The sequence below is a fragment of the Corylus avellana genome, chromosome 1 (genome assembly GCF_965113065.1).
Source record: "Corylus avellana chromosome 1, dhCorAvel1.hap1.2, whole genome shotgun sequence".
In the NCBI taxonomy this organism is placed as follows: domain Eukaryota; kingdom Viridiplantae; phylum Streptophyta; class Magnoliopsida; order Fagales; family Betulaceae; genus Corylus; species Corylus avellana.
The window spans coordinates 4746479-5022679 of NC_142490.1; the positions used below are offsets into that span (position 1 = coordinate 4746479).

The 276201-nt window shown below is 35.7% G+C and overlaps 37 protein-coding genes, 1 long non-coding RNA gene and 2 pseudogenes across 45 annotated transcripts in view; 17 read left to right on the top strand and 23 right to left on the bottom strand.

Moving 5' to 3' along the window:
- Positions 1 to 241: 241 nt before the first annotated feature.
- LOC132171470 (translationally-controlled tumor protein homolog) lies at positions 242 to 2013 on the bottom strand. Its single transcript, XM_059582789.2, has 5 exons — positions 1803 to 2013; positions 1160 to 1233; positions 880 to 1008; positions 633 to 790; positions 242 to 529 (listed from the first exon to the last, which is right to left on the bottom strand). Exons 1-5 carry the CDS (start codon positions 1828 to 1830, stop codon positions 412 to 414), a joined length of 507 nt encoding a protein of 168 aa, XP_059438772.1. The 5' UTR covers positions 1831 to 2013; the 3' UTR covers positions 242 to 411.
- Positions 2014 to 3005: 992 nt separating this feature from the next.
- On the bottom strand, positions 3006 to 7608 carry LOC132173097 (zinc finger (Ran-binding) family protein). The gene is made up of 5 exons (XM_059584672.2): positions 6809 to 7608; positions 6435 to 6552; positions 5814 to 6166; positions 5262 to 5360; positions 3006 to 4741 (listed from the first exon to the last, which is right to left on the bottom strand). Exons 1-5 carry the CDS (start codon positions 7456 to 7458, stop codon positions 3421 to 3423), a joined length of 2541 nt encoding a protein of 846 aa, XP_059440655.2. The 5' UTR covers positions 7459 to 7608; the 3' UTR covers positions 3006 to 3420.
- Positions 7609 to 8414: 806 nt separating this feature from the next.
- On the bottom strand, positions 8415 to 21396 carry REV3 (recovery protein 3). Of its 3 annotated transcripts, XM_059584671.2 has the most exons (19): positions 21188 to 21396; positions 20550 to 20632; positions 20037 to 20094; positions 19622 to 19671; positions 19385 to 19497; positions 19253 to 19295; positions 18988 to 19056; positions 18456 to 18558; positions 18131 to 18298; positions 17947 to 18038; positions 17469 to 17849; positions 15460 to 17077; positions 14003 to 14227; positions 13862 to 13912; positions 13697 to 13773; positions 13432 to 13596; positions 12320 to 12462; positions 10751 to 11339; positions 8415 to 10503 (listed from the first exon to the last, which is right to left on the bottom strand). In XM_059584671.2, exons 1-19 carry the CDS (start codon positions 21297 to 21299, stop codon positions 8683 to 8685), a joined length of 5961 nt encoding a protein of 1986 aa, XP_059440654.2. In that variant the 5' UTR covers positions 21300 to 21396; the 3' UTR covers positions 8415 to 8682. The 3 variants fall into 3 exon arrangements, with proteins under 3 accessions (XP_059440654.2, XP_088368853.1, XP_088368859.1); XM_088512733.1 differs by lacking the exons at positions 8415 to 10503; positions 12320 to 12462 and having other exon boundaries at positions 11199 to 11339; XM_088512727.1 differs by lacking the exons at positions 13697 to 13773; positions 13862 to 13912; positions 14003 to 14227; ... (10 more) ...; positions 20550 to 20632; positions 21188 to 21396 and having other exon boundaries at positions 13432 to 13607.
- Positions 21397 to 21973: 577 nt separating this feature from the next.
- On the bottom strand, positions 21974 to 27871 carry LOC132169987 (putative linoleate 9S-lipoxygenase 5). Its single transcript, XM_059580918.2, has 9 exons — positions 27280 to 27871; positions 25867 to 26156; positions 25534 to 25774; positions 24449 to 24787; positions 24247 to 24332; positions 24018 to 24125; positions 23627 to 23931; positions 23162 to 23425; positions 21974 to 22845 (listed from the first exon to the last, which is right to left on the bottom strand). Exons 1-9 carry the CDS (start codon positions 27719 to 27721, stop codon positions 22089 to 22091), a joined length of 2832 nt encoding a protein of 943 aa, XP_059436901.2. The 5' UTR covers positions 27722 to 27871; the 3' UTR covers positions 21974 to 22088.
- A 4351-nt stretch (positions 27872 to 32222) lies between these two features.
- LOC132170277 (putative linoleate 9S-lipoxygenase 5) lies at positions 32223 to 38621 on the bottom strand. The gene is made up of 9 exons (XM_059581194.2): positions 38270 to 38621; positions 35984 to 36273; positions 35679 to 35919; positions 34385 to 34723; positions 34205 to 34290; positions 33999 to 34106; positions 33609 to 33913; positions 33259 to 33522; positions 32223 to 33090 (listed from the first exon to the last, which is right to left on the bottom strand). Exons 1-9 carry the CDS (start codon positions 38502 to 38504, stop codon positions 32337 to 32339), a joined length of 2622 nt encoding a protein of 873 aa, XP_059437177.2. The 5' UTR covers positions 38505 to 38621; the 3' UTR covers positions 32223 to 32336.
- A 7406-nt stretch (positions 38622 to 46027) lies between these two features.
- On the bottom strand, positions 46028 to 52969 carry LOC132170278 (putative linoleate 9S-lipoxygenase 5). Its single transcript, XM_059581195.2, has 9 exons — positions 52544 to 52969; positions 49203 to 49492; positions 48876 to 49116; positions 48448 to 48786; positions 48275 to 48360; positions 48080 to 48187; positions 47683 to 47987; positions 47332 to 47595; positions 46028 to 47018 (listed from the first exon to the last, which is right to left on the bottom strand). The coding sequence occupies exons 1-9, from the start codon at positions 52773 to 52775 to the stop codon at positions 46265 to 46267; spliced, it is 2619 nt and encodes an 872-aa protein (XP_059437178.2). The 5' UTR covers positions 52776 to 52969; the 3' UTR covers positions 46028 to 46264.
- Positions 52970 to 61965: 8996 nt separating this feature from the next.
- Positions 61966 to 74605, top strand: LOC148587880 (uncharacterized). Its single transcript, XM_088516091.1, has 2 exons — positions 61966 to 62974; positions 73992 to 74605. The coding sequence occupies exons 1-2, from the start codon at positions 61966 to 61968 to the stop codon at positions 74603 to 74605; spliced, it is 1623 nt and encodes a 540-aa protein (XP_088372217.1).
- Positions 63810 to 65998, bottom strand: LOC148587881 (uncharacterized). The gene is made up of 6 exons (XM_088510969.1): positions 65868 to 65998; positions 65485 to 65718; positions 65303 to 65395; positions 65114 to 65215; positions 64489 to 65008; positions 63810 to 63971 (listed from the first exon to the last, which is right to left on the bottom strand). Exons 1-6 carry the CDS (start codon positions 65967 to 65969, stop codon positions 63925 to 63927), a joined length of 1098 nt encoding a protein of 365 aa, XP_088367095.1. The 5' UTR covers positions 65970 to 65998; the 3' UTR covers positions 63810 to 63924.
- On the bottom strand, positions 66267 to 68345 carry LOC148587882 (uncharacterized). The gene is made up of 6 exons (XM_088510971.1): positions 68292 to 68345; positions 67935 to 68192; positions 67733 to 67838; positions 67001 to 67617; positions 66478 to 66790; positions 66267 to 66347 (listed from the first exon to the last, which is right to left on the bottom strand). Exons 1-5 carry the CDS (start codon positions 68306 to 68308, stop codon positions 66781 to 66783), a joined length of 1008 nt encoding a protein of 335 aa, XP_088367097.1. The 5' UTR covers positions 68309 to 68345; the 3' UTR covers positions 66267 to 66347; positions 66478 to 66780.
- A 1528-nt stretch (positions 74606 to 76133) lies between the features above and the next one.
- On the top strand, positions 76134 to 78899 carry LOC132172501 (uncharacterized). Its single transcript, XM_088516151.1, has 3 exons — positions 76134 to 76393; positions 77095 to 77736; positions 77908 to 78899. Exons 1-3 carry the CDS (start codon positions 76135 to 76137, stop codon positions 78897 to 78899), a joined length of 1893 nt encoding a protein of 630 aa, XP_088372277.1. The 5' UTR covers position 76134.
- A 3160-nt stretch (positions 78900 to 82059) lies between these two features.
- On the top strand, positions 82060 to 83581 carry LOC148587883 (uncharacterized; annotated as a pseudogene).
- Positions 83582 to 91054: 7473 nt separating this feature from the next.
- Positions 91055 to 93235, top strand: LOC132171629 (uncharacterized). Of its 2 annotated transcripts, none has more exons than XM_088511620.1 (2): positions 91055 to 91145; positions 91366 to 93235. In XM_088511620.1, the coding sequence occupies exon 2, from the start codon at positions 91489 to 91491 to the stop codon at positions 93154 to 93156; it is 1668 nt and encodes a 555-aa protein (XP_088367746.1). In that variant the 5' UTR covers positions 91055 to 91145; positions 91366 to 91488; the 3' UTR covers positions 93157 to 93235. The 2 variants fall into 2 exon arrangements, with proteins under 2 accessions (XP_088367746.1, XP_088367748.1); XM_088511622.1 differs by lacking the exon at positions 91055 to 91145 and adding an exon at positions 91177 to 91273.
- Positions 93236 to 108869: 15634 nt separating this feature from the next.
- On the top strand, positions 108870 to 110552 carry LOC132168609 (uncharacterized). Its single transcript, XM_088516165.1, has 2 exons — positions 108870 to 109441; positions 109592 to 110552. Exons 1-2 carry the CDS (start codon positions 108876 to 108878, stop codon positions 110550 to 110552), a joined length of 1527 nt encoding a protein of 508 aa, XP_088372291.1. The 5' UTR covers positions 108870 to 108875.
- Positions 110553 to 111993: 1441 nt separating this feature from the next.
- Positions 111994 to 114749, top strand: LOC148587884 (uncharacterized). Its single transcript, XM_088516196.1, has 2 exons — positions 111994 to 112231; positions 113267 to 114749. The coding sequence occupies exons 1-2, from the start codon at positions 112032 to 112034 to the stop codon at positions 114747 to 114749; spliced, it is 1683 nt and encodes a 560-aa protein (XP_088372322.1). The 5' UTR covers positions 111994 to 112031.
- A 2966-nt stretch (positions 114750 to 117715) lies between these two features.
- On the top strand, positions 117716 to 119501 carry LOC148587885 (uncharacterized). The gene has a single exon (XM_088519364.1). The coding sequence runs from the start codon at positions 117862 to 117864 to the stop codon at positions 119401 to 119403; it is 1542 nt and encodes a 513-aa protein (XP_088375490.1). The 5' UTR covers positions 117716 to 117861; the 3' UTR covers positions 119404 to 119501.
- Positions 119502 to 122687: 3186 nt separating this feature from the next.
- Positions 122688 to 124867, top strand: LOC132171714 (uncharacterized). Its single transcript, XM_088511197.1, has 2 exons — positions 122688 to 122820; positions 122971 to 124867. Exon 2 carries the CDS (start codon positions 123115 to 123117, stop codon positions 124756 to 124758), a length of 1644 nt encoding a protein of 547 aa, XP_088367323.1. The 5' UTR covers positions 122688 to 122820; positions 122971 to 123114; the 3' UTR covers positions 124759 to 124867.
- A 1265-nt stretch (positions 124868 to 126132) lies between these two features.
- On the bottom strand, positions 126133 to 128506 carry LOC132170784 (peptidoglycan-binding LysM domain-containing protein). The gene is made up of 2 exons (XM_059581887.2): positions 128118 to 128506; positions 126133 to 126792 (listed from the first exon to the last, which is right to left on the bottom strand). Exons 1-2 carry the CDS (start codon positions 128412 to 128414, stop codon positions 126418 to 126420), a joined length of 672 nt encoding a protein of 223 aa, XP_059437870.2. The 5' UTR covers positions 128415 to 128506; the 3' UTR covers positions 126133 to 126417.
- Positions 128507 to 129121: 615 nt separating this feature from the next.
- AXR4 (alpha/beta-Hydrolases superfamily protein) lies at positions 129122 to 133162 on the bottom strand. Its single transcript, XM_059580030.2, has 2 exons — positions 131781 to 133162; positions 129122 to 129620 (listed from the first exon to the last, which is right to left on the bottom strand). The coding sequence occupies exons 1-2, from the start codon at positions 132975 to 132977 to the stop codon at positions 129366 to 129368; spliced, it is 1452 nt and encodes a 483-aa protein (XP_059436013.2). The 5' UTR covers positions 132978 to 133162; the 3' UTR covers positions 129122 to 129365.
- A 159-nt stretch (positions 133163 to 133321) lies between these two features.
- Positions 133322 to 142519, top strand: LOC132168930 (Metallopeptidase M24 family protein). Its single transcript, XM_059580027.2, has 13 exons — positions 133322 to 133843; positions 134609 to 134734; positions 134944 to 135063; positions 135520 to 135795; positions 136830 to 137002; positions 137505 to 137756; positions 138727 to 138878; positions 139335 to 139525; positions 140364 to 140472; positions 140581 to 140735; positions 141164 to 141256; positions 141718 to 141798; positions 142257 to 142519. Exons 1-13 carry the CDS (start codon positions 133397 to 133399, stop codon positions 142326 to 142328), a joined length of 2247 nt encoding a protein of 748 aa, XP_059436010.2. The 5' UTR covers positions 133322 to 133396; the 3' UTR covers positions 142329 to 142519.
- A 297-nt stretch (positions 142520 to 142816) lies between these two features.
- LACS7 (long-chain acyl-CoA synthetase 7) lies at positions 142817 to 153300 on the bottom strand. The gene is made up of 23 exons (XM_059580029.2): positions 153081 to 153300; positions 152054 to 152114; positions 151866 to 151943; positions 151585 to 151656; positions 151403 to 151484; positions 151077 to 151182; positions 150925 to 151001; positions 150095 to 150139; positions 149894 to 149980; positions 147691 to 147780; positions 147493 to 147572; positions 147298 to 147391; positions 146316 to 146404; positions 146138 to 146226; positions 145917 to 146046; positions 145700 to 145818; positions 145418 to 145541; positions 145247 to 145333; positions 144229 to 144332; positions 144069 to 144154; positions 143538 to 143624; positions 143382 to 143468; positions 142817 to 143193 (listed from the first exon to the last, which is right to left on the bottom strand). The coding sequence occupies exons 1-23, from the start codon at positions 153193 to 153195 to the stop codon at positions 143107 to 143109; spliced, it is 2076 nt and encodes a 691-aa protein (XP_059436012.2). The 5' UTR covers positions 153196 to 153300; the 3' UTR covers positions 142817 to 143106.
- A 3135-nt stretch (positions 153301 to 156435) lies between these two features.
- On the top strand, positions 156436 to 168866 carry LOC132168921 (glycoside hydrolase family 2 protein). The gene is made up of 11 exons (XM_059580010.2): positions 156436 to 156660; positions 156984 to 157122; positions 157444 to 157671; positions 157845 to 157903; positions 158355 to 158403; positions 163408 to 163638; positions 164777 to 164946; positions 165093 to 165297; positions 166715 to 167386; positions 167479 to 167706; positions 167902 to 168866. Exons 1-11 carry the CDS (start codon positions 156515 to 156517, stop codon positions 168697 to 168699), a joined length of 2925 nt encoding a protein of 974 aa, XP_059435993.2. The 5' UTR covers positions 156436 to 156514; the 3' UTR covers positions 168700 to 168866.
- A 1140-nt stretch (positions 168867 to 170006) lies between these two features.
- LOC148587886 (Tetratricopeptide repeat (TPR)-like superfamily protein) lies at positions 170007 to 172678 on the top strand. The gene has a single exon (XM_088512085.1). The coding sequence runs from the start codon at positions 170065 to 170067 to the stop codon at positions 172045 to 172047; it is 1983 nt and encodes a 660-aa protein (XP_088368211.1). The 5' UTR covers positions 170007 to 170064; the 3' UTR covers positions 172048 to 172678.
- Positions 172679 to 173380: 702 nt separating this feature from the next.
- LOC132172496 (Chaperone DnaJ-domain superfamily protein) lies at positions 173381 to 177022 on the top strand. The gene is made up of 7 exons (XM_059584007.2): positions 173381 to 173771; positions 174119 to 174199; positions 174585 to 174622; positions 175460 to 175539; positions 176031 to 176111; positions 176283 to 176391; positions 176631 to 177022. The coding sequence occupies exons 1-7, from the start codon at positions 173475 to 173477 to the stop codon at positions 176770 to 176772; spliced, it is 828 nt and encodes a 275-aa protein (XP_059439990.2). The 5' UTR covers positions 173381 to 173474; the 3' UTR covers positions 176773 to 177022.
- Positions 176919 to 183951, bottom strand: LOC132172494 (DUF1995 domain protein, putative (DUF1995)). The gene is made up of 9 exons (XM_059584005.2): positions 183531 to 183951; positions 182806 to 182893; positions 182058 to 182171; positions 181576 to 181658; positions 181245 to 181359; positions 179314 to 179405; positions 178651 to 178716; positions 178116 to 178209; positions 176919 to 177182 (listed from the first exon to the last, which is right to left on the bottom strand). Exons 1-9 carry the CDS (start codon positions 183818 to 183820, stop codon positions 177072 to 177074), a joined length of 1053 nt encoding a protein of 350 aa, XP_059439988.1. The 5' UTR covers positions 183821 to 183951; the 3' UTR covers positions 176919 to 177071.
- A 3235-nt stretch (positions 183952 to 187186) lies between these two features.
- Positions 187187 to 192361, top strand: LOC132172495 (P-loop containing nucleoside triphosphate hydrolases superfamily protein). Its single transcript, XM_059584006.2, has 15 exons — positions 187187 to 187280; positions 187437 to 187520; positions 187769 to 187801; positions 187901 to 187933; positions 188062 to 188106; positions 188557 to 188687; positions 188943 to 189039; positions 189134 to 189397; positions 189526 to 189805; positions 189893 to 190054; positions 190307 to 190522; positions 190604 to 190641; positions 190849 to 191012; positions 191097 to 191210; positions 191330 to 192361. The coding sequence occupies exons 1-15, from the start codon at positions 187274 to 187276 to the stop codon at positions 192083 to 192085; spliced, it is 2424 nt and encodes an 807-aa protein (XP_059439989.2). The 5' UTR covers positions 187187 to 187273; the 3' UTR covers positions 192086 to 192361.
- Positions 192362 to 193188: 827 nt separating this feature from the next.
- Positions 193189 to 195336, top strand: ATN (cyclin family). The gene is made up of 4 exons (XM_059582755.2): positions 193189 to 193483; positions 193728 to 193870; positions 193997 to 194055; positions 194383 to 195336. Exons 1-4 carry the CDS (start codon positions 193403 to 193405, stop codon positions 195162 to 195164), a joined length of 1065 nt encoding a protein of 354 aa, XP_059438738.1. The 5' UTR covers positions 193189 to 193402; the 3' UTR covers positions 195165 to 195336.
- Positions 195337 to 196407: 1071 nt separating this feature from the next.
- Positions 196408 to 203240, bottom strand: LOC132170687 (mitogen-activated protein kinase kinase kinase 2). Of its 2 annotated transcripts, none has more exons than XM_059581764.2 (17): positions 202800 to 203240; positions 202230 to 202271; positions 201195 to 201260; positions 201003 to 201113; positions 200850 to 200930; positions 200705 to 200770; positions 200499 to 200581; positions 199256 to 199337; positions 199084 to 199184; positions 198806 to 198845; positions 198581 to 198640; positions 198447 to 198496; positions 198140 to 198344; positions 197813 to 198046; positions 197390 to 197715; positions 197230 to 197297; positions 196408 to 196908 (listed from the first exon to the last, which is right to left on the bottom strand). In XM_059581764.2, the coding sequence occupies exons 1-17, from the start codon at positions 203076 to 203078 to the stop codon at positions 196811 to 196813; spliced, it is 1992 nt and encodes a 663-aa protein (XP_059437747.2). In that variant the 5' UTR covers positions 203079 to 203240; the 3' UTR covers positions 196408 to 196810. The 2 variants fall into 2 exon arrangements, with proteins under 2 accessions (XP_059437747.2, XP_059437746.2); XM_059581763.2 differs by having other exon boundaries at positions 200693 to 200770.
- A 947-nt stretch (positions 203241 to 204187) lies between these two features.
- On the bottom strand, positions 204188 to 207396 carry LOC132168615 (putative UDP-glucuronate:xylan alpha-glucuronosyltransferase 5). The gene is made up of 2 exons (XM_059579606.2): positions 206661 to 207396; positions 204188 to 205131 (listed from the first exon to the last, which is right to left on the bottom strand). The coding sequence occupies exons 1-2, from the start codon at positions 207394 to 207396 to the stop codon at positions 204188 to 204190; spliced, it is 1680 nt and encodes a 559-aa protein (XP_059435589.2).
- A 2704-nt stretch (positions 207397 to 210100) lies between these two features.
- LOC132168616 (Cyclin family protein) lies at positions 210101 to 210725 on the top strand. Its single transcript, XM_059579607.2, has 2 exons — positions 210101 to 210492; positions 210560 to 210725. Exons 1-2 carry the CDS (start codon positions 210101 to 210103, stop codon positions 210723 to 210725), a joined length of 558 nt encoding a protein of 185 aa, XP_059435590.2.
- Positions 210726 to 210977: 252 nt separating this feature from the next.
- On the bottom strand, positions 210978 to 221221 carry LOC132170343 (mitochondrial Rho GTPase 1). Its single transcript, XM_059581294.2, has 15 exons — positions 221060 to 221221; positions 220476 to 220701; positions 219484 to 219616; positions 218876 to 219025; positions 217636 to 217812; positions 217196 to 217447; positions 215980 to 216048; positions 215753 to 215808; positions 214720 to 214801; positions 214253 to 214464; positions 214085 to 214154; positions 213385 to 213497; positions 212674 to 212824; positions 211574 to 211760; positions 210978 to 211406 (listed from the first exon to the last, which is right to left on the bottom strand). The coding sequence occupies exons 2-15, from the start codon at positions 220691 to 220693 to the stop codon at positions 211336 to 211338; spliced, it is 1941 nt and encodes a 646-aa protein (XP_059437277.1). The 5' UTR covers positions 220694 to 220701; positions 221060 to 221221; the 3' UTR covers positions 210978 to 211335.
- A 5237-nt stretch (positions 221222 to 226458) lies between these two features.
- LOC132190439 (uncharacterized) lies at positions 226459 to 229072 on the bottom strand. The gene is made up of 2 exons (XR_015909807.1): positions 228859 to 229072; positions 226459 to 226738 (listed from the first exon to the last, which is right to left on the bottom strand). It is a non-coding gene; the product is annotated as an uncharacterized LOC132190439 (long non-coding RNA).
- Positions 229073 to 230329: 1257 nt separating this feature from the next.
- PNC1 (peroxisomal adenine nucleotide carrier 1) lies at positions 230330 to 234381 on the top strand. 2 transcript variants are annotated; one of them, XM_059581904.2, is made up of 6 exons: positions 230330 to 230427; positions 230576 to 230761; positions 232393 to 232624; positions 233295 to 233441; positions 233587 to 233744; positions 233856 to 234381. In XM_059581904.2, the coding sequence occupies exons 2-6, from the start codon at positions 230619 to 230621 to the stop codon at positions 234133 to 234135; spliced, it is 960 nt and encodes a 319-aa protein (XP_059437887.2). In that variant the 5' UTR covers positions 230330 to 230427; positions 230576 to 230618; the 3' UTR covers positions 234136 to 234381. The 2 variants fall into 2 exon arrangements, with proteins under 2 accessions (XP_059437887.2, XP_059437888.2); XM_059581905.2 differs by having other exon boundaries at positions 230330 to 230421.
- Positions 234382 to 240593: 6212 nt separating this feature from the next.
- Positions 240594 to 245644, bottom strand: LOC132171526 (seryl-tRNA synthetase / serine-tRNA ligase). Its single transcript, XM_059582860.2, has 9 exons — positions 245422 to 245644; positions 245278 to 245348; positions 244132 to 244293; positions 243953 to 244058; positions 243003 to 243196; positions 242430 to 242533; positions 242160 to 242343; positions 241577 to 241756; positions 240594 to 240889 (listed from the first exon to the last, which is right to left on the bottom strand). Exons 1-9 carry the CDS (start codon positions 245552 to 245554, stop codon positions 240680 to 240682), a joined length of 1344 nt encoding a protein of 447 aa, XP_059438843.1. The 5' UTR covers positions 245555 to 245644; the 3' UTR covers positions 240594 to 240679.
- A 1422-nt stretch (positions 245645 to 247066) lies between these two features.
- On the bottom strand, positions 247067 to 254155 carry LOC132170825 (uncharacterized). Of its 2 annotated transcripts, none has more exons than XM_059581943.2 (12): positions 253458 to 254155; positions 252440 to 252508; positions 251871 to 252191; positions 251487 to 251789; positions 251096 to 251401; positions 250935 to 251003; positions 250095 to 250592; positions 249925 to 249993; positions 249317 to 249481; positions 248334 to 248550; positions 247859 to 248200; positions 247067 to 247606 (listed from the first exon to the last, which is right to left on the bottom strand). In XM_059581943.2, exons 1-12 carry the CDS (start codon positions 254097 to 254099, stop codon positions 247491 to 247493), a joined length of 3117 nt encoding a protein of 1038 aa, XP_059437926.2. In that variant the 5' UTR covers positions 254100 to 254155; the 3' UTR covers positions 247067 to 247490. The 2 variants fall into 2 exon arrangements, with proteins under 2 accessions (XP_059437926.2, XP_059437925.2); XM_059581942.2 differs by having other exon boundaries at positions 253452 to 254155.
- A 1762-nt stretch (positions 254156 to 255917) lies between these two features.
- On the bottom strand, positions 255918 to 257053 carry LOC132168617 (putative GPI-anchored protein At3g06035 pseudogene; annotated as a pseudogene). The gene is made up of 3 exons (XR_015912115.1): positions 256969 to 257053; positions 256586 to 256600; positions 255918 to 256426 (listed from the first exon to the last, which is right to left on the bottom strand). The product of XR_015912115.1 is annotated as a putative GPI-anchored protein At3g06035 pseudogene (transcript).
- A 1210-nt stretch (positions 257054 to 258263) lies between these two features.
- On the bottom strand, positions 258264 to 259927 carry LOC132172579 (putative GPI-anchored protein At3g06035). The gene is made up of 2 exons (XM_059584097.2): positions 259798 to 259927; positions 258264 to 258873 (listed from the first exon to the last, which is right to left on the bottom strand). The coding sequence occupies exons 1-2, from the start codon at positions 259880 to 259882 to the stop codon at positions 258365 to 258367; spliced, it is 594 nt and encodes a 197-aa protein (XP_059440080.2). The 5' UTR covers positions 259883 to 259927; the 3' UTR covers positions 258264 to 258364.
- Positions 259928 to 260854: 927 nt separating this feature from the next.
- LOC132168489 (Glycoprotein membrane precursor GPI-anchored) lies at positions 260855 to 262738 on the bottom strand. Its single transcript, XM_088512325.1, has 2 exons — positions 262344 to 262738; positions 260855 to 261479 (listed from the first exon to the last, which is right to left on the bottom strand). The coding sequence occupies exons 1-2, from the start codon at positions 262429 to 262431 to the stop codon at positions 260980 to 260982; spliced, it is 588 nt and encodes a 195-aa protein (XP_088368451.1). The 5' UTR covers positions 262432 to 262738; the 3' UTR covers positions 260855 to 260979.
- A 2681-nt stretch (positions 262739 to 265419) lies between these two features.
- LOC132172174 (NAD(P)-binding Rossmann-fold superfamily protein) lies at positions 265420 to 266902 on the top strand. The gene is made up of 4 exons (XM_059583625.2): positions 265420 to 265696; positions 265833 to 266213; positions 266296 to 266654; positions 266775 to 266902. Exons 2-4 carry the CDS (start codon positions 265996 to 265998, stop codon positions 266795 to 266797), a joined length of 600 nt encoding a protein of 199 aa, XP_059439608.2. The 5' UTR covers positions 265420 to 265696; positions 265833 to 265995; the 3' UTR covers positions 266798 to 266902.
- A 684-nt stretch (positions 266903 to 267586) lies between these two features.
- Positions 267587 to 272323, bottom strand: MK (mevalonate kinase). Its single transcript, XM_059581635.2, has 5 exons — positions 272056 to 272323; positions 270303 to 270546; positions 269976 to 270229; positions 268935 to 269348; positions 267587 to 268011 (listed from the first exon to the last, which is right to left on the bottom strand). Exons 1-5 carry the CDS (start codon positions 272186 to 272188, stop codon positions 267893 to 267895), a joined length of 1164 nt encoding a protein of 387 aa, XP_059437618.2. The 5' UTR covers positions 272189 to 272323; the 3' UTR covers positions 267587 to 267892.
- Positions 272324 to 274336: 2013 nt separating this feature from the next.
- The window catches only part of AMI1 (amidase 1), a 4583-nt gene continuing 2718 nt past the window's right edge, over positions 274337 to 276201 (bottom strand). Inside the window, exons 7-10 of the mRNA XM_059582517.2 lie at positions 276043 to 276201; positions 275228 to 275362; positions 274929 to 275105; positions 274337 to 274798 (exon numbers count right to left, since the gene is read on the bottom strand). The exon at positions 276043 to 276201 is cut by the window's right edge and continues 10 nt beyond it. Coding sequence (XP_059438500.1) covers positions 274739 to 274798; positions 274929 to 275105; positions 275228 to 275362; positions 276043 to 276201 — 531 coding nt within the window. The 3' untranslated portion in view covers positions 274337 to 274738. The remainder of the gene's footprint in view (positions 274799 to 274928; positions 275106 to 275227; positions 275363 to 276042) is intronic.

Below are 276201 nucleotides of genomic sequence, written 5' to 3' on the forward strand. Positions count from 1 at the left end.
ACAAAAGCTTTATTTTTAAACTTTTGCCAAAAGTGCGTTTTGACCATTTTTACGCTTTTTGGACCCTTAAAAATACTTTTAAAGGAATATTTTTTTTTTCTCAAACGGACTTTTTGAGTGTTAAAATACTTTTAAGCCCCTCAAACGCAATCCCAAACATACCGCCTTCTTATACAACTAAGGTTTTAAGATGAAAAATAAATCATTGGCCCAAAAAAACACCATAATTGGTCATCTAACAAATTTCCAGAACACACGATCTATATATAAATCCTCACAATATCACCAGCAGGAAAACACTTAAAAAACCAAAACTCTTAGTTATACCATTCTAACCCAATGGTACCAAAGGGAAATGTAAAAGAAAAGACTAGCTAACTTAAAACCAAAACTAAAGAAGAAGGCCAATGTTTAACACTTGACTTCCTTCAACCCATGGGAAAGGTAGATAAAGGTCGGATCAGTGGCACCTTCCTTGTAATATGCAAAGACCAAACAGCAATCTTCATGCAAGCTTTCACCAATAAAACTGCCACAAAGATGAACCCAACTAATTAACCCAAAAAAAGAAGAAAAAGGAAAGAGTAATTCTGCACAATTATGAAAACTTTCGGAATAGGAAAAGCACATACAATTGGAGGTCGCTGAGCTTTGAAAGAAGGTACTTGGTAGCTCCCTCAATGTGCTTCTTAAACAAGACTTGCTGCTCTGAATCCAATTTGGCTGCCAGACTCTTGATGTATCTCTTCATGTATGTAAGAAATGGCTTCTTTTCAAAAGTAGGTTGTTCCTGCAAATAATACAAAACCTTTTGTTCAACATATATCCTGAGCGGGAAATAATAAGATAATAGCAACTAAAAGCAGTGGGCGTTCTCACCTGAAGCCTAAAGGTATCAACAATGTCAACAACCTTGACAGTTTGGTCATCAACACCTTCATCCTCATCTCCACCTTCAGCAGAAGGGTTTGCTCCAATGTTTACATTCACTGCTCCTTGAACAACCCACTGCCAGATAACAAAGCATACACCAAAGTTAGATTATCTAATTGCTTTGCATACATATTTTTGAACGCAAAGGTTCAAGCTCTCAATCCCCTCAGAAGCACAAACACTAATAACAAAACTAATAAAACTAACAAATAAAAAGAGTTCCAACCTTTCCTTCAACTTCCCACAGAATTCCATTCTCAATTTCCTTGTAAGGGAACGAATCGGAGAGAAGCTCGTCACCTGAAATTTCATCAGTGAAGATGAGTTTGCAGCTCACACGTTATGATATTTCAAAAATAATTTGGTCATTCTCAAAAAAGTAAGTTAAGAAACCACAAGCATATAAACATTAACGACACAGGAAAGTTAAGAAACCATAGCAAAGAAACTAGAACAATAAACTCCATAACCCACACTATATACAATATATGGCATATACATAACTTACATTGACACGAGCAATGAATAACAATTAAAGATACTAAAGCATATCTACGTTGGTGAACCCATATATGTCACGAATAGCGTAGATCTGTGTAGATCCGCTAAAATCTTTGGTGAGTGAATCTAGATATACTAGACAGACCATTAGCTAATAGACGAGAAAAATCCAACTTTTGAACACTCTAAAAATCAGATTGAGATAAACTGAACTCTATTGGGTCTGATTGGCAGAATTTGCCAAATCCTCAAAATTAATAATAATAATTAAAAAAAAAATAGAGAATCTAATTAATATTCGAAAACTTTCACCCTTTCACGCCTAAATAGAATTAAGGCCAGAAAACATAAATCGGAAATTAATTTACCTGTGAGAAGATCCTGGTAAACTAGCATGGTTGCAGTGTGAGAGCGTGAATTCGAAACCGACCTTGTGATTCGACGCGCGATTCTCTTTCAAAGAATACGTATACGGTTGAGGGATAAATTTATGCATGCTTGTTATTGAATAATCGTTCCCTTTAAATAGAGGAATAAACCTATTCTGACTAGAAATCAAACATAGACTACTACTACTTCTCTGAGAAATCAAACATAGACTACTACTACTTCTCTGAGAAGTAGGAGATAAAGAGACAAAACTCCTGCATGACTCCTACTGGAGATAAAACTCCTACTAGACTCTACTTAAAAGACGAGACTCCAACTGGTGACTATCTTTTCAATCTTCATTATTTTATGAGATATTAATTTGACGATAGAATTATCCTAATATTCATATTAGGCGTGACATAAATTATTAAGGAACTTAAGATTTTATATGAATATTGATGGAATAAATATTAATAATAAATTGTGATATTATTTGGAGTTAATTAGACAGATTTAATACTCATAATAATAATAATAATAATAATAGATAAGTTAGAATAATAATATGTGGGTTAGTAATATTAAATAACTATTGGGTGTTAAATGTATATTACCTTATGTTCACTTTTGGCATTTAAACTTTGACAAGATGAACATTGAGTCAAAAGGACTCAGATTGATTCAAATAAAAACTCGTAGTGCTTATCTTAAGATTCTCTACCTACTCTTAAAATTTCAAGGAACCTCAATTTCAGAAAAAATTCCCGACCCGAGCGGTTTTCACTATTCATCACTAAAAACATCACTTTTTGCATATCACTCTATTTCTAAATTTGATATTCACAAATATATTTTTGGGCATAAATAAACCCAATTTAGTAAATAAGTCACTAAATTGGCCTAAAATCAATTTGGAACTTTTTTTAATTTTTGGCCTAAAAAATTGTCTAAATTTTCATACTGTCTAACGAAATTACACAAAAGCTTCATTGAAGTTAATACCCCGAATGCCCAAGAAAGATGGCAAAAAATCAAAAGAATCAGTCTTTTTATAGAATGTGTAATCAAGATTCTAGCACTGACACAAATGTGTAATCATTCGCCGACCCCCCCCCCCCCCCCCCCTCCCCCCCCCAAAAAAGAAAAAAAAAAAAAAAATGCAAACCTTGCAAATGAAGCTTACAAAATTTGTCGATTAGATTTACAAAAGCAGTAACCTTGCTCATTAAACCAATCGAATATCTGAGCAGTTCAGGAACAATATTGAATTGAAGCAAAGAAAGAAAAGAAGGAAGAAAGAAGTAAAATAACCCAACCCCCCAAAAAAGAAAGAACAAAAAAAGTGTACACCATTTCTGTGCAACCAGCAGGCAAATAAAATCAGACAAACTCAAATCAGCAGGAGAAGACCAATCTGATACCCGGGCCAATTTAAAAGAAGCACAAATATCTGCTAATTGACTTTACAGAGGTGGCAGATAGGAAACCAAACATGTTTTTTCCTTCCTAATCTTTTAATATGGCTTCTTTCACTAATATGGATCTTGTGACTGGGCACTGTCAGAGGCTAGAAGAATCAATTAGTGAGATTCTGCTTAATCCCATTGCTCACGTCTATCTTACTACAACACGCCTACTGTTTTTAAATTCACCAGAATCCCTGTCCATGTCCCTATCTCCTCGTCCACGCTGTGGCTTCCCAAAACTATCTCCTCTTCCGCGCTGCTGCTTCCCAAAACTATCTCCTCTTCCACGCTCCTTAAAGTTCCACATATCACTATCCCTATCCCTCTTTTGCCCCCCGTCATGACGACTCTTTTGAGATCCTTGGTTATTACCTCGAGACCTTTGGGATGGTTCATCAAAATCATCATTGGAAGTGTTCCATCTACTACCCATCTTACCACCGGATCTGAATTTTGTGTCCCTTGTGAAGTTATTACTGTCACGACCTTGAGACTTGTTTCGTCTTCTATCGGGTTCCTCTTTATTCCCTCTCAGTCTGTTTCTAGAAGAGCGCATATCATCATTATCAAATTTTGGACCAGAAAAGCGACCATCGTCGACATCAGAACTTCCTTTCCTCCGGAAATCCCTCCTTCCAGAACCCAATTTATTCCCATTCTTTTGCCTGGATCTGAAATTCTCATCTGAATCATCATCCACATCAGAGTAGGGGCCAAGTTCCTCATCAGAACCAAAGCTTAATCTCTTGGATGGACTTGCTTGACCTCTACCTCTACCTCTCTGCCTAGAATCAGCAACATGACTAGATTTCCAGTTGGGATGAACTGAAAGATCTTCATCTGAATCCAAATCATCCTCAGAGCCAGAGAAAGCAGCATTTACACGCATAGATCTAGAAGGCTTATTGTAAGATGAGGAACTTGGTCTGCCACGAGCAGGCACATTATTATTAATGCTTTCAAAATCTTCTGATCCAGAGTACCCTTCAGCCTCAGAAAAATCATTTGAAGAAGCCTTCCGTGTTGAATTGTTATGAGGAGTTTCAAGCTCGTAACTATCAATATTATCTTCTTCATCCTCAAAATCATCAAACCCCATCCCAGGTCTGTTAGTATCACCATCAGAATACTCTTTTTCATGGGCCCTTGGCACTCTGCTAGATTTGCTAAAATTGTCTTCAGGCCCTCGGAAATTTCCTCCATGGGCCTGGTTATCTAAAGGAGAATCTTCAGCCATAACAGAAGAATCCGCATACTCAAAAGTGGCAACATCTGCCCCATCCGATTCATTGTCATCAAAATCAAAATTCCATGCATTAGAAACCTCTTGCCGCTGAGCAGTCTTCTCCAACCTTGTTCTAGGACCACGTTGATTTTCTTGCATCTTGTTCTCCATAAATCCGTCAGGTGGGCGCTTGCATTCACAATGAAAACATGCCATATTTCTCCTATAATTTAAGAAGTTGCACCTGCCAAATAACAAAACCAACAATAAGGGATATAATAAACTCTAAAGCTCTAAAGCTGGCTGTGTAGAAATATAGATGTTCATCTACAATGCACATTGAATTTTTTTTTAGGGGATCAGGAACCAACGTTTTTCAGGTTCCAAGGAGGTGACAGTGAAGAGTAATTATCATAACCATTAACTCCATTGGAAGCTAAGGAAGAGTTAACCGGCGAGGGAGGGAGGTAGGGGAGAAGGCAGTTGCAGCAGAAAATGTCAAAAATTTTGTTCTAATTATCCAACTCTGTTACCAAATTATATCTAATTATTCCCTAATTAAACCAATACAAAATCGTGAAGCCCGTGCATGCACCTAAATGAACCTAAAACCCATGATCGTGCACAAATAGCATAAGATTGACATGCAAACATATCATAGTTTACAAATAGAATTCAATACAGCCAACTAATCCTAAATATATTTTCAAGATAATATCAGCAAGAACAAGGGGAAAAGAACATAGCCATGGAATGAATCTTACTCGGGGCATTCCCATTCTCCAGGAAGCAGCTGTCTCTTTGGACGTTTGGCATCACATTGTAGGCATATGGTATTCTTTGCAAAATTCAAGAAGTCACACCTGAGAACAGCAAGTATTCAGCATCTTTAATTGTTGATAAGGATCTGCCTTGAAAGCACATTGTAGTGGGTTGCAGATATTTCTAAGCAAGCAGATGAAAATCATGTGTAAAATCACATTGACAGGGCTCTACGTTCATATATTTTGAAATGAAAAATTGCACAGGAATTTAGACCCATCCTCAGAAAAATTACAACCCTTGAATTGATAACAGAACAAAATAAGGATCTGCCTTGAAAGCACGTTGTAGTGGGTTGCAGATATTTCTAAGCAAGCAGATGAAAATCATGTGTAAAATCACATCGACAGGGCTCTACATTCATATATTTTGAAATGAAAAATTGCACGGGAATTTATACTCATCCTCAGAAAAATTACAACCCTTGTATTGATAACAGAACAAAATAATTGGCCTGGCCATGAGCAGATAAAAGAAGTTTAGATAAGACATACTTGGGACATAGCCAGTCTCCTCTTTTCATCTCAACATCGTCACGTCCAACTCGTTTCCTTGGAGGGGGAGGAGCCTGCTTGACTTTTGGTGGGGGCTTTTTTATTACTGGGGGAGGAAGATTGGGGTCTATTGGAACTGAGCTCAACTTGACAACCTCATGTAACAACTTACGGACAACATTTTTGATAGACTTTTGTTTCAAAAGAGCCTTATTGACTACTGATCCGTTCATGGGGTCAAAACCAAAAGCCAATAGGACACGCATAATATCAATAGTCCGTGCCTCATCCTCTTTGTTGGTAAGCAAATATCCTCTTTCGCAGGAGTTCCTCAAACTGCAGGAACTGCAAACCTGACATACAAATAACCGTCATGAATGCAATTATATAATCACATATACAATCATCTACACATATAAATAGGTATGAGGATAAGGCAAAGAATCTTGAAACTAGAATAACGCTAAAAGACAGAAATGCTAAGCAACAAAAGAGAAAGAGGGGAAATAGGGGGAGGGTGGGAAAGAAGAGCCAACAGTGATGTCAGTACATAACTCAGTTTTGTATGAAATCTGCGAGCAATATGCTCAACACAAAACAAGGTAAAAAAGTAACACTCACATCTCCTTCATCAAGTTGGACGCGCTTCCTCAAAAGTTTTGCAGAGAAAACCACCTTCTTGTCCACACTTGGGCACCCAAAACCAACCAAAGTTTGAATATCCTGTCTCGACAAGGACCTGAAATTAATTTTCTGTCTCAGCACTTGCAAAGCAAAGTGGTGTGAAATGCAATAGTGTTACCCTTTCCATGCATTAACAACATTAACCTAGGGTCCTAGAGAATAAAGAGGGTACTTAGTGGTTTCAGTAATCCAGTCTAACACGAATCTACTGATATTGTCCCACTTTTCCTTCAAATTCATTGTTGAGTGGAAAAAATAAGTAATGCTTTCTTTTTGTTCCATTTTCCAGAAGACCATCGAATACTACAAACCTCAGAATATCGAACCGGTCCTTCCCGAAATTGATGCACGCCGTCTGCACCGCCTTGTAATCCTTGGTAAAATCGATTCCCAGATCATCATCCACCGCCGGAATCTCGGCCGCATCGAAGCCCAGCTCTTGGACCAAGCTGTCCTCGTCTTTCCTCCTATGATCAAAGTAGTTCTGCCCCACCAACCTCTCCATCAACTCAATCCACTCCGGCCACGGGTGAACAACCTCCACCATCGCCTTCTTCTTCTTCTTCTCCTCCTCCTCCTTTACCATGGAACAGGCAGCATCCTCGTCGTTGCTATTGAGCCCTAAGCCTAACCCTAACTGTGATGGTTCTGATTCTGAATGGGGTGGTGGGTCGGTTTGGGGTTTTCGGTCTTGGCGCCAGGCCCGGATGCGCTGGAGGGTTTGGTCCTTCTGGGAGACGCTCTGCTGCTGTTGTTTGCCGATGGCGTCGATTTGGTCGAAGACGAAGCTGAGGCGGGAGGAAAGGGAGGATGGTTTTGGTGGTGGCTCTGAAGAGGAGGATGGGGAGGGTTGGGAAGTGGAGAAGGGTTTTAGGAGAGAGGGGAGGAAAGGGTGTTTGGGGTTTTGAGAGGAGAGAGTGAGTCGTCTGAGGAGGAGGAGAGAGAATGGGGTTTGTGCCATTTGAGTATGAAACAGAGGGTTTAGGGTTTGAGCTGGAGTGTTAAACCCTCCATGAACGAGAGGGAGAGAGAGAGAGAGAGAGAGGCATAGGGAAGAAGGCTTAAACCCTTTGTTGGGTTCCACTTTCAGAAGAAATGGAAATGGAAATTGAAATGGGTTTTTGCGTTTTTTTTCTTTCTTTATTTTTCCTTTTTGTTTTTGTTTTGTCAAATGAGTTAGAATTGAAATAACAATTTCTTTTCTCATGAAGCTGATCCAACAAATGCATAAGATAGATTTAAGAGAAAATTACGCTTTATTCCTAAATTTGAGGCGATTTTTAATTTAATCTTTAGTGTTTTAATTTTTCATTGGCCATTTTATTTTAATTTTTATATTGTCTATAATTTTTTATTTTTTTAAAAAATAAATAAATTTGAGAGTACAAAAATGGTTGATGGCCAAATGGGTGGCTTCCAATGTTTTTTTTTTTTTTAAAAAAAAACTTTTTATAAAAAATAAAAAATTATGGGTAATATAAAAAGTTTGAGATATAATCGGTCAAATTGCAAAAAATTAAAAATTTGAGGAGGTATATTAAAAAAATTAAAACATTGGAAGGCGAATTAAAAATTGCCTCCAACCTAAGAATAAAGTGTACTTTTTCCTAGATTTAATTTTTGCTAACAAGAAACAAAATTCATATATATTTTATAGCTAAAATATATATCGAATTTTGGTTTTAAATTCTTTTGGTCCGCTGCTACAAGGATGAAGACATTTTGGGGCCTTGAGTTTTTGTGAGGCCATGCTGGGAAAAGGCCCAAAAGAAAAGAGTAGGGCTAATGAGGCCCATGCGACAGAGAGAGAGAGCAACTTCCTCAGATTTACATTTTTGAATTACATCATTTCGAAATTTCAACAAGATATTGTCATAGTTCCTTTTTTGGATGGGCAACACAGGGAAGACACAAACATGAAACAGCAAAGTAGTTCAAACTTCATTATTTTTGTACAGCAACAAATGATTAAATTACATTAAAACACACATAAATCAACTTACAACACAACCACTTTCTTCCTATTCCATAGTTCAAGGGTGACTTATTGGAGCAACTGACCCTTCAGAACGGACAAATATGTTATTAAAAATAAACTTCACATGTTACGGGACACATGTCATTTTATTAAATGAGTGTTTGTATGAATTTTTTACAAACCAGTTTATAGAAAATTTATGTCCCTTCAGAACCACTCGACCATACATTTTGGGTAGAAACCTTCGTCGGCAGCAATAGAAGAAAGACTTTGTAGCTCTTTCTGAACTTTCCGCCTCTCATAAAACACTGAGCATACTAGCGAAGTGCACTTAACACTCCAGTTTCCACCTCCACAATGTTGACATATGGCAGCTAGGTGTTGCATCTCTCTCTCCATTTTTGAAGTTCTTCCTATCACAGCTGTTGCAGCTGCAGAAATTCCATTTTGCGAGCATTGATTGCATAGATGGGCTGATGCCTGAACCAACTCGCCACAAAGTATACAATGTTTAGAGAGATAGTAATAATCAATTCGGGTTCTGTGCGGATTTGGAGCATAGCTGGGGCGTTTAGCAAAGGCTTCCCTGACCGGACGGGGCATCTCTATAAGCCACTGGTTCAAGTTGGCTCCAACAAGTCCGAATACCCGCTGCAAAGCTGGGATTATTTGTTTGTTGATGTAATATAAATCATTTAATCTGAAGGGGGAATCAATTGCCAAAAGTTCCATTGGATCCACAACCATATCAATCAGGCGGGCACCAGGTTCTCCATGTATTACGACATAAGGTATCCGCTCCGCATAGCGTGGTTCTGCCCTGGGATCAGCTCTCATTGCTTTAGTGGCGACAATTGCGGCTGGTGGGAGCGAAGAGCCCCTTGTAGAGTAGGTGCCCAATCGAACCTCCTTGGCAAAAACAAAATCCATAAGAGAAACTCTGCCAGATAAAATCCGGCTCCATTGACGCTGCAAATATGCTTTAACCTCAGAAATGTCCTGATGTTCAAAGAAGAGTCTCAACGACTTCTCCATCATTTTGGCAACAGCTTCACATGTATCCCTGCGGACCGTCTCAATACCCTTAGCATCAAATACAGGTTCAGTCTGTTCTGGGCTCTCATAACTGTAACCAACGTAGCGTTTCTTAGTAAGGAGGAAGCATGGATGATAAACTTTCTCCATTTTCAAAGTGACAGGATTTGGATTCATTGCAGTGATTGCAGATGCAATCTCATAACCAATTCGAAAAGACTCTTTGACCGTGCGTCCCTTGAGGAGGACAAACAAGCTGTCAGTATCACCATAAATAACTTTAGCTTTCCACTTATCATGTGCATTCACAAATGAAATTGCCTTTTCGAGAGTACTTCGTCCGCATTGAACAATACTGTCTGCAATCTCTGCACAAGGCATGCGACCACTAAATCCAGCAGCTGTATAGCCATATGTCACATTTGCTATCAGCTTCAAAGCAAGCTGCCTTGCATTAAATATCCTATGAAGAACTTGCTGTGAGGGAAGCAACCTTTTCATTGCTTGTTTCACCATTATTCTAGTTGATAATATTTCCTCCAATAAACGGGGCAGTATGCCTGTACGGACCTTTGGAGATACATACATAACACCATTTGGAGTGAGCAGTATCTCATTTTTCACTCTCTGTAGAACATATGGATCTCGTGAATAGGAACTTACCCCAAGTGTATTTGCCTTTGAAGGTGTAACTTTGCCAAGGCAAGTAGAAAAACAAAGGTTGTATGCAATTATCATTGACGGATAGAGAGACTGAAAATCCAAAACAACAACTGGATCTGCATAAAAACGAGACTCTGGTTCCATTACAAGAGGTAGGCACTCCATTGCAGGTTGAGAAGCAACCTGCTGACTTCCTGGGGAGATAGCAAGAAAATTTTGTGTATGTGCCAATCTCAGAAGCATGGATTCAACACGGTATTGTGAACCTCGAGAGAGAACCGAAAAAAAGTCTATGCCAAAAACACGTGCAAGTTCTGAAGTTCGATTTATCTGCAAAATCACATCCATCAAGATGATTCAATCAGGAAAATAAAGTTGAAGAAAAGAAATCCAAGAATAATTTAGATTTTCAATTGAACTAAACATATTAGAAATACTTTGGTTAACATATGCAAGTGCCACTTTTCTTTAAAAAACACACACACAAACAAAATAAAACCCAAACCCAAAGCCGGATAAAGCAGTGACATGCAAACCTATATGCAACACTTAGAACTGACAAAGTTTGTTACCCTACCATATCAAGTTGGTTCATTATCTCAAGGTTCAATCTTGCTCTCCCTATCACATACTCTATACATCTAAATCTTCCTCGTCCAGATCCCCTAGAAAACCATTTTGTCAGTAATTTGTGATGAAATGATAGAATTTTTCGCCTCAGCACAGCTTCAGCTACCGCTTCCATTGTGTACATACTAAGCTTCACTTCACCACGCATTAATCGCCATACATTCAGGACAATTCTACCACCTACATGAACACCACTGGCATGAGTTCGTCCCCATTCATCCTCAATTATTGCATCTTCTATTGTTATAGGACCAGTAATTGATTCAGTTAATATATTATCACGAAGTCCTTTCTCAGGAATATCCAAATCTCCAGCAGCCATCTTGGTCTCAGATGGTGTCCGAGATATGTTATCAAGTAAAGCTATACCAAGATGTGAAGCCCTTTCTGCCAAAAACCCAAGAGAACCACCTTGACTGTCCCAACCCATTAATATATCAGGGTCAGATGAACGTACAATCTTCATAAAGTGACTAAATAAGTACTTTTCCTCAGAGAAAACCAACAACTTGCAGCCAGATATTCCATCTAGACTCCTGTAAATAGATGAAGAAGGGCATGAAAAGCAATTAGAAAAAATGACGCTCCATAACAGAGGAAATAATAAAGGCATCCAATGATGATGTGGCATGGAACACAAAGTAGTCCTTACCAAGCATGCAATTCCAGAAGGCAGCAAAGTACAGGTGCACAACATTAACTAACTAATTAATTTCCAGATTAACTGATTGATCAAATACATCGAAAATCAAAAGTGACCACTAGTGAAAATCACAAACGTACATGCACATGCGAGAACAATTACATTTAAGAACATAACGCATCTTATACAAGGAACATCCATGCAGGATGATACATAAGAAATTAATATTAGCTGTGTGTTCTTCATCAAAAGGAGTAGGCAGAGGAGACTCAAAACTGAAACAACGCGCAGGCTTTGAAAATAAAAAGAAGCATCAATCTTAAACAAATCCACCTTTGTTTTGGTGCTAGAGATTTCGTCACCATTTTACAACATCAACAATGGAGTTTTGTTTTGTTTTTTTGTTTTTTTGTTTTTTGTGTTTCTTTTCTCATGGGCACGGGCAATGAGAGTTGCTTCCAAATGCCCTTAGGTGCATTTCAGTGACCATGACATTACATGCTGACTCCGCATTATGAATTTGGGCACAAGGTTAAAAAAAGTCTCGTTGCATCTTCTTCTAAGTTTGTGTGGCTAAAACTGACTAAAAATTTAGTTCAGCGTTTTTAGTGCAGCTGGGTGAAAGTTCAAGGGGAGTAAATGCATTTGAGCCAAAATATTATAACCTTTCAACATCCTACATTCACAAATCCAACAGAAAACAAACCACAGAACATAAGAACTATGAATTTTCCCGTGCACACTTCATCAACAATGTCTAAATCACAAAGTTTCGGTTAGAAAAGTAAGCTCATCAAGTCACACTCAATAGAGAAAACAAGCAGTGGAAAGAAAAATTGCATGACATCTCTATGTGATTATTATCAACCCTACCTGTTATCAGCTTCAGTTTTACTACACAAAAGCACATAAACTTCAGTAATGGAATTAGTATCAGTTTGAATAGCAAGAGCAATAATATTGATGGCATCAACTCGAGGATCAGGTCTGAGATCTCCTCTTGATTCTGCTTGCACCTATCACCCATCAAATCCATGTTTAAACAAGTGAATATTTTCAATGAAAATTTTAAAAACTTTGAATAATAAAAAATAAAAGATTAAAATAGGAAAACTCATAACGCTTTAAAGATAAATCTTTGATAGGCCATTTGTTCCAAAAGCAAAGCAAAGATAAAATTCTATCATCTGGTTATAGAAAGCAGCAAAAGTGGAAAGCAACCATTCTTAATTAAACGAATGAACATTAATCTACTCCTTAAATATGTTAAAAGTCTCGGTATACCAAGATTTACCACTCTGGATATATAATCCAAACGATTCTGAGTAAAGAGCAAGATCTTGACCAGTGTATTTTTTTTCTCCTTTTCATGTACTGAAAAAATCCTTAGTCCAGAGATACACGTCGGAGATACCAATAAACAACTGGTTCATATATAGATAACAACCCATAATGTAATAGCAACTACTAGTCTAAAATTGGAGGTAGTGAAATTCCATCACCAAACAACTTTAAAGGGGAAAGGAAATCTACAAATATATTCCTTGAGAAAGGCCAGAAGCCAAAGCTTTTCTTTACAAGCCTCCCTCATATAAATCAAATTGATTGATTAAATAATTGACAGAACTGACATTGGCAACAGTAAGATGGTGCCCTATATTTTATACTATAAATAAATATAATCAGGATGTATTGTCTGAATCACTAAAGTGTAATCATAGTGCTAAGCATTAGATAGTACGAACTCCATACTTCAAAGATCAACCTTCAACTGCGATGGATACCACAATTATACAATGAACATTTATTCGGACAGCAACATGGAAGAGTTTTCATAATAATCACAAAAAATATGAAATATGCAAAGCCATGGGGATTTAAGTTTGAGATAACATATCTATTAAAAAAATTAAAAATGCAAATTCAGTTTTACAAAAATATCAAACTTGAAAAAAAAAAAAAAAAAGACTGATATTTACTAATACCTCTATACTTAACAATGTCAATTGTTGACCACCACCAACACTTGCAGGGTCCCGAAATCCACTTTGACTAAGCGGGGTAGGCCTTGATTTCCCATGTGGCCCTGAAATCTGAGATATATCTTCTGCGAAACCAACACATACTTTTTCTTTCACAATACCTCCTCCCTGCATTTTGTTGTCACCTCATCACCAAATGGGCTCCTTTCAGCATTAAGTTTTCTGGGGGTTCTCATAACACTAAAGATCAAGAATAGGATTCACTTACAGAACAAGATTCAGGCAAAGCCTTGTCATAATCATCAGGCAAAGAACTTTGTGAACCAACCAAACTGCTAGATGAACCTGCAAAGAGTTCAAAATTGATAAGAAGTTTCTCATTGCCAAAATCAAGTGTTATTTTTCCCACCAAGAAATATTAAAGTAGTTCTACCTTTCAATGGTAATGGCTCCACTGATGCTACATTGTTCCCTCCAGAAGCACCTAAAGGCCCAAAACCAAAGAGCAAGATTTCATAAATTTAAAGTAAATAAATAAATAATGAAGTCAATGCAATTAATATTTTCAGCTAACCTTCATCCTCACATGACAGCCATCTACATACACTATCTGCAGAAGGAGGTGAATATACGGGTGTTAAAAGGTACAAGTAAGAGCCATCATTTTGACAGTGAGTAGAGACACCCATGACAACTTGATCAGAATTGGAGTCACTATTTCCAGCATGCTTGTCCAGTACTTCTTTCTCTTCTCCACAGTCCCTCTCAAAAAAAGGGAGAAAATCATCCAAGCCTCTCCCTTAAAAGAAAAAGTAATATGTGAGATGAGATTAGTGCCTAATATGGAGGAAACCCACAAACTCGAATACATAAATCCTACAGAAACCTGAACTTGTTTTATCAACAATTTTGTTGATGTAAAGGACAAATATAATCAAGAATGCATACTTGTTAGAGCAAATGTGTGTATGAGCTGACATGTCCATGCTCTAGAAGAAGGTGATGTGTTCACGTTCTAGAAAAGGGTGATTTGTTCCTTTATTAGCTGTCCAATTATGAGCTGTCCCAAAATCTAAAATAGCAAACAAAGCTACTATATATATGGAATTGTATGAAGGAAAAAGAATGTAAAAAAAAAAAAAAAAAAAGAGCATAAAACTCTGCAAAATTCATTGGGCCTACCCTTTTCTTCTTAATATTGTCTCATTGTAACAACACTGAACCACCCTAGAGTGGAATATCTTATTTTTATCCAAAAGGTTTTTACAAACCCTAGGGGCAGCAATGTTCTAAGTTAATTAAGACAGCAACAACAAATACTATTTATTGCCTACACATGAAATATAAAATGGACTAGAAAAAGCAAAGCCTTCAGACAAGTTTGTCAAATAAATGAAACCATAATGACTCAATTTGGCTGGATGAAGTTTATAATGGATTAAGGATGTAAAAAGGCGAAATTGTCCTCTGACAAAGATCGCATGTTCACTGTCCAAGAATTTTTAGGGGTTTCAATTTGGATGCTAAATTTTCCTTACTACTTCAAGATTTAATTCTTGTGATATCCTGGTTATATATGACAAATCTTTTCAATTTCAATACTGTACTATATATTATTAAAGTTTTATCAAATAAAGCTTTTTAAAATAGAGTTCTCCACTTTCCAAGGCTGAATTGCGTAGAGATGCATACTCTCAATATCCAGTTATATTCTCATAAGCAGTACCAATCCAAGTCAAAGCAAAGTACATAATTTATGACCAATATCATCTTGAAACCCTGATATGCTGGCACCCTAGTTTCCATATCCCTCCCCAACCCATGCAACACCTAACCAAAAACAGGAGAAGAAAAAATGAAAAAGAAGAAAATAATAAGTACTTTTTTGAGTAACAAAATGAATTATTATCTAAATCATAAACTGCAACATGAATTCAGCACAAATGGAGCTTGTTCTAAGCCAAAAGAGAAGTTGAAAAAAAGAAAAGGAAAAAAGAAATTGCATGCCATGGAGTAAACCAGAAATGCAACCTGATGTTCCCTCATAATTTTCCTCTGGATCAGAGGTAGGTGGAAAAGAAGCATTTTCAGATGTCCCATCTGCCCAGTCTGCAATAGGGGGTTTCTTGGAGAAGGTCATGCCAATTAGTTTGGTACATTTCACCTGTGTGTTGACAACTATGGACTCTGAGTTGCCAAGCCCAGAAAAAACAAAATCCCTTCCCTGTTCTCCACCACCACAATTCTCATTTAGTAAACCCATTGAATCAGTTGTGGTGTTTGTGCCTAGAACACTCTCATAAGATTTATTATGTACACGGGCCAGAGACGATTCATCTTTATGGCCACTTTCATAGATAGAACAATGTGCACGAGATACTTTACATTCAATCAGACCAGTTCGCAAACAGCTTGAAGCAGCAGCATCTTTTAGCGGAAATCTCTCATTAGTCATGGCCGTTGCACCCAAGTCAGACTCTTTATCATTGCAAATTTCACAATGGCCCATGGAAGCTGCAGAATCTACATTGTTGGGCTTACAAACCCGTGGTATAGTATGCACTTGAGATGCGCCTTTTACTGTGAAATCCACTGGTCCAGTGGTAGCTACTATGCCGACCTCAACAGCAACTTTTTCATGAGAACCAAAATTTCCATCTTTCAACTTGCTATGTTGCGACAAGCTGTCACTGCTGGAAAAAAGAGGGTGTTTACCATAGACGGAACAATCCAAAGGTGTCACATTAGCCTCACAAGCTTTATGGAAATCTGTCTGTTGGCCTGTAAGAGATTGCTTCAAGTTGAGAGACTCAACTTCAAGCTCGTCATTTAATTGTCTAGGGAAGAGAATTATGCCATCTCTTCGCTCCCCTTCCAAAAGAACCCTTTTATCCCTATGAGACCCACAGTCAGGTGGTTCAACTCGGTAGCTTCGCTTTCTCCTCATCAAATCCCGCACAGAGCATCCAACCAAACGACTTGATTCCTTTAAATCACGAACATCTGTACCTGAATTTTTCATAAAATCAGCAGCATAACTTCCCGCTTCATTAATAGCCAAGCAACTTGTATCTTCAGGAGCTTTAGTTTCATGGACACAGGAATCAATTTTGTGGAAACCAACAGGTTCCAAGTCATTATTCACCTTTTTTGTCGTGGAAAACGGTAAAGAGCCCCATACAGATTGCTTTCTTTTATGCTTACTGGTGAACCTTCCACCAACATCCTGCAGTGTGTGGCATTCCAAAGACCCTTCAAGTTCAGCCCTCATCTCCGTTCCAGATGAGTTTCCAGTTGATCCAGCACAAGGAGTTGAGAACAGTTCATCCCCAGAGCCATCCACTTGTGGAATCATGTTCTCTGATGAAGTTAGAGGAGAATGATTCTGATCAGAAGGATGTAAAGCTCTTTCCTTCAGACCCTCAAAGTCAATCAAGTCATCAATTGAATCAAGAATGTCTTGACACTCTTTTTGAGACTCGCTCTCATAATCCATAGTTGCTTTCTCCAGCACCTTATCAATGGTTGTTGAAGGCAACAAAGGACTCAGAACAGTCTCACAAACAAGTTCATCATCAGAGTTTATATCTTCGGCAGCCTGAGAAGTAGCAAGCCACCTTAGAAGACCAAGGGCTTCCTTATCTGCAGCCTGGAAAACACATGGATTTTAAGAATGCATGGAGAGAAATCCAGTAACTAATTATATTATTTCAATACCCGAACAAATAACATTGTTGTACAACTACATGGATTCTGAATATCATCTCAGTCTAAAAACAGAGAGACAGAGAGAGAGGTAAATAAACACTTAAGAAGAAAACAAAAGGCATTCAAAACTCTTATTGCTGCTTGTGTCCATATAAACTAAAATAGCCCAGGCCCTCGAATCAAGTCACTTGGTCAAAAGAAAAGTTATGCTTAAAAGTTAAAAGGCCCCAACATCCAGGAGGATAGACATGCAAAATCATGAGCAACTACATTTTTCAATAAATAAAATAATTTTATTAGATGAAAAGGAAGTTCAAATCATGATAAATTACCTTTGGATCTAGTGTTTCAGTAGTTGCCGAGGATCGCATTTCATTAGTAGACAATGGTTTAGGACTAATATCCCACCCTTCAATAGATTTGGTACCATCTTCTTTTTCACATATTGAACCTTGTGGTGACAAAGATCCAACTTTTTCTGTTTCTTTAGAACACTTCAAAGCTTCTACTTCTATATTGTCAGTGTTAACATGTCCAAGTCCAACCAAATTTCCCTCAACAGTTGATGATGTTATTGCGTCACCACACAATTCAATAAGTTTGTTCTCAAATTCAAGACCCAGTGATAGAGTTCTAAGAACATCTTGTTGAAGTGGTTTGCCAGGATCAGGAGGCATTGCCACCTCACGTGTTCCAGTCCTTTCATACTCTTCCTAAAACACAAAAGTTCACCAAATGAACAACCAAAGAATACCAAATGACAACAAATACATAAAAAAAAAACAGCAAATTTATGTGACTAAAACAGACCTCCCAAATTGGTATAAGTGACTGGACCATTTTCACATCTGAATGGGTTTGTGAAAGAGATGAATAAATTTTAAACTGCTGATTAAGAATCTCTGCAAAAACCAAATAAAGAACAATTCTACCATGACATGAAGAGGAAGAGATGGAAAAAAAAAAAAGTGATATAACTTGATATCAAACAGACCATCTATAGAAGCATCCCCCTCAAGTTCACAAACACTTTGACGTTTAATGAAAGGAATGCCCTGATCTGATGAAGCCTCAAATTCACTAGGAAATTGCCACATCCAATCAGCTGGAATTGTTGAAGATATCCATATTGGTGAACATAAAGATGCATCACAACTTGGGTCTTCCTAATGTTAAGATTCACACCTCATTAAAAAGCAATGATTATGGACATCAGAGACACATTTATGCTTATCCCATAAGCATTTGGCAAAAGAAAATAAAAGATAATCTGGAAATCAGTAGGCATGTAAGTCAACTTATATGCTGTCTACACTAACCATTATGATCACATTTCCTCAGTGAGAAAGCATCGGGTACTGGATGGCGGAACTTCATCTTTGATAAATGCATATGGCCCATTCCGTACAAGTTATAGTCAATCTAGCAAAAAGAAAAGCTTAGATCTTGAATGACATAAAGGCAAACACAAAAGAAGAAAAATGGTAAATGAATTTAAGTGTTTGAACATTCCATGAGAAATGAGCAACTCAATTGTGAGTCTGCCACACGCATCACAATGGGACCCACCTCATACATGTGTCATAGGTGCACAAAGTTGGTGGGATTCAAGTGTGAACATGTTCCCAACCCACCCAAAGCTAATGCCAATTGCCTAGCGGATGATTATGCTATTTCTCATCATAAACTACCCTTTTTTTTTTTTAATAAGTATAAAGTACCCATATTGTCTAAGTGTCCTATCAAACAGTAATTCCTTTGGGAACCACACTATCATGTTTAATTCTTAGAATAAAATATATATATATATATATATCCAATTCAATGATTTAAATGTAGAGAAATATTTACCAGAAACTGGAGAATAAAGGGAATATGTGATTCATGGGGCTGCAAACTTTTATCAAGAACTGCACCACTCTACAAGTATAAATATAATAAAGTAGTAGGAGGTTAATGCCACAATACATTAGCCAAACAAGGTAAGCCAAATATAGCAGCCGCAAATGAAAAAAGCTCCACTATGTGATCAAACATATGTAAAGTAGTTTATGAAAAAAATATGAACAAAAAGATCCAAACAACTGAGCATCAGTCAGAGGTTCAAGAGGCGTACCAAAAGAAGATTGGCAGCACGTGAGACATCATGTGGATAATAGCTATACTTTGTCAAGGTGTTCAATAAACATACTTCAAGACTATTACATGTGTATAGAGAACTATATGAGATGGGATATAATTTGGATACAGATATATCTTCACAAAAAGCTCTTCAGATGAATGGTAACCATAAAATTTCCTTGCTCGCACGATGCTGCAACCATGCACATGTAGTCGCTTTGAACCAGCATTACCTTTAAGCTATAAGAGTTCAAATCAAAGTAAATTGACATGATATTAGCAGGATTATAAATCCAAAGGACAACTGCCAGAAACACCTAATAGCAAGCAAGGTCAGAACATAACCTGTTTCAACCAAGCATACCTTTAAAGCTTTCTCAAGAGCGAAAGATACAGCATTTGTGTATGCATCACCTATGCAATTGAACAAGAAAAAGGATTAATTCTGCAATTCAAAATATGAATCATATTTATAGAATAGATAGAGCAGAAAACCAGACAGCAAAAACCACAGCATACCTTAACATAAAAAAAAAAAAAAAAAAAAAAAAAAAAAAAAAGAAGTCAAAACTGTAAGTTGTTTACAGAAATGATCAATCTAGCATATAGGTAGACCAAATTTCACATCGGGACTAAAAAAGACACTACATCCAAAATAAAACTAAAAAGAAAAATAGAAAACACAGTATCAGCCTAAGAAAACCTTAATCATGACTAATTAGGATTGGCAACATAATGTAATATTTTGCCATTGGCTTAGTTACAGAAATATCATGTACCATCTTTGTCCGATTGAAGCGAGATATCTGTGCACGGCACATATAAATAGGGTAAAACCTACAAGAAACAATATGGACAATTTAGTCCAGTAACGTGATTACTATTAGAGAAAGAAAGATTCACTAGGTTTTTTTGGCATAACAGAGTACTAACATTTACCATATTTAATTCCCTGCTTTACATAACATGCATTCTCTATTCCTTTCATAGACATTTATTCAAGTTACAAATTATAAATGCTTGATATAAGTAAAGTTTACTTGGCACTATGCTCGATTCACCACTAAGGAACATAAAAGAAGAGGAAAATAAAATTCCTTTCTTTTATCTTCTTTTCTCCACATAACCAAGCTACTAGCACAGAATTATTCTGGGAAGCTCCTTGTAACTACATAGGTTTTGATATGTCTATTTCGAGTATTGCATATGAGCTGATCGAAGCTTTTTCATAACATTAACTAAAGAAAAACCCAGAACTTCTTCGTACAAATCAAACAGAGCAATGATATTACTCGATGAACGTGCAAGCAAGTCTTCTGACCAGCCGGTGTAGATCCATATATTCTTATAACAGGAACCTCATTCACCTTCCCACCTTCAAAAATTCAAGAATCAAATTACCGAAGCGAATTTATAGATAGTGTAAGCCTAACAACAAAAAATAATACAAAATAACATATCTATGCATTCTGCACTCCACATCATTTATTACACAAATTCTGTATGATTAATTTCTATGAATGGAATTTGCCTGACATAATTACCAACCCTGTGTCTAGTTTCCCAGAAAACGAAAAGCTAAAAATTTAACTAAAAAATTTCATAGGTTACTTTGTTTAGCGCCTGAGAAAACCAAAACCTCCAGTCAATGTTAGCATTTCGCTAAGCCGGAACCATGGCTTTTCGCTTCGCGAAAGCCAAAAAATAAAAAATAAAAACAAAAACAAAAACAAAAACTGATAAACACACCCTAAACCTCCGTTTGATTGCCGAGAAAGCTAAGGAAAAGAAAAGGAAACAAAATCTCATTCAAAATCATCTTCTACGCAGCCAAATTGTCACGTTAGTTTTGCTACAAATATCGTTTCTTTCCCAAACAACGAATAACAAAAACCGAATTATACAACATCGTTTTGGGTTCCAGTAGTACCGTGGAAGCTACTATAACAGATATCGAGGCCTGGGATCGGCGGGGCCATATAGTAGTCGATGGAGACGATCCGTACGCTGAAGAAATTCGCGTCCGACTGCGAATCCGCCATAGTTTCTCTCAGAATTTACAGAAATGCCCTGAAATTTGTCTCAGGGAATGTAATAGGAAAGGGGGAAGAGGAAGAAGGTTTTGAACTAGGGGTTTTGAGGGAAATGAAAAGTGCATATATTTGGCGCAACGGAGAGGGCGGTTAAAAGAATCAAAAAGCTTCTGTGGAACGCTATTGCAGTTTTTACTCTAGAGTATGTTCAAATAGCAGTTTTCTCCCCATAATTTTATGAAATTGTAGTTTTGTACTCTAGAAGACTAGAATACAGTACCATCCCCATTTTTTATTCTTTACAGAACTTTTCATAATATTTGTTTGTGGTCCCTAGCTTGCTTCTGAAAATTAGTTTTCAAGTTCTGATGAAGAAGTGTATATATAAATAAGCTAAAGGAGTAATCACTCTTGTTGCCTTTTTTTTTTTTTTCTCCTCTATTTTTTTTTTTTTGTGCCTTTTGCTAATCAAAATGGTCAAATTTTGTAAGAATAAAAGGAAATCTCATATACATTTTAATATTTCTTTAACGACCCAAAAAAAAATGCTAACAATGTACACGATAGTGTTATTTTCTGCACTTGGAGCATCCATCAGATAGACGTTACGCGATGAAAAGCTTATCCTCAACAATGGAGGTATATTACCCTCTCATTCTTGATCTACACATGCTAGGAAGAAAAGAGAAGAACTATTTTCATTTTATTCTAACATATAAATGTTTCTTATTACAAATGAAGAATAAGCTAAAAGACACTGAATTGAGCAATCTGCTGCTAAGACAATGCAGAAAAGCTTTAGATTGAGACGCTGTTGGGAATGCCCTGGCCAGTTAATCCTTCTTTGCTGGAAGGGTAGAGCAGAGTGTATGGCATCTTGACAGGACCAACACGATTCTGTAATTTCTCATCCTTGTTCCTGCTTGTTATTCTATCCTCAATTTCTGCCAGCTTCTTTCCAAATCTCTTGAAGGCTTCCAAGGGTTTTGTGTCTGAGGTCCACTGATAAGGAGAATCTCTTTTCCCAAGATAAATCTCATCAGATGAGTGCATTGACAAGATTTCTATAAGGGCCATGCCAAGAATGGTCAAAAGTTGGGAACTAAATCTTTTTAAGTAAGCTTTGTCAGGGTCATTCTTAAGCTCTATATAGTCAGGAGTGCCTTCTTCAGGCATGAAGTAAAAGCTCAATGCTGGGCGGTTTAGGGGGAAGCCTCCATAAGGGTACTGTCCAAAGTTTATAGCTGCATGGAGGGCAGAAGCAATCCATATGATGGTAGTGCATGTTTCTATCAGCTCTTCACGAGTCTGCATTTTTGGCCACCAGGGCTCGTCTTTCTTGTCGCCATGACCCTCCTCTCTGAGTTCCTTCCACCATGACTGCAGCTCGGAATCGTTTTCAACCATTTCGTCAGTCTTGTAATAGAAGGAGCAGTAGTCTTCCACCCATTGTTTTATAGCTGACCAGATTTCCAGCCCATCAACAGCATAAGGGTAATCCTCTATCAGCAGGCGGACACCGTGTGGGGAATTCGCATCCTTAACTGCCATTCCTCTGAATAGGGCAAAAGAGTAGCATGTCATTGAGATATGATCATGTTAGACTATTAATTAAATATTTAAATTTATCATTCCTATCACTTTAAGCTTTTGGTAAGTGGTGATATAGCATGATTTAGGCACTTTCAGCAATATTTACCAAAATCCTCATTCCTTATTTGCTCAACCTTTTCTAAACATTATGCAGTATAGTGCATAATTTGGCTAGGGACTAGTTTTGTTGATAGTGGCTTCAATGATTGATTGGTTGAGAAAGCATTTCTGTTTCTTGAGTTAATTTTTTTCAATAATAATAAACCATTAGGATTTACCTCTTGATGAGATCAGCAGGGAGTGCCTGCTCAGGAAAAACCCAGTTCTTATAAGCTACTGATGACATCTCCATGGAGTACTTTCTTGGAAATACTGTCCACTCCAGGGAACCACCAGCATTGACGAGGATCTGCCTGGCCAATGCATTTATATTCATGGTGTCACGGAAGTGAGGATGCAAGAGCTTATGAATTGGGTGAAGCACGCTCAACTGCCTATTGGTCGCTATCACAAACGGCTCAATCGCTGCATGGGTATGTAACCTGTGATCAAAATGAACGCATTTCAAAATATGGACCGTGTTAAATATCACTTATCTCAAAAACTTAAGCTGACTCTAATATCATGTTAAATCATCAGTTATTCCTAAAGTTTAAGTTGACAGGAAAAGATAAATTTAATTATTTAATTAATATTTTAATCGACGGTGTCATTTGCTAAACTTTCTTTTGACAGAATCATACCAGTGGCTGACGAGCTGATGATAGCCAGAGTCATTTACAGCCACATAAGCTTTAGCCAGCTGCCAAATGCAATTTTCGGCACCTTCTTCAGCTGGGGTGTATACTTTCCTATTGGCTTCAAATTGGTCTCCCTTTGGATTTGGCAAGCTTAACTCAATCGCCAATGGCTTCAAAGTCCCATCTTCTTTCAAGAAAAGGATAGTCCTGCTGGCATAAGTCTTTGTGGAAGTCTGGTTTATCCTCCTCAGGTATGGCATGAGTGCATCATGGTGATCTAATATGAATAGCTTGTTGTTCTTGATTGCCTATTAAACCAATTTGATTTGTGTTAATATGGTTTATTAGCTGCAGAATAACTGCAGGCTATTGTGAAATAATTCAGTAACATTACCTCATCGATGGTGGCCCCATTTAAGTACTTTTCTATGTGCTCCTTGGTTATTAAACTTTTTTGATGACCATATACTTTACTATCTAGCTGGCTCGATGGAGGGAATTCCTGTAGAGAAAGGATTATGTTTAGATTTGAGAAGATGCTTTCACATCCAAAATAAGGATTTCAAACTTCTTCCAATTTAAATCTTGTTTTCTTTTCAAAGAATTGCAGCAGTTAAGTTTACCTGGAGACGACGAATGATGACAGGGTCTACTCCAGCCAGCATTTCTCTTGCAAATTCTTCATCAGTCCTCCAAGCAGACCTATTATCTGCTCCAAACCATCACAAAAATCAAATTCAACCAAGAGAAAATAGTAGACAAAGAAAAAAACATCTCAATATCTGCAATGTTATCTGCTATACAAGTTGCAAATATATCCATTACCTTTAATCACTTGAGGCACTGGGAATTTAAGGAGCGTTTGACCATCGGTTCTGAAGATTTCCTTGAGCGTCTCTAAAGGGATGGTTTCCCTAATATTCTCAAGTAAACCCTTGGGCAGCTCGATTCCTCCATCATAGAGCTTGAGTACATCTTCTAAGCTGTCAAAGTCATTAGGGGTGCTGTTAAATGGAGCTTCTAGCTCAGGTCTGAGGAATTGAACTATGATTTTCAGTGCATAAGCAACGACGTCTGACATCTTCAAGTGATCAAATCTTTCATCTCTTGGGACATAAACTTTTAGGATCTCAAGAGGGTTCAGCTTGCTCTCAGTGTTAGGATCTGTTGAGATATTAACAAAAGAATCTTATGGATAAAAACATTATGCTCTCTCTTACTCTATCAATGAGTTGAAATAACACATTAAAATCTGATTCATCATTAATAATATGTTAATTGGATTGATTCCCAAATGATTCATGATTGTAAATAACTCTAAAATGACTACATTCTATATCATTTTTCTTGCATGAACTGCCCTCCCAACACACAAAAGAGAGAAAAGAATAACAAAAGCTAATTATTTCCGAGATGAGTAATGCTTTTACATGGGCTAACATGAGATGTTTTATGCTGCTGATATGGCCAAAAATGAAAGCCTCTTAAAACACGTAATGTCAACTAGTTTGAAATGAATGTGAAAAGTAACATTACTCTTCCGAGATATTGTATCTGTGATATGTTTCTGGCAAAAGTAATATTATTTAGTATACTGTTATACGACTAAGGACGGAGGGAGGGAGACTGGCATGGGCCATGCCCCGCCTCAAATCTTAAGAAAAATAAATAAAAATTATAGGATAGTGGCCCCTAGCAGTAAAATTTTTTGATCGCCGGCCCCTACCCTTTTTGGCTCTGTCCTTATATACGACTGTCGTACAATTTGAAGACGTGGTAGTGAAAATCAGCTATTGTATCAGCATTTATAAAAAATATAAAAATTAAGATTGTTTTTCACTGCTACATCATCCCGAACGCTAACAAACATTAACTTGAGGAAGTGACAGGAATAAATTCAAATGTCTGACCTATCCTTGTTGGTGGTCGACCAGTTCTTCCCCTGCGAGGATAAGGGTAGTCACTAGACCCTCCAAGAACTGGGCGTTCATATTCTGGACCCCTGCAAGGATTTCCCAAATCATTGTAGTAAGCATAGTCATACACTCTGTCCCATTCTTGGAGCTCTCCCTTCCCATTTCCTCTCAAGCTCACTAGCTCTTCTCTTCTGTACTTGAGCAGCGGCAATGGCGTTTCACTTGGAAGATATGTCTGCAGAAACATAATATATATATACAAATATGATGTTTTTTCATTTCTGATAACTTTGAGCAATTTCACTTGCTGCATACAAAAGCAAATACCTTGTTGGTGAAGAAAACGCGATCTTTCTTATATTTGTCAGCAGGGTAAACCCAGGAGTTGCAAACGAAGAGGATCCGGCCATGTCCTGGAACATCTTCAAGCGTGACACTCTTGAGGTAGAACTCACTGTGATGATTATTTCTTATTGTAAATGCCCCCGGAACTCCTATTTTATGGTCCCAATCGAAGGTTACCTTGAATGCTGACTCCCCTGCTGTCAATGGGGTGATTGTTGTAATCCAATCTTCCAAATGTGCTGGCTCTCCAACTTTTGCCTGCGACCCATTTTCTAATAAACAAATCCAATTTAAAATTAGTTTCGTCGTATTCATGAAGCTCATAAATCACCAAACCCATTTAATTAATTAAATTATTAAATTCACAACAAATCTAACATGATATTAATAACATAAGTCATGAGTTTGAACTCCAAGCCAACAATTCATCTCATTTCAATCCTATCATATTAAGCTTTTAGATTCATCAACTTAAATGGATTAGACCTCTTAACCATTTCTCGCTAATTTTGAATTCGGTTTATGTCAGATTTATGAGTCATCTAAAATATTGTCCATCCGATTCATTTAGTTAAATGGATCAAATCCCTTAACTTTTAACCGGCTAATTTAATATTAAATTTTTATCATATTTGTCGGTTGTGTTTAAAATTGTTAATGAATATTGAATGCCATGGTGGGTTCATGTCAGTGTCACTGTCGTTAAGTCTTAGTCTAAACGTGAACGGTTCAATTTTTTCTTCTTTGGTCTTCATACGCCTCTGGGTTTTAGACGATGCTGGCTCACCATTAGAAGTTGATTAGATAAGCCTATATATATAAATATATAAAACAAAAAAACTATAGAGAAATTCTAAAGGCCACGAGAAATAGCTCATTGACTGGGAGTTTCAGGCATTGACTCTTTGTTGAGAGTAAAGCCTCCCCCCTGGCTGTTCAGTCTCACTTGAAACTCATGAACTCTTCATCATTCCCATCCAAGAAAGATAAAAACAAAACAAAAAACTCTTCATCATTCCCATCCAAGAAAGATAAAAAAAAAAAATTAAAAAATAAAAAATAAAAAATAAAAATAAATAAAAAAAAGAGAAAGAAGAAGAAAAAGTCGATTCCACTTTCTGTGACAATTGCTGGCACACCAACAAATCATTCTGGGTGTTTCATGGGGCCTACTTTATAAAGTCTGTGATATACCAAAAAGCTTGTTTGGGATCATAAATGACTTGATTTTCATCACTAATTTGTTTAAACCAGCATTGTTTTCATCAATAATTTACCTTCTTTTTTGCTTTATGCATATATACATTTGATTCCAACATGGCATGCCTATCATTTCCATGGTGAAGAAACAGAGAGCAGTAAATAATGAAGAAAAAGTAGCAAAAACAAACTCACCGGGCTCACAATTATCAGCACTAATGAGCTGCAGAGACACCCTTCTGCCCAACAACTCATGCACACGATCAAGAACCGATGCATGAAGGTCATTGAAGTCCAAAACATTCTTCTTCATCAGCACGACAGTCCCTTTGATCTTGGTCGCTCTGTTCTCGGTTTCCGCCATGAAGGAGGATCTGGCTCCTTTGGCCGCCGGAACTCCTCGTGGCGGAGTTCTGCCCATTTCTGCCATTGAAGTGATAATTCGTGGCCGAGTTCGCGCCAAACCAGTCATGCTGGAAACACCATGACATTTCACGGTGGAAAATATGGGTCTGTTGTGGACTGATGCAAAGCGATCTCGACCATTGATTGTATCTTTGATGGTCAAGATTGGCCTAACTCCAGGTCCTGCCAGCGACTTCAATGGAGACAGGCTCAGATCTGTGGGCTGGAACATCTCTTGCTTCGGGAGAGAAGCAGAGAGAATATAGGGAAGCTTTGAGGAAGTCGGTGTGAGGAATGGGAGAGCAAAGCTGGCTATACTAACAGGGATAATGAATATGCAATACGGACTCTTGACTAATAGAAACTTACAAGAATATGCAACATGGCATTGACTAATTAAGTACCAAGAAGCTCACTTGTTCACACTCCACCTTTCCATGGCTTTTCTTATAATACTTGGTCTTTTTGGGATTGGAATCCCGCCAATTTGATGTTTAGATTGTTAAAGTCATAATTAAGTGATTAAATTTACCTCTTCCTATCAGTTTAAGCTTATGCGAAAAATAGTGATTTAACGTGGTATCAGAGCCAAAAATTCTAGAATTGAACTTTGATTCTATCAAATCACTCTCCATGTAAATTAAATATTCTTCATGTTCGACCTTACCTATTAAAAAAGAGTTTGAACTTGTTTAAATTGGTGGCAGAACAATTTAAAATTCGTTTGAACAAGTTAACCCCATACTAATTCGAACAATGAAATTACTAAAAATCTATGTCCATCTGTTTGCTTATTAGTTGGTCTTTTGGATTTGGCTAAGTGTTGTTAAAAAAAAAAACTATAGCATAAGCTTTTTAATGGTCCAAATTTATGTGAGAATCCTAGTATTATTACTACCTTTGTCACCAACCTAGGGTTGACCTTGAGATACACTCTTTTCAAAGCGTGTCTTGAAAATTTTATTAGGGAATTTTTTAAGAATGGAGGTTCACTTTGGCTCTTAGTGACTAGTCCGACTTGCGATTGGTCTTTTCAAAGCGTGTCTTGAAAATTTTATTAGGGAATTTTTTAAGAATGGAGGTTCACTTTGGCTCTTAGTGACTAGTCCGACTTGCAATTGGTCTGTGGGGTTGGAACAGGACTAGTATCAAATTTGGGAAGAAAAAGTCATTTGTAACCTAGAGTATATGCCCAAAAAAAATGCTGAATTTGAAAGTTAGTAGCTTTGAAGCTTGGCCTTTCCCACTTGTCTAAAACGTGTATAATATATATTGATTGACATTGACCCACATAGCTAGCTCAGATCTTGGGGTGTTAATAAACATTATTTTAGGGTGAGATCATGCAATTGGTTTTCAATTTTGTGGCTATGTGATTTTGTTTGTAACAAGAGAAAATTGCTTATTTCGTTTGGAGGTATGTAGTTGTATCAAATTGATGGTTTGGGGTAAAAAGTACCTTTAAGATTTTTAGAGGAAGCCATTTGTTTAAAATGATTCGTATCATCAGCCGTTTGAAAAAGAAAAACCAATAGATAAAATCATCAGTTATATCACATGTCAATCAACGATTGGTTGTGACGTGGATCCGCATATGCATTTAACGTTTTCTATCAAACAGTTGACCGTAGAGGCCATTTTGGATAGATGGCTTATTTAAGAATCTTTAAATTACTTTTGATATCGTAGAAATCAGTTTAGGACAATTGTAAACGTAGAGACTAAATAAATAATTTTCCTTATAATAAAAGGAAATTCAGTGAGATTAATTTGGATGCTCGATAAATGTGATTTATGTTAGAGTAATGCTACATACTACGACATCATCTCACCCCATCCCACAGTGTTGAGGTAGCAGTGTCCATCAGCTTTTGAATTAGCTATTGTTAGGAAAAATATATATATATGAAGAAGAAGAAAAGAGAAATTCAAGGGTTGACGGGCGCTGCCACATCAACCTAATGGGATACAAGTAAAATAGAGATGTAGTATTTAACATTACTCTTCTTTGTGGTAATGAAACTTAACCCAAATTAAAATAAATGGTTGTCAATTAGAAATAGATCATGTAATTTCACAAACACTATTCACTTGGCCCCAATTATACTGACAAATTTATGAATTTTCAGATTAAAAAAAAAAACCTAGTTTTCATTTTTGACTTAGGCTTCCATTTGAATCCAATTAGGCCAACTTAACACAAAAATGGAAGATCTCTTGCTTGAACCCCAAAACCACATGCGCCCATCGTTTTAGTTGAGAAGAGAATTCTAGAAGCTCAACCCCATGATAATACTTCACCGACCATAAATTATAATTAAAGACCAACAAATAGTTAAAAGGGAAACTAAAAACTAATGTTAATACCTTTTTCTAATATTCTTTCCCAGTTACATGTATTCGAAATGTTATCTGATAAAGGTGGGCATGTCTATGCCACCTGCTCAAGCCTCGTGGAAAAATGAAACAATACTTTTAACTTCCATTTTTGTCTAGATCAGAAATGAAGATGATGTATTTTATGGTTCAGATTAGATTTTACGTATGTCAAATGGTGAATATGTTACCGAGTTGTTTAAATTTTTTAGAAAACATGGTATCATATACACAGTTTGCTAAGGCAGAACCCGAATTTTTGTGTATAGAATCTAATTTCTAGGAGTTGCCGGAAATCAGACACAGTAGCCCGTTCTAGTACAGAAGCAGAGTACAAAGCTCTTGCACAGCATAAATTACTTGTTATTTAAACTTGGTTAACTACGTTCTCAGCCTCCTATCTTGTGGTGAGATAATATTGGCGCGACATACATCTCTTCCAATCTAGCGTTTCACGTCCGGACAAAACATGTTAAAATTGACTTCCATTTTGTTCATAATATGGTGGTAAGAAAATCAATTGACATCCGGTTCCTATTGAGCAAAGATCAATTGGCTTACATATTCACAAAGCCAATCTCATTGTCACATTTCATTGTACTTACCCCCCCTATAGTGAGTTGGAGGAGGCGTGTCAGAGACATATCTATAGTCAACCATTCAGATCAAGTTAAGAGAAATTCAAATACTGCAACAACTTATCCAATAGTAATTTTAAAAGTTACATCATCTTTGTGAGAATAAAATGAATGGTCCCTAGCATTACTCGTTATTTACATGTTTACCTATTATTTGATAAACAAGCTTCGGAGGGATGTTTACATCAAAAATTTACTCTTCTGAAAAAAGTATCAACTTTCGGGGGGGAAGACATTTAGGTATTGCCCCCAAGCCAATACCTAAACGTGGGTCCATCTTGTACACATTAAATATAACAAAAAAAAATCTTAATTGTGAAATGGAGAAAAATCCTATTCCTTTTTAGTCTTTGTTAATTGTTTTTCTTCTTCTGAGCAACAGAAAGGATAACAGGGAGGGAGGGGGTCTCCGTTAGTAATTTAATATAGGAAAGAGGTGTGCACCATAACGGAAAAAGACATTGATCTTATAGTCAATGAGAATGGTAGATAGGAACATAAACAAGTATGGAGACAGGGCGCAAAACCACAGCCAGTTGTAATTCTTAAATTTTGTGTCATATCTTTAGACAAGGCATCGTGGGAGACTTTTCTAAACAACGTTTACTATTAAGCAACAACTGATGCAAACAGCCATTTAAGAATCATAGGGGCTTTAGTACTTTAGTACAATTGATAGAGCCGTGGCCTGTACAGAGGATTAAAGATGAAAGATGAAATGAACCACTGCTTCCAAATGGCTGTGTGGGCAAATGGAGGACATCTGACATTTACAAGAGGATTGCTGACAACAAAATAACTCATCTACTAATAAATGACTTGAGACGACTTCATTTGGGCCTTAGGGAAGGGTCGTTGAAATCTGCCTTGTTAGAATTGCTGTCTCATATTAACACCAGTAAAAGACAGGAGCGGAGGAGCTGGAGTATTTTGGGAATTTCCTTAATATGTCCGTATAAGTAGAATTTAGGGTTTTTTGCTATATATATATATATATATATATATATATATATATATATATCTGTGTGTGTGTTATGATGTAACCCTGAATCATTAAGAGTAAAAATATAGTTGCCTCTCTGTGGACGTAGGCACTTTACTGAACCACGTAAATCTGTATCTCTACTCTCTCTTAATCTCTCTCTTTTCGATTCTATACTATTCATTATTGTTGTGCGGTATCAACATACTTAATTTTTCTCTGTTGGTTTGAGCAGCATTCTTTTCTGGGTTATTAGTTCATGAAACATTCCGGTCATATATTGAAAAGACAAATAGTTTACATAAAGTGAATGATTTATAAATATGCTTATTAAGTCCCACATTGCCAACTTCCACGCAATTCCGGTTTCTTAGTTCCATATAGGCCCGTAATACTTCTTTCCCTCTAAAAGACCCTTGTCCTATTCTTTCCTTTTAAAAAACCTTTGTCCTTGAGGGTAAAGTCCGACATGAGTGACTCTGATATCAATTGATAGGTGATCGTATAACTGAAAATGTCTATGTTTGAGGCAGGTTTTCCATGAGAGCTTTCCCGTATTTTTAAGTTTTTGTTGCATTGAGAGCTATTGCAGACACCCTAGTCTCCTCATATCAGCATTTTGCAATCGCATTTTCTTACAAGACACCCTCAAGAGTGTAAGGACATAAAATACCTCGTACTTTCGATGAAATTACAAGAAGCAATTACTCAAATCGAAACTACTCACTCCCTCGAGAGAGTTTCCAACCTCACGTCTTTATTAAGGGAAAACTTATTATAGCACAAGTAGCCGAAAGAAAGAAAAACTTTGCTGTAGAACTCTAATAACAACCCGTTAGAGAAGCAAAGTTTTAGATTGAGACACTATTGGGGATTCCCTTGCCAGTAATCCCACCTTCACTAGTGGGAAAGAGCAAAGTATATGGCACCTTGACTGGTCCAACTCTGTTTTTCCATTTCTTGTCATTGTTCATTTTTATAATTCTATCCTCAATTCCTGCCAGCTTCTGTCCGAATCTCTCAAAGGCTTCCAATGGTTCTGCGTCCAACGTCCATTCATGAGTATCTCTTTGCCCAAGATACACCTCATCAGAAGAATGCCTTGACAAAATCTCAATGAGGGAAATACCAAGAAGTGTCTGGAGCTGGGCAGTAATTGTTTTCAAGAAAACCTTATCAGGGTCTGACTTGAGTTCCTCATATTCAGGATTGCCCTTTTCAGGCATCAACCTTCGGCTCTTTGTTGGGCGGTTTGGGTGGTAGCCTGCATAAGGGAACTGTCCAAAATTGAGGGCTGCATGGAGGGCAGAAGCAATCCATATGATGGTAGTGCATGTTTCTATCAGCTCTTCACGAGTCTGCATTTTAGGCCACCAGGGCTCATCTTTCTTGTCACCATGGCCCTCCTCTCTAAGTTCCTTCCACCAGGACTGCAGTTCGGAGTCATTTTGTACAATGTCATCACTCTTGTAATAGAAGGAGCAGTAGTCTTCAACCCATGTGTTTATTGCTGACCAGATTTCCAGCCCATCAACAGCATATGGATAGTCCTCAATCAGTAGGTGAACACCATGTGGGGAGTTTGAATCCTTGACTGCCATTCCCCTAATTGCAGCAAAACAAGTAACATGTCATTTGAAGTCTATCATTCAGCAGTTTTGAAGTAATTTGAGATAAATTCACATTGCATTTCTGATTTAAAGTTATTTATAATGCCAAATATCTCATACAGTACCATGATTATGTCATTTTGTTCTGGAGTAAAACATTTACCTCTTGATGAGATCTGCAGGAAGTGCTTGCTCAGGAAAAACCCAGTTCTTATAAACTGCTGATGACATCTCCATGGAATACTTTGCTGGAAAAACAGTCGCCTCCAGAATCCCACCAGCATTGATGACGACTTGCCGACCAAATGCATTGATATTCATGGTGTCACGGAAGTGAGGATGCAGAAGCTTGTGAATTGGGTGAAGCACGCTCAGTTGTCTGTTTGTTGCTATCACAAATGGTTCAATCACTGCATGGGTATTGAGCCTGTGACAAGTAAAAAATTTGTTCAAGAACCCATCATAAAATAGAGAGTGAATTTATTTGCTAAGCTTTTTCTGAAAGAGGTGTACCAGTGGCTAATGAGCTGATGATTGCCAGAGTCATTTACAGCCACATAAGCTTTTGCCAGTTGCCAAATAGAACTTTCAACACCTTCTTCAGCTGGTGTGTACACTTCGCTAATGGCACCAAATTGGTCTCCTTCAGGATGGGGCAAGCTTAATTCAATAGCCAATGGCTTCAAAGTCCCATCATTCTTCAAGAAAAGGATTGTTCTGGTGGCATATGTCTTTGTGGATGTTGAGTTTATTCGCCTCAGATACGGCATGATTGCATCATGATGATCCAATATGAATAGCTTGTTGCTGTTGATTGCCTACAACCAAAGCCGTTTCAATCCCGACGCTTCAACTGTTATAAGAATAAAGCACTGTAATTGCAAAGCGACTGCAGAATATTACCTCATCTATGCTGATTCCATCTATGCTATTTTCAATGTGGTCTTTGGTTATTGTACTGGCCTGATCACCATATACTTTAGGATCTAGCTTGCTTGCAGGTGGGAATTCCTGTATTAGATCAGAGTTAATTATGAGTAAAGATGAAAAGACATGATCCTGCATGTGGATCAATTGAAATGCAACTGATAATAGAAGTTTAAGATTACTTCAAGACGACGAATGTTGACAGGGTTTACTCCAGCCAGCATCTCCCTTGCAAACTCTTCATCAGTCCTCCATGCAGACCTATCCTCTGCCCCAGATCATTGAAACACCACTATCAATTCAAAGAAAGTAGTATTGGAAGGCACATAGATATGGCTATGCCTAAAAAGACATGATGATACCTTTAATCACTAGGGGCATTGGATATTTGAGGAGTCCTTCACCCTCTGTTGGGAAAATTTGCTTGAGCAACTCCGCTGGGATATTGTCCCTAATATTCTCAAGTAAGCCGCCAGGTAGCTTAACTCCTCCTTCATAGAGTTTATGCACATCTTGAAAGCTGTCAAACTCATTGGGAGTGCTGTCAAATATGGACTCCAGCTCAGGTTTAAGGAATTGAGCTATGGATTTCACTCCATAAGCAAGGAAGTCTGACATCTTCAAGTGGCCAAAACGGTCATCTCTAGGAACATAAATGTTTAAGCTCATAAGAAGCTTGACTCTGCTCTCACTGTTGGGATCTGTTAAGGTTATTACATAAAAATCTTAATGACAACAATGATGATAGTCATACACACCAAAATGACTCCAACTTTTTCAGTGAAAAAGTACAGTCCGTTGAGTATGGCTGGCAAAACGGGTTGATGTGTTCGTGTCAACCCGGTTGACCTGCGAACCCATTTATGCCAACCCAAACTTGACACGTTTATATAAACGTGTCGAATACCCAACCCCAAACACAACACGTTTTCTTAATGGGTAACACAACATGACACGTGTAACCCGTTTAGATAAACGTGTTGTTTCGGGTTGATCCGACCCGACCTGTGAACAAGTTTAATTTAGTTGTCAATAGGTTTCGACCCAGCACAACCCGACATGCCAGTGAAGTCATTTTAATTTTTATAGGCTAACCAAAAATGGCAAAATCCCAGCAACCAAGCAACAATGTGGCAATTTTTAATTGAAAAAGAATGATCATTGGGAAAATTGATAGAAAGCCTCCAAAACAATAAAAGCTAATTCATGGATCTATTATTGGTGTTGATTGAGCTTGAGCATGTACATCTCAACATATCTTAAAATAAATTGCATAAATTCAACAAACATATGGACAATCTATTTAGCTCAATTTTAAGATACATGTCTAATTACAATGGACATCTATATCATGCAATACAAAACAAATGAATGACATTTTTTTTTTTTTTTTTTTTTTTTTTTTGGGGTTAAAAATCTAAGTTAAAAAATAAAAATAAATGGGTCATTCCGCGAACCCGTGGGTTGACATAACATGGCACGTTTATTAAACGGGTCATAAAATGGATGACCCGTTTATGACCCAAACCCAGTTAACCTAAACCCTAACTCTAAAATTATGTGTCATGTTCGCGGGTTAAATTGCCAACCCTATGAGTCGCACATTAGAAAAAGTTATAAGTGCGAGCGATTAATATAGCATAGTTGGGTCCAAACCTGTCTCTGTCGGTGGTCGTCCTGTTCTTCCCCGACGAGGGTAAGGGTACTCGCTAGACCCTCCCAGAACCGGGCGGGCATATTTCGGGTCCTCATCTGGATTTCCCAGATCGTTGTAGTAAGCATAGTCATAGACCCTATCCCATTCCTGAAGCTCCCCTGTTCCATCTCCTCTCAAGTTCAAAAGTTCTTCTTTTCTGTACTTCAGCAGTGGCGCCGGTGTTTCACTTGGAAGATATGTCTGCAAAAATATAAATGCATCAGCTTGAACATTCCCACACCTTATGCCAAAATTGCTATATTACCTTGTTGGAGAAGAAAACTCGGTCGTTTTTGTATTGGTCTGCAGGATAAACCCATGAGTTGCAGACAAAGTGGATCCGACCTTGGCCTGGAACATCATCGAGGGTGAGACTTTTGAGGTAGAATTCACTATGATGATTGTTTCTAATTAAGAATGCTCCTGGAATTGCTATATCCTCGTCCCAGTCAAAGGTAACCTTGAATGCTGACTCCCCTGCTATCAATGGGGTGATTGTGCTTATCCAGTGTTCCAAGTACGCTGGATTTCCAAGTTTCCCTTGCAACCCATTTGCTACAAAAACACAACAAATACAATAATTGGTTTATGTAGTGATTTAGAAGCCAAATATCATTCATTCTGTCATTTGCAAAGACACGTCATTTGGTCCATCAAAGTAATTTTAGATGCAAGTAGGGTTATTCAGGTGGGCGGTTAATAACCTTTTGCATCCGCTATCTGCCCGTCCACATGGATTATGGGAGATTTTCAGCCCCTAACCCTCGGCATGCAGATATCATATACGCTATACATATGCGGATGGATAGCTGAATATGGGTACATGGATGCGGATATAAGAAAATAATTGTCTTATTGAGACTTTATTTCTGTGTGCTTCGGTATTTAGAGCATTTACATCCGGTTCAACAAAATAATTTTTTGGTTATTTTATTGAGCCATAGTGTTAAAATCCGACTCAACAAATTAGCCAAAAGTTTTGAGCACTATAGCTCAACAATCTATAATTTTATTAATAAAAAAATCATTTCATCATCTCTCCTCTAATTAAAAATCATTTAAACTTTTCTCTCCTCCTCCAAGAATTACATAAAGAATAAAAAATAATAAATTTTAAATAAAATATTAAAAGTTAATAATTAAAATGTTGAGCCCGATGTAAGTATTTTAAAGAAGTTGATAGCTAAAATAGAAAAAGAATTTAAAAAAATGGTTAAATTTATCTAAATTTTTACTGAGCTGAATATGAATGCTCTAAATATTAGCTAATTTGACTGTGGTTTGAAATTTCAGTAAAACACTTAACAGTGTGTGTCCACTATCTAGCTATGGACATTATTTCAAGGCAACTAAATTCAATTCTTTTTTTTTTTTTTCAAAAAATATAATTTAATTCAATTATATTTTGTACTTTTTTTTTTTTTTTTTTTTTTTTCAATTTACTTGTATTGCCTAGTGTTTACATTTCAATTTGTATTTTCATAGTACAGTTTACAAGTGTATTTAGTTCAAAAATTAGACTAATCCCATTTAAAAAAAGTCATAAAAAGCTTTAAAAAGCATGCTCATATAAATTAACTCCATAGTTATAAAAAAAAAAATCAAAAAAATCAAAAAAATCAAAAACCCAAAGACCGAAAAAAGCCCAAAATGATGTCCAAATTTTATAATTTGTTCCACACATATAGTCCTAAAATGATGTGTCACAATTTTTAAAATAATAAATTATATAGAATTGTGACACATTATTGAAAGATCATATTTTGAAGAAAAAATTTGAGAACTATAGCAATTATCTGCATATTATGCATAACCCATTTCACCTGTGGGCCTGTGGGTATGGGCTTTCTGATGATACATGTAGTCAAACAAAGTAGATGATGGAAAGTCTTTCAAAAAAAAAAAAAAAAAAAGTAGATGATGGAAAGCATGGCCTTGAAAGATGACTGACTGCTCTTTTTGACTGATTGTTGAGGATAGTGCATGCCCGTGATCCACCAGCTAATTGGCGTAAGGTAAAGTCTTCAGCACATTTTCCCATTCCCATTTAAAAATATTTAAATAAATTAAAATAATGTAGAAAAAAAGTGATATGACCAACTGCAGTGTCCATTTATAGCACCTTTAATGATGATGAAGCTAGGCATGGCTGACTCAGAAAAACAGCTGTCTTTAATGATGATGAAGGCATGACTGATTCAGAAAAACAGAAACCTCGAGAACGCAGTAGAGTAAACATCGAGCTCGAGCACTGCAACTCAAAAGTTTTTTTATACAAATCAAGATAAATAGCGGGCTTTTTACATCGGAGAAGTTTGCGCATAACAAGTTTCGAGCTTAGAATCTAAAGAATGATATAGCTCTCAAAAACCACAAACTTCAACCACTAGGCCAACCCTCCGGGTTATTTATTTATTTATTTTTTTTTTTTTGTGGGAAATGAAAAAATCTTATCCAGAAAACCTGCATATATATATATATATATATATATATATATATAGAAGCCTTTTAATTGTGTAAATTAACAAAGAAGGAAAGAAGAAGTAATTACCAGATGGGTCAGCATTAACAGCACTAATGAGCTGCAGGGAAACCTTTTGGCCTAACAACTCATGGACACGATCAAGAACCGATGCATTGAAGTCGTTGAAGTCCAAAACATTCTTCTTCATCAACACCACACTCCCTTCAATCTTCCTGCACTTTTCGGCCGCCGCCGTCTCACGTTTCATCTTTTTGTTCCCGTCATCGTCGCCGGTGACCGCGTTAATGATGTTCTGAAGCATCTCTCTCAGTTCAAGCACTAAGCAAAGAACACGATATATATATAGAGACAGAGACAGAGAGACAGAGAGACGTTTCTTAGGGAAAAAGTTTGCTGGGCTTGGAAAAGGAAAGGGCGGGTTTGTGGTGTATGTAAGGAAAAAAATAATTTCTCATTAAAATATGTTAGCAATTTGCAATGACGTCGATTAATGGCCATGCGCGACGTGGCACTTTGGGACCTATGGTTCAAAGACTTTTGGGATTGTGGTGATGATACGTGGAAAAAGTGTCTTGAAAACATTTAATGCATCTCCCAATTTTGGGTTGGTTCGAAAGAGTAGATGGAAATTTTAATTGGCCAACTAGATCGGAGGGTAATCACATTGAAAGACCATTGAGAAAGTGTGGTCCATCATCAAAATGTTTCTATTTGAGCTCACCAAGAGTTAGGGCATGTTTGAAATTGTATTTGAAAAGTTTAAAAATATTTTTAACGCTTAAAAAGTTAATTTGAAGAAATAAATAAATAAATATTCGTTTGAAAAAAAAGTTAAAAGTACTTTTGAGAGTTAAAAATTTTAGAAATTGTCAAAATGCACTTATGACAAAAGTTTAAAAATAAAATTTTTGTCCAAAAGCTTAAAAATAAAGTTTTTGCCCAAAAGCTATTTTTTACTTAAAAGTTATATTTCTCAAACACAATTTCAAACAGACTCTTAATCAAATAGTCTCATTCTATAAAGGACTTCTCCTGCTGTCATGGTCCGAAAGACATTGCACAACCCTAACACACAAGGTGTAATAGTGTGAAAGGCTATATATTATATATAATAAAACAAAATCTTGAAGGAAAAAGATTCTATTATAAATTTGAAAATATATTAAAAAAAAAAAAAAAGTAAAGTAAAGTTCATGTACTCTCTTAAACTATCACTCAATTGAAAATAAAAAATGTTAAGGGTTAATATTTGTTTTCTTCATATTTCTTCAATATCATCTTACAAATCAACCATTAGATTTGTGAAATTATGTGGACTCTACAAATTTAATGATTGATCTATTATATTTATAAGAGAATATAGGCCAAATATAGAAAACTTATTGACTCTTATCATTTCTCATTGACAATGTCTTTCCAAACTTTCAATTGCGACAATGTTCTTCTTAAACTACCAAAAAAAAAAAAAAAATTGATAACGTCCTCCCAAGGCTAGCCAAAAAATAAAAATAACTTAAATTTTTTTCAATATGAAAAAAATACTCTAATAAATCTGGGAAAAAAATAATAATTTTTTTCTTTACGATTTTTTTTTTTTTTTTTTTAAATTTCTACACCTTGGTTTTTTTTCATTAAAAAAAAAGTAGTTTTAGTTTTTTTTTTTTATTAAGGTATTTTCGTCTTTGTAAAACATTATTTCAATTAAAAGCTTGAGAAAAAAAACATTTTGGGTAGTAGTTCGATATGATAAGCACACTTTCCCATAAAAATAAAATAAAATAAAATAAAAAGAGACACTCTACCTCTAGTTAAATGAATAAAGATCCAGTTCAAGTGGTCCTTGCATTAGGATAGATGGATTAATGGGTCAAGATTTGAGTTCCTACAAGTTTTATTCGTGCAAGAAATTAAAAAATAAATGAAAATTGAAGTGGTGAGTGACAATTAGAGAACTTTGAGCTAATTAAAATGAATGGTACGTAATTGCATATAAATACTAAAAAGAGAAGAGACTGAAAAGATTTGTGCTTTAATTAAAGGCATCTTGATCTTTAATATATATATACTTCAAGCAGAAATTAACTTTTTTTTTTTTTTTTTTTGGTAGGAAAAGGAAATGCATGGATAGAAGTTTGCAGAAATGGTAAGAAATAATAATAAGCACATGTAAGAAGCGTCGCATATGATGAGCTAAGGAACAAACTTTTGTATCAAGGACGACAACCGGATCGATTACGTACAACAAAATTATTTCCCAAGTGGGTTTGAATGTAATCTTTTGTGTCGATTTCAGTGTAATTTTTGCTGCCGTGGTTTCCAAGTTCCTTTCTTTCCACTGCATATCTTCAAGCAATCCAGTGTGTTTGGATCGCTTCAAAAATCATTTTTTACGACAACCTTTCTCTTAATCCTTTTTTTTTTTTTCTATGGTTTTCTTGGCACGCTATCATAAAATTCAGTTTTCCAACCTAATCTCCTAAATTAACTAATGAGTTTGTCCGGATTTTCCAACTTATGACCAAATCGACGCCATCCAGCTGACTTTTCAATGCTCCTAGTAGTTTTATCCAAAGTTGCCTTCATTTCATTAGCTTTTCCAATTAATTACTGAGGTTTCGTTTGTTTTAGCGTAATATTGAAAATGTTTTTCTTATTTTTTATTGTTTGGCATGACCTAGAACATTGGCCAACCTAATTTTACAAGCAATTGCACTGACTTTTCAATGTTTCTAATAGTTTTATCCAAAGTTGCATTCATTTCATTAGCTTTTTCAATTAATTACTGAGGTTTTGTTTGTTTTAGCGTAACTTTGAAAAATATTTTTCTTATTTTTGATTGTTTGGCGTGACCTAGAACATTGGCCAACCTAATTTTACAAGCAATTGCACTATATTTCAATCTCACTTCCAAAAGCCTCTATATATTACGCACAATCTTTTTCTACAACTATTGTTAGTTGTCTCTAGTTTTTCTCTGTAGCTCTTAAAATTATATGAAAATATAGAAATATTTGTCAATTTTCCATGCAAGCCACATGCAAATAATATTTTGCAAACCATTTTCAGGATTAATTACAAACAACCAGCAAAAATATAATTATTTAAAAATATATATTTAGATATTTTACGCCAAAACTAAAAATAGTTTACACGGAATCAAATAGAAAATGGTTAACTCTCTAAAATCTCTAAAACACGAAATCAGATGACTGACAACTATGATGCATGAATGGTGATATTACGCACACCAGCGTGAGTGCACAGTATCTCACGTTGGTGTGAACAGTAACTAAAAGTTATTGTTTCAATTTTTTTTAATATTTTTTTGATTGTTGTTCACACTAGCGTGAGGCACTGTACACTCACGCTGGCGTGCGTAATATCACCGCTCATAGTTTCCTTTTTCATGCCGGGGGTGGGGGAAAAAAGGATCCAGCTGGATTATTTAAGAGAATAAGATGTATCCCCATTTGAATAGAAAAACAAGAATATATATATATATATAAAGAAGAAGAAGAAGAAGAGAATAAGATGTATCCACGTAAGACGTAACAACTAGTTGATGAAAGATGATCTGAAAGTCAAGAAGAATGGTGGACAATTATAGCATCTGAATCACCTTTATAACTGCTCAACCCGAAAATAATAATAATAAAATAGGCTACAAGATGCTAAGGACAAAAACTTGGATAAACAAATAAAAGCCATGCATTGGCAAACGTAATTCTTAAGTTCCAAGCTTTATACCTAGAAGTTTTAGGATTTCGATATATATATATATATATATATATATATATATCTTGATCTATGGCTGCCGGAGGTTGTCCAAATGAAGAAGATTAGGGTTTCTTAAGTTTTTATAGGGTTTCTCCCGCATGTTTTAAGTTTGGGACGTATTATTTTTGCATGCAAAGTTGTCACCGTTCAAATGGTTCACAAATCGTTATAATGGTGTTCCTAAGATATTGTTATATCCTTTTTTTTTTTTTTTTTTGATAAGTCGCACGAGAAGAAATTCGAATTAGCGACATCCGCTTCATTAAGCGTAGTCTTCGACTAAATTACCTCTTAAAAATAGATATTGTTATATAACTTATATCCTATGGGTCATCATTTGAATGATTTTTGAAATGCCCTCTTGTGCTACAATGGCATCGTCCAAACGATTGTCTTGATTCCAAAATTTTTATTTATAATTAAGTTCAATTCTTTCTATCGATCCCTACTAATCAATGTTCCCTTATTAATGTTAATTCCTTTAATACCTTTAAAACCATTATAAAATATTTAATTTACTTTAAGACACTAATAATAAGTGATCATTTGAGAGAGTACAATTTTTTTTTTTTCTTCTTCTAAATAGTTGAGCTATAAGGGAATTTTTTTTTTTTTTTTGAATTTTTTATAAGCGAGCTATAAGGGAATTAGTTGTGTATCTCCATCACCATTATTAAACAAATAAAAATAAAAGTAGTTGAGAGAGGAATAATAAAACCGTAGAAAGTGGGGTTCAGGAATCAATCACATCAAACCTCACTTTATTACCGGGAAAGATTTGGAAGACATTTCTACAAACAAAAGCAAAAACTGATAGAAACAGCCATTCAAGAATCATGAAGATAAGATAGAGATGAAATGAAGGATTGCTTCCAAATGGTTGTGTCCGCCAATGGCCGACATCTGACATGGACAAGTGCAATATTGCATGGAGTTAGATTTCATTTCAAAATTTATATATATATTAAAGCACTGAGAACACTCACATTGAGATTATTATTTTTGGATTTTTTTCTATAATTTTAACAAAACATGTCATTTAACAAACACTCCACTCAATGTTAAACTTCATGCTTGAATACTCATTAAATACAAATAGCCTAAAATAGAAAGTTATTTATTTTTTAATTTTTTTAATTTCAAACTTGTTCTTTCCTATGCTAAAGTAGATTTTTAATACAAAGAGTCTAAAAGTTGGTTTTAACCAATAAAATATAATATTTAATTAAAATAGATAAATATTTAGTGACTTAGATGTTTAGTGGTTTTGAAAAGTGACTATCTAAATCAACTAAAGTAGATTTTTAGAGTTAAATTTAGAGAAATTTTGAAGAGCTCAATGCATGTGAATGCCCTTATATCCTGCTCCCAAAACTAGAGATCCAATTTCACTATTTCATTTAAATATTGGGAACCCTAAAGGGTTTCTAACACCCTAAAACCAGTTTCTAAAACCAGTTAAAAACTAAAACCTAGTTTGGGTTTAGGGTTTCTAACACCCTAAAACCAAGAAAATCAATTCCAAAATTAATCCCAAAATGTGTAGCATAACTTAAAGATTTCTTACCATATTATGCTGAGTAAGTGGGTTGAAGGAAGATTGTTTTCTTCCCACATCAGCAAGTCATGTGGCAAAAACTTCAACAATTCCACTCGAGCACCTTTACCCATGGGGAAGTTTTTAATGTTACCAGATCTGGAAGACTACAAATAAAATTCTTCATTACTACAAATAATTCTTCTCCAATGTCTATCGTCTTTAGTATGCGAACACAATAGTCATTCTTTTCTACAAGCCACATATACTCAATTTCAAGATTAATAAGCTCCGAAGCCTACTGCTTCACAAAAACAGGTTGCCCAAACTCTCATCCGAAAATTTGCCGATTTTGGTATGAGAAAATTTGTTCATTGGTCACAAAGAGTTTGCCCACTCTATAGGCTTCACTTTCTTTTTTCTTTTTTAACGTATGAAGGGCCGTAATATTTTCATTTAGATTTATTCTAAGCTAGCTCATAATTTTATTTTGTTGTAATTAACGTGGTGTTATTGTAAGTAAAATGCATAATGTTATAAATTATATTTTTACTTTATAATTATCTAATTTATCTCATAATAGTCCGTCAACTAATTTAGGATGGATCTACATTCGGACCTAAAAGAGTCATGACGCTACCGATTTTCAAAATTTTTATTATTTAAATTTTTATTAAGTTATATATATTATGTGTACGTACGTGTGCATGTTTTTAGGCCTAAAAATCAAGTTTGGCCCCTATCAAAATTAATGTTGGCCTCTCATTTTTGGCCTCTCTAAATGAAAAATTATGATTTCATCCCTACAACTAATTGTTGGATTTTATTTTATATTTAACAATAATTAATCTAAGGGTTGGTTGAAACGATCATATCATTATACGATAATTGTGTGATATAAATGTGATTCCTAACATTACTCATTTAAATTTTTGAATGATATAACAACGTATGCATTATGCACTATGTAGAAGTATATATACTATTAAATCTATAAAATATAATAGATATTTTTCATTTCACTTAAAATGAAAATGATTCTTATCCTTAATTGAGGAGTAATGTTACAAGTCCCTCTTGTGTCACTCTTGTTTTCTTCCAAGAATGATGTGGTTCTTAAAATCACCATTTGATTTTTTGCTTCGTAGCTAAATTAATGATAATTAATGATGTAGTATTTGTAGTAATAAACCATTTTAAAGGAGATAGCTTGTATAAAGCTGAAAATTTAGTGTAATAATTATTTCGTGATATTTCTTTTTGTTAAAGTTAGAACTGTGCCTGCAAGTTTTAAAACTTAGGCTTGATGCCTGCAAGTTTTGAAGTTAGAATTGTGCCTCACGATGAAAATAAGTATGAAGAAGTTGTAGATCCTGATTTTGGTGAATCAGCAATTGGTCGGGTTGCACCAGCACCTGTGGATTCTGGTTAGCATGGTACTATGATTTAACTTTATCAAAAATGCCTATAAGAAATTGCAGTTCTTTTGAATTAAGAATGTTGTAGAATCCACTATCATTGGCCTCCAGCCCCTGAACTACAACAAAATAAAAAGCCCAAAACTTTCACTAGTGGGTTAGCCCGATTGCTTCCAATTGCTTTGAAGCCCATTACATTGCCCACTCTATAAAAATTTGCGATTCTTGTGAGAATATTTTTTGTTATGGGTTATACAGAATACTCAAATCCCATCAACACGTACCAGAAAGATTCAAACCTTCATGTTCCTCTTAATGTGTTTGACAGTTTAGCGTTCGCGTAATTGAACAGTGATTGGTGGGATATGGGTAATGGAGGAGGAAATTACGTTAGAAAAGTAAAAAATAATGAAGAGATTTTTAGGAAATTACGTCAGACATGAATGGTTTTGATACCAATTGTTACGAGATCGCGTAACTGAAGGTGTGATAGGAGTGATATGGGTAATGAAAGAAGAAATTAAGTACGAAAAAGAAAAGTAATTAAAGAAGACAAGAATCTGCAGCTCTAGCAAACACTCCAACCAGAAGGGAAGCAAATGAATAGTTTGTAGGCTGTTGGGGGATTTAACTTACTGAATGGTCTAAATTGTGACTAAAAGTTCACCATTGTACGGTAAAAAGATGCAGCAGCTTTGAGAGCCACTGCTCTGAGCTTTGAGAGCACCGGACTGCCATCACTGAGCTTGTATCATAGCTGAGAGCTAGGAATTTTGGAAGGTACACAGGTAAATCATGATTTCCCTGTTTCTTTAAGCATCATTGTTTCGATTTCGTCCATTTAATTATTAGACTGATCTGCTAACATTGTGCTGATTGATAATTCTAGTCTCCTCATATCAGCATTTTGCCATTGCATTTTCGTAGTAATTGTTTGATAAGGGTTCTTTGGTTTGAAACCCCTCTGCTCCTCCTCCTCTTCCTCCTCCCCCCCACCTAGCATTAATATACAAGTTATAGATATAGGTGCCTGAGGTTCGAAGATTCTAACTTTACTTTTTTTGGATGAGGTCAGAATGAATTAAAATGAAATAAACAACTACACATGAGCATATCGCATTAGATTGAAGACACCCACAAGAGCGGTAGGACATAAGATCCCTTCAAACTTTAGAATAAATTACAAGGAGCAATTAGTCAAATTGAAACGCTTGAGAGAGTTTCCAACTATACATGCCTTTATTAAGGAGAAACTTATTATAGCACAAGTAGACGAAAGAAAAACATTGCTGTAAAACTCTAACAACAACCCAATAGAGAAGCAAAGTTTTAGATTGAGACACTATTGGGAATTCCCTTACCAGTAATTCCACCTTCACTAGTGGGATAGAGCAAAGTATATGGCACCTTTACTGGTCCAACTCGGTTTTTCCATTTCTTGTCATTGTTCATTTTTATAATTCTATCCTCAATTCCGGCCAACTTCTGTCCAAATCTCTCAAAGGCTTCCAATGCTTCTGCATCCAACGTCCATTCAGGAGTATCTCTTTGCCCAAGATACACCTCATCAGAAGAATGCGTTGACAAAATCTCAATGAGGGAAACACCAAGAAGTGTCTGGAGTTGGGCAGTAATTGTTTTCAAGAAAACCTTATCAGGGTCTGACTTGAGTTCATCATATTCTGGAGTGCCTTTTTCAGGCATGAACCGACGGCTGAGTGTTGGGCGGTTTGGGAGGTAGCCTGCATAAGGGTACTGTCCAAAATTCACAGCGGCATGGAGCGCAGAAGCAATCCATATGATGATAGTGCATGTTTCTACAAGCTCTTCACGCGTTTGCATTTTAGGCCACCAGGGCTCATCTTTCTTGTCACCATGACCCACCTCTCTAAGTTCCTTCCACCAGGACTGCAGTTCGGAGTCATTTTGTACCCTGTCATCACTCTTGTAATAGAAGGAGCAGTAGTCTTCAACCCATGTTTTGATTGCCGACCAGATTTCCAGCCCATCAACAGCATATGGATAGTCCTCAATCAGTAGACGAAGACCATGTGGGGAGTTTGAATCCTTAACTGCCATTCCCCTAAATGAAGCAAAACGAATAGCATATGTCATTTGAGATATATAGATCACAGCCATATTTATTTTATTTTTTTTAGTGTAGAACTTTAGGCCAAAAACACAACCAAAATTTGAAGCCCTAAATTTAATTGGCCTCAAGCCCTCTAAACATTATGCTTTTATGGAGTCTATCATTCAACAGTTTTGAAGTAAGTGTTAGTTTTTAGTTTCCCTGATGGATAAATTCACATTGCATTTCAGATTTAAAGTTAAGTTATAATGCCAAAAATCTCATACACCATGACTGTCATTTTGATCTGGAGTGTAACATTTACCTCTTGATGAGATCTGCAGGAAGTGCTTGCTCAGGAAAAACCCAGTTCTTATAAACTACTGAAGACATCTCCATGGAATACTTTGCTGGAAAAACTGTCGCTTCCAGAACCCCACCAGCATTGATGAGAATCTGCCGAGCAAATGCATTTATATTCATGGTGTCACGGAAGTGAGGATGCAGAAGCTTGTGAATTGGGTGAAGCACGCTCAGTTGTCTGTTTGTTGCTATCACAAATGGCTCAATCGCTGCATGGGTATTTAACCTGTGACCAACACAAAAGTTATTCAAAAAACCATCATAAAAGATGGACTGAATTTTTTTTTCTAAGCTTTCTTTGAGAGAGGTGTACCAGTGGCTAATGAGCTGATGATATCCGGAGTCATTTACAGCTACATAAGCTTTTGCCAGTTGCCAAATAGAACTTTCAACACCTTCTTCAGCTGGCGTGAACACTTTGCTAATGGCACCAAATTGATCTCCTTCAGGATGGGGCAAGCTTAATTCAATCACCAATGGCTTCAAAGTCCCATCATTCTTCAAGAAAAGGATTGTCCTGCTGGCATACGTCTTTGTGGAAGTTGAGTTTATTCGCCTCAGGTACGGCATGATTGCATCATGGTGATCTAATATGAATAGCTTCTTCTTGTTGATTGCCTACAACCAAAGACATTTCAATCACTATGCTTCAATTGTTATAAGATTAAAGCACTGTAATTACAAAGCGACTTCAGTTCAGAATATGTTACCTCATCTATGCTGAGCCCATCTATGTTATTTTCAATGTGTTCCTTAGTTATTGTACTGGCCTGATCACCATATACTTTAGGATCTAGCTTGCTTGCAGGCGGGAATTCCTGTATTAGTTCAGAGTTAATTATGAGTAAATATGAAAAGCCATGATCCTGTATTTGGATCAATTGATAATAGAAGTTTAAGATTACTTGAAGACGACGGATGTTGACAGGGTTTACTCCAGCCAGCATCTCTCTTCCAAACTCTTCATCCGTCCTCCATGCAGACTTATCCTCTGCTCCAGATCATTGAAACACCACTATTAATTCAAAGAAATTAGTATTCCAAGGCTCATATATCATAAAGCTCTTGAATATGATACCTTTAATCACTTGGGGCATTGGATATTTGAGGAGTCCTTCACCCTCTGTTGGGAAAATTTCCTTGAGCATCTCAGCTGGGATGTCTTCCCTAATATTCTGAAGTAAGCCGTCAGGTAGCTTAACTCCTCCTTCATAGAGTTTAAGTACATCTTGAATGCTGTCAAACTCACTGGGAGTGCTGTCAAATAGAGATTCCAGCTCAGGTTTAAGGAATTGAGCTACGGCTTTCAGTGCATAAGCAAGGAAGTCTGACATCTTCAAGTGACCAAAACGCTCATCTCTTGGGACATAAATGTTTAAGCTCTTAAGAAGCTTCATTCTGCTCTCGCTGTTAGGATCTGTTAAGGTTATTACATAAAAATCTTAATGACAACAATGATGGTAGTCATAGATATAAATGTTTAATCTCATAAAATGTCTAATTAACCTGTCTCCGATGGTGGTCGTCCGGTTCTTCCCCGACGAGGGTAAGGGTACTCGCTAGACCCTCCCAGAACCGGGCGGACATATTTCGGGCCCTTGTCTGGATTTCCCAAATCATTGTAGTAAGCATAGTCATAGACTCTGTCCCATTCCTGAAGCTCTCCTGTTCCATCTCCTCTCAAGTTCACAAGCTCTTCTTCTCTGTACTTTAGCAGTGGCCCTGGTGTTTCATTTGGAAGAAATGTCTGCAAAAATATGAATGCATATCAACTTGTTACTTTGGATGCAAAAATATGAATGCTTATTGCTTATGCCAAGTTTGATATGCTACCTTGTTGGAGAAGAAAACACGGTCCTTTTTATATTGGTCTGCAGGATAAACCCATGAGTTGCAGACAAAGTGGATCCGACCTTGGCCTGGAACATCTTCGAGGGTGAGACTTTTGAGGTAGAATTCACTATGATGATTGTTTTTTACTAAGAATGCTCCTGGAATTGCTATGTCCTCGTCCCAGTCAAAGGTAACCTTGAATTCTGACTCGCCTGCTAGCAATGGGGTGATTGTGCTTATCCAGTTTTCCAAGTATGCTGGATTTCCAAGTTTCCCTTGCAACCCATTTGCTACAAAAACACAACAACTTCAATAATTGCTGCTGTGGTGATTTAGAAGTTAAGTATAATTCATTGTGAATATAATGATGGATCGAACGTTCAAACTCAAAATCTTTTTGTTATGATATTACGCTAAATCTCACTTACCTTATAAGCTTAAATTTCTTTAGTAATAGTTTAGATTTGAATTAGGTTTCTAAATACTGATAATGGATTCAATTAACAAAAAGTACTGTTTTTTTCAAAGGAAAAAAAAAACACAGAAGAAAATCATGAATATTAGCTGCTTTAAAAAGTAAAATGATGAGAGCTAAAATAAACCCATTTGCTTGGTGTCTCATATTCTGGTCAGCTGATTGTGTCTTTTGCCTGTCACCATCGCCTAATCACATGCCTACTAGTATTACTAGATTGACAGCCAATCCCCATCCGGTGAGCTGATGCTGATAGTGATAGCCATGAATGAAAATGACCTCTTTTTTTTTTTTTTAATATATATATATATATTCAAGCAATAACTAAATATAGTTTTATTGACTTCTTGTTGTCATCAACATCATGATGAAAAATATCTGATATCTCTTAGAGCCCCACCACCCATTAATGGACATCTCCATCATACCATTAAATCTGTCATCCATGGAACAATATTGGTGGTGAAATTTTGTGTGGAGGGGTTTCTTTGTATGATGTTCTGAGAATTTAGTTCATGTGAAGTTTCGAACACCTTGATTATAGAAAAAAAAAAAAAAAAAATATATATATATATATATATATATATATATATATATATATGGTGGTGAAATTAATATGATAGAGACCTTGAAATCACACAGAAGCCATTAATTGTGTGGTATCATATATAGTTGGTGCTCGAGATGTTTGATAGTAAAGTCTTTTCATCTTTATGAAAACCTTTTTATCATTTTAGCTTCACCTACTTTTTTTTATGATCTTTTGCGATCCTACTTTTAAAGTTTAAAAACTTATAATATTAGATGTTACAAGTTGAATCAAATAGTTAATAAGTAAAATGTCTTTTTTACCTCAATTAAATTTATAAAATTACTAAATTATCCTAATTAAATAACTTTTTTTTTTTTTTTTTAACAAAAAAATAAACTTGTCCTACGACCAAGCTCTATGGAGCATGTCACAAAACGTATGTTAAAACAAACACACAAGAGTATTTTGAAGATTTGGACGTACCCCGTTATGATTTAACATAAAATCTGAATAGATGGATATAATTGAAAAGTTTTTAAACATGGTAACTTGATGTCGTAACTTTTTAAACTTGAAAAGTATGATTTAAAAACGTTAAAACATGAAGTTTTTTCAATAATTTATCATAAAATGTCTTGAACTAGCTAATGACCAGATCATATATGAGTAAATTCTCACCAAATCAATGGTCCAGATTTTATAATTTAATCCACATGGATCATGCATATGGGGCATCCCATCTGATCACTTGAGGGCTTCCGGTGATAAAGAAAGAGGACTCGATAGTCAACAACGTGATAAAAAAAGAATAAATAAAAAAGAAAATAAAAAAAGAAAAAAGAAAAAAAGGACTGGAAGATTTCTTTTGACTCGCTGTTGAGTACAGTGGCAGTGACCAGCGAATTGGCGTACGGAAAGTTAATCACCACATTTTTCATTCCCATTTAAAAATGTTGGGTGAAGCTAAACAGTGCTCACGCAAGCCAGTTAAATTTTGTTTTATTATTATTTTTTTTAAAAAAAAGAATTTAGTTGGCGTGTGTGGTATGTCAGCGTGCTGTATATCATGACCAAAAAATGTTTGGGTGATGTTAAACATCACGCTCAGCGTGATGCACGCCGGGGTAATTGGATATTTTAAAATAATAAAATTATATTTTATTATTATAATTATTAAAAAAAAAAAAAAAACTTAGCGTGCATGATTGTTCATGCACACCGGCATTGTTGGTATCATGGCCCAAAAATGTTTAAATGAATTAAAATAATTTAAGACATTAAATTAAATAATTAAATAAACAAATAATTGACCCAGACAAGCCGACGGGAGACGAGATTGATTCCGCAACCTTGGATCAAGTAAAACGACCGGAATTATTGTCGACTCTATTTCTCTATGGCACGTGACCACGGTGGCGCAATTTTGATTTCAATTTTTCGTGATAATTAGAAGAAGGAAAAACGAAAAAAAAAAAAAAAACAAAAGAAGCAAATTAAATGAAGGTGACGTATAAAAAAAAAATATATATTTATCCAGGCGAAAAAGGGAAAGAATGGTGCATTAATTCACCACCTCCCATTTAATAAATATTTAGTTAAAAATTTAATTAAAGCATATACTTTTTATTTTAGTTATTCAATTTAACATTTTAACTATTCATTTTTATTATATTTTTACTATTTTCAAAAAAAAAAAGATTATTTTTTTATTAATTTAATTTATGTATTATTGATTTTTTTTTTTTTCTATCCTAACAGGTAGGCCGAGAAGATGAATTGTACGTAGTTATCCTATCTGGACGTGACCATAGTATTGTTGAATTAGTTAGGCACTGTAACAGCTAGTCAAAATAGTAGCTTTAATTTTTTTTTATTTTTTTTTACAAATTAATAGAGCAAAAGATGAGCCTTGTTTAGTCAATATTTGTGCCAATTAAACTCACCAAGGTCAGTGTCAATTTTTAATTAGCGCCATTAATGTTAATGAAGATATTGCAGGGAAAGAGAGTTGTTGGGTATTGGATTAATTTCTTTTTTCTTTTTTCTTTTTCTAAGCAAAAACAAGAAAATCCCACCTCTAACTTTTCATAGAGGTTGTGAATAAGCCCAATTAATTAAGGCCGGCCGGCCGGCAAGAAATTCAAAAGAAGGAGATCGTTTTGGCTTGTTTAGGTCCTTTAATTTAATAATAATATATGTAAGAATAATTAGTATTAATTAGCAACATGCACCATAAAATGAAAATAATCTTACAAAAAGAGCCATAAAAAATATATATAAAAAAAATTAAAAAAAAGAAAAAGAAAGAAGGGAATTAGAAGAAGTAGTAATTACCAGATGGGTCAGCATGAACAGCACTAATAAGCTGCAAAGAAACCTTTTTGCCCAACAACTCATGAAAACGATCAAGAACCGATGCATTAAAGTCGTTGAAGTCCAAAACATTCTTCTTCATCAGCACCACCCTGCCTTCAACCTTCCGGCTCTCTCCCGCCGCCTCGCATTTCATCTTTTTGTTCCCGTCGTCATCGTCGCCGATGATGGCGTTGATGATGTTGTGAAGCATCTTTCTCAGCAGTTCAGGCACTAAGCAAAGGAGACGTTTTTGAGGGAAAAAGTTTGTTTGGTTTTGGAGAAAGAGAAGACTTGTTTGTCGTATTTATAGGGAAAAAGAAAGAGAGGGCATTTGAAATGAAGCTTCAGTACTTGTTTCCCAATGGATACGTTCCCACATGGAAAATAAGACTCTGGTGGAAAAGATGAACCATTTTGAACGTTTTATTAATTTTTCGTAACTTTCTTGTTCTCTTCTGAGGATGACTCATAAACCTATATATGTGGTATGGTACACTGTCATAATCCCTTGTAATTATTTAGGTTATACAGTTGTATCATAATATTAATATGCCTACTTATATATATAATTCTTTGGCAGCTGCCTACTTAATTTTAGGTTGTCAGATTTAATGAACGGGTATAACCATTTTATTATTGCGTTCATAATAGGCTGAATCATTCTGTGAGCACTTAAGTGAAGCCATTAGACTTCATTTAAGTCATCAGACAAATTAAGGTTGAGAAACTAGTTTCCTCCACACACACCCATTTTAAATGAATTAATCCGGCTATCAATCAGATCGAGAAGGAAACCCGTCGTCTAATAAGAGATGTATGTTTATCTCTCTCATTAATTTGTTCTTTGCATGCATAGCATGAAGAAAAACAAATTTATTTAGTATAATTCTAACAAAATTTGCAGATGTTTTGGGTATTAGTATATAAAAAAAAAAAAAAAAAAAAAAAAATTGAAATGTTTTGGGTAATAATTAGTAGCATGCCTTTTATTGGCCATTTCTAAAGTGAAATAGAGCAACTTGGAAAGGGCACACCTTTTTCTTTATCAGATTAAGAAAATGCAGAAGACCTGATCGATAATATTCTTATAATCCTTTTGTTCTTTTTTAATTGCTTATTCAATAACTTTTTAGGTTACTTATACATTACTTTTCTTTGTGATTTCTCTCACACGTTCTTTTTTAAGTGGGAATTGTAGTCTTTATTCTGTTTTGATCACTTAGAATCTCTCTCACTTTTTGTTCTTTCCAAAATGTGAATTGCGTTGGGTGTGGTTTGTTCATATGATCGATGTAATTAAGGAGAGCTGCTTCTTAGATTATATCTAATTATATTATACATATTATAATATCATTCTCCACATGATATCATTAATTATCTTCTTATATAATTAAAACCATAACATTCACATTTTTTTCAAGTGTAGAATTAATCCACTTTGGTAGGAAAAAAATCCCTACTTTTTTCTTGGTAGTGTGACGTCAGACACGTCCTTTTCTTGCCATGTACGGTGCAAAATATATGTCTCCCATAGGACCCATTCCACGATGGCTCAACTTATGAAAAGTAGTCTTACATGGTGTGCAATGGACATTAACATAATGGAAGATAAGTCTAGTCCTATTATTGGTAAGAAGATATCACATGCGAAGTAGTGGGCAATTAACAAAAGATCTTCGGTGGGGAATATGATCTTCTCCTGTTCATTTAAACCCAGTTAATTATATTTGAGGTATATTTTTGTCTTTTCACTTTTTGATGGGACAAAATTATCCATCCAATATAAATTATATAATTAATTGGATATTGAACTGGATAGAATCCTAATTCAGCTAGGGGGGGTGAATAGGTGTTCTCAATTTAAGTACAACAAATATTGGCAAATTAAAATTAAGAACAATACACAATATCACCAAAATTAACCACCAAAGTAAAAAACAAATCAAACACATGCATGGATTTTGGTGTCTAAATGAAAATCTTTGGAATAACTTTTTAAAAGTAAAATCACTTCGGAGCAATCGAATTTAAGAAATTCATCAACTATAAAAGAATCACTTTATACTCAATTAATATTTACAAAACCTTTATAACCCAATGTGTACCCCAACAAATTGCTGAACCTTTATAGCTGAACCTTGATTTCATATAAAGTGTCTCATTCGGGCATTCTCCAACCTAGGTACCGAACGAGCAATTCTAATTTTGACGTCGAATTTGATCAAGTTTTTGTATTATAGTTAAAGTCTAAATCTAACTAACAACCTTAGACTTACACTAACCTTAATTTTGACACCGAATTAACCAACATAAAACTTAACAAATTAATTTTGAAAATGAGAAACCAAACAAATTGCCACTTATGTTTTCCTATTGTCTTCTAGTATGGCTTGCATTAAAACAAACGGTGCCGTAGTTGGGAAGACAAGGAACAAGAGAAGAGCAAAAGGAAAAGATCAAGGAAATTGAAAGAGAAAGGCAGAAAAAGAAGGAAGACGACTTTCCTTCATTGTTTTCATAACATTAAATGCGTCTCCCAATTTAGGGCAGAATTTATTTCATGGATTTATTCCAAGTTTGAAAATATATTAATTAAAAATAAGGGGAAACTTAACAAAATTTTTTATGAATTTTCACCCATTTTGAAATTATCTTCTTAATGTTAAAACATTTTCAATTTAGGGTACCCAATTTTCAATTTTTTGCAATGTCTCCCCTCCGTTAAAATATTCTGTTAAATCTTTTTTCAAAATTCCCAAAATACCCCAATTTTTTAAATAAAATAAAATAAAAATTAAAAAAAATTGCAAATATTTAGGCGTAGGTATGTTTGCAAATTCTGTTAAATTATGACCTAACGCCTAAATCTTTGCAATTTTTATTTTTTATTTTTATAATAAAAAACATTGGTATTTTAGAAATTTTTATAAGCTTTAACGAAAAATTTTAACAGAGTGGAGACATTGCAAAAAATTGAAAGTTCGATACCCTAAATTGAGAGTTTTTAAACATTAAGAGAGTAATTTCCAAACGCGTGAAAATTCAAAAAAAATTTGTTAAGTTTTCCCTAAAAAAAAATTAATAAGAGGAGATGTGCATGACTACTTCTAGAGTCAATGAATGAAGATCCATTAATTCAAGTGGTCCTTGCAGTAGGATTAGATGGATTAATGGTGGTCAATTAAGATTTCAGGTCCTACCAGTTTTATTCGTGCAAGAAAAATAAATATATAAATGAATATTGTTGGGAGTCATCACCCCTTCTTTGTGTAATTTGTTTACTTTCTATATATTTTGATGAAATTAATCTTACTTACAACAAAAATGAAAACAATCTGTGAGTAATTTTAAGCAAACAGGGAAAAGCTAGCTTCTCCATCCACGCCTTTCCTTTCTTGTACGTATTTATACCCTCAATCACACGGAAAACATGTTGATTTTGGGCTGCTGCCTTTATCTCTTAGGATTAATCATCTTTCCAAAATAATCTACCAAATTAATCAGTGAGTTTGGTCCCATTTGCCAACTCATGACCAAATTCAGGCCATCTTGACTTTTAAACGTTTCTACTTTCAAATAGTTTTATCCAAGTTGCCTAATTTCATTAGCTTAATTTTTCCAATTAATTAACAAGTGTGTAAAATGGTTAGCTTTTTAAGATATCTAAGACATGAAACCAATCATCTCAATATCATTTAATAGATTGGTATACGGCATGTCATACAATTGGATGAGGTTGGAGTAAAAATCTATCTTCTTTTTTTTTTTTTTCAAAAGTGCCGATTCAAAGTTTGATTTTCATTATCAAGTCATCAAATTGTATAACAGTAGTATAATAGTCTATTAAATAATATTACAAACTTTGATTTGTGATATTGCTTTTGCCACATGATCTAATATTTAACAGCATAATGAAATAAATATTATTTAGTAGATTCGTATACGACATGTTATACAATTGGAATGTGGTTGAAGTAAAAATTAGGCTTTTTTTTTTTTTTTTTTTCAAAAGCGTTGATTTAAAGGTTGTTTTTCACTATCACATCATTAAATTGCATTAGGAACTTTGATTTGTGATATTGCTTCTCCACATAATCTAATATTTAACTGCATAATGAAATAAATATATAGATATTTTTTTTAAAAAAATGAATAAGGATACGGAAAAAGGTTACGTGGGAGAAATAAATATATAGATTGAATGTTACAAATCAAGATCTTGTTTGGATCAGGAGGATCTTCTACTTCATTTGGGCCATTGCTCATAAAATAAAATAAAATAAAAAAAAAACAATAAAGTTCATTTGGGTAATTATTTCATCATATTGTCCCCCTTTTTCTTTTGAGAGGAACTTTATAATGATGCATCCACATAACTATAATGTATTGAAACCGAGCCATCGGTAACAATAGTTCTTCATGAAGATGATCTGAAAGTCAACGAGAATGGTGGACAGAATCATGTGACCAATAGTACCATCTAATCACCTTTATAACATCTCAATCCAATAATAATAATAATAATAATAAAAATGAAAGGCTACAAAATGAAAAGGACAAAAACTTGGATATATATAAAAAGAAATAAAACCCATGCGTTTGAAAACGTAATTGTTAATGACTATTAGAACAAGACAGATGAGGACTCTATATCCAAGCAAGCAGATTAAGAGATTATAGAAAGTAGTGTTAGAACAATAATAAACGTGTCAAAAAGGAATTAGAATATTAATAAACCAAGTATTTTAGAGATTAGAAGTTATCTCCTTAGATCGATGATGTTGAAACAGATAAAATTGTATGCTACCAGCCGAGTCTTCTAAAGGTGGCTATCAATTGGACCAGCCAAAGTCTTTCACTAATTAAAATATAGGTTTTTGTGCATGGACAGGAGGGGGGAGACCTTAACTTATATATAGAAAATGATATGAAATTCACCCGTCATACACTTCTAACCTTAATACGATTAAAGGCCTCATATGGTTTATCACATTTAGTACGAACTTAATTCTTACTAGCAGGGACGGGCTTAAGGGCCTCCACCTCTAAAAAAATAAAATTATGAAAAATATTTTTTCAATTTTTAAATTTGTTAGAGAAAAAAAATAATAATAAATTAGGTTTTTTTTTTTTTGGTTAACAATCCTGCCCCTTAAAATTGAACTTTTAAAGTTTCTTACCTGCCTACTCGGCTAAGGTATATAAAGCCCAATAACTCAATAATCACTCAATAACATCTGGGTTTGTCGTTTAGACTCTGTCTTATCCGTTTTAGTAAATCAAAATCTGCAATCAAATTAAGACCAATATTAAAACAAACAAAAAAAAAGATTTCTAACGGTCTCCATCTTTTGGCCATATGCCTCCCCCTGTCCCATACACCCGAGGTACGGGTGTCAAAAATTACCGGGGAACCGGAATCGGAACCGGAAAACCGGAAAACCGGGAAACCGGGGTCCCGGTTCCAGTTCCGGTTTGAAAAATCTAAAAACCGGGTACCCCGGTTCCAGTACCGGTTTTTGGTACCCGGTTTTTACCGGGAATACTAGAACCGGGTTTCCATTTTATTTAATAATATTTATATATTATTATATTTATATATTAATATATATATTAATATTTTTTACACTTAGGTTTAGGTTTAGGGTATTTTAAAAAATTAAATTTTTATTTCTAAGGCCCAAATAGGCAAAAACAATGATTTTTTAGGATTTTTAGACTTTTTAAGGTTTATTTTTTAATTATTTGGAACAATTACAACAAAGCCCTTTTAATTTACACAAAGAAACTAATAGATTTTTTAAAAAATGGGCCAACTTATGAAAAAAAAATTGGCTTATTTTAGGCCCAATACCTAAAATAAGCCCAAAAATCAATTTAAAAAAAAAAACCGGTTACCGGACCAGGTAATACCGGAACCGGCCGGTAATCGGGGTCCCGGTTCCGATTCCGGTTTCTCAAAATTGAGAACCGGGGTACCCCGATTCCGGTTCCGGTTTTGACAAAAAACCGAAAAACCGGACCAGGTTGACACCCCTAACCCGAGGAGAAAGAATATAGAGAAAATGAGAGAGAGGAAGGAAATAGAAGAGCAAAGGTTAGAGGAGGAAGAATGGGGCAAATTTATGGGCCGAATAAGTTGGGTACCCGAGTGCTAGTGGGCCTCCTACCCATTAAACCACTTATTATATCCAAGGATGCAAAATAATGCCTACATTGGCACGAAGGCCCATATATGCAAACAAGACAAGACATGGCTTGGAAATATCCCCATGTCCTCTAGACAGAATTAGAAAATAATCATTTATAATTTCATAGAAAAGAAGAAAAAAAAAAAATCAATTTTTATCTTCTTTTTTGTTTCTCTTAGGCTACTGTGTATCATTATCTTTAATTTTTGGGGAAACTTCACTAAGCTCCCTTGAACTTTCGGCCGATTTTGCAGACCCCCCTTGAACTTCTAAATCTCTCATTTTGAACCCCTGAACTTCCATTTGCTCTCACTTTGGACCTGTCTGTCAGTTTTCAACGTTAGATTTAGTGGTTTGACTTTTTTATACCCATTATACTCCTCATTAAAACTACACCGTTTTGGATTTCAAAATTACAACACTCACCTAGCCCAAAACGATGTCGTTTTGAGCATTAATTTTTTTTTTTTTTAAAGCAAAATATTAAAAAAATAAAAAAAAGAGTAAATGTGGAGAAATATCGGGGTGGCTCCCCACCCCCTGGTCGATCTGGGGGTGGTCGAACCACCCCCATAGCCAAGGGGGTGGTCCGGCCACCCCCTTGGCAAAAAGAAAAAGAAAAAGGGGGATCGGTGCATTTGGGGGTGGTCCGACCACCCCATTTTTGGTCAAGGGGGTGGTTGGAACCACCCCGATCCTTCTCCCCCTTTTTTTCTTTTTTTCTTTTTTTTTTTTTTCTTTTTTTTTTTAAAAAAAATTTAATGCCCAAAACGGTGTCGTTTTGGGCTGAGGTGGGTGCTGTAGTTTTGGGCATTTTCGAAATTTTAAGTGGGTTGAGTAGGGGTATAATGGGCATTTAACGTTGAAAACTAACAGATGGGTTTAAAGTGAGAGAAAATGAAAGTTTAGGGGTCCAAAATGAGAGATTTTGAAGTTTAAGAAGGGTCTACAAAATTGGCTGAAAGTTCAAGAGGACTTAGTGAAGTTTTCCCTTAATTTTTTTAAAGGTATTGAACGAGGTTCTCCAACCAAACTATATATTTATTACATGCACAATAGTTTTTTTTTTACTAGACCTCCAAATGGATATTGCTTTTCTGTTTAAAAAAGAAAAAATTAATATCCAGAAAATAAATGATTTTGTCTCGTGCCAAATGAATAATCAGTTGAGATGATGTCCATCTTCTTCTTCTTCTTCTTCTTCTTCTTTTTTTTTTTTTGTTTGGGTGTCTTCATGGGCCCATTTATTGCTGAAAATAGCCTGAAATATTACTTTTTCTTACCTCATTTCTCTCACAAACCCAATAAAAGAGGAGAGCCTTTTATTTTTCTGCAGATCGAAGTAGGTTTTGAGGTATTGAGAGTCAGAGAACACTGAAAAATGAACTTCAAATTGAGAAACAAAAAATTGCAGTGAAAAAACATTTAACAAACGGGTCTTACTCTTTTTACAAATTTTACTAAATACTTGACTATATTTTGAAATATTTATTTTTTAAAAATAGCATCGAAACCGTTCAACAAAACTTCAAACCGCATGATTTAAAACCATTAAACAAATCGAGGCTATGAATTGAACGAAAGTATTTTTATTAATTTTTTTTCTTTTGTTTAGCTAAGTAACTTTTTTAGAAAAAAGTTGGAATAGACTTTCAAACTTTAAATTACAACAATGTCCTCCCAACCATAAGATTGCATAGCTGGGTTGGGTTGGGTGAGAAAGGTTTTCTTGAGGCTTATGCGGTGGCAAAAAAAGACCACATTTAGTTACTCTTCAATTGAAAAAAAAAAAAAAAAATCTGAGCCACCCCTTTCTACCAATGGGATTTATTTATTTATTTTTTCAAATATATGAATATTTTTGTCTTATTAAAAAAAATTTTATGATCATATATATATATATATATATACTTGGAAGGACATTGTTGCAACTTAAAATTTGGGAGGATATTATTAATTGGGTGGTGGTTTGAATGAAATATATGAACTTTTTCGAATTTAATACCAAAGGCGAAACCATCTCTACCCCTAGGGGGTCCCATGCCCTCCCAATTTATTTATTTATTTTAAAAAAAAAAAAAAACACTACAAATTTGAAATTTTCTTCTAAATTTTATGTATTTTTATTAAAATGGTCTCTTCAAAATTAATTTTTACCTTCAAAAAATTTAATTTTTTCATTTTCTCCCCCTCTCATAAAATTTTATGGGAATGCTAGGTTTTTCAAAATTATCCTAAAAAATTTGGTTCCCAAATGATGTATCTATTGTTTTAGTCAATAAAAACATAAGATAATGAAATAGTGACACATCACTTGAGACTCAAATTTTAGAAATTAAAAAAAAAAAAAAAAAAAAAACTCATAACATCATGTCGATTGATAATTGATATTATTGGCTAAACTTCAATATAATTGGCTCTTAATTATGGTGATGCCGACAATATATATGAGGTCGATCCCAAGTAAAGAATGTGCACAAATGAAGAAAAGGATAAAGAAAAGAGAATAAAATAAAGGAGCATAACATATATATATATATAAAAAAAAGAGGGGGAATAAAGGAAGAGAATAAATGTTGTTATACAAAAAGAAAAGAAGGAAAGAATGAGTAGAGGCAAAGAAAGGATCTCAATTAAGTTGTTTATAAACCCACCTCTTTCATCGTTTCTGAAGCACAAACACATTTGTATTTTCTTATATATAGCAAAGGGGTGAAAGGTGTTTGTGATCATTTAATTTCAATTTATCCAACAAGCTTGAAGCTCTATAGTAGTGAAAGGTACTACATTCTCATTTCCTTTTCTTGGTTATGCTGTTGCTATTATTTTTTGTAGTGATATCTACCATCTTGCTCCACTCGCCTATTTTCAGTTGTATTATTATATTCTATTCCGACATTCATTTTTTGCTAGTATGATGTTATAATAATTAAGGGTTTTTTTGCCCTTATCGCATATATATACATATAAAAGTGAACAACAAAGTAAATTTTTTTTTTTTTTTTTTTTTTTTTTTTTTAAAAAAAGAGGTGGATATTTTCTACTATCCAACCAGACAGGGATGGAACTAGAGGGGCCAATATTAAATTAGGAAATAGGGAATACAATAAACAAATTAAGTCATTAATCACAAAAATAAAAATTATATCCTTATCACTAATTAAAGAGTTTCCTTGTACAGAAATACTTGAGTGTAATAGAGAGGAAGAGATGGAGATTCAACATTTTAGTCACGAGCATCCGCTGATCTTCAATCAAGAGCTAAATAAGGATTTCAAGAAATTTATTTGCGTTGGGTGCTTAAAACAAATGTTGGGTCCGAATTACATTTGCAAAGAGTGCCACTTGTTCATCTTCATCCTTCATAAATCATGTGCAGAACTACCTCGTGAGTTGGAACACCCGTTGCACCCCAAACATCCCCTTCTTCTCATCTATAGTGATTTATGGAAGAGGAAAAGCAAATGCGACGGTTGCAATGGAGAGGTTAAGCGGGGCTTCATTTACCAATGTTCTCATCACTGTAATTTTTGCCTTGAATATAAATGTGCTTCTCTACCACTCACCATTGAAGCTGAAATTCATCATGAACACCCATTGACCCTCATGCGGAGATCTCTCACTTTCACTTGCGATGCCTGTGGGGAAGAAGGGAAAGGCATGTTTTACTCATGTGCTATCTGCCCATTATTGGTCCACCTTGAATGTACTTCCTACCCTTTGCTTGTCAAACATATTCGTCACAGACACCCTCTTCACCTCACCAATTCCCTTAAGCAGCCTCAGCTCAATCAATCCGACCATCGAGTTTCCTTACTCTGTGTTAAAAAGGTGAACACAAACTACATGGTTTATTATTGCTTAACTTGTGATTTCGTTACCCATCTTCATTGTGCGACAAATATAAATATGAAAGGGCTACAGTGGGAGCGTATTGAATCAACAAGTATGAAATGCGAAGATCCGGGGCTTGATGAATCCATTGATTCCTTACTATATGTTGTCAAGAAATCCAAACTGGGAGAGGACAAAATTGAAATAGCTGTGGAAATCAAATATTTTTGTCATGAGCATGACTTAAAGCTTATTGATGAGCAGCTTGAGAATGACGAAAAATGTGATGGGTGCGTGTGCCCTATCTACCCTCCGTTTTATACTTGTACTCCATGCAGATTCTTTCTTCATAAATCTTGTGTTGAATTGCCACTACAAAAAACACATTTTTTGCTGACCCATGGTTACTGACGTGTCGGACGACCTGACACGTCAGTAAATCTTGCTGACGGGGCTTTCCTGACGTGTTTCGGTCGTGAAGAATGTTGGTGTCAGGAAATCGGAATTCCTGACGTGTCGAAATTGACACGTCAGAAATTACTGACGTGCTGAATTTTCACACGTGAGTAAATCTTCTGACGTGTGAAAATTGACACGTCAGGAAATTCCTCACGTGTCAAAAACTGACACGTCAAGAAATTACTGACGTGTCAGTTTTTGACACGTCAGGAAATTCCTGACGTGTCAGTTTTTGACACGTGAGGAAATTACTGACGTGTCAAAAACTGACACGTCAGGAATTTCTTGACGTGTCGGTTTTTGACACGTCAGGAAATTACTGACGTGTCAAAAACTGACACGTCAGGAATTTCTTGACGTGTCGGTTTTTGACACGTCAGGAATTTCCTGACGTGTCAAAAACTGACACGTCAGTAATTTGGTTCAAAACGAACCAAATTTGCCGACGTGTCAAAAATTGACACGTCAGTAATTACTGACGTGTCAATTTTTGACACGTCGGCAAATTTGGTTCGTTTTGAACCAGATTTTTTCCCTCCCCCCTATATTTTTTGTGATTTTTTTCAGGACTATACCCGAATTTTGTGTTACGGTTCACCTGATATTCAATCTATCCATCAAAACCATGCAAATAATATACAATTTTTCCATCAAATAACATACATCATATCCATTAACATCAATCACAAACTACCCATCAAAACTAACTTCAACACACCATAATAACACAAATAACATAATATATATACACCAATCACAAATATATATATAAACTAACTTCAACACACCAAAAATGTCACATACTAACATAATATACACAAATACAATTACATCAACTTATACACAACTGTGAATAGCCTCAAATTCTCGACCAGACTAGCGATCATTGACATCCATAGCATCCTCTCGACGATGTCCATTACCTGCAAATGATAAAACAAACAATATTCACCAATAAAACAACCACCAAACAAATAAAATCCACTAACGTTAGATGATAATACAAACAATCATTGAGCCCGAATACAATTATAGAACTTCCATATAGGTTATTAATGTTGGGGGTTCAATGGAAGATATGATAAACACAAAGGGAAAGCGCCCTCCCTAGCATTGAGTGCATTTATATCTATTTATATTTAGAGTTACAAAATTAAGTTTATGAAGAACTGGTCTTGATGATATTGATATGCATGTATTGCTTCGTGCCATGCAGTTATATCCATTTATACGTGCATGAATAACTCTAAATAATTATCTCAACCAGCAAAACTCTAACCCACATCCATCACCAAACCAACCATGATATATAAACCAAATTTAAGCAAGATTTACAACATCATTAATTATTTAGAATGACTACAACATATCCAAATTCTAAATATATATATATATAGGGACAGTTATAAAACTAAATTGACTATTAAAAAAAGTCAGTACCTGATCCACTGTCGACCGACGATCGCACCATCGCAAAGGGTGGGGAAGCATTGTCTGGTGGGGTGTGAAACCGGATCATTTCCTCAAGTTGGCGAAAACGGGCGTCAAACCTTGCCTGACGTTCAGCCTCCTGTTCAGCTGCCTGTCGCGCTACCCGGGCATTGTTCTCAGCCATCTGCTCCGCCACTTGCTGGGCTACCCGCGCATTGTTCTCGGCCAACAACGCATCCATCTCTTCCTTGTGCTTCGCCCTCTCCGCGTCAAGCGCTCTATCAAGTGTGTCTTGTGATATCGTGGAATACCTGACGTTTCCTGACCGTGCCTGTGACGGTGTATAGTATGAGTGTATGGTCCCCCGCACAGGCAGAATATTTGGTCCGGCCATCCGAACCCTACCGGCATACTCAGGCTTATTTCCCATTGCCTGGGCGAATGCGTCGTTTGGCGCCCACCTGACCGTTCCTTCTGTGATGCTAGACGATGCTGCAGGGTCGGTGGGTATAAGCTCATTCATCTTTTCCTGAATGTCACATTAATTATTGAGTCAGTGGGTCGCACAACTGTTAATCGCAAATAATTTATCAAATATACAAGCAAAACAACATATGAAAAGTGAATATCATACACATCTCTCCTTCACAATATCATTCGGATATCCACCGCCCTTCTTCGTGTGTGACTTGACATAATTGTGTGCACGAGTGGGTTGATGGCCCAAACGTTCGGCCTGCATTTAAAATAGGTAATTCATTTATTTTTAAATATATCAATACGATATAATGTTAGATATATATAGGATAAATTACACACGTACCTCCTCTTGTGTCAACCTGGCATAGCTCATTGATCCGGTGCAATGTGGTGAATCATTTAATGCTCGCAAGCTCTTCATTTTCGCCGCATACTCCTACACAGTTAACACTTTTAATATGTTAATACCAATACAATTACAATAAATGACAGTACACAACACTAAGAATTTAACTCATGACCTACCCTATTCTCCTGGGTACACCATCTCTCCAATAAGATATCCAGATCGACGGGATTGTACTCGCCTAGCGTCTGTCCCCCCAGTCTTGCCCGTATAGTGTCCGGCGTATCTTCCTCCGTAATGGCACATATTTTTTTGAGCTCGTGCCTCCAAGTCCGCAGCTTGGAGCCCATATCCTTAAATGCTTCATTTTTTACTGCTTCCAAGTTGTACTCGGGTGGAACGAAAAAGTATGCCTGCACAAGTTCAACATTGATAAATTAAAAAATAAAATAAAATATGTGTATATGCATTTACTTACTAAACACACATATATATAGCGTACTTAGAGTGTATATATACATATATACATTACTAGTGTTTAACTTATTATTAAAAAACATACCATCAAGGCGTCCCAAATATCCTCCTTGGTACGGTCCGGTACCTTCGTCCAATCGTCTGGTATTCGGACGAAATTTCCGCTCCTAACTATGTCTCCGGTCATCCGTCTGAACCGCACGGCACTAAATCCAACGGGCTGGCATGATGCATTGTACTCCAAAATGATCCGTTTGCCGGGGGGGACTCCCGGCCGCCTGTGCGAATCAAGAATGGTAAACACCTCAATAACGGTGTTTCCTTCAGAATCAGTACCTAACAAATTAAAAATTAGTTAGGTAAGTTATTTCGAATTCAATACTAGGTAACAAGTAAATTAAAACCAAATCAACAACGACATTAAAGTATATACACTTACTTATGATCCGGACCTGCCGAGGGCGTAACCGAGCGTCGGGAGTAGGGTTGGTGGGCTGCGGGTCATCTGTGGCCTGTACCCCACCTGCCATGTGTTCCTGGGCCTCTGTCTCAGTGTCCTCCAGACCTGCTTTGTAGTTTTTAATAATGTTTAGAATTCTATGAAATTGTAGTTGTAGTTAAATATAATTGATATTGCACCAATATAGTTAGAAACTTTCAATCTTTTGAATCTTTAAAAAAACAGTCGGGCGTACCTGCGCTATGCTGGGTGTAAAGCCGCTCGACATCGCCCTCATAACTCTGTCGTAACTCGCTGTACGGGTACGAATCAACCCGAAACCCGGTTTGGGCCATGCCTGCCCGAGTGTATGAAGCATGGACAGGGGTCTCCCCTTCCATCGTACCTGGAAGAACTGGTCGATATCCTTCCTGTATCCCAAGAAGCTGAGCAACGTCTTGTTGCTCGCTGTCATCAAGTTGGACTGCCGGAGACCCAGGCGACGTAGACTGCCGCACTGCGGACGAGCCCCTGCGTGCTTTCCTCTTCCCCCTTGTACTCATGGTACCCTGTAAAAAACACCACAAACCCAATTAATTTCTTAAACAATGTATGAAATATTTACTACATTAAGTATGCATGAATAATAGTGCTACATGAGATATATATCAGATTTTAGCAAATGCACAGCTTAATTAAGTGTGTTGATGTAATGTGCATGTAGTGAACAACTACCAATCAAAACATAAATATAAAATTAATTATACTACTATACATACGCTTCGGTTGGATCTAAGTCGTGTCTGACGTATTCGATATGATCTTGTAGATCGTGATCAACATTTCTGGGCAAAATAAGAGGCTCACACTCGTGGTAATTGACACATGAATCTTGATGTCCTTCAACCTGACCAACGTCGTATATGTTTCTAGGCTTGGTCCTTACTGCGCAAGCCCAATCTGGGCACCTATCATCTTGTACGTAAAATACCTGGTCAACTTGTGAAGTTAGCACATACGGCTCATCAGAAACCAGGTCTCCCGTGTGGACAAGGTTTTTGAAGTTGACAAGTACTATACCATACTCATCCACCTTGTACCCCTTGTCCCTCGTGTTGTCTGCCCAATCACACCTAAACATAACGTACTTAGTCCTGTCGTAATACTCAACCTCAACTATTTCCGTTAACTTCCCGTAGTACGTGTCGCCATCAAGAGTCGGCACACACACCCCGCTGTTCTGAGTCCTCTTTCCGGCATCAGATGCAATAGTGCGAAACAGCTTGCCGTTAACCACATATCTATTGTATCTGACTGCTGCCTCCCTCGGCCCTCTACAATGCATTACCAATTTGTCACCAAGTTCATTCCTGGATCGCTCGTCCAATTGATCGACCTGTGAATATATTACGTACAATGGAAACGCACGGTTACTAGCTTTAGTTGATTTTAAAAATTGCACGCAAATAACTCCGACAATTGTGATAAGGTAAACATCACATCATTCTTACGTAGTCACGGTACCACTCGCAGAACAAGTCATAATGTTGGGTCTCCAACTGAGCCTCTGTTGTTCGTCCCCTATTGCATGATCGCCTAAGCGTATCTATGTGCATCCTACAATTCGAAATTATGTTAATTATAATTCAATACGAGCAATATTGTCACAAGTTCATTGAGCATGCAATGTACCAACAAAAGATCTCTACTTACATCCGCAATTGATGAAACTCGTCCAAGTTGAACATAATATACCGGTGTATCTGTGTCATTGTGATTCGGTCGAGTCGGACTCGTGTTCCATTTCCCTTTGAACCATCCAGATTTCTTTGTATCCTATTGTGAAAGGTTGGTGTATTCTCTAAATATCTCGAACAAAACGTCACCAACTCAGTTGCTATGTAGCCCTCCGCAATGCAGCCCTCGGGAGCCGCTTTGTTGCGCACATTAGATTTGAATACTCCAAGGCTCCTAAATATGAACCAATACATATTTTCAGTTTAGTTAGTACTTGTCATGTATTGGCACCTGAAACCAAAAAATAGAAAAATATCCGTAAACAAATTTTACCTCTCTGCCGGATACATCCATCTATACTGTACAGGTCCACCGAGTCGGCATTCACGGATAAGATGCACGACCACATGAACCATGCTCGTAAAGAAGCTGGGGGGGAAAACTTGTTCCATCTTGCACAACGTGATACAGATGTCACACTGTAGTCGGTCAATATCCTGTTCGGTCAATGTTGTTGAACATAGGCACCTGAAGAATGTGGACATCTCAACAAGAGGTCTAACCACATTGCTTGGAAGTGAACCACGCAATGCAATAGGTAGAAGCTGCTGCATCAGTACATGACTGTCATGACTTTTTAACCCCGATATCGTACGGTCCTTAAGTCGTATACAACGAGAAATGTTCGAGGCATATCCGTCGGGCACCCTTACATTTCGTAGCACTTTCAAAAAATGTGTTTTATCATCCTTGGACATCGTGTGGGTAGCTTGTTGATAATAGGTCTTACCATCCTGCGGGTCCACAAATGTATGAAGTGTACGTCTCAAGCCCATTTCTTGCAAATCTAAGCGGGCGGCGTGGTTGTCCTTCGTTTTCCCTGGAATGTCCAGTATTGTACCAAGTATGTTGTCCATGACGTTTTTCTCTATGTGCATAACATCAAGATTATGCCGCAATAAATTATCTTTCCAATACGGCAACCTAAAGAAAATACTTTTCTTCTTCCACACTACATGGCCATTATTCGTCTTCTGCTTTTTTCTTTCTTTTTTCTCAGCCTCCCTTGCCTGACCGGCGTTCTCATCCCCAAACACCATCCCTTCTAATTGGCTTATGACTTCATCTCCACTTGGCACATCAGGGGCACATTCTAGTTCTACGTTGCCGTCAAATGTGCTTTTGTTTCGTCTCCATGGATGATCCATGGGCAAGTATCGCCTGTGCCCCATATAACACCATTTATGGCCATGTTTTAACCATTTTGACCATGTCGAGTTCATACAACACGGACATGCCTTCTCACCCTTGGTAGACCATCCAGACAAATCTGCATATGCTGGGAAGTCATTAATTGTCCACATCAACTGCGCTCGCATAACAAAATTATTTTTCTTTGAGACGTCATATGTGCGAACCCCTACATTCCATAGTTCTTGTAACTCTTCAATTAAGGGTTGAAGGTAGACATCTATATCCATTCCAGGTGAACTTGGGCCCGGGATAATCAATGATAGTATAAAAGATGTGTGTTTCATGCACATCCAAGGAGGCAAGTTGTAGGGTACAACCATTACAGGCCAAGTGCTGTGCGATGTAGTCATATTCCCAAATGGATTAAATCCATCAGAGGTTAGTCCGAGCCTTACATTCCTGCTATCCGCTGAAAACTCCTGATGTAAATTGTCAAATGACTTCCATGCTAAGCCGTCGGCTGGATGCCTCAATACGCCATCCTTAGTGCGGCCTTCTGCATGCCACCTCATAAAGCGTGCTGTATGTTCTGACATAAACAACCTCTGTAGTCGTGGTATGAGTGGAAACCACCGCAACACCTTCACCGGACGTTTCTTGCCCGATGATATGGGTTGACCGTCCTCATCTAAATTGATTGCTTCCGTCCATTTAGATTCTCCACATACGGTACATGAATCCAACTCTTTATTGCCCTTCCAGAATAGCATACAGTCATTACGGCACGCTGGAATCTTCTCATAGCCTAGTCCCATGTCTCGCAAAAACTTTTTCGCCTCATATGTATTAACTGGCAGAGTTTCACTAGTCTCGGGTAGCAACTGATTGATGAACTCTAGGAAAGCCGAGAAAATCGAGTTACTAACTCCACCAACACACTTCAAGTTGTACAGGTGAACAGTGGCACTTAATTTGCTATGTTTTGTCCCAGTATGAAGTGGCTTCTCCGCCTTTTTTAGAAGGGCATAGTACTTTAGTGCATCGCCTTCAGCGGCTTCTTCGGTCACAATTTCCTCACCCCCTTGCACTACGGCCTGAGGCTCACAATTGTCTTCCCTAACTACTTCGTGCATGCCGAATAAATCACGCAACATTCCGTGCATGTCTCCACCCTGATTTGCACATGCACCCGCATCTGAGGCCGGGCGATTGGAATTAGACCCGGTATCAGGACCCTGTACATGCTTCTCACCGTGATAGAACCAAAGTGTGTATTCCGGCATCATTCCTTTTCCCCCTGTCAAGTGGTCGAATACGAAACCCGGCGGGTGGCGCCGGTTATTTCGACAAACCTTACAAGGGCAATAGATGAATCCATCAAGGGTTCTACAGTTACTAACTGCAAACTCCACAAACATTCTACACCCGTCTCTGTATTCCCTCGTACCCCTAGACTTTGTCATCCAACTCTTGTCCATTTTTATCTACGTACATGAGTTAGGAATAAATACATAAGACTTACAAATTGTATACATACTTTCAAGCACATGCATGTATATAAACATAAACCGATACCTAAATATTTGAACCACATTAGAAATATAAACCTATACATTCTCGTATAGGGTTAAATTGTTTATGTCCAAAAATATATACATATTCATGCGTATCTACATTCAACCGTACTGAAGGGTGTATTTATAACCCTTATCTATTATAATTAATCTACAAAAACCAAATTAAAAAAAAAAAATACTTGATCCAAAATTTAAGCATTTTCTTTGGTGGGGACTTTCAAAAAAATATATATATTACAAGTTGACTTTCAAAAAAATATATATATTACAATTTGAACTATTTTATTTAAATATTTTTTTTTCTAATAAATCAATTTGTAATAACTTTCCCATATTATAATCATTTACCACGAGCCACCCTAATTTATCTATTTTTTTTTTAATGCATATATTTAACCACAAAAGAAAGGAGGGTCTATCATAAATCTAATCTGTGGATTGGATGTGTGGGCACGTGTGGGGTTTGGACTATATATAAAATTTTTGGCAGAGAAACCCAAAAAAGAAATGGAAGAAAGACATAAAATTGGGGTTAGAATGAAGGGACGTGCAACCACCATTACAGCTGTAATACACCTTCAACCAGTAGGTCCATATTTCATCTACATATCTAATCTATCTCCTCCTATGAAATCCTCTAAGAAACTTCATAATCTCCTCCAAATGTGTTTTTTTTTTTTTTTTTTTTTTCTCTGGGCTGATTATAATTTGCAAGTGGGACAGTGTAAGATTCATAATTTCACGTACCAACCACACTGGTCTTGCATACAAGTACCAGGTCCTTGTGAAGTAATTATATTTAAAAAACAATTATATTTACAAAGAAAAACCTACCTAGCATAAGAAACATCATTTTGCATGCATCTATATTTTCAACGTACAATAAGTAATTAATTAATAGATATTCCTAAAAAAACAAAAATGTAACATCAATTACAAGCTCACAAATACTCAATCTCATACATTATTGAAACATCATGCGAATATATGACAAAATGAAACATACAATTCTGCAATATACAACATAATGTATATATTTTATATATTCTGCAATATATATATATATATATATATATATATATATATATATATATATTACCTAAAAACTATATCAAATAAAACAATATATGTAGAACAACACAAATATATATATATATTCTGCAATAATAAAACAACACAATATAAAACAACATAAAATTAACAACAATTTTATACTCTGCAATAATAAAACAACACAATATAAAACAACATAAAACAACAATTTTATACAACACAATATATGCATATATATATATATATTAATCTGCAATAATAAAAAACAATAGCATATATAAAATAAAACAAAATATATATATATATATATATATATACCTGCAGGTGATCGAGATGGAGGAGCAGATTCGGCCGGAGAATCGCCGGAGACGGCAACGACGCTGTGGAGGCGGTGGCCGGCGACGGGGAGTGAGCTAGCTAGAGAGCGGTACGTACGGCGCTCCGGTCTGTTTTTTGTAGCTGATCACGGCCGGAGCAAATGAAGAGAAAGTAGAAGAAAATGAGGAAGAGTGAGAGAGGAGATATGCAGAAGATCGAACAAAAGCAAGGCTGGCGGGAGAGAAGAGAGACGAGCTGGGTGGGGGTATGTGCGTGCAAATGTGGTAGCACCAGGGGAGGGAAAATCAAAAAAAAAAAAAAAAAAAAAAAAAAAAAAAAAAAAATATCACTACTGCAAGTGCGTGCGATGGGACGGCCAGCAGGCGCTGGCCTTCCCAACGCACTTTCCTGACGCGCCACATAGGCACGTCAGGAAATATTTATATATATATATATATATATATATTATCTATATTAATTAATTATATATATATATATATGTTATAATATATTTATACACGTTAGTTTGAATAGCATATATATATATATATATACATGTTTATATGTTTATAATATAGTATATTAATTATATTAATACTAATATAATTTATGTTTTCCTCTTTTGTATTTCCATTTGAGTTCTCATGTATTTGGTTTTATTTGATGTACATGAATATATATATATATAGTGCAATTAATCTTACAAACAACAATTTTCATTTTAATGTGCATGGCTAAAACCTAATTGATATATAGCGTACATGATATATATATATATATATATATATATATATATATATATATATATATGTCTGTGTGTGTGTGTTTGTCAAAACGTTAATATCATCGATCACCAATATTGTTACTTTAATTATTTTAATTAATGAAATACCAAATTTGGTGTCTCACAATTAAATGAACGAGATCGAGAAAAATGCATGTTATACGTACATATATATATATATCCTTTACTATAATTTGAACCATGCATGCACGTTAAATTCATGTTATATAAATATCATTTTGCATGGTTTTGCTATATATATGATATCTCGAGTAAAATATGGCTAACCGTTGGAATTTTTTTTAAGTTTTGAATGTTCAAATGGAATGGGTTACCGTACATGCGACGCATCAGAAAAATATATATTAAAGTACTGGTCGGTTCTTGTTTTCTAAAAATTAATTTTATTGAATGTTAATTGGAATTCGATCATACTGTACAATATTAAATTACCCTAATAATGTTGGGATCATATATATATATATATATATATATGTATTTATTTATATTTACATAGTGTAATTCTTGACGTGTCAATTTGACACGTCAAGAATTGTTGACGTGTCAAAATGACACGTCAAGAATTCTTGACGTGTCAAAATGACACGTCAACAATTCTTGACATGTCAATTTGACACGTCAATAATTGTTGACGTGTCAATTTGACACGTCAAGAATTGTTGACGTGTCAATTTGACACGTCAAGAATTGTTGACGTGTCAAAATGACACGTCAAGAATTGTTGACGTGTCATTTTGACACGTCAACAATTCTTGACGTGTCAAATTGACACGTCAATAAATATTGACGTGTCAGTATTTGACACGTCAGTAAATAATCAGCCAATTATTTATTAATTTTAAAATGATGTCACATTTAAATTTGGTTCAAATTTACTGACGTGCCAAAGTGACACGTCAGTAAATACTGACGTGTTGTTTTCAACACGTCAGTAAATATTGACGTGTACCTTTTAACACGTCAGTAAATAATTTATTGACGTGCTACTTTTAACACGTCAGCATTTACTGACGTGCCAAAAAAATGTTACTGTTTGACACGTGAAGAAATGAGCTTTTTTTTGTAGTGTGCCTAGAATAAAGTCACACCCACTTCATCGACACCCCCTCGTTCTCCTCCCTGAGCCACATGATGTTGATATATATTTTGTTTGCGATGCTTGTGACCGCAATTGTAATGGCTTCATCTACCACTGTGACGAATGCGATTTCAACCTTGATGTCCAGTGTAGTTTGATACCTGACATCTTTAACCATAAAGGTCATGAGCACCGACTTATTCTCTACAGCAGCGAATCAAATTATGAAAAATGCAGTTCTTGTGATTCTGGAGGAAAAATCTTTCGTTGTGCTCATTGTGAATTTACTCTAGATTTCAAATGTGCTACACTACCGTGTACCATAAAATACAAACTGTACGAACAACCGTTCGCACTTTGTTATAAAGGTGAAGATGATTATAATGGTGAGTATTATTGCGATATTTGTGAAGAACCACGAGATCCAAAACATTGGTTCTACTATTGTGGAGATATCGATTTTCCTGCTCATCCAAAATGCATTCTGGGGGAAAATCCATTAATTAAGTTTGGGAAGACTTGTAAGTTTGACAAGCACGAACATCGCCTCGCTTTTGTTGACAAGAGCAGCAAGGGCGTCCATCCTACATGTAATAAATGTGGTGATCCTTGCGATGATTGAACTTTTGAATGTGTCAAATGTAATTTCAATCTTCACTATTACGAGTGGTGCTTAACATGATTGGTGTTTCAGTTTTCATAGCTGGTGCCAATTGTAATTTTTGGTTGGTCTCTGAAAATATACAAGGAAAATTGTTTGATTATTATTCAGAGGTTTCTTTTGAGTATCATTATTTAATAATTAACTCTTTTTCTTATCATATTTTATTTTATTGTATGGGTTTGATTTTTATAGTTGAATTAGAAAAGGGAAAAGAACAAAGTGGAAAGAATAAATTAAATGTGAAAGCCCAAATTAAATGCATATAGAGAGAGGAAAGCTTTGCGTACGTTAATATGTTAAGAAGGACGTACTTTTGTGAATTTTCCATCCGAATGATGACTTGGCGACTATGCATGGTCATGAGTTGATTCCTGTAAATTAAACAAAATGCGATTCTCGGGAAAAAAACACGTTTCCTAATTGTTTAGCTATTTTATAGATTATTAAAATGCACTTGAAAAATTATTAAAATGCACAATTGATCAACATCCATCATAAACCATTTTGGCCTATTAATTAGCTAGAAACCTAGAATCACTCATTTGAAAAACAAAGTGTATTTAATAAAAACACATAATTAACTATATATTAGATTACAAAAGCACCAATTAATTTATTTACATTCTACTACGTACATCTTATTGTTTGCGTCAAATCAAAACATGATCAATTTCAATTGATTCAATTTGTTTGAGAGGAATTGCACGGCACGAAATGTTTGAGAGGACAATGGTGTGATCGATCTGGGAGCTTGAAGCCATAGCAAAGTTCATAATGATTCTTTGAATTGTTTATTAATTCAAAAGGGTACCTTTCAAGATGCTTGGAAATGCTATTGATTTGGAACTCCATGTTAATCCTTTTTTTTTAATAAAAAAAAAAGGAAAAAGCTCATTAGAGCATCTATATCGAGCTCTTCAAATAAAAGTTAAATTTGAAGAACCACTTTTAAAATAAACCAAATATCAAATTCTCTACATCTTCCTCCACTTTAATTAAATATTATTATTTTTCTTCTTTTTTATTCTTGGTAGATGAGAGAGAAGGAAAATATATATATATATATATATATATATATATATATATATTAAAAAACTAAATAATTTTTACTTTTTGGCACTTAGTATTTAGATAGTTTTGTTAATCAAAGTTAAATTTAAAATAAAATAGAAAGCTTGTTAAATAACTCTTTTTATAAATTTTTTAAAATTTTTAAAGAAAAGCCAAATTTAAAGAGCTCTTGGATGCTTTATGAAGACCCTCCCACGTCATTCCAGCTCCACCAATTACCTTCTGACGCGTCTTTTGAATTAATTTGAAATTTCATCACTATCCAATGCAATGGCCATTACTCTTTTCCCCACACTCTTCTCCTCTTCCTCACACGAACCCTTTCTCCTTCTCACATGAATTCCTTCTCGCAGCTTATGGGTTTCCTTTTTTTTTTTTCCGTTCTTTTTTCTCGTTTTAGAAATTTCGAGCGGTAGATGGGGAGGCCGATGGAGCTTCTACATTTCATCCACAGGCATCCGTTGATCTTCAATGAAGAGGTAAACAAGAATCATGAAAAATTACTCTGCGATGGCTGCGAAAATCGAATTTGGGGTCCTAATTACATTTGCAAAAAGTGCTCCTGGTTCATTCTTCACAAATCCTGTGCACAACTGCCCCGCCAGTTGGAGCATCCGTTGCACCTCAATCCCCTTCGTCTCATCCATGCGTATTCCTGGAAGAGGCAAATCAAATGTGAATTATTTATTGAATTTATAAGAGAATATAAGAAAATTATTGACCCCAGCATATTAAAATATATATTCTTTAAAAAAAAAATGACTTGATTCAAAATGCAATGACTTCAAAATTTCCAATAAATTGAGTCATATTCTACTCGCCTACCAACGCGTCCACCTGCAAATAAAATAATGGGGAGCTTCAATAATTAGGCGAGTAAAGTTGGTTACGTCTTGGCCATCTTTTGTCGCCATACTTTTGCCTTTTAGCATTTGAATACCCAGGTTAGGTACAATTTTTAATCTTACACTTATCGGAAGGGAACTGGGGTTGAACTTGGGAGCTCCATTAACCTCTGAAGCGAAAATCAGATTTGTTCAAACTTAATTAAAAAGAGTGCAAATTCATGTGAGTATTAATTACTTGACGCCTTCTTTTATGTGATTTGAGTATCATTTCTTTTATTGTTTGTTTAGACGTTGAATTGTGATGCATTCAATTTGGTTATTTTTGGTGATGAGTAGTTTTGAAGATGATTGTGTGGTTTTGTTGCAGAGTACGGTTGAAGGCTGCACTCTGTGAGAGTAAGTGCGAACATTAATTTGGATCACTCGATCTTTTTCCAACAATTAAGCTCAAACTCTGCAAAATACATCCATCTGGATCCGTCTTCATATTTCAGGTATTTTTGCATTTTAAACCAATAATCCTTCCAGTCAACACCACAAAACAAATATCCTTATCACTAATTAAAGAGTTTCCTTTTACAAAACTAGAGAGTGAGATGGAGAGAGAGAGGGAGCTTCAACATTTCCTCCACAAGCATCCGTTGATCTTCAATGAAGAGCTAAACAAGGATCTTATTAGAACATTACCTTGCTGTGCGTGCTTTAAACAAATATGGGGTCCTAATTACAGTTGCAGCAAAGAGTGTTCCTTGTTCATCCTTCACAAATCATGTGCACAACTGCCCCTCGAGTTGAAGCACTTGTTGCACCCCAAACATCCCCTTCTTCTCATCCATTCGTATTCCTGGGAGAGGGAAATCAAATGCGAAGGTTGCAATAGAGAGGAGGTTCTACAGGGCTTGATTTACCATTGTTGTCACTGTAACTTTTGGCTTGAAAGTAAATGCGCTTCTCTACCGCTCACCATCCAAGCTGAAATTCATGAACACCCGTTGACCCTCGTGCGGAGATCTATCTCTTTCACTTGCGATGTATGTGGGAAAGAAGGCAAAGGTATGTTTTACTTGTGTGCTATCTGCCCATTCTTTGTTCACCTACAATGTTCTTCCTGCCCATTGCTTGTCAAACATATTCGTCACAGCCACCCTCTTCACCTCACCAATTCCCTTCAGCCTCTGCTCAATCAATCTGAGTCACCTGACCATCGACTTTGCCTACTATGTGTTAAAATGGTGAATACAAACTATATGGTTTATTATTGCTCAACTTGTGATTTCGTTACCCATCCTAATTGTGGTGCAAATGAGCTACTACGGGATGAAACATTTGTGCCGGAATCTAAAGATACAGAGCCCATTGAATCAACAAGTACGCTAAAATGCGAAGATCCATACGTTGTCAAGAAATCCAAACTGGGAGAGGACAAAGTTGAAATACCCGTGGAAATCAAACATTTTTGTGATGAGCATGACTTAAAGCTTATTAATGAGCAGTTTGATAGTGATGAAAAATGTGATGGGTGTGTGTGGCCTATCTACCCTCCGTTTTATACTTGTACTCCATGCAAATTCTTTCTCCACAAATCTTGTGTTGAATTACCTAGAAAAAAGTCACACCCACTTCATCGGCATCCCCTCGTTCTCTTCTCCAAGGCACCTTATCTTCTTAAGAGGTTTTATTGCGATGCTTGTAGGCGCAAATGTAATGGCTTCGTCTACCATTGTGACAAATGCGACTTCGACCTTGATGTCCATTGTAGTTTGATATCTGATATCCTTAACTATGAAGGTCATGAGCACCGACTTATTCTCTACTGCGCATCAAATTCTGAAAAGTGCAGTTCTTGTGATTTTGAAGGACAAATCTTTCGTTGTGCTCATTGTGAATTTACTTTGGATTTCAAATGCACTACATTGCCGCTTACCACAAAATACAGTCCGTACAAACAATCGTTCGCACTTTGTTATAAAGTTGAAGATGATTATGATGATGATGAGTATTATTGCGATATTTGTGAAGAACCACGAGATCCAAAACATTGGTTCTACTATTGTCGAGATCTCGATTTTCCTGCTCATTTCGATTGCGTTCTTGGGAAACATCCATTAATGAAGTTTGGGAGGACTTATAAGTTTGACACGCACGAACATCCCCTCACTTTTGTTGACAATGGCAAGGGCATCCATCCTCCATGTAATAATTGTGGTGATTCTTGCAATGATTGGACTTTTAAATGTGTAAAATGTAATTTCAATCTTCACCATCTTCGGTGGTGCTTCGGTGGTGCTTACTATGATTGGTGTTTTGGTCTTTGTAGCCGGTGTCAATTGTAATTTCTAGTTGGTGTCCAAAAATCTACGACAAAAATTGTTGGATTATTAATCAAAAAGTATCTTTCTAGTGTCATTATTAAATAATTAACTCTTTTTCTTACCATTTTTATTTTATTGTTCGTGTTTGATTTTTATAGTTGAATTAAAAAATGGAGAAGATCAAATTGGAAAGGATAAATGTTAAAGCCCAGAAAGCTTTGCATTAATTCAAGAAGATATTATACCTTGTTGCTTCAAAAAAGAAGAAGAAAAAACAGTTTCCTTGTTGCTACCCAGCTTTCACAAGGACTAGTAACTTATGCATGTTACCAACCCCTCCCTTGAATCTTGATGAGTCACTCAGGAAAAACAAAAAACAAAAAACAAAAAAACACTCTCCTTAGAGTACATGCGATTATGTTAAGAATGTTTGTTTTCCATCCAAATGACTTGGCGATTATAGTAAGTTATGAGTTGAGTACATGCGAATATGTTATGAATTTTTGTTGGGTGTAAAAATATATTACATGATACGAATTTCTTTCATTAAAAAACAATAAATAAAAATAAAAATATGCTAAAATAACATTTCACAATAATTGATGGAGTCCGTTGAAAACATGCACTGTATACGTGTTTAAATTTGAATGAGAGATTTTATAAAAGTTGAATGAAATTCATTGTTTATTAATTTTATTATTTTTTTGGCTACTGATTCTTTGAATTGTTTATTAATTCAAATGGGTGGGTTTTCAGGATGCTTGGAAATGCTATATATCTACTATGCCATGACTTAAAAGCTTCAAACAGAAATTCATAGCTTTACAGAGGTGCCTCAATAAAGTCTTTGACAATACTTCTATTTATAACAAATTATAAGATATACATTTGGTTTTGAAATTTCAAACGTAAAAAAATTAAATCAAACTAACAAACTTAAATCAAAGATAAGATATTATCTAATATTTCATTTGAGTTGGTCTTCTACTTGCTTTATCTTGTGTATTCAAAACTGAGGAAATTATTCCAATAGTGATGTGTATCTCTATTAAAAAAATGAACAAAATCTAGACAAAAGTACTAAATTAGCATTTTGGTTTACAAAATGTACCATCTGTGACCGTTTTTAAACCGAATTAGCCATTTGATTCAAAATCTTTTTACAAAAAGAAAAGATATAGAAAAATGTTAGTCTTACAAACAAATTTTACAAATTAATGTGTCACAATATAATTGAATTTCTCAAAATTTAAATTTATTTCATTTTCAATCATATTGTTGCCACGTGAGTTAGCTTTATACATTAGTTAGACCATAACCATAACAGATTCTCCCCCCCCTGCATTTTCGTTTAAAAATAAAATGAAAAGTCTATGTACCCCTCAAACTACCACCCAATTGATATGTCCCCTCAAACTTTCTAAAATTCCAAACGGTGGCCAATTTTAATTTTTTTTTTTTAAATCTTTTTCTTATAAAAATTGAAAATTTTCGTTTTTTATTTTTATTTTTGTTTTATAATTTTTTTTTTAAAAAATAAACATTTACGTTTAAAAAAATACTACATAAAAAATTGTTTTTTTACATAAAAATTTCCGTTAAAAAAATAAAAAAATTTCGTTTAATTTTTTTAAAAAGTATTGTTTTTAAATGGGTATTTGTATAATTAGTCCTTGAGTCAACTCTCCAAAATTTTTAAATCCCTAAGTTTTTTTTTTTTTTTGAAAGATTTGCTCTCTAGGTCAATGGAAATGACAATAAAATTCTTGCCATAAAAAATTTTTAATAGCCGTTAGTCAAATTCAAAACACACCATTTTACCTCATTAAAATATTAATTTTTTATTAATTTAATTTAAAAAAAAAACTAAAAAAATAAATTAAAAAAAAAAAAAGGGATAGGGGTGGCCGAACCACCACATAGGGGGTGGCCAGACACCCCATTTTGGGGGTGGTTCAGCCACCCCCAAAAGGCCGGTCTAGGGGTGGCCGAACCACCCCCGGCCACCCCCTAGGGCCAAACCCTCAAAAACAAATTTGAGGGTTTGGCCCTTAGGAGTGGTCGAACCACCCCTAGGCAAAATGGGGTGGCCGACCACCCCGTCTGGGGTGGTTCGGCCACCTCTGTCCTTTTTTATTATTTTTTTATTTTTAGATTTATTTTAAAATTAAATTAATAAAAAATTAATATTTTAATTAGGTGAAATAGTGCGTTTTGAATTTGACTAATGGCTGTTAAAAAATTTTTACGGCAGAGATTTTATTGTCATTTTCATTGACTCAGGGAGTAAATTTTCGAAAAAAAAAAAAAACTTAGGGATTTAAAAATTTTGGAGGATTGACTCAGGGACTTATTATACAAATACCATTTTTAAATTGAAATTTTTCGTTTTTTTAAAAAAATCAATTTGTTTTTGAATTTATAAGGGTATTTTTGTCTTATTGAGAAATTTATAGGGGCATTTTTATCTTATTGATAGTCTTGGAGGGAACATTGACAATATTTTGGTAGTTTTGGAGGGACATTGTTACAATTGAAAGTTTAAGGGGATATTGTCAATTGGATAATAGTTTGAATGGGGTATGTGAACTTTACCAAAAAAAAAAAAAAAAAAAAATGGTGTGGAAAGGTGTGGAAGAGTAATAGCCATAGCCCATAAACTCGACACACTTTAGGGGATTGAGATCCCTGGCAATAGTAGGAGAATTGCCTAGGGGGTGGTCGAGCCACTCCTGGGGCCATGGAGCCACCCCCAACTAGTCCTTGGGGGTGGCTTCAACCACCTCCTATGAGAAAAATAGGGTGGACGAACCATTCATAAATTTTTAATAATTTATTTTATTTTATATTTACTTTTTAAAAAATAATAATATTTTATTATTTTATATTAAATGGAACTAGTGGCGAATGAAAATGAATCCCCAGGATTTAAATAAAAAATGGTGGGCATTTCTCCCACTATTGACCGGATCTCAATCCCACTTTAGGTCGTCAAAGAATTCCCTCTACCTTCTAACGCCTCTTTTGAATTCATCTGAAAATTTCACTACCCAAGGCAATGTCCAATACTCTTTTCCCCAGACTCTTCTCCTCTTCCTCACACGAACCCTTTTTTTACTTCTCGCACCTTCTGGGTTTCCTTTTTCTCGTTTTTTAGAAATTCCGTGTAACAGATAGGGAGATGGAGAGGCAGATGAAGCTTCAACATTTCATCATAGGCATCCGTTGATCTTCAATGAAGAGGTTAAAAAGGATCATGAAAAATTACTCTGCGATGGCTGCGAAAATCAAATATGGGGTCCCAATTACAGTTGCAAAGAGTGTTCCTGGTTCATCCTTCACAAATCATGTGCACAACTGCCCCACCAGTTGGAGCACCCGCTGCACCCGAAACATCCCCTTCTTCTCATCCATGCGTATTCCTGGGAGAGGGAAATCAAGTGCGACGGTTGCAATACAGAGGTTCTATGGGGCTTCATTTACCATTGTTCTCACTGTAATTTTAGCCTTGAAAGTAAATGTGCTTCTCTACCGCTCACCGTCCAAGCTGAAATTCATGAACACACATTGACTCTCGTGCAGAGATCTAACTCTTTCACTTGCGACGCCTGTGGGAAACAAGGCAAAGGTATGTTTTACTTGTGTGCTATCTGCCCATTCTTGGTTCACCTACATTGTTCTTCCCACCCTCTGAACCTCGCCAATCCCCTTCAAGATACGGTTCCCATCGAACCAACTAGTATGCTAAAATGCGAAGATGTGGGGCTCAATGAATCCATTGATGCATTGACATATGTTGTCAAGAAATCCAAGCTGGGAGAGGACAAAGTTGAAATACCCGTGGAAATCAAACATTTCAGTCATCACCATGACTTGAAGCTTGTTGATGAGCAGCTTGAGACACAAGAAGAATTTGACGGGTGTATGTGGCCTATCGACCCTCCATTTTATGCTTGTACTCAATGCGAATTCTTTCTTCACAACTATTGTGTTGAATTGCCCAGAAAAAAGTCACACCCACTTCATTGGCACCCCCTCACTCTCCTTCCAGAGCCACCGTATGTTCCTTCTTTTTGTTGCTATGCTTGTGGGCGTGATTGTAATGGCTGCGTCTATTGTTGTGAGAAATGCAACTTCGACCTAGATGTCCATTTTAGTTTGATATCTGACAAATTTGTCCATGAAAGTCATTCTCATTGCCGACTTGTTCTCTCCGCTGGTAAGTGACATTCTGTTGGACATATCATTCGTTGCGCTGAATGCGAAATTAATCTGGATTTCAAATGCGCTACACTACCGCCTACTGTAAGATAGGATCCATACGAAGATGAAAATCCATTCGAAGTAACGTTCATACTTTGTTTTGAATTTGAAGATGATTATCATGAAGAATATGAATATTATTGTGTTTTTTGTGGAAAAAACCGACTTCCAAATCGTTGGTTTTACTATTATTCGGATGACACTTTCGCTGCTCATTCTGATTGCATTCCTGGGAAATATCCATATATCAAGTTTGGGAAGACTTATACGTTTGACATACACGAACATCCTCTCACTTTTGTTGACAAGAGTGAGAACGAGGACCCCCATCCTCCATGTGATAAATGTGGTGATTCTTGCCATGATAAGACTTTTGCATGTGTCAAATGTAATTTCAATCTTCATAACCGTTGCTTGGTCAAATATGATCCCCATATGAGAACGAATAGTAGTAGGAACTGTCTTAAAACTTCTATTATCCATTTTCTATTTGATTATTAATCAGAATTATCTTTTCAGTGTTGTTATTGAATTATTAACTCTTTTTATTACCTCTTTTACTGTTTGGGTTTGATTTTCATAGTTAAATTTGAGAATAGTTGAAGCTAACAAGTTTTGTTTTTCGTTTCACTGGGAACCTTAGTTGAGTGAAACCTTAGTTTTAATTGAAGGGAATGAGTTTTGATGCTAAAATTATGGAAAGATGATTTGTGTGTGTGTGTGTGTGAGAAGTGATTGTTGAAATTTTTCTTTTTTGCTGTCAAATGTCAACTTTTCATAAATATCAGTTAGAATTATTGGGTTGGCTGCAGTTTGCAGTTTGCAATTTGCAGAAAGCCCTCTATGGGCTTAAGCAGACCCCTCATGCATGGTATTCTCGTTTGAGTTCAAGATTATTTGAGATGGAATTCATTGGTTCCAAGTTAGATTCACCGATATTTCTCCTTTTTTCTGGCAATCTACTAGTGTATGTTGATGATTTCGTCATCACAAGCTCTACAGCCATGTAAATTGATAACCTGCTCAAGGAACTCTACTCTGATTTTGCAATTAAGGATGTAGGTCATTTGCATTTCTTTTTAGGGGTTGAAGCTACATGGAAAAATGGTGATCTTTATCTTACTCAATAATGATACATTACTGATCTCTTGAAGCGCACGAACATGGCTCTTGCTAAGCCTATCACTTCACCCATGTCTTCATCCTCTGTTCTTATACCACGGCAGTTTGCATGATGGGATCATTGAGTACTTGACTTCCTACTGGAATCAAAATACAATCTTATACTTTGATAACATTGGTTCAACTCATCTCACATTGAATCCCATTTTTCATGCTCGAATGAAGCACATAGTAATCGATTATCATTATCATTTTGTCCAAGATAGAGTTGCAGTCAAGGCACTGTGTCTAGCAAGTATATTAGCTTGCTGATGTTCTCACAAAGCCTCTTGTGTCTCAATGGCTTCCATTCTTAAAATCCAACCTCAACGTTTGTTCCTCAACCTCGAATTCGAGGTGGCGTATTGGATTAGAAGAGGATAACAACAAGCTCGACGATCACAACAAGCTCAAGAACTCAGTCATGGATAATATATAGCAGATAGGATATCTTATCTTAAGTCACCGGCAATTCAAACTTTTAGTCATCTGTAATTTGAATAATGTACATCCACTTGTAAAGGAGATCACGTTATATAATTATAAATACAATCATTGCTCTGTACATTCAGTAGGTAGAATCATACACAAAACAAATATCAGTTAAGACAAAATCTCATATTTTGTTACTTACGTTTAGTTAACCCAAATGGTTTGAATGGATCTCTTGAGATGAAACATTTCCTAACCCCAAACAACAAAATTAGCAATTTTATAATTGATCAATCTTAGCCAAAATTGCATGACTTGCAATCTTTACATCCAAGTGAGACTGAACTTTAGATGTAGTTTAGACAACCTTTCATTCTCAAGCTACAGATGTTTACAATTCTCAGTTTATATTTAATTTACAATTGTCAATAACTTGTCATAATTGAACCTGCAATTGTAGTTGATTGCATCATTGAAAAGGTACTCGGGATAAAATAAAGAAAACTCGATTCTCCTGTGCTTTGAAGAGTAGAATGATGAACCGATGACAGATTCAGAGTAGTAAACTCTTACCAAGGAAGATAAAGAACATAAACAAGTTTAAGAAGAGCAATATTCATCGTGTCTTGGGCCAATCTTCACTGTTTGTTATGTACTTCGGAGTCCTTATTTGAGAAACTATATAGGCCAAGCCCTCTTGCCTCTCCCACCGAAGGTCCGAGGATCAGCATTTGAAATAGACAAGTAATAATGGATCAACTTGCATGCTTCTCTTCAACGAGTAAAAAGTAGCAAACTTATATTGGGGCAAAATGGGCAGGGGCAAGATAGTAATTTACGATCAGAAGGCAAAATGGTAATTTCAATATAAAAAGACTAAAATACTCTACAAATTTATTAGTTAGATAACAATGAACAGGGGCAAGATAGTAATCTACAATCTAAGAAAAATGTCAAAAGACAAAAATAATACTGCTGAGACTCAATTCCCACTTTTTATATTTTTAATTTTAAAATTTTTATTTTGTAAATATGTGGACACATGTCAATTTTTTAATGATGCTGACATGACTTCCCATCAAATTTTGGACGGAATATAGACGGAGGTACCATCTCCGTTTTTATGTAAACTCGAGGTACTTCTTATGATAAAAACTAAATTCTAGAGAGTAAAAAATAAAGTTGTTAAACCACATGAGATAAAAAAGTATTTAACCCTTTATAATAATATAAATTATATTGTTACTAGTATAAAATTAAAAATAGAACAATAAAACTTGATTTGTCAAATGAACTATTTTGAATTTACTTTAATCTTTATAATATGATTATCTAACACTTTCAACTTGCACAATGATAAAATATTTTATAAAATTGGGATAAAATATTTAGAGACTTTTCATCTTCTTAATATTTAATTTTTTCTATTTTATTTTCAACCTTGGACTTCAATAGTTGGGCTCCAATCATAAATGCTAAATGTTGTGTGTGAACAGAAACCACCCATGTCTCACGAAAAAAAAAAAAAAAAAGGAGTAAAGTCCACTTAATCCCTTCAAATTATCACCTTAATGACAATTAATTACGACAATTTATCCATCAAACTACTAAAATAATGATAATGTACCCAATGCTAGCAAAATAATGAAATTACCTCTATATAATTTTCAATAAGACAAAAATACCCTTAAAATTTGAAAAAATAAATAAATTAATTGCCTTGTTTGGGAAGCAAGATTTTCCAACTCAAACTGAAATTTTTTCTAAATTCATGTTTGGCAATTTTTTAAACTCAATTCAACTCAACTCAAAAAATTTCAACTTAACTCAAAAATTTTCATCCCAATTAATAAAAATTATAAATAAAGATTGAAAAAATAAATAAATAAATTTAGGGTAGCCGAAACACCCAGGTGGTGGCTGGGCCACCCCAAGCCCAACTAGGGTGGTCCGACCACCCCTTAATATTTTATTATTTTTTTAAACTTCTTATTATTATTTTTTTAATTAAATTTAAAATATATAGAATATTTTATTATTATTTCTATCAATGGGACATATGTTTCATTTATGGCCTTAGGATCTCTCTAGAGAGATCCTAATTATTAATTGAATATTTTCAAATCCAAAATGGACGGGAGAAAATCCTCTACCGTGTTTGACCCACATTCTTTCGTGGGCCATAGGTCGAATAATGAAGGTTGTTGATAGAGAACAATTTTCAATCATATTTGCTTTAACAAAAGGGACATATATAACGATTCTGACATTATATGGGGACATAATTAATGGCGTTGGAAAGCTCATTTAGAGGGTTACAAAGTCATATTTCATTAAGTTTTTCTAATTCAAATGTTTACTAAGTTAAAATAGACCGTAAAAAGAAAATTGAAAAGCTGTACAAAATTGCTCGTTTGTTGTTTATGTTTGAACAAGCTTTAAAACGAGTTGACAAAATAGCTCGTTCAATAACTCATATAAAGTTGGGTTCGAATGAGTTATTCATAGATGCACTCGTTTAAAGTTTGGTTAGAACGAGCTGCTGTGTGAATTGTGAATTCATGTAAGAATACGAGGAAACCATAGTTAGGTTCGAAAGAGCCTCTTACACGTTCAGACAAGCTCCAATAAATTTTTGTAAACAAACTTTTATTTAAGCGTTTTCTTAGGTTCAGGAGTCTAGGTAGTATAAATATATGTAATGGCTATCTATAGCCTTAATTTATTATGTTATTTTGACCAGTGATCAATGAAAAACACTTTTAAGAGTGGTTTTCTTTTCTATCCACATTAAATCCTTGATATATTTGCCGATAGTTAAGAGTAGTAATTACTAACGTTCCTCCTCTGCTAGTTAACGCGCTTTGGACGAATTTTTTTGTTGTTTAGCCCACAAGATCTCCATCAACAATTAAATAATTGATGTAGTGCAACTTGACTTTGATATCAATTAATGCAGCGTGTAGTGATTAGTTTGCCAAGACAAACAAGATAAGAATCACAACTCTTCTTAAAACTAATACTCAATCAAGGATTTAATGTGGATAGAAAAGAAAACCACTCTTAAAAGTGTTTTTTATTGATCACTGGTCAAAATAACATAATAAATTAAGGCTATAGATAGCCATTACATATATTTATACTACCTAGACTCCTGAACCTAAGAAAACGCTCAAATAAAAGTTTGTTTACAAAAATTTATTGGAGCTTGTCTGAACGTGTAAGAGGCTCTTTTGAACCTAACTATGGTTTCCTCGCATTCTTACATGAATTCTCAATTCACACAGCAGCTCGTTTTAACCCAACTTTAAACGAGTGCATCTATGAATAACTCATTCGAACCCAACTTCATATGAGTTATTGAATGAGCTATTTTGTCAACTCGTTTTAAAGCTTGTTCAAACATAAGCAACATACGAGCAATTTTGTACGGCTTTTCAATTTTATTTTTACGGTCTATTTTAACTAAGTAAACATTTGAATTAGAAAAACTTAATAAAATATGACTTTGTAACCCTCTAAATGAGCTTTCCAACGCCATTAATTATGTTCTCATATGATGTCAGAATTGCTGTATATGTCCCTTTTGTTAAAGCAAATATGATTGAAAATTGTCCTCTATCAACAACCTTCATTATTCGACCTATGGCCCACGAAGGAATGCGGGTCAAACACGGTAGAGGATTTTCTCCGATCCATTTTGGATTGGAGAATATCCAATTAATAATTAGGATCTCTCTAGAGAGATCCTAAGGTCATAAATGAAACATATGTCCCATTGATAGAAATAATAATAAAATATTACATATATTTTAAATTTAATTAAAAAAATAATAATAAGAAGTTTTAAAAAATAATAAAATATTAAGGGGTGGTCGGACCACCCCAGTTGGGCTTGGGGTGGCCCAGCCACCACCTGGGGTGTTTCGGCTACCCTAAATTTATTTATTTATTTTTTCAATCTTTATTTATAATTTTTATTAATTGGGTTGAAAATTTTTGAGTTAAGTTGAAATTTTTTGAGTTGAGTTGAATTGAGTTTAAAAAATTGCCAAACTTGAATTTAGAAAAAAATTGAGATTGAGTTGGAAAATCTTGCTTCCCAAACATAGTAAAATTGGGAGTACGTTTTATTTTAGTAAGGGTAATTTTGTCACTTTAAAAAAATTGGGAGTACGTTGTCATTGTTTTGATAGTTTGGGGGATAAATTGTCACGATTGATAATTTGGGGGGTAAATTGTCATTAAGATGATAGTTTGAGGAGGTTCAGTGAACTTAAAAAAAAAAAAATTAAAAAAAAAAAAAATCTCATATCTTTTGTAATGACGACCCAATTTGCGGTTCCAAATTCGTCGGCATCAGCCTTCTTTTCTCGGGTTGTTTTCTTATTGTATCCACGCAAGACTTGGCTTTTATTTTGGTTGGCAGCCACATTTATTTTTTCTCCAAGTCTTCGTGCTTTTCGAAGTCCACCACCTATAGAGACCACTCACCAAATTGGTCCCACGTTCACGTGCCCTTGAATTCTCTCAAATCACTCGATGAAATAATAAAAATATATTGTTAAAACAGTGAGATGATGAAAGTGATTTAAAAAATGAGTATAATTAAAATAAAAGAAAATATATTTTTTACCATTTTAATGAATAAAATTTGGTAAGACGGTTAATAATGCTTTAAGTAACAAACTTATATATTGTGAAGAAAACATATTTAATAAATAAAAAAGATATATATATATATATATATATATATATATATTATGAAGTGTATTTAAATATTAAAAAAAGAAGTAATTTAATTCAAAATGAAGAAAAAAAGGGATAGCAATGAATTCCAATAAATTGAGAAAAATGTAAGACGATATTCATATTCGGCTCTCAACGACCCACGTGTCCACCTGCAAATGAAATAATGGGAGCTTCATTATTAGGCGACTAGAGTTGGTTGTATTGCCGTAGTCCATCTTTAAAGATGGACTTTCGCAACTGAATATTCGGCTACAATCTTATCGGTGTATTTTTATCTGCTTAAGAATATTCCAGAATCCAGATCATGCATCCAACAAGTTAAAAGTTGGTTAACTGTTCACTCATCAAATGAATAAAAAATAATAAAATTTTTTTTCTTTATCTCCTTATTATTTTAAAAAAAATTTAGAAAAAAAGAAAAGAAATAATTAAAAATAAATATTTAAATAAAATAGTAAAAGTTGATTGTTAAAATAGTAAAAAAGTACTTAAAAAAGTTTGATAGTTAAAATAGAGAAAAATGTACTTTTGACTATTTTAGAGAATAAAATTAATTTGATGAGACTGCTAATAATACTTTAAATAGGAAATTTATATTTTGTAAAGAAAAATATTTAATTAATAAAAAAGATATTAAAAAAAAAAGATAAATGATTCACGTCAATAATTTTTTTTAATATTTTATTCATCTAATCTTACAAATCAACCATTAAATTTGTAGACTTATATAAACTTCATACAAATTTAATGATAGACCTCGCAAATTGAATAATTAATCTATTAAATTTGTAAGAGAATATAAGTAAATTATTGATCCAATCATTTTTAAATAAGTGTATTTAAATAAATAAAGTAATTTGATTCAAAATGAAAAAAAGAAAGCTGCGAGTGCGGGCCTGCGGCCCGTGCGGGGATTGCAATGACTTCCAAATTTCAAATTTCCAATAAATTGAGTCATATTCTACTCACCGACCGACGCCTGCACCTGCAAATGAATTAATGGGAGCTTCAATAAATAGGTTACGTCTTTGTCCATTAATTTGGTATAATTATTAGGTAAAATATGAATCAGGTTAGGTACAATTTTGTATGTACCTAACTTTTGTTAGGTTAGGTAAAATAGGGAAAGATATAAAAAAGTCCTTTAAATTGACAGTCGTTTGCAATAGAACCCTACAATGTTTGAAAGGTATTAAAATAGCTTATTAAACTATTAAAGTGTGTAAAAAATGTCATATTTTTTATATTCCTATAATACTCATATTCTTTTAAAAACGAAATAAAGTAAAAAAAAAAAAAAAACTAAATTAATATTTAAACAGAAAAGAAAAGAACAAAAAAACCCAAGGAGCAAGCGAATAAATAATTTTTTTTTTTTGAATAAATAAAATATTAGTTACTGTAATTGGTTTAAATGACAACCATAGTGAGGAACTTTTTTTTATATATATATATTTTTTCCTAAAATATAACATAACTTTTGTCGCCACACTTTTGCCTTTCTGCGTTTGAATACTCAGGTTAAGTACATTTCTTATTTTATTTTGTAAGTAATAGGTACAATTTTTAATCTTACATTTATCGGAAGGGAGCTGGGCTTGAACAGTTGAACTTGGGAGCTCATTAACTCCTGAAGCGAAAATCAGATTTGTTGAAGCTGTGAGTATTAATTGACGCCTGCTTTTATGTGATTTGAGTATCATTTCTTTTCTTCTTCTTTATTTCCTCTGTGAAATGGTCGGCTGGTTTGTATGCTTGAGAGCATAACGTTATACAAGTTGGAATGAGTAAAAGCCTCTCTTATTAACTGTTTTGTTTTCTTTTTGGTGAGTAGTTGGGTCCTCAGTAATTTTGAAGATGATTGTTTGGTTTGTTGCAGAGAGTATGGTTGAAGGCTGCACTCTGTGAGAGTAAGTGCGCAAAAACAGCCGGGATTCGGAACATTTGGATCACTCGTTCTCCAAGAAGCTCAAACCTTCCAAATACAGAAATAGAGAGGGATATGGAGAGAGAGAGGGAGCTTCTACATTTCACCCACGATCATCCGTTGATATTCAATGAAGAGCTAATCAAGGATCGAGAAACACGTTGCGATGGGTGCTACGAACGAATATGGGGTCCAAATTACAGTTGCAAAGTGCGCTCCTATGAGTTCATCCTTCACAAATCATGTGCAGAACTGCCCCGCGAGTTGGAGCACCCGTTGCACCCCAAACATCCCCTTCTTCTTAAATTTGTCATGAATAGACGGTTTTTCTGGAAGAGGAATATCAAGTGCGAAGGTTGCAGCAGAGAGGGGGATCTACGGGGCTTGATTTACCATTGTTCTCACTGTAATTTTAACCTTGAAAGTAAATGTGCTTCTCTACCGCTAACCGTCCAAGCTGAAATTCATGCACACCCATTGACCCTCGTGCGGAGATCTAACTATTTCACTTGTGACGCCTGTGGGAAAGAAGGCAACGGTATGTTTTACTTATGTGCTATCTGCCCATTCTTGGTTCACCTACAATGTTCTTCCTGCCCATTGCTTGTCAAACATATCCGTCATAGCCACCCTCTTCACCTCACCAATTCCCTTCAACAGCCTCAGCTTAATCAATCTGACCATCGACTCTGCCTACTATGTGTTAAAATGGTGAACACAAACTATATGGTTTATTATTGCTCAACTTGTGATTTCGTTACCCATCTTCATTGTGGTTCAAATGAGCTATTGTGGGGTGAATCTAAAGATACAGAGCCCATTGAAGATCCATATGTTGTCAAGAAATCCAAACTGGGAGAGGACAAAGTTGAAATAGCCGTGGAAATCAAACATTTTAGTCATGAGCATGACTTAAAGCTTATTGATGAGCAACTTGAGAATGATGAAAAATGTGACGGGTGTATGTGGCCTATCTACCCTCCGTTTTATACATGTAGTCCATGCAGATTCTTTCTTCACAAATCTTGTGTTGAATTACCTAGAAAAAAGTCACACCCACTTCATCGACACTCCCTCAGTCTTCTTCCAGAAACACCTTATGTTTGTAAGTATTTTTCTTGCGATGCTTGTAAGCGCAAGTGTAATGGCTTCGTCTACCATTGTGACAAATGCAACTTCGACCTTGATGTCCAGTGTAGTTTGATGCCTGACATCTTTAAACATGAAGGTCATGAGCACCAACTTATTCTCTACAGCGCATCAAATTTTGAAGAATGCAGTTCTTGTGATTCTAAAGGAATAGTCTTTCGTTCTCGTCATTGTGTATTTTCTCTAAATTTCAAATGCGCCACACTACCACTTACCGCAAAATACAGACCACACGAACAATCGTTCACACTTTGTTATAAAGGTGAAGATGATTGTGATGATGAGTATTATTGTGATATTTGTGAAGAACCACGAAATCCAAAACATTGGTTCTACTATTGTGGAGATCTCGAATTTCCTGCTCATCCCGATTGCATTCTTGGGAAAAATCCATTAATCAAGTATGGGAGGACTTATAAGTTTGACACGCACGAACATCCCCTCACTTCTGTTGACAAGAGCCAGGGCGTCCATCCTCCATGTAATAAGTGTGGTCATTTTTGCAATGACTTGACTTTTGAATGTGTCAAATGTAATTTCAATCTTCACTTTTACCTGCGATGCTTAACAGGATTGGTGTTTCAGTCTTCATAGCTGGTGCCTATTGTAGTTTTTGGTTGATCTCTTAAAATCTTCAAGGAAAATTGTTTGATTATTAATCAGAAATATCTTTTCGGTGTCATTATTTAAGAATTAACTCGTTTTCTTGCCATTTTTATTTTATTGTTTGGGTTGATTGTTATAGTTGAATTAGAAAAAGGGAGAAGATCAAAGTGGAAAGAGTAAATGTGAAAGCCCAAATGCATAGGAAAGCTTTGCGTTAATTAAAGACGATAGAATACCTTGTGCTTCAAAAAAGAAGAAGAAAAAGATATTTGAGGCAAAAAAACAGTTTCCTTGATGCTACCCAGCTTTCACAAGGACTAGTAACTTATGTTACCTATTTTATTATCTTGCAGGAATTGCTAATTACTAATTAACCCCTCCTTTGATGATTCACTCAAAAAAAAAAAAAAAAAAACACTCACTCTTGAGTGCATGCGAATATGTTAAGAAAGTTTGTGAATTTTCCATCCGAATGACTTGGCGACTATGGTAAGTTATTTCCTGTAAAACAAACTGTGATTCTGGGAAAAGAAATGCTACTGTAACGGACGAAAAAACTTATTTAAGCACTTGAAAAATTGATTACCATAATATTGATCCCTTTTCCTCAATTGTTGAATATAAGACTTTAATTTGTAATGCAGAAATAATAAAGCGGGAATAATAAGATAGTGACACAGAGATTTACGTGGTTCGGTCTATGACGATCAAGCCCTAAGGCTGCATTAAGCTCTTATTTCTCTGAGTGATATTACAATATAACATGCTCCTATTTATAAGAAAATCATGTTAGATACAAATAGACTTCTACTCTAGCTTGGTTAGTTAGGTAATAGTCTTTAACTATTCAACTAAAAAAAAAAAAACTGTTATAACTCAGTGATAGTCTTCAAGTGTGACTCAGTGATATTCTTCAACTATAAGTCAGTAATAGTCTTATACTGTGACTATTATTCGTGAACTCCATGATATGCTCTAACATTCTCCCTAAAACTCAAGGTGTAAACTTGTGAAAACTTGAGTTTGTTCTTTGATCGGCAAAGGAGGCTGAGATGGTGACCGGAAACTCGTTGGAGTTGGTGGCGGTTGAGGTAGTTGAGTGGAGTTGATGGCGCCGGATTTGAAACATCGGCTGCTCTTGAACTTGAACTTTGGCAACTGTGGTCGGCATCGGCTACTATGGCCAGTATGGGCCAACTGTGGGCTAAAATGGGCTTGAGTTTTAAACAATACCACAAAGGCCTAGAGAATTGAGCCAACAAAGGGCCAAAAGTAGGTCTAGGTCAACAAAGGATCAACAAAAGACCAAATAACTGTGCCAACAAAGGGCAAAAATATGGGCAACTTGACCTCCCTTTTTTTTTTTTTTTTTTTTTTCAACCGATATATATATTTCTCGGTTTCCTCCTCTCCCTTTTTTTTTTTTTTTTTTTTTTTTGAAGGAATAACCTAGTCGTAGATTATAGAAAAATAGGATAAGTATTAACTAAATCCTGTAACCAAACAAATCTAGGTCTAATAGCTAAACCAGAATATCATATTCCTAAACTAGAATAGGAATATCTTGTAACATCCCAATATTTTTCTTCTTTTATCTTGTAAATAAATCGAGTGTTACGCTGAAATAATCTTACACAGCGGAAAATCTGAAATTTATCAATACAAAACAATACTCTTAAAAATACTTTTCTTTATACAAAATACCCACAATTATGCCGAACAAGGCATTTATACAAATCTATCTGACTGTATAAACTCTAGACAAACTTCACCAACTTAGAATTTCTGTAAATCTCAAATATGAAGCTCTAATCACAACTACATAATTACCTTGACTTTCCATTCCTGCAAGCATTACAAAAACTGTAAAGTAATGAGTCAATTGATTCACAATAATATAAATCATTGTTGAAGCAATTATATCAAAAGGTCAGACATTTAATAAAACTACAAAGATCTGTATTATTGAATATCAATATCACTCTCAGTAAGTAAGAATACTTACAGTGGATTACATGAATGGATCATCAAAGGTAATTATTGTTGAAACCCATTCTGCTTCGCACAGTCTCTTTCTTTCAATATCTCTCACTGTCTCCAAAAACTCCCTCTCAATCTCTGATTCTCTGTCTCCATCTTTTTCTGAATTATCTTCGTCTCACTGCCTATTCCTCTAACTCTGCCTCTCATCATCTCTCTACTAGCTCTCTCTCTCTCGTGTTCTTTCTTTCTTGTAGCACTTTGTCTCGCCATTTTTCTCTCTGCTCTGTGTAAACACTCTCAGAAAGAAGAAAGATCGAATAGAAAGCGGAAGAAGGAAAAATATATGGAAGAGAAGGGATATGAGTGGTGAAATTTGTGAAGGGGAAGAGCTCTATTTATAGGAAAAACCAATACTATTCTACCTTCCATTTACAATTCTACCCTCATTTTACTATTCCACCTACCAACACTATTATACATACCATTAACTATTCTACATTCCATTTACAATTCTATCATCCTTTTACTATACCAATACTATTATACCTACCATTACCTATTCTACATTCACTTACTATTTTACCTATCAATACTATTCTTCCTACCATTTACTATCCTATTATTTCACGAATTACCATTCTCTAATTACCACTCTCCGTAACACCATAAATTTACCAAGAATTAAAATCATTGGCTAAAATGAATATTAAAATAACATCATCATCAAAATAATCTATTTAAATAACTTTGAAAATTCTAGGGCGCTACAATCTACCCTCCTTATTGGAATTTCATCATCGAAATTAAAATCCATAAATTATCACCTATCTTCAAATTGAGCGACCCAATTTAAAACAAATCACACTTAAACCATAACTTACCCAAGTTACCATATAACTTTAAAATTTAATCCGTTCATAGAATAAATACCATAACATGTTCCATACCCAAGCGATGTGAGATGCCACAAGCACTCTTCTTGGCCACTAGTGTCACCTTTGGCAATCCTCAGGGAATTTCTTCATTCTCAGCCCTTAACTTTTGGCCCTTATTCATTTCATCGTGTCTTAACTGACACCCTTATAATATAACCCACTTTTGGCATCACCAACGTATGTCCACTAACGACCCTTATAGGCTTGTGCACGCTCCCACCATCTCAGGCTAGGCAATGCTCTGATACCATTTGTAACATCCAAATATTTCTCTTCTTTTATCTTGTAAATAAATCGAATGTTACGCTGAAATAATCTTACACAGCGGAAAATCTGAAATTTATCAATACAAAACAATACTCTTAAAAATACTTTTCTTTATACAAAATACCCACAATTATGCCGAATAAGGCATTTATACAAATCTATTTGACTGTATAAACTCTAGACAAACTTCACCAACTTAGAATCTCCGTAAATCTCAAATATGAAGCTCTAATCACAACTGCATACTTACCTTGACTTTCTATTCCTACAAGCACTACAAAAACCGTAAAGTAATGAGTCAATTGATTCACGATAATGTAAATCATTGTTGAAGCAATTATATCAAAAGGTCAGACATTTAATAAACTACAAAAATCTGTATTATTGAATATCAATATCACTCTCAGTAAGTAAGAATACTTACAGTGGATTTCATGAATGGATCATCAAAGGTAATTATTGTTGAAACACATTCTGCTTCGCACAGTTTCTTTCTTTCAATATCTCTCACTGTCTCCAAAGACTCCCTCTCAATCTCTGATTCTCTGTCTCCATCTTTCTCTGAATTGTCTTCGTCTCACTGCCTCTCCCTCTAACTCTGCCTCTCATCATCTCTCTGTTAGCTCTCTCTCTCTTGTGTTCTTTCTTTCTTGTAGCACTTTGTCTCGCCCTTTCTCTCTCTGCTCTGTGTAAACACTCTCAGAAAGAAGAAAGATCGAGTAGAAAGTGGAAGAAGGAAGAATATGTGGAAGAGAAGCGAGAGGAGTGGTGAAATTTGTGAAGGGGAAGAGCTCTATATATAGGAAAAACCAAATACTATCCTACATTCCATTTACAATTCTACCATCATTTTACTATTCCACCTACCAACACTATTATACCTACCATTAACTATTCTACATTCCATTTACAATTCTACCCTCCTTTTACTATATCAATACTATTATACCTACCATTAACTATTCTACCTTCCCTTACTATTCTACCTACCAATACTATTCTTCCTACAATTTACTATCCTATTATTTCACCAATTACCATTCTCTAGTTACAACTCTCCGTAACACCATAAATTTTCCAAGAATTAAAATCATTGGCTAAAATGAATATTAAAATAACATCATCATCAAAATAATCTATTTAAATAACTTTGAAAATTATGTGGCGCTACATATCTGCACACCCAAATAAAGTTAAATCAAAACCTGTAACCAAACACAACACTTCTCCACAAAACAACCCTTGAAAATCTAGCTGAACAGATGCGTTTGAACCGGATGGAGCGAGGCAACTATAAGTCAATAATAGTCTTATACTGTGACTATTATTCTTGAATTCCATGATATACTCTAACATTCTCCCTCAAACTCAAGGTGTAAACTTGTGAAAACTTGAGTTTGTTCTTTGATCGGCAAAGGAGGCCGAGATGGTGACCGGAAACTCGTTGGAGTTGGTGGCGGCCGAGGTAGTTGAGTGGAGTTGATGGGGCCGGATTTGAAACATCGGCTGCTCTTCAACTTGAACTTTGGCAACTGTGGTCGGCATCAGCTACTGTAGCGCCCCAAAATTTTCAAAGATATTTAAATAGATTATTTTGATGATGATGTTATTTTAATATCAATTTTAGCCAATGATTTTTGGGAAAATTTATGGTGTTACAGAGAGTAATAATTAGATAATGGTAATTGGTGAAATAATAGGATAGTAAATGGTAAGAAGAATTGTATTGGTATGTAGAATAGTAAGGGAATGTAGAATAGTCAATGGTAGGTATAATGATGGTAGAATTGTAAATAAGAATGTAGAATAGTCAATGGTAGGTATAAGGAGGGTAGATTTGTAAATAAGAATGTAGAATAGTCAATGGTAGGTATACTAAGTGGGTAGGTGGAATAGTAAAATGAGGGTATAATTGTAAATTGAAGGTAAAATAGTATTTGGTTTTTTCCTGTAAATAGAGCTCTTCCCTTCACAAATTTCACCACTCATCACCCATCTCTTCCACATATTCTTTATTCTTTCGCTTTTTACTCGGTCTTTCTTCTTTCTGAGAGTGTTTACTCAGAGCAGAGAGAGAAAGGGCGAGACAAAGCGCTGCAAGAAAGAAAGAACACGAGAGATAGCGGACTTGAGAAATTAGTTTCAAAAGATATACTAGTGGTGTTAGTCAGATTGGAGCAACTAGATTCCTTCAGACCACTTTTAGCTTCAATCTAGAGGTAAGTAAATTCACTACCCCTTCTAAAATTACTTCATGTCATGCTATTTATACATTATTGTATCAAACTGTAAATGATTATTTTATTTACCTGTCATGGAGATATGTTGCATGCATGAAGGATTTCTAAAAGAATTATTTAGAAAGTTTCTATTTCTTTAAACGCTTTCTAAGCACAACAAGTTTAAATTTGAAAAAGTTTCCATTTTAAGAAAAGAAAGTTGAGAAATGATGATGATTATAAGAAAGAAGAATGATGATAAACCCTCCTACATGTTGCTCTAAGATGCATCAAAAGAAGTACAAAGAAAAGTAAAAGAAATAAGTTAAATGTTTATGAAACGAGGGCACATGTATGGAGGAGAGTATTTTTGGCCCCAAGATAAGTAAGGATGAGAAGAGTTCGGTATCGATACTTGGATGGAGGTGAAACCACTGAAAGAGGCTATGTAAGAAGGTGGTATTCCATCAACATGACCGTTGAGTGCACCAAGAAAGAGTTAATTGACGGTCGGGCACGGCTGAGGCCACAGTTCAGTGTCATGGTCACAAGGACCCGCAACCCTCGTACACAGGGGTAATAGTGTACATGGGCCCTAATATGAGAAAATAATAATATAATTTCAACGATGATGTACTATGATGATTTACAATGATGAATTACAATGATGAATTAAAATGATGATTTATAATGATGCATTATGATGATGATTTATGACGATGATTTATTACTAGATGTAATAGTATGTATATGCTACGGAAGATGGAACAGTACATACATGTATTATTATGGCTGGATGTATATTTATTTGTGAAAACGTTTTTTAAAACTGAAAACAATGAGTAAAACTATTTATGGTTGTGAATTTTACTTGATGGGCCCCTTTGGACTCATTCAGTTTTATTTCTTGTTTTCAGGTAAAAAGGACATTGGAATAGGAGGCCGGAATGGGGGCGGGAATAATTATTAACTTTCAAAGTCTTTTCATATCAGTTATTGTAATAATATGATATTCCGCAACTAAAGTTTAATGTTTTCTAATGTTTTTTGATCACTTAGAATCCCTCTCACTTTTTGTTCTTTCCAAAATGTGAATTGCGTTGGGTGTGGTTTGTTCATATAATCGATGTAATTAAGGAGAGCTGGTTCTTAGATTATATCTAATTATATTATACATATTATAATATCATTCTCCACAAGATATCATCAATTATCTTCTTATATAATTTATGCAGATTGCATAGCCGTCAGTTTGTTTTATTTTCTAAACCAACTTTATGTTGTTATTTTATTAGGGTTAGGGTTTTGTGAGTCTTTATTTCGTTATTTTATTAGGTTTTGAGTTTTGATGGTATTTATGTCATATTTTATCAGTTTTAGGGTTTTATGCTATCAATAATAAACAATTGTTGTTTATTATTGATTTTGCTCAATAAGAATTACTCATAGGTGAGTTTTCTTCCTATTTTTTCTTGAACTCATAGATAGACTATATTTTGAGAATTCTTAGGTTATTGATAGACTCAAGATCTATAATTAGTTATCCGCTACTTTATTGTTGTCCTTCGCTGTAACCCACCAAGTCACGTTCCATCAGTTGGTATCAGAGCTCAGTTACTTTTCATGAATGGGGAGGAGCAACCGCTTTGCAAACATGAACGAGGTGCACGTGTGCAAGGAGGCAGCACGAAAGGAGCAAACGGCAAACGTTCAGCCGAATGGTTGTCGTCGCCAACCAAGACCGCGATTCACGGAGGCGGAAGGCAAATCTAACGCTGAGTGGTGGCAATACAAGGAGGATCGACTCAGGGCTATGATGGATCAAATTGAAGACCTCACTACCCAAGTATCCGACTGGTGTCGTCATAATGGGAATGGATGTAGAAACCCGTTTACGGAGCGCCGAACGCAGGGACGTCGGTACCTTGCGCAAGCTCATGCCAATCAGCGGGTGAGTAGATTCAAACTCGATACACCGGAATTCCAAGGTTGCTTGCAACCCAAAGAGTTCATGTTGGAAGAAAAAATTAGAAAATTTCCACAAAAAGAAGTTCCTAGGAAGATGGCGGAGTTGGTGCCTAAGGAAGGGGCAGAGATCAAGTGTCGTTTGGTGTCCCAATACATTAAACGTACATGCCGGCCATTTCAAACTATATGCACCACGGGAGGCAAGGGGGCCAAGCTTATCATTGATCTAATGAGTCATGAGAATATAGTCTCGGAGGAAGCAGTTCGCAAGTTAGGGCTTGAGACCAAGAGACATCGTACTCCCTATCAGTTGGAGTGGAGGAAACGAGGTAACGATTTCTAAACGTTGTCTAGTGTCATTTTCCATTGGAGCTAAATATAGAGATACTGTATGGTGTGATGTGGTCGACATGGAGACGTGTCACCTATTATTGGGCAAGCCGTGGCAAGATGATAAACATGTTATCCATGATGAAACAAAAAACACGTACAGCTTCATGTTGGGTAAAACCAAATTGACGTTGCTACATAGCCCATGGGCAGAGCCAAAACCTTCACAAGGGGATGGTCAATCTTTTGTAGCCAAGCAGGAGTTGACGGACACGGAAAGCGGCATCAAGGGAGTGGTACCGAGGTCAATAAAGGAGTTGTTGGGAAGATTTGTCGACGTGGTCCGAGCAGAATTACCGAAAGCGGTACCATCATTGCGAGACATTCAACCTCAACTTGATTTGGTGCCGGGTCAAATGTTCCTAATCATCCGCACGACATTAAGAGTCCTAAAAAACTTGAAGAATTGAGGGAACAAGTGGAAGATGTAAACCTTTCAGAGAGTATCGTAATTTATCATGAAGAAGAGGAACCCTTGGAAGAGGTAAATCTTTCGGATAGTTTTGCACTTTTTGACGACAATTCTACATATCATGTGCCTGATAAGAGCCCCGAAGATAAAGTCTTCGATTTTAGTGTTGAGTCAATTGACTATGTTGATTTCATTGGGATAGATGTCATTTTATCAAATTATTCTAACCAAAATTGTGATGAGATCTATATGGTAGAGAAGACTTTTTTGTCAAAGATTGAAAGGGTCTTTAGGAGTTCTTTGGGATTCTCATGGCTTGTGGGAAGAGCAAAGCACGAGAGAAGCATGACAAGTCTACACAGCAAAGGGGTGTGTGGGGATTTCACAACAAACATCGAGGTACTTCGATGATGAGAAGCGTCACGCTTATTGTGGAATGTTACCTTGTCTTAATCTTGAGGAACGGCGAGTGGAATGAGTTGACTGGGCATCCGAAGGACCGTGGAAAGAACCGACCAAATTCGAGGACAAATTCTCTCCAACAAGGGGAGAATGATACAGATTGTGTAGCCGTCAATTGGTTTTATTTTCTAAACTGACTTTATGTTGTTATATTATTAGGGTTAGGGTTTTGGGAGTCTTTATTTCGTTATTTTATTAGGTTTAGGGTTTTAGGAGTATTTATGTCATATTTTATTAGGTTTAGGATTTTAGGCTATAAATATATGCTTATAGCCTTCAGAGAAAATAATTGTTGTTTATTATTGATTTTGCTAAATAAGAATTACTCATAGGTGAGTTTTCTTCATATTTTTCCTTGAAATCATAGATAGACTCTATATTTTGAGAAGAATTCTTAGGTCATTGATAAACTCAAGATCTAGAATTAGTTATCCGCTACTTTGTTGTTGTTCTTCACTGCAATCCACCAAGTCATTCTACATCAATAATTAAAACCATAACATTCACATTTTTTTTTCAAGTGTAGACTTTATCCACTTTGGTAGGAAAAAAATCCCTCCTTTTTTCATGGTAGTGTGTCAAACACGTCCTTTTCTTGCCATATATGATGCAAAATATATATGTCTCCCATAGGACCCATTCGATGATGGATCAACTTATGGGAAGTAGTCTTACATGGTGTGGAATGGACATTAACATAATGGAAGATAAGTCTAGTCCTATTATTGGTAGGAAGATATCGCATACGAAGTAGTGGGCAATTAACAAAAGATCTTCGGTAGGGAATATAATCATCTCCAGTTCATTTGAACCCAGTTAATTATATTGGAGGTATATTTTTGTCTTCTCACTTTTTGATGGGACAAAAATATCCATCAAATATAAGCTATATAACTAATTGGATATTATCCAGTTCAAATAAACTGGATAGGATCCTAATTCAGCTAGAGTGAGGTGAATAGGTGTTCTCAATTTAAGTACAACAAATGTTGGCAAATTAAAATTAAGAACAATATACAATATCACCAAAATTAACCAAAGTATAAAACAAATCAAACACATGGATTTTGGTGACTATATGAAAATCTTTTGAAAAACTTTTCAAAAGTAAAATTACTTCAGAGCAGTCAAATTTAAGAAATTCATCAACTATAAAAGAATCACTTTATACACAATTAATACTTACAAAACTTTTATAGCTGAACCCGATGTGTACCCCAACAAATGACCTATTTGTCTCTATACTAAAGTAGGTTCAGAACTCTGGCCAATTCTTCAATCAAGTCTCCTCTTGTAACCCAAAACTCTTATGGGTGACAGTTTTTAGGAATTTGTGTGGTTTCAACAAAGTATAAGAAAGATATAAAATTGGCGGCATATAGATGCAAATTGTCTTTCTTAGTACACTGAATAATGACCTCAGAGTTTGTGAAAAATCGTGCACTTTGAGGTTTGTATAGACCCTAAGAAAACCAAGTCTTTTGGTACACGTCGGTTACTTAAAAAAGAAATTTTTGAAGGCGGCGTTCGGAGAAGGCTAGGGTTTCACAACTTACACGTTGGTGGCATTCAGATGTAGTTTGATTGCATGCGGATCCAATCAGGCAATTCTGCCTATCAAAGATCTTCTTTTTGTTCATATGGTTTCCAACCGTGAGTTTAATTGAGTAACACTACTAGTTGCAATCCTTCTAACATTCGAACTTTGACCTAATTTGTAACCAACCGAACAATACTAGGACTTCCAATTAATGTACTTGAATACTCGTTTAGAAGTGAGTTTGATTGTCCCTCTAACTGGATGGTTTTGGAAACCTTGTTGTTGTGCTTTGAAGTATCCCGTTCAGACATAGTGTGACTGCCATACAGACCGGATGATTCTGAAACAGAACCTTGATGTCATATAAAGTGTCTCATTCGGGCATTCTCCAACCGAGGTACCGAACGAGCAATTCTAATTTTGACATCGAATTTGATCAAGTTTTTGTATTATAGTTAAAGTCTAAATCTAACTAACAACCTTAGACTTGCACTAATTAACCTTAATTTTGACACCGAATTAACCAACATAAAACTTAACAAATTCATTTTGAAAATGAAAAACCAAACAAATTGCCACTTATGTCTTCCTTTTGTCTTCTAGTATGGCTTGCATTAAAACAAACGGTGCCGTAGTTGGGAAGACAAGGAACAAGAGAAGAGAAAAGGAAAAGATCAAGGAAATTGAAAGAGAAGGGCAGAAAAAGAAGGAAGATGACTTTCCTTCATTGTTTTCATAACATTAAATGCGTCTCCCAATTTAGGGCAGAATTTATTTCATGGATTTATTCCAAGTTTGAAAATATATTAATTAAAAATAACGGGAAACTTAACAAAATTTTTATGAATTTTCACCCATTTTGAAATTATCCTCTTAATGTTAAAACATTTTCAATTTAGAGTATCGAATTTTCAATTTTTTGCAATGTCTCCCATCCGTTAAAATATTCTGTTAAATCTTTTTCAAAATTTCCAAAATACCCCAATTTTTTTATAAAATAAAAAAAAAATTAAAAAATTGTAAATATTTAGGTGTAGGTATGTTTGCAAATTCCGTTAAATTACGACTAACGCCTAAATCTTTGCAATTTTCATTTTTTATTTTTATAATAAAAAATATTGATATTTTAGAAATTTTGATAAGATTTAACGAAAAATCTTAACAGAGTGGAGACATTGCAAAAAATTGAAAGTTCGATACCCTAAATTGAGAGTTTTTAAACATTAGGAGAGTAACTTCAAAACGCGTGAAAATTCAAAAATGTTTTGTTAAGTTTTTCCTAAAAAAAATTAATAAGAGAAGAGATGTGCATGACTACTTCTAGAGTCAATGAATGAAGATCCATTAATTCAAGTGGTCCTTGCATTAGGATTAGATGGATTAATGGGTCAAGATTTCAGGTCCTACCAGTTTTATTCGTGCAAGAAAAATAAATATATAAATGAATATTGTTGGGAGCCATCACCCCTTCTTTGTGCAATTTGTTTACTTTATATTTTGATGAAATTAATCTTACTTGCAACAAAAATGAAAACAATGTGTGAGTAATTTTAACGAAACAGGGAAAAGCTAGCTTCTGCATCCACGCCTTTCCTTTCTTGTATTTATACCTTCAATCACACGGAAAACATGTTGATTTTGGGCTGCTGCCTTTATCTCTTAGGATTCATCTTTCCAAAATGATCTACCAAATTAATCAATGAGTTTGGTCCCATTTGCCAACTCATGACCAAATTCAGGCCATCTTGACTTTTAAACGTTTCTACTTTCAAATAGTTTTATCCAAGTTGCCTAATTTCATTAGCTTAATTTTTCCAATTAATTAACAAGTGTGTAAAATGATTAGCTTTTTAAGATATCTAAGACATGAAATCAATCATCTCAATGTTATTTAATAGATTGGTATAGGGCATGTCATACAATTGGATGAGGTTGGAGTAAAAATCTATCCTTTCATTTTTTTTTTTTTATTTTTTTTTTTTTCAAAAGTGCCGATTCAAAGTTTGATTTTCATTATCAAGTCATCAAATTGTATAACAGTAGTATAATAATCTATTAAATAATATTACAAACTTTGATTTGTGATATTGCTTCTGCCACATGATCTAATATTTAACAGCATAATGAAATAAATATTATTTAGTAGACTCGTATACGACATGCATGTTATACAATTGGAATGTGGTTGAAGTAAAAATTAGTTTTTTTTTTTTTTTTTTTTTTTTTCAAAAGCGTTGATTTAAAGACTGATTTTCACTATCACATCATCAAATTGCATTAGAAACTTTGATTTGTAATATTGCTTCTCCACATAATCTAATATTTAACTGCATAATGAAATAAATATATAGATTGAATGTTACAAATCAAGATCTTGTTTGGATCAGGAGGATCTTTTACTTCATTTGGGCCATTGCTCATAAAATAAAATAAAAACAAAAAAAAGTTAATTTGGGTAATTATTTCATCATATTGTCCCCCTTTTTCTTTTGAGAGGAACTTTATAATGATGCATCCACATAACTATAAGGTATTGAAACCGACCCATCAGTAACAATAGTTCTTCACTTCTTCATGAAGATGATCTGAAAGTCAACGAGAATGGTGGACAGAATCATGTGACCAATAGTACCATCTAATCACCTTTATAACATCTCAATCCAATAATAATAATAATAATAAAAATGAAAGGCTACAAAATGAAAAGGACAAAAACTTGGATATATATAAAAAGAAATAAAACCCATGCGTTTGAAAACGTAATTGTTAATGACTATTAGAACAAGACAGATGAGGACTCAAGCAGATTAAGAGATTATAGAAAGTAGTGTTAGAACAATAATAAACGTGTCAAAAAGGAATTAGAATATAAATAAACCAAGTATTTTAGAGATTAGAAGTTATCTCCTTAGATCGATGATGTTGAAACAGATAAAATTGTATGCTACCAGCCGAGTCTTCTAAAGGTGGCTATCAATTGGACTAGCCAAAGTCTTTCACTAATTAAAATATAGGTTTTTGTGCATGGACAGGAGGGAGGAGACCTTAACTTATATATAGAAAATGATAAGAAATTCACCCGTCATACACTTCTAACCCTAATACGATTAAAGGCCTCATATGGTTTATCACATTTAGTACGAACTTAATTCTTACTCGCAGGGACGGGGCTTAAGGGCCTCCACCTCTAAAAAAATAAAATTATGAAAAATAGTTTTTCAATTTTTAAATTTGTTAGAGAAAAAAATAATAATAAATTAGGTTTTTTTTTTTTTTGGTTAACAATCCGACCCCTTAAAATTGAACTTTTAAAGTTTCTTACCTACCTACTCGGCTAAGGTATATAAAGCCCAATAACTCAATAATCACTCAATAACATCTGGGTTTGTCGTTTAGACTCTGTCTTATCCGTCTTAGTAAATCAAAATCTGCAATCAAATTAAGACCAATAAAAAAAAAAGATTTCTAACGGTCTCCATCTTCTGGCCATATGCCTCCCCCTGTCCCATACACCCGAGGAGAAAGAATATAGAGAAAATGAGAGAGAGGAAGGAAATAGAAGAGCAAAGGTTAGAGGAGGAAGAATGGGGCAATTTATGGGCCGAATAAGTTGGGTACCCGAGTGCTAGTGGGCCTCCTGCCCATTAGACCACTTATTATATCCAAGGATGCAAAATAATGCCAACATTGGCACGCAGGCCCATATATGCAAACAAGACAAGACATGGCTTGGAAATATCCCCATGTCCTCTAGACAGAATTAGAAAATAATCATTTATAATTTCATAGAAAAGAAAAAAAAAAAAAATCAATTTTTATCTTCTTTTTTGTTTCTCTTAGGCTACTGTGTATCATTATCTTTAATTTTTTTAAAGGTATTGAACGAAGTTCTCCAACCAAACTATATATTTATTACATGCACAATAGTTTTTTTTTTTTTTTTACTAGACCTCCAAATGGACTTTCAAACTTTAAATTATAACTATGTCCCCCAACCGTAAGATTGCATAGCGGGGTTGGGTGAGAAAGGTTTTCTTGAGGCTTATGCGGTGGCAAAAAAGACCACATTTAGTTACTCTTCGATTGAAAAAAAAATAAAAATAAAAATTCTGAGCCACCCTTTTCCACCAATGGGATTTATTTATTTATTTTTTCAAATATATGAGTATTTTTGTCTTATATATATATATATTTTGTTGACCTTGGAAGGACATTGACAACTTTTTTATTTTTTAATTTGGGAGACATTATTGCAACTTAAAATTTGGGAGGATATTATTAATTGGGTGGTAGTTTGAATGAAATATATGAACTTTTTTGAATTTAATACCAAATGTGAAACCATCTCTACCCCTAGGGGGTCCATGCCCTCCCAATTTTTTATTTTTTAAAAAAAACACTACAAATTTGAAAATTTCTTCTAAATTTTATGTATTTTTATTAAAATGGTCTCTTCAAAATTAATTTTTTACCTTCAAAAAAAATTAAATTTTTTTCATTTTCTCCCCCTCTCATAAAATTTTATGGGAATGCTAGGTTTTTCAAATTTTTCTTAAAAAATTTGGTTCCCAAATGATGTATCTATTGTTTTAGTCAATAAATACATAAGATAATGAAATAGTGACACATCACTTGAGACTCAAACTTTAGAAATTAAAAAAAAAAAATGAAAACTCATAACATCATGTCGGTTGATATTATTGGCTAAACTTCAATATAATTGGCTCTTAATTATGGTGATGCCGACAATATATATGAGGTCGATCCCAAGTAAAGAATGTGCACAAATGAAGAAAAGGATAAAGAAAAGAGAAAAAAATAAAGGAGCATAACATATATATATATATATATAAAAGAGGGGGAATAAAGGAAGAGAATAAATGTTGTTATACAAAAAGAAAAGCAGGAAAGAATGAGTAGAGGCAAAGAAAGGATCTCAATTAAGTTGTTTATAAACCCACCTCTTTCATAGTTTCTGAAGCACAAATAAATTTGTATTTTCTTATATATAGCAAAGGGGTGAAAGGTGTTTGTGATCATTCAATTTCAATTTATCCAACAAGCTTGAAGCTCTATAGCAGTGAAAGGTACTACACTCTCATTTCCTTTTCTTGGTTATGCTGTTGCTATTATTTTTTGTAGTGATATCGACCATCTTGCTCTACTCGCCTATTTTCAGTTGTATTATTATGTTCTATACCGACATTAATTTTTTGCTAGTATGATGTTGTAATAATTAAGGGTTTTTTGCCCTTATTGCATATATACATATAAAAGTGAACAACAAAGTAAAATTTTTTTTAAAAAAAAATAAAAAATTAAAGAGGCGGATATTTTCTACTATCCATTATCCAACCAGACTGGATGGAACTAGAGGGGACAATTTTAAATTAGGAAATAGGGAATACAACTTTCTTAATTTAAGATAAACAAATTAAGTCATTAATCACAAAAAAATAAAAATTATATCCTTATCACTAATTAAAGAGTTCCCTTGTACATAAATACTTGAGTGTCATAAAGAGGGAGAGATGGAGCTTCAACATTTCAGTCACGAGCATCCGTTGATCTTCAATGAAGAGCTAAATAAGGATTACGAGAGATTTAATTGCCATGGGTGCACAAAACAAATGCTGGGTCCGAATTACATTTGCAAAGAGTGCTATTGGTTCATCCTTCATAAATCATGTGCAGAACTACCCCGCGAGTTTGAACACCCGTTGCACCCCAAATATCCCCTTCTTCTCAGTTATAAGATGTACCAGGAGAAGGAAAGCAAATGTGACGGTTGCAATAGAGAAAATTTGTGGGGCTTCATTTACCAATGCTCTCATCGCTGTAATTTTAGCCTTGAAAGTAAATGTGCTTCTCTACCGCTAACTGTCCAAGCTGAAATTCATCATCAGCACCCATTGACCCTCGTGCGGAAGTCTCTCTCTTTCACTTGCGACGCCTGTGGGGAAGAAGGCAAAAGCATGTTTTACTTATGTGCTACATGCCCATTCTTTGTCCACCGAGAATGTACTTCCTACCCATCGCTTGTCAAACATATTCGTCACAGACACCATCTTCACCTCACCAATTCCCTTAAGCAGCCTCAGCTCAATCAATCCGACCATCAACTTTGCCTACTTTGTGTTAAAAAGGTGAACACAAACTACATGGTTTATTATTGCTCAGCTTGTGATTTTGTTACCCATCTTCATTGTGCTGCAAATATAAATATGAAAGGGCTACAGTGGGAGTGTATTGAATCAACAAGTATGAAATGCGAAGATCCGGGGCTTGATGAATCCATTGATTCCTTACTATATGCTGTCAAGAAATCCAAACTGGGAGAGGACAAAGTTGAAATAGCCGTGGAAATCAAACATTTTAGTCATGAGCATGACTTAAGGCTTATTGATGAGCAACTTGAGAATAACGAAAAATGTGACGGGTGTATGTCGCCTATTTACCCTCCGTTTTATACTTGTACTCCATGCAGATTCTTTCTTCACAAATCTTGTGTTAAATTACCCACGAAAAAGTCACACCCACTTCATCGACACCCCCTCGTTCTCCTCCCTGAGCCACATGATGTTGGTAAGTATTTTTGTTGCAATGCTTGTTGGCGCTATTGTAATGGCTTCATCTATCACTGTGACAAATGCAACTTCAACCTTGATGTCAAGTGTAGTTCGATGCCTGACATCTTTAAGCATGAAGGTCATGAGCACCGACTTATTCTCTACAGCAGCGGAACAAATTATGAAAAATGCAGTTCTTGTTATTCTGGAGGAAAAATCTTTCGTTGCGCTCATTGTGAATTTACTCTAGATTTCAAATGCGCTACACTACCGCGTACCATAAAATACAAACTGTACGAACAACCGTTCATACTTTGTTATAAAGGTGAAGATGATTATGATGGTGAGTATTATTGCGATATTTGTGAAGAACCACGAGATCCAAAACATTGGTTCTACTATTGTGGAGATATCGATTTTCCTGCTCATCCAAAATGCATTCTTGGGGAAAATCCATTAATTAAGTTTGGGAAGACTTATAAGTTTGACAAGCACGAACATCGCCTTGCTTTTGTTGACAAGAGCAGCAAGGGCGTCCATCCTACATGTAATAAATGTGGTGATCCTTGCAATGGTTGGACTTTTGAATGTGTCAAATGTAATTTCAATCTTCACTATTATGAGTTGTGCTTAACATAATTGGTGTTTCAGTTTTCATAGCCGGTGCCAATTGTAGTTTTTGGTTGATCTCTGAAAATATACAAGGAAAATTGTTTGATTATTATTCAGAAGTTTCTTTTGAGTATCATTATTTAATAATTAACTCTTTTTCTTATCATATTTTATTTTATTGTATGGGTTTGATTTTTATAGTTGAATTAGAAAAGGGAGAAGAACAAAGTGGAAAGAATATTAAATGTGAAAGCCCAAATTAAATGCATATATATAGAGAGGAAAGCTTTGCGTACGTACGTTAATATGTTAAGAACTACTTTTGTGAATTTTCCATCCGAATGATGACTTGGCAACTATGCATGGTCATGAGTTGATTCCTGTAAATTAAACAAAATGCGATTCTCGGGAAAAAAAAAAACACGTTTCCTAATTGTTTAGCTATTTTATATATTATTAAAATGCACTTGAAAAATTATTAAAATGCACAATTGATCAACATCCATCATAAACCATTTTGGCCTATTAATTAGCTAGAAGCCTAGAATCACTCATTTGAAAAACAAAGTCTATTTAATTAATAAAACACATAATTAAGTATTGCCTATATATTAGATTACAAAAGCACCAATTAATTTATTTACATTCTACTGCGTACATCTTATTGTTTGCGTCAAATCAAAACATGATCAATTTCAATTGATTCAATTTGTTTGAGAGGAATTGCACGGCACGAAATGTTTGAGAGGACAATGGTGTGATCGATCTGGGAGCTTGAAGCCATAGCAAAGTTCATAATGATTCTTTGAATTGTTTATTAATTCAAAAGAGTACGTTTCAAGATGCTTGGAAATGCTATTGATTTGGAACTCCTTGCTAATCTTTTTTTTTTTAATTTAAAAAGGAAAAAACTCATTGGAGCATCTATATCGAGCTCTTCAAATAAAAGTTAAATTTGAAGAACCACTTTTAAAATAAACTAAATATCAAACTCTCTACATCTTCTTCTACTTTAATTAAATATTATTATTTTTCTTCTTTTTTATTCTTGGCAGATGAGAGAGAAGGAAAATATATATATATATATATATATATATATATATATATATTAAAAAACTAAATAATTTTTACTTTTTGGCACTTAGTATTTAGATAGTTTTGTTAATCAAAGTTAAATTTAAAATAAAATAGAAAGCTTGTTAAATAACTTTTTTATAAATTTTTTAAAATTTTTAAAGAAAAGTCAAATTTAAAGATCTCTTTGATGCTTTATGAAGACCCTCCCACGTCATTCCAGCTCCACCAATTACCTTCTGACGCGTCTTTTGAATTAATTTGAAATTTCATCACTATCCAATGCAATGGCCATTACTCTTTTCCCCACACTCTTCTCCTCTTCCTCACACGAACCCTTTCTCCTTCTCACATGAATTCCTTCTCGCAGCTTATGGGTTTCCTTTTTTTTTTTCCGTTCTTTTTTCTCGTTTTAGAAATTTCGAGCGGTAGATGGGGAGGCCGATGGAGCTTCTACATTTCATCCACAGGCATCCGTTGATCTTCAATGAAGAGGTAAACAAGAATCATGAAAAATTACTCTGCGATGGCTGCGAAAATCGAATTTGGGGTCCTAATTACATTTGCAAAAAGTGCTCCTGGTTCATTCTTCACAAATCCTGTGCACAACTGCCCCGCCAGTTGGAGCATCCGTTGCACCTCAATCCCCTTCGTCTCATCCATGCGTATTCCTGGAAGAGGCAAATCAAATGTGAATTATCTATTGAATTTATAAGAGAATATAAGAAAATTATTGACCCCAGCATATTAAAATATATATATTTTTTTTAAAAAAATGACTTGATTCAAAATGCAATGACTTCAAAATTTCCAATAAATTGAGTCATATTCTACTCGCCTACCAACGCGTCCACCTGCAAATAAAATAATGGGGAGCTTCAATAATTAGGCGAGTAAAGTTGGTTACGTCTTGGCCATCTTTTGTCGCCATACTTTTGCCTTTTAGCATTTGAATACTCAGGTTAGGTACAATTTTTAATCTTACACTTATCGGAAGGGAACTGGGGTTGAACTTGGGAGCTCCATTAACCTCTGAAGCGAAAATCAGATTTGTTCAAACTTAATTAAAAAGAGTGCAAATTCATGTGAGTATTAATTACTTGACGCCTTCTTTTATGTGATTTGAGTATCATTTCTTTTATTGTTTGTTTAGACGTTGAATTGTGATGCATTTAATTTGGTTTTTTTTGGTGATGAGTAGTTTTGAAGATGATTGTGTGGTTTTGTTGCAGAGTACGGTTGAAGGCTGCACTCTGTGAGAGTAAGTGCGAACATTAATTTGGATCACTCGATCTTTTTCCAACAATTAAGCTCAAACTCTGCAAAATACATCCATCTGGATCCGTCTTCATATTTCAGGTATTTTTGCATTTTAAACCAATAATCCTTCCAGTCAACACCACAAAACAAATATCCTTATCACTAATTAAAGAGTTTCCTTTTACAAAACTAGAGAGTGAGATGGAGAGAGAGAGGGAGCTTCCACATTTCCTCCACAAGCATCCGTTGATCTTCAATGAAGAGCTAAACAAGGATCTTCTTAGAACATTACCTTGCGATGCGTGCTTTAAACAAATATGGGGTCCTAATTACAGTTGCAGCAAAGAGTGTTCCTTGTTCATCCTTCACAAATCATGTGCACAACTGCCCCTCGAGTTGAAGCACTTGTTGCACCCCAAACATCCCCTTCTTCTCATCCATTCGTATTCCTGGGAGAGGGAAATCAAATGCGAAGGTTGCAATAGAGAGGAGGTTCTACAGGGCTTGATTTACCATTGTTGTCACTGTAACTTTTGGCTTGAAAGTAAATGCGCTTCTCTACCGCTCACCATCCAAGCTGAAATTCATGAACACCCGTTGACCCTCGTGCGGAGATCTATCTCTTTCACTTGCGATGTATGTGGGAAAGAAGGCAAAGGTATGTTTTACTTGTGTGCTATCTGCCCATTCTTTGTTCACCTACAATGTTCTTCCTGCCCATTGCTTGTCAAACATATTCGTCACAGCCACCCTCTTCACCTCACCAATTCCCTTCAGCCTCTGCTCAATCAATCTGAGTCACCTGACCATCGACTTTGCCTACTATGTGTTAAAATGGTGAATACAAACTATATGGTTTATTATTGCTCAACTTGTGATTTCGTTACCCATCCTAATTGTGGTGCAAATGAGCTACTACGGGATGAAACATTTGTGCCGGAATCTAAAGATACAGAGCCCATTGAATCAACAAGTACGCTAAAATGCGAAGATCCATACGTTGTCAAGAAATCCAAACTGGGAGAGGACAAAGTTGAAATACCCGTGGAAATCAAACATTTTTGTGATGAGCATGACTTAAAGCTTATTAATGAGCAGTTTGATAGTGATGAAAAATGTGATGGGTGTGTGTGGCCTATCTACCCTCCGTTTTATACTTGTACTCCATGCAAATTCTTTCTCCACAAATCTTGTGTTGAATTACCTAGAAAAAAGTCACACCCACTTCATCGGCATCCCCTCGTTCTCTTCTCCAAGGCACCTTATCTTCTTAAGAGGTTTTATTGCGATGCTTGTAGGCGCAAATGTAATGGCTTCGTCTACCATTGTGACAAATGCGACTTCGACCTTGATGTCCATTGTAGTTTGATATCTGATATCCTTAACTATGAAGGTCATGAGCACCGACTTATTCTCTACTGCGCATCAAATTCTGAAAAGTGCAGTTCTTGTGATTTTGAAGGACAAATCTTTCGTTGTGCTCATTGTGAATTTACTTTGGATTTCAAATGCACTACATTGCCGCTTACCACAAAATACAGTCCGTACAAACAATCGTTCGCACTTTGTTATAAAGTTGAAGATGATTATGATGATGATGAGTATTATTGCGATATTTGTGAAGAACCACGAGATCCAAAACATTGGTTCTACTATTGTCGAGATCTCGATTTTCCTGCTCATTTCGATTGCGTTCTTGGGAAACATCCATTAATGAAGTTTGGGAGGACTTATAAGTTTGACACGCACGAACATCCCCTCACTTTTGTTGACAATGGCAAGGGCATCCATCCTCCATGTAATAATTGTGGTGATTCTTGCAATGATTGGACTTTTAAATGTGTAAAATGTAATTTCAATCTTCACCATCTTCGGTGGTGCTTACTATGATTGGTGTTTTGGTCTTTGTAGCCGGTGTCAATTGTAATTTCTAGTTGGTGTCCAAAAATCTACGACAAAAATTGTTGGATTATTAATCAAAAAGTATCTTTCTAGTGTCATTATTAAATAATTAACTCTTTTTCTTACCATTTTTATTTTATTGTTCGTGTTTGATTTTTATAGTTGAATTAAAAAATGGAGAAGATCAAATTGGAAAGGATAAATGTTAAAGCCCAGAAAGCTTTGCATTAATTCAAGAAGATATTATACCTTGTTGCTTCAAAAAAGAAGAAGAAAAAACAGTTTCCTTGTTGCTACCCAGCTTTCACAAGGACTAGTAACTTATGCATGTTACCAACCCCTCCCTTGAATCTTGATGAGTCACTCAGGAAAAACAAAAAACAAAAAACAAAAAAACACTCTCCTTAGAGTACATGCGATTATGTTAAGAATGTTTGTTTTCCATCCAAATGACTTGGCGATTATAGTAAGTTATGAGTTGAGTACATGCGAATATGTTATGAATTTTTGTTGGGTGTAAAAATATATTACATGATACGAATTTCTTTCATTAAAAAACAATAAATAAAAATAAAAATATGCTAAAATAACATTTCACAATAATTGATGGAGTCCGTTGAAAACATGCACTGTATACGTGTTTAAATTTGAATGAGAGATTTTATAAAAGTTGAATGAAATTCATTGTTTATTAATTTTATTATTTTTTTGGCTACTGATTCTTTGAATTGTTTATTAATTCAAATGGGTGGGTTTTCAGGATGCTTGGAAATGCTATATATCTACTATGACATGACTTAAAAGCTTCAAACAGAAATTCATAGCTTTACAGAGGTGCCTCAATAAAGTCTTTGACAATACTTCTATTTATAACAAATTATAAGATATTAGATATACATTTGGTTTTGAAATTTCAATCGTAACAAAATTAAATCAAACTAACAAACTTAAATCAAAGATAAGATATTATCTAATATTTCATTTGAGTTGGTCTTCAGCTTTATCTCTACTTGTTTTATCTTGTGTATTCAAAACTGAGGAAATTATTCCAATAGTCATGTGTACCTCCATTAAAAAAATGAACAGAGCCTAGACAAAAGTACTATATTAGCATTTTGGTTTACAAAATTTACCATCTGTGACAGTTTTTTAAACCGAATTAGCCATTTGGTTCAAAATCTTTTTACAAAAAGAAAAGATATAGAAATATGCTAATATTACAAACAAATTTTACAAATTGATGTGTCACAATATAATTGAGTTTCTCAAAATTTAAATTTATCTAATTTTCAATCATATTGTTACCACGTGAGTTAGCTTTATACATTAGTTAGACCATAACCATAACAGATCCCCCCTAGTATTTTGGTTTAAAAAGAAAGGAAAAGTTCATATACTCCCTCAAACTACCACTCAATTGACAATGTCTCCCCAAATTTTCTGAAATTCCAAACGGTGACCAATTTTTTTTTTTTTTAAAAAAAATCCTTTTATAAGAAAAAAAAATTGAAAATTTTCGTTTTTTTTTTTAATTTTTGTTTTATATATTTTTTTTTAAAAAATAAAAATTTACGTTTTAAAAAAAATACTACATAAAAAAAATGTTTTTTTTTTAAATAAAAATTTCAGTTAAAAAAATTAAAAAATTTCATTTCATTTTTTAAAAAAATATTATTTTTAAATGCGTATTTGTAAAATAAGTCTCTGAGTCAACCCCCCAAAAATTTTCAAAACGCACCGTTTTACCTCATTAAAATATTAATTTAATTTAACAAAAAATATTAAAAAAATAATAATTTGTTTTTTTTTTTAAAAGGATAGGTGTGGCCGAACCAGCCCATAGGGGGTGGCCAGCCACCCCATTTTGCTTGGGGGTGGTTCGGCCAACCCCATACGGCCATTCTGGGGGTGGCCGAACCACCCCTAGGCAAAATGGGGTGGCCGACCACCCCCTATGGGGTGGTTTGGCCACCCTTGTCCTTTTTTATTTATTTTTTATTTTTAGATTTATTTTAAAATTAAATTAATAAAAAATTAATATTTTAATGAGGTGAAACAATGTGTTTTGAATTTGACTAACTACTGTTAAAAATTTTTGAGCAGAGATTTTATTGTCATTTCTATTGACCCAATGAGTAAATTTTCGAAAAAAAAAAAAAAAACTTAGGGATTTAAAAATTTTGGAGGGTTGACTCAGGGACTTATTATACAAATACCATTTTTAAATTGAAAATTTTCGTTTTTTTTTAAATCAATTTGTTTATGAATTTATAGGGGTATTTTTGTCTTATTGAGAAATCTATAGGGACATTTTTATCTTATTGCTAGTCATGGGGGGACATTGACAATATTTTGGTAGTTTTGGAGGGACATTGTTACAATTGAAAGTTTGGGGGGACATTATCAATTGGGTGGTAGTTTGAAGGGGTATGTGAACTTTACCACAGAAAAAAAAAAAAGAGGGTCCACACCTTTTTTTTTTTTTTTTTTTTTTAAGAGTAATGATGTGGAAGAGTAATGGCCGTATCCCATAAACTTGACACATTTTAGGGGATTGAGATCCTCGGCAATAGTGGGAGAATTGCACAAGGGGTGGTCGAGCCACCTCCAACTAGCCTTTGGAGTGGCTTCAGCCACCTCCTATGGGGAAAATGGGTGGCCGAACTATTCCATATATTTTTAATAATTTATTTTATTTTTTATTATTTTATTTTATATTTATTTTTTAAAAAAATAATAATATTTTATTATTTTATATTTAACACGTAACAAATTGGTGGCGGTTAAATGAAAATGGGTCACTAGGATTTTTTTTAAAAAAAAAGAAAAATGGTGTACAATTCTCCACTATTGCGGGGATCTCAATCCCACTTTAGAACATCAAAGAATTCCCTTTACCTTCTGTCGCCTCTTTTGAATTCATCTAAAAATTTCACTACCCAATGCAATGTCCAATACTCTTTTCCCCAGACTCTTCTTCTCTTCCTCAAACGAACCCGTTTTTTCCTTCTCACGTGAATTCCTTCTCGCACCTTCTGGGTTTCCTCTTCCTCCTTTCCTTTTTCTCGTTTTTTAGAAATTCCGTGTATCAGATAGGGAGATGGAGAGGCAGATGGAGCTTCAACATTTCATCCACAGGCATCCGTTGATCTTCAATGAAGAGGTTAAAAAGGATCATGAAAAATTACTTTGCGATGGCTGCGAAAATCAAATATGGGGTCCAAATTACAGTTGCAAAGAGTGTTCCTGGTTCATCCTTCACAAATCATGTGCACAACTGCCCCACCAGTTGGAGCACCCGCTGCACCCGAAACATCCCCTTCTTCTCATCCATGCGTATTCCTGGGAGAGGGAAATCAAGTGCGACGGTTGCAATACAGAGGTTCTATGGGGCTTCATTTACCATTGTTCTCACTGTAATTTTAGCCTTGAAAGTAAATGCGCTTCTCTACCGCTCACCGTCCAAGCTGAAATTCATGAACACCCATTGACTCTGGTGCGGAGATCTAACTCTTTCACTTGCGACGCCTGTGGGAAACAAGGCAAAGGTATGTTTTACTTGTGTGCTATCTGCCCATTCTTGGTTCACCTACATTGTTCTTCCCACCCTCTGAACCTCGCCAATCCCCTTCAAGATACGGTTCCCATCGAATCAACTAGTATGCTAAAATGCGAAGATCTGGGGCTCAATGAATCCATTGATTCATTGACATATGTTGTCAAGAAATCCAAGCTGGGAGAGGACAAAGTTGAAATACCCGTGGAAATCAAACATTTCAGTCATGACCATGACTTGAAGCTTGTTGATGAGCAGCTTGAGACACAAGAAGAATGTGACGGATGTATGTGGCCTATCGACCCTCCGTTTTATGCTTGTACTCAATGCAAATTCTTTCTTCACAAATATTGTGTTGAATTGCCCAGAAAAAAGTCACACCCACTTCATTGGCACCCCCTCACTCTCCTTCCAAAGCCACCATATGTTCCTTCTTTTTGTTGCTATGCTTGTGGGCGTGATTGTAATGGCTTCGTCTACCGTTGTGAGAAATGCAACTTCGACCTAGATGTCCATTGTAGTTTGATATCTGACAAATTTGTCCATGAAAGTCATCCTCACCGCCGACTTGTTCTCTCCGCTGGTAAGTGCAGTTGTTGTGATTCTGTTGGACATATCATTCGTTGCGCTAAATGCGAATTTAATCTGGATTTCAAATGCGCTACACTACCTCCTACCGTAAGATACGATCCATACAAAGATGAAGATCCATTCGAAGTAACGTTCATACTTTGTTTTGAATTTGAAGATGATTATCATGAAGAATATGAATATTATTGTGATTTTTGTGGAAAAAACCGACTTCCAAATCGTTGGTTTTACTATTATCCGGATGACACATTAGCTGCTCATCCTGATTGCATTCTTGGGAAATATCCATATATCAAGTTTGGGAAGACTTATACGTTTGACATACACGAACATCCTCTCACTTTTGTTGACAAGAGCAAGGACGAGGACCCCCATCCTCCATGTGATAAATGTGGTGATTCTTGCCATGATAAGACTTTTGAATGTGTCAAATGTAATTTCAATCTTCACCACCGTTGCTTGGTCAAATATGTTCCCCCATATGAGAACGAATAGTAGTAGGAACTGTCTTAAAACTTCTATTATCCATTTTCTGTTTGATTATTAATCAGAATTATCTTTTCAGTGTTGTTATTGAATTATTAACTCTTTTTCTTACCTCTTTTACTGTTTGGGTTTGATTTTCATAGTTAAATTTGAGAATAGTTGAAGCTAACAAGTTTAGTTTTTCGTTTCACTGGGAACCTTAGTTGAGTGGTGTTAATTGAAGGGAATGAGTTTTGGTGCTACAATTATGGAAAGATGATTTGTGTGTGTGTGTGTGTGTGAAGTGATTGTTGAAATTTTTCTTTTTTGCTGTCAAATGTTAACTTTTCATAAATATCAGTTAGAATTATTGGGTTGGCTGCAGTTTGCAATTTGCAGAAAGCCCTCTATGGGCTTAAGCAGACCCCTCATGCATGGTATTCTCGTTTGAGTTCAAGATTATTTGAGATGTAATTCATTGGTTCCAAGTTAGATTCACCGATATTTCTCCTTTTTTTTTCTGGCAATCTACAAGTGTATGTTGATGATTTCATCATCACAAGCTCTACAGCCATGTAAATTGATAACCTGCTGAAGGAACTCTACTCTGATTTTGCAATTAAGGATATGTAGGTCATTTGCATTTCTTTTTAGGGGTTGAAGCTACATGGAAAAATGGTGATCTTTATCTTACTCAATAATGATACATTACTGATCTCTTGAAGCGCACGAACATGGCTCTTGCTCAGCCTATCACTTCACCCATGTCTTCATCCTCTGTTCTTATACCGCGGCAGTTTGCATGATGGGATCATTGAGTACTTGGCTTCCTACTGGAATCAAAATACAATCTTATACTTTGATAACATTGGTTCAACTCATCTCACATTGAATCCCATTTTTCATGCTCGAATTAAGCACATAGTAATCGATTATCATTTTGTCCAAGATAGAGTTGCAGTCAGGGCACTCGATGTACGTTTTCTGTCTAGCTAGTATATTAGCTTGCTGATGTTCTCACAAAGCCTCTTGTGTCTCAACGGCTTCCATTCTTAAAATCCAACCTCAACGTTTGTTCCTCAACCTCGAATTCGAGGGGGCGTATTGGATTAGAAGAGGATAACAAGAAGCTCGAGGATCACAACAAGCTCAACAACTCAGTCAAGGATAATATATTAGCAATTTTATAATTGATCAATCTTAGCCAAAATTGCATGACTTGTAATCTTTACAACTTTTCATTCTCAAGCTACAGATGATTACAATTCTCAGCTTATATTTAATTTACAATTGTCAATAACTTGTCATAATTGAACCTACAATTGTAGTTGATTTCATCATTGAAAAGGTACTCAACTCTAGGGAGTAAAAAATAAAGTTGTTAAACCACATAGAATAAAAAAGTATTTAACCTTTTATAATAATATAAATTATATTGTTACTAGTATAAAATTACAAATAGAACAATAAAACTTGATTTGTCAAATGAACTATTTTGAATTTACTTTAATCTTTATAATATGATTATCTAACACTTTCAACTTGCACAATGATAAAATATTTTATAAAATTGGGATAAAATATTTAGAGACTTTTCCTCTTCTTAATATTTAATTTTTTCTATTTTATTTTCGACCTTGGACTTCAATAGTTGGGCTCCAATCATAAATGCTAAATGTTGTGTGTGAACAGAAACCACCCATGTCTCACGCCAAAAAAAAAAGAAAAAAAAAAAAAGGGGGTAAACATTTAACCGTCTCAAATTACCATCTCAATGACAATTTACCCTCCAAACTATCAATTACGATAATGTACCCCCCAAACTACCAAAATAATGACAATGTACCCCCCAATGCTAGCAAAATGACGAAATTACCCCTATATAATTTTCAATAAGACAAAAATACCCTTAAAATTTTAAAAAAATAAATAAATTTTAGTTTTTTTGTTTTTATTTTAATAAGGGTAATTTCGTCACTTTAAAAAAATTAGGGGTATGTTGTCATTGGTTTGGTAGTTTAGGGGATAAATTGTCGCAATTGGTAGTTTGAGGAGTAAATTGTCATTGAGATAATAGTTTGAGAGTGTTAAATAGCATTTACCAAAAAAAAAAAAACAAAAATCTCATATCTTATGCAATGACGACCCAATTTGGCTCCAAATTCGTTATTCGTCGGCATCAGCCTTCTTTTCTCGAGTTGTTTTATTAGTGTATCCACGCATGACTTGGCTTTTATTTTGGTTGGCAGCCACATTTATTTTTTCTCCAAGTCTTCGTGCTTTTCGAAGTCGACCACCTATAGAGACCACTCACCAAATTGGTCCCAGCCCTTGAATTCTCTCAAATCACTCAATATATATATAATTTAATTGTTATAGGAAAAAATAAATGAAGCTATTCGTATATAAATAGAGTAGCAAAAAGTAGTGCGATTTTCGAAATTTAGAAAAAATCAAACGTAAACCTTTGTGAATTACCTAACAAACATCTACCCTATAGTTTCCATCCTTCCCTTAAATATAGAAAAACAATTCCAAAAAATCACTTTGCATTAGCTTTCATATAGGTTTCCTAAATCTTTGGTATGTTTCTAAATTGCTTCCCTAATCATTATTTTAACACAAATTTTCTCTTTCCTCTCTTTACTTTTCATTAGAGATTTTGTTAGAATTTTATAAAAAATGTGAATATAAGAACATTCTTAGGAGCCTCACTATGCTATTTTTTTATTTTTTATTTTTTGCTATTTTAGTGAGCCAAATCACTAAAAATCATTAAAAAAAAAAAAAACTCTTAAGTCGTCTCAGCAAAATAGTGATTTTGGTTTGGTGAATGATACTATTCACTCACAAAATGAATAAAAAATAATAAAAATTTCTCTCCCTTCCTATTCTTTGAAAAAAGGTTTTTTTAAAAAAGAACAAACAAATATTTGAAAAATAATATTTAAATGAAATAGTAAAAATTGATTGTTAAAATAGTGAGGATGATGGAAATAATTTAAAAAATGAGTATAGTTAAACTAGAAAAATATATATTTTTTATTATTTTAGTGAATAAAATTTGGTAAGACGGTTAATAATGCTCTAAGTAACAAACTTATATATTGTGAAGAAAACATATTTAATTAATAAAAAAGATAATATATATATATGAAGTGTATTTAAATATTTTTTTAAAAAAGTAATTTAATTCAAAATGAAGAAAGAAAGGGATTGTAATGAATTCCAATAAATTGAGAAAAATGTAAGACGATATTTCATATTCGGCTCTCAACGACCCACGTGTCCACCTGCAAATGAAAAAGAATAATGGGAGCTTCATTATTCAATATTCGCCTACAATTTTTGATCTTACAAAGATCCGAAGGGGGGGTGGGTTTGAAGTTATTGGCATGGGAGCTTTAAGATTTCTTCTTCTGAAGCGAAAACAGATTTGTTGTAGCTGTGAGTAATTACTATTACTTGACGCCTGCTTTTATGTGATTTGAGTATCATTTCTTTTATTGTTTGTTTAGAGGTTGAATTGTGATGCATTTAATTTGGTTATTTTTGGTGATGAGTAGTTTTGAAGATGATTGTGTGGTTTTGTTGTAGATCGAGTATGGTTGAAGGCTGCACTATGTGAGACTAATTAAGTGCGCAAAAACAGCTGGGATTAATCGGAACATTAATTTGGATCACTCGATCGTTTTCCAACAATTAAGCTCAAACCTTCCAAATACAGAAATACAGAGGGATATGGAGATGGAGAGAGAGGGGGAGCTTCCACTTGATTTCCTCCACTGGCATCCGTTGATCTTCAATGAAGAGCTAAATAAAGATCGTCCTGTAAGTAGATGCATTGGGTGCAGAGAACTAATATGGGGTCCTAATTACAGGTGCGAAAAGTGCAGGTTCAACCTTCACAAATCATGTGCAGAACTGCCCCGCATGTTGGAACACCCGTTGCACCCCAAACATCCCCTTCTTCTCACCCATGGATATATCTTGAATGGGGAATTCAAGTGCGAAGGTTGCAATAGAGAAGAGAATCTATGGGACTTGATTTACCATTGTTCTCGCTGTAATTTTAGCCTTGAAACTAAATGTGCTTTTCTACCGCTAACTGTCCAAGCTGAAATTCATCATCAACACCCATTGACCCTCGTGCGGAAGTCTATCTCTTTCACTTGCGACGCCTGTGGGGAAGAAGGCAAAGGTATGTTTTACTTATGTGCTATCTGCCCATTCTTGGTCCACCTTGAATGTTCTTCCTGCCCATTGCTTGTCAAACATATCCGTCACGCCCACCCTCTTCACCTCACCAATTCCCTTCAACAGCCTCAACTCAATCATTCTGACCATCGACTTTGCCTACTCTGTGTTAAGAAGGTGAACACAAACTACATGGTTTATTGTTGCTCAACTTGTGATTTCGTTACCCATCTTCATTGCGGTGCAAATGAGCTACTGTGGGATAAATCTAAAGATACAGAGCCCATTGAAGATCCATATGTTGTCAAGAAATCCAAACTGGGAGAGGACAAAGTTGAAATAGCCATGGAAATCAAACATTTTAGTCATGAGCATGACTTACAGCTTATTGATGAGCAACTTGAGAATGACGAAAAATGTGACGGGTGTATGTGGCCTATCTACCCTCCGTTTTATACATGTAGTCCATGCAGATTCTTTTTTCACAAATCTTGTGTTGAATTACCTAGAAAAAGTTCACACCCACTTCATGGACACCCCCTCATTCTCCTTCCCAAGGCACCTTATGGTGGTGGGTGTTTTAGTTGCAATGCTTGTCAGCGCAAGTGTAATGGCTTCGTCTACCATTGTGACAAATGCCAGTTTGACCTTGATGTCCAGTGTAGTTTGATGCCTGACATCTTTAAACATGAAGGTCATGAGCACCAACTTATTCTCGACAGCGCATCAAATTATGAAGAATGTAGTTCTTGTGATTCTAAAGGAATAGTCTTTCGTTGTGCTCATTGTGTATTTTCTCTAAATTTCAAATGCGCCACACTACCGCGTACCACAAAATATAGACCGCACGAACAACTGTTCACACTTTGTTATAAAGGTGAAGATGATTGTGATGATGAGTATTATTGTGATATTTGTGAAGAACCACGAAATCCAAAATATTGGTTCTACTATTGTGGAGATCTCGAATTTCCTGCTCATCCCGATTGCATTCTTGGGGAAAAACCATTAACCAAGTTTGGGAGGACTTATATGTTTGACACGCACGAACATCGCCTCACTTTTGTTGACAAGAGCAAGGGTGTCCATCCTCCATGTAATAAATGTGGTCATTTATGCAATGACTGGACTTTTGAATGTGTCAAATGTAATTTCAATCTTCACCGATACCCGCAATGCTTAACATGATTGGTGTTTCACTCTTCATAGCTGGTGCCTATTGTAGTTTTTGGTTGATCTCTTAAAATCTTCAAGGAAAATTGTTTGATTATTAATCAGAAATATCTTTTCGGTGTCATTATTTAAGAATTAACTCTTTTTCTTGCCATTTTTATTTTATTGTTTGGGTTTGATTGTTATAGTTGAATTAGAAAAAGGGAGAAGATCAAAGTGGAAAGAGTAAATGTGAAAGCCCAAATGCATAGAAAAGCTTTGCGTTAATTAAAGACGATAGTATACCTTGTTGCTTCAAAAAAGAAGAAGAAAAAGATATTTGAGGGAAAAAAACAGTTTCCTTGATGCTACCCAGCTTCCACAAGGACTAGTAACTTATGTTACCTATTTTATTATCTTGCAGGAATTACCAAGTACCCCTCCCTTGATGACTTTCTCAGAAAAACAAAAAAAAAAAAAACACTCTCCCTTGAGTACATGCGAATATGTTAAGAATGCTTGTGAATTTTCCATCCGAATGAGTTGGCTGGCGAGTATGGTAAGTTATTTCCTGTAAAACAAAATGTGATTCTCGGAAAAGAATTGCTACCGTAAGGGAAGAGAACAAACTCATTTAAGCTTTTGATTTGCAAAATATTGATACATTTTCCTCAATTGTTCAACGACATAACAGAAAAGAAAACAATAGGCTTTTTTTCTGATTGGGACAGACAAGCGAGACAAAGTTAGCTAAGAAAGTGAAATACAAATAATTTTCTTTCATTTCCCCAATTTTCTCTAGATTTACAATTTAAAAACACAAAGGGAGTTAATAACATCAAGCCTCGTTAAATTACCGTTTTTCTTAAAAGCTTAAACTTTATAGAAATAAATAAATTTGATCATTTAATCAATACTTTAACAATCTTCTTTACGTGTGAATTCAAACTTCCTTTTAATATGTGAGACACTGAGACCAAACACGTGGAATATTTAATTTAAATGAGGGGCGAATTAATAGAATTAGGATTCAAACTCATGACCGCTAAATCTGATACCATTGATCTGTTTCATAGCTTAAGTTATCTGTAATTTATACAATCACTAGTCTACACATGTACATCCACTTATACAATTATAAATACAATCACTAGTCTACACATTCAGTAGGCAGAATCATACACAAAACAAGTATCATTATAAGACAAAATCTCATATTTTGTTACTTATGTTTAGTTAACCCAAATGGTTTGAATGAATTTCGATGAAACATTTCCTAACCCAAAAAAACAAAATTATCAATTTTATAATTAATCAAACTTAGTCAAAATTTTATGACTCATAATTGGTTCATCCAGGTGAGGCTGAACTTTAGATGCAATTTAGACATTAACTTTTCATTCTCATAGATGATCACAATTCTCAGTTTATATTTAATTTACAACACTCATTAACTTGTCACAATTGAACCACGCACTTCCTGCAATTGCAGTTGATTACATCATCGAAAGAGTATCCATGACAAAATGAAGAAAACTCGATTCCCCTGTGCTTTGAAGAGGACAGATTCATAGTAGTAAACTCTTTCTAACGAAAAGATAAAGAACATAAACAAGTTTAAGAAGAGCAATATTCATCATGTCTTGGGCCAATCTTCACTGTTTATTATGTACTTCCAAGTCCTTATTTGAGAAACTAGGCCAAGCCCTCCTGCCTCTCCCACCTAAGGTCCTCGGAAAATTCAGAGAGAGCAGCCCGAGGATCACCATTTGAAATAGACAAGTAATATTGGGCAGTCCCATCATCAACTTGCATGCTTCTCTTCAACGAGTCAACAATCTTCCTCTTCCCTTCTTCAGAAGTCATCTTCTTCAGCAAATGGCTGGACTTTCTATCAGGACCACCTTCAAGATACAAGACTGCCACTTCCCTTTTTGCATAGCCATCTAGCTCAATGTAGCATGTCCCATCTACAAGAATGTCAGGATTGCTTATAGGGATTAACAACCTCTCCCTTGAGTATATGCCATGGTCACTCATCATGTTGTTCAATCGTTTTATCTCCATAACCTGCTAACAAAAACAAGAACGTCAATAAACTTTGAAGAGAAAACTAACTTGTATATGCTTTACAGACAAAAGGGTTACAAAAAAGTTTTACAATCCTAAGTGAATAGCCAGAAGAACAAGTTTCCACAAAGGGAAAGGATCAAAGAGTTGGAATAGATGAACATGTGTCTGGGCAGTCTGTCCAAGTCAGCAACTAGTTCTACAATTGGTATTTGTCCACGAAATGTTATCTCATATGGAAATGCTCATGTGGCAACAGCTAGTCTAGTGCAAAGCTTTGACACCAATCTTTCAATAAAAATGATTACATATATCCATAATTCGACTCATCATGTTTTCAACCATTTCTCCATCAAACAACTGGTGAATGCTTCCCCCTGCCCACCATCTTCTTCTAGCCTCTTATGATGGTGACAACACAGGCGTGCAAACTACATAAACAAGAACCACTACATGGTAGATTTATGAGTTGAAAGCTAAAACCTCATGCAGAGGGAGCGATGTCTCGCAAGAGACTAGCAATCACCAACTAAAAACTAAAATTTCCTACTTGCAAGCATGTCATAATTATTTTAGATGAGTCAATTTGCAGATTGCGAATCACCAGCGCAGCATATTGAAACATATCGAATGACTTTTTGAATTTCCTCATGGAAAATACTGACATCACAACATGCCATTCAATGCTAAGCAGATACAAGCTTCTTTCTCGTCTTTCTCCACCTATTTTTCCTGTCTTTCTCCCACGTTTTGGAGCTCCTACTTTGCTTTCCAACACCCAAACAGAAACAACAAGCCCTTTCAGCAATTAAACAACAGGAAAAGAAAGTGGGAAACTTGTATATGAACATGGTGATCACATGGCTTTACAGCACCTAGTGCCTATAATGCCAACGAAACAATCACAATCCTGATAAAACTTGCACTCATAATAATCTATCACATGACATTCCAGAATGCTCAGACCAAATATTCGACATTGGAACTTGAATTTCTCTTCATTTTGGGGCTTTACAAACAAACAGAAAAAATACACTCTACCAGATAATTTCGCTTACTTGAAACATTGTCTCTCGAGAGGACCATGAAAAGGAGACAGCAATACAATTCTATAATTTCTTTGTGTTTCCTCAATTTTCTCAGAAACCAAACAAAGCGTGTAAACATTTTTTTTTCTCCTTATTATTTACTTGCTGACAATTTTGAAGCATAATCATATTTAACCACCATAACTAGGACACTAGAGAGACAACACAACAGAAAATAAAAGAAAAGGTTAATTTTGTTGTCTTTTCTCGGCAACAAAACAGTAGTCAAATCCATACCTGAACAGAGTACTTGACAGCGAGACTAGCAAGGCTGTCCCCCCTCACAAGGTGATGCGAAATGGCGAACTTGCCGATCCCGCTGTCCCTCCAGAAGCTCCCAGAGACCGGCTTTCCGACGACGTGCTTCAGCTTCCAAGGCGCCTTGAAGGAAATGGCGACGAGCTCATGGTCGGAGGCGACGGAGTTCCAGAGTCGGCACACGCAAGTCGCCCGAGCGACATCGGGGACGGAAAGCTTCTGGAGGATGAGGCGGAGGGTGTCACGGCACGTGAGCGCCCATGACTGGGAGTCCATCGGGGAGATCAGATCACCACCGTCGCTGCGGATTTGGAGGATTTGGTGAGAGATTGGAATTTGGAGGAGAGACTCGCATTTTGGTGGACGGCCTTGCGAGTAATTTGTTTTTTTTATTTTTTTTATTTCTCAGGTTGGACTGGTTGTTAGACAAGAGTTCCCGTACGTAGGATTAGGAACAGGATAGAGCCCCTTTTTAGTCATTTCGTGTTTTTAGCTAAAATGATTAATCAAACCACCCAAAAAAACCTACTCCGTTGGATTATGCAAACAAAATGCAAAATGTATTTTTGTCTTTCCCTCTCTCTCTTTCTTCAAGATTTTTCATATCTCTTTTCATTTCTTTTTCTCTCAAAAGAAAGAAAGAAAAGAAAAAAAAAAAAAAAAAGCACATTTGAAAATATATGACTATAAGGTAAAATGACGGTTTGAAAAATATGACTATTAGAGAAATAATTGTTTGAAAAAATATGATCATTTGAAAAAAGGGTTAAGTTATATAAAAATAAAATAAATAATTGAATGTATGATACGATGGCTATTAGATAATCGGATGTAATGAGGCATTCAAAATTTCATAATTTCAAGAATAGATTAGAAGAGCCTCTTAACTGGTTAGTTGAAATTCTTCAAAGAGAATTCCTGTGTACGATCGTTGTTTTTCTTCATAAAATTCTATTATCCTTTGTAAAAAAGAGAGAACGACATAAAGAAAATGAGTGGTTTAGTTAAATTCAGCTCGCCTTAACATTCAGATTACAACTTTACAGCTTCAAAAGTTCAAAACAATCTACAAGATTTCAAGCTCCTTCAGTGGAGGTTTCTTGCACAACAAAACATAAGCAATACCAAGTATCAATGGCATTATAAGGAAAATCCCATGACCAAGATCTAACATCTAACTCTAGTGCAATCACTGCCTGAAGTTGTAAAGACGGAAAGGCGTCAACTTCACCATGCATGACCAAGCCCGTAAGCATCCATGTAACCGGCACCATGAGCATGAGCATGAGCATGACTATCATGGTGGTGGTCATGGCCATCATGACCATGATGATGGTGATGGTGATGATCACTGCTTTTTGCTTCATCCAACATCTTCTGAATATGCTCTGGGATAACCTCTTCCTCAACTTTTCTGACTGACTTGGGTAATGAGGACACAAACTGAACAATACTTTCAGCCAGCTCATCAGCTGCATCCTCCTAAAGATCATCAAAACAAAGAGCTTACTGGGATTTCAAATGGCAACAGAAACATTACAATAATAATAGCAAGACATTGAAAATGAGTACTGCAGCGAACCATATGTCATAATCTTCACTCTACAGGTTACACACAACTCTCAATTCAATCACAGAGAATGAAAATACTCCAAAAAATTATAGAATCCCAAGAGTAGAAAATATGCTGATAAATCAGACAATAGAAAAAGATAAAGAAAGCAGGAACGCGAGCCAGCCCGTTTCTTAAGTTACTACGGTGAGCAACAGCATTACTTGAGTTTCAATTTATGATTCACAAACCGCCTTATAAGAAACCACGGGCAACAATTAACTTATTAAAAATTTCAACATTCAGTACTTATCAACATTTTTTAAATGATCATCACAGAATAAGCTTTATTTCAGCAGATTTCAAATCATACTTTATCTTTCCGGTGATGAGCCTAAATCACCCTGCAATACTCCAAATCATTAACTGGCATTCTCAGGTATCCATGACCTAAACAGCCAAGCAGCCTCTATGTGAATCACTTCCAGAAAAAATACAAAGTTGTCATGAGCTGGCAGCTAGCTATATCCAAGGTAATGCATGGCTTCTTTCCAAGCTCATGCATCTGTCTAAGTTGTCGAAGATTAATGAAATAAATTTTTTGAGAACACCGTGCCCCCCCCCCCCCCCCCCCCCCCCCCCCCCCACCCACACCCACCCACCCACCCAAAAAGAAAAAGCACCTGGGGGGTGAGAATTCTAGTTTCTGAGAATTCCTTTTCAATAAATTTGAGAAAAACTTCCCTTTTCTGTTTTACTTAATTCTTATGTCCTAAATCTTGCAAAACTGTGTTCTTGCACAGAGAACTGTTGCTGCCTAAAGAAGAATAGATCCAGTTTCTTGGTTTATCCTAAATTCACGGCCGAATTTTGCTTAGGGATGGATTCTAATAAGCCTTGTAATTGCTATTTAGAAATGGTATCATAAGAGCCATAACAGGAACCTACTAAAGTATGAGTAATGGCATTAAAGTTTGATGTTTGAGTTTCCTATGCATGCTGCCAGAACTAAGGAAAACCCGTTGGATTTGATTTCTTCTCTTAGAAGACATATATATGGTTTAAACAACATGATTACATGATTTCCTAAACATTTGACATAATCATAACATGAATGACTAGTGGAGTGTGTTGTGTTGCATCGTGGAGGCCAAATAGCAAAATTTGGTTTCTGCAGAAAATTCTGCAGCACCGCAATCACCAAGAAAGGTGGTTGTAGTTCCGAAAAGATGTTTTGCAACAGAGTGCCCATAGAATAAACCCTCTTTGAGTTGGCTTTCCAATGGTCCAAACCATGCATCATTGGACACATGTAGGGCTTACAGCAGAGTAATATTCGCTGACATGTTGCTGGAATTACAGCATGCACACACACAAACACATTAGTTGAACCTTGAGGACTTAAAGCCTATCTTTTTGGCCCGAGACTAGACCTGTTTAAGAGAACTTAAGGTGACTTAAAAAAGACTAGATGTAAGTGATGTTGGGAGCTACACCCTGAAGAGCAAGGGAATAAGCTCATGTTGCATGATCCATGTGTAGTAAATTGAACATACGTGCATAGTGTGAACATTCAAGAAAAGAATCGAACTTGAAATATGAAAATAAGTGTCTTAAAGAAGAAAAATCAGATTTGCCACTTAGTGTGGGAGCAATGTTTAGGAGGATCAAAAAATGGAAAAGAATAAATGATATATGAAAGTGTTAACAGCCAATAATTGTTCGTAAATGTTTGCTTAGGTTGCTAAGTGAAGTGTGTTGAATTCTTCAAGCTAAGGATAGAGGTAATTAGATATGATCGTACCTTTGCTTTTTTTCAAATTGTCAATGCAGTGTTTTTCTTAAAACTGTTTTTAAGGTATATGATATAATGTTAGCCTTTATTTGGTAGTCCTTTTATGCATCCAACATTATGTGTTTGAAAACAGGTTAAATGAACATGATTGATGAATATTTTATGTGCATGTTTCCGCTATGTAATGAATATCTCATAAATACGTTACGATGTTTGATGAAAAGTGAATGAAAAGAAAGAAAGGAAACACACACACACACACACAATAGAGTCCCTAGAGATGCAGAATCGTTACCTGAGGCCACCGCCCACCAGAATGCATGACAAGAGCTGCCTGAGGAAGTGCATCCGCTACACGGCGTCCCTCTTCACTCCACTCTTTGGACCAACCACCAGACCAGAGCACTTGCATTGGCGTATCTTTTAACCCATCCGAACCACCCCACTCGGCTATATCAAAGCTGTGATTCATCTTCCTTCCCATACCCACAACCGCTCTCCTGCCATCCCTCCCCCTCAAAAGAACCCTATGTGTCTCGGCATCCAAAACACCAATCCCCCTTGAACAACACAAGTTAATCAACCTTCTATACAAAAACGAAACCCCCAACACAACCTCACTAACCACCGGAATTTCCAAAACCCACAAAGGCAATGCCCCAAACCCTCTAGAATCAGTATCAATAAGCGTCACACTCCTCACTAGCCCCGGATTCTCCAAAATCCAATTCGCGCCGAACCCCAAACCCGAATCGTGCAACACCAAATGCACAGGAGCCAATCCCATTGTCTCCACCACTTGCCCCAACACCCTCCCAATCTCCTCAGGACCCAATTCAATTGGTCTAACAACCTTCCTCTTCGAAACCCGGTTCCCAATTTCCTCATAAGGAATCTGCCCGGTCTCAATCACCTTATCAAACGCCCAAAACAAACCCTTTTCTTGAATTTCATCATACACATCCAAAAGCCCCCCTAACACCCCATTCCCTCCCTCAACGACCTGTTCCACCGACTTATCAGAAAACCCATTTCCTGGTAAATCAATAGCAACCACATGAACCCCTTTTGAACCTAAACCTCTAATAACTTCACGAAAAGAGTAAGAACTAAGACCCAGACCATGAACTAATACAACATTTTCAGACACCACTGGACCGTGTTCTATAGTGAAAACCTCAATGGGTGCTTGGTTGGGGCTCGTTTGGACCTTGACAATGCGGCCCTTCGAGTAGTGCTGGCGAAGATTATTGGGTAGGCTCAAAAACCAAGACTTGGGGTCTTGATGAGGGGTAAGATAAGAGACGGAAATGTAGAGGAATGTGATGAGGGCGACTAAGAGGGTGAAGTAGAACCAAAAAGTAAAGGGGTTTGGAGATGGGGATTTGGAGGTGGGTTGTGAAATGGGTTCGTCGGCTTTGGGTGGTCGAATTTTGGAGTGCGATTGCTTGGGAGATTGAGGCTGGTCTTCCTCTTCGGTTATGATCGCCATTGATGGGGTTTTGGAGGTTTGATAGCAATTACCAGGATTAGATGGCAGTCGTGGCCGTTGCCGATTGGACGAGGCTGGTGATACAGTGATCTTGAGCTGCTGGCAGTGGCCGAGACTTCTTGTTCGATGCCACAAATTACCCAAATGAAACCCAGCTCGTACGCAGATTTCAGTCTACTCCATTAAAACGAGAACAAAAAATTAAAAAAAAAGCCTCCCTCTCAACTCTTAAGACCGTGTTGACACTTGTTACAGCGCAAGCGTCGCCTGTAAAAGCAAAAGTAGCTTCGACTGTAATATTCTTTTTGGGAAAAGTGGAAAACAAATTAAAAAGTGCTTCACTTTCTTTTACGACAGAAAAAAATATTATATAATTCGTAAAAGAAAGTATTCGTCGACTCGTCAGACCTTTATCACCAATGACAAAACGTCACCGTTTCGGAACATCCTGTTCCGAAGACCCATCTTCTTCTTCCACTATCAGTGATTCCTGTTGCCTCTCTCTCTCTCTCTCTCTCTCTCTCTCTAAAACTCACTGTCTCCCTCCAAAAATGGTTACCATGTGTTCGCTAACATCAACACTGGTGTGTACTCACTCGTACCCTCGCCCCCTCCGTTTCCTCTCTGTCTCGCTCCCAATTTTTCACAAATTCAAAACACGCCCCAAACTTTTCACCAAATCACCAAACGCCCCATTCCTCACTGTGCGAAATTGCAGTTCCATTACAGCCAAGCCCTCTTCCGAAATCAAGAGGAACCGCGCCGGTTCAGAACCGGACGAGAAGCTCCGTAGGCTCAGGGAGCTCTTCTCGAAGCCCGGGGTTAACATCGACGCGTATATCATTCCCTCTCAGGACGCTCACCAGGTTGAATTCTCGGGATTTAGTTGAATTTTTGGGTAGTTTTGCATTGAATTTGTGGGTTTTGTGAGCTGGGATTGTGTATTTGTGTTTAGAATTCAATTGGGTTTTGTGTTTTGAGTGGCTGTGATGAAAATTTGAGTTTCTGGTTCGGTGTTTTTTTTTCCCTGAAGTTTAAGTTTTGGTGGTTTGTGCTGGTGTTTTAGAGGAGAGAATGCAACTGTATTTTGGATGTTTAGGCTGAATTCCTGGGTTCTGGTCTAATTTTTTTGTTAGTTTTGATTGAATTTGTGGGTTTGAATTTAAAATTCAACGGGTTTTGTTTTTTGAGTGATTGTGTTGAAAATTTTGAGCTTTTTGGCTGAAGTTTGTTTTGGTGGTGTGACAGTGGAGAAGATGCATTTCTAACATTTTTTTATTTTTTATTTTTAAATTTTTTTATGTGGGATGGTGCGCTGGCTTTAGAATAAGTTGGGTCGTACGTGTTTTGATCATCTGTTGTGGATACGGTTAGTTATCGAGTTATTAAAGTTTTGGTGGTATAATGGTGGTGTCTTAGTTGGGATTCAGCTGGGTTTTTATACAAAAATTTCTTTCCTTAGCCAAAATTTAGAACTGTTTCAGCATTCTTTCCTCTATACTGTTTTGGCACCAAGCATTATTAGGAATTATAGGGATTATGTTTCTTTGATATGTGACTAGGGATTAATAAAATTTCTGCATTAAATGTTGCCTCCGGCATTTTTTAATTGTCTTCATTTTGGCTTGCAGAGTGAGTTCATAGCTGAATGTTATATGAGGAGGGCCTATATATCAGGATTTACTGGTAGCGCTGGTACTGCAGTTGTCACAAAGGATAAAGCAGCTCTGTGGACAGACGGACGTTACTTTCTCCAGGTTTGAAAGAAGGATACTCTTTGCCTATTCCAACTCTTCAGCTTTAGCTCTGTCCTATATGCAAAGTCAAAACCCTTTTTTTCCTCTTATTTTCTCGTTGGTCGGGCCAAATCATTATGGCATTATTAGGAAACGAAATTTATGTTTTGATATCTACCATTCTAGCTATATAGTTGTTATTAATACTTTTTTCTCTCTATAATGATTAGGCTGAGAAGCAGCTGAGTTCTAGTTGGATTCTCATGCGGGCTGGTAATCTTGGAGTTCCTACCTCTAGTGAATGGCTTAATGATGTTTTGGCTCCTGGTGGTAGGGTTGGCATTGATCCTGTGAGCAATACTCTGCTGCTTAAGATGCCTGCACTAATCTTCTTGTTCTTGTTTTTCTGTACTGTGCAATCCGTTTTATCATTTTTTCTGATTTTGAATTCTCATGTGTTCTTTTCATTTTAAAATTCGGATTTCTCCCATATTTTCCATTTGTAAACATGGAGCATATGCTGAACATTTCAGTTTTGTCATGATTTAGATATTTCATAAAGTATAGAAAATTATCTTTTAATAATCTGATTCACATTCTGACTTACTTGGTAACTTGCACTTTCTGTTAATATGTACTTTGCTTGTTTTAAGTTTGTTTCATTGTTCTTTGTTTTCTTCCCATGATTCCACCTCCCCACCCAACTCATGTATATGTCTTTTTCAACTCATTTGTGCTCACTATAGCTTTCTTTGAACTTGCCTGGCTCTGATGACACAGTGTCTTTGGTATTGTGAAGGGAGCAGTTTCTTTTTTCTTCCGATGCTGCAGAGGAACTGAAGGAGGCCATTGCAAAGAAGAATCATGAGCTGGTTTACTTATATGATTTAAATCTAGTGGATGAAACTTGGGGAGAATCAAGGACTAAACCTCCAAAAAAACCAGTCAGAGTACATGACCTAAAATATGCTGGTTTAGATGTAGCATCAAAGATTTCTTCCCTGACATCTGATCTTGTTGACGCTGGTTCATCTGCAATTGTAATATCAATGCTCGATGAAGTGGCTTGGCTGTTGAACTTGGTAATATTTCTGAACAGCTTTTTCAAAGTGAAGATGATGCATGTAGACCATGTTTCTCAAAATGTGTACGGGGGACTTCCTCTAGAGCTTTTTTTTTTTTTTTTTTTTTTGGGAAAACACAAAATTAGTTCCTGTAGTTGCACCGATTTGCAATAAGCTCCCTAGAGTTTAAAAATAACTTAAAGTTTCATGTGGTAAGCATAAGTGGCAAATAACTCCCCACATGGACTTGCCGTTTGAAATTGTGATGGAAAATGTTAATGTGCCACATCATCCCCAATCAAAATTAGAGATGTCTCCTATTATAGAAAATAGAAAAATATAAAGTATATATATAAAAAAAGAATGAGAAAAAAATATAAATATTAAAAAACAGAAAAAATAGGAGGGTCAACCACCCCATGCCGGCCAGAGGGGGTGGATGAACTACCCCCAAGGCCAAGAGGGTAGTTTGGCCACCTCCTGTAGGTGAATATTGGGTGGTTCGGCTACTCCCTTTGGCCGGCCTAAGGGTGGTTGATCCCCTTGTTTTTTGTTTTAGATTTATGTATATAGGAGACACATGTCTAATTTTAATTGGGGATGACGTGGCACATTGACAAGCAAGTCAACGTGGGAAGTTATTTGTCACTTATGCTTACCATGGGGAATTCAAGTCATTTTTTAATCCCCAAGTAACTTATTGCAAATCGGTGCAACTATAGGGACTAGTTTTGTATTTTTTTTTGTTGGGGGGAAGGGGGGTTGGGTTACCCGGACAAAAATTGTAGCTAATTCATACAAACTCATCTAATAAAGTGACATGTGTCCCTTAACATGTGTTTCTCACATGTTTTTTTAATAGTTATGAGACACGTGGCACTTTATTAGATGAGTTTGTATGAATTTGCTACAAACCAGTTTGTAGCAAATTCCTGTCCAGGTTGCCCTGCCCCAAAGAGAGCTGAACTTGTAAGTCCTAATTAGTTATCCACGTATTACTCCTGCATATATCTCTTGATCCTTTAATTGATACTTCGATTTTTATTTTGCAGAGAGGAAGTGATGTTCCACATTCACCTGTTATGTATGCATACTTAATTGTGGAGATTGATGGGGCAAAATTATTTACAGATAATACTAAAGTCACACCAGAGGTGATGAATCACTTGAAGAATGCAGGCGTAGAGTTGAGGCCATATGATTCTATCCTTTCTGAAATAGAAAAGTAGGTTTGGGAGTTCTGTTTCTCTGTCCCTCTCTCTTTCTCTATATACATGTGTGTGCACGCGCGCTTGCACCCTGTTGTGCATAGGTGTAGTGTTTTATGCAGTATGTTTCTACGCTATCTTTCTAAAATTTATTCTTTCTAGTTTTGTTTTTAGAGAAGCCGTACATGTTGCACAAGTACAAATAGCTACTATCAATATGCTCATATGGGGCCATATCAAACATGCACAAGAATGTACGACCCCTTTTAAATGGTGAACTGGCTTTGGTATCAATCTATTACACTGTAGGAGGTTTAGACTCATAGGCTGTGAAAATAAGGTGAACCATGGTCAGTTTATTCACGTGTATAATGCTGTACATGTAGACTTTTATCTTTGTCTGAGATAGGTACCAACATATTGGATCCTAGGGTGCCTTAGGCATGCTGTTACATGCATACTGGGGGAAACTCATTTCATAAGCAGTGAATCTGAAAAATTACTAATTTCCTTTTTCAGTTTGGCAGCGCAGGGGACTCACCTTTGGCTGGATACATCATCTGTTAATGCAGCCATTGTGAACACCTATAAGTCTGCCTGTGACAGATATATGGGGAGCCTCAGGAATAAAACCAAAGGTATGAAGATGCATGACAGCTCCAACGGTCAGTCTGGTGGACCCGCTGGAGTGTATAAATCATCCCCTATCTCTATCGCAAAGGCTGTGAAAAATCATGCAGAGCTAGAAGGGATGCAGAATTCTCATTTAAGGTAATTAATTGCGCCCTGTGTGACCGGCTATCTCTATTGATAATTTAATGTGGCTGTTTTGCATTTTATTATTTGATTTCAATGCCTTAATGATAACCTTGAATCATTTATGCAGACAATAGAATGATTTAGAATGTAGCTTTAAGGTTGGTATGTTTGTCGTTTACCCCATGGTTTTAGTTAAGTTTTGAAACTTAAAGAAATAATATGAAGGAAATAATTGTTTTTGTCATTTTAAAATGGACTTTCATTGATAGCTCATTTGTTCTTTTTTAGAGTGCCACAAATTATTCATTGGAAGGAGCTTTAACGGAATTTAGTTCCTGAATGCAGATTACTTCATTCATTAATCCAATTGAGTATATCCTCTATTATTTCAAGGAATTTTCTCTTAGCTAATTTTCTCTATTTTTCTTCAGTTTTTTTTTTTCATTAGAATTGCTAATTATTTTTCTTCCCGTGTGCTGCCTGTTCTTTCCTGCATATGGGCAGATTTTCACTCCCATGTTTGTGATATGGGTCAATGATCATAAGAGAAGAGGGGAAATAAAAGCTGAAATTAGAATGAAAATTATTGATGCATGATTAACTATACTAATGGAAAAATAAATAAAATTAAGTATCTCTTATGTGACTTTGTGAATAGATTATCTGTGGAATTCTGATGAAAATAATATTTTCTCACAGTACTGGGAGAAACTTTTGAAAAAGAAATTGTAAGCAAGTGCAGGATAATAGTCAGTCTCCATAGGCATGCATGAAGGTGCTTTTGTTTTTTTTTTTTTGTGGGGGGGTTGTCAAACTTATTTTAGGGTCCATAGGCATGCATGAAGGTGCTCTTTTTTTTTTTGGGGGGGGGTGCAAACTTATTTTTGTTTTGTATGGAAAGCTTGAATCTGTATGGTCACTTACAAAAATGAATTTCATTTAGAACTTTGGGGAAGATGTGACTGTGATATCTTCTATGCAGGGATGCTGCTGCTCTGGCACAGTTTTGGGTCTGGCTGGAAGATGAAATTCATAAAGATGTGAAACTAACAGAGGTGGAAGTTGCAGACAAACTTCTTGAATTTCGTTCAAAGCAGGCTGGTTTCATCGATACAAGCTTTGATACTATAAGCGGTATATCGAATTACCTAATTTTCATTATAAGTTTTTTAATTATGAAGATTTTAGATGAAGTTCGGCTTCTAAGTGGCATATCAACTTCTGTAATTTTGACTAACGTTTCTCAATTCATTGAGAAAGTTTTTTTAAAAAAGTGTTTTGTGCTGAATTTCACTGCAGAAACTTACTCTATACTTCTAAACTTCTGTACTGTTTCTCTCTCTCTCTCTCTCTCTCTCCTCCCCCCCCCCCCCCCCCCCCAACAAATCGGTTAAGGATTTGGAGTATTCATCCTTGTAACATGCTTGCCCATGATTTTTGTTTTATTTTTACAAGCTTGTGGTTTTGTTGCATGTGGTGCTTATTAAAAGGATATTGTGTCTGTGTCTTTGCAAATTGTAACTAATAGTATGCACAGATGTTTCTATCTGTTATTAAACCTCACTGCTCACAGTTAGGGTGTTCTTCCAGCTTCTGGTGCAAATGGGGCTATAATACACTACAAGCCAGAAACTGAAAGTTGCACTGTTGTGGATGCAAAGAAACTCTTTCTATTGGATAGTGGAGCTCAATATGTTGATGGTACTACTGATGTAACCAGGACAGTACATTTTGGTGAACCTACGGCACGACAAAAAGAATGCTTCACTCGAGTTTTACAGGTAGCTGAAGTTTTTTTTTAAAAAAAATTCTATAGACTTCCACTGAATTTTGTAGATGGGGAGCCTCATGGTTGCGTAAAGGAATTTACTTAAATTGATTTGGTCAAGAAGTATATAATAAAGAGAAAAAATGATTTTTCTTTAAGGTTGCGTGCTGTCTTGATTCAGGTGCTAGAAAAAAAATTTTGATAAGTAATAATCAAGTTTTATAAAAAGCGTAAGGCGCCCCTACGTACACTGAAAATATACAAGCGGAAACACCTAACTAGAAAAAGAAAAGAAAGAGAAGAAACCGAAGCTCACCCACAAAAGAACCCCAACAGACCCACGCAAATTCCCTCAAAAACAAACGCCCAGAGAAGCCCAAAGGCCCTCAAAACCCACACATATCATTCAGGTGCTAGAAAAATTAGGGTGGGATTGCTCAAGGTCTTAAGTTCAAATATTCCCTATAAAATGTTTTCCTGTGGTTGTTGACTGTAGTGATACTACTTTACAGCGGATCACTATTACATCTCTTACCAATATACCATCCTATTCTCTCATGGTGGGACAGAAATATATACAGAATTTTGGACTTAGAGAAATATAAATCTTTTATCATTTCAAATTATTATTGCATCTTATGTGAAAGCAATCTGTTATTTTATGCATCTTGGTTTTGGGTAGCGTCCCTCAGTGCTTGCTTGGGTAAACAATTAGTGTGAATAATATATATTGTTTGTAGGATGTGTAGTATGGTTTTTACTTTTATCCTGTTCTTCTCAAGAGTTAAGATGGCTAATTTTGACTTTTATGAACAATATTTTTGGATTTTTCTGATAGTGTCCAATTGCAGGGTCACATTGCTCTTGATCAGGCAGTTTTCCCTGAAGGTACCCCTGGTTTTGTACTGGATGCATTTGCTCGTTCTTCCCTGTGGAAGATTGGACTTGATTACCGGCATGGTACATGTCTTAGCGTCAACTATCTTATTATGTGGTTGTGAAGTCTCCAATGAAGTGAATCTTTTTCACTTGATGAAATGATTATTTCCTTTTCCCTTCCATTTTAAGGAACTGGGCATGGTGTGGGAGCTGCATTGAATGTCCATGAGGGCCCTCAAAGTATTAGCTTTAGATATGGAAATATGACCCCCTTATTGAAAGGCATGATTGTCAGCAATGAACCTGGCTACTATGAAGACCATGCCTTTGGTATTCGAATTGAAGTATGCTCTTCGGCTACTCTTTTATGTTCTTGGAAATTCACTTCAGCTGCAAATTCACTGTATTGTTTACTATCTGTGCTGAGTTCTTTTTATTAGGTTATAGTAGATAAAATTGGGTTTATTTCTGACCTGAATCGAATGTCTTCATCATTTCATGGATCATTGGCTAGACAAAAATCAATACATTTGGTGCAAAAGAAGAAAATATATGCAATAGCCAAGTAAATACAAATATTTAGGAGGGCTTGCATTACCCACTTGTTAGGCGATACACAAAACATATGGTTTTTTTGTTTTCCTTTTTGTTGATGCTGGTTGCTCTTCTTTTAAAATGTTTGTTGCTCTTCTAGATGTTAAGATGTGACATTTTTTTGCTTATCAATCTGGCACACAGTTGCATTATAATTTAGGTTTTCTTTCTTCTCCAGAATCTCCTTTTTGTGAAAGAGGTCAACACAGCTAATCGTTTTGGTGGGGTTGGATACCTTGGATTTGAAAAACTCACATTTGTCCCCATTCAGGTATGCCAATGTTTGCCCAGTAGGTAAGGCTGTTTGAGAAATCAACACCACTGCACAGATGTGTTTTGAAATTGGTGAATATACACGGATTGTCATAAACATAGTATAAACCTTTTTGTATACTTATATACAAAAAGGTTTATACTATGTTTATGACAATCGGTGTATTTTTTTTGGAACTCTGGATCATATTAATTATTAACATAAATTTTGAAATAATTAAGAAAGTATTTTGAAATTTCATGCTAGCCGCCTCTTATAAGAGGGCCAGCTGAGTTTATAAATGAATTAAAAAGTCTTTACATTGATAAGAATGCCCTCTAGGAATTATTTTATTTTGTCCACTTTCTGAGCTATTGATTTGAGTTTCTGTTGCAGCTTCAGTTGTCTGTCTAAAACAAGTTAGTATAGAGAATTTTTCTTTTTGGATGCTTACCGTCTTTGCTGGTTTTTTCATGCAGAGTAAATTGGTTGACATATCTTTGCTCTCTGTTGCGGAGGTTGATTGGCTTAATGAGTACCATTCTCAAGTTTGGGAAAAGGTATACGACACATCAAGAAACTGTTTCCATTCTTATGTACTTTTTGGCTTTGGTGTGTTGGAAGAAGTCAAGAGTCATGGTGACAATTCCTAAAATATGTTTTCTAAAGATCTCATGTCGAAATGATGCTATCTGAGAACCAAACATCACACCTACCTTTGCAGATCTTTACATAATATGAGAGAGAGACTTCTGTGGGCATTTTTAATGTCATGTTACTGGTGTAGAATTAAGATATGTTTTTGTGCATGGTCCACACTTCGTCTTTTCTCTAGAATTCTAGCTTTAAAGGTGTCTTTAGAGGGTTAGAACTTGCATATTCTGCTCATTTTAGAAGGTAGAGAATTGTTATGTTATCTGACAATTATCTGAGTTCTGCATATACATCCTCATGTATAATTAGTAATTCTGACATAGCTTGCTTCTTGTTTATGATTACTAACCTAGAAGTGTGACAGGTGTCACCACTGCTGGATGGTTCTGCTCGTCAGTGGCTTTGGAACAACACAAGGCCACTTGTCAAACAGTGATTCTTAGATTATCTTTATTCTTTGTTGGACTTTGGTCAAATTCTTTGTTGGACTCTAGCTTTTGACCAGTTGTTTTGCATAGTTTATTCCTTTATACGTATAATGTTGAAAAATTGTAACATGTACTGTACATACACTTTAGTTGCAAGTTCTTGCTATTTGAGAAGTACTAAGATTGCATTCAAAGGTTTTATAGTTGCCAAAGTAAGAGCCTATGTAAGACGTAACAAGATCTGTCCAATGCTATCTTCTATCACCTGGGTTTTGAGGCCTAGCAGAAAACTCAGATAAAAAGTTAATGTAGAAGATTGCACACCATTATGAACTAATAGGATTGGCTGCAATCGCCTGTCCGACTACAGTTGAGAGACTCCTGATGGGACTTGCATATGAAAGTAGTGAGTACAGCAAATGCATCTAACCAGCTATGAAGGTTCTCATCTTCCTGATGTGCCTAGATAATGGGCAATCATAAGCACCCAAAGAAGTTTAACTTAAGATTCTTCATGAATGGAATTCCAGAAACGTTGATGTCATCTTTGTTACATAAACTTTGAGCGTTTTTCATAACAAAAAATGTTTGACCCCATATAGGGCTAAAAATAAACAAATCAGAATACCTATTAAGTCTAAGTAATGAAAACCACATTTCTTCAACAAATATAAATCCTTAAGAAGCATGGCAGATTACAACAATCAGTCTTGTGATCACAGAAACTGGAAGTATGATTCTTTTTTCCTTCATGTAGTTTAAATGGACGTCAGGTCATGGCATTATTTATGGTGCTGGGTCCGATTTAGAAAGCTCAGCATACAAGTCTGATATTTGTTTGGCAAAGTATGCCTTTGCTTGGGGCCTCTTGACCTGCAACATAATTCAGGTCAATATAGTGAAATACTCGTTCCCTTCTCATTCTATGCTTTGTTTGGAGCAGACAGAGATGCGGAAAACACCTGTCCAATTTACTTTCCCTTCTGTCTTTTGACATTTAAATGGGGCATTGGGGTTATCAGGGCCTAAGGTCTTCTGAGGAAAAAGAATCAGACGTGTACCTTGAATGTTGGAGTGAGAAGGTCATTCTCCAAAGTGAACGGTTCAGGCACCAAAGTTACAGCTTTTACAAATTCGAAACCTCTCAGCTGCATAGCCAAAAGAAAAACATCAGAAACAAAGAACTTTAAAAATTGAAGAGTATCTCAAAACATTACCTGAGCTTCCCTTCCAACATCATCCATATCAGCAAGAACTGCAGCTCTCGCTCGTGGATCATTGCACAATTGTCCTAAATTTTCGTACTGTGAAATAATGCAATAAGAGAAAACCATTAAAATGGGAAGAAGAAGAAAAATACGGAAAAAAAAAACTCCACTGTTGCCAATGATGCTTCATATGGAAGCAGAATGGCACTGGCACAACATAGAAATTAATCATCAGTTAAGAATCTAGCCTCCAATTCATGTTTAAGCACTCACACGAGCCAAAATCAGCTTTATTTAAGAAACAAACCTCAAAACATGCTTTTTAAACCAACTAAAAACTAAAAATCCAGTGCTGGTTTCCTCGTTCAATGATATAAACTTATCATGCTGTACATTATGGTTAGAGATGAAAAGCGATGGCGCCATATGGTCGATTTCAGAATGGCCTTTAAAAGAGAAATGTTTCAACCAAGCAGGTTTCAGACCTGATGAATAAAAAAAGCAGCATGATAATAAATCTTGCAGAGTCAACTTAACTACCTCGATTCCTACTGATGCCGCCCAATCTTTCATTACATCTGGTTCCACTGCAATTACAGCTACTAGACTCGAGTTCAAGCTATCACCTAATAACAATTCAGTAGTCAGCATAGACCATAGCTGAAGAGTTTATTATACAAAGTAACTTCCATTTCCTTACCATATATGAAACATTGAGAAATAAATTTGCACTTGGCATACACGTTCTCAATCTTCTCCGGTGCTATATACTCACCCTGTGCCAACTTAAATATATTCTTTTTCCTGTAATAAGTTGACAACAAAAATTCAATGAGATCCCCGATTCTGTATAATTGTCATACTTAGAATCAAATGATTTACAGTCAGAAGACCCTACGAGAAAAGGGAGAGTGTCATACTATTTTTCTCAAGGTTTGAACTTGCCCCAAGGACACAGTGAAAGCCAAAGCCCTAATTATCTGGATTCCTCAAAAGATTTCTTTTATATACTATGGTGAAGTATTAAAAACAGCCAAAATAGGCTTTCTAATATATATAAGTTGGCCCATATCTACTTTGGTCTACTTTTACCTACAAGATATACAGAGGCAGGATCGGTTTATACCTGATGTAAGCATTGTTATATTTTTTGTATTGTGCACCTTTTTCCAAGCATGTGGTTGGACTTGGATTAAGTTTTCTCCCCGTGCTTGACATGTGTGACGTATATCAAGTTGTTATTAAGTGAGAAAACAGCCCACCCATTATGGTTATCCCAATTATGACATATCAAAATTCACTATGTGAACTTAAGGATGATGTCTGGTGGCACTTAACCAATGTGATTTTTAGCATGCATGACAAGCACAGGAGGATATTTATTAGCGGCTGGCATGATGATAGATGGCCTTTTATTGAGGACAGAAGAATGCTTGTTTTACGGTTACTTTCAACCATTCCCTATAAAATTAGTTGCGACAGCCACACGTATCGAAATCTGCCACAAACATTGACAATGAATCTCCCAAAAACCTTGTCTTTTTTCCAGTGAAGCCAGGTCTAGTTGGTCTTTCACTTGTCATGGTTCAACTGGCAATCTTCAGAATTTAGAGAGATTAGTTCTTGACTTTTTGTTGCAATTAGAAGGGGTAAGTACTACAAGCAGTGCCACCATTAATTCTTTTAGATAACATGATAGAAAAATAGTAAAATCTTACCTATCAATAATCTTAAGGCGGCCTCCAGGTAACCACAACCCAATGTCTCCTGTGTGCAGCCATCCATCATTATCAATTACTTCTCTCCTGTTTCATCACCTTTATGGTCAGGTAATTAAAGTATTAACGTATTTTAGTTACATAAAGTAATAACATATGCAAGATGAGTACGATTGGACTTCGTCCTTGTAGTAGCCTTGAAACACAATGGGACCCCTCACACAGATTTCACCACGAGGATGAGGCTGATCTTCGGAGGTATAGTTCATCTCAGGAACATCCACAAGTTTGATTTCTGAAAGCGAGAAAGGGAAATACGGCTAAGCACAAATCACAGCAAACATGCTGAAGGAAAATTTTGAATCTGGTAACCAGAAACCAAAATCCAATCAAGCATATAGGTGTGCCATAATTTTATTTAGTTAATTTCAATGCCATTACTCAAGAACTTACCACAGGCAGGATTAGGGGACCCAACATGACCAGATAGAGTATCACCCTCGTCCATTATGCTTATGACACAAGAAGTCTCGGTCATGCCATATCCTTCAATTACTTGACAGCCAAAGCACCTGTTATTTGGGGTAATGTTCACAGTAATAATGTATTAACATCCAAAGAGAACCATTCTACATTCTATAGTCCATATATTCCAAGACATGTGACTTACACCCTCAAAAAGTCCATGACATCAGGAGACAATGGTGAAGCACCCGATCCCATAAAACGGACTCGTCCTCCAAGCTTTTCTTTTATTTTATTGAATACCAATCTGTCCCACATTGGTGATGGATTCCGGCCTGAAATGATGGTATTACATGAATCAACAAATGACCAAAATGCAATAGCAGCAGGCCCGATCAGTGAACTTATGTTGTATAGCACACATACCACTCATTATGGCTTGCTTCTTGGAGTTGTAGGCAGCTCTAAATAGTCTCTCCTTCAGCATTCCAGAAGCCATTACAGCATTTGTAATTCTATCACAATACACTAAATTAGACCTGATGCAGTTACAATACAAATTGTAATCAAATGAGTAATTTAAATAGCACAAAGTCATGATTACCCAGAGTATATTCGATTATACAACCGAGGAACACTGCAAAATATCGTTGGCCTAAGAGCAGCCAAGTCATCCATCAATTTCAGATTGTCCTGAAAATAAGAAGAGAGCCATATGTAAAGCACGTACAAAGAAAAACCATAAACATTACTTAAACTTGTTCAACAGCCGAAAGTGTACATTATCAAGAGAAATGTGCTGTCTACTGTGCATCAACATTAACATAGAACCGAAAACTTTATTTTTTTACTGTGAATCACCTTATAGGCAACCATCAGAGCCACATTAACTCCTTCAGAAATCTATACAAAACAGAGCTATGCGGTTATGCTATATTTAGATATTCATTGCTAGGGAAAGTTCAATTATTTTCAGTTGGTGTACAACTTTGAGCATCCAATTCTTGTACGGTCATAAGAAACTACAATAGCTAGTTTTATTTAAAAGCTGCACCAGAAGTACTAAGCTGTTATACTACATCAGGCACTAACGTTAATGCTGTATGTAAATACAATAGAAGTTAGGCACCAGTTGCCAGGACCAACACTAGCTTGAAAATTAAAATACTGAAAGTCTTTCTTCTTTTTTCCTTGTGGGGACGTTTATCAACTCAAGGTTGAGAAAGTTTGAATTTTGAACATCTTATCTGTATGTTGTGTAATGCAAAAGGTATGTTAATGCTAACAGCACAGTCGAACAATGAACAGGAATCTACAAATAGATGAGATAAGTTTCAAATACTGTAATATGTGGCTCCTGTAGTTACTTATTTGGCATACTAGAATGCCAAAATGGAGTCCATATTCTAAATCCAAGTAATAAGAACAAATACAGGAGCATAAAAAACATTATTTGACTTCCATTTCCTCTATTTTGATGATATATATATATATATAATGTATGTAATTTGACAGATATAAACAATTATATGCTCAAGGTTCTCAAACACGAGTTATAAAACTTAATATTCAAATGTAACACATACCCCTTGATAGAAACCAATAGCCACACCATAGTACACAGAGACAACTTGGTTTGTTCGCTCATAGATGTGTGCCAAAGGAAGATACGACATGTAACTGTCAAAAGTAACATATTGTAAAAAAGCATTTGGAAATTTAAAAGAATTATAGTAACTTTCAATTTGATGGGTATATTCTGTAATAAATAAAGCACTCACATGTCAGCAGGATTGAATTCGATCGAATGTGAAAAACCAGCAGCACTTGAAATCAGGTTTCCATGTGTCAATACAACTCCCTTTCCAGAAGGATAAACGAAAAGAAAAATAAAAGCATAAAACTATGCCATTTAGTACATGGTAAATGGGTGAAGGTGACAAAATTAACATAGAAAGCGTACAAAACAAGTGCGCTACCTTTGGTGTTCCAGTAGTACCACTAGTATAGCATATGGTTGCAATATCTTCAGGCTTAGGAGGGCAAAAAGGCAGCAGGCTACTGCGGCCCTAAAAGAAAATCTACTGTAAGGTGATGAAACATATAAACTTTTTCACTTACGTATTCACTGTCAGAAAAAAAAAAAAAGAGAAAAAGAACAGATTTGGAATCTTTATTTTGCATTTAAGATCAATAATCACAAGACTAGTTATAGATTGTGAATTGAGGTAAAAGCTAATCAGGTTATAATATTTCATAACAGGCTAACATCAATAGAATCAAGAAATATATGAGAAACACTCTGTACGTGAAGTAAAGGATTTGGATGTTGTAAATTAAAAACAAAGGCCTAATTATGACCCTATCAACTTAGTTGTGTTCAACTTTCAACACGTGTGCTGTGCAATACACCACAATTACGGTAAATAAAAATAATCACACACAAGAATACTCAAATTTACGTGGTTCCTTCAATGTGAGATATGTCCACAAGCGGAGATGATCATGAAGAAACTCACTAACCAAAGACGGAGTACAAAAATAGTGAAGAAAAAACACTCAAACCCAAAGCCCCAATACACCCAAAATCTCACTCACACAAAAGAGATTATTTCCTAGAAGTGAAAACAAAAGAAAAAAAAATGGGGCTTGCGGCTCTCTCTCATCATTGGCAACATTGACTAAATTTGCGAAACTTTTTTTTAATTTTGTTATCTTCCAATGTCTTGTTTCAATACCTTACGAAATCTTATGGAATGCCCTATTTGGTGATAATAATAGCACTCCACATCTTTTGAATCTGACCAAGATTTTACATCTTTTGTTGATTGTAACTTAAATCGAGACTGCCAACCTCTGCCGTTATTTTTCTTATTAGGCCTATTCCCTTCCACTCTTTGACTCAAACCCCGCCACAAGCCTATCAATCTGATCATTGACAGGTTTTCTCATTTCATGTGACAAAAGAGTTTTAATCACCTCTTTCAATTCTAGAGTTTTTTTCCCATACAATAATATCATAACCAGATGATTATACAAAGGTGAAGCGATGCTAACAAAAGTATCGATTTATCTTCTTCAATTTTCACTCAAAAGTTCACAACTATGTATTCATTATGTTAAACTTGTTGAGGTACTCAAGCAAATTTGTATTTCCTCCATCTGTAAACCATAAAATTGCTTCTTCACATATACTTATTCGTCAAATTCTTCACCATGTGCACACTCTAATTTCTGCCAAATTGTCTTAACCTTTTCTTCATCAATGAACTCCTACATAGCTACTGGCCACCCTCCCATTGGTAGTACTAAGTGCACTGGATGTCTTATTGGCACCAATGGCTGGGTCCCTAACTCCAATTTTTTTAACACAAAAATCGCAACATTATGAATAACTTCATCTGACAGGTTTAAACGAATCGCACTGGTAGCTTTGGCATCCATCTCTTTCCACCCATCATCATCCATCTTCTAGAGTTTCTTCGCATTTCCCAATAACACCTTATAGGGCTGAATAAAAAGATCTTTCATCCTTTCTCTGCCAAAAAGAGAAGTTGTTCTTGCCATTCAACTTTTCCACTTCATACTTGGTACTCACCCTATTTACCATAATCATCAATTTGAATATCGAAACTTAGCTCTGATACCACTTGTTGTAAAATAGACCAAAATTATGGTAAATAAAAATAATCACACACAAGAACACCAACATTTATGTAGTTCCCTCAAGATGAGGTATATCCATAAACAAATGATCACGAAGAAATTCACTAGCCAAAGATGAAGTACAAAAATAGTGAAGAGAAAACCACTCAAAAGCCTCCTTTCATAATGCATGAAAGTCGGTGCTCAAGAGGGAAAAAATAAAGTCACAATGTTTGCTCAACAATTACTCTCCTACTTGGAGAAGGAGAAAACAAATTGGGGCCCACAAGTAGATCGGTGAAAGTCACATCAACAATGTGAAAAGTGTCCAGTTGAATAAATGGCTGTCATGAACCTCGTCAAAAAAAATTGAACTTTAAGCATGTCTTGACCCTTGTCAAAAACCATCACCCAATTGGATAGATATAGAAGTACAACCATGCAAAATCTATGATTTTTTTTGTCAGACCATGAATATATTAATATGATCAGAATTCCATTCTTGGAGGAAATGAAAAGTGAAATTTCCAATTTTACCTCACTGATTAATTTCAAATATGATATAACCTTCATTCCAGATGCTGACGGAAGAGAAGGTAAATATTCATCCATGCCTCCCACTACCTATGTCATTATGGATGCAGGGAAAAAAATACATCAGAAAACTGCTGACAAGCATCTAGCATTCTTTTAACTTTATAAAAAAAAATACAGCAACGAGATTTTAGGAGTACACACCACTATAAGACGTACGGATGGAATCTCAGATAGGAAGCTCAACAACTGCAAGTTCCAGGAGAAGGATATAAGATATGTTGCAAATTGGGAATCAAAATGCAGTTTATCAGTGATGAAAGTCATAGAAAATGTAGATATCTGATTCGGACAAAAACAAGAAGCAATATGAAACTGAAATGGGATTGCATGTCCAGCCAGATCATTGAAGCCCATAAGGAAGCAGGGTCATAGACTTCAAATTATCAGGGATAATTCTGTTATATGTGGCCAAAAGGGGTACTACCAACCAAACCTTTGGCAAGAAATGCTGAATGAAATCTCAAACAAATGAAAGACATTATGCTTCTTAAGAGATAAAAAATATAAAAACAAGTTACACATGTGAGAAACCTGATTTGTCAGGCAATCTGTTTGCAATGAGCAACAAAAAATCCAATACACGAACTAGCATTTTCAACACAAATTGAAAATTTTCTGAAAGGTCCTCACATACTGAAAATAATAAAATATAAATTATTGTATGCCAAGTTTTCATTAATCAAAGAATTTATGACCACAAGATGTGTGGATGAATGCACACACATGGTTTAAAATCTCGCCAGTATATCACAATGCATTGAGAATCGGAATAGACATATTAAAATATCGTTCAGAAATATATTGGTCATAATATCAGAAAATATTAGAAAAAATAGCAGAAATATCTAAATTATCAAAATATATGAAAAATATAAAAAGAGAAAAAAAAACACTGAAAAATATCAAGTGCATAATCAGACTTTTACCAGTCGATATTATTGGAAACTATAGGAAAGTAAGACTAAACTCACGCTGTTCAAAGTCTGTGGGACACAAAAAATAGCCTGGACACCAGCATGATTCACAGCAAATTTAACAGCATCTGGACCTGCACATAGAAAAATATACTGTCAGAACAGGCTCAACAGACTAGGAAGATACATTTAGACAATTAGATACACACCAAGAGTGTCATACAGGGGAACCGAGATATATGAATAAGCTGAGCAGGCATGATCCACAATCAGCCACTCCGGTCTATTTATAAAATAAATTCCAATGCAAGCTCCCTGTTCCATGAGACACCAGACGAACCAATCATATTTTCAGTACTAAAATATTCGTGAAATGACAACTTCTAAACTAAGAGGTCCACATAGGCTGCATTTGGTATACAAGCTAAATACCATAGATGAGAACAAGAGTTATGAGCTTATCCAATTGCAACTAAGTTGAGGATTATAGGGGTCCTTAAAAAAGAAGAATCTAAGTACTCTAGAAGTGACTAACTTTTTGTAACCCATGATACTGTAGGCCAGAACCTATTGCTTCGCGAGCAGTTCCAGCTTCCCCATATGTCATCCACTTGTACCTTCAGTTATAAAGAACATGTCACACATACTTATGCGGAGAAGGCTAGTGATGTTTAATCAACAGGAGATACATTCTTAAGTAATTGATAGCCAACTTACTCTCCAATTGTACCATCTATCCGAATTCGCGTACCCAAGTATTTGTAATCATGGAAAGTTTCAACAGCATGCCTGTATTCACATATTTTGAGAAATATCTTATCTCTCCCATTATGTAATAAGTTTAGGCAAAAAACTCAAAGCACATATAGTTGCAATAGTTCTCCTAAAAACAAATTATATAAACAACAAAAAGCGCATTCAAGTCAGAGCATATTTACAACAAATACAAAAGCATTAAAGCTAAGTGCAAGTTTAACCAAAAGAGTAAGAACCCTCACACGAAATTATCATGAAGCGTCCCAATTTCAGGATGGTCAGCAAATCTACTTACGAGCTTCAAAGGAGAACGTGCTGATCTGCCACCAAAAAGTAACAAAGTTTCATGTTGTCCTAGAAAAGAAAAATGGAAACAGCATACCTACAAGTAACGAAGTGAAGTAGAAACAGAAACAAGAGTAGCGAGTACCTATGCACATTCCACTTGCCTGTTTGCAACTTTTCTGGAAGAGCTACACTGTAACCCAGCCCTGCTCAGAAATTGAACCCAACATTTTGATGCCCAAGAACATAAAATATAAAGAAAATTCACACATATAACCAAAAAGAGAGTTGACAAATTTGATCAAGTCCTAATGAGTAAAACAAGTTTCAATTAGCCACGTTGAGGATTTTAATTCAAATAATTACAAAGCAATATAAAGCTCCAAGATTTGACTCCTTCAGCTAAAAAGAAGTGGTAAAAGCGTTATTAAGCGCTTCCTCCCTTTGTAAAGAATAAATGGAAGGTACTTACTGGGTTGCGTTGCAAGTGTAACTTACTAATAATTTAGAAAAAGGCGTATCAAGCTTCTAATTTCTCAAGGTACAAGTTAAGAACACTCAATTTAGGGAGTGGTAAAGCATTACTCGTTCCGAGAGAGAGAGAGAGAGAGAGAGAGAAATAAAAAAAAAAAAAAAAAAAACATAAGTTAAAGTCCAATGCAAACGAGTTGAGAACGCGGAAAACAGAGTAATTGATCAGTTATTGAACACAAAAAATCTTAGAAACGATTTATTTTTTTCCTCCACTATTTCAGATACGACAACACATTTAACAAAATAAAAATGAGCCAAAACGGCGAGTTTTCATTGTTTTCGTAGTAAATCAGTTTTCAGAAACAGTTTGAGAAAAACAATCTGGTCTTCCAGAGCTACAAAACAAACGTGTCCTACGAATCAGAATTACAATCTCACATAAGCTACAGAATCTTGTTTATTAGCTGCTGTGGGTAGCTGGGTTCCAGTTTGTTGGAGTTGTTTTCGTTAATAAAGTTGCTCATTCATCTAAAAAAAAAAGCTATAGAATCAAAGCAGCCACAATATCTACTACACAACTCCAAATTTTATCTGATCAGACAAAGCTTCCATCGCTCAATTGCTCCTTATGCTTATATACTAACAAGTTTTATAAATTAATACATACATATATTATTATACGTAGAGAGAGAAAGTACCATGAACGAACTCTCCAGCTGTGAGGTTAGCTTGAACAAGGGAGTGGGAATCGTCGGAGGTGGGAAGAAGGTGGCATTGGATGGCATGGAGGCGACGCTGCGCCGGAGATTCCATGAGAACAATATTTTCTCGGGAAATGATCGCCAAGAATTTTCTCGGGAAAATTATTGGTGGAAAAGTTGGTCGAGCTTTGTCTTCCTGAAAAATTATGAGACACAGGGAAAGAGGCACGCGTTTTAATGTGATGACGATGATGAGAGAATGACAATTAGGATAAGATCAGAGCCGTTGCATTCAGCTTAGTAGTTAGTATAATACGTTGCGTCTCGTCAGCAGGTGAGATATGGGTCACCTACGTGGCGATTCCCGCTAAAATTCGATCCACCGTTCTTTTACCCAATTTATCTCAAAATTGTTTGATTTTTTTAAAGGAAACTTTACTTTAACACTTTAACTTTAACGAATTTGATAAACTTTCTTTAAACTTTTAAATTTTTTAATTTATACCTCTAAACTTTTAACCGCTCTTAATGTGAATTTTTTCGTTAATTTTAGTTGTTAAAAATATAAAAAAAATACTAAAATATCTTTACTTTTTTTTTTAAAATAAAATTTTTTTTTATAATTATAGATAAAGTTGAAATTTTATATAAAAGTCAGAGATATAAACGTCATGTAACGTTTAAAATCTAATGGAGGGGTCCACATTAAGAACAATTGAAAGTTCAGGGGTCCAAAGTGAGAGATTTGAAAATTTGAGAGTTTGTTAAATCGTGTAGAAGTTCATGGACTAAACTAAAGTTTTCCATTTTTTAAAATATTTTTCATTTAAATTTATATATAGATATAGACTTTTAACCTTATATATCTAAATACAATCAAGTAGTCAAATGGTTCTAACTTCTAACCCATAAGGAAGGAAGACCCTCTTTCAAAGTCAAACAAATATTTTTACTTCCCTTATGCTTACGCATGACGTTTTCTTCACAAGCCTTATCTTATTATTATTATTATTATTTTATAAAAAGCCTTATCTTATTTGCGTTCACACTAAGACAAAAAGCTTTTAATATCTTTGAAGTTTCAATGATCTTATTGAACTCTTTTTTGGACCATCTCTCTCTATTAAAGCCAAACAATGTATATCAATCTCTTTCTTAATACTTATGGTCCAAAACTATAGATGTCAATCTCTTTCTCAATACGTATGGTAATAGAATATGTATCATAATATAAATACAATACTATAATTGGAGGACAGCCTATTATTATCTGTTTTTTTTAAAATAAAAAAATTATTTTTATGAGAGGGAATTTCTCTAAGATTTGTATACCTACTTCTGTTGGATAAATCTTAGATTCATGCAAAGCACTCCTCTATATAGATCGAGCTTTGCTGACCAGTTAACTTTTTTTGCTTCATTGACAATCACTTTGAAAGTTAGAATACAAGGGTGATGATGATCCAAAAATGTTTCTTACAAAGCTGTTGTTGTTAATAGAATCAATTGTAGATGTTTCCTTTCCTAAACTTGTTCTCCCTCTACTTGGGTTTTATTTCTAGCCTTTGAAGTCATAAAAAGCTTTGAACCCACCATAGTTGGTTAAGTAGAACTCTAAAAACGGTTACGGTTAGTGGTTATTGGCTATAACCGCTAACCACAATCGTTATTTTATAATTGGCGGTTAACGGTTATTTAAACAAATAATCGGCAGCTTTATAACCACTTTTTTTATATGGGATTTTTAAGTATTTTGAATCATCACTGGGCCTATTTTAAACATTTTGGGCCAAAGTGTTTTCAACAAAATGAAAAGAATATGCTTTTTTTTTGGGTCAAACAATGTTATCCAAAACGGCGTTGTTTTGGATGTTATATTATAATTATTATTAGTATAAAATATATAATATGTATATTTATATTATTATATATAAGGGTATGCAGGTAGCGATTATTAAACGCTTTTTTCTACCCCTAAAATCGCTAACTGCAATCGCCCTAGCCGGTTACCCATTTTTTATAACCACCTACCAAAGTGGTTAGTGATTACTGATTAGCAACAGCGCCCCATTTGAACACCCCTAGTTGGTTGCATAATTTCCTCAAAACCGTACTCAAAGCCACCCTTCAACAAACTTGGAGCTTTACCCATGTTCTTACTTGATAGGGATAAAGATTAGGTTGAGTAGTTGAGTTGGAATTTTATTTCAACTCATTAAGATTAGATTATTAAAATTATGATTAAATTATTTAAAATAGAATTAAAATTAATTAAGAGTTTTATCAATTTATGCGTCATCGTATTGTATTTCTATTTAAAGATCATATATTTTCAGAAATCCACGATAACATTCAACCCAACGGACCCCCCACTAGACCCACAGAGCCACTGAGAAATTCAAACCAACAGCCCCATGCAACACAGAAAACCACCACCACACAAACACCCACAACCTAGAAAACCCACCACAGAACCATCGGACCACCGCCAAAGATAGCCAGCAACCCAAACGCACTGTCAATTGATTTTTTTTTTTTTTTTGGTTTGATTTTTTTGTTGTTGTTGTTTGTATAATTGTATTGATCAAACACAACAAAAGCAGCAAACACGTGATTCAGAGTGTGCTATAGTACTCCTGGAGCCAAAAGAATTATAGAAGTTGTTTTGGTCTACGTAGAAGTTGCTGGCGATCTGGATCGAAATTCCTATAACAGTCTCGTAGGCTTGTTAACCATAATTAATCAAACTCGTATAACAAGATCCAATGCCCACCACCAAATTTACAGAAAGATCCCAAGCTTGGATCAAAATTCGCATGTAACCCATCCGCTCTCAAACAATTTATTGTAATAGTTTTCTTTAATGATCTCCGTGGTTAAAGGGCGCCAGGAGCAGTGCTTGGCAGCAGCACTTTTTCCGGATGGATTCCGGAAATAGTGCTGCTCCCAAGCATTAGCGAAAGGGTAGAGACGCCACGACATGGTAGAGGCAGAAGCTTCTGAGATCTGAGTTGTTCTTTGGAAGATTCTTAAGGGTAAGGAATTTGAACGGTGGAGATTAAGAATGATGAACGGTTGGGATGGTCTTGGGTGAGATAAACTGATAAAGTGCCAAGTGGCAAGTAATTCACGGTTTGGGAAAATATTGCTAAACTGTAAAATTGTAAATACGGTACACTCAAAGCAACAATTGCCTATATATGGAACTAAAACGTCGCCGTTTGTGGGCAACACATAACAATAATATATAAGGCGGAGGCGGTAAATAAACAGACGGACACATCCACGTGGCCAATGGATGACCCCGACCCCACCTCCCACCTCTCTGTCTTTCACTGCCGCACCGACAAAGACAAAGCTCCTTAGTCCTGCTTGACTTGAAGAGACGCTCTCATTCGTGAGCGAGTCAGACTCGGTCTAGGGCTCTAGCAATGGCGGAGATAGGGACGACTCGGCTTGACTCGGGATGGCTCGCCGCGAGGTCCACGGAGGTTCCTCTCAGCGGGACCCAGCTCACCACCACTCACCCTCCCTCTGGGCCCACCTCCCCCTGGATGAATGCCGTCGTTCCGGGAACGTAAACACCTATACTTTCTTTCTTTCTTCTTTTTTTGATCAAAACGAGCATGAGATAATTCTAGCTAGAAACCATGTCGCTGGAATTTAGGTCTTAGTTTCGTATGGCGGTCCTTCATTTTTCATTTATTTATGCCTCGGTTGATCATACTCATAGAATTTAGCATCCAGTATAGCTCCTAGAAACCAGAAATGGACAGAAAATGCTGTATCTGCATAGACCCACTGTTAATGTCGTAGCTGTTGAGGAACTTATAGAAAAATAAAATAAAAAGAAAGTTGTATTGCTCGAGGGATCCGGGCTAACGGTGATTTAATTGACAGTGTTTTGGCAACCTTGGTGAAGAACGAAGTTGTTCCTGATCCCTTCCATGGGCTGCAAAACGAGACAATTATAGATATTGCTGATTCTGGGAGAGAGTACTACACATTCTGGTTCTTTACAACTTTTCAGAGTAACCTGGTATGCAATTTATTGACATAGAATATGATCCTTGAGGTTTCATTCTACTTGAAATTACTTCTTTTTCTTTTGCAGTGGGTCAGTACTTGGGGTAGTTGGCTAGTGATATTGGGTCAATTTTTCACCAAAGATGGTTTATTTTAATTTTTCTGGAAATTTGTTGTCTGATTTTCACATTTCAAATAGAGTTGGAATTCATCAAACTTGTTTAGAAGCTGGCAGTTTCCATGCCTGTTTGCTTCTTAGTCTCAAATCTGATCCTTTTTTTTTTTTTTTTCCCTCCCCTATAAAAAAAGTGTCTAATTGCTTGACCTTTTGCAGTCAGGAAATCAGCATCTGGATCTGAATTTTCGTGGAATCAATTATTCTGCAGAGTTGTATTTAAATGGGCACCAAAAGGTCCTGCCAAAAGGGATGTTTAGGAGGCATTCTCTGGATGTCACTGATATTCTGCATCCTGATGGTCAAAACTTGCTTGCTGTTCTTGTTCACCCTCCAGATCATCCCGGGAGAATTCCTTCTAAGGGGGGGCAAGGTGGTGATCATGAGGTTTGTAGCTAAATCGACAACCTATCAATTTATTTTATATCCTTTTATTCATTACTATATTTTCATAAATACATGAATATTGGATCTCCTGCAAATCGAATGATGGAGAATAGAAATAAGTTCTGCCATGCTTGCAAAACATGCAATCTAACATTAATTTGCTTTAATGGTAGATTGGAAAGGATGTTGCCACACAATATGTTGAGGGTTGGGATTGGATGGCTCCTATAAGGTGACTGCTATTACTTTTGATCATGGAGGTGGTTATTATCAATATTGTCCTTTCCATAATGATATCGTTTCCTCTAGTTTCTCATTGGATTATGGGAGATGGTAGCAGCAGATTGATGATAACACTATTAGAAATTTCCTCTTACAACCAAGCTGCCAACCAAAGTATTATAAAGTAACTCGTGAGATGAGCACTCACAGGGAAGAATGAATTATAGACATGAAATATGGGGAGGAGTTATTTGATTTATAAGACTTCAAAAGTAAAACACAACGTCGGCACTTCCACTCGCATCCTCTGCTGCAGTGTGATTTTCACTTTTAGAATGTGTTTTATTCTATTTTCACCCATCCATTTGTTCACCTGCCAGCTGAGTGCAACCCTATATTTATAGATCATATCAAGACAGAATATTTCTGTTTTAATATACTTGATATATGTGCTATTACAGGGATAGGAACACTGGCATATGGGATGAGGTATCTATTTCTATAACCGGGGTAAGTTATATTTCAAATGCTTAAATTCTTTCCATAACAGTAGATATGTGATTAATGTTAATGACATCTGGAATTTCATCTTGTCATACAAGCTAATCAATGCACTGGTGCAGTCATAAGAAGTAGGGCCCTCATGAGCTGTAGATATGCATGCTTATAAAAAGTTGTACTATATAATTAAAAGTTGACACGACAGTCTCTCTCCTCTCAAAACCTCTCTATTCTCTCCTCTCAAACTCTGCTCACGCGTATCCTGTGGAGGCACGTGTTGTTGCGTTTAGCCAGGTGACAGGTGCTGCTCGTGCCTTCGAGCACTTCAGACTGTGGGCTTCCGTTCTATCAAAGCATTGGGGTGCTCTAGAGATTTATTCGGGAAGCTTTGAGTCCCCAAGGTTTGCAGCCATGTGAGCGGCGTGCGGTGGGTGGTTGGGTTGATCCCTTTCGGGGGTGGCTGTGCGGAGGTGGAGCGTCGTTTTAAGGTGGAAGCTAAGTCCTTCTCCTTCTCGGCGAAGCTTGGTACGTCTACGAGTCGCTTGGAGGAAAGAAGGAAAGGGTTTGGTGGATTTATTAATCTAGGGTTTTGATACGCCGATTGGGTGGTGGATACGGTGGAGGAGGCGTTGTTGGCTCAGGGAACGGGAGATTTTGCTAAATTGTTCCGTGAGGAGGTGGAGGTTCTGAGGGTTAGTAAGGGTAGCAATAAGGCCAGTAATTTCTTAGAGGTGGTTGTGTTTGTTGAGGGGAACCAGAAGAGGACTATTTGGCTCCCTGAGGGTCGCAGAGGTTGGGGTTGGCGGCGTTTTGTAAGCGAACTCAAGTAGCTGCTTGTGCTCGGCGTTGCATTGATTCCGACGAAGGTTTCTGGAGGTATTCCGACTAGAGATGGTGTGTCTCCTAGTGCGTCGCCCGTTATCGTGAAGTAGTCAAACCTGTTTCCGATGGCGGACCGGTCTGAGGGGGTGAAGGGTGGTGAGGAGACACAAACCCTAGTCAATTGCTTCGAGTTGGAGTATGGTCTGCCGTTCAAGGAGGAAGCTGGTGGTGGGAGACCTGCTCAGGGTGGCGGCGCTTCAACGACCTCCTACACCTATATAAGGAGCAACAAGCTTCAATGTTTTATAAGCTAAGCCAAGCAAGAATAGAGTAGAGAAGAAGAAGGAAAGGTTGAGAGAAAAGAGTATAGTGAGATAAAAGTCTAGTGTTAGGCATATAAGATTGCAGATCACCACAGAGAAGAGTTGTGTGCAATCTCTCTAAAAAATATCTCTTGTAAAGTCTCCCTGTTATTTTCTCCCAAAATAGTGAAATCTCCACAACTCGGTGGATGTATGCAGTATTGGCCGAAGCACGTATAAATTTCTTGTCTTGTGTGGTTGTTCGTGTTCATAGTACTAATCAAAATACACTAGTACGGTTTTGTCTTAGGAGATTGGTTTTTAAGTGAGACCGGTGAGACTCCTCCAATCTTTCCTGGGAACGTACCTAGTTGTATCTTTGGTCAAATACTATTTACCGCACTTGTGTATTGTTGTTTTTCTTGACAAATTGGATCCCAAGATCCCGAAGGGGAATTAGCGGTGTCTAATTTCCCAACAATTGGTATTAGAGATCAGGTACTGTACGCAAAATATTGTTCGAGTGGGAGCAATAGCGTCTAGTTTATACAACAAGAAGGATATCTGTTCTTGAAGTTACTTCTTCGAGTGACAGCTCAAAGAAGTGGAATCCAAATTATGGATCCGGAGGCTCAATGAAAATTGAGATAAAGCCATTTGACGAGAAGATTAATTTTGGCTTATGGCAAAGGCGGATGCGTGGCGTTCTTGTTCAACAATGGTTGCAAATTGCCTTAGAAAGACCGGATGCAATGACTTGACCCCGAGTGGTTGGATATTGATCAACGGGCAATCTCTTCCATTGACATGTATATCACAGATGATGTGTTAAATCATGTGATAGCGGCGACCTCTGCCAAAGATATGTGGGACAAGCTAGAAGCCATATACTTGGGAAAATCCTTGTCAAATAAGCTCTTCCTCAAGAAGAAACTCTTCAAACTGGAGATTAAGGAAGGCGAGGGACGTGATGAAGCACATCAACATCTTCAATGCCTTGATCAACGACTTGAACCGAATTGATGTTCAATTCAGCGAAGAAGATCGAGCCTTCTTGTTGCTTGCATCATTTCCAGATTCATATGAGCATTTTGTCACCACGCTCATGTTTGGAAAGACAACTCGCAAGTTCAATGAGATTGTGCAAGACATCATCTCTCATGCGACCATGAAGAAGGCAGATGATAAGTCCACTTTCGGATCTGCTTTGAATGTGGAAAGTAGAGGCAGAAGTTCAAACAGAGGCAGTGGGCGTGGAAGGTCGAGATCAAGGACCGGCAGGTCAAAATCGAGGTATCCAAGAAATTCCAACAGCTAGAGCAGTTCAAAAATTGTTGGGTGTTGGAATTGTGCTCAAGAATTTGGAGTGCTCCATCAATTTTGAGGCTAGAGGCTGGAGACCTTCTCTGGAGAAGTGCCAGCGCCGGCAGGGTTGTTTTGGGTCCGATAATGATATTTCCTTTCCACCTGAGGTACAGTAGGGGTTTTGGGTTTTAGGGCTGGTGCTAGGTTTTTTTTTTTTTTGGTTTTAGTTCTGGTTACGGTTGCTTGTAGGGTCTTTTTGGGTTGGGTCACCTTGGGTTGTTTGTTGGGCTTGTGGTGGGTTACCTATGTATACTTTCTTGTGTACTTAGAGGCGCTTCGCGCTCTTTTCTTTTCTTTTTTTTTTTATTATATATATATATATATATATATATATATATATATATATATATACTTATCAAAAAAAAAGAAAAAAAAAAAAAAAGTCATTTCAAATATCAATGTAAAGCTCCGAAGGAGGCAGAGAGCGACTCTGCAAACGTGGTGGCAAATGGAGCGCAAGAGGCCCTGATCCTCTCGGTTGACAGTCCCTTTGATTCTTGGGCGTTGGACTCAGGGGCTTCCTTTCATACGATAGCAATATGCGAAATCTTGGGAAACTATGTTAGTGGAGATTTCGGGAAGGTGTATCTGGCTGATGGTACGGCGCTGGATGTTGTGGGCATAGGAAATGTTCGAATTAGAATACACACCGATTCAGTATGGAAGTTGGAGAAAGTCAGATATGTTCCAAAGTTGAAGAAGAATTTGATCTTTGTGGGACAGCTTGATGATGAAGGGCATGTCATTCACTTCTACGGGGGTAAGTGGAAGGTCAGTATGGGAGCTAGGATTATAGCTCAAGGTGAAAAGACTGATACCCTCTATATGACCACAGATATGAGGGATACTATTGCTATTGCAGATGCAAGTACTGATGCAAATCTGTGGCACTAAAGGCTAGGCCACATGAGTGAAAAATGGCTCAAAGTTATACACCGGGTTCAAAAGATTTTGTTCTGAGAATGGGATCCATTTGGAATGGACTGTTCCAGGAACTTCACAGCAGAACGGGGCTGTAGAACGGATGAACCGAACACTAACAGAAAGAGCCAAAAGCATGCGCATTCAGTCAGGCCTACCCAAGCAGTTTTGCGCTAAGGCATTCAATACAGCAGCCTGCCTCATTAATCGAGGATCATCAGTTCCGTTGCTCAACTTCAGTTGGTCTTCAGGCTTGAGGACAAGTGGACGAGTTGCAGTAGAGGTTATGACGATTTTGCGGAGATTGTTGAGATTCAAACTCATTAGACTCAAAGTGGGAGATTGTTGAAAATGGAGCCAAATGAGTAAACAATGGTAGTATTTTCTAGAAGACGTCAAATGAATAGTATAAGGTTGTTGCACCAACCATTTCTAGAAGACGTCAAAGGAATAGTGCATGGTTGTTGTACCAACCATGTACTATTCATTTGACGTCTTCTAGATATGGTTCTGCGTTCGTTGAAGAAGTTTCTGGAGAATTTTAGGGCTGATGTGGAGCAGGTCCTTTCTATCAGGCTCGGCTTTAAGCCCAAATCCTTGCGTGGCTTTACGTTGAGGGTTGGGCCTAAGGTTAAGTTGAAGAAGGTCAGGCCTCATCGCATGGGTTCGGTTTCTGGGGTGTTTCCGGATCTGGATCGGGTTCTCGATTTGAATCCGGTCCTGGATCTGGATTCGGTCCTAGATCTGGATCCGGTATCGGATTCGAGTCCAGGACTCGAATCTGGTCCTGGATCTGGATCCGGTCCTGGATTTGGATCCGGTTCTGGACCTAGATCCGGGTCTGGAGCCGGATGTGGGTGTTGTTCTAGTTTCTGGGCTGCCTTTGGGGATCTACAATGCTGATGCCAGTGCTGTGGAAATTGGTCTGACCAAAGCCCAACAGTAGCTGATTGAGTGGTTGAAAGAAGGTGTAAAGCACGATGAGGAACAAATGGTGTTCTTGAAGGTCATGGTAGAGGACACTCGTCGGGCAAATAAGATTGCACGCCCCCCGAATTGCGATGAGGAGTTGGCATTGATGCAGAAGGTGTTACCGGATTTAATGGTTGGGCAGCCTAGGACTAAGGGCAAAAGAGAGCTTTTAAATTTTGAAAGCTCCATTAAGTACGGTATAACTAATGGGACTTCTCGGGGAAGGAAGGGCAAGACTATTATGTAGTAGCCCTTATGTTTGTTTGGGTGGGAGGGAGTTTTTATTGTGTTTGCTCCTGTTTCTCTGGGTTTTTTTTGTGGGAGCTCCTCGTGAGCATAGGTTTGTTTTGGGTCTTTTTGTGGGTTTTCTTGGGTTGCCCTTTCTATACTTTTTGTGTACTCGTGGCGCTTTGTGCTCGCTCTTATACCCCCTGTGTAATTGTGTTGCGCCCTTTTGGGCTTTTTGATATATACATTTTTACTTATAAAAAAAATAAAAATAAAAATAATGTTGTACTGCATATTCCTTTTTCCATCATAGTTCCTTATAACATTGATTCTTGGTCATGCAAGTTCTGCAGCAGATTCCATGATTAAGTTTCAGATACTGATGGCTTAGTATTTGGTGCAGCCGGTGAAAATAGTTGATCCCCACTTGGTTTCGTCGTTTTTCGACAATTACAAGAGGGTATATTTGCATGCTACGACAGAGTTGGAAAATAGAAGTGGCTGGGTTGCTCAGTGTTCTTTGAATGTTCAAGTGACAACGGAACTTGAGGGAAACGTTTGTCTAGTAGAGCATCTTGAGACTCAAAATTTGTCAATCCCTGCTGGATCACGAGTGCAATATACATTTCCGGAGGTCAGTGGTAGTGTGCATTCTTACTAATCTTAGCAGACAATAGACTTCTTTCTGCCTGCCTCTTTGCAAAGCATTTCTAAATTTTACTTTTGTTTCAAGAAAAATTTACTCAGTTGTCAAGGGTAAACTTCTTTTATTCTTGTATCTTAGTTTTTAAATTTATGCATCTCTGGATTCCTCACACGTGAAAATTCAAGAAAACAATATTAGATTGGGTTGGAATTCTTGCACAATTGCATTTCCCAGACATGAAAAAGGAAAAAAGAAAAAAGAAGAAGAAGATTACTCTGGGTTGTTGTTTAGGCCGGCTTGGAGTTTGTGTATAGGAACTGGGCTATGTGAGTTATCTACACCCTTCTGCCAATTGAAGTGAAGAAGTCTTGTTGACTTATTCTAGCATCTTAGGCAACCAGTAATTGTACTCACCATAGGAATCTGTTCAGTAATGTACACTAACTCTTTTGGTGCTAGGACAATCTTCCTCATTCTTCTGACTATTTTTTACTCTAGTTCCTGTTATTCTGCTGTTAGCTAAAGGATTGCTTTTGTTCCCGCTCATTAATACGCTCTTAGGTCTTATCTGTTTGATTGGTTCATCCTGTTATATATAATTCTCAGTGTAGCTTGGTCAACTAACAGATTTTTGCCTGGACATGTCCTAAAATGTGACTATCTTTGGTTTCTGCAGTTTTCCTTGTTGGTCTGTATGTAGACTGTTTATGATACTCATATCTTCCGGTTATGATCCGGCAAAGTTGGATATCAATTTCAGTGTTTTATTAAATATTAATATGACATTGTACATTTAGGTACCCAACTTCCTTCTTAGTTCAGTACATTGATATTGTACATACCATTTAAACGAGGCAAAAGCATGCAACACCTTTACAAATTACCTGGGAAAAAAAAAGGGAACAGAATAAAGTAAAAAATTACATATTGGCCCTAAAAATAGAAGGAAAATAACCTTTCTTTCTAATCTGTGTCTTGAACTCTCCAAAGTGGAAATCTGGAGATGTGTAATTTAGGATGACCAAGCATTTGGAGCATCCATTTATTATGGACTCTGATAAGTTGCATTTATCTAGTTATTTACTGTCAGTACTCCTGTCGATGTGCTAATGGTGTTAATTTGCAGCTTTTTTTCTACAAGCCCAACTTATGGTGGCCAAATGGTATGGGAAAACAATCCTTGTACAATGTACACATTACTGTTGATGTGAAAGGATACGGAGAGTCTGATGCGTGGAGCCATCTATTTGGAATGCGGAAAATTGAGAGCCATATTGATAGTGCCACTGGTGGAAGGTATGGCTTTATACATATAATTCATAAATGGCCTAGCTTCTCCTGCCCCCCATGCCCGTTTCATGGTTTCCTTCTACAATAAACACTCTACATTGGTTTCGATTTTTGATATTATGATCTGTATTCTATACATTTTTGATATAAAGGTTGTTCAAGGTCAACGGGCAGCCTATTTTTATTCGTGGTGGTAATTGGATATTGTCAGATGGGTTACTACGGCTGTCAAAGAAACGTTACAAAACAGACATCAAGTTTCATGCTGATATGAATTTTAACATGCTTCGCTGTTGGGGTGGCGGATTGGCCGAGAGGCCAGAATTTTATCATTATTGTGATATTTATGGTCTTCTGGTAAGCTATGCCTCTCTCTCTCTCTCTCTCTCTCTCTCTCTCTCGTGTGTGTGTGTGTGTGTGGTGTGTTTTCTCCCCTTTGTGCATATTAGGTGGGTTGTGTGTTTTGGGGGGTGGGAGGCATGGAGGTGGGTTTGAGTGAAGTTTGGACAAATCCTGGAAGTGTTCAGATTCATCAAAATTTGTATGAAGTATACTGAAGGTTTCATTACTTGACACTTGCAGCATAAGATGTATAAAATGCTTAGGGATCTTTTCATTTTATCATGGAATTGTATTAGCAACGCCAAGAATACCTTGATACATCAGTTATCTGGAGAAAAATTTTATAGACTGAAAGAACCTAACAACTATAGTCTGCAGTACTTTTCCAAGAACACGGGTATTCTTGCGACTGTATAAGATGAGGGTATGTTGATCATTTAAATCAGTCACATGATAATGGTTAAATATTGTTGATTTTTGTAACTATTTTCAAAACTATTAGGGCAAATTATCAAAAAAAAAAAAAAACTAGTAGGGTATCACTGATCTAAAGTTTCTGCAAATGTTTTCAAAAGTTGGTTATAACCGGAATAACTTTTGTTGTGGGAAGAAGTAAACACACAAGCAACCCCAGTTTTGTGAGCAAATTCTTTATTTTCTTTGCTATAACTCAACATTACTTGTAATTCCAATTTCTCTTGCTAAATACATGGATTAGCACCACCATCATCATTATTATTTGACTTTGATCTCCCTTTTGGGCCATACACCCTGTTAGATAGTTGGCTCTTGTATCTTTTCGGCCCACCTCTGCCTTAGATTAGACCTGATATATTTCTAGCCACCTTCTTGTTCTTGCAATGCTTATTCAACTTTAATAAAGAATTCATTACTATTGAGTTCTTTGTTTCCAGAAACAAACCATCTTAATCAAATTATTCTATCTTTTCCTTAACTGGAGCTACCCTTAGATTTTAGTGAATGCATTCATTTTGTATTCTATCTTTTATTGCCACTACCAATTTTTTAAAAAGGGGACACGGTCTCTAGATAGAGCTAAATCAAATAATGGATTCTTGTAGTCAAGTAAATTACTTAGGATAATTGCTTAATTGATTTCAGTAGTACTTTTTAATTGCCAATAATCTACTTGAGCATCATTTTTCTAGAAAAAAGTTATTTGATCATTTTAAGCTGTTTTATATAGTGCAGTAGGATTCTCTGGCACTTTAATTTTGGTACGCCTCCTTACTTGGTAAATGAAGCTTTGAAATGTTCCTACAAGAGTGTATTCTGTGTTGCTTTGTGTTGAAGCTAAACTACAGCTTTGCTGAACCTCAAGATTCTAGTGTACCACTTTGGATTTGATATTTCAAGTTAATGCACCACACTCTGGTATAACTTGATCCATGTGCCTGATCTGATTTTGTAGGTGTGGCAAGAGTTTTGGATTACTGGAGATGTTGATGGACGAGGTGTCCCAGTATCAAATCCAAATGGTCCCCTGGATCATGATCTTTTTCTGCTATGTGCAAGAGACACTGTCAAGCTTCTCAGGAACCATGCTAGTCTTGCTCTTTGGGTAGGTGGGAATGAGCAAGTTCCACCAGATGACATCAACACAGCTTTGAAAAATGACCTCAGACTCCATCCTTATTTTGAACTTTCCAATGAAACCTGCAAGTCCTTAGAAGATTCATCCCCAGTGTTGAAGGATCCTAGCCAATATCTTGATGGTACTCGTGTTTACATCCAAGGATCCATGTGGGATGGGTTTGCAAATGGAAAGGGGGACTTCACAGATGGCCCTTATGAAATCCAAAATCCTGAAGACTTCTTCAAAAATAATTTTTACAAGTATGGATTCAATCCTGAGGTTGGTTCTGTCGGGATGCCTGTTGCGGATACTATCAGAGCAACAATGCCTCCAGAAGGCTGGAAGATTCCGGTGTTGAAGAAGCTTCCTGGTGGGTACACAGAAGAAATTCCAAACCCCATATGGGAATACCATAAATACATACCCTATTCAAATCCAAAAAAATCTGTTCATGATCAAATTGAACTTTATGGTACCCCAAAGGATCTCGATGATTTTTGTTTAAAGGTAAATCAAAATCTTTCTGTAGCTATTCCAGTAGACTTTTGCATTGTCTCATCTCTGTTCTTGCAGTGACTAACTTGAAATGGTCATCTTAGGCTCAACTGGCTAACTACATTCAGTATAGAGCTCTGCTGGAGGGCTGGACTTCCCATATGTGGAGTAAATTCACTGGTGTCCTGATTTGGAAGACACAGAATCCTTGGACTGGTCTTAGAGGTCAGTTTTATGATCATCTCCTTGACCAAACGGCAGGTTTCTATGGCTGTCGCACTGCTGCAGAACCAATCCACGTCCAGCTGAATCTGGCTACTTATTTTATAGAGGTAATTTCCACACCAATAAAAGTTCTAATTCATTAGTACGGATTGAATTTTGAAATTCAATGCATAAAAAGTTGATCGAAAATTTGCAAATAGGCTCATAGTTCATTTTCTTTTGTGCTTCTGTTTTTCTGTTGGGGGTGGGCGGGGAGAGGGGGAGAGAGTTGTGCAATTGTTTTCTCATCGTGCCGTAAACAGGTTGCCAATACTACATCAGAGGAACTATCTAACATAGCCATTGAAGCCTCAGTCTGGGATCTGGAAGGTTCATGTCCTTACTACAAAGTTTTTGAAAAGCTCTCTGCGCCACCCAAAAGAACAGTGTCCGTTGTTGAGATGAAGTATCCAAAGTCTAAAAACCCAAAGCCAGTGTACTTCCTTCTCCTCAAACTCTACAACAAATCAGACTACAGCATTATATCTAGAAACTTTTACTGGCTACATCTGCCAGGTGGAGATTACAAGCTGCTGGAGCCGTACAGAAGGAAAAAAATACCCCTCAAGATTACATCTAAGGCTTTCATCAAAGGGTCCACTTTCGAAATTGAAATGCATGTTCAAAACACATCCAAGAAAGCTGACTCTAAAAATTTGACCTATTTGAACAATTTCATGGCTAGGCAAGGTAATGGTGATTTTGATATGGCCTCGGTGGAGCCTGTACATAGTGGGACTGACGAAAAACATGAGGTCGGTTTGTTCCGGAGGATTTACAGTTTTTTCGCGAAGGAAAACGACGGCTTAAGGGTTGCCGAAGTAAATGGGCAAGATGTAGGGGTTGCTTTCTTCCTTCATTTTTCTGTTCATGCTTTGAAGACAGACCCCAAAGAAGGAGAAGACACGAGAATTCTTCCTGTTCATTACTCGGACAACTATTTCTCACTAGTGCCCGGTGAGGTTATGCCCATCAAACTCACTTTTGAGGTCCCTTCAGGTGTCACCCCTCGAGTTTCCCTGCATGGCTGGAATTACCATGGTGGGCATACTGTTCATTGAGCTTGGTAAAGAGTATTTATTATGTCTTGTCAGCAATCTTGTGAAAGCAATAACTCTATAGAACATAATCCCCAATTACACACTCAATTGTTTGATTTGATTGACTTTTGTCACTGAAAGTTTCACCTGTGATACCAGGAATAAAGCGGCTAAATCAATTGAGAGAACCTTCAAATCTTTCTACCAGAGTCATCTAGTTTTTCTTAAGGGAAATTCCTCCATAACTATTATGTTTATGAGATATGGTCTTGAGCCTGACCTACTTGTTCTATCTTACAATTTAAAAGGTCCATCTTTAAACACACTAAAAAAATTCAAAATTCACCGAGGTACGTACACTCCCACCCTCCCTCGTAATTATTCCACAATTTTGATGGAAAATTTTTAACTCCTAACAACCCCTGGATTAGTATTTGTTAAAAATAAATAAATGAAGGGCGATTGTGATCGCCATATCAACGATAAAAATGTGTCATTTCTTCTTGTTGTTATTAGATTGTTTAATTTTTTAAAAAGATTAATGGTATGCACCAAACATTTATCCCACTTAGTTGAATATAACACAACCAATTAATTTTTTGATTTCTTATTTTTATTTTAACAATGGCTGATTGACGGTATCACATCAATAAAGTAAAATAAAAGTATAATTTCTAGCATTTTTCTTTTAAAAAATTAATGAGACACTGGGAACGAAATGGTTACTGTTGTGAAACTCATTTAGGGTGCATTTGAGATTGTGATTTTGCAAGAATAATCTGCGTTTTTAAAAGATATCGTAAAACGTAAGACGTTTGACATTGCGATTTAAAAAACACTTAATTTAAAATAAGATAAAAATCTGAGATTTCAATAAGCAGGTTAGGGGGTGCTTATTTGAAAATATCCGAATTTAAACTAAAATCACGATTTCGCATAAAAAATATTTGATAAAAAATTACTTTTTAACATGTTTTACCAAACGCTTTTACAATTTTAAAAAGTAGTAATTTCAAAAACGCAATTTTTAAAATCACAATTTTTAAAATTGCACTTATTGAAATCACAATCGCAAACAGACCCTTACTTGGATCAGTGAGCCCTAAGTTTCCTATTTAAATTATCCAAATTTGTCCCTTACTTGGATCAGTGAGCCCTAAGTTTCCTATTTAAATTATCCAAATTTGTGTATTATTGGGTCCATTGAAAACCCCTAAAAGATCTCAATCCCAACAAAAAGTGCTCTCTATCTCACACGCGCACGTACGTACGCGCATACAAACGCACCTGTGGGCTAACGTATTGAAACTGAAGTAAACGTTCAAGACCGTTGCTCCTACACACAAGAACAGCTGGTGTCACCGTGTCGGTGTCTCATTTTCATGGATGAAATCCAAATGGATCTTCCACAAACTCAGCTCCCACCCTCCCTCTTGGGCTACCAGTTTCCTCTCTCTCTTCAAAACCGAAACCCACCGAAACCCATTTTCAAAAACCTCAATATTTGTCCTCAACCATGCAGACATAAGCCTCCTCTTATCTGTTTGTGGAAAAGAATGTCTCCTTCATTTGGGTTCTTCCATTCATGCCTCTATCATCAAAAACTTTGAATTTTTTGATTCCGAGAACCGGGTTAATATAAAAAATGCTCTTTTTATTTGGAATTCTCTCCTTTCTATGTACTCCAAATGTGGTGAACTGTCAAATGCAGTTAAGCTGTTTGATCATATGTCTGTAAAAGATACCATTTCGTGGAATACGATTATATCTGGGATTTTGAGGAATGGGGAGTTTGATACGGGTCTCGGGTTATTTAAAAGAATGCGTGAATCGGGTTTTTATCAGTTTGATAAAGCTACCTTGACTACTATTTTATCAGCTTGTGATGGACCTGAGTTTTGTTATGTGAGTAAAATGATCCATGGTTTGGTAATTTTAAGTGGGTATCTGCAGGAAATTAACGTGGGGAATGCTATGATAACATCATATTTTAAATGTGGGTGTTTTAGCTCAGGAAGGCAGGTTTTTAATGAAATGCTTGAAAGGAACGTTATTACTTGGACGGCTGTGATCTCAGGCCTCGCACAAAATGAGTTCTATGAGGAGAGTTTGAAACATTTTGTTGAGATGCGGTGTGGATCGGTGGATCCGAATTCTTTGACATATTTGAGCTTGCTCATGGCATGTTCAGGTTTGCAGGCATTAAAGGAAGGGCATCAAATTCATGGGATCCTTTTGAAATTGGGAATTCAATCAGATTTTTGCATTGAGAGTGCACTAATGGACATGTATTCTAAGTGTGGAAGTGTGGAAGATGCATGGAAAATCTTTGAGTCTGCAGCACAGCTTGATGAGGTTACCTTGACTGTTATCCTTGTGGGTTTTGCACAAAATGGATTTGAGGAAGAAGCTATACAAATTTTTGTTAAAATTGTTCAGGCAGGGATTGAGGTTGACCCAGAGATGGTTTCAGCTGTTCTTGGGGCATTTGGAGTTGGTACTTCTATGGCCCTTGGGACACAAATTCACTCCTTCGTTATCAAAAAAAGCTTCAGTAATAATACTTTTGTCAGCAATGGGCTTATAAACATGTACTCCAAGTGCGGGGATTTGAAGGATTCAGTCAAAGTCTTCAGTCAGATGCCTCTAAGGAACTCAGTCTCATGGAACTCCTTAATCGCAGCTTTTGCCCGTCATGGGGATGGCTCCAAGGCACTACAAATGTATGAAGAGATGAGATTGGAAGGCATACAGCTAACGGATGTTACATTTCTGTCTTTGCTCCATGCTTGCAGCCATGTTGGCTTAGTTGAAAGGGGCATGGAATTGTTGGAATCCATGGCTAAAGATCATGGGTTGAGTCCAAGATCAGAGCACTATTCTTGTGTTGTTGACATGTTGGGTCGGGCAGGACTTCTTAATGAAGCTAAAAAATTTATTGAGGGATTACCTGAGAATCCTGGTATAGATGTTTGGCAGGCATTGCTTGGGGCTTGTAGCATTCATGGTGATTCAGAGATGGGCAAATATGCTGCAGATCAATTGTTTTTGGCAGCACCTGAAAGCCCAGCACCATACGTTCTATTGGCGAATATATATTCCTCTGAAAGGAGATGGAAAGACAGAGCCAGGACAATTAAGAGAATGAAGGAGATGGGTGTGCCAAAAGAAACAGGCCTGAGTTGGATCGAGATTGAAAAGAAAGTCCACAGCTTTGTTGTTGGGGACAGAATGCATCCACAAGCTGAGAATATATATGGTGTTTTGGCAGAATTGTTTAGACACTTGATAGATGAAGGATATGTTCCGGATAAGAGGTTCATTCTCTATTACTTGGATCAAGATGGGAAGGAACAGCCATTGGTTTGATTTACCAAACACACAATATACACTTTCTAATGTTCTGTATTCAGTCTGATAATCTCTCGTGTATAATTAAATGAGAGTGTTGAAGTGGGAGTGAATCTGGCTATTGTCTTATCCGAAGAAACCCTTATATGTGCCAATTGCCAAAACGATCTTTCAATAAAGGGGCTTGAACAACCTTCGGGGCAAAATAAAGTCCAAAAGCCAGCTGCAACTTCAACTGCTTCAAAACAGAAGCTAGACAGGGGATTGAAGTTTCTGCTAAAGGAGATGTATATGGTTTGGTGTCATGCTGCAAGAGATGATGATGACACGAAAGAAGCCCACCAGTGAATTGTTTTCAGATGGGCTAAATTCAAGGAAATGGGTGGCTTCTTCTGCATTTCCAAACCCAAACCATATTATGGATGTTGTGGACACCTCGTTAAAGCAGGAGGCATAGATAAGAAATGCTAGGGTCAATATTTTTTTTTCATATTTGGTTCATCTCATCTTACAAATTGATCATTAGATTTATGGACTTATGTGAACTCTACATAAGTCAATGGTAAACCTCACAAATCTAATGATGACTTTTTGAATTTCTTATTGACTCATAGCATCTCTTTCTATTAAATATGGAATAAGACTAAAAATAAAGATGAGACATTTCATGATTAAGATTAGATTTTATAGATTTAATGGTATATATATTGCCATAAAGTGAATATGTTGCCACATCATTTAAACATTTTAAATGGCATCACACTATATATACTGTTAAATACAACAAAATAAAATAAAAATACACGTCATCAAAAGGTATTCCTATCATTTTATTTTGTTATCGTCGTTTTCTTTTATTAAGACATATTTTATTAATTCTTTTGTAGTAATGCTATGATTAGAACATATTGATAATAGGGTAATATAGTTATTAGAAAAATATATTTTTTTTTCATATAATATTTGAAGTTTATTTTTAGTAATATTATTTTACCAATTCAAACCTCCCAAAAAACAAAATCCTGGCCCAAACTACTGGTTATCAAGGTCTAAAAGACTGTTAATGACAAATGAAAATTTTGAATTCTTCAGGTTGCTAATCAGAGTGAATGCCAGCAAAGACAGCATTCAACTTGACATGATCAGTCAATCTTAAGAGAGGATAGGCAAGTGAAAAAAAAAAAAAATTAAAAAAAAAAAAATTAAAAATGTCTTTACAAAGCGCACCGTTTTGCTGTTTCAGATATGCTAAAAATCGAGGAATGCTTCTATGCATTCTCCAGACCATCTCCAGACCATCTCTCCTCTTAAATTTTTTTTTATTTTTTTATTTTGGAAAAATCAAGATGCACTTGGAAGAGATGGGGGGGAGATGGTATTGAGAATGAAAAGAAGAATATCTCCTAAAAATCCACTGCTTATAGTATGAGCCATGTGGCACTGGAATGAACTTGCTCCGTTCCAGAGAGGAGAGAATGGAATGTGTGTCTCTCTGCAATTCGACCCCTCCAATTCTTCCATTCCTAAAGACCGCTGCATACCATAACGGTCACAGTTTTCCCTCCAATTTTAAAAACCCAAAATTACTTTGCCCTTCTCTTTCAACTTCTAAATATACAGCGAATTGCAGAGAGAGAACCGGGGAGGAGTACGCTACTCTGTCCTGTATTTCGGCTTACGCTGTCCTCGGCGTCGAACCGGACTGCTCAGCCGCCGAGCTCAAGGCCGCTTTCCGAGACAAAGTACATTCTTTTATCTTGTTGGAATTAGTAATGTTTTTTTTAATATCTGTTTGATTACCAAGAAAATTGAGGAAAAGAAAAAGAAGGAAAATGGAGTTTGAGTTATGGTTTTTTTGTTGTTTTGAGATTTGGGAAAGGAAGAGCATCGCTAAGCCAGTTGGGTTCAGCTTGGTGGCGTATTTTTTTAAAAAAATTGATAAATTTCTTAGGAAAAAAAACCCTTGATGTTTATCGGGGAGTACTTAGAAGATAGAGAATTGGGTTTTAATGATATAAATAAATAACTTTGGTATTAACATTTGTAGACCTGTTGTTTATATATATATAATTTCACTTTTGTTACATAGGTCAAGCAATTCCACCCTGACGTGAATAGAGATGGGGCAGATTCTGATACAATGATTCGGCGTGTAATTCAGGCATATGAGGTACTACTATATACAAAAGGCTATTCTATCATGTTTGTTATTTTTTTATTTTCAAATATTTTCGTGTGCGTAAAATAAAGAAAAGGCAAATATGGTTTGATGTGAAATGTTGAATTGTGAGTGTGAGGAAGATACACTCTTTCATTCAATACATGGAATTAGTCAGAAGTTAGTTGATTCTGTCACTGATCTCAAGTTTCATGATGATAAAGTTTTGAATTTTATGTCTCTTGTGGTTTGTCCTGGCTAATTTTATAACATGTCTAGTATCTTTGTTTACAATTTGTCATTTTAAGTAATTTTTCTTTAGTTCATATTATTTAGTAGAAGAGGAACTGGCTAATGATTATATCTAGTGACTGTTGTGGGATGACAACATGTGCAGATGTTGTCTAACCAGAGCCGATCAGAGATCATTGAGAGGTAAACATGTCCCTACGTTTCTTGAATTTTGTAGCAGGGGTGTGATTTTTTTTTTTTTTTTTTTTTTTTAAGTTTATTTTTGTTCTTGCTATGGATTAGTAATATCAACTCCAATTGCTGATTTGGAATAGTTACTTGTTGGTTCATGTACTCGAGCATTCTAATGAAACTGCTAACTTCTGAAAGTAACAGTTATTTACTTACTGTTCTCTACTCTTGATAATGTATCTGGTAAGAGGTATTTGGTTTTAAGTATTAACTGGTGCATTTTAATTCTATTTTGCTACAGCAGCATATTTATAAGATGAATACCAAATATTTTTGAAAGATTTGGTGGAGAAAATATTTTGGTCAAGTTAACCGAAACAGTATATTATCATTGACTTACATAGTAGTTTACACTTTGGGTTTGATTACAACTAATGTAGATACAGCAACAGAAAGATGAAGAATAAGTTCAGCTATAGGAACAGAAATTTGAAATACGACGTGAAAATGTGTTGATGAGGATCATTGCTATAACAGAGTGCTGCTATCATCTTCTTATCTTGGTATTGTTGAGCAGAATCATGATCAGCAGAGTTATCCCTTTGTTCAGCTTTATCATTTTGTTCTTCATCTATATCCTTGTCAAATGCATTGTCTGAATCTGGTACATTGACTGTTGCAGCTTCACTAACAATTTCATAGTGTTTGAGTCGATTTACTTTGTATGAATCATAATCTTTTCCCCTGAGACCTTAATGAATGAATTAATTTATACTTCTTCATTATTTATCTGTTGTTAATCATTTTACAATTCATATATCATTCTCATTATTGAAGTTGCATTTGTAGTGAATGTTTAGATCCCTTCGAAAAACCAGAATGTGAAGCATTCGATCTCTTTGTTAATGAGGTTCTCTGTGTTGGCAAAGGTACCGCTGTATTCGTTTTATTGTACATTACACTTTCTAGGTCTATCTTACCATATTTCTTGCACATAGATACCATCAAAAGAGAAATCCTTTTTTATCATCATGTACTTGAAGTGCTCTTGGGGTGTTCTAATTATAGCTGAACTATCTGAAATACATATGCACCTACTGAGGATATCCAATAAATATTAGAAATATTGACCTTTTTGTATGTTTCTTCCTTTAGTGCTATAACATTTTCTTGGAAAACTGTAGAAACTTTTGTTCAATCGTCTGATCATACTAGAATCTTCGACAATTAGACAACTACTGCATCAAGGATTCAAGGGCCTACTGACTTTTGAGGATGAGCTTCCGCATAGCTATATTTTTGAAAATCACGTCAACAGTTTCTGTCCATTTGAAAGGGTTCATATAAATTATTTTCCAATCAATGTGTAATATCTTCGTTTTTCCTCTCCCCTCACCTATAATTTCTAAATCATCTGCAGGCTGTCCATATTCATGTGTAACAAGAGCTCCCCATGCCTTCACATATGCCTCTACTGGAACTGCTAGGGTATCTTCCCAAGGTTGGTTAACTCACTAGTAACTCTTGCGTATTTTCCCATGCTTTGTGTGTGTGTGTGTCAGTATGTGTGTGAGAGAGAGAGCTTGTACCTAAAAAGAACAGATTGGTGAAGAGTGTGTGTGTGTTTTATATTTTTGAATTTCAAGTTTAAAGCCTCTGTGCATTTTATTAGGACATGGTGAAGATTACCAAGTTCATCTTGCTGTGGGTCAGTGCCCAAGAAGCTGTATCTATTATGTTACACCTTCGCAGAGAATTATTCTAGAGGAGCTACTAGACAGGTTGGTAGTCATATCTTATAACTTCCTGGAAATAAGTCTTGATAGCTGTAGAGGCTGAAATTGATCCAAATGAATTGCATACTACCTCCCTGTAGCGAGCTTTGTGTTCTTGATTCAGCTTGATTAGTGTATAAACTGCAATCTGTTGCTACATATCTTACATTTTAGAATACACTGATTTGTCCTGTGAATAACCTTTTCACTGTCGTTTGTATTTCTTGTTTATTATGGTATTGCAGTATCTTGAGCATGCCTTATGATACATCAGCCGAGGCAGAATTGCTTTATTCTCTTATAGTTAAAGCCAAGTTTGAGAACAATCGATTCCAACGGCCAAAGAAGCAACCCAAAACTTCAACCAAACATGTTGATTGGTTTTGACATTTGGATGGAGATATTTGTATGCTTAATTCAAATATAGGGCCTTAGGCCTAGAGATGGAAAAAAAAAAAAAAAAAAAATGGGGAGAGAGAAGAGAGAGGGGCAAGAACACCAGTTATGCTTTGGTTTGGTACATCTTGCCGTAATTGAAAAGAACAAAAGCTTGAGATTGTCATATAAATGTATGTATTATGTATTACAATGTAGAATTCAAGCTACAAATTTTACAGAGAAATGTAGGGTTGACATACATTGATCTTGAACAAATGCACAGGAAATAGAAAGAAAAAAAAAAAGGATTATTTCGAAATGATCTTCATGAACCGATTCATAGAAGAGAAGATGCCCGCGGCTTTAGTAAACAAAGATGGACCTTGCTCTGAATTCTCCTCTACGTTTCCAAATATTATCTGCAAAAATCAGCACACAACTTTTACTTACATAGCAATTCTTAGAACTTACTCTTTGTTTCTGTTCGTGTATGGCCGTTAACAGTCCACTCATGCGGGAGTTAACAATTCAATAAATAAATAAATAAACAAACAATAGACAGAAAACAGGAAACTACATTTATACCCCTTAATGTAGCACCCAATTTGCAACATCCCCCTAATTTTCCAATTTTTGCAATGCACCCTACTAATTTACCACTCAATTTGCAACGTCTCCCATTCATCGAGATTCTTGTTAACTTAGACGACAAGCGCATCACGTGACCCACGGCCTGAGTTTTTTTTTTTTTTTTTTTTTTTTTTTTATCTTATGGAGGAGGGTTTTTTTTTTAGGTCATGAAGTGTCCATTATACTCCTTCCATTAGGATTTTTTGAAAGGGGAACATTGCAACCAGCATGGTAGATTAACAAGGTACACTGCAAAAATTGAAAAATTGGGAAACATTTTGAGGGATGTAAGCATAGTTTCTCCCATAAAATGTTTATGAATCCATCACCGTAGTAAGGCTTGGGCTCTATTCCTCAAGTTCCTCTCACATTTTGCACGTTTTAATGATCTCGCTCACATTTTGTTAATTAGTGTAAACGTAGATTTCTTTGTATAATACATATTGATATTGCACATGTTTTAATGAAACATTCTAAATTAGATAGTTTTTCTCCGAACAGGATTGAAGAAAATTCCTCCAATCTAATCTATAAAATTATAATGTACTCATTTCACGTGCTTTTTTAATAGCATATGAAAAACACATGCCTTTTTAATAAAATTTCCTCCAACTCTTTTAATGCAATTAAAAAAAAGGACACATGACAGTTCTATAGACTGGGTTGAAGAAGATTTTTCTAACCCAATTTAAAGGAAAACTCTAAAAATTTTGACAACCTACCTCAAGTTCCTCGGCATCAGGACGGCTTATGAGTTCTTTGGCAAGCTGGTATCTGTTTGGCCTATCCTTATCATCAGAGAACACCTTCCATGATCTTGTGAATGATCATAAAACAGATTCAAAAGTGGAGTTAGTCGACATACTCAACGACATGGGAAGTAGGACCAAAAATGAAAGTCTTGTAAGGGCCAGCCTAATCGTTTGACCAAGCCCAAGTTAATGGTAGGCTCTATTTAAAACTTCATGTTTGAATTTGGTTAAACATTTGACTTTGGATTATTTTGTGGCCTTCATCTATCATGCATATTACCCCATGAAAATATTACATACCAATACATGGATCATGAAGCATATAGCTATTAATATACATCTAGAAAAAATGTAAAATCTAAAATGCAATTCATGTGCAACATTTCTGGCCGGAGTGGCAGTGAAAACCTACCTCAGCCCGGTGCAGTCTAGTACTAGTACTAACCATAGACTAAAGGTGCCTATCAGATGTTAGGAACTCAGTAAGATAGAAAATGATCCTTACCCTGGATAACACCTAAACACAGCACCAGATGGCAGAGGTCTCATTGAGTAGACTGTTGTAAAGGTGCTGCACAAATAATGACATAGAGTTGATAATTTGTTATGATCATGAACATGTAGAATATCTATACGAACATTTAATCTGAAGAGTTTATGCAATGCTACGGATCCTCTAAACAATTCAACATGTCAGCTAAATACGCTTAACTGAAGGGAGAATACTGAAAAGGGAAAATGGTGAGCCAAGACAATACAATCGTGAAGGGAAATTTTGCTGCCGGCCATGATATTATGACTGAATCTGCAATTTCTGTTCACGGGGTTATCACTCTGTTGATTACTGCCTATGGCTATGGCTAAGGCAATTATACCAAGAATGATTATTTCTGGTATGGCATGGTCTTTAACATAGAGTTGGCATTGATTGAGGATGAGAAGAGGGAAACTTGAAATTAATTGTCCATGCGAAGCATGGCCAAGAACTGCAACATTAAATGGCAAGCAGAACAGGAGAGAGAAACCTGAGTTTAGCTGGACAATGTAAAATATATTTTCTAATTAACTAAAGAAAAGGCTTTATTCATGTACTGAGCTGGTAACCAATTGAATGAGCTTAAAAATTAAGGAACAAGCTTGTTTGAAATGTAGAGAATGCATAGTATACCGTAGAAAATACCGCCTTAACTTCCGAACATTAACCCCAACTCCAACATCCTCACTGATGAGACGTGGGTTCCACATGATGAGAGGCCTTGGCTGCCAACATATGAGATACTGTAAGGAAAAGTGTTCTTCCAAGCTTGAGGTAGAAAAAAGGAAAATTATGACATTTACATAATGATGGTTTTAGAAAATCTTCCAGAAAGTACAGGTTTAAGCAATTTCCATCACCATAAAATTAAATATGAGCAACTTAGCTCATGTATACAAATCAAATACTCCTAGAGTAAAAGAATAAAAAGATAAAGAATTAATATTAGACTAGAATACACAGTAAGCCATAGTTCATAAAAAATAAAAGCTTGAAAAGATGGTACAACGATGATATAGAAGAGTCAAACAAAATATGCAGCAAATTGTAGTTTCTATAGCTTGACCATAAACAATCAATTTTACTATACACATAAACATAGGTACTTTTGGTTTAACAGTGGTCATAAGCGATGACATGAAGATGTGTTTGTTGTAGGCGTATGTGTCCACAAATGTTAATTCAGGTGTTAACCACCCTACAATGTTGTATTAAGAAGATTGTTTTTTGATTACTTACTTATCAAAAAAAAAGAAGATTGTTAGAGTATGGGAGTTTTCCATATTAGGATTAATTTGTTTTCCTTATTGAACCAATTACCATAGTTGTTTGACTGTAGGAATTGATTACCTTCATTGTATTCTCTCCACCTATCACAATTCTCTTATAAATAGGGGTCTTTTGTATTGTAAAAATCATAAAGTGAATAAGAGCACAATATAGCCTTAGAACACATTAAGTGGTAATTTAATATGGTATCAGAGCCGAGCTCATGAGTTCGAACCTTAACTCTACAGTTTATAACAATTTCAATTAAATATTCCACGTATTGGACCTCACTTACTAAGGGCAGAAGGAGGGTTGAGCTCACATGTGAGGAAAAGTGTTAGTATATTAATTAAATGATTAAATTCACAATTTCCTGCAAGCTTACGCTTTAGGGATAAATGATAATTTAACATGGTATCGAAGCAAAAGTCCTTAGTTCAAATTTTTTCCGTTATTCACCTCCCATTTCAATTAAATATTACATGTGTTAGGCCTCATTTATTAAGGAGAAGTTTGAGCCCACACATGAGAGAGAGTGTTCGAATATTAATTGATTGATCAAATCAACCATTTCCAATTAGCTTAAGCTTTTAGGACAAATAGTGATTTAAGAGGGGGAATATTAGAATATTAATTAAATGATTAAATTCACTATTTCTTATAAGTTTAAGCTTTTGGGATAATTGATAATTTAACCTGGTATCAGAGCAAAGGTTCAAACCTTGTCTTTGTCATTCACATCCAATTTCAATTTAATATTCCACGTGTTTGGTCTCACTTATTAAGGGAGAGTTTGAGCCAGACGTGAGGGAGAGTGTTAGAATATTAATTAAATTATTAAATCAACATTTTCCAATTCGCTTAAGCTTTTAGGACAAGTGGTGATTTAACAAAAATATAGATCAGTTTCATGTAAGAATTCACCGAAGAAAGAAACTTCTCAACATGCAACCTTACAAGGATCTAACACTACAATAATGTAAATAAAAAAAAAAAAAATGGACAAGATTTTGTAGTTATCCAAGCCAAAAGGAGCAAGAAATCTGGGAAAAAAAAACTTTAACATTTACTCTTGGATTGTAAGTGATTTGCAAAAGGATCAAATGCGATTATGTATCCAGCATATATAAACAGAAAAATAATTTTTTTTCCTTTTTAATATAAATTCAGAAGTAAATTTGATTCATCATCATAATAGAATCTATATTTCTGATCATGAGCAGCATGCTAATAACCGAACTGGGTGTATGTAGACCAATGCTTCTAATAAAGGACTAAGAAGATTAGTTAGGCACCGGATCATCTGAGAGATTAGATGCAATTCTCTCTACATATTGCAACATCTGATAATCAGGAACAACCATAACCACAATCTCGTCTTCACTCTCTACAGGCTTCCGATCACTTAAGCTGAATAAATGAGACAGAATATCACATATCTGAGTCATGAAGTTCAATTAATTAATATTTAAGTAATGCAGTGGAGCTTCATCAGTACAATGACCCTGTGGCAGGAAATCAACTGGTAGAAAAATATGAAGTGGCAAGATTTGTTTGAAAAAGGATGATTAACCAAGCTGCCAAAACACATTTTTAGAGGACTTCCATCGGTATGGCAGACATTACCTGGAAAATCCAAAAGCGGCATCTTTCCACCGGTACTTTAGAAGTGCAGCAGCACCAGCATCAGGAAATATGGCTTTGATTTTCTAAAAATTAAATTTACAGAACTTAGTAACGGGGATCACGTATATTGAATAATAAAATTGAACTTACTGATTATAAAAGAGGAATAAGGAATACATCATTAACCAATATTAAATACAGTGTTCCAAATTGTAATCAATTCATTAAGACAGATTGCTTGCACAACAAGTGGTACCCTAAACGATACAAGCATCACCAGTCATATGTCCCCATAACGAGTGAAACTAAGACTGCTTGTTACTTTTCTTGGCCTACTAAAATTTCCAACTCCAAAGCAAAGGTTAGGTAAAATTTATTGTTAACATCCTTCTCATATTAATTCATTCTCCTATACTGTATAGTTCCAGTAAGTCAATCCCAAACACTAAGTTTCTTAACTTCAAGCAATTCTTCCAAATTACCTGAGATCCAGTTTCTTCAATTAATGTATCCAAGAAAATCCTTGACAGTTCCCAGAGCTCAGCTTGTGCACCTTCATCATCTAGAAACAGCAACTGGGGAATTAGGAGCTCAACCTGTAAAAAGATAACCAGGCTATAAAAACAAGAGAAAGAGCAGACAAATAACTGAAGTGGATTTACCTAACTGGACATGAGAATTGAACATCTGCACTGTGACTATACTTTTCTTTTTCTTTTTAACAAATAGCTCAAAATTTCAAGGATAATTTATATTTCAAAGTACAAATTTTAAACCTGCCCCCAGACAGGTTTAAGCTTGATTTTTGCAAGTATTATATGGAAAAAAAAAAAAAAAATGTTTTAACTCTGAAATTTTGACAAGCCAGTAGTAGAACTTGGAACATAATTTGCTTAAAAATTCAAATTAATCTACCTCATTTTAGCTAGGATATCCCTTTTTGATATTTATGTACATTTATCTTTAGAGAACAGTAGTACGTTTTCAACTGTTACTACTTTTTCTTTTTCTTTTTTGGCCAAAACACCCCTTTCTTCTGATACCGAGTCTTCAATAGAACAGAAATACTAACATCTTGTTTCAAGAGGATTGATTTATTAATTCAAAATCTTTCTTTTCATTTCTTTAATAGACTCATTTAAGCTTCTTAGTAATGGCCATGGAAAAAAACAAAACAAAGAGGAGCTTCCATTTTATATCAACAAGATTACATTTTTCTTTGGCACGTACTATGGCTCTCGTTCCTCCCGAAGACACAAATGAGGCAGTTGCTAGACTTGATTGCCGGACTGCCCCCTCCAAGTCAGAAGGCAAGCAGCTGAAACATAAAATAAATCATTAGCGGATTTCCTTTCACTTATCAGATTCAAGGCCAAAAAACAAGAAATAATCTAAATACAAATTCATCTACTCTAGTCTCAACCCAACAAAGGAAAAAAAAAAAAAAAAAAAAAAAAAAAGAAAAAAGAAAGAAGAAGTTCATGAAATTAACTAGAAGTTTGCATCCGTTGGCATATTTCAGGCTAAGGTCTTTAGCCTGTCCAAAGGCTAATTACTACCCCATGAAATGAAATTATTTCCAATATGTTTTCCTTCCCATTTGATCAAACAAGATAGAGCAGTGTACCAAAATATGACATTGACTACAGTCTGACTATATGAGCTAGTTGGGAGGAGGGAAATCCATGATTTCTTTTCCTTTATAAACTCCCAGATATAGTGTATATGTTAAAGACACATATGATAAGATTAACACAATAAACTGATTTAAAATGCCTAAAAAGCACAATGAAAAGATTCAACCAATGGGTATCACCAAATTCCCTTCCATTTCAATATAGTCACTCAGCTCGGAGGAAAAAAAGCAACTTGACACCCAAAAAGGCAATCCCAGATAATTAACAAGTGAACCCAGATGAGCTAAGCTAAGTGTAAGTGTTGGTAAGAAACCAAACCTGTCAGCTTCTTCCTCTTCTTCTACTTCTTCTTGAATTGTTTTTGGCTCTGCTGATAAAGTAGATGGCGAGATGGCTTCAGGACTGTCTTGGGCAGCCTCACCTTGGAAATTCTCAAACTTGGCACATATCCTTGAGCTAGACCCAGCTCTGCTCAGTGAAATTCCGTTGTACCCATTAAGGATAGAGTGAGAAAAAGATAAGGAAAAGCGTGTGGATGAGGATGGATTGGGTACTGATGCAGAGGAGCAACAGGAGAAGAAGCAACAACTTGAATATGAAGAAGCCATGAAGTTGCTTGAGCTCCTACAGGGACTAAGCCATAGAACATACCACTGGTTTTATCAAATTTGTTGGTTATTGTTTGATTTTGATTGATTATCACCAGGACACAGCTTAGGATTTGGATCCGGTGCAGAACAGGTTGCACCGGTGTAATGCATTTTTTCTAGCCGTTCATTTAAATTAACGGTACATATCCTGATAGCAATAAAATAAAAATAAAAATAAAATGGGTAACTTCACTAAAAATTTTTGAACTTCCACTCGATTTGATAAATTCTCCCTAAACTTCAAAATTTTTTAATTTAATCTCTTAAACTTTTAATTGTAATCAATTTGGACCCCTCCGTCAAATTTTAAATGTTTAAAATCTAACGGAATGGCTCAATGTTTAAAATCTAATAGAAGGGTTCATATTAAAAGCAATTAAAAGTTGAGGAGTCTAACTGAAAATACCCATTTTTTGTTTTCTTTGAAAGTAGAGGAATTGAATACAAAATTGTGTGTGGCCATAGCTGCCACCAACTCATAATAATCCTCCCATGCTAGTTTTATGAAGGTCATATTTTCTTTAATTCTTATATTGGCCGTGAATAATTTATATAATCTTCTCCCTAGAGACTACACGTGTTTGGATACTTAACAAGACAAAATCTTGAATTATCTTATCTTTAATATGATGTATTCTTATTTGGACAGAAATTTATTATAAATCGGATTATAAGATTTCTTAAGGTTTATATCATACTAGCTTAGAGCCCGCGCAATGCGCCGGGTTTTTTTTTTTATTTTGTAATTTACTCAAAAAGTATTTAAAAGATTATCAACAATAATTTTTATTTTCTTCTCTTAATTAACTAATTAGCTACAAAAAATGACAAATATTCATAAGATCCTTTTAAACCATAGTTTTACTCAATACATATCTAATAAATTTAAAAATTCATAAATTTTAATTCTTATAAACTGAAACATATTAAATATTTGTTCCCATATATGTAGTTTAAAACGAAATATAAAGGGAAAAAATTCAAAATAAAAGCATAGATTAATCAATTATACAAAATGATTGATTAATCATTATATTCCAACAATGACACCATTTCTCCTCCACTACACAATCCATTATGGTAAACTTTTGTCTTTCAGGAGTTGAACTTTCTCCTCATAAACAATTTTTTTTGAGAAATTTTTCTATTACACTGACAAAAATAAAGAAGTGTTCTAAAATATATGAGCATATTGATATTTGATTACAGTTATGTTTACTAATTTTGTAAACAAAAGAATGTTGGTAGTTTAATTTTTCTTTTTAAAAATGAAAGAGATAAAATAACACTGGCAGAAATATTAATATAATCTAATTATACATCGTACCAAAAATAATGATAGGAAACTTTTTTCACTATCATTTCCCTTAATTCAACGTGAAATTTACAAAAGAAAACTAATCAATTTGAATAAATAATATATAAATTAGTATAAAATTTAAGGGAAAAAAATGGAAGAACATAACAACTTTTTTTTTTACAACCATCCTTCACATATATAAAGTAAATGAAACTAATTTTAAGACATACAGGAAAACAAAGACGAAAAAATCTACACAATGAACATTGACATAATCTAAAAAAGCATCATACACCGTACCAAAAATAATGATAGGAAACTCTTTCACTATCATTTCCTAATTCAATGTGAAATTTACAAAAGAAAAATATTCAATTTGAATAAATAATATATAAAATTATGGGAGAAAGATTTAAGACATTTAAGTGGAGATAGAGGGAGAGAGAGAGAGAGAGAGAGAGAGAGAGAGACAAAATTATGGGAAAGATAAATAGTTAAGACATTTAAACCATATAATTAGTTTAGAGAGAGAAAAGAAAAAGTTCAAACATAAAATTATATTAAAAAAAAACGGTTGAAACATAAATTATAGGAGAGAGAGAGAGAGAGAGAGAGAGAGAGAGAGATTATGGGAGAATGAGAGTTAGCACAATTAATTAAAAAAAAAAATGAATTCAGATATAAAATTATGGGAGAGAGATTTAAAACAACTAAGTGGAGATAGAGGAGAGAGAGAGACAAAAAACGGTTGAAACAACAAATTATGGGAGAGAGTTAGCACAATTAATTAAAAAAAAAAACGATTGAAACACAAATTATGGGAGAGTGAGAGTTAGCACAATTAATTGTCTTAAACCATAGAATTAGTAGACAATTAAGTGGAGATAGAGGAGAGGGAGAGAGAGAGAGAGAGAAAACGGTTGAAACACAAATTATGGGAGAGTGAGAGTTAGCACAATTAATTAAATGTCTTAAACCATAGTGTCTTAAACCATATAATTAGTTTAAGACATTTAAGTTGAGATAGAGGGAGAGAGAGAGAGAGAGACGTGGGAGATGGAGTTAGGAGGACACGTGTCCCAATTCTAAACATTCCTTATGTCAAAATTCGGCTTTTATATATATATATATATATATATATATATGATTACATGTTAGATAAAAGCACTAGTTACATCTATGCTATTACCTTAAAATGACTAGTTAATTTAGAATTTTTTTATAATTACCTACAAATCCTAATTTCACATAGTAAATAAGCAACATAAAATTTAGTATCCGTAATTATCTTTCTATAAATTATTCACTTTATGTTGGTAACTCATCTTCTCTATATAAAATTGAGATGTTATATTAGATATATTTGACTACCGATCGACCCTCATTTTCTTATCTTAATGATGAGGAGTGACAATATGTGATTTAATAATCTAAGCTTCTTTATTAACACTCAAATGGTAATTGTATTCCACTAAAAAATTGGTAATTGTATTATTGGCTACAAAATGATGAAGAACCCCTTTCTCATAAAAGATAAGAAGCATGTCCTGATGATAGAGGAATTTTACTCTCTTATCTTCATTGTCATTTACAGACAAAAGATATATATATATATATATTGTAATTAAAGAGATATTATTCATATCATGTTAGATATTTTGTTCATAGTTAAAATTGTTTACTCTCTAACTGAAGAAGAATCAAATATACTCTTAACTCAAAAAAAAAAAAAAAAAAAAAGTCATAAACAGTTGTTTTTTTTAAAAAAAAGGTGGGGATCATAAACAATTAAACATAAAAGCGGGATGTAACATTTAATTGGGTCGGGGCTCCGGTGACTGCTCGGGTTGGCCTCTCTCACCAAAAAGATTCAAATATGGTAACGCTCCAAAAAAAATTGTAGCCGTTGGAAACAGCTCCTCCTGATATTGATCTGACGGCCCATAATAGTGGCAATTCAAACTTGAATCCAATCAAAACCCTCCGTGCCCGTTAAACGCTTCAAACTCCACAACTCTCTCTCTCTCTCTCTCTCTCTCTCTCACATAGATCTTTGCGTTCTTCTTCAATCTCTCTCTCAAATTTTACGCTTTCCCTCTGATTTTAAAGCCATGGAAGGTACTCTCTCTATCTCTTTCGAACTTATGGTTTTGCTCTGATTTGAAAGCCATGGATGGTGCTCTCTCTCTCTCTCTCTCTTTCTTGTACATTTAATTAATTCTTTTTTCTTGTTCGCACCGTTTGATTTATGGAAATTCAATGTGCTGCGTTCAGATCGAACGGTGGAAATGTTCTCAGAAAAAATTGATTGCTTCTCTCCTAATTGCGATTTGAAGCCCTCGTCGCACTCTCCTTCAGGTTCACGTTTCCGCTGATTTTTTCCTTTCATTTTCTTTTTTATTTTTCAGAGTCCGAAAAAGAAAAGAATTCTTTGAAAATATCGTTGATTTTGGGATTTGTGTGTTTCGTTTCAATTCAAGCCCTAGCAGATGCATTCTGTTCAGGAAATTATTTGGCTTCCTTTGATTCTATTTGCATTTTGTTTGAGTTTTTGTTTTCTGAATTCAAGGAAATGCTGATTTGAGGTTTATCTCTTTTTGTTTCAGTTCAAACCCTAGAGGATTCAACTTCTCACTCAGGTTCTTTTTCTCCTAGTCAATTTTTAGTTCTTTATTTCTTTTTTATTTTTCTTCCAGAACCCAATAAAATGTTAACTTTGAGTTCCGGTTACATTTCAGATCAAACCCTTGAAACTCCCAGTTGTGAGAAAGGTTAGGGTTTTTTTATTCATCTATTTCTGATTTCATTTTGCCCTTTTTTCTATTCAAGAAAATGACTTAGAGAAAGAGAAAATTCAAGAAAATGTAGATTTGAGGTGTTTTGGATTTTTTTTTTTCAGTGCAAACTGTAGAGACTGAAACCAGCGAATCAGGCATTGACAAAGGTTTGTCTTTTCTTTCATTTTGCTCTCATTGTGAGATATTTATGGGATAAAAATGTGGTAAATAGCATTACTCTTTTTCTTTTGATGTTTCTTTTCCTCTTCTTTTTTTATTTTTTATTTTTTATTTTTTTTATTATTATTATTTTTCTGATTAACAATGCATCAAAATTGGCGTTTCAGATTTCCAGTCTTCTTTTTATGTTAAGCAAAAAAGGTCATTTACTCAATGTTTTTGTTTAAACCCTCTGTTTGGTTGCTGGCAATATGGAAATGAAAATTTCGCCAATTTGTTGTGCTAAATAAAAGTTGAGGGACGATCACTTGTTAACATTCGATATTTTCTAATCTTTTTCAATATTTTTTCACCAACTATAGATGTAGCAGTCAGTTTACTTGCATAATATAATGTATGTATCATATGATACTGAGGGCTTTGAAATTTTGCTTCAGAACAAATTGAGGGGAATTCCAGTTTCACAGATGAAAATAGCTTGTCAAATGGAATCCAAGAAATTTCTCCATACCAGGGGCAGACCCTTCCTATATTGCAGAAAATCATTGATTTGAGTACCAAAGTGCAGGTAACTTTGTTGAATTATGTAACAGTTTTGGTTGATGAAAAAATTTGAAGATCTATTAGAAAACATTTTATTATTATTATTATTATTATTATTATTTTGTACTAGTTACCAACACCTGGCCATATGTATTATTTCTTAGTTAAAAGTTGATATTTTTCCCATAGTTTCTTGGCTACCAAACGTAGGCCCTTTATTTGAGAAGAAGACATTTTTTTGGTTGGTTTATCACTGGCTTCTGTTCTCTTCATGTTTCAGAATCTCAAAAAAGAGCACACCATCTTGTCTGATCAAGTGAAGCTCACAACAAATTCCTTCCCGGGCTCTGAAGTTTTGAACACTCTTCAGCTTCTCAGTGAGCCTCCAATATGATTGTTGAAATCTTTGCTCCTCCCTTTTTCTTCATCCAATTGTAATTGGTTATGTTGCTGCTTTTTGTGGTATATCAGGTACTGAATATGAACTTTTAAAGAAGAAGTATCTTTATGAGTCATCTGAACGTAAGAACCTTTACAATGAAGTAATTGAGCTTAAAGGCAACATCAGGGTCTTCTGCAGATGTAGACCTTTAAACCAAATTGAAATTACAAATGGGTCTACTTCTGTAGTCGAATTTGACTCATCTCAAGATAATGAGCTGCAGGTCGTTTGCTCTGATTCTTCAAAAAAGCAATTTAAGTTTGACCATGTCTTTAGGCCGGAGGACAACCAAGGTACCTTGGAAATCATGACTGTTTCTGTCCCTGCAAAGAATTTACAATTGCTGATCTTGTTACTCGACAGATCAATTGATCGATTTTAATTGTTTAAGTCTTTAATTCTGGGTTTTGATAATATGCAGAAGCTGTTTTCGCTCAAACTAAGCCTATTGTAACTTCGGTGTTGGATGGGTATAACGTCTGCATATTTGCCTATGGACAAACTGGAACAGGGAAGACGTTTACAATGGAGGGAACACCTGAAAATAGGGGAGTTAACTACAGGACTCTAGGGGAGTTGTTTCGAATTTCTCAAGAGAGAGTTGGCGTTATGAGATATGAATTGTTTGTTAGCATGTTGGAGGTTTACAATGAAAAGATACGGGACCTATTGGTTGAAAACTCCAACCAACCTGCAAAGAAGTGAGTTCTTCTCAGCTTTATAATTCTTTACTGACTAGACTCTGCAGCCCTGAACAGGTTATAAATGTTTACATTATGTGGATGAAGGTTAGAGATAAAGCAAGCAGCAGAGGGAACACAGGAAGTCCCAGGACTTGTTGAAGCTCGTGTTTATGGTACTGAGGATGTTTGGGAACTGATGAAGTCTGGAGGCCGAGCCAGATCTGTTGGATCCACCAATGCTAATGAGCTCAGCAGTCGTTCTCACTGGTATAGCTTTTGTACTGTTATCTTCATTTCCTGTTTCTTCTTTTCTATCTGTTAAACAATTTTTAAAAAATGAAAATTTTTAATAAAAGCTAATTATCTACAAAGCTAGTGCACTTCTTTGAATTGTCGAACCAGATGAATATTTAAATGTAATTCAGATGCTATGACAATGCAATCAGTGTGTGAGATATTATGAGATTTCCAATATATTCCTTGTATTGTAGTAATGATAAAAAAATTCTTTTTCTATAGCTTGTTACGAGTAACAGTTAAGGGGGAAAATCTAATAAATGGACACTGCGCAAAAAGTCACCTTTGGCTGGTAGACTTGGCTGGTAGTGAGCGTGTGGGGAGGATTGAAGTGGAAGGCGAAAGATTGAAGGAATCTCAGTTCATTAATAAATCTCTCTCAGCACTTGGTGACGTTATTTCTGCCCTTGCATCGAAAACAGCTCACATTCCTTACAGGCATCTCTCTCTCTCTCTCTCACACACATTTATCAATCTTTTGTTTTACTTATGATGTCTCATTCTTTTGTTCAAACTCAGGAACTCCAAGCTCACTCATATGCTGCAGAGCTCTCTAGGTTAGGAATTTTCCAACTGTCATAGTATTTTAGTTAATTGGAAGTTGATCCTCTGTGGTTGGCTTTGCTGCTAATCCTGTGGTCCTGGAATCGCCAGGATTAGCTGCAGAATCTCCAATAAAATATTAATAGTCTTATTAAGAATTGTAATGGGTTTCTATTTTCTCTCTTGCTCAACATCCATACCAACTATGTCTTGAATTGTAGGAGGAGATTGCAAAACCCTGATGTTTGTCCAGATCGGCCCAAGTGCAGCTGATCTAGGAGAAACTCTTTGTTCACTGAATTTTGCCAGTCGAGTCCGTGGAGTTGAGAGTGGCCCTGCTCGGAAACAGGTGGACGTTAACGAGCTTTTCAAGTACAAGCAAATGGTATGTTTTAATAAGTCAAGTTTTGAAAAAGTTAAATTTCTTTATAGTTTCAAATTGCTGCAACTAAGATATTTGAAATAACAGGCAGAAAAGCTCAAGCATGAGGAGAAGGAAACAAAGAAATTACAGGATAACTTGCAGTCCTTGCAGTTAAGGCTTTCTGCCAGAGAACATATCTGCAGAAATCTTCAAGAGAAGGTAACTATTTTGCTATAATTGTCACTTCTCTAACTTCCTGATTTGACATAAAACACCCAACAATATCTGGCTTCTTTCTTGTTGAATCTTGACTGGTTAAAAAACTGGGTTTTCTACAGGTTCGAGACCTTGAGAACCAATTGGCAGAGGAAAGGAAAACCAGACTGAAACAGGAAGCCAGAACTTCGGCTCAGCCCTCAGTAATGTCATCTTTTAAACAGGCAGCACAGAAACCTACAACAGAGAGGAAGCCACCATTGGTTCCTACAAAGATGAGGTTGCCACTGCGAAGAATTAATAGTTTCCTGCCCCCACCATCTCCCAAACCACCCCAAAAAAATGGCACAACCACTTCTATTATTTCAGCAGCTGGCAAAGAAAACATTCCCAAAACAACAATGGTGCCAATAAACACAAAAAGCCTTATGAAGCCGAGACGGTTTTCTGTTGCTGTCAGACCACCTCCTCCTCCATCAACAACAACAACGCAGGTTTTTCAGCCTAGGAGACGGGTCTCCATTGCTACCCTCCGCCCAGAATCCAACTCTTACATGACAACACCACTCCACACCTCTTCCTCTCGATTTAAAAATGGCAGTGCAATGGGCCGGCAGTCGTTTGTGAAGGACCCACGGAAGGCGCGGTATTCAAGGTTATTCTCGCCATTGCCAGAGTCAAGGAGAGCACCAGAGACAACACCAACTGCCATGAGGAGCAGCAGTAAGTTCATGGGAAGTCCTCCTTCGTGGAAATCGAAACATACAACAGTTGTTGCACTACAACGAAAGTCATTGGTGTGGAGTCCTCTGAAGTTGAGAGGCTATAACAGGAAGCCATCAATGTTGCCTTCACGACCTCCAACTGAGATGCAATGAAACCATGTCTTCTCAGTCAATATACTCAATACACCCTGAAACCACCATAAGCCTTTTCCTTTTGCCCCATTTTTTCTATAATTTTTTTTCTTTCTTTTGGGATATTTTTGCAAATATATTCTCCTTGCGTACTCATTCATGTTTCTTAGAGATTGGGCTACATTTTCTGTATCCAAGCATTTCTTAACCTGTATCTGATCCAAACCTTGCAGCATTTTCCTAGTTGGATGGAAAATTCAGTACTCTTAAATGTCTTAATATATACCGGCAAGTGTTATGTAGGAAATTACTCCTGTTTGAAGATGTTCTTTTTATTGCATGGTCATTATCAAAGCTCTTCAGCCATTAAAGAAAATCTCAACGATGATAGTTGCTTCCCCCCACCCACCCACCCACCAAAACAACCTCCATTTTGGAGTTTGCTTCCTTTAATGTTCAAAGGCTGCTCAGTTTGAATCAAAAACTATATCGGTTTGCAACTATCTATGATATACAAATAGGAGGACTTTTTTTTTTTTTTTTTTTTTTTTTTTTTTTTTAACGCGGAACAAAAAATATATTGTTGCACAAAGCAACCATATTTGTGTGGCTTAAAATTGAAAATAAACATTGTTGTATCATTTTTCTGATGTGACAGTGACAATTATAATTTTTATTATAACGTATGAAGAAAACACTTAAAGATACATATATCATTTTTCTTAATAAAATTGCTATGGTAGACTGGTAGTCCAAGATTTTTCAAACGTCTAGATTAAATTACAATATATATATTTTTTTCCTCATAAAAATTTGAAATTAAATTTGAAGAGAGATCTAGAGGAGATCTCCTGTCTATTAAAGTTCTTGCAATTATAAAAAACATCAATCATGGACCATACGCGTGGCACGTAAAGTTCACATGGGGATGTGATTAATCTGGAGTTCCCACCTTTATATATCACCGGTTACCACTCAGAATTTAAAATTACAAACAAAAACAAAAAACAAACAAAAAAAGCCAAAAAAGGTAATATTTAAGTTTAAAATAAAAGTAGCCGTTGGGCATGCGTTTTCGTAGGGTGAGGTCGACCGTTGGAGCAAAAAGATCCGTTAACAAAAGTTCTTGTTCAAGCCCCCCCGTTTGACCTTGTCACTTCGGAAACGAACTGAGAGAAAAGGGAAAAGAGATTGAGCGAGAGCGATAGAGAGAGAGAGAGAGAGAGCCTGATTGTAACTGAAAGTAATTGAGTTCCAATTGGCTCATGGGTATTTAGAGAGAGACAGTGGGAGAGAGATCTTTGAGACCCACTTGGGTTTTCTTCTTGTACTGCAAAAATGGTTGCGAGAACCCCACCAAAGCAGAGGAAAATGGTAGCCCCTCTCAATCCGGCCCTACTCAGAGAAACCGTAAAGAAGGTAGAGTATACTATTCTCTCCTAAAAGAAAAGAGGAAATGAAATCCTTTCGGTTTGCCTAAGTGGAAGACCAAAAACTCCAATCTTGGTTGTCTAATTTACTGCTAGCTAGAGGATTCGGATTGATGGAAAATTCAGCTCCATTGAATGAATACAAGACTCAAAGTTCAAATTTCTTTTCATTTCCTAAGCAGCCAATAATTTTTCAAACTGATGGGTTTGTGTGTTTTGATGGGTTTGTGAAGGTGGATAGGTGTATGGCTAGGCTGCAGGAGCTACAGTATACGGTGGCAGGAGGAACAAAAGTGATCTCAGGGGTGAGTCTCAGCCCTCGAAGTACCCGAGGTTATCTGAGGACTAGCCTTAGATGCAAGCAAGAGTCAGCAAGGTACACTCGGATCTGCTTCGGTTTTGCTTGATTATGTGAAAAATCTGAGCTTCCTTTGTTCTTTATACACCATTTTTTCAAGCAATATTTTGATGGTTTTTCTGTGTTTTTCTTGTTGATTTGAAGGATCAAGAATGTTGCTGCTAAGAAATCTCCAGTGGGGAAGTTTCCAGCTCATTCAGCAGGTCGGTCACTCTCTCTCTCTCTCACACACATTTTGAACCAATGGGACAAATGGGTTCTCATTTTTCAGATATTTTCCCAACATTTTGACTTGCACTTCATTTGTTTGTTTAGAAAAAACTCAGAAAATACAAGATTTTAACATTTTAACTTTTTATGTTTAACTAATCTCAAGCTGAATAGGTTGATATAAGCCGCCCATTGCATTGAGATCTCATTTTCTTGATCTCAAACAATGAATCTGCAATTCAAAATTGCTTTCTTTTGTAAACCAAAATGAGCATCATTAATTGATTGGATTTACCGACAACTTTAATGTTTCCAAACAGGGGAGTGGCGTAGAATGTCACTACCAGCAATGCTTGTAGGTGAAACAATGGGAGAAATTCTACACGCAAGCCAATTTGCAAAAGAAATAGCGGCAGCAGTTGTTAACAAAACCAAGAAAACACCCCTTGACGATCCAAAAACTCCGGTATCTCAACGGAGAAACCAGAAGCCACGACCCGAAAACACAGAATTAAAAGCTAGAAGGAAGAGGGAGAAGCAAACCAAACTGCAATCGATTCGGTCCGAGTCCGATTCGCCCTCGCTTCAAAGGGCTCGATCCCGAATCAACTTCAAGGTTTCACCTCCAAAATTTAGAGAAGTGGAAAAAGAAAACAACCTACTCATAGCAAATAGGGTGTCCCCCAAACACAGGCCATGGGCTAAGAAGACTGTTCTTTTCCCCAACCCTTTGTTCCTGTCTACAGCTTCTTCTACACAGCAGCAGAAGTTTTGCAAGACAAGGTCTCCAATCATAGGAAGAAACAAACAGTTGCAGACACCACATAAGTTCTTAATCAAGTCGCCCCCGTCGGCTTCTTCGAAGTTTCAAGTGAAGATCAAGAGCCCACCGGTGGTTTCTCTTTCCCCCACAAGGCCTACAGGATTGAACAAGAAGTCTCCAAAGATGTCAACTGCATCAAAATTGCGCCGGTCTTTCTCTCCTTCAAGACTGGCAACCAGATTGGTGTCTCCATTGAAGAGCAGAAAAGGTGTACAGAAGAGTGATGGGATGATGAGTGGATTAAAACAGCGCCAGCTTTCAACACCAATACGATTCTGAACTCTGGCATATGTTTGAGCCTAGTGATATGCTTGTTGCTTGAAAACTCAGGCGTCTTGTTTATGATACTTTCTTGATGTTCATAGTTGATTCTTTTGCTTGTGTTTGCTCATTCCATAGCATTTCTTGATGTACAAGTTTGCCACTTTATTCATTCCAAGGTATCAATAACTCATGGATTCTCTTTTAACTTGAAAGTACTTTTGGTTCATAACGTAAAGAAACTAATATAATACACTTTTATTTCACTATGGTGATGTGGCACCGTTAATCAGCCATTAGATCGGCCCTTATTTAAAAAATAAAAAATAAAAAAATTCAATGATTGAAATAAAAGTGCAATGTATAGCATTACTCTAAAGAATATGCCTACGCCAGAACTTGCATTGTCTTCAAAATCTGAGACAACTTGCAATTACATATTATAATTTTGTATGTTTAATTCTTCATAATACTTTTTCAGTTCACAAGATTTTTGAGAAAAAATTCAGCTAGATAATTGAAAGAGGCATGGAAAAAGTAAAATAATTTAGATCATTGATGGAACGCTATAGAGAAATCATGTAAGTTGTTAAAAGAGATATTATTAATGTCTTTCAATACTTATCTTTTTCCTACCACATTATTGATAATAAAAATTAGAGGGAACTCACTTACCTTAAATTACCAAAGAACTTTCGATGTCCTTTTTAGACTTCCAAAATTGCAATGTAGGATCTTAATTTTTCAGTTTCTTTCAATTACCCTTACCATTTAATTTTATCGTTAACTTAATAAACAGCTAGAATGTAAAAGTCTATTCTGCCTCATTAAATTTTAAAATTTTAAAAATTTTAAAAATTCTACCTCAAAAAAGTAAAATCAAAATAAAAAAAAATACATCTAAAGACCTGGACCATGTCCCTGACGCCACAGAATCTTTTTTTTTTTTTTTTTTTTGCTTTTCTTATTCATCTTTTATTTTATAAAGCGGTATTTTGATTATTATTTTTTTAAAAACGAATGGAGTGAGATTGAAAGGGATTGAAAGATCAAAACCCTACATTGTCAATATTTTATTTATGGGGGCAATGAAAATACCTTAGTAGTTCATGAAGATAAGTGAAATTTTTCCTAAAATTAAGAAACTAAAAGACTAACGGATTCCAATAAAATTAGGTTTCAAGAGGGAGAACCATTCCATTGTCACAAGATTCAACAGGATGTTCCCAAGTATAACAAAAGAAAGTGACATGAAATTTTTTTCATAGGCTATTGTGTTTATATCATCCGGGTTATTCTACATTAATAATACAATTTGTATGTATTTGACACAAACTAGAGAAAAAAGTATTCCACTCCCTCATCCCACCCACAAGAACCACCCAAGAATACAAAGGGAAAAATTATCGCCAAACATCAACAATGCTTTATATAGCACAATAACATTCACAAGCCAGGCCTCTCATACATGGACACATTCACAGTATGAACAATGGGAAATTGGATAGTATGTGAGATGCGTCATTGCTGTATTCCTTCGGAGCTTGCAAATTGGCCATGCCAAGTATTACTTACCACAGAGCCAAAACTAAAGCTCTTGTGTTCACAACTCCTGATGGGAAAACTCAATTCTCAAGAGCCAGCATGAACACTCTGAAACAAACTTATTTGTCTGGGGATGCAAACCTTGTACGCTGCCGATTCAAAGCTCGATCCTTTGGAGACGATGTTTTCCCTCCCACACCTGCTTGGCGCATCATCTCTGCAATAAGATATGTAATAATCATGTGTTTTTATGCGTTATGCGCATAAATTGATTTTACAACTTTAACTTCAGACATACTAAGGTGCATCGATTTGAACACAAATATCTGAAAACTTCTGGAGGATTTTGGCTAAAACAAAACTTAACAGTGGCATCTTTGAAATGAAGATGGTATGTCAAAACTACTATGAGGTTCCTCACAAACTACAGTAAATTAAACTTGGCAATGGTTTCTCTGAAAGTGAAGATGGTAGCCCCAAAAGTACTAGTATTTAGCTGGCATTCAAAATTATACGAGGCAAGGCAGGAATTAGTTACCTCGCTTTCTCTCAAGTTCTTGGTCAAGTTCTTCTTTCCACTTCCTCTGTCTCTCCGAAAAGCTCATACTGGGAGTGGCACAGTATACAATTTCAGATTAATCAACTACCAGAATATCATATTGAGGCAAGCTAAAGAAACAATTAACTGATGAACTAACCTTGGGCTACTTGGCTCCTGCTGAGCATCAACTAGACGATTTTTAAGCGGAGGTGAAGGGACGTCCTGTGAACTTTGATCACTTGCACTGCCAATATTTGACACACACTTGCTATTACTTCCTGGGCTTCCAGTATTAAGAGCATCAAATGCTGGAGATGGACCACCAGTTGGACCTCGACTTGGTGACCTGCTTTTTGGGGGTAATTTCAAGTACTTTGGGGTAGTTTCATCACGTGTGCTCTCCACAAAACTCTGTGAGCAAGCTGGAAAACTGTTGAGAAACTCTTCATACAAAGGCGTTTGCAGTTTCGTCAGTTCAAGAGCCTGACATATTGATTTCCAGTTCAGCACACATAATTCAGAGCAAAACAAAATATATAAACATGAACAGCTAATTTTGACTCAAAACTGAAAACAGTACCTTCTCATCCAAAAAGGCTGTAATTTTTGACTCAGTAAGTTCATCATCATCCTCTGAAAGTGACGGTCTGCAAGGAAATGAAAAATCTTTCTCCCCTGCACCGAAAGCTCCAGAGTGGGCAGCAGGCTCAGAAATTTGTTCATCAGCGTCTGAACTTGTACCTCTGTGTTCCGGTGCCAGACTTTCATCCAATTTGTGCCAGTCATCAGAGGGCTCACACATGGGGTTAAAACTCTAATTATAGCAAAATAAATTGTAAAATGATTAGTTTCTGAATTCCGTAAGTGCTCATACAAAGTCCAACCATGAGGACATAAACGCAGTTACCTTAAAGTTCCCAGGAATTAGAGAAGAACAAGGATTTATTTCCCCCACCGTAAAATCATCTTTGTCAATCTGACACATCTCATCATCACTGTTGTTCATTCCCCAAATACGTTTATTTTCTGGGGACTTCTCAGGGTATTCAGCTGAGCATTCCAGACTATCCAAATTACAAAGATCTGTTGAGCCAGGGCAGGTTGACAGTTTACTGGCGACAAAGTTAATGCTATCATGTCAAAGACAATACAAGTATCATAAAAGGCACTATCCGAACTTTCAAATTCAGAAGAAACTATATTGCAAAACTTACGACGCTTCCAGGCCTCTGGCACTTGACGGGGAAGGGGTTTTAGAATTTTCCTGATTGTAGAAAAGACACTATTATAAAGAATTCAAAGAAACATAGGAATAACATGTTATAGGATCCATTTCGACAGGACTAACCGTGACAGAAGTACAAAAAAGTGGATGAGATTCCACTTGTTCGCCAGTAACAAAGGGATGCTGCATATAATTAGCAAAGTAAGAACATTCCTAGGTGCTCTGAGTGGTCAACTTTTTGGCAATCACCAGAAGCACAGTTTATGGTAAACTGGAAAAGTTATACAACTACTGCACCCTTCTATATGCCAATTCAATATAGAGAAGTGCTAATAAAATTAAAACCACCTGGAGCAACTCAGATGCAGTAGGCCTCGAATTTGGTTCCCTGCCATTGGATGACACATCACGAATTATTTATTTATTTAATTTAAGAAAAATAAATTAAAATCTATAGTTTGGATTCTCTCCCTCGCTCAATATAAAGATTGCACATCAAAGTTACTCGAGATGATTTTGACTAAGAAAAATATAGTTTTCCAGTACAACATAAATTAGGACATACTAAATTCAGAGCAAAACTATTTAAGTGAGAGAGGAGTTAAAAGAGAATCAAGATTACATACTTTTGCAAGCATTTCAGCAGAAAATCTTTTGCTTCAACGGAGAGATGTTCAGGGATTGGCGGATGAGACTTGGTTGTCCCTATGTAGAAGAGAGCAGCAACCTGAACGAACCTGTTGTTAGTACAGTGTATGGGAGAACGCCTTTAACAAATTATTAAGTGTTAGCAGATACCTCTTGGTACTGTTGGCTCCAAGGAGGCTTCCCAGTGGCCATCTCAATTACAGTACATCCAACACTCCATATATCAGCAGAGCTAGAGAATGTTCCCATAGAATATCAGTAATTTTCAGTTACCAAAAGACCCATTATAGAGAATATAATACCAGTGAACTGCACCATGTATCTAGGACCACCACAGAATTACAGATACAGAAAGTGTGACCAATGACCAGAAAAGGGTAAATGCATAAGCTAATACTGTGCATTGTTAGAATGCAACTCTTCACTAAAGATTACTCTGAGGATCAGATACAAAACTCTTCTAAGCAGCTCTTTATAATAAATGTCACAACAGGATATCATTCAAAGAAAATAACATTTTAGAACTGATATAGAGGATACCTCAACAATCTCAACTCTCATGCTTAGCACAGCATGATACAAAAAAACTTCCAGGTCTGCTTGATGTTAACCCAATATACTGGTTTTCTCAAGCATTTGGTTTCTCAAATCTATGGAAGCATCTATAGAGAACACTTGGCTAACCTTGCTATACCTCTCTTCATAAATCATGTAAATTTTTTCCGACATCTCTAGCGTAAAAAGAGAAATGAGATAAGGGGTTCTTGTGGAAGAATATAGCTCTAATTTCAATAAGTGGTTTAATACAAGGTGAATGGGGTAAACTTGATGCTAATCAAATCTTCTCGATGTAGCTATTAGGGTGCTCTTTAATGTCTGCACCTAGATCTCCAATCCAGATGCAGATGCTTTAGCAAAAGCAGCAGTAACTTTGGAGTATTCAGGTAAACTGATGCCCTTAAACTTGAGAGTTCTTCAGCAAGGGATAAGTTTCATAACAGTACTTCTTAACTTCTTTTGCTTATCTTCTAGGGAACCTCTTCCTCTTTACCTTCATTCTTTTATCTATCAATAAACCCTCATACTAAACAAATAATAGAATTTTTTTTTTTTTTTTTTTTTTTAAAAAAAAAAAAGGCAGAGAAGATTGCCATTATTAAATTCTCATGATCGCCAGTGAGCTATAGCCCAAATAGTACCTCCTCAGCTCATAAGAATGGGATGAAGGGTGTAATCGTAGGTTCAAGACTGACCTAGTGCATGTGTAATTTAGCAATAAAATAAAATTTCCCATTGCCAACTTCAGGAGATACTATCTCTTCTAAGCATATTGAAAATATAGCAGCATGCTGGTGACAATTTAAAGATTTAAGGAGGTTCTGATTGCCCTTACAAGCTATGCCCAGTCTGGAGAATGACTTCAGGAGCCATCCAATATGGAGTACCCTTCATAGACTTGGCGCCTGAAATAGTAGCCTACACTAGTGTACATCTCTCAATTAGATGGTATACACAAAGTATAAGTGTTTCCACAAACTAAAAACTGTATATCTAAATGGAAAGTGAAGGGAGAGACAAAGTCAGTACCAGCTCAACAACCTGCTTCGATGCACCAAAATCTGCAAGTTTAATGCATCCTTTATTATCTACAAGAATATTTGCCCCCTGAAATAAAGAAAATAATGGGTTAAGAAAAAAGGATCCTTTTTAGCACGTATATCAATAGCAGGGTAAGGCAAAGCACCTTGATGTCCCTGTGCATGATTCCATTTTTGTGTAAATACTCCAGTCCTAATAACAACTGCTTGGTGTATGTTCTCATAACCTGCTTATCAAATTATACCATAAGGTTCACATTAAACACCTAATTATAAAAGTTGACTAAGCAAGAACTCACAGCCTCAGGGAAAGATCCGAATTTCCCTAGAAGTGAAGATATTGATCCACCCGGCACAAATTCCAACAGAATATTCAAGGTTTCCTCCTCCCTCACTGTACCCAAATATCTCTAATGAACAAAAAAAAAAGTGTACTGTCAGAAGAGTGATAGGCTTAGTCTGTTTCATGAATAATAGAAGGTCATACTTACAACAATGTTTGGATGAGAGAGATTTTTAAGTAGCTTCACTTCCTCCTCGAGCTCCCTGATGTGAGCCTACTTATAGCATTAAAACGAGTACTCAGTGAATCAATATTGAATAGCCAAATAAGGAGATCAATCATCACAATTTCCAATATCTTCACCAAACACAAAAATCTGAAATTTCAAACATCAAAATTACTATAAATTTATCAAAAAAAAAAAAAAAAAAAAAAATACTATAAACTACATTTCACTGCTCAGAAAATTTATTGAAAAGACGATATTAGAAACTTGTTGTGTTAGTTGATGTCAAATTTTGGTCTTCAGAATGCATAATTGTATATCTTTTATTTTTATTTTTATATTTTCTACTTCTCTTGGCAATTAATAGTTAAGTAATTAGCAACACTTCCATTTATTAGGACGGAAGTAATTAATCCTCTATTTCTTAATTGTTGCTTAAGCTTCAAAAGTTGAAAAAAAGAAGTGTCATGCAAATAAAATCAACAACCTCCACTCAGTGAGCTTCACACAACAAATTGCGATAGTTGAGAGAAGTTTGCCATTCTTTGAAGAAAACAGCATAAATTTTCAAATATAAACGTCATCTTTGAAACAATTTTCAGCAACACGACAGAAAATGAACCAAAACAAAATGCAGTGGATAGGTCAGGAGGAAGCTGATCAAATGCAGGGAGTAGAAACAAACTAACATATATGGTTGTTATGTACAGAATATCTAGTGACCTAAATGCAACACCCCAGTCCCACATTGCGAAAATGAATAGCTCACCTCTGTTCCAAATTGGGAAGATGGCGTTACACTAAAAGACTAAGGCTACTAACGTAGTGAACCTAATACAGCTAAATCCAAATGCCTTAGCCTGATGAATTAAGATTGTTCAGCAGTAGCAGTCAGAACACAATGAAATCTGAAAGTTTCAAATTTTGATTTATTTTCACAAAACCAAACAAAAAGAAATAAGTGACAAACACCACAAAATTAATATCAAACTAAACACAGGAATTTAAAAATCAGACCTGAGCTTTCTCCTTTGAAGCAGTATTTGCTGCAATCAGAACCTAGAAAAGAACAAGCATTAAACAGCTAAAATCAGATTCTAAACCCAAAATTAGTCAAAACCCAGAAACAATCACCAACAAACCATTTCATACCATAAGTTGAAGCCCAAAATCAACGAAAACCATAACAATTAACCAGAGGCAAAAAGAACAAAACTAAAGCAAACTCCAAAACTGAAACTAACAAAATATCCATCATAAATTCAACAAGAAAAAGATTCAAATCAAACTCCAAATCTAAAATTAACAAAACCCATTTCAACCAACTAGAAGAAAACCCAAAACCGAACTCAAAAACTAAAAATTAATATAAACTTATTACAGTGCCAACAAGGAAGAACTCAGAATCAAACTCGTAAATCCAAAATTAACCAAAACCCGGATGAAACTGAACAAGAGAAAACCCCAGAACTACCCTCCAAGGACCAAAACCAAAATCAGCCAAAACCCACCAGAAACCAACAGCAAAATTACACTGTCAAACCAAAATGAAGACCCCAAAACACAAAAATAAACAAGAAAGAAGACCTGTTTCACCGCTAGGAGCTCTCCGGAATCAAGATTCATGCCCATGTAGACGTGCCCGAACGCGCCGCAGCCAATCAACTCGCCCTTCCGCCATCGGATCGGTGGCGGTGGCGGAGACGGTCTGGCGAAGACTCTGGATTTGCGAATGCAAGAATTGATCTTGTCGACCAGAGTGGTTGGAGCCAAAGGGGATGGTGATGATGAAGGTGATTCTTCATTGTCTGGTGAGGCTGTACGAAATACCAGTGATCGGCGGACTGATCCAAATATTTCTTGCATTTGTGAGCGAGCGAGCGAGCGAGAGAGAGAGAGAGAGAGAGAGAGAGAGAGAAAGAGAGTATTGGGGCTACTGGGGTTTCAGTATATGGGCAAGAGTGAGGAAACGAGTCTAACGAGAGATGGGAGACACGGTGAGAGAGAGAGAGAGAGAGAAAGGAGGGAAAAAGGTGACGGTGATTGCTTTTCAAAATAAAAATTATACATAAAATGAACTCTAGAAAGGAATGGGCTCCTTCTTCTCTTTTTTTTTTACCATAAACAATTTTTTAAAAATAAAAATAAAATTAAAAAATTAATTACATAGATTTAGAACTTTTCATTCTTTTCTTCTTTAAAAAAAATGGATATAATTACACATGGCATGATGACGTGGATGTCTCACACTATTTGAGATAAAGTAATTATATTCTTTACGCTCATTTATCACATATATTTTACGAGACTTATAAATTGGTGTGACTGTCAAGTCACATATATATATTTAATATCATTTCTCTACAAATAATGATATTAATTTATAATAAAGATTTGAATAAAATCTATAAAATCTCTAGTATTACTCTAATTAGCACCTAATAAGATCCATTTGTTAGATTACATGTCCAAATTCACATCGATATTTTTTCTACTCCGGAAATTAAAATAACTAAAACTCGTAACTTGATATCTAAACGTTGAGTAATGCTATAATGAGGACTATAATTCTTTTTGTATCATCTTAAATGCAACCTGACTTTTAAAATTGAATATAAATTAAAATTCAATAATGATTATTTCAAATTTAATAATAATTTTAAAGTCAAATCACTTTTAAAATAACACGAGACATTCTTTCTAGCATTACTCTTAAACATTAGGACATTAATTTCTTTAGATAAAATTTTGAACACCATAATTAGATCAAGAGCCTCATCACTACTTCCCTCTCTCGAGGGCTTTTGTCGATAAAACAACAACATTAATTAAGGAAACTATTTCTTTTGATAAATTTGTCACCAAAAGAAAATTAAAAAATTGAGATTAAAAAAAGCAAAAAAGACTAAAGATAAACATGTATGAATTATGATGCTCTATTCAATAATGGGCATATATATATATATATCCTTAATTTATTCCACAAAACGTCGTCGTCGTCTCGGGTCATTAACCTTAATCTTCCAATGCCCATCTGGCAATTTCGCATTTCTAGCTTTCCCTCTCCACTTCCTCACCCTGGCATCCATTTTCTCAGAGAGCCCACAAAAAGGCTGCAGCTTCTTCGGCATCGCTTCGTACACCTGCCACCACCGCCGGTGAGCTGAGTCGCTAGCAAAAGGATGGTGGTCCGGCATGTCCCAATTACAATCATACTCCTTATAGCACATCCATGGCTTCAGCCCCAGATAATGTATCGCATAAACATCCGCCGGAATCTCATGCTTTTCGTCTTTGCTCCCACGTCCGTAAATTTTCAGGTGATTAAGCTTCGCCGGCAACCGGTGCCACCACGTGAAAACTTCGTTAAGAAAACCCTGATCGCCGCCATTATACGATCCCAGCTTGAAACTCTTCTCCATCAAGTCCTTAAACACGCACATCGACGGTTCAATTACCATGACGCCGGAGTTAAAAATCGTCTTATCATTTGGCGCCGCCGACAGCTGTGGGTGGACGAAAAATTTGTCGATGTTCTTCAGGACCAAAAGATCGGCGTCTATGAAGATGATTTTGTCGTAGTCGGTGAGCTGCCAGACGCGGAGCTTGCTGTAGTTCCACTCGTTGTAGGAACCCTTTTGGGCGAAGGGGCTGAGGATGCGCTTGATGCGCTTGATCTTCCATCCGGCGGCTCTCAGGCCCCGGAGGGAGTTGGAAGCGATGGAGTCGTCGGCGAGGAGGATCAAGTCTTTGGTGGAGTTGGTGCGGATGATGCTCTGGGCCAAGGCGATTGCGCCGCAAACGTAGGCTTCTGAGGAATGGAGGACCGTTGCGTAGGCTTCCCTTTGGTGGTGGTGTGTGGTGTGCTTGCGCTTCTGTGGGGTCGACTCTGACGAAAGAGGTCTCCACGCCTCTTTACCTACAAAAATGAATTAAGGGGTTAATTTTAATTTCTAAAAATTGAAAGAGGGCAATTTAGATTTAAATTAATTAGTAGAAAATAGGTCAAAAGAAAAGAAAAGAAAATATCTTTTTGACGAGTAATGCTACGTAGTACAAACCACACAAACATCTTACAAACGTCAACTACAAAAAAAAAACTTGGTTTAGGTGGCGTTTTTTAACCTGGTATTTAGACTATTCTATATCAGCTTTGTGAGATGTTTGTGTAGTATATAGTATTATTCATTTTTTATTTAATTTTTCAAATATTTACTAGCTCTTTGGTGAAAGAGGGATAGAGAAATTATGTATTTATTTATTGTCCTTTCATATATTTGTGTAAACACCATAGTTGAAATGTAAATTAAATGCATTTGATTTAGATAATCGGATTGAGATTTTTTTAGGAATTTAGTTAGTCATTTTATATAAAAATCCAAAGTACACAAGTTAAGTCATTGTGAATGCCCTTTGAGCATGAAATCCAAAGGACCAAAAGTATGCAACTCTAAATTTAACAAAAAGTCTTTTCGAATTGAGTTCTTCTTGGATTGAGATCTAGTTAAAATTAGATTCATTGAAATTGAAACATCTATCCATAACATGACACCAGAAACATGTATCTCAATTTGAACAAGTTCAGTTCGAATTATAACTAAATCAATCTAAGCCAAATCTTTGAATTAATGATACTTTAGAAGTGTTAATTGATTAATAATAGGGATTAGAGAGAGGTGAGAACCATTATTGGAACGGATTTGAGGTGGCCTAGCTACAAGACCAAAACATAATTTGCACAAATCTTTTATTCATTTGGTTAATTGTGTTAAAGAACTTACCAAAAATCCATTTGTTTCTATGTGAATGCATTTAAAAAAAATGTTTTTTATTTTAAAAAAAAATCTTTCAGTGTTTAGGACGATCGAAAATGGTAGTCAAATCGAAAATATTTTCGATTAACCAGAAAAATCTTCTTTAGTTTTCGTAAAATAATTTAGTTTTTTTTTTTTTTAATTGTAAACTATTTTTTAAGTTTAAACTTCTCCTTCTTAAATCGAAGAAGTTCACTGAACTGTCGTTAGAGTTCTCCAGAAGCCGTCGAAGGTTGATGAAAGTCGCTGGCTATTTTTGGTTCTCTCATTTTCCGTATGAGTCTAAAGCTAAAAAATATTTTAGAGAAATCTAAAAGACGATTTGGTTGAAAATATTTTCACAAAAAAAAGGGAGCTATTTCGTCTTTATTTTTATTTTTACTAATTTACTATCCTTGTGGATTCTGAGTTAATCATCAGGAAGTTTTAGATTTGGCAACGTTTGGTAGCTTAATTAATTAATATGGTCCCAAAAAAAAAAAAAAAAACTTCCCTTAATTGCCTAGCTAGAACTCTTTGTAAATAAAATAATCTCCTCGATCACCTAATGCCCACCAAAAATAAATAAATAAATAAAACAAAGAATATCAACAGGATATATTGCACCAGAAAATGAGATTAAACAAAAACGCACCTGTCTCTGCATAACTAGGAGCAAGCTGGCACGTCCCAAAAGGCATGAGCACCTTCTGCTTCAGCCTCCTCAACTCAGGCTTATACACCCAATAATCCCCCTGATGTATCACAAGATCATCACATCTGAAAATCTCCACCATTGGCCCACAAGATCCTACAAACACAACGTACACCGTCCGATGAACATCAGGCGTCACCCACCCACTCCCCACCACCAGATTAGCCACCACCAAATTAACCTGCAGCCTAAACACATCCCTTATCCCTTCCTTTTCCTTCTCTCCAGCCCCCCCACATGGCACCCTAGCTATAATTACGTCGAGGTCGCCGTAATCCGCCGCCCTCGCCGGCATCGGAATCTCCGGGCACTTGGGCGGACCCCACTTCTCGTCTTCATCAATCCACTCAGGGAAGAAGTCCTCCCATTTCAAATCCTCACTCACGCGATCAAAACCAACGTTCACAGTCTTCGTCTTTGACGCCGTTAATCCAAGTAATTCAAATGCAGTGGTCTCCGTCATGTCATCTACGTTAACCAAACCGACATTGACATTTCTTGCGGCAGAATTCAATCGATCATCATTTTGAAGCCGGCAAATGGCGGCGGTGAGGGTCGGCTGGGGCGTGAAGGATAATACGAGGATGAAGAAGAGGGCGAGAGGCACGAGGAGGAGATAGAGAATGAAGGATTTTTGTTGGGAAGAAGAAGAAGAAGCGGCGGATTTGGAAGCCATTGATGTTGAGCTCCCTACACGTCTTTTGTGTGTGTTGTTAATAGGAAGAGCATTTATACTCGAAAGGGTTTAATTAGGAAGGTTTGTTTGCATGGCTGCACGTTGATGTTGTCGTTTTAATCTCTTTGTTTATGCGTTTTGTTGTTGGCTCACGCGCCATTCCTGTACTTGTGATTATTTTTTCTTTATTAGAATTTCTTTTTTGGGAAAGAGAATAATATGTTCATTTTGTGCTCGCCACGTTTCATGTAACCTCTTTCTCTTTGTGTTAGGTGTTCGATTATATATATATATATATAACAAAATTATTTGGCAATAGAAATAACACATAAAAATGGCATGTCTTTTTAAAGTAATATAGCTAGACTATATAGTCATAATAATAAATTCGATTTTTCTACAAAGGAATAATAAGTTGGATATATTTAATCCAAAATCTTCTAAAGTATGATTTTCAAGTCAATTAAGTTCATCTCATTAGACACTTCAAAATTGGAAATGTTTTTTACTTTGTGCCCAACACAAAATCTGAGTGAATGGAGACAATCAAATAAATAGTAAATGTAGATAGCTAGTAGCTTAAAAAAAGTAATTTTTTAAAACTAAATTTAAGTTAAATAATTACTTTACAAAAGGAATTTTCCTTAACATGATCTTGTAGGTTACTCTGAAAATGATTAAGAAATTATTAAGGTGATTTAAGAATCACATGGTGGTGTATTCAATGGCTTTTTTTTTTTTTTTTTTTTTTTTAATGCTAAAAAGAGATATTTATTAGAACATTCATACTGGTTTATGTATAATTTTATGTAAAATGGCTAATCAAAACCCACTTTATCTAGTTTAGTTAATGATTTTAAAAAAAAACACCATATATTCGATTATCTTTTTTTTTAAAATTTTTTTTTTATCTATATCATTCAATTTTTTTTTTATAATGATTGTATTTTTCTTAAAGATCCTATTTTTCAACTTACGGAAAAAAAAAAAGAGATGTGAAGAGAGAAATAATAGTATAAAATTTTGGAAAAAGAGAAAGGTAGAGAGAAATAATATATTAATGAGATTGATGTGTGTACAATGCCGGCTACATGTAGCAGTGCACTATTCACAAATGCAACAAAAATGTATTTTGCATTTGAAATGCATAGTCCGATATTGAGGGTTTTTTAGTGATTTGTTTATCTATTTTAGATAAAAAATAATAAGAAATTTTTTAGTCATTGTGAGTGCTCTAACTCTTTCTAGTTTAGTTTGGACATAAATTTTCTTCAAACCAATCTGAATGAAATATCTTTCGATTTATTTAAAATAGTGCCAACTGTGAAGAAAATTTCCTTCTAGTTTTAGTCTACTCCTTATATCTCTCTTACTTTATAGATTTATCCGCTTGCCAGAATACTTACCTAATAAAAATACCAAAAAGGAATCGGACGTTCGAGCTGACGAAATCATGAAAAAACTGCGCAACCGTTTCTTTAAGCGAACACGTTGACTAGGGGCACATCAAGCTTTTTATTCAAGAGGACCGGAGGCCACGTCACGTTTGTAGTATTGGAGCATGGAAAGTTCCATGGTGTTGCCGGTTATGATAAAAATGGAAGGTTGAAAGTCAAATTTTACCCAATAAAGAAAAAAAAAAGAATTTACGCATGCGCTCGATATGCAAATTAAACTATTTTTTAATTAGGTATATATTACATTCGTGGCCCACAAATTATATTTATTCACACCATTGGATTGTGAGGGATTTGCAATTTCTCCAAATCCTTCCACGTAGGTTGAACAAGTAAAAGCCACCCGATTAGTAAATCTCTTCTGTTTTTAGAACTTAAAAATATGCCAATTTACCAAATGAGCCATTTCACTTGTTTGCTGGTATCTTGGCCTGAATTGAAATTGCCATATATGGAGGGAAACATTGTGGATTGAATCCTATTATTTGCAAAAAAAAAAATGCTTTTTTTTTTTTTTTTTTTCCCTGAGCAAATACAACCAAAGAGAAAAATAGGGAAAAAAAGAAGAAGGAAAAGAATAAGGGACAACAACAATTGGGGACAATGAAATAAATAAAATGCTTCTGAAGTGGCTCATTTAGTAAGGTTATATGCAGGCCAATTAGTGCTGTAATGAATTTTAAAAAATGATCAAATTGAAATATGATCCAAAAGTTTACTCACTTTATAGATGAACGGTTCAAGCTTAAAGTCGAGCGAGAACTCCATATTAATGGCACAGTGCCAATTACCAAGTCACTTTTAATTTCCTTTTATCTAGTTTATTCCCAAGCTTGCTTCCTATCTCCGAATAAAATTCTGTAGATGTGCCTTTCACTTTATTTGTGTGCTCCAATAATATCATTGACTAGCATAATTCCCCCCCCCCCCCCACCCTCCCCCCCCCCCCCCCCCCCCCCCCTCCCGTTTGGTGCTGCATATATACCTCAGTCAGTATATACCATAATAGTACCCCCTTGATGCTTTAAGAAACTTGAAAGCTCGAACAACAATGCCCAATTGGCCGAACAAGAATACAATTCGTTAATCTCTTGTCTAATATATGTATATTCTTCACTGAATAGTGGCTTTGCCTCTAAGAAAAGAATGATTTTGACATTATCTGCCTTATTTTCGTCAACAATAAATTAACGCAGAAGAACCGTGCAATTCCAAAACAATTGTCAAGCAATTTAGATATAGAAACGATGACACTCAAAAGCAAGGCTGTTGAATCAGAGATCTATGCGTCTTTAGGATTGGATGGAAAACAAAAGGGAGTCTCGAAAACTCCCCGAGTTGTTTCAATTATTTCTGCTATTCTTCAGAGAACGATTAACAACAATGAGAAATTATTGACGGGATCAAACAAAAAGAACGCTGTTACCATCTTCCATGGCTCGAAAGCACCCAATATAAACATTCAACAGTACCTTGAGCGAATTTTCAAGTACTCCAGCTGCAGCCCTTCTTGCCTTGTGGCTGCATACATATACCTCGAAAGATTCATTCAGCGGACAGGTGCTTATCTTACGTCCCTCAATGTTCATCGGCTTCTAATCACGAGCTCTATGGTTGCTGCAAAAGTCCTCGACGACGAGTAAGTATACATATCACATGAAATAATGAAAATCCTCCTTCATACTAACATAATCAATGAATTGCAGCTGTTATAACAATGCCTACTATGCCAGAGTCGGGGGAGTTAGCACTGCAGAAATGAATAGGTTGGAGATGAAGTTTTTATTCGGTGTGGATTTTAGACTGCACGTAACTGCAGAGGACTTTTTGAAGTACTCTCTGCAGCTTCAGAAGGAGGGTCTTGACTCTTGAGCGCTACCGTATTGGCCGCCCGGATTAATTCCGGGAGACTGGCCTCACATCAATCAATGACCAAAAAACACAAACAGATTAACACATTGCTGCGTGTTTTTGGTTTTGTAATACGCTTGCTGTCTATAAGAATGTTGTTTTCTTTTTTATCTCCTTGTTTTGGTTGTCACTTCCACAATTCACAACTAACGGATGCTGATGCTTGATGACCATGAATCACACAAGATTGTTACCAATTGAGGTCAAAGATGGTTGTTCTCTCAAAGTAACCTTATATTTGCAAAACTTTTCATTGTGCAAGATTCGTACACAACTCATTCCATTGTATATATTTAGGACACCTGAGGGGGGTTGGGTGTGTAATAATCCAACAAGCAACACCAGAAATGAAGGCCAGATTTAGCCTTCTTAGTACAAAATTCTACAAGGAACGGAAAACACGATCAAGGGGTGTGATTATTTGGGATGCAACTTCTCTACAAATGGATCTGTCTCGAAAAAACCCAACAAGATGGTTTTTGAAGAAGACAAATCGGAGCACAACCAACTGTAAATAATATGATGAGCGGAAGAGCTAAACTAAGCTGATTGATGTGCAAACTTTCATCCCTTAACTGGAATTCTTCCTTGCTGCATAGACACGGTAAGCTGCCAGTCCAACAATTGCCACCGCAGCTCCAACTGTGAAAAGGGTACAAAATGATTTAGAGGCATATGAACAAAAACCATAAGCTTAAAGAGCAATAAAACTCTAGCTCGATTGTCGCAGCAAAAGTGATCATCCATTAGAAACAAGAAGCCAACAGATTCAAGGACTTCTATAAACCCAAAAGATCAACATAACATACCCGAAAAGACCATAAGTGAGCGGTTTATAAGTCTGTGGTATTGCTTGCGGCTTCTCCCAGCTTCTGTTTCAGGAATGCTCAAATGAGGGTGTTCTGCAGCACTTACAATCCTACGGAATATATTATTGAGATCACCCAACTTCGAACTGATAGGTATGGGAGCCTCTATTCCCATGTCCTGACTAACCTACAAAAGCAAAATTGCATTGATAATATGTAAGACAGTTTAGGGCCGAAGGGATGCTATTATCAGATACAATACAACAATACACACTCTCATAATCATCACCATCATATTTACTATCACTCAACACGAAGCAAAAGATACAGTCCACAAATACATGTATTTTTATAGCTATGCACAAAACCACATGAACATATCTAAATATTTAGATATCATTTTTCAACCAAACCCATAGAATGCCTGAAATAGGTAAAATTGTCCTAGCATCTCAACTTGCAAGTTTAAACTAATATTACTCGAATAGATTTTATGAAGTTCGTTCAATCAATTTTTTCTATAACCAATGGTACTATTCCCAAAATGTTGAATTTAGGCCACCTTGTCCAAGTTTTGAAACTTCACCATCCAGCAAAATTTGTCTGACCAATTTTTTCCGACCAAATTACCAGAAAAATCTGAAGGCAGATTTCACTAGTGAACAAAAGCTGGAATGTACTTTCTGCATTTGGACCTGTTCATTCAACTTTGGAGAGTGTTAAATTTTGTTTATTGATTATACAGTTAAGAACTGTAATTTTAGGTAATCTTGACTTTAGTCGTCTCTGTCATGTAAACCTCTGTAATATTTTTGTACCAAATCCAGAATTGGGAAAAATCTAGTCCATGTATGTCAAGTTGCAAATTGCAACTAATACTAATCAAATTGGTTTAAAGAGTTTGTCTAACAAATTTAGTATTCTTACCACCAAGGAAGAAACCTACACAATCAAGCACTGGAACACCAGAAAGCCAACTATAGAAGCCATTATGTTCGGAGCAAGCAAACAACTAAACACACTAAAAATTATTTTTGTGGATAATGGAGCTTGCATAATAGAACATGCATGATATTATAGTCACTGAAAAAAAAAAATACCCTAGTAGAATTTTGTATGGCCATGGGAAATGAGTCCAGATCATCTTTAGCTGCCACAATGAGGCAAGGCACCTCAAAGCCAGTATCTTCGCCATGACTAGCAACTTCTACCAGCAACTCAGTTGCTCTCTCCCATGAGAATGCATTAGAACTGTAAATGTAAAATGTATAATTCCTCAGAAACTCCATATAAATGCAACTGTGAAAATAGTACAGGTCATACAATATACATATTGAAATCACGTTTAAAGCAATCTTCAAGTTCATTTCTCAATAAAGTTAGTAGATTCCAAAGTGACGGTCAAAACCCACATACATGCATGAGCCCAGCATGCAGAGAAGTTAAAACGCTATTTTATTAAGACCTCTCTCGTGTGCCAACAAGAACTATCAACAAGAAGGGAAATTTCCTATTTTAGTTAAAGAATAGAAAGGAAAAAAAGAATAAGCTAAAGCATTCTCATCCATATATTTTGCAACCCTTTACTAAAGGCACCACAAGGTTATTAGTAATAATAACACATGCCTAAATCAATATAAAAAAAGATTAATATTAATATATGACTATATCAAAATATCAAGCTCAAAAAAGCCAAACCAAATTAGAGAAAAGACTGAATTTGGATAGTGTGAAAGTTAATCACTAATTTAACAAACAAGTGTTACTGTGATTCATGCTATATACAATAAAAATAAGATCCTTTTATTTACCTGTCATGAACAAACACTGCTACGTCACAAGCAGCCAAAGATTCTTTATCTGACAGCAGTTTACCAACACCATCTTCAGGTATCTCTCTCAATATAAGGGTCTTTTTTGTCCCCTGTGAAGAAAATAACAAACAAATACTCAGACAAAGGAGTGGGATATGAACAAGATTAGCAATTACAGCAACTGGCAGAGCATATTGATTTACACAAGAAATAACAAACATCAGAAAAGTGAAAAAAAAATATTCTATCTAGTGATAAACTAAACTGATCGGAGGTTACGAGGAGACAAAACCAATGACTTCATGTCGGCCCTGCCTTGAGAAACAACAAACAAAAGGTTTCTTTGTGAAATATAATCCACAGATCAGTTGTAAATAATTAAAGCTACAGAAATTCTCTTAAACTTGCTATTCTATTGTCTTCTAAAACAGCTTACTGGAAATTTACATACCGCCTATAACAATGGAGAGACCAAGAGCCACCACCAGCCCAAGTTAATTCCACACAAATTCAAATAGTTAAAGCAAACAAATTATGGATTAACATTAACTCAGAATCTAGGTTCATCTGTATCTATGCAAGGACAAAACCTTATCGGAATTTCTACAGAATGCACAGCAGGTATTAGCAAGACCAATGCTCACACATAGCATGTGTTCAACCGGAATTTCAAGATGCATGATGTAATAGCACTCACCCTAGGTTCATCAACAACATTCACTGTATAATGCTCTTCAACGGTTGAAGTATACTTATCAGAAAAGTACCTGCATTTCCCAATTCATCAACAACAAATGTTATATTACTTGGTAGCAGAAACTAAATTAACAGGAAGTATCAGATTTAAAAGAATGACTCCGAATACCTTCCAATAAAAGAATTCAACAATGCAGACTTTCCAGCCTTCTTGGGCCCAAAAACAAAACACTGGAAAACATTTCTGTCTGTCTGTTGCTTCTTCCGATCCAAACGCCTTTTTCTAGTAACACGGAATGCAGATAAAGGATCACCAGGATAACCGACATATATCATATTCTCCATGCTCAAAGCTGGGTCTAGAAATGTCATCAAGGCCCACTGCAACAACACATATTTCTCACAATCTTAAGCATGGGTTACAAGAGAATAGAAGAATCGCAATTGTTTAAGAAGATTGTATATTTGTTAAAATTTGCGTGCATAGCATAAGGGTAAAACTTTACATATTAATAGATGGGTAAGAGAGCCAGATTGAGATCATAATTAGTTGGTAGACTGATTTAAAAATTTCCAAACCCCTACTCAGATAATGAAAAAAAAGAAGGCTAAAGAAAGACACTGTGAAATGCATACCTTTGACAAAAAGGCATCAAGAGATAACCCTCCAAATGCATTTTTCTGTGCAACATCCGTGTATGGCTCTCTCTCCCAAGGACTTGCAAAAGAAGTATGTCAAACACCCAAACGCTTTTTGTGGCTAATCATTCTAGTTCTTAAGAAAGAAATAAACTAAACGCTTGGAATAAATCATAGACCAAAAATCCCATTAAATATTACAAAACATCACAAGATGCTCGAGGAAGAGGAAAAGGAGGAGGATGAAAAGAGGGGCAAAGAAAACTTTAAATAACTCTACATTATAAAGAATAAATAAACTTTTTCTTACCTTTTGAATGGTAAGAAAGATTTTATTTTATTTTTATAATGTAGATAGAATTTTTCTTACGTTCATTAAAAAGGAAAGAAAATTTGTATTTATTTTGCCAAAAATGAAAATAACTCAGCAGCAACCAGGTTCCAAACATTAATATATTGATACATCAAAAATTCAAAAACTAAATATTTGTGCAATTTTGGAATTTTGAATTTTGAATTAAAAAAAATTAAAAAAGCAAAGATTTAAACAAAAGACACTAAAATACATTATCGACACAACATATGGGCAGATTGTCTGCACATGCAAGTTAATAAATAATGCATCTTGCATATATGGAAGGTACCTAATAAGTACTGTTAGCCAAGTACCATCACTTTAACAAGTAGCCAAGCCATGAAATAATAAGGTAACTACCTTACCCATCTTTAAACATTGTGAAGCTACTATGACCAATAATGACTTAAAATTGCCCTAAGATGATGCATTGGGAGCAAAATTGATGAGGATTGTCATGCAGAACCGCTTGATAAAGATAAACCAAATGGAAAGCCATGCAGATTGATCAAGTGAACATGAAGGTGAACATGATTTTCTCACATTAAAGAAACATAAGAGTTGTGACAAAGTAAAACAAGCCAGATATATATATATATATATATATATATATATATATGTGTGAATAAAACAAGCCAGATAATATTAAAAGATATTAATGAAAACCAAAAATACCTTTCTGCAGCAGTAGAAAATATATCGCCAATTTCATGAGGTCCCAGCTCCCCTTCCTACTAGGGAAAACAAACATTGATCACGATTTTAAGAGGTAAGACTTGATAAACTATTTAGCTACTTGAAAAACCATAGGCCATCACAGTAAATACTGATCACAGAAATTATATTACAAGCTTATTAACAATGAAATTGGAAACCAAGTACTCGCACAGAATAACACATACAGGATCTGTACAATACAATTCAAAGATTCCCCTCAGATACTCAATGGCTTCATTTGTCAGCTCCACAGTCTACACAAAAGAGAAGCAACAGTAAGCATTTTAAACAAACATTGTATGATTCAGAAGAAAATGCAACAGTTTCATTTGCAGAGTTTTGAGTGGGTTGGGCTAATATATGATTTTTATATTATTAGATAATACATTTGTGTGTGCACGCATGCATGTTATATATCAAGTCTCCAATACAGATGAGAGAATCACAGTGGGAAATTTAGGACCTGTCCACCTCAAACCAAGCCTTACGCATGAAGAAAAATCCTGGAAAAAAATGCTGAATAACCAGATTCAGGAGGCACATTTTATTTAAGGTAGGGCCTAGTCTAATCACTAATCGACCAGCTTAGCCATACTTGCCAATAATTTCATTTCAAGATCCAAGTCCAACAAACATTTACTCACAAGTAGAGGACAGACAGATAGAACTAAGGCTTTATACTGATCATAGAAATCAAGTTTAGCACTCTCCACATGGGGAACCACTCTGAAGCAAGCTAAAAGAGGCTTGAAGCCTCCAAAAGTTTTCCAAGTAGGATCCTAGTATACAATTAAAATACAGAGAACTCAAGGTCAAACTAAGAGCATGCATCATAGCATGTTTTGAAGCCCAGCCCCAGCTTAAGCCATGCCCAACCATTTGCCATCGCTAGAAAGAAGGGTAACATCAAATTCTGCCCATCTACAACTATGAAAACAGACAGACAAATCATATTACTTCAAAAAGGGACTAGTGCATAAAACATGTTTGATAGGGTTCTACCACTTCTCAGAAATTCAATTTGCACTAGCAAATTATTAAGTTAACATAAGGGTTCACATATACTTATAAATCAATATGAATATAAAGGTTCAGATTAGCAATTTAGCACCACCTGCAAGAAAACATGTTTGATAGGGTTCTACCACTTCTCAGAAATTCATTTTGCACTAGCAAATTTTAGTTGGGATTAAGAATTAGTTGAGTTGAGTAAGAATTACTAACATAAAAATTGGCAAGGCAGGGCAATGACAATCTTTGCAGTAGATAATTAAAACTTAACTACCTTCCTTACACTTCCCTAAAACAAATAGATTATTTCAGCACATAATAAATCATTTATCATTTCAGGTAAAGCCATTGCTATTATAGAAAATGTAATTTCCCCAAGCGATATATTACCTGATCGGGAGCTCGTTTGGAAGTTGATGGGATGAGATCCTCTGCAAGTTTGATATCATTGTTGTATCCAAATTTTCTTAGAACAGTCCATGTTGTCTCAAGACGCCCTTTTTCTATGAATAGTGCATGAAGAAAGAGGAAACCCGTCAAAGTAAGCCCACGTTCATTAACTCCTTCAGGCAATTTTTCTGAGACAACCCTCTTAACACCTACTATTTCGGAAGGTTGTAATGGAGCATTGAAACATTTGACCTGTTTACAAGTATTATTAGATCCCTCATTTATCTTCAGTAAAAAATACCATGACTTTGATAGATGAGAAACTTGTTTGCAAGTATTACAAGATCATTCCTGAATTGTCAGGAACAGCATATTTGGACATAAAACAAACATAAGGCTCAATTCAGGACAAAAGTTGCAAACATGGAAGCAAAAGAAACCTGAAAATCATTCAACTCTGCGTCACTGAGGGCACCGTCCCTATCATGGTCACAAAGAATAAATATCCGCTTCAAGGCTCGAACACATCTGGGCCTCAAAGTCTGTGTTTCCTGATCAAATAGTGGCCCTGTTGGATGAAGCACAGCTTTTTGTGCGTAGTAGAAAACTTCAGGGATCTACAAAATTAAAAAATTGCAAACATTAAACTACAAAAATTAGAACCAGAATGCAACAATCAAACATCGCTTCAGATAATCAGAGTCATCCAACTAAATGCAGGATCAATTAAACCGAAATCAGATCCTGGTAGTCACTAGCTTGAACTAAGTCCCTAATGCACAAAGTAAAAGTTTAATCAAAACAAATCTATTACTATACAAAATCCATGTATGGAGGCAAACCAAAAGGGCAAATGATACACATGCATAACTGCATACAGTACAAGACTACTATGCATAGCACATATCAAACCAGATTTCACAGAAGAAAAAAATTTCAATTTACTTTATTGATCAGACTAGTTCAAAATGTCTTGATATCTTCAATACCTAATCTTTAAGTCAAATTCTCAAGCTCGCTCTTTTTTAAAGAACAAGAGAGAGAAAGTAGCCAATTGTTCTTATTTAATATGACTTCTATTTAATTTAAGAAGCTGATACATGTTCAAATCTATTGTAACAATGTAAACTCTTAAGCCATGGTATCAGATTTTTTTTTTTTCAAGAAAATCAGAAAATACTATTTGTGCATAATTTTAATATAGTATTATAGTTATATCCATGAGCAACTGAAATATCAGTTCCTCACTAGAAAACTGATGTTTCCACATGCATTTTCATTACACAACAAATTATAGTTGCCTGAAGACCCCAAACGTTTTACCTTCTCTTAAAATATTTTACCAATTCGCCCCATTTGGGGGTCTCTCTTATATACTTCACGTATACTTGAATTGTGCCCCTCTGCGCTTCATAACAAGTTGATTTACTTATCAAAAAATATATTTTACCAAATACCAAAAATGAATAACAAGTGTTGGAATTCAAACAGAATGACGTTCTGCTACCGTGTCTCTAACAATAAAAACAAGTGCATAGTGTTAATAACAATCCATCGGCAAGACTGGGATATGTAAAAGATTTGACAAGAATGAACCACAAAGGAACTCAACAACACAGGTACAAAATTATTAGAAGAGAAAAAGAAGACAGACAGAAAAGGGCACCAATTAAACAATACCTGAATTTGTTTAAGCGCTGAACATTCAATGCAAGTTTCAATCTCACGAAATTGTTGCATTATTGGTGACATCACCTGCTCCAGGCTCACCTGCTGGTTCTCATCTCTCAAATCCAGCTTACAACCTACCACTATAACCGGGACTTTCACCTGCTCACAGATTTGAGTCATAAAAATAGATTCAAAGTCATGGTGGCCCCATATATTGCGAAGGTAAACAATTCCGAAAACCCAGAAACACAAGAACGCTAAAGGGCTAAAATTATTAAAACGCATGGTTTTATTATATTCAAGCTTGGACTCTGCTTGTTTCAATGCAAACATTTTCCACATTTTCTTAGAACATCAACTTAAATAGTAGATTTCAGAATCATTTAGTGCGAATCAAACAATGAAAATTATTTTTAACATCAGTTTTAAGGTGTCAATGAAACACTGAAAAACCATTAGTTTTCCCAGAAAATATTTTCATCAAAACAACGGAGCCTTAAGGTATCAAGAAGAGCGTGTCTTTCTTTAAAAAAAAATGTCTCCGTATATATTTTCTTTCCATGAATCAACGGTTACAGAAGGAAAATGAATACCAAATAATAATGAAGGATATAGACCTCTAGTTTACGAAGTTTCGGAAGCCAGAAAGTACTCAATCGTTCAAGTGATGTAGGCTCATCACACGCGTAAGTAAACACAACTGCATCAGCCCGCTTCAATTCTTCGGCAACTTTATAATCATCCTCCACACTGATAGGGAAAAAGAAACAATCAAAATTCATTATTAAACTGGAAAATTAGTGCAAAGCCGTAATAAAAAAAAATGATGTAACTCTTTTCCTTGTCATCCAAAAAGCAAGAAGCTGAAATTGCTACACTTTTCATGCTTCCAACAAGCTAATTGTATCACAGTCAATCAAATAGAAGCTATACTTTTCTTATTGCATAAATAGAAATTCAGAAACCTAGCTTAATTTTCTTTTCTGCGTTTTTTCAGCAATGCCAAGTAAAAATTTTGACTCATATACTCTTATGTTTTTTTTGTTCTCAGAAAACCGATATTTCCATTAGGAGGCCCACAAGCTATCCACCTCAAACCCTCTACGATACTCCAGACTCTAGCTTAAGCCCAAAATTCGATTAGGACTCAACTCTAGTTTTCTCAGACCAAAAAATGAAGAAACTACCACTTAGATTTGTAGCCTTTTTTCTTTTGGATGAATTAGATTTTTAGCCTTTCTGACCCATTTTCACATTCTCTACTAAATCATACACAAATAAAAGTAAAATAACATAAATTGAATAGAACAATTTATTTCCAAATTACAAGAGAGAGGTAACATATAATGTTTGCTTTCTGAAATGAGACACTAAAACTGAGCTACAATTTCTTGCAGTTTTGACCATTTTCTCGTGCACAACTACCAAAAATCTAGTCTCAGTTGAGATCCTAGTTTATTTTCTTCTCAGTAACCAAACAGAGATTTTGAATAAAGCAAGAATCAACTGAATCTCACACTATGATATAAGACAACATTTACAACATCATAATTACACCTTTATTTTCTTCTCTTCTCCTACACTTTCTAAGCAACCAAACAGAGCATACCGAGACGAAGTGTCGATGATCGTAATGGGCACACGGTCGGGGAAGAAATCCTCCGGCAGCCTCGTCGGCGGCAACACGGGCGGCACATTAGTCGGGAAGTTCTCGGCCGCCGCAGTCACAACCAGGCTCGATTTCCCGGTGCCTCGGTCCCCGGCTACCACGATTCGCACCCCGGTCTTGGCGTACGGGTTCGTAGCTCCAGCTGAAGCTTTCGCCATTGAAGACGCTGCAAAGCGAAGTAAAACCCCAAAAAAAATCCTAATTATAAAACCCCGCGCAAACGCGATGGTAGAAATGTAAATATAACGGACTTCAGTGAAGAACTTGCGTATCAGAATCTAAAAAACAAAATAAGAAAAATCTCCTGGGAAGATTCACGGTGATGCGGTCAGTGTTGCGATGGCAAAAAAGGTGATTAGTAAGGGTTTTGGAGCGTGAAAAATAGTGAGGGAATGAGTAGAGAGGAAGAAAATAGAAGAAAATAAATAAAAACCCTAGTGTTTGAGGAGGCTGAAGAAACTGCGATGGAGGTGATGGCACTGAGGTAAATAAGCAAGGACTCTGGGATGGAAGATTACTACTACCTTGCGTGCTCTGGTGGAGCTTGAAGAAGAAGACCACCTGAAAACCCTAGCAATCGCTGGTATGGTGGCTACAGAGAAGGCGTTTGGGAAAATCCAAGTACAAAGGAAGCTTCAGACTGAGCAAAACTTAAAAGAAACGAAACAGATCACTGTGCGTTTATGATCGGACGGCTGAGATTTTGAGAATGGTGTGGTAGTACTTGGTGGGCACGACAATTTGGTATCTGACTACGTTGGAATTTTGACATTTACCAATAGGCAGCCGAGTTGTGCTTCCTTTTCCATTGGCTTCATCAATACTTTACAATAATGAGGAATTTTCTTTTTTATAATTCAAAAAATTTAATTTGAACGTTATTTAAAATTTTGTATAATGACATAGGATTATGTATATTAATAGATTCAACAAAAACAAATATGTATTATGAAATGGTTGCCATTCCTAAACAAAATAAGATCACCTACTAAAAATATGAAAGTCCCTAAAAAAATAAAAAACGCCTACAAATATTAGTAAATTGTCTAAATTATTTAAAACGTGAATGCTAGGTGATCTCCCGATTATAAGCGAATATTATTTCAAAAAGAAAAACGAGAAACTGGCTCTTATTTCTCTCATATGAATTTTAGACAATAATATCCGCTTAAGATAATGAGTACACCTACTATTTTCCTATTTAAAATAACTTACATGTAGTTTTTTTTTTTTTTTTTCCTTGGAATGAGATGCAAATAGGTGAAGAGGAATAATGAGTATAGTTAAAGAAACAAATATGGCAATGAATGAAGTATAAGAAAATAATTTGATGAAAATATTGATAATATAAGACAAGCAATTAGGAATGCAAAACCTCCCGATTAAGATGTAGATTCTCAAATTACGAATTTATGGGAGTACTTTTGTTTTGTTAAAAAAAATTCAAGGACATTTTTGTTTTTTTGCAGGACAAAATGGGTACATTGCAGTTTCTTAGTGAATGGAGAGAACATTTCTTTAATTGAAAGTTTGAGAGGATATTGCAAATTATATGTTAATTTGAAGAGTACTGTATTTTTTTTATTTTTTATTTTCTTTCTTTTTTCTTCTTTCTTGGTTAGTAGTTGGGCTTGGGTTACAACTCGAGCAAATTAACTATTTTGGGTTCCAACCAAGTGTAGCCCAATCGTATTTGTAATTGGGCTAAAAGCTGAAGCAGGCCACTTAAGATCCACTCAAATGGGAAAGGGCAAGTTTAAGCTTGGGTTCTTGTGGAACCAAGTCCAGTTTTGATTTATTAATTTGTCTTTTTCTTCTTCTTCTTGTTTTTTTTTCTTGGAAAGATATTAATTTGTCGTTTTGTACACTTTTTTTTATTAAAATCTCCTTGATGTTTTGTACACATTTTTTTTTAGAAAAAAAAAAGACAAAATAAAAAGACGATGATGTGACATCTTAGCCCATAAATTTTTAAAGGTTTGATATGGACACAACACAAACCCAACTCAAATCCAACTTCTTTCCTACGTGTCATTTAATTTAATTTTTTTTTTTTTTAAACCAAATCAAACCTCTCTAAAAAAATTAAATTTTCAGAAATCTAAAAATCCTCTCTCACTCCCTCGCTCTCCCTCCCGCGCTCACCCTCTCTCCTCCGGCGAGTTCATCGGCCACCGGAAATCCCCTCTCACTCCCTCGCTCTCCCTCCCACGCTCACCCTCTCTCTCCTCCGGCGAGTTCTTCGGCCACCGGAAATCCTCTCTCACTCCCTCGCTCTCCCTCCCGCACTCACCCTCTCTCTCCTCCGGCGAGTTCTTCAGCCACCGGCGAAGCTGTCCGTTCGTCGCAAGGTTCTGTCCACTGTCTGTCTCACTCTGGCGACGTCTACAGCCACCGGCGAAGCTCCTGTCTCTCTCTCACTCCTGCGAAGCCGAAGGCTCTCTCTCTCCTCCACCGGTGGTAAGTAATCCCTCTCTCTCCTCTACATTCAAAATCTAGGGGTTTTTGATTTATGTGTATTGGGTGCTAGAATAGTGTATTAGATTTATGTGTATTTAGGGTTTAGATTTCTGTTTTTTTAATATTATTGGGTTTGGATTTTTACTTCTTTTTTCGTTGGTTGAGGCTGTGTTTGTTCATGCTCGAGAAAGATAGTTTTTGGTCAGATTTCTCATTTGCATTATCAATGAGTTTGAATACTTTCTAATTTTGCTCCTATAATTGCTGACTAGACATGGTTGATTCGAATTGCATTAGATTTATGCTAGAATGTATTTCTCTGCTATACACAATTTATGCATTACCCAGATCTCTGAAATAGGAAAAAAAAAAAAGGTTTAAGAGGTCATGTGTAGTAGCCAGGATGGATAAATTGAATAGGTGTTGCCATGTTCCTGGCTGGCCTGGCTTGGCCTGGCTGTGGCCTAGTCATCAGATCTCTAAGATGCTGTGCAACGATGGTTGCCATGTTCTTGGCCTGGTTGTGGCAGAGTTGTTTGTTGATGATGTTGGTGTTGGTGTTGGTGTCCTCGATGATCAGTGTCTCTCATGCTTGCTCACCTGAAATGCAATGACATAATCTCATGCTTGTTCAGCTGTTAACGAAATTTGTTGCCTGGAGATGGAAAAAGAACCTTGACTTTGGGAGCAAAATTTGATTCTCTTAAAAAAAAACCTTCATTGATTTGGTAATTTCTCTCTGATATGTTTTTTTTTTTTTTCCTTTGTAATTTCTCTTTGATGTCTTTCGTGGATATTCAAACTCGACTTGCTGAAATCAGTTTGGGATTTTCTGATAAACTCATATGGACTGCTTCTAGGAAAGGAGTATAGTTAGTTATGATACTTGGGAGGCTCTTAGGGAAAAGAGAGTTCAAGTTGAGTGGTGAAAGTTAGTCTAGTTTTCTCTAGCTATTCCAGGTCTAGAAGTTAGTCTGAAAGTTGTATTATATACAGATCCAAACCATTTTATTTATTTATTTATCTTTGATCATAAAAATTTGGTCCCAGGGTTTGCTTTTTTGTTCTTTAGTTGCTTTCTAACTCCATCTATGCATGTAAATATGTACTACAAGTATGGAGGTACTCTAAAATGCACTTGTGATGCAAGTTTGTTTGTCTTTGTCCATGGATCTTGGTTTGTAGGGGGCCTAACTAAAGTCTTTTACTCTTTTTCCCTACTTGATCAACTTTGTGCTTCCCTGCTTGGATCTAATCTGTTCAGGATATATATATATATATATTTGCAAGGTTTTGTATAGTTTTAAGCTCAGATCCGCCTGTACATGCTCCTCTCGCACCCGCACGATATACTAATGGCTTCATTATCAAGGTGTACTTGGGCTTTGCCTTTGGCTTCATTCCTTTTTCCTCTCTTCTTTTTGAAACTACTGATATCATTAATTATCTGCAGCATTTGCTCTATATATATATCTTGAAGAATTCCTTTCTCAGTATCTTTATTAATTATCTGGTGTTTGATTCATGTTGAGACTGATCAGGTAATGAGCTGACAAAAGAGATAAGGAATTAGCAGCATCTTTCCTTTTCTTTCTTGTTACCTAGCTCCCTCTATCCCCAGTTGTGATTTTATTTTCTTTAATTTCAAAACCATTTCCTCTAATTTTTTTTCCCCTTTGTCTGTTGATTTAATTTTAGAATAACAAACATGTTATGCGGATATACTCATGCTGCATTGCTGCTAGCCTGTGTTTATTTAGAATTTGTGTTTTCTGTTAATAAACACTAAAAAAAAAATCACTTTTATTCAATCAAGATACTTTTTTCAAACTAAAAGCAAAAAACACTCTAAAGAACCCTTTATAATGAGACATTTCATGTTAACCAAACTTCAACTTCGTAAAAAGATGATGATTTGAGTCCGTTGTGTATGAATTATTTTTAATTATAAAATAATCATGATATATAAATGTGGGTTTGTAAAAGTTCTGAAACATCATTTGAAAATCCATATGCTTTTTAAGTAATTAATTGTTTTAGAAAAGCTTGATTGCGTTAAGATCTACATTTTTTTAAAAAAAAAATTGCTGAGAGATTGTGGTAGCATCTAGATGAACAAATTATTTGTAAAGCTTATATGTCATTAAATGTACATGGTTTAGTATGAGCTGACTCATGGTATGCTGCAGTGATAGTGGGGAGCATTTTCTTCACAGCAGTCTAAAGAAAGCTGTGGTTATCAATTTGAATGAAAATGCTGTTAAGCCTTATTACTCTTTCCCTCTTTATGTTAATATTTATTTTGACCTTATATTCTAGAAATCAATGCCCAAATCAGATTTTGAAAGCTGACCAACTTTGGAGTAATTTAAGTGCTCTCATGTTTTTACATTTATCTGGTTAGTGGTGAAATACTTTGAGATCATATCCAATCTCTTGCTAGAAGCCCTTTGTTTAATAATTTATGTGGTTACCTTTATGTCAAATTTTAATTGTCAATTTATCCCAAAACATACAGGCTTTGCAAGTTGGATAAAGGCAAATCTAGCTCAATTCCACTGCCAACAACTCAGGCCTCAAGGATGCCATTTCCTGAAATACAGTACCCTCAGCCCGCTTCACCTGTAAAACTATTGGGTCATGCTGGATGGTTGCTGCTATTGAGACAACAAGTGTATAGCAAGGTTTTTTTAACAGTAAGCTGCAGTTTGAGATGTTGCTGGTTGCTTGGTTTGCTATGTGATGGTTTGGCTGATGTAGTTTGTTACTTTGCTGGTTGTAATCTATATAGTTGTAGTGTTCAGGAAGCTTGTTGTTTTCCTGGAGTTTTTGGCTAAATAGCTAGAGTGCATTGTATTCATTAACTTTTTTAAATGAAAGAGTTACTCATTAATAAAAGAACAACCTTGAAAGGTGAAAAGCTCTATGCTTTATCATTCATTTTTATGTTGGTTTATCTTTGTTCATCGAGCAGGCAATAGTGAGGAAGAGTACAGATGAAAAAAAAAAAAATAGCAATTAAATAAATGCAAAACGCCCAGAAAAATAGTTAGAGTGAATCACAGACAATGCCAGCAAAGCTTCATATTTTTACCGGTACAAGGTATTCTCCAGCGTCAAACGCCAGGAATACAATTCCCCGCGTTTGCTCTCTTCCACGGTGTTTTTTGGGCGCCGGGAGAACCTATTTTTATTTTTGTAGTGAGCACATATTATTCTTCATTTTATTCATTTTTAGCCTTTGACTGAAGGGAGCTCAGGCATTTGCTCTTATTTTTATGCTCACCTTTTGAATCAGTTTATTTTTAATGTAATTTTTTTCTGATTATGTTGTGCTTGAAAACCATTAATTTAAATATATGATTAACTACTTGAATCAGAACCAAACTCTATCAGATTTATGCTCTACCGGAGCTAACTCTATCTAATGTACCCATAGGGTTCATATCACATGGATTTATAGTACACATTTCAAAATTAAACATTTGCATTAGAAATTAAACGTTTGGAATACACATTTTCAACACAACTCCACATTTGCATTACAAATTAAAAAAAAACTAATACAAATCTTCATGGCAGTCGTTTATAGTACACATTTCCACCATTACATGCACCACAAAAGTGGTTCTCGTTATCAATGGGTATCCAATCAAAGGCCGTTGCACCATTAGCGTATTAGTCTTCAGACTCCATTACAGCACCCATTTGTCCAAATAGTCTTCAGACTCACTCTCATTAACCTGCAATTTGAACATAATAAAGCAATGATTGAAAAAAAAAAAAAATAACTAGCAAAAAAGTGCAAACCCTTTATTTTCCAGTGCATAGGGACACCTGCAAACAATTGCATTTCAAATTCTAGGGGTTCCTACCTACAACACAAACAACTAAAGTTGAGAGAAGTTTTTGAGAAAGGTAATCAAAGAGCAAGATCAAGCTGATAAGTTTTTTTTAAGCGAGTAGATTAACTCAAATGAACATTGTCATTTAATTACAACAATCAGCAGGTTCTACAATACTTTTTAAATCTCCTTGAGATCATCTACTGGGCCCTTGCCATCTGGAGTATCTCCCAAAGGTAGAAGTTCTATTCACAGCCATTGCAACAAGAACAGTGGACTAGATCTAGTTGTACTCAAGTATAACATTTGAGTGAAAGATTTGCATAACTTCTTGATGGGTCCAAACAGTACAGATGGGTTCGTGCACAACACTTGCAAAATATTTTCCATCCAGCATTAAATATTGCAAAGTTTTTTATTTCTTTTCTTGGACTCCTAGATGGATAAGGGCCAGATTTTCAAAGTTATTACTGGCACAACAGCATCAGAATTTTAGTTATGAACAGAGCCTAAACTACATGCTTTCAACTGTTTGCAAATTTTCAATCCAGAGGAGGTGCCTGACCTCGATAAGAGAATTTTTGATTGTTCAACCAAGCCTTAAAGATAAATATTAGAACAGATCCCCATATTTCGAAGGTCCTCTGTATTGTTGAATAGGTTTTGAATCTACCCCAACGACCACCAGGTGCAACAGAAACCTTTTGTCCTAGTTGTGATAGAAGAGACAGATATTTGAGCTGGCATTCGACTATCTATCAAACCCTACTTCAATTTACATGACATAGAATGAAATCATGGTTTAAATACACTTCCATTTTTCTTCAATTTTTTCATATATCTCTTCCTAAGATTCCTACACCTCAATTTCACTAACACTGATATTTCTCCATTGAGCTCTGGCTCAAATGACACTTCCTCCCCGCAAAGAATGGGATTGAGGGTGAAGCGATGGTTCAAGACCCATGGGTGCATGGGTAACTTACCAATGAAAAAACGCTCATATATATTTCTCTCAAAATCTCACATAAGATGTGTAACCCACCTAAACAACAACACTACCACCACCAACAACAATAAATTTGGGACACACTCAAGCTGCCTTGCTTCACACAGAGTTGGGTCCTTCATAATTGAATCCCAGACCCCAATTCCAAATCTGTACTTTTCTTAACTGAATTCAAACTCACTAAACCCCAAATCCCAAACAATAACAAAACAGCCAAGCAAAAATTTTCTTTCAAATTCCATATAATTGAAAACTCAAATCAACACCCATTTCACCTCAACGGATTCTCCCTCAGCTCGCTTGAACCAGGCGTCTTCTTTCCCAATCTAGAAAAACTAGGATAACTCACTACAAAAGTATACCATTATTGGTGTACCTGAAGGACATATTGTGAAATTCTTTAGTAAGTTGATCAATTTAAATGATAAAACAGGTTTATCCTTGGAACAATGAACAGTGCCATAAGTCTAAAAATTTGATTTGAACAGAGCAATGAGGGCTTTGGATGTTAAATCAGACCTCCTACATCTTCTAGTGCAGATACTAAATGGCCATTTGGACACCAATTGCATGCAAAATAATCAATCCCATTACCATTCATATGAAAAATCCAAGCAAGTAATAAGAAATAAACAGTTTCATTTACAAGAAGATGGCAGTGCAAGAACAGAAATCTAAACCCTAAATACACAAAAATCTAAACCCTAAATCTAAACTCTAAATACACTAAAGCCCTATTATGTTCGAAATTCTTCAAAGCTCTATTCTTCAATGCTTCGAAATTTCACCATGAAATTCAAACCAAAAACTATTTTTCTAGGGCATGAACAAACACAGCCTCAACCAACAAAAAAAGAAATAAAAACCCTTACCCAATAATGTTCAAAAAACAGGAGCCAATAGTGTTCAAAAATCTGAACACACAGAAATCTAATACACTATTCTAGTAGGCAATAGTGTTCAAAAAGCCCTAGATTTTGCACATGGAGGAGAGAAAGGGATTACTTACCGCCGGTGGAGGAGAGAGAAAGCCTTCGGCTTCGCCGGAGTGAGAGAGACAGGAGCTTCGCCGGTGGCCGTAGACGTCGCCGGAGTGAGAGAGACAGAGACGGAACCTTGCGCCGGAGTGAGAGAGACAGGAGCGACGTACGGACAGCTTCGTCGGTGGCCGAAGAACTCGCCGGAGGAGAAAGAGGATGAGCGCGGGAGGGAGAGCGAGAGACTAAGAGGATTTTTGGATTGTGAAAGGGGAAAAGACGATGGTATGGTTTAAAATTCAAACTTTTATTTTTTTTAAAAAAAAAAAGACACGTAGGAGAGAAGTTGGTCTTGAGTTGGGTTTCTGTTTTGCCTTTAACATTTTTCAAATTTTTATAGGCAAAATATAGAGTTCTATTAGATTCTAGCATATCTCTTTAATAAAAATGATGACACGTAATGGTAAGGCCACGTCATACCTAATAAAATAGGTCAAAACATGTACAAAAGTGCTACCTTAGTTTGACACAAAAAATAAAAATAATAAAAGAGATAAAACAAAAAATGAGGGGAAAAGAAAAAGAGAGGGAGAGAGTGAGGGAACACCCTCCCCATTTTGTGTTTTTTTTTTTTTTTTTTTTAAAAAAATAATAATAAATAAAGTGTCAACTAAGGTAGTATTTTTGTACACGTCAAAGTTATTTTACTGAGTCTAATGTGATGTTATGCCCACATATCATCATTTTAGTAAAATCCTAACAGTAGGCATATAAAAGGGAGCAATTTGATAATAAAACATACTTTAAGAATTTATGCTCGTTTATTAATGATTGAAATTAAATTGTTTATAAAAAAAAAAAAATGATAAATTTTAAATCGGAGATCTTTAGTTGTAACTGCTTCTTATTTGGAAGTGAGGTTGTGTCCACTTTTTTTTGTGTTTTTTTTTTTTTTTTAATATATTCGCATAAAGAGAGAAAAAAAATATCGAATTAATGACTTTCTTACTTTCTTACTTTCTTAGAGAATTTCAATTTTTCTTCTTGTTGCAGTATTGTGAAAGCAATTAATAGTCAATGTATGGATGAATTATTAATTATACTTTCCCACCTAATCATTTTCTGTCTTTCTCGTGCAATAAATTTAGAGTCCTAAAAGCTTCTCAGAAGTTATTCTTAGAGAATTTCAATTTTTCTTCTTCTTGCAATATAAATTATTAATTATACTTTCCCACCTAATCATTTTCTGTCTTTCTGGTGCAATAAATTTAGAGTCCTAAAAGCTTATACAACGTATTAACAACCCAAATCCTGTCGTATATATATGTAATGAGACAAATAAAAAAAAAAAGTAAAAAAAGAAAGGTAAGCCAAATGTACGTAGAAAAGAATTATATCAATAAATAATTTACTTGTCTGAAGTCTCACGTAAAAATAACCAAGACAGAAAAAGTTGTAGTAAATTTTTTGTTAAAAAAAAAAATCTCATGTAAAAAAAAATGTAGTTGGACGGAGAAAGGCCGATCACGTTTTTCAATTCCCAAGGAAACGCCAAGCCAATAGTCTCCGCCGCGTTCTCCGAGAGACATTGTCATGTACACGTACATTTCCTTTTCCAATCAACCTTGATGGACGCTTCTACTTTCCATCCCTTTCTCTCTGTTCCACCTAATCACGTATCTTTCTCTATATATACACAGATATTTTCTATTTATGATCTTTGTTTTTTTTTTTTTTTTTTGTGAGTAGCTATCTTTGATCTTCGAGTTTTGCGGTATCTCGAATATTGAAGATGGGTGTTGATCTGGAATCTCTATCAGAGGCAACTTCAGGGGCCATGGGATCCCTCTTGAGCACAACCATCTTGTACCCACTTGATACTTGTAAGACCAGGTACCAAGCCGACGTTGGAGCTCATGGCCAGCAAAAATACAGGTTCCCCATCTCTTCTTTTCTCATTTTACCGTTTCTTTCTTTCATTTTTCATCATAATTTGTCCTTTCATGATCTGGGTCTGTTCTGTACTCTTGTCTTTTTTTTTTTTTTTGGTCTCCTGTGATCATGGTTCAGTAATTCTTTATCTGGGTAAATCTTATTCCGTATTACTTGTTTTGATTTTATTGTTTATGTGTAGCCTCAATATGTATGCTTAATTTGCTTTTGTTGTATAATTGCAATTTAGTTCTTATACTTTTCTTTTTCATAGTCGTTGTTTGTATGGTCGGTGGGTCAATGAACATCAACAACTTAATGTTATGTTTGTAATATTATAGGTGAAGGAGTTAGACTGTCTCCTAGATCAAACAAGGCTGGATTTGAATTAGTAATTTTTATAAGTGAATTGAACATCATATTGAATTTTATGATGCAGCGAGCAATCTAGCCTCTATGGCACCTTTGATTGTTAAAGCCTATTATTTTTTTATCGTCTGTCGTCCATTACTTTGGTTGATGGGCAGTGTTTAGATTGTCCTATTTTGTGATTATCGCCTTGTCGGTTGTTGGGCAACTCCTAATCCAATTCTTTTTTTCCTTTTTTCTTTTGTTCGTTTTGTGTGTTAAAATCGTTGAAATCAAATACATGTAAATGCAGTTCTGAAGTCATTTCGGAATTGGTTATTTTCAAGAGTAGTATCATGTCGTCTGGTTTTAAAATTTGGCATTCAGCTGGAGAATTTTTATACGAATTGTTATTATCTGATTTCAGATAATAACAATTCGTATAATTTCTAGACCTTTCTCCTCCGTAGCATTATGAGTTACAGCATAACTTCTAGACCTTTCTCCTCCGTTCTTCTTCATGTTGTATCTTGTACTTTCATAAAATTTTGATACTTAAACATCATGTACCTTCATTTTACACAAACACAAACACAAACATAAACATTAGTAAATTCTCTGTTTCCATTCATGTAACATTCACCATCAAAAACTTATTTTTGGTGAAAAGAGAATGTGACAACTATATGTTCTTTTGTCACATGATTTTGTTTTTTGTTATTTTGTTGTTGTTATGCTTGTCAATGGGTCAAAGATATGGCTACTCAAGATTTTAAAGCGATCTAAGACATTAGAGCCGACTGTTGTGGTCACTTTGAAATCAATTACTGGTGGGCATGCTCATTTCATTAGTGGGATAAAGCTAGCTTTCTAAATTGTCTTTTGCTTGCCAATCTGTGTCATTTTCTACTGGCTTTTATACAGTTGTATTAGCAAATGCCACCTAGAAAAGTTTTATTCCTGTTGTTTCCTTGGAACAACCAATAGATTTGAGCTTTTTTATTTGAGCATCTTCGTTGTTGTATTATCATATGTTTCCTTAGTTGAATTGATGGTGGTGAATACGATCCTTACATGTTTCGTAATGATGCATCTACAAAATCTCTGTTGCATGGTCTCCTATTATACTCATCTGGAATCTTGGATCATCAGTAGTTTCAGCGTCCTAGGCAAAATATCGTTTAAAACTCAGATCATATATCTTGTGTAAACACAGAATTCTTAGGTCAGAAGTTAGCTCTAAGATTTGGCTGATAGTTTTGAGTCACTTTTTCTGGTTTATACAGGAACCTCCTGGATGTCTTTCAGGAAGCAATATCTACCCGTCAGGTTCTTTCGTTATACCAAGGCCTAGGTACAAAAAACCTGCAATCCTTCATTGCACAGTTTGTCTACTTTTATGGTTACAGCTACTTCAAAAGACTATATTTGGAAAGGAGTGGTGCCAAAAGAATTGGAACAAAAGCAAACTTAGTTCTTGCTGCTGCTGCTGGAGCTTGTACTGCTCTTGTTACACAGGTGAGCCAGTGTCAGGGCATGTCTCCCTGATTTTGGTTGAGAATCATTCGTAGTACACAATGTAAAATTTGAAAAATCTTGATATACAGAGGATGCACCGTTCTGGACATGCAGGCATAGAACTACATTGCTTATGTTAGTGTCCAGATATGCAGAATATTCTATACTTGATATTAGGGAATATAGCATAAGGGATTGGAACATTTATTATATGAAGAAATATGTATTCTGCGTCTGCATGGTTGTTTTATGTTTTCACAAAATGCTCCATCTGGTTGCTATAAAGATGGTGAAATAAAAAGGCACAGTGTCTTGTGATTAAACATGATTGAAATATAGAAAGAAGTAGGACATGAATGAGTTTCTCAGTTAGTGGATTATAGAACCCAGATCTTTGGTTTGAAATGTACATCCTGGGATTGTAACTCAATAAAGAAAACATACTAGTTCAACTTCTATGTTATCATATATTACGGTTTCAACTAATGCTTTGCTGTTTCCATATATTTGGGCGTAAGAAAGATAGAAAAAAAGGGTACTAACGAATAATATGATTCATTGCTTTAATACATATATTAATCTCTATTCATTTCCACTTCTATCATTCACGGCTAAAACATGAAGAGATCTTGACGATTAATGTCAGACTATCTGGTTTATCACTGTGTAGCCCCTGGATACAGCTTCCTCTCGGATGCAGACAAGTGCCTTTGGGAAATCCAAAGGGCTCTGGAAGACCCTTACAGAGGGTACTTGGAGTGACGCATTTGATGGCCTTGGCACCTCTCTTCTGCTTACCTCAAACCCTGCAATTCAGGTATTTGACCTGGCCTTTTGCCATAGAATTGTATTTTGTATCTCAAATCCTTCACTTTCAATTGGAGCCTGTTCTTGAGTTGCCTTATTATGCATTTGATTTGAAAGAATAAACCAGGCTTAGATGTAAACTCTGTACTCTGCAGTATACAGTATTTGATCAATTGAAACAGAGACTCCTGAAGGGAAATGGGAATAAAGCAGGGAATAGTTCATCCCCAGAAGCCCTTTCTGCCTTCTCGGCGTTTCTGTTAGGTGCAATTTCGAAGAGCATTGCCACATTTATGACATATCCTGCTATCAGGTGCATAATTTTTTTTCACTCTTTTACTTGACAAAAGCGAGTCTTGTCTCTTGCACTGCTACGTGTTAAACCTTGGCATTTAGAACCATTTTGGATTTTAACTGCATACAGGTGTAAGGTCATGATCCAAGCTGCGGACCCAGATGATGATGGAACTAAGAAAGGTCAGCGAAAATCCAAAAAAACATTGCCGGGAGTCGTTTATGCTATATGGAGAAGTGAAGGAGTGCCAGGCTTTTTCAAAGGATTGCATGCTCAGATATTGAAGACCGTTCTGAGCTCAGCTCTGCTTTTGATGATCAAGGAGAAAATTTCCGCAACTACTTGGGTTCTTATACTTGCAATCAGAAGGTATCTGTTGCTCACAAGGGGCAGATTAAAAAGTGCTTGATGGTAATATATGACTAGAATTTACCTGAAATCTTGTGTAGATAGTGTAAGTTTTTATTTGTTTTTGTTGGAACACATGTATCTCATAGAGCTGGGCCTAATTTCCCGGATAAGAAACCTCTTGTTTTTTGTGACAAAGGATGATGGAAGACATGCCAATCCTTTGTAGAGCAAATTTCAATTAAGAGAAATAATGTAGTGTGCGGAAATACTTTTCTGCAAATAAAGGTTATAAATTTTTCTTCTATGATTCCTTTCTTGTTTTATGCTCAGATGAAATCTGTACTTTTCCTATTGATTGTGTTTTCTGTCGTGTTGCCCCTTTTGCTGAATATGTTGGATGGTCATTATCCAAGGATAAGTGATTTTTCTGGAAAAGGTTTGGATTAAATTACATAATCATTGCCTCATCATTTGAATAATTTTGGAGCATATGTTGAAGGCCTCTTAAATTCATGCATGATGGAACCTTTCCACATTCCACATGGAGGCTCTTTCTAATAATAAGCATCTGCAGTTTCCTAAAGCATGTTGTACCATTTGATGAGTGTGAATATTGTCTGTTGGTTTTCCCCATTCACACATAATTTGAAGAAAACAAAGCCCTAACAATAATTCTGACATCATTTTGCCATAAAATAAATTTTTAAAGGAAATTTGGCTATCTATGTCCTAGATCTAGTCTGCTTGAGCAGATATGTTCCTTAATTGTAGTTGTAAATGAGTTAGCGGAAGATTGAAGTCATAGATAACACTTGATTGTAAGAATTTTATGATTGTATCTATGACTTTGTAACCTCATATCATTTGGTTATAATTTTTCATAGCTTTATGCTATGTGCTGTAAAGGCTTTATGCTCTTGATTTTTTATCAATGAAATCTTCAGATTTTCGTTTTTTTTTTTTAAAAAAAAAAAAAATTCTAAGGTCATTTTGTGGAAGGGAAGCAGTAGGTAATTAGGGATAATCAATGGCTTTTAAAAGTCACGTGTTGGATGAGATTGCTTTAATAATCACACCAGGTCAACATGTGGACTGTAATCTTTGGTTGGGACCTTGAAAGTCCATATAATATGATGCTTAATATGGACTAATATGCCATAAACACCGACAGTCCACTTAATCATCCAAGTTAAACTTTGTCAAAAACGGGAGCCTAACTTAAGCCTGGCCGCTAGTTTTCTACTCGACTTTCTAACCCTTAACCTAGGTCCAATTAAGGCTCCGCTTGTCCAATGAAGGTCCAACGGTTTGAGAAGGAGAAACTCAAACTTAGAAAATGTTTTACGAAATTTTAAAATGGAACCTATTTTCTGAAACTAAATAAGCTTTTTTAGTCAAACTGAAAATATTTTCAATTTGACTATTATTTTCAGCATAAACCTTCTGATCAATGGATGTTGAAGCCAAAACTTGTTTGTTTCATACTCCTGTTTAAAAAATCTATCTCTAGGACAGCATATTTCTATAGGATGTCTTATGGATCTCCTAATGAGGTTGATCTCAAGGATTTCATGATTTTTTTTTTTCATCATTCAGCCTTTACTTGAGCACATAAATAGCTTCTTAATATGTAAATTAAAGGGTAAATTATATTTTACCATCAAATTACCACTAACAACAGAACGTACAGATCTAAAGTACAACATACAACAACTCGCTATTAGAACATTTCGAGTTATTCTAGATGTGTGATTTGACCATTAATTTGGAAAAACAATGTCACATATCACTAGCATAGTAGCATGTGTGCTTAAGCCTTTTTTGTGCGACGCATTTTATTTTAATTTTTTGGTATGAAAGCACACAATTTTAGTGATCATGACAAATAAAATCAAAAAATTAATGCCAATAAAGAGGATGGTTGCATACCACCATCATTTGTACAAATAGGTGACCCATAACCATCCCCATCAGTACAAATGGAGGTGGTTGCACAACCATTCCTTTTGTTATAACCATCCCCATCAGTACAAATGGAGGTGGTTGCACAACCATTCCTTTTGTTATGATTGCGAGGTGGCTATGTGGCTAACCCTCTATTCAGATAAGGTGTAATCACTTGTCTATTTTGTTAAGGGTAACTTTGTGACCGTCCTTTGATACCAATACTAAAATGACACTTTTTTTTTTCTTTTTTTTAACAAAAATATGGCAAATTAGTCAACAAAGACAATTTAAACACACGTTGTGACATTTTCCATCAAAACAAACGGCCAAATCTAATACGAAGGATAATTTTAGTAATTAGTAAGTCCGAGTTTCAAATGAATGATATATAGTCAATAAAATGCTAGGAACTTAATTAAGAAAGAATTTAGTTAGACAAGACCCAACATAAGGACTAAAGAAAGGAGACCACAATGTAAGAGGTGTCATAAGCAAGTCAATAACAAGACCTAACCCCAACAAAACCAATGCTAAAAGATACCTCAACAAGAGATTGTGTTGTTACTTCAAAAGGCAAGCACCGTAGTTTGTGAAACAAAAACATAATAAATAAATAAAACAATAATAAAAAAACAAAAAAATAAACAAGAAGTACAAATAGCCCTAGAGAAGTGGATTAATATGGACGGTAGCATTTTAGAGTTTAGAAGAGAGAAATATGAGGCAAGCCATAAACAAAGTAAAGGAAGAGTCAACCTGAGATCCTGAAATTGAGGATCTTCTGGGGACCAAATTTCTATGAGAGGACTGGTTGTTGAGGAACTTCAACACATTTCCAAATCTTTTGTAAATTCTTCCTCTCTCTAGCTGTCTGAGTACAATGGTAATGTTATGTAGTATACTCTTATACGATTGTTATATACTTGAAGTAGCGTGTAAGTGAAAATTAGTCATTTTTTATGGGTGCAAATTCAAGAACTAATTTTCACTGTCACATCATCATAATCTACTACATAGCATTACTCATAAAAAAAAAATATATAATTTGATTTTTTGTGGGGGAGGGGGGCGGGGTTGTTTGTGAGAGAGACCAGAACCTCAAGCTACTAAAGAGTAATATTATTTAGTAGACTACTATATTGTTGCTATACAACTAGGATGACGTGGTAGTGAAAAGCAATCTTTGAGTTTTCTTTTTACAAGTATTAATCCAAGGGCTAATATTTATTGACACATCATTAAGCTGTATGACAATCGTATAACAGTCTACTAAATAATCCTATTCAACTACTAAAATATCTGATAGAATTAGAAATTTAACTTTTGAGGGTCAAATTGCATTAATTTTTTTTTTTTTAAAAAAGAGTGACATCATTAATAAAGTTTTTTTTTTTTTTTTTTTTTTTTTAAAAGACCCTAAATATATGTTTTTAACAACTTTATAGGGTAATAGTTTTTTTTTTTGGTAGAGGCCCCAGCCCCTCTAGGTCTGTCCCACGTATTGTATGTCAAAGAATCTTATTATTATTATTAATGCCATTATTGTTGTTGTTGATATTAGTATTGTAATATTTTGCAGGGGAGATGGTAAACAAGTCCAATAGTGTTTGGGAGTGAAATATTGTTCACTTTGTTAAACCATAAGAGTCACCCATTGTTTGGGAGTCACCGACACAGGCTCTCCATTAGCCTACCATCTTGCACCTAACACCCCACTTTTGTCAAACTGTTTTGCCTTCAACTTGAACATGCGTCACATTGTTTCAAAAATTACTCAATTTTGTGATTATTATCCAATGTCCTACTATATTCATACTCACACGTATAGACTATAACAAAAACAAGAAGTTCCCCTTCACTTGGGTGTTTCAATCAGGTAATATATATACCGTTAGATAATGTGAAATCTAATATTGATCGGAAAATGATTTTTGTCTATTTCATTTGAAATGAAAATGATATTGTTCCTTTGAGTAATATCCCTCACTCCTCTCCTTTAAAACTGACCAATTAATGTGTTACAAGTTTATACCCATTAGATAGATACTGTGAGATCTAATAGGGATCGGGAAATGATTCCTTTCTATTTCACTAGAGATTAAGAGGATTCCGTTCCTTTAAAAAATACCCCACTCCTCCCCTCCCCTTTAAAACTGACCAAGTAATCTTCACTACAAGTTCAGCTCTCTCTCCCTCTCTCTCTCTTCTCTCTCTTCTCTCTCCTCTCTCTCTCTCTCTCTCTTCGTTTTCTAGTCCATGCTTGGGAATTTGACCAAAGCATTTTCCCTTTCAAACACCCATTTGAATAATATCCACTCGCCCCTTTAAAACCAACCAATTTGCACTTCAAGTTCAGTATCTCTCTCTCTCTCTCTCTAGCTAAAAGAGAAATTTGAAGGGGGACAGAGCAAGGAAAAGAAAAAGACAATCATTTGTCTAGATATATATAGCAAAGCCATGTTTATCTCAAGGGGTCAAATTGTGTATCTCCTACTGGTTCTTTTAAGTATCTCGGCTTTACACCATGAAGTTTTGGGGGCTAGATATCTAAACAAGAAGGTGAAGAATTTAGAGAAGACTCAAGTTTGGAAAAAGGGCTCTTTTGTAAAAGGTGAAGGCTTTTTTGCACCCATCAATAGAGAAGTACCGTTTGCTCCTGATCCCTTACACAACAGGTAAGTAAGTCTTCCAGCAAGTGAGAATCTATTAGAAGTGTATATAAACTACTGCTGAGCACATGGGAGATTGATCAAGAGCTTCTGAGTGATACGACAAGATTGAATGATAGAAGAGATGTTGTTTGTGTTTCCTTATGATTTTATATTTTACTTTTATGATGTTTGTTAATTAGCAGACCAAAAAACTATATTTGGTTTGGATAATAAAGTGTTATTTTTATCGAAAATAAGGTATCATAATGTTGCCCACACTTGTAGCTTGGATCATTTTGTTGGTTGTTTTGATTGGGTTTTAAATCATACATGCAATCAAATCCTTGGTCAGAGGCAGAGCAGTGCAGAACTATTACAGCCTTGTATCACTAGCGATACCTTTAAGGCTTCCTTTTGCAAGCGGGTCCGTGAATATAGAGCTTCCAGTCTTTGACACGATATGTGAATCCGATTAAAAATTAGCAAATTAGGATCAAGGGTATGATCCGTTAAATTAAATAAGTCGAGTTAATCTATATAGTCTTACACCCATATCTTTATACTACTAGAATCCAGCACGCGACTGACATGAACCAAACATGAAATTAGTGAGTTTGGTTGAGTGATATGGCCTATTTACTTAAATGTGTTGTGTTATGGTTAGCGTATATAATCTTAATATCTATGTTTCGATACGACCCAAACAAGAATTATCACCTTTTGGTAAATAGGCGGTGAAGCACGTGGAAGATTGGTAATAGGCCTATCATTCAAAGCTAGCCAATCAGGAAAATAAGAAAAAGACGAAGAAACCATAGCACATTCAAGAACAATTGATTGCTTTGGACAAAAAATAAATAAATTAATAAAATATGCAAATTAATAATTGCCCAACTGACGCAAGGCCGAGGAAAAAATGAGCAATGCTTCAAAATGTCATCTCCTTCTTTGACCCTGACAAAAAATACAACATAGAAAAAGGTATAGGATTCTTGGATAGATTTGATCTTAGAGGCAAACAGGCTTCTTTGTTGTGGACTCTAGTTCAAAAAGTCCAACTTTCAATAGTCAGCTGGAGCCATTGAGTACTAGCTAGGAATTTAATCTATAACCATTACAAAAGTTTGCCCAATAATTTAATCCCATGCTTCCACACCATGTTCCTCCTTTCAAACAGTTTCATAATTGGACTGAATTTTGATCCACCTCCACCGAATTGAATGGGTTTGCGTGTCCTGCATGACAAAAAAAAAATAAAACAAATTTCAGAAAGTGGCAGTGTGATCATATATTAATTAAATAAACTAATTACGAGATTTAATCAAATTTTAATAGTTTGCATTTGACTTGTGTCATGGCCATTTAGGTTACCAGAACATGTTCTTTATCAAATTCAATCATTTCGGCATAACTTTATCATGTAAACCCAATTAGGGCAACTTTGAGCAATTAGATTAACAAATAATTCTGTAATTTCCATGGATTATCGCCAGATTTTTTTAATTTTATCCAGCTCCCCAAATCTATGAAAGAGGAACCATGAAACTTTCTGCCAAAAGCCAAAAAGCTACAACCTTTTCAACGCAAGTTTCTGTTGATATGCTTCATCTTTTGCAGACCATCAATCATTGATTTCATTATTAGATATATAAATAACAGTGGGGCCAGGTACCCCACCAAGGACCTCAAGATGCAAGCAATGGCGAAAATGGCATGTGAAACACAAGCACGGATAAATGAGTAACAAAATTGTTAAATATCCAATAAATTTAGGTAATAAATATTCTCCTTGCAAAATCAACTTTAAGACATTAATCACAAAGTTAGGTTTTCCATTTCCTGAACAATGCATCAAAACAATATAATTTCGTGTTGTTTTTGCACATTCAGTTTTGCTTTTTTTTTTTTTTTTTGGGGGGGGGAAATGGGGTCGGGCGGATAATAACATCAAAGTTTTAGTTACTTTCCTAGTAATTCTCAATCAAAGCCAAGTAAAATAACAAACTAGGCCTTCGGTTTCTTCCCTTTGGCTTCGGGGGCCGGTTTGTTCTTGAAAGGTAGGAAGGACTTTCCACCCATAAATTCTCGTAAAGCTGCTGGTACCTCCACACCATCCTCTTTCTGGTAGTTCTCAAGAATGCAACACATGGTTCTCTCTGTTGCTGTGAGAGTAGAGTTCAATAGGTGCACATATTTCTTTGCTTGCTCATTGCTCTGCAACAGCACAAAATAAAAAGGGGAAAAACAATCATACATTGGAAAACGCCATAATCATGAGGAGTTGATTGGAGGGGAAGCTAAAATTATGATCTCATAGAGGAAAAAGGTCAATCTAGATTCAATTGCCAATATAGTTCTCTTACACGCCATCCATATTTTATCGGCCTCACAAGAAAAGTTTGATTTCTAAGATTGGGATTCGGCTTCCTAGTAAGATTTATCAACAAGGCACGATAATCCCTTTTGTACCAGCAAAAGTATCCTGATTTTTCTTATATTTGACATTGTTTTAAGCATACTTGGCCCGATAGAAATATCTTTTCTCATTCTTTGGACAATCCTCATTCTGGATCAACCCAAAAAGTTCAAAGCAATTTAACAGCCAAAATTAATTTCTTTTTATGATAAGCAGATAGACATAAGGAGGAAATTTCGCCTACACATGATGAATGATGAATGTAAATTACTGGTGAGTTCCAGATTATATTATAGCATTGAAGTTTACCAAAGTTTCTATTATTCAATAAGAAAAGCTTTCTACTAAATGGTAAGCTTCCATCAACTTTATTTCATTAATATACTCAATATTGCTTTTGATAGAGGCATCCTGGTCAGCAATCAGGACTAAATGATAACCCTATGGCTTGGCTAAGACTTAATAAGAGAGTTCACAGGATATACCTTTTTCTGTCCACATCGAATTTCCAATCTTCTGGACTGGTAGTCTGTACAGTTTGAACAGGACACCAGCTCTCTGTAAGTCTGAGATGCAGGAAACCATGCTTCCAAATCATACTTCTTTGCAGCTGCATCATTCAGAGCACCAGAAACGATGGCAACAATTTGATAGGGGATGTTTAGCTGCATTATCAAAAACAATATCAGATGCAACAAGTAAAATACAAGGCACTATTGAATTGAGAAAGATCATCATGTCACTAAGGGGGAATTCATATATAGAACCCCATGGTTCTCCCACAAGAAGTCGGGAGAGAAAAGAATCAACCTGTTTCACTTATACACACAAGTCCTTACTTGCACAAATATATAAGTAATTAAGCATGTCTTGACTTTTATACATACAAACACAAATATATTTGTATCTCGTACTTAGAAAACATAGGAAAATGGGGCATCAAAACTCATCCCTGGATCACCCAGGTCATGTGGCATGTACAGAACTAACCAAGTCATCAATATTCTAATCAAGAATTTCCCAATGAACAGAAATTAAACACATTTTAGTATTCATGAAGGATGATACCATCTGGTAGAAATCCTCCGAGTTCTTGATCATTTCCTCATGCATGGCCCAAGATTCACCATTATCTGGGCCAGTAATGCAAAACTGTTCCACCTTCTCAAACTGATGAACTCTGAATATCCCCAGAGTATCTCGACCATGAGAACCAGCCTCTTTACGGAAGCAAGATGAGTATCCAGCATATCTGGAAAATATTGAATATTCATGAACAAAAGGCATCAACCATATTTTTCTTAGACAGGGGAACAAGCTTCAAGAAGATATCACAACCTTAAGGGCAGCTCAGAAGGATGGATCCAATCATCCAAATGATATGCACAGAGTGGCTGTTCAGCTGTAGCAATCAGATATTTGTCATCTCCCTCACCTGTCACCTATTACATGCCAAAAACATCAGTAAGCTCATGTACTGGAAGATAAATTGTAAAAGAGTACGGATGAAGTATTCCTCTTTATCTGGTGTAAGATCCTCCCACCCTCTCTCTTTCTTTTCTTTTTCCGATAATTACTTATACCAAAAAGGAGCCAAGAGGGTGTAACAAGTACACAAGAAGTATACAAGATGTAACTCCCCAAGTTCAAATAAAAACAAAGAAAAGAGAAATCCTAAAAATGAAGAAATAAATGAAGTCAAAGAAAAAAATGATACGAAGAGATAGAATTAGCCAGCCATGACAACAAAGTGCATAGAAAGTCAGCAAGTAAAAAGTCAAAGATACTATTGCATCCAAATACTACCAAAAACATCAAAATCTTAAAATACAAAATAAACATGTGCATATATCAATTAAATCTTTTGGGTGCATAGTACTAAAGATATTTGCAGAAATATGCAAATGTTACCTTGTAAAGTTCTTCGTCAAATTGTGCTAATTGAGCACACTTTGCCATGATATCTTTTCTCATGAAGAATGGAGTCTGCAGTGCTGTATATCCTCTTTTCTCCAAAAAATCAAGACCAAAGTTAATCAGAGCTTGGTTAAGACGCACACCATCTCCTTTCAAGTAGAAACCTCTACCTCCAGCTACATCAGTACCTACATATTTCAAGCATACTGGGATTAGCAATCAAAACCAATTCCATCACAGATTGAGCTGTCACACGAGTTTAAATCTGATGAGAGAGGTTTAAGGCTATGAGCCTAGCAATCGCACTACTTAGGAATAATACATCTAGGCAGTAAAAGTGAGGGGACAAAAGAACATGTAAATGAGAATGTATATGTATACCTTAGAATGGACAAGTAATGCCTTTATCTTTTGCCCACTGAGTGAATTTAAATTACACAAACTCAAGAAGTTGACCCCATGAGATGGATTCGAGCACAATTGAGCAAGCAGGGTAAATTATTGCACACTCTAGGGCCCTATTCTTATAGAAGAGGAAAAACTTACCCATTACACTAAGAGTAAACCTCTAATTCAGGTTGAAATGAAGAAGAATGAACAATTTTAGCAAATCATGTTTTTGATGAATAAAGTGCAAATATCAAATATGGTTCATCAAAAACAATTGTAGCACCCATACAAGAAAAAAAATAGTTTGATCAGATCAATCAGGGTAGACTTGGAGCAACTCCAAGGATCTAAGATACAGATACACTAATTGTAAGCTGGCATTAAAAAAAAAAAACCTTCAACACATACACAATAATCAATGCCAAACCAGTGTCATGCATCAATCAACTTATAAACATTAGGTGCACCACAATATTTCCTATAGTAAACCATAATGCTTTCAAGCCCAGGTGCAAAATTTGTGGCCTTAAATCTGAATGACAACAATTTAATACCTTTCTTCAAATCTGCAATACCGAGGAGCTCAACAAGCTCAACATGATTCTTTAGTTTTGGCTCCAACCGTTTCTCACCCCATGATCTGACGACCGCATTGTTTGCCTATAACACATTCATAAATTCATAATTCCCGACAAGCATTAGCACAATGAAATGATATGGCTAAGTCATATACCTCATCGTTACTGACTGGAACTGAATCATGAACAAAATTTCCAATTACTTCCAATTTTGAATTCAATTGTTTCAAAAGTTCCCGAACTTCGGCTTCTTTCTCTGCTGCCGACTTCTTATTATCCTCTGTATTCTTAATCATCGCAGAGGTGTCTTCACCAGCCTTTTTTGCAAAACAAATTATGCAATTCAGTTTCATACCAAATAAGCCCAAGAATAAATTTTTAAAAAATCCAACAGAACCCAAATATACAAATTACGGGAATACTAAAAAGATTAAGCCAACTGGCTTTTGGCACACAGAATTAATCTGATATCTGATACAATTTCTGAAATATGGAGCTCATCACTCCTCTACAAAAGAATAATGTTTTCTACGTTGCGATATACATCTGCTCATTTGCACGCACACCACCAGCCTGTACCTATGTACACATGTGGACTTCTTCCATTTCTTATACACAAAGCAAGCAAAAAAAAAAAAAAATTGAAACTAGAGACTCCAACCCGAAGTCCATTACACCACACATCCTTACACAATTTCTTTCTTGTTTCTTTTCTAGAACATCTAAAAGCTTAAAATAAAATCTAATGAGTAATTAGAACCTTCAGCATTTTCACTTCTATACTCCACAGTCTACAAAAATACACCTCAAGACCCTGTTTTGTTTATACAGGAAATCTTTCCATACCAGAAAGGGCATGGCTTCCAATGTACATTGGAACCAACATGTGTCGGTTCCCACACTGTTCGTGCTTCATGAGAAAAACGAACCAAATTGTACCAGAAAATTTCTCTGCGATGAATATTTCGAGGCTCCATTACAGTTACAAATGGGTACTAAACTCTCCTAACTATCTTCGTTTCTTTCTTTTTCTCTTTCATGGAATAACATCAGATCCTGGCATAACATTAGTTACATTATGCAATTTTCCAACATTATCTGATAGCAAATCAAACAAATTTTCAAACGTTTCAACCAAAAAAGCGCGCCTAAGTAACTTTTTAATTTCCTTTGAGGCTATAACGTTATCACAAACGCGAATGTTTTCCCTTGAATTTTTTGCCTTCTAAACCCCTCCCCCCCCCTAATCCAGGAAAATGATGATGGTAAAGAAATGATAAAGAAAAAATATGAAGACTCACAATTCGAAGCTGAGCGATTTGCTTGTTGATCTTGTTGAAGTCTTTGCGAAGATTCTCGAGCTCGAATTGAACTGAGCATCAACACAAATGAATGAGTAAAACCATTAACAAACTTACAAATTCAGAGAGAGAGAGAGAGATTACGTTGGCGCCATTCTTTGTCGAGCTTGATGACCTCGTCGACGATTTCGACGTTGGCGAAACGACGCCGTTGAGATTCCCGGATGAGATCGGGATTGCCGCCCTTCTCTACTCTGAACAAGTTGATGTCCAACATTCTCTCTCAGCGTGTGTCTGCAGCAAGGAAATGGAGAGTAAAGCAAAGCAAAGCAAAGCAGGTTCTCTTTAAACCCTAGCTACGAATCCACTCGTTAAACGCTGTTTGGGACAACCGGACAAGGCTACCCTTAAGGGTGGGCACGGGTCGGATCGGGCCGGTATCCGCCATTTCAGATACCCGACCCGCAAATTGTGGGTGTAAAAAAAATGTCTCGGGTGCAGTGAACAAAAATCTTGGGTCTCGGGTTTTTCGATAGGTTTTTCTTTTTTTTTTTTTTTTGATTGGGTTAGGCATACGGGGGTTTACTTTCCTTTGTTTTTTTATACATCCTGCAGTAAAAAACAACGAGGTTCTTTTTTACATCCCGAGTCCATGAAACTTATGACAAAGGTGGCTGACCGGTGCTCCGGGATTGCAGGCTGGAGCCGTGGCCGTGGACTGGAGGGGGTGCGGCACAGCTTTAGGTTGGACTTTGGAGAATAAATAAATGAAAACTGTGAGAGAGAGAGAGAGAGAAAGAGGGGCAGACGAGCGACTGAAGAGGGTTCGGGTTTTCATTTTTGTGTTATGCATTATGGGGCGGGGCAGGTACCCGTGTAATTAAAAAAATTCTAACCGCAACCCGCCCCGCCCCGCACCGCACGGATAGTAAAAAATCCAACCCAAAACTAAAACCCGGTGTTTACAGGGCGGGTGGAGCGGTTTTAACGGGTTTGGGCAGGTTTTGTCCACCCCGCCGGGGCATGAATTGCTGGTTACCTTTTAATGTCCGGGTAATATACGAATTAAAAGTAATGGAGAAAAATTTACATACCCTCCTCAATGTCTCTCCCAAATTACCAAAACAATATCAATATTTTTCCAATAATAAAACTACTCTTAGTAAAATAAAAACAAAAAATACTATAACTAAAGGAAAAAATCCATTTTACCCCCTAAAATTTTAAGAGTTTTTTAATTTGAACCATAAAGTTTAAAAATTGACAATGTACCTCCTTAATGTTTCAAAAAATTTCAATTTAAACATTCCGTTACAAATTTCCGTTAAATTAAAAGGAAATTTTTTTTAAAAAAAGTCTGAGGGTAATTACATAATTTTTTAGATTTCCGTCCATTTTGATGAAAATTAGTAACGAAAGGTTTAAATTGAAATTTTTTGAAATATTAGGAAGTACATTGCCAATTTTTAAACTTTGGAGTTCAAATTAAAAAACTCCTGAAACTTCAGGGAGGTAAAGTGAATTTTTTCCAAAACTAAAAATTAAAAAAAAAAAAAAAAATTCAATGGGCAGCCAAATTTAATAAAATAAAAAAAATCATTTTTATTAGAAAAAAATTTTAAAAAAAAATTGATTTCTTTTATAAAAATTGAATTTTTTTGTTTTTTATTTTAATTAAAGTTTCAGTTTTAAAAAACTAAAAAATTCTACTTATGTTGCACAAAAACAAGAACATTTTCATTAATCCTTCTTAGTGACTGCAAACTCACGGTACATAATGGAAAGGAAATGGGAAGAAGGAGGAGGAGGAAGAAATATTTATTATCCTCAATGTTTCATAGCTCTATTTCTAGGTATATGGGTGTTTTTTATCACCCATTTCCTGAACATACAGACTTAAAAACACAATAACACAATACTTCTACATTCAATTATTAGCCTATAGCTTCCACCAAAAAGAATGGTAATCAATCAAGAAAAAGAAAAAGAAAGATTGAATTGTATACTTTTCCCCATCAAAACCGAGCACCGACGTCTTCCCCGGGATCTTGAAAATCAAACTGCGTTTTTTTCTTGCCTCATGCGATCGTTATGGTCGAGCAACTGCAGTTAGCACTCCAAAAGCCTTAATCCCAAGACGAAACAATTCAGACTCTGATCACATCTGAAGGGCTCCTGTAAAGCTACCGAACCTCTTTTGGTACAATCCCTCGTCATAAGCTACCGTGAATTCGTGGCAACTTAGGAGAATCACAACTTATAAGATTTGCCCACAAGTTTGCAAGAGTAAGAAAGTAGTGCTCCCCATTCCAAACCACTAGCTTCAAGCCTGATTCAGTCAATTCTAGAGAAGCTTAGAAAATGTCAAAACTTGAAAGTACTGTTTTTAGATTCACCAAAGTAAGAATCTTGCATCAATATATATAAAAGAATTATTTTGATTCAAACTTATCACGGACAACCCAAGAATGATAAACAGTGAGGGGGTAATAATTCCAAAATCCATAGGAAAAATGGTTAGTTAATTGGCCTGGAATAGCTTAATTAACCCCTGAGAGCTATCAATTCAATATCTACATACCTGGCACTGTTCCTGCAGTTAAGGCCGATAAACGACACATAGGTTGTCCAGAGAAAACATGGTTTTGAAGAGCAAGTGCATCAATATTATGAATATAGTTGATAGATTCCAGCAGTGCCTTTATAGTTCCATCATACTCAAAATCAATGTGATCAGAAATACTCTTGAGAGCATCTTCAAGTCCTGAACTTGACCATATACTATAACACTCACTTAGAAGACCAACCAAGAGACTGGCATCACCAGAAGATAAAAGTATCCATGGCTTGTAAAGCTTGGTTGAGGCTCCAAGAACTTCAACTACTCTGTAAATTTCTCCAAGGGCAAGGATATACCGCTTCCCTGAATTTTCACCAAAAACAAAAAGCATAAAAATTAATGAGAAGGCAATGTAACTTTATTTCTTTTTATGTAAGGACACGATAATGTCAAATAAATCTGCCATCATCATGATGGTGCCTTATACAAACGGTACCTTGAGGTTCAGAGAAAATTTGACTTTGTATGTTCTTTTGTATTGACTGCTTCCAAATTAAGGCTCCGTGTTTCAGCTCTTCGATACAAATAGAGACTATATTAGACCATGTCGAAACATAATATTGTTGCTCCTCCATTGATCCCAATTTTAGAATCGTTAGTGTTGATGCCACATCTTTTAGGACTTCAATAGCTGACCTCACTTCCTTTTCTGCCTAAAAAAACAAAATATACATGGATAGGTGACAAGCTAAAGTGACTAATGAGCACAATATTATAAACAATTCATCATAGAATGCGAAAAAAAAGTTCTTTTCTGAGTTTTTGACAAACATATTATTGCTTCACCTAGAAATTGTGTTGAGAGAGAGTTCAAATATAGTTTGTTGGTTCCAATTATTGTTGGTAAGAATCAAGCTTAGTACCTCACTTGGAACTGTATTTATCCAAATGTTTAAAAATCTTAAAATTTAAGTTCATCACACATTTCCTTACGGTCATATTGGATATCGAACTCCACTAAAAAACATAAGAAAGAGATACTTAAACAATTAGAAAGCACAAGAATGCGAACTAACACTGGCTCACTTTATCACTCAAATTAAGCAAAAAAATTAGAGGGGAGGGGAAGAATGCAGCAAACAAGGTAAGAACATTTCCTAAATTCAGCAAATAAACAGTTCTGAACACCTACTCAATATCAGCACATAAACTACTGCATAAGCACATCTTATACTTGGCTCAGAAAAGAAGCCAAGCAGCTTATAATGGTGATCATATGTTCAAATTACCGCCAGCAGATCAAGCACTGTTTCAATTTTAGAGTTTAAAAATTCAACATACAGTGACCATATTAATAACAAATCGCACTCACAAGTATCCGACATTATTTATGTTAACCCATTGTAAATATCTAAATGCATGTTTTGATAAGAATAAGTAACAGGTGACTTTTAGCTGTAATAAGAATAAGATGCATACCAATGACAATCTTCTTGATAACTGATATTCTGACTCAATAGCTTGGAACTTTGGTTCCTGCAGAACTTCTAGAAAACTGCTGAAGCAAATATCTCTTGGTGATAGATTCTCTGACTGCACTTCTTTAGCGATCAAATTATCTTTGTAGAGTTCATTATAGAATTCCTACAATAGAAAGCAACAATTAATATAACAAAGTTAAGACCATTCCCCCACCCCCACCCCCCCCACCCCCAAAAAAAAAAAAAAAACTCACCAAAGAGGGCTGAATTCAAAATAAGAAGAAAATATTCAATAGACATGTATTATTGATGAAGGGAGAGAGAGAGATTTATCAAACTGAAAGCTAAGAAGATGAAAACAATATAAACTCCAGAACTGCTAATATAAATTCATTAAGGATAGAGGATCCAACCTCCAGAAGCCATGATCTTATCGAATTAATTTCTTATGCATTCAAGATAAACAGCCAAACGTCACTTAAAATGCTTATATACAAGTTTCTCAAGCTTTTCCGCATTGCATACTCAAAGCATAAAACCAGACAAATTGTGCAAATAATAATAAGGAAAGGCATAAAATATATATGACCAAGTACAGTCACCAACCTTTATTTCCTCATCAAGAGATTTTGCTTCTGCCTCTTCACCAGAAAGAGTAGCAGTACTTTGAGCTTTCTGACAAATTGTATTTTCATAAAATTCAATAAGATAAGCAAATTTAACATTTCAAAAAAAAAAAAAAAAAAAAAGGAAAGAATTTTAACAAGTTTACCAACCTTCAAATTATCAAGATGATACAGTACAACTGAGCACAATTCATCCTTTAATTTGCAATAGAAATCGACACAATCATTTAGCTCTAATGTGGTCGAAAGTTTTTTCTCTGAATCTACAAGATCAATATCAGAACTTCCGTCTTCAGCTCTGGTACCTGAAATGGCAGCCTTAAAATCCCAGGAATCTTCATCAAAATCATCATCAGTGTTGACTAAATCAGATTCCAACATTGTTGTGGTGGAATGCATCCCGTGGTCACTTGCTTTTGGTATATGATTAACAGAAGCATTCTGCTCAGCTTGACTGTACAGACTTGATATGAGATCATTGATAGATATATTAGAACCGGGACTTTTGATGCTATCTCTTGGGTTGGAGGCGGGTGTAACAGTAGAAGCATCTTTAAGGATAAAGGGATCGTCAGAATCCAGGTTTCTATCACTGAAAATGGCCATGGGCAAGGGTTCTCTATGATTCTCAGACCTGAACTCATTCCTCTGGAAAAATAAGAATGGAAGATGGTAACAGAACAACAAGAAAAAAGAATGTGCTAATGAGAGCATAAAACATTTCCAAACTTTACTTTGTCAATTAAACACTAAAATTTCAAAAGACAGACCTAAATAATATTGGAAACAAGAATCAGATGTCAGGAAAGAGAAAAAAGATCAACCCCCCACCCCCAAAAAAATCCACTGGAAAAGAAAAAACGAAAGAAAAGAGGAAGCAAAGTGAGAAGAATGATTCAACAATAGTCTCTAAGCAGAGCATTTTGAATTGCAGGAAACCTAATATATAAATTTTAATAAATGGAATAAGAATATCAACTGAATCACTACCTGGATTTCAACACTAAAAGCAGGTGCTTCTGCACCAGCAGGAGAATAATCAGCAACCTTGAACTCTTCCTACAACCAAACAAAAGTTTTTAGTATCCACGTTCTTTACATATCTTAAAATAAAAAATGAATTAAAGAATAAAATCATAATTAAACTGCACCTCATGCTTTGATCCGGTTTCTGAAAATGCATCCCTGAATTCCTCAAAGTTCTCACCAGATTCATCGTTCTCATCAACTGTCGAGGAATTCAAACCATTCTGCTTGCTTTTAGAGTAAGACTCAGAGATAATATCATCTTTAGTCACAGAAGTTGGATTGAAATTAAATCCAAATTCCAATTCCAGAGATTTGGGAGAAACCCCATTTGATGCTACGAATGACTCTTTAGGATTGCTTGCACAATTGACATCATAAGTAAGTGCTTCTACACAAGCAGGAGAACTATCAGCAACCTTTGGCTCTTCCTACAACAACAAATGCGTTTGAGCACATTCTTCCAGAGTTTCAACATTGTATACAAAATATAGAATTCCAATCAAAGTGACTCACTGATTTATGTTTAGATCCAGATTCTGAAAATGCATCCTTAAATTCCCAAAAGTTCTCGTTGGCACCAACTTTCTCATCAGAAAGAGATGATATCAAATCACTCTGTTTGCCTTTAGAGTATGAATCCAAGACGATATCTTTCATAAAACTCGGGTTGAAATTAAATCCAGAGTCCCATTTCCTAGAATTTTGAGAGACCCCATCTGATCCAGCAAATAAATCAACAGATACACTAACACCATCACCATCAAATATTTTTGCTTCTACACCAGCGAGAGATGTATCAGCAACCTTTGGTTCCTCCTACAGCCAAATTTAAAGTCTGACAATGCAAATTCGTCGAAATCTCAAGTAACAAAAAGAAACCAAATCAAACTGACTCACCAACTTAGGCTGTGATCCAGTTTCTGGACATGCATCCTTGAATTCCCAAAAATCTTCCACAGAATCAACTTTTTTATCAGCTGAAGAAGAGTTCATCCCATTTGCAATATCATTGTCCTTGCTTTTGGAAAATGAATCCAAGATAAAACCATCTTGCTTAGTCATAGGACTCGAGTTGAAATCAAACCGAAAACCCCATTCACCACTTCTGTGAGAAGTCCCATTTGACACCAAAAACAAATCGCCAGGACCATGCACACCATTGCCAAACCCAAATGTAGGCATGGCCCCCTCAGTATTTTCCCATCTTTTCCCTTCAACCTTCAATCAGAAAACCTCAGATTTAGACCAATGAAATCCCCGCACAAGCACGCATGTATCTATACATTTAGCGGCACAATTAACTACACAAATGCCATCCTATTTCAAGTTCAAGAAAAAGTTTACTGCCAAATTAAGTTGCTTGAAGAAAGCTAATTGGTTCTAAACTCCCAAGGAAAATTCAAGTGTGTGACACAAACACTACCAAGCATCAACATTCAAATACACAAAAAGTAAACAATACCCGCCTGGATTTCTTGGTCTATCTGTGCAGTTGCTTCTACTTTCAGTCCTGATGATTCAAAAATCCCTTCTTCCTGATAAAAACAGAAAAACAATTTAAAATAAAAACCATAGCTTCCATAATGCTCTTTTTAATTGTTGGCACTACACACACACACGCAACAAATTGTAAACTCTTTGGGAGCTAAGAAAACAACCTCTACTCAATTGTGCCTCATAAAATCAAAAATCAAAACTAAAGCACCAAATTGATGGATCAACACTGATTAGGCTTTGGATGGTACAAGGGTTTGTCAAGTTATTGGATCAAAGTCGATGCTTGGAAGATGTTGGTAATGAGTATTTAATGGATTTACTTTGGAGATCATTCTTTCAAGAAGCTGAAATGGATGAGTTTGGTAACATTATTCAAACTATAAAAAATTGCATCACAATCAATCTGAGCCCCAAAGCCTTGGACACCGAGGCAAAGAAATGTTTGTATCCAACTTGCTCTACACAATGAAGTTAGAATTGATAAAATATCTATATCGTTACCAGCTGATACATGACAAGTTTTCTCATTAATGTTTCTCTCCTTATAATATAATGTGGTGATAACGATCCTGCCACTGAAATGGTAAGATCATGCATGATGCCATGTATTTTGCATTGAATTATGTTACCAAACTCATCCATTTCAGCTTCTTGAAAGAATGATCTCCAAAGTAAATCCATAAAATACTCATTACCAACATCTTCCAAGCATCAGTTTCCATCCGATAACTTGACAAACCCTTGTGCTATCCAAAGCTTAGTCAGTGTTGATCTATCCAAAGCTTTCCTAATGGCCTTTCCAAATGTTCAGTATACAAAAATAAATAAATAAATAATCGAAATTTCAATTCCCAAATGGTGAACTCAATCACTTACAAAACCAAAAACAACTTGAAATTAATTATTGACTTCAACTATTTTCATTTTTTTTTTGTCAGTTACCAAACAAAGAAACTAAAATTTATAGAAAAAAGGTTATACCTTTACCTTAGAATGCCCATTTGCGATCCGAGATTCGGGTTCTGCAGCCTTGAATTCCCACCCATCATCATCAAAATCATCAGAACTCACATTCCCTTCGAGCAAATCCGAACCAAAACCATTCATAGTGTTGTTAAACTCAGATCCATTTGAATTCACATTCGACCCGTTGGGGGCGTTGATTTGCTGATTCTGGCCATACAAATTTGCAATCAAATCATTAACATTCAAACCCGATCCTTTTCTCTCAGAATTGCCTATTTTGTTGTCAGAGAAAACGGTTCCGCCATCACCAACTCTAGATTCGCCCGCACCAGATCCCTCCTCTTCTTTCCCTTCCTCTTCCAATTCCCCAAATATAGACAAGGGCAGAGCTCCCCGCGGCTTCGCCCACTGGACCTTCTCCGGATCGACCCGGACCGGCCCACTATAATCGGGTTTAGAGGTGTTGTTGTTGGCTGGAACCGAATGGACGGCACCACCGGAGAGGTCGGATTTGGGGGTGTCTATGAACTCGCCCCATGAATTGGAGGAGGAGGAGGAGGAATTCCGGACGCTGAATTGGGTGGGAACCGAATGGACGATGGGATTTGGGAACGATGCGAAATGGAAGTCCCCGAAGCTCTCGTCTTCGTCGTCCTCCGCCATAGCTCAGGGCTCCTCTCCCTCTCTGTTTCTCTTTCCCTCGGTTTTGGGGATTGGTGCCAAACGGTGCGCACATGGTGCATGTTAGAATGCCACTCAGTCTGACGTGGACGGCACCCAACACAGCCAACACTTTTTGTTTTTAAAAATTAGAAAGAAAAAAAAAATGCAAAATTGGTTATATTAAATATTGTTCTGATATCTTTCCTAATTCCTATACTATAATAATAATAATAATTTATGGTTATCAACTTTCTTCCAAATTCCGTTAATATATTACCTCAAATCCAATTATGTCTTTTATTATAAAAAAAGGTTTTATATTTACTTAAGAATTAGGCGGGTAAAATGTTTCAATAGCAGCATCATCTTCAACATCAATAGCTATCATGGGTCTTCAAGAGGTAGTTCAATCAGTTGCAATCATGTTTAATGAAGCGGAGGTTATGAATTCAAATACCTCTTCTCTCTCTTATGTGGACATATCAAAAAAAAAAAAAAATAACCATAGTGGGGAATCCATCCGAATTAGGCCTAAAAAATTATTCGAATAAATAAATAAATAAAATATCTAATATTCGAACTGCTTTTGTAGGAAGATAGTGTATATTTCACTCTTAGTTTTAGGGAATCTTAAACTCAAATATTAGCATTATTAGTAACTTTTCTAAATTTTACTTATTAAATAGTTAAAAATTACATTTCTTTATTTTAATTATTTACTTTTTTTTTTAAAAAAAAAAAGTACTCACAAAAACCTCACCATTTTAATTATTTTATTGAAATATTATTTTTTAAATATTTCTTTATTCCTTTTCTAATGTTTGTATTTTTTTTAATGGTCATATTTTTAAAACTTTATATTTTTCTAACAGTCATATTTTATAATTTTTTTTTTCTTACCTCACGGTCATATTTTTTAATATTTGTCTTATCTTATTATTGATCATAGCTTTAAATTTTTGTCTTTTTCCTAATAGTCATGTACATGTTTTTAAAATTTGTTTTGTTTTGTTTTTTTTTTTTTTTTTTTTCCTAACCATCATATTTTTCAAAAAATGACACATGTTTTCACTATAAATAATATAATTTTCTCTCCAATTATCATTAACCTCAACCAAGGTTTATTTTTCATCCAATATATGTTTTTTTTATCTTTCTCTTGGTGAGTGAAAAAGGAAGAGGAAATCGGTTTTAATGATTTTTTATTCATTTAGTGAGTGAATAGTGCTCACTATTGTTCACTATTAATAGTGAACACCGTTCACTCACTAATTTTTTTTTTCACAAAAATAATGAGGCCGTTAGAGAGGTATTTAGAGCATTTTCACCAAATTAGCTCACCAAAATAATTAAAAATAGATTTAGTGATACTGCTAATAATATTCTTATGCCACCATTAAATAGGCTGAAGAGCTTGAATGGGCCAGACCAATCAAAGATCATTAACAGCCATGTAAAAAAACATTAAAACATAACTTAGATAATTAATTAGATTAACTCTGATCTTGCCATAAGAAGTATACACAATTTCAATCATAATCTCTTCAAAAAGAAAGAAGAACCACTGTAAAGTTCACAACTTTCCACCACCAAAGACAACATTAAGAAACTCATGCCCAAGAAAAAAAAAAAACCCAAAACTAGGAGAGCAACACACAAAGCAGAGCAATGCTATGGATCGACCATCTTTTTATTTTCTTTCTATCCATCAATTATATATCAAATTGACGTGACTTTTAAATTTTTTATTGAATTAATCTAAAATTCAATCGTCACATAAATTTTGAGAGATTAAAAAGAAGATATTTTATTTTCATATCACAGAATTGAAAGAAGAAGCAAGCAGAAGAACAAAGCAACTATGGAGTTAGCCATACTGATGATGTTCGGAACCAAAGAAACCGCACCGGAAAAGGTTCCGTCCGACGAGTTACTGCTCAGAATAACCACTACCCAGTCATCCTTAGAACCGACGGCAGCGGTGGTGTAGTTGGAATTGTTAATATACTTAGCGTATTCAGATTTGGTATAGGTGTCAAGCACCAGAGGCGAGTCAATTCTTGGGCCACAGGAGACCAAAATAGCCCCGTATTCTGTGGTGTTGACATTTATGTCGCACTTGTCGAGGAGGTTTTCGAAGTCGTCGAACTTGGGCTTGGTGCCCGGAAAAGAGCTGTAGCCATGGGCATTCTTGTCGCAAGGTTTGTCCTTCAACTCGTCTGCAATTTCATCCGCTAGGCAAGCTGCTTTGCTGTTTTCACCAAAGAGTGCAAGGCTTAGTGCTTGCCTGTAGCCGTTCATGTTTTGCAACAGTTTCTCTTCCTCTTCTGTGTCAATAGAATTTTAACAAATTTAACGGAAAATCAAATTGAAAGTTTGATACCCTTAATTGAGACTCTTTTTAACTTCGGAAAATAATTTCAAAATGCGTGGAGTTGGAGCGTTAAAATATGAGCAAAATGAGCTTAGAGAAGAGGAATGCTAACCTGATTGTGATTGTACTTTGATGAGGCAACAAGTTGAGCAAACACAGAAACAGAAAAAAGACAGCAGAATCACTTTTAGTCCAACAAAAAAAGAATTGTCTCCAACCAATAAAACTGAAAAAATCATGATTCAAGTAAAGGAATTGACAATGATAATGACAATCATTAGGAGACCCCAGTTCTATGCTATCCAGTTCATTTCCTCTCGGCTCGAGACAAGAGAGGATGGTAACACTCAAACATCCGCTCAAAGTTCTTATATTTCTTTGGAGCTTAAAGTATGAAAATCCTAACTGAAATCAACATAGCACATTCACATGCACAAAGAAAGCAAAATCCAGAAAGAAAAATCACCCAGAGAGAGAGAGAGAGAGAGAGAGTACCATCGCAATGCATTGCATAAGAGAGAAACATCATGCTATGAAGAACAATAAAAAAGAGGAAGAGACCAAGTTTAGTGAAGGCCATGGTTTCAGTGTCAAAGAGAGAGCTCTGTGATGAGCGATATATGAAAATTACGTACAGATAATAATAAAGAAAAGATGATCTTAGCTAGCTAGGGGCTCTTCTTTCACATATTTGAACTTTGAATCTATGCTTTTTTCGTGGGTTGCCTTGCATATCAAGGTGCATAAGGTGCCATCTTTGTTTCTTGTCTAATAATGCAGTTGATTCCACGATGCCCTCGAAGACTTGTCGAGGGTACCTTAGAAATACTTTATATGCTTAAGTTACTAAGAATTTTAATAGAGAAAAAAATTGGAGGAGAGTGGGAATATCTCAAGATATCAAGAGTATGTACGTGGAATGGTTGTTTTTCCTTAACCAAGTGTCGTCCATTGATAGGACAAGATCTTGACCAAGTGTGAAATTTGGTTTATATATTGAGGTACATTTTTATCAAGAGATATGCTATGATGCAATAAAAAGATTATTTTTTACCAATAAAAGTTTTAGGTGGCAAGAGGGTATAAGCTTATCAGTGGGTGGAGCTACAGCAACTACGAATGAGACCTATAACATTTTGCCACTTAAAACTTTTAATTGTTGGTAAGATACGATCTTGCGAGGTAGTAGTTCTGAATTTCTTGCCTCTAGCTTGCAATTGTTGTCATATGTCATGAAATGTTATGGGGGTGAAGTAGCAGACCAATTATACTATGCGACGTGTACCCCGGTTCATTGGTTAATTCGTTTGGCCCAATAGAATATGTGGCTTGGGTCCAATTATTCGGCCAGTTGGGTTTCTTGGGCCTAAGGCTATTCGATCAGTAATGAAAAACTTTTTATGGCAGGAGTGTCGACTTTTATATATATATATATATATATATATATATATATATATATATATTTGTGATTTATTGTTTAAATAAATCACAAATTATCAGCTTTTGGATCTTGCCATAAGAAATATACACAATTTCAATCATAATCTCTTAAAAAGAATACCCAAGAGAGAACAATCATTACAAAGTTCACAACTTTCCACAACCAAAGACAACATTTAAAAACTCATGCCCAAAAAAAAAAAACCCAAAACAAGGATATCAACACACGAAACAAAGTAATGTTAGAGATCGACAATCTTTTTATCTTTTTTTTATCCACTCAAATTGACGTGATTTTTAAAATCATCATTGAATCAACTCAAAATTCAACGAAGATTTTAATGATCACGCTAACTTTGAGAGAATGAAAAAATAGTCCTTAACATTGCTCTAAAAAACAAGATACATTTATATATGCATATACATATGACAGGACACCGGGAGCACTTGATCAGCTCACCGAAAGAAGCAGCACGCCGAATAACAAAGCAACCATGAAGTTAGCCATACTGATGATGTTTGGAACCAAAGAAACCGCACCGGAAAAGGTTCCATCCGACGTGTCAGTGCTCAGAATAACCACAACCCAGCCGTGCTTAGAGCCGACGCCAGCGCCGGTGTAGTTGGAATCGTTAATATATTTTGCGTATTCAGTTTTGGTATAGTTATGAAGCACCTCAGGCGAGTCTATTTTTGGGCCACAGGCGACCAAAATAGCCCCGTCTTCTGTGGTGTTGAAATTGATGTCGCACTTGTCGAGCTGCTTTTCGAAGTTGGCGAACTTGGGCTCGGAGCCCGCAAAAGAGCTGTAGCCATGGGCCTTCTTGTCGCAAGGTTTATCCTTCAAGTCGTCTGCAATTTTGTCTGCTAGGCAAGCTGCTTTGCCGTTTTCAGTGAAGTTTGGGAGTTTTAGTGAATGCCTGTAGCCGTTGATGTCTTGCAACAGTTTGTCTTCTTCGTCTGTACATGTGCTTTGAAAAAGTGTATAGTTAAAATAGGAAGCAAAAAAAGTTTAGACCCCTAAATTACTGCAAAAGACTCTCAAAAATTTAAAAACTCTCAATTTACACTTTTAAATTTTTAATTTCAATCAATTTATCATATCTATCAGATTTTAAACGTTAAAAGTGATAAAATGACATTTATACCCTTGACTTTTTTATAAAATTTCAAAGTTACCCTTAATTTCATTTTTCGAAGGGTAATTTGGTATTTTTAGGCATTTCCGTTAGAGGTTAACGGCTAAAACTAACGGATAGGGTAAATTGATTGAAATTGAAAGTTGAAAAGTGTAAATTGAGAGTTTTTGAATTTTGGACGGTCTTTTTAAAATGCGTGGTAATTAAAGGGTTTAAAGTAAAGTTTATAAAAAAAAAAAAAATCTAAGCTAATGTGAATATACTTTGATGAGGCAACAAGTTGAGGAAACACAGAAACAGAAAAAGAAGTCCTAGTCTGTCATCAGTCAATTATCTTTTTAATTAATCTTCAAAGAGGATGCTAAACAAAAGCGAGGGAGAACAGAAAAAAGATAAAGAGAAAAAAAGCCAATAGGGGACCAAATGCTTCTGTAAAGCCTGACAGAAATATCATTCAATAATCAAATGGGTTCTCAAAATATTGGTTTGATAACTCAATCAAAATCTATAATCTTTGATTCAAATGGGTTCAAAAATCAAAACATGAATAACAAAAGCTTCATCAATTGGAATTAATAAGCACGTGTCTGTTACAAAATTTTGTCTCCTACCAATAAAACTGAAAATCATGCTTCAACTGATCAAAGAAACACTGAACTCAACATATCACATTCTCATGCATGCACAAAGAAAGCAAAACCCATAAAGAAAATCAGAGAGAGAGGGAGAGAGAGAGAGAGAGTACCATTGCAATGCATTGGATGAGAGAGAAACAGGATCCCATGAAGAACAATAAAAAAGAGGAAGAGAGGAAGTTTAGAGAAGGCCATGGTTTCAGTGTCAAAGAGAGAGCTCTAAGATGGGTGATCGTGATATATGAAAATACAGATAAGAAGAATGAAGAAAAGATGATGTTAGATAGGGTCTTTTTATTGGAGACATTTGAACTTTGAATCTATGCTTTTCGTGGGTTGCCTGTACGTGGGCTGCCTTGCATATCAAGGTGCACAAGGTGCCATGCCATCTTTGTTTCTTGATTGCATGATACCCTCCAAGACTTGTCCAGAGTGTCTTAAGAATACTTTACATGCTTAAGCAGGGCCGGCTGGCCTAAAACGAAAAGTTTAGGTGATGTATTTTTTTTTTAATTTTTTATATCTAAATCTTAATTAAGTAATATTTATTTTTACATTAAATATTATATTTTTATTTACAAATCGTTTTTTTCGTTTTTTAGAATGTAAAATTTGCCCAAAATTTTGGTTACTCAATGACAATGCTCTTCACAAGGCCAAAAAGGTTTTTATTTTATTTTTAAATTTTTAAATTTAAATTTAAATTTATTTTAATTTTAATTTTTTAACTAAGTAAGGGTCCTTAATTAAAGCATATATATTGACTGCAATTAAATCTTTAATTTTTTTTTTGTTTTAAAATTATTAATTAAGAACATTATTAAATTAAGAATTTTTTTAAATTATTTATTTACCATGACTAGAGGCCTTAATTAAAGAATATAAACGGTAATAAGGACTTTATTTTATAATCAGAGGTCTTATTAAATTGGAGCCCGGCCTCCTAAGGGTTGAAGTTGGCCCTGGCCCTATGCTTAAGTCTCTTAAGAATTTTAATAGAGAAAAAATTGGAAGAGGAGAGTGCGAATATCTCAAGATATCAAGAGAATGTACTTGAAATGGTTGTTTTTCCTTAGCCAAGTGTCATCCATTGATACGACAAGATCTTGACCAAGCCCGAAATTTAGTTTACGTCTTTACCATTATAATGACTCATGAACAACTGGGTGAACGTCTCATAAGAAAAATAGTACCCCATTACGATCATCAGATGTTTAACAAATTTACACAACCAGAAACTACATAAACATATACCATGCAAGGCATGTGAGGGAGACAAGTTAACGAGCAATTTAGCCCACCAAAACGAAAAACAACCACAAAGACACTAGGCAGTGACCCAAACCGACATTCGAAACCAAAGAGACAGCACCAGCAAAACTTCCACCCACAGTGTCTGTGCTCAAAACCACCACCATCCAATCATCCTCAGAACCCACCCCAACTCCGGTATACTTCGAACTATTCAGATACTTTGCATATGGGGAGCGTGTGTAGTTTGTAAGCACGAGAGTTGGAATCAACTTGGGCACGCAAACAGGCAGTATGATCCCTTCTGCCGTGCTGTTGACGTTGATTTTGCACTTCTTTAAGTGCTTCGGGAGGTCGGGAATTATGGTGGTGGTGCTTGGAACAATGCTGGCGCCGTTGGTGGTGCTCGAGCAAGGCTCATCCTCTAATTCGTCGGCGATTTCGTCCGCGAGGCAGTCTGCCTTGCCATTCTTTGACAGGGCCAGAAGATTCGCCGAGTGCCGGAAACTGTTGATGCCCAGAAGAAGATTGTCTTCCTCCTCTGTGCAGATAAAATGATACAGGAATACCTCAGCATATATAAGCAGCCATTGATTATAAGTAATGCCACAAAGGTTATAATTCTATCACATATAACTCGACCAAATTAAACAAACCAAAATTTTCAAAATGCATGTTGAAAGGATAAGGGGAATCCGTTTGAGGGCATTGTTGGTCTGAACCTTAAAAATGAAAAATTAAATTCTTTTGGAGGAAACTTTTTTTGTTCCCCCTATTCAAAGGCCATTTTGGAGGAACTTAAGACATCATGGTTCATGTGTCAAAACAGCAAATAGTTTTGTTAGATATGAGCCGTGATATAGAAGGATCAGACAATTTTTTTTTTTACAAATTGGATTGTAGAAAATTCTTAACCGACAGAGATTTCCTACAAACTAATTTGTAAGAAATTTTTTAGACGCTGCCTTTTTTAATTCCATCATGGGGACAAATGGGATCAAGTTCTTCTGTTCTGTTCTTATTCCACGTAAAGAAAATCAATTAATAGAATATTCAAGTTGAAATAAGAAATTGGGCCAATAAGGAATATTCATCCAAATTTTAGGGCGGTAAATTGAAAATTGCCAAAAAGGGAGATTGTAATTAATGCAAGCAGTTAGACTAGAGATACTCATCAACCATGCATTTCTCCTCTAACAAAAATCAAGATAATTGAAAAAAAGAAAAAGCTTCAATTGCAATAATTACATGTTTAACTTAACCCCATGATATTCTGGTGTAAAGCAAGACAAAGAAAAGAAAAGGAGAGATTATCACAACCAACTCAATTAATATCATTCTCACACGTACGACAAAAACTACAAACAAAAAGAGCGGTAGAGAGAGAGAGAGAGAGATAGAATACCATCACATTGCACTGGGTGAGAAAGCAAAACAAAGCCGTGGACGAGCAAAAAGAGGAAGAAGCCAAGTTTGAGAGAGGCCATGGTCATATCAGTGAAAAAGATAGAAAGAGAGCTTTGCTGACGAAGATGAGAAGGGACTGGAGAAGGAAGAAAAAACAGATTGATGTGGGGTTGTAGTTATAGATGGTTTTCTTTCAGTTTTTTGAATTGGGCAAGGGTTGCCTTGGTTTTCACAGCGGTTCCAGGTGCCACTTCGTGTGCTCAATGCATAACGGGAAACTGGTGGCAATTTGACAAGTATAAATTCATATGTCTGGCACGTGGCAGACATGCAAAGTACCATAACCTGTAAGTTCTATGTCGTATGGAGCTAATAATTCGTTCGGCGAAATTTCCGACTCCGGATTCTGTGTTTTTTTAGCCATTACTCGGTGACAAGTAAGTCTGAAGGGGAGAAACACCAAGAAAAGTGAAATAAAGTAGAACATGACAAGGAGTGGGAAAAAAAATTAAGCTAAATATAAATTTGATTCTTGTGATTTACTACTTTGTTAAAAAAAAGTTTTTAAAAATGATAATATCTTCTAAAGTTCAAGGACCATCTTCCAAACCCATCTAATTATTTTTATGCCCATTATCAAGGTTTAAAAGTGGTTCACTTTTGTGATTTGATACAACTTTATTCAAGCACTTTTGTGATTCATAGATTTCTTAAAATATTTTAACCCTTGATTCATAGACTTTTCTGTATACCAGATAATTACTTGTGATCTTTCGGAATTTTGTCCTATGGTGCACAAGGGTGGAGCAAGTTTTTTTAAATAATCAGCTTAGAAATAACAATGGATGACAAACTAATGTATGTCTAAACAGAAAAGTATCTTCCATGGAAAGTTTAGCCAAACTAATGTATTTCTAAACATATAAGAGAAGGGATACTGACTTCTTGACTGAATCAAATTTGACTGTTTCCATTGATTCTACAAGCAAATGTGGAGAAGCAATACCAAAAGCACCAGAAGCCTGTGTACCAGATTGGATTGTACAGCCCCAGTAACATAATGCACTCATTAAATGGAAACATAAAAATGGGAATCCATTCACCTTTTGCATTCATTGTATGGAAACACAAAATTGGCAACTTTAGCTCATAAATATCTTGTACTAACAAAAATTCATAACAAAAAATAGCTAATAAAACAACAAAAACTAAGGCAGATTGATTCAGCTTCTCACTTGTTTGGTACATCTTCTCCCTGTTTTGGTAGGGGCTCTAACTGCAGCCGAAATTAAGCAGATTGACTCTCCATGTTCATCTTGCATTTTTTCAGTTCTTTATCCATTATTTCTTCAACCTTTCATTCCCTCTTCTTTCTCCTTCAGCCGATTCATTACTCTTAAATTTAATCCATATTTGCACATTTCGGGATCAACCCAATGAAAAAAGTCACAATCAAGAGGATTCTGCACACCCATTACAATAAGTCACGAAAAAATGTCACAAATTACAAACAGATATGCATAGCGTTATCAGATCCAGATACTTAGGTTGAGGTAATCAATTTTCGTCTGAATAAACCACATTTATACGCAAAGTCACAAACTATGATCCTAAAATCTAGAAAAAAGAAAAAACCAAAGAATTTGAAACAATTTTAAAGTTTCGGCACATTGACATTGGCTTCCAGAAACAAGAAAACTCAACCAAACTAAGCCAAAAGAGTAAATTTTGACTATATGAATGAATCTGAGATATCTATAGGGTGGGAGGGGAAAGATTATACCTTTGGGAGCTAAGGAAAAACGTCCCAGCCCATATGCGCCCTCTTCGGGGGTCGCCTATCCATGAGCGTATGAGGAAACTCGGTCACGCGCTCCATCTCCATTATAGGAAGTACAAGACAATGAGATTTTTCAGAGACAGTTGAGGGTTTAACGAAAAACAAACAGGAGTGTGCACAAATAAATCTTAAGCTCACATCGAGGCTTGAGTCGGCTGAGGCGAAATCTAAGCCGTCCACGTGTTAGCATTTAGCAATCAAGCTAGCTGGTCTTAGGTGGTCGTACTACCCAAAAAAAAAATTGGTGGTCGAGCCACCTTCTTGGCTAAAATGGATGTCCATCCCCAATTTTGGTATCTGTAATTTTTTTTTTCGAAGTTTTTAAAATTTAAAATTTTAATTTTCTTAGTTTTGGTAACGTTTTAATATTTTAGTCATTTGACTTAGCATACTTTACCACAAGTATCACCCGTGACATCATGATATGATATGCTAAGTTGTCTTAAATATGTTGCATGAGAAACATGTGTTTCAATTTTTAATCATGTTGACATGGATCGTTGACATGGATGAAAGGATTAAGTTATTACTTATGTTTATAACATGTACTACGTGTGACACTTTAAAATCGAAGTAGCCACTTGATTTCAATCAAAACCACGAAAAAATATTTAAACCCTTTTTTTTTAAATAAAGGAAAGAAAATGAGTCTTACAACCATTGAGAACTGCACATGAGAAGACTAAACAGTAGGCAACTAATACTAATGAGATTTGAGGATTCTCATTGTAGGTTTGGATTGTGGATTCTATTGATTATTTCGAAAGCTCTATTGACATGAGAATGACAAAGAAATATACATTTGATACGGAGTAATGTTATTTAGTAAATTATTATACAATTGTTATATAATTAAAATTATATAATAGTAAAAATTAGCCTTTAAATCATTAAGATCGTGTAAAAACATTATCTAGCTAAATTGAAAGTTTGAAAAAATATTATTAATTGGGTAATAAATTAAAGGAATTACGTCAACTTTTCCCTAATTTGTTTTATACTACATATTCAAAGTTCGGAGTCCTTCCAAAGAATATTAGAAACTCCCCCATTTCACATCACATGAGTCCGCCGATGTCAACCAAAATGTCCGTTTCCACAGACGTGTCCGCTGCATGCGACTGACCTGCCACGTTGACAGTCCTTCTCGCCACGTATCTCCGCTTCCCCCACACGCCCAAACACCTATATAATCCACAACAATTTAGCCGCTGCCACCATGCATGCACATGATCCAAACTCTCACAATTTGCAATAAGCTCTCTCGCGTAATCTCTTTGTCAAGGGTATTAGCAACTGCACCTTGTTTTCCTTCCAAAACCCTCCTCAAACCTCAACGGAAGACTCCTTTTCCGGCGACTCAGAGACCCATCAGAGTGTTTGAAAGAATGGCTTCCGGTGGCGACCACTTTCCACCACAGAGGCAGGAGAGACAGCCTGGCAAAGAGCATGTCATGGACCCTACCCCTCAGTTTACAAGCCCTGACTACACACCATCCAATAAACTTCGTGTATATTTCTGATTTCCACATTCACATGCATACATACTCATATATTTCTATGTAGACATTATCATAAAAAGCAGGAAATTTTGGTTTTGAGATTCATTTTATTAGCGATTTTGGGTGTGGTGTGGGCGTTTTGCAGGGAAGGGTGGCTCTGGTGACCGGTGGCGACTCGGGGATTGGACGGGCAGTATGCCACTGCTTTGCTCTAGAGGGTGCAACCGTGGCCTTCACATTTGTGAAGGCTCAAGAGGACAAGGATGCTCAGGACACGCTGCAGATGATAAAAAAGGCGAAGACTTCTGATGCGAAAGAGCCCATGGCAATATATAGCTGCAGACCTGGGATTTGATGAAAATTGTAAAAGGGTGGTTGATGAGGTGGTGAATGCCTATGGCCGGATAGATATTCTGGTCAACAATGCGGCTGAGCAACACAAGTCGAGCTCAGTGGAGGAGATTGATGAGGAAAGGCTTCTGAGAGTGTTTAGGACCAATATCTTCTCTTACTTCTTCACCGTCAGGTAAAAGTAAAACAAAACAATTTGCTTAGAAGATTTAGCTTTTCTCATAGTTGGTCTAACTGAATTATGATGCTGATCATAGGCATGCTCTGAAGCACATGAAAGAAGGAAGCTCCATAATCAACACAACATCCGTGAATGCATACAAGGGAAACAGCAGATTGATCGAGTACACAGCAACCAAAGGTGCCGTAGTGGCTTACACTAGAGCTCTAGCTCTCCAGCTCGTAAAGAGAGGCATACGCGTGAACGGCGTTGCCCCTGGACCCATCTGGACTCCATTGATTCCGGCATCATTTAATGAGGAAGAGTGTGCTAAGTTTGGGACTCAAGTGCCGATGGGAAGGGCCGGTCAGCCCATTGAGGTTGCTCCATCGTATGTCTTTCTTGCCTGCAACCACTGCTCCTCTTACATGACTGGCCAGGTTCTCCACCCTAATGGTAAGTTTTTTCAGTTACAATAAGCTGCGACCTTGTGGTATGTTTTAGAAGCTCATAGGGGAATATTGATGTCCTTTTTTGTTCTTTTTCTTTTCCTTTTGGGCAACTTTTTTTTTGCAGGTGGAACTATAGTGAATGCCTGAGGGCATGTGAAAGATTATATATGTATATATAGTAGTAGTCTTATCTTGTATATGGAACCTCTAAAGTTAAAAAAAGAAAGAACATGAAGGGAGTTTGTATTTATTGAGCATCTGGGCTGTAGTTGTATGAAGTTTTCGAGCAGTGAGATAACAGATATAAGGACTACTATTGTTTTAAATCCTAGGTGGTTCTTCAACCGCTACCTTGGATGTGATTAATTGGCCATATTGGCAAAAAGGTAACTTTCAAATTAATGAATTATCCATCCACTTGCAAAAGGAACATCAAAGGGTTTGTTACGAGGCAAAGGTAGATAAACAGCATATGTTGTCACAATGTCGTCATATGAATGACACGTTATGCTGCACTAAGAGCACTGCACATGCTGTCCTGGATTTATAACTCCCGTCTCCTCGGGAGCTAATTTCGTGTTAAGTTCGTTAATTTCGTGTGTAAAAAATTATCAAACCCTAATCTTAAAACACCTAATATTTAACCAAATATTTTAACTCGTTGTCCTGCTAAGAGAGCTTCTATCAATATTTAAACTGAATAGGGAAAATCAAGATAAAATAGGAAAAGAGACCATTTTGGCATCGATTCTATCACCAGTTTGATGAAAATGGAACTTGGCGACAATGGGAATAAGTGGATGTCTGTCCCTGCAGGGCTTAGGCTGACAACATTACAGAGAAGAATCTCCTGTGGGATTTCATAGTGTACAATCCACAACTATGAAGAGCACTTGCATGCTAACCGTATCATGTATCTCTGCCAATGGGGCCAAAAATAAAACAATCTGTTTGTGTGAAATTGGTTACACCATAGAGGAAACAAACCAGCATCCAAGATGTAAAAATTCCTGTAACTTTTTACAGTTAGTCTTAAATACCCGTGAAGCAACAAGATAGATATTCCTGAGACCTCAAAAAGATCTGAAATTAACTCAAATTAATTATTCTACAGATATATTAGGAAATTCATTACAAGCCTAAGGAGTGCAATCCAAGTACACATAATCAAAAAGCAGACTTTTTCATGCTTATTATTTGACATCTAGGATCTTACTCTTATACATCACTGTGATGGAAACATCAGGATGAACCACCAAAGCAAACCTCAACACCTTTCCCACCTATTGCAGCAGTCAGACATTGGAAGCCGCACGACTCCAGCTCAGCAATTACCTTATTAACAACTGTTCCTGATAGCACTGATTCATGTGGTTAAGGGAGCATCTGAAAGACTTAAACTTCAACAACGCATATCAATATGTTAAGACAGCGTTCAGACTTCTATCTTATGATGCAGAAATTTCTAATTTTGATCAGATGTAAGCGTTGAAAAGATCAAGTTTTTCCACGCTAATAAATTGTCAAACCCATTACAGGAGTACCCCTAGTATCATTTTCTGTGATTGTTGCTTTCATTGATCATAGTGTTGCCAATGAGCTATAGCTCCAGTGGCATCTCCTCACCCTGCAAGAAGGCGATGGAGGCAAAGTGGTGACTTCAGAAACCACCAACATTGTAAGTTACAACAAAAATAGAGAACAGATTTCTAGAAGTGCCCTGACCTGTTTTTACCTTAAGTTTTCAGATATAGATTGTTCAAAGCTAAATATTTTGCCATAAGAGGAACTTCCATTTGAAAACCTAAGAAAGTATATAATGAAATTGGGATCCATTACAAAGGATCCCAATTTCAAACAGCACCTTGCCCCCCCATCCCCTCCCCATGCCAACCTCTCCCACTAAGAACAAGTTGGAACATGAAATTGTAGGTTCAAGCCCTAATAGATGCATCTATAACTTACCAATAAAAAAGACAAAAAAGAAAAAAGAAAAGAAAAGAAAAGAAAAAGCCTCAAATCCCACCGGAACTTATCCCATATGCTATTAGCACCTCGTAGTGGTGAAAAAATTCAAGTTCTTCTAGGACCAACACAGTATAACATACAAGTAAAGCTTTTCCTATATCTAGACCAAGACTTCCACAGCCAACCAATATATAAATAGAAATCAAAACAAGGCGATAGCATTCATCAGAGTATGTAGAAAAGAAACAATTGAAGAAACATATAGAAAAAAAAAATTTGAAAGCATAATGTCTAAACAGCATGAGGAAATGGATACGGGTTGGCAACAGCGTCAGAACACATCCTCCACCACCGGCTCCTGTCAATTTGGAAGCTAACTTGTACTTCAACGTTGTCCTAAGAACAGTTTCTATTGAAGCATGGCTGACTCCCATACACTGGAGGAGACCTTGATTCATTTCCATTAACTCTTCCATCTTCTCTTCCTTCTCTGTAATGGAGAGGTCATCAGAAGCTGGTGACTGTATAATGGCGGATAATTCCTTGCTGATAGAATCAACTGCATTAAACACCAAACTCATGGCATCAGGGTGCCTTATGGTCCTCTCTGAAACACCAGCAACTAATGCCTTTGTATTCCTCCCAACTTTAGTGTTGGTAATGAGCATTTTGAGTGTCATATTTGACTTGAGACGTGTCAAAGCACCTGATTTGAACTTGATTATGTTGCCTGTGGCATAAGAATTTCAAAATTTTAATTCATTTTACAGCAACCCTCTTGCATTTGGGAGATAAAGGAAACAAAATACTCTATGGTGAAGTTGGCTAACATATGAACTCAAATAAAATGTCCAAATATGATAATGTTTCTTTCTATTTTAATTCTTATTATTCCATTTTCAGCAGGAGGCATGCAGGTGGTGAAAATGGATAACAGAATGCTATAAATTATTGAAAAGTCATACACAGTAAACACGTTTAAAATGCGTGTGCAGCCCATTAATATTGTCTAGATAGCTCATGACTTATTCAAGTTAAGTAGCCAACATTTTTTTAGTAGATTAGGTGATACTGACAGGAATGTAAGCCTGCTATTCTACAAATAGATTTCTTTATGTCAACTGATATTCTGTATTGAATTCATTCTCTGTTTCACAAGTAAATTTTTTCATGTTGCCACTACTTTTACAACTCTTTCATATTACTAATAAATTATCATGTTCCTATTCCTTGCTGGTACCCAATGATACCAAAGTACTACTCATTATAATGAGCAACAGGGAAGATAACTTCTTAGGGGGTATAACTTTGATAAAAATGATAGATTTGTCTAGCACAGCTCACAAAGATCACATACCATATGTGCTTACGGTGTTGTCAAGTCCAGATGGCTTTCCATGGATTATCTTTTCACCTTCAAAAGCCCATTTATTCACCAATTCAAGTTCACTTTCCCCAAAACCTGACCACCCCTGCTGGCTCATATCCAAACTTACAGAATCTGAAAAAGCAAGCAGAGCAGCTGAGAGTGCAACACAAAATGCAGCGGATGAACCCAAGCCCGAACCCAGAGGAAGCTCAGAATTGACAACCACCGTAGCAGGCTTAAAGCTGATGCATTAAGAGGACATCAGAAAATAAAATATCAAGAAAAGAATAGTGAAAAATAAACTAATGCAAATACCCGTGGATGCAGGAGTATAGCCAGAGAAAAGCTGAAACTCCAGCAGCAAGTTCAACTTTTGCTTCTGGAATATTTTGTTCTTCAACTAGAGCTGCAATTGATTTCATGGATTTTATTGAGCACGATGTGGGAGTTGGAGAGAGTGAACTTCCGAATTCAGGTAGTGCTTCTTTGATTCTATCAACTGGCCATGAAAATTCTAAAGCCATATCCTTGAGCTGGAGTTTTAGTGAGTCATCATTGTCTATGAACAAAGCGCATAATGTTAGAGATAAGTTCAACACAGATCCTGAAGAGAAATTGACTATAATTGTGTCGAAGAAAAGAAAAGCCAAAAAAAAGAAGAAAGAAGTGGTAAAATTTGTAGAATCAAAAAGGCCATACATTATTTCATATATTTAAATTGCTCGCTCAGTCTCCAATGCTTGTTGTGAGGATAAAATTATTTGAGCTAAGTGTATTTAATAAGCGTTGAGCTGTTAATGCACAATGCTCCACACCTAATCCTCCTCTCTGTAAAGATTTATTCTTTATTATTGCGTGCATTTTACCTTCTAAACAGAATCTACCCTAAAACAAAATCAGAAGTAACTTTTTAGCTCAGATTTTAGCATTCTGGAACAGAAATGAACCATTTTTGTTTCCTTCATATCCAAAAGTAGATTGCTAAGGTATTAAGTCTTTCTTGGTTATTTTTGTTGAAACAATCAACTAAATAAAATTTCATCTCAGCAAATTTATATCAAATCATAACGTGCTCTCCATGATCAGTTCGTGCAAAGCCAGGATAACTTAATGGAAGAATCGTCACCTCTTCAAATTTAAAAGAGTTTTTTTTCTAAGCAGCTCACAAATGGGAGTTTTTTTTTTTTTTTTTTTTTCTAAGCAGCTCACAAATGGAAGTTGCGATAACACAAAGTACTACAAGGGGGAAAAAATCATCAACGAACTTTTGAAGGGTTTTTTTTTTTGTAAAAAAAAAAAAAAAAAAAAATCCAGCAAATCCAAAAGAACCTAATCTAATTGGGGGGAAAAAAGAGGACATTCATTTCTGCAAATTTAACTTGCTTAAGACAGGTACTACCACCTAAAGCTCTTGCTAATTAAAGTATAGAATCAAAATCAGAAAAAGCTCATAAGGGTATCTTGCAAGATAGCTGTTATCTATCATTCCCTTATCCATTTTCTGTTCAACTCTTTTGCAAATCCACCATTGGATTTGTGGGGCCACATGTCCATCATTAGATTCGTGTATTTGTCCATCCAATGGCAAGGGAATGATTTCTATCATATTTCATCTTGCAACCAAAGTTTCAAGTCCGACCCCAATAGAAAAACAACGTTTCCGGAAGACTTTACTGAATTCAAATCTATAAATTGGAATTAAGGGAATTGGTATTCGTTCGTGTACTGATTGATTGAGCTCAGAGGCGGGAATGGAGGTGAAAAGAAATACATGCAAGATGTATTGGGGGTACAAAAAGAAGTCGTATGTACTGTGATAAGAAAGCAATCCAACCAAACACGATTCAACCCAATCCCCAAATCACAAATCCAAAGTAAACGGTTACAGCAATACATTGCAGAAAAGGGTTTACACACAGAGCACAAGTACACAAAAGCAGAAAAGGGTATCCTCAAATCGACTTTTCAACCGAACCCAATACCAGAATCTACATCTCTGCCAATTTAGCGCCGCCCCAAACCACCCCAGCGAAACATGGCAATAGAGAGAGAGAGAGAGAGAGAGTACCAGAGGGAGTGGGGAATCGAAGAGAAACATAGGTGTAGAGGCCAACGGAGGCAGCCACGGCCGTGGATCCGTGCACCACAGCATGTTCTCCGGCGAGGATGATTTTCCCTGGAGCTCTAACTCTCACTTCCATTTCTTCACCTTCAAGTCCCAAATTATTATTATTTGTTTGCTAAACTTCGATGCTCCTTGTTTCTTGGTACACTCTGTGTGTGTGTTCGTATACTCTTTAAGAATTTTTATTGATTCGTAAAAGTCATCGATTAGAGAAGAGCGGCAAACGTGTAAAACGACATCCAACTGGCGGAGAGTCATATGTAGTCTCGCTGGTGGATTGGATCAGCTGGTGTTGGGAACACGTTACACATTGGTAGGTATGTGTATCTCATTACCATTTTTTTTAAGTACAACTAGTAAAAATGTACTAAATGAGCACGCCATTTAAAAAATTTGAATAAAAAAAGTAGAGATAAAATTGATGAATAAAAGAATGATAAGGAAAAATACATATGATTATTCTAAACTGCTTGAAAGATAACTCGTGAACCTAATCAAATTCAATTAAATTATATATATATATACCTTCTTTTCATTTCATCGAGTATCTTCAACAGTATTTTTAAACTAGATTTTTAGTTAAATTTAGTTATTTTATTAATTTTTCTTGCTTCAACAGAAACTGTAAAATATAAAGTTTTTCTACTACTGCTGCTATAGTGAACTTTCATATTTACAAGTTATTGTAACAACTTGTAAGTAATATTTTATTATATTTTCTTTTTTTATGTTTTTTTTTAGGGGAAGACAACGAAATGATAAAAAACTAATAATATAAAATTGAAAAATAATATTTAATTAGAGTAGATAGTTAAAATAGATGTTCTTGTTAAAGTGTGTAGTGAAAAATTAATAGTTAAAATAAAAAATTGTATTTTGAGTAGTAAAATGAAAATTTATGTTGGAGATGCTCGTTATTAACTATCCTAAAAAATAAAATAAAATGTGTAAAATATTTACTTATGCGTTTCTTGTGTGAACTGACTGCCATGCCCCTTCTTCTCTGTCGTGCCTGTCTCTGATTGGATATTCCACTTTGAATATCGTGTGGGACCTCATATTCAATTGTTCAAATTTTTTTTTTTTCATAGCGTACAAGTTGTTGTAAGTTTGAGAATCACACCAAACACGTCTTTATTTCGGCTTGACGAAAGTGAATTGATAGTGCAGGGCGTCAACCTACCTTCACCTTTGACTTCCGGCTCCTGGGCCCCACCTTGGAGTATGCTCTTTCTCTCTTTCTTTCTTCGTCTGACTTGGGGCTTTCACTTGTTTGATAATGGTAACCAACTTTAGAAAAAATGGATAAATTCAAAATAGTCCGTGTGATTAATGGTATAAAAAATAACTTAAAAGGTAGTTAGGGCGGCAGCAAGCCACCCTAGCCATTTCTGGGGGTGGCCTATGAGCTACCCCCCTCTCTCAAGGGTAGTTGCCAAACCTTTTATTTTTTAAAATAAATAAATAAATAATTTTTTAGTAAAATTTGGCAAGTGTTTTGCCTGAAGTTGATTACAAGGTCTAAATATTTTGGCCTAGCCCCAACGACCTCTGAATTATTATTTATACCACATAGAATAATTTGTAATTTAGGCCAATCACAATAATTAATTTTACATTTATCCGTTAAAAAAAATGAGAAATACAACCAACATTGTCTTCTAACCAAAAAATTAATCTCTATACATCAAATGTATTGGGGGATCACGTAGGGATGGAACCAAGATTTTTCATCTGGAGGGACTAAAGTAAGGATGAAAGATTAAACATATTTTTGATAAGTGTCAACCCTAATTTTTAAGCCTAAAAATACATATATATTTAACTTATAAAAAAATTGTGAAAGAAAAATTTGAAAACCATGGGGGCCATGGCTCCCCATGTCTTTGCATGTTTCGGTCATTGATATCACGTCACATAGGCTTTAGGATAATGTATACCATTACTCGGAAATGAGTTTTTTGGGTTAAAGGATCGCGCCACATCAATTTTGGAGAAATAGAAGGATAATACATGTCCAGTATATAGCATTTCTCTTAAAATATAAATTAAAAACTTTTTTAAACAAAATTATTAGCAAACAAGTTGATGCACAAATCTATATCACTTCAAAATACCGGTCAAAACCATTATCACATGATTCACATTCAAAAAGTAATGTTGGTGTCACATCATCAACCTGTGTTTGCACGTTTGGCTTGCCACTAGAGAGAAGAAAAGGATGTAAAAATTGAGTAGTTTTCTTCTGTTCCATTGTTTGGTTAATAAATGAGAAGAGAAAAGAGCAGGGAGATGGAATAAAATGATTCATAATTTCCCTCTTTGACCCACCTGAATTTTCTCCAAAATAGATCTGAAGAGAAAGTTCATGCTAGAATGAAGCATGGCAGATATTGCAGGTTCCCTTCATGAACTAAAATGTGAGATCTCTATGTTTAGATAATCATGAGTAGGTTTTCAACCATATGCTAAGTTGTGATTATGCTAACCATCATATTCAATGGCTACTATCTTTGTCCACATTATACAATATCATCTCCAACACTAAATCAATAGGCCTGGATAAGTTATTGTTCCAAATCTTCAATCTGCAACTGCAATTGTATCCGCATGCAACATTCTTTGATCATCTCAAACTTGAGGTAGAATCAGCGAAAGTCCTGGCCTCTGAAGTTAATCCATTCAGCTGCAATAAATTGACAGTCAATTAGTTAGGAATTAAATGTTTCAAGAAGAATGAGCCTATGTGGCACAAAATTGCAAGCAAGAAGAACCTTTTCCAATTTTATGTCTTATAAATAGGATACAAGACTTACTATAAAATATTTGGATGAGACAGAGTTCAATAACTCTCTCTCAGCAATGACAACCTCTTCTTTAAGAGTGTCATAAAGAGTCTCGACAAGATTTAACAGGAATCCATCCGAGCCATGTTTTGCCAACAGCGAAATTGCCACAGGAAGATTATCATACAGCCCCAGTGGTATGCTCACCTGCAGATATGCAGAAAGAAATCATGTGGTTTTCCAAAGGTCTTAGCATGAACAAGCAATGAAAAAGAAAGATTCTCACGTCTCAAAACAAACAAACAAATACACACGCGCACACACAGAACCTGGCAGAATCCAGATACTCCCGCAATCGACAGCAAGCTAAAAGCTCGGGCACGAAAAGTTTCCAATGAAGTTGATTCTGTTAGTAATTTTGGTGGAGGCCCTGGAACTGTAGGAACTGCTAAGACACCAAAATCCTGAATGATCATCATTCCCAAGTGTTACATAAGCTGGTGGAAAAGGTGAATTCATAAATAAAAGATGGCATCACTATTTTTGCTACTATAAGTTGCTCAATTTTGAAATGTAAACATGGAGTCATAACCGGTAGTGCCACTCTCACTAATCTCACTGCTCTTGGAAAATTTAGGGGAAAAAAGATGACAAAAACCATATTGGAAAACAACAATTAATAATGTTTTTGCAGCAAAACAATATAGGCTAAATATACTAGCTTCATTTTCATCAATAGCATAGAATCATGTTTTATTTATTTGTTTATAGGTTTTGTTTATCACATTAATGAATTGAACCTCCTAGATATGGAACAACTAGAATCACATTACATTACTCCTAGATCTGACTTTTTTAATGCATAGATAGCATCTTTGACTCCTTAGCATCTCTGTTGCCTTGATTGAAGGGATGTCTCTGTTAATGAGAGATAATGGTGTGCCCTATTAAGAGGCATACATGTATGTATGCAAGCACATGCATACAATCTCATAAAACACATCCATAATCACATATTAAGCTCTCAACTTATTTAAAGGAAAAATGTACACTAGTTCTTTTAATTAGAGGATTATGGAATCTTCATAAAGCAGATTCTTAGGTTTCTGATACACTTGGAGGTGGAGAAAGAGAGAGAGAGTACCCCAAGAAGAGCAGTAAGAGCAGTGCGTAATTCCGTCTTCACAGAGTGACAGATATCCATGTTGTCATCTGTTGTCATAAGGGCCTCCCGTACCCGTTCTGCTATCCCAGGACCCAGATCAGGTTTGACAGTACTGACCCATTCACCATGGTTAATCTT

What these genes read in the sequence shown, in the direction of transcription:
- LOC132171470 (XM_059582789.2), bottom strand. Translation starts at nt 1,830, where the DNA reads ATGCTAGTTTACCAGGATCTTCTCACAG. An exon ending in TGTGGGAAGTTGAAGGAAAG is followed by an intron (nt 1,009 to 1,159) that starts GTTGGAACTCTT and finishes GTTATCTGGCAG; the next exon opens with TGGGTTGTTCAAGGAGCAGT. An exon ending in AAGCTCAGCGACCTCCAATT is followed by an intron (nt 530 to 632) that starts GTATGTGCTTTT and finishes TCTTTGTGGCAG; the next exon opens with TTTTATTGGTGAAAGCTTGC.
- LOC132173097 (XM_059584672.2), bottom strand. Translation starts at nt 7,458, where the DNA reads ATGGCACAAACCCCATTCTCTCTCCTCCTCCTCAGACGACTCACTCTC. An exon ending in GACCGGTTCGATATTCTGAG is followed by an intron (nt 6,553 to 6,808) that starts GTTTGTAGTATT and finishes AATTAATTTCAG; the next exon opens with GTCCTTGTCGAGACAGGATA. An exon ending in GGAGAATGGGAATGCCCCGA is followed by an intron (nt 4,742 to 5,261) that starts GTAAGATTCATT and finishes GTTATTTGGCAG; the next exon opens with GTGCAACTTCTTAAATTATA.
- REV3 (XM_059584671.2), bottom strand. Translation starts at nt 21,299, where the DNA reads ATGGCGGATTCGCAGTCGGACGCGAATTTCTTCAGCGTACGGATCGTC. An exon ending in GCTGTCATGTGAGGATGAAG is followed by an intron (nt 13,913 to 14,002) that starts GTTAGCTGAAAA and finishes TTGGGCCTTTAG; the next exon opens with GTGCTTCTGGAGGGAACAAT. An exon ending in TGACATTGTTAAGTATAGAG is followed by an intron (nt 12,463 to 13,431) that starts GTATTAGTAAAT and finishes GATGGGTGATAG; the next exon opens with GTGCAAGCAGAATCAAGAGG.
- LOC132169987 (XM_059580918.2), bottom strand. Translation starts at nt 27,721, where the DNA reads ATGTTCCAGCCCACAGATCTGAGCCTGTCTCCATTGAAGTCGCTGGCA. An exon ending in TGCTGATAATTGTGAGCCCG is followed by an intron (nt 26,157 to 27,279) that starts GTGAGTTTGTTT and finishes TTTGTTTATTAG; the next exon opens with AAAATGGGTCGCAGGCAAAA. An exon ending in CCTGCTGATCTCATCAAGAG is followed by an intron (nt 22,846 to 23,161) that starts GTAAATCCTAAT and finishes TGCCCTATTCAG; the next exon opens with AGGAATGGCAGTTAAGGATG.
- LOC132170277 (XM_059581194.2), bottom strand. Translation starts at nt 38,504, where the DNA reads ATGCTTCAGAACATCATTAACGCGGTCACCGGCGACGATGACGGGAAC. An exon ending in AATGCCCCTAGTGATTAAAG is followed by an intron (nt 34,291 to 34,384) that starts GTATCATCATGT and finishes GATCTGGGGCAG; the next exon opens with AGGATAGGTCTGCATGGAGG. An exon ending in CATCAGCTCATTAGCCACTG is followed by an intron (nt 33,523 to 33,608) that starts GTACACCTCTTT and finishes TACTTGTCACAG; the next exon opens with GCTCAATACCCATGCAGTGA.
- LOC132170278 (XM_059581195.2), bottom strand. Translation starts at nt 52,775, where the DNA reads ATGCTTCACAACATCATCAACGCCATCATCGGCGACGATGACGACGGG. An exon ending in GTGTTTTCTTCTCCAACAAG is followed by an intron (nt 49,117 to 49,202) that starts GTAGCATATCAA and finishes ATATTTTTGCAG; the next exon opens with ACATTTCTTCCAAATGAAAC. An exon ending in TCAACATCCGTCGTCTTCAA is followed by an intron (nt 48,188 to 48,274) that starts GTAATCTTAAAC and finishes GAACTAATACAG; the next exon opens with GAATTCCCGCCTGCAAGCAA.
- LOC148587880 (XM_088516091.1), top strand. Translation starts at nt 61,966, where the DNA reads ATGGAGATTCAACATTTTAGTCACGAGCATCCGCTGATCTTCAATCAA. An exon ending in ATTGCCACTACAAAAAACAC is followed by an intron (nt 62,975 to 73,991) that starts ATTTTTTGCTGA and finishes GAATAAAGTCAC; the next exon opens with ACCCACTTCATCGACACCCC.
- LOC148587881 (XM_088510969.1), bottom strand. Translation starts at nt 65,969, where the DNA reads ATGACCGGAGACATAGTTAGGAGCGGAAATTTCGTCCGAATACCAGAC. An exon ending in ATATTTGGGACGCCTTGATG is followed by an intron (nt 65,719 to 65,867) that starts GTATGTTTTTTA and finishes GAACTTGTGCAG; the next exon opens with GCATACTTTTTCGTTCCACC. An exon ending in ATATTGTGAAGGAGAGATGT is followed by an intron (nt 65,009 to 65,113) that starts GTATGATATTCA and finishes TGTGACATTCAG; the next exon opens with GAAAAGATGAATGAGCTTAT.
- LOC148587882 (XM_088510971.1), bottom strand. An exon ending in GAGTTTCATCAATTGCGGAT is followed by an intron (nt 67,839 to 67,934) that starts GTAAGTAGAGAT and finishes TTCGAATTGTAG; the next exon opens with GATGCACATAGATACGCTTA. An exon ending in GCGAGTGGTACCGTGACTAC is followed by an intron (nt 67,618 to 67,732) that starts GTAAGAATGATG and finishes ATATATTCACAG; the next exon opens with GTCGATCAATTGGACGAGCG.
- LOC132172501 (XM_088516151.1), top strand. Translation starts at nt 76,135, where the DNA reads ATGGGGAGGCCGATGGAGCTTCTACATTTCATCCACAGGCATCCGTTG. An exon ending in CTGGAAGAGGCAAATCAAAT is followed by an intron (nt 76,394 to 77,094) that starts GTGAATTATTTA and finishes TAATCCTTCCAG; the next exon opens with TCAACACCACAAAACAAATA. An exon ending in TCACCTCACCAATTCCCTTC is followed by an intron (nt 77,737 to 77,907) that starts AGCCTCTGCTCA and finishes TGCCGGAATCTA; the next exon opens with AAGATACAGAGCCCATTGAA.
- LOC132171629 (XM_088511620.1), top strand. Translation starts at nt 91,489, where the DNA reads ATGGAGAGAGAGAGGGAGCTTCTACATTTCACCCACGATCATCCGTTG.
- LOC132168609 (XM_088516165.1), top strand. Translation starts at nt 108,876, where the DNA reads ATGGAGCTTCAACATTTCAGTCACGAGCATCCGTTGATCTTCAATGAA. An exon ending in ACCAATTCCCTTAAGCAGCC is followed by an intron (nt 109,442 to 109,591) that starts TCAGCTCAATCA and finishes ACAGTGGGAGTG; the next exon opens with TATTGAATCAACAAGTATGA.
- LOC148587884 (XM_088516196.1), top strand. Translation starts at nt 112,032, where the DNA reads ATGGGGAGGCCGATGGAGCTTCTACATTTCATCCACAGGCATCCGTTG. An exon ending in CCCCGCCAGTTGGAGCATCC is followed by an intron (nt 112,232 to 113,266) that starts GTTGCACCTCAA and finishes GTTGAAGCACTT; the next exon opens with GTTGCACCCCAAACATCCCC.
- LOC148587885 (XM_088519364.1), top strand. Translation starts at nt 117,862, where the DNA reads ATGGAGAGGCAGATGGAGCTTCAACATTTCATCCACAGGCATCCGTTG.
- LOC132171714 (XM_088511197.1), top strand. Translation starts at nt 123,115, where the DNA reads ATGGAGATGGAGAGAGAGGGGGAGCTTCCACTTGATTTCCTCCACTGG.
- LOC132170784 (XM_059581887.2), bottom strand. Translation starts at nt 128,414, where the DNA reads ATGGACTCCCAGTCATGGGCGCTCACGTGCCGTGACACCCTCCGCCTC. An exon ending in CTGTCAAGTACTCTGTTCAG is followed by an intron (nt 126,793 to 128,117) that starts GTATGGATTTGA and finishes TTTTGTTAGCAG; the next exon opens with GTTATGGAGATAAAACGATT.
- AXR4 (XM_059580030.2), bottom strand. Translation starts at nt 132,977, where the DNA reads ATGGCGATCATAACCGAAGAGGAAGACCAGCCTCAATCTCCCAAGCAA. An exon ending in CTGGTGGGCGGTGGCCTCAG is followed by an intron (nt 129,621 to 131,780) that starts GTAACGATTCTG and finishes GATGATCTTTAG; the next exon opens with GAGGATGCAGCTGATGAGCT.
- LOC132168930 (XM_059580027.2), top strand. Translation starts at nt 133,397, where the DNA reads ATGACAAAACGTCACCGTTTCGGAACATCCTGTTCCGAAGACCCATCT. An exon ending in CCTCTCAGGACGCTCACCAG is followed by an intron (nt 133,844 to 134,608) that starts GTTGAATTCTCG and finishes TTTGGCTTGCAG; the next exon opens with AGTGAGTTCATAGCTGAATG. An exon ending in TGGCTTGGCTGTTGAACTTG is followed by an intron (nt 135,796 to 136,829) that starts GTAATATTTCTG and finishes TTTATTTTGCAG; the next exon opens with AGAGGAAGTGATGTTCCACA.
- LACS7 (XM_059580029.2), bottom strand. Translation starts at nt 153,195, where the DNA reads ATGGAATCTCCGGCGCAGCGTCGCCTCCATGCCATCCAATGCCACCTT. An exon ending in ATTTGAAATTAATCAGTGAG is followed by an intron (nt 147,781 to 149,893) that starts GTAAAATTGGAA and finishes ATTTTCTTTTAG; the next exon opens with GGCCGCAGTAGCCTGCTGCC. An exon ending in CGGCATCAGTAGGAATCGAG is followed by an intron (nt 143,625 to 144,068) that starts GTAGTTAAGTTG and finishes ATTATTTCACAG; the next exon opens with TACGAAAATTTAGGACAATT.
- LOC132168921 (XM_059580010.2), top strand. Translation starts at nt 156,515, where the DNA reads ATGGCGGAGATAGGGACGACTCGGCTTGACTCGGGATGGCTCGCCGCG. An exon ending in GGCAAGGTGGTGATCATGAG is followed by an intron (nt 157,672 to 157,844) that starts GTTTGTAGCTAA and finishes CTTTAATGGTAG; the next exon opens with ATTGGAAAGGATGTTGCCAC. An exon ending in GATTGGATGGCTCCTATAAG is followed by an intron (nt 157,904 to 158,354) that starts GTGACTGCTATT and finishes GTGCTATTACAG; the next exon opens with GGATAGGAACACTGGCATAT.
- LOC148587886 (XM_088512085.1), top strand. Translation starts at nt 170,065, where the DNA reads ATGAAATCCAAATGGATCTTCCACAAACTCAGCTCCCACCCTCCCTCT.
- LOC132172496 (XM_059584007.2), top strand. Translation starts at nt 173,475, where the DNA reads ATGAACTTGCTCCGTTCCAGAGAGGAGAGAATGGAATGTGTGTCTCTC. An exon ending in GTGTAATTCAGGCATATGAG is followed by an intron (nt 174,200 to 174,584) that starts GTACTACTATAT and finishes CAACATGTGCAG; the next exon opens with ATGTTGTCTAACCAGAGCCG. An exon ending in TGCTAGGGTATCTTCCCAAG is followed by an intron (nt 176,112 to 176,282) that starts GTTGGTTAACTC and finishes GCATTTTATTAG; the next exon opens with GACATGGTGAAGATTACCAA.
- LOC132172494 (XM_059584005.2), bottom strand. Translation starts at nt 183,820, where the DNA reads ATGGCTTCTTCATATTCAAGTTGTTGCTTCTTCTCCTGTTGCTCCTCT. An exon ending in TTAAGGCGGTATTTTCTACG is followed by an intron (nt 178,717 to 179,313) that starts GTATACTATGCA and finishes TTATTTGTGCAG; the next exon opens with CACCTTTACAACAGTCTACT. An exon ending in CTGATGCCGAGGAACTTGAG is followed by an intron (nt 177,183 to 178,115) that starts GTAGGTTGTCAA and finishes TGATTTTTGCAG; the next exon opens with ATAATATTTGGAAACGTAGA.
- LOC132172495 (XM_059584006.2), top strand. An exon ending in TTTTCAAGTACAAGCAAATG is followed by an intron (nt 191,013 to 191,096) that starts GTATGTTTTAAT and finishes TTGAAATAACAG; the next exon opens with GCAGAAAAGCTCAAGCATGA. An exon ending in GCAGAAATCTTCAAGAGAAG is followed by an intron (nt 191,211 to 191,329) that starts GTAACTATTTTG and finishes GGTTTTCTACAG; the next exon opens with GTTCGAGACCTTGAGAACCA.
- ATN (XM_059582755.2), top strand. Translation starts at nt 193,403, where the DNA reads ATGGTTGCGAGAACCCCACCAAAGCAGAGGAAAATGGTAGCCCCTCTC. An exon ending in TCAGAGAAACCGTAAAGAAG is followed by an intron (nt 193,484 to 193,727) that starts GTAGAGTATACT and finishes GGGTTTGTGAAG; the next exon opens with GTGGATAGGTGTATGGCTAG. An exon ending in GTTTCCAGCTCATTCAGCAG is followed by an intron (nt 194,056 to 194,382) that starts GTCGGTCACTCT and finishes GTTTCCAAACAG; the next exon opens with GGGAGTGGCGTAGAATGTCA.
- LOC132170687 (XM_059581763.2), bottom strand. Translation starts at nt 203,078, where the DNA reads ATGCAAGAAATATTTGGATCAGTCCGCCGATCACTGGTATTTCGTACA. An exon ending in CTTCAAAGGAGAAAGCTCAG is followed by an intron (nt 201,261 to 202,229) that starts GTCTGATTTTTA and finishes TGCTATAAGTAG; the next exon opens with GCTCACATCAGGGAGCTCGA. An exon ending in GGAGCCAACAGTACCAAGAG is followed by an intron (nt 199,185 to 199,255) that starts GTATCTGCTAAC and finishes AGGTTCGTTCAG; the next exon opens with GTTGCTGCTCTCTTCTACAT.
- LOC132168615 (XM_059579606.2), bottom strand. Translation starts at nt 207,396, where the DNA reads ATGGCTTCCAAATCCGCCGCTTCTTCTTCTTCTTCCCAACAAAAATCC. An exon ending in TCCTAGTTATGCAGAGACAG is followed by an intron (nt 205,132 to 206,660) that starts GTGCGTTTTTGT and finishes TCATTTTTGTAG; the next exon opens with GTAAAGAGGCGTGGAGACCT.
- LOC132168616 (XM_059579607.2), top strand. Translation starts at nt 210,101, where the DNA reads ATGACACTCAAAAGCAAGGCTGTTGAATCAGAGATCTATGCGTCTTTA. An exon ending in GCAAAAGTCCTCGACGACGA is followed by an intron (nt 210,493 to 210,559) that starts GTAAGTATACAT and finishes AATGAATTGCAG; the next exon opens with CTGTTATAACAATGCCTACT.
- LOC132170343 (XM_059581294.2), bottom strand. Translation starts at nt 220,693, where the DNA reads ATGGCGAAAGCTTCAGCTGGAGCTACGAACCCGTACGCCAAGACCGGG. An exon ending in AATTGTATTGTACAGATCCT is followed by an intron (nt 215,809 to 215,979) that starts GTATGTGTTATT and finishes TTTCCCTAGTAG; the next exon opens with GAAGGGGAGCTGGGACCTCA. An exon ending in CCATACAAAATTCTACTAGG is followed by an intron (nt 211,761 to 212,673) that starts GTATTTTTTTTT and finishes TTGCTTTTGTAG; the next exon opens with GTTAGTCAGGACATGGGAAT.
- PNC1 (XM_059581904.2), top strand. Translation starts at nt 230,619, where the DNA reads ATGGGTGTTGATCTGGAATCTCTATCAGAGGCAACTTCAGGGGCCATG. An exon ending in GTACTGCTCTTGTTACACAG is followed by an intron (nt 232,625 to 233,294) that starts GTGAGCCAGTGT and finishes ATCACTGTGTAG; the next exon opens with CCCCTGGATACAGCTTCCTC. An exon ending in ATGACATATCCTGCTATCAG is followed by an intron (nt 233,745 to 233,855) that starts GTGCATAATTTT and finishes AACTGCATACAG; the next exon opens with GTGTAAGGTCATGATCCAAG.
- LOC132171526 (XM_059582860.2), bottom strand. Translation starts at nt 245,554, where the DNA reads ATGTTGGACATCAACTTGTTCAGAGTAGAGAAGGGCGGCAATCCCGAT. An exon ending in TTCCAGTCAGTAACGATGAG is followed by an intron (nt 244,059 to 244,131) that starts GTATATGACTTA and finishes AATGTGTTATAG; the next exon opens with GCAAACAATGCGGTCGTCAG. An exon ending in TTGACGAAGAACTTTACAAG is followed by an intron (nt 242,534 to 243,002) that starts GTAACATTTGCA and finishes GGCATGTAATAG; the next exon opens with GTGACAGGTGAGGGAGATGA.
- LOC132170825 (XM_059581942.2), bottom strand. Translation starts at nt 254,099, where the DNA reads ATGGCGGAGGACGACGAAGACGAGAGCTTCGGGGACTTCCATTTCGCA. An exon ending in CTCTTGATGAGGAAATAAAG is followed by an intron (nt 249,482 to 249,924) that starts GTTGGTGACTGT and finishes TTTCTATTGTAG; the next exon opens with GAATTCTATAATGAACTCTA. An exon ending in AATTTTCTCTGAACCTCAAG is followed by an intron (nt 248,201 to 248,333) that starts GTACCGTTTGTA and finishes GTGAAAATTCAG; the next exon opens with GGAAGCGGTATATCCTTGCC.
- LOC132172579 (XM_059584097.2), bottom strand. Translation starts at nt 259,882, where the DNA reads ATGGCCTTCTCTAAACTTCCTCTCTTCCTCTTTTTTATTGTTCTTCAT. An exon ending in TCATCCAATGCATTGCAATG is followed by an intron (nt 258,874 to 259,797) that starts GTACTCTCTCTC and finishes GCACATGTACAG; the next exon opens with ACGAAGAAGACAAACTGTTG.
- LOC132168489 (XM_088512325.1), bottom strand. Translation starts at nt 262,431, where the DNA reads ATGACCATGGCCTCTCTCAAACTTGGCTTCTTCCTCTTTTTGCTCGTC. An exon ending in TCACCCAGTGCAATGTGATG is followed by an intron (nt 261,480 to 262,343) that starts GTATTCTATCTC and finishes TTATCTGCACAG; the next exon opens with AGGAGGAAGACAATCTTCTT.
- LOC132172174 (XM_059583625.2), top strand. Translation starts at nt 265,996, where the DNA reads ATGCGAAAGAGCCCATGGCAATATATAGCTGCAGACCTGGGATTTGAT. An exon ending in TCTTACTTCTTCACCGTCAG is followed by an intron (nt 266,214 to 266,295) that starts GTAAAAGTAAAA and finishes TGCTGATCATAG; the next exon opens with GCATGCTCTGAAGCACATGA. An exon ending in CCAGGTTCTCCACCCTAATG is followed by an intron (nt 266,655 to 266,774) that starts GTAAGTTTTTTC and finishes TTTTTTTTGCAG; the next exon opens with GTGGAACTATAGTGAATGCC.
- MK (XM_059581635.2), bottom strand. Translation starts at nt 272,188, where the DNA reads ATGGAAGTGAGAGTTAGAGCTCCAGGGAAAATCATCCTCGCCGGAGAA. An exon ending in TCGATTCCCCACTCCCTCTG is followed by an intron (nt 270,547 to 272,055) that starts GTACTCTCTCTC and finishes CTTTGTTCATAG; the next exon opens with ACAATGATGACTCACTAAAA. An exon ending in CTATACTCCTGCATCCACGG is followed by an intron (nt 270,230 to 270,302) that starts GTATTTGCATTA and finishes TTAATGCATCAG; the next exon opens with CTTTAAGCCTGCTACGGTGG.